The sequence below is a fragment of the Schistocerca cancellata genome, chromosome 2 (genome assembly GCF_023864275.1).
Source record: "Schistocerca cancellata isolate TAMUIC-IGC-003103 chromosome 2, iqSchCanc2.1, whole genome shotgun sequence".
NCBI classification, from domain to species: Eukaryota; Metazoa; Arthropoda; class Insecta; order Orthoptera; family Acrididae; genus Schistocerca; species Schistocerca cancellata.
In genome coordinates this window covers 242,526,537-242,794,774 of record NC_064627.1, presented here as the reverse complement: position 1 = coordinate 242,794,774, position 268,238 = coordinate 242,526,537, and the positions used below count along the sequence as shown (strand labels likewise).

The following is a 268,238-nucleotide window of genomic DNA, read 5'->3' as shown; positions in this document are numbered from 1 at the left end:
TTCCTCATTTGCATCCTTATAAGTGTCCTAATAAAAGCAAAGTTAAATACTTTCAAAGAAGAGCATTTAAATGGGAACTAACATAATGCACTCTATAATCTGCATCCGGGTTACCTAGGTAACCACGTATCTTCGTTGTAACAGGCGTGAAGTGCACAAATAAAAATATTTTATTTATTCAATTAATACTATTACTGTTAGTTAGACAACTGAGTAATAATACAACAGGGTAATCATAATATGTGCAAATTATATCAGTTTTTTGCTACAGATGACACACTAAATTACTTAATATTATGTAGCTACAAAATGTTGCTGCTCGTTACAATGGAAAAATAAACCTGAAATTTTATTTACTCACAAAGTCCAAACACAGTTGTAATGATATGCTCATCACTTATTGATTTCTTACATTCTTGCAACTTTATCTCGTTTTCCTCTTCTTTGTTTGGATTCAGATTTGCATACAAACCAGTCATCAACGACTTTCAGCAGTCCAGAAGTATCTCGTTTCGGCTGAGCCTATAATTCTTCAGAGACCAGAATTATAGATCCTCCTATCGTGTACTGAGTAACTCATTTCACGGAAAATTTTCTCAAGCAATTAGGATTTTATGATCTAGAGATGATGAAAGGCATTGCGAAGTGTTTTCCCAGATTTAGTAGAAGCATTCTGCCTCTACGAGTCACATTTTTTTGCTTGAGGACTGTTTTATGTGTAGATAAAGGATGCCCCTAAGCAAGCAATATCCAGAATGTCGTAAAAAACGCATGCGGCCATCTTTGTGTCCTCCTTTTTGCACTGTAATAAAAACACAGTTTGTCCACATTACCAATGCCTCCTTTTCTGCAACTGTAATAATGTATAATAACTGGCTTTGAAAGAGGCTCAGAAGTGGATGTATCATAAAGTATTGTGGGTAACATTAGAACTGCTTTCTTCTTCTGTGGAACATATGAACACAGAGAAATCTTATCTTCACTGAATGCAAATATAGATGACAGTTCATGGCGTAAAGAGGAAGGCTGCATTTCTGACGGTATATTGGGCTTGTTTCTTTTCACAGTACCATCTATGGAAAAACCCAAGTCATCAACACCCTTGGCTAAAGGTATCGTTTACTACCCCCTCCCTTTGATTAGTTTCTCTTTCGCAAGCAAATTTACCTGTATAAATTTTGCCAGTTATTAGATAAGAATTTCACGAGTCACAAGCCCCCCAAAATTGCAAACAATATTTGGCTGTCTTTGAGGTCACGTATTGAGCAAATCTTGTCTTTCCTTTATAGAGAAATAGCTGCTCGTCGACAGTGAGGTAATTAGAAAGCACACAGTTTTTAAGAAGATTTGAACTTAGCATTTCAAATATGTCAGACATTGCAGCAGCTTGATAGCTTTTCAATCGTTCAGCCGTAGTTTTCACATTCTCAGATCTTATAAATCTGCTTATCTGCGAAAACCTATTGAGGGATAAGCTTGCACGATACAGTTGGAATGCATTTGTCCTCCCCATTTCCTTTGTACGTTCTGTGTTACAGAATATTACTTCAGCTGTAACCAGCATACCAGGATACGCATCAAATTCTTCAGTTGTTAATGGCTTCAACACTTTCATTGCTCTTTCTCAATCGATGTTATAATTTGTGTATCACGTACTATATCATATCACACATTTCTTCTTTAAATACGCTCTTGAAGGTTTCTTTGATGGAAAAAAGTTTTGTTGTAATTGCTGGAAAAGCCGTTTCATGCAAAATATTATACTTCAGTAACTTTCTTGTCCCAAAAAGTTCCTTATGCCATTTAGTTCCACCTTTAGCATCTATAATGCCTCCGAAAGACACAATCGCTTCACCGTTTTCGTCAGCTCCGTCATTTTCATCGCTACTATTATCATTGTCTCTGTTTCAACTTCAATATCACTACAACCACCAATAGCATCTTCAGTATCTGTAACTGCAGCATATTCCTTACCCGGAATCCACTCGTCTGTAGAATCTTCGTCACTGAAATATACTGCACCATCCTCTTCTGTATCAACAGTAGACAATAACTTTATAATATATTCTTCTTTCGCTTTATAGCTTAATCTGCTGTACTCAGATTTAGAGAGTGCCGGTTTATCATCCATGTAAATGCAGAGTTGAGATTCACAGTTGCAAAGGATACACAACAATGAACATTTCATAATGATTTGCAACAGTAGCAATAGTAGCCAGCAAGAATTAAAATGCCTAGTTGCAGCGATGGTGTATATACCCAGAGAAAGAAATCCATTGGGTTATCCCAGCAACCCGGTTATAGAAAAAAGTATAACTTTCTGAGCGCGGACTCAGGCGTTAACTAACAGAAGTGGCCAGGAAGCAAACCAAGGTCATGTTATTAGGAGTTTTCGCTGGATGTATGACGTCTTGACTGGTTGTACCGCAAGATGCAGCTATCTTCCAAACTGTGTCAATTTAGTAATTATATTGTTCTAATTTTCAGCCTGTTTCAGCGATCTACACATTTGAGAACAGTCTTCAGGTAAATTCCAGCTTGTGGAACAAAGATTTTATGCATCGGACATAAGCCACTGTATGACTAAAGCATGTTGAAAGAAAATATATTCAACAGGAAAGTTTCTATGCAGAAGTTGTATTCATGTGATTGTAAAGATTTAATGATATCTGATTGTCATACTTAAGTAACCACTTCAACTTATTGCTGCTACCTGAAAAAACTTATTTTCTGAATGTGCCACTGTATTAATTTAAATCTAGTTTTATAGCTGAACTTCGAATTTTTCTAGTTCTAAACAACGTCTGTCAATTTATAACTAAGAACTAATAAAAAGAAATTAAGGCACTGTCCCCACTATGGCGCCACCTCTTGGTCGTCACTTGTATTTCTTAAGAAAAGTTAATAAAAAATAAATCATTGAGCCAAGTTGAGATATGACACCACACCTAGGCAAAACTTTTATTGACTGACACTGAACTTTGTTTTATAAATTCTATGTTTTGGTGAGTGAGCTATTTAAAATTTCTGAACCTATTAAGTCTCCGCCTTTGTAGTCTGATAATTTGTGACGAACACCTCTCATTCGTCCTTTAATGTTAATTACAAGTCAGCTGATGGCAGTAGCCGAAACGACAATATTAATGAAGTGAAGTCTTTAGCGATGCAGACGATTTTATTCACAATAATACCCACAATGATCGCAGATTCATTTAGGATTTTTTTTTTCTATTGAAGCAATGGCTGTGGATACGACGCAGGTTACAAGGTAATTTTTTCCATGGTCGTGTTGCTGGAATGGAGAAACAGATGGAAAAAAAATTGTGTTTCGCAAAGATACAGCCGAAGCGCTGGACGCAACCTGGCAGATATTGCAGTTAAGGAATGATCGTACGTATCTGAAAGGATAGGAGCTATACTGAGGACACCAAAGAGTAAAAAGCTGATGGAGTCAACAGAGTGTGTGGAAATGACACCACCTACCCTGCTGCGACCGATCTAAGTGAGCATAGGAAGGACTGTTATGGCCGAACAAACGAATGCCATACATGTGTCTTATTCAAGCGTTCACCATTTGTTCGATTCGGAATTTTTATCATTTGTTTCCTGCTGAACTTCACCACAGTTGCAAGTAGTTGACTGGTCTAAATTTCTTTAAATTTGAGATGTAAATCTCTTTCTCATTTTGTAAGTTTTTATCGGCAACAGAGAGATTTCCTACGTGCTGCAAAATTTGTTCTTCCCACATTAGAGGCTGATCCGAAATTATTATTTTTAGGGAAGGCAGTGTAATAGGCTTGAGAAGTATTGGAGGAATTCTTGCACAGAAATTTTCGTTAACAACTTTTGTTTTGGTTTGAGGATGACCTGCAACTTTTTAGGGTTTCGTTTAAGACCCCGATTTTGTGGTTATCGTGATTTTGAACAAAGGCTGCAGCAATGTTCATAGGACAGGCACTTAGGTACAACTAGACGTCGCCTGCATACAAATGGTAGTTACCAGAGTGAAGCACAGATGAAATATCATTGATATACAAGGAGAAAATGAATGAACCATGTTAGAAATAATAAGGTATAATAACACAGGCAGTCATCAGACACATTTGAAGCCAGATAATGGTTTCAAAAGCTATAGTAATGCAAAGAGGCATCAAACGAGTTCAAAACCAGGTAGCAGTTTCAAGAGAGTTAATTACCCTTTAACATAACAATCATGAAGTATTTAACATGGACTAGGCTTTCATGCAGTGCGAAATTCACCTATAAGAATTAAAATTTTCTTCCCAAGTGTACTAATGTCAACCACCCTTCTCCTATTGCGATACTCATGGCTTCAGTAATTATTTTCTAATCCTTGAAAGAACATCTGTGGTTCACCTAACATCCGTCCACTTGGTTACGTGTCTCGCTCATCTCCATTTCGTTATAGGAGTAAATTTGTCATCCCCACAGTCTGGGTCCTGATCCATTTGTTCGTTTGCTAGTTTCTTCTAGCAAGTCCCAGCATGCACCACTCCATTTTCTCCCTGAACAGCCTTCGACTATTCAACAAAACTGTCATAACAGTGCTATTTGTCACTGTCATAATTCAAAACTAGTTATACAAACTAGTTTTAAATATTGTAGCTTAGCACGGCAGAATATTCATACCCCAGAACTTGTTCAGTTTTCAGAAAAAATTTCTCCGTGCAATTTTTATTCATCTCAAACTTGTTTTCGTATTGATTTGGTCTTTTTCTTCTGGCTTAAATACAAAAACTCACCACCTTGTTAAATGATTTAATCATTAACTTGAACTATCTTCCTTCAATAAGGGGTTTACTCATTAACTTATTCATAGTTTGATTAAGATTTTCCGTTGCTTCTTGAAATTTATCTTTGTTCTAGGGGAACAAATTCAGCGTTTAAGGGGTCGTTACGAACACAGAAACATATACTACAGAGCACACGATGGAGGGAAGGAAGGAGGGAATCCTGATCAGCGGCGTTGCCTTCCTTTTTCCGACGTCTGCAAGATTTGTCTGCGGATGATCCCAGATACCAATGCTTCTTTCACACAAGTTGTCCTCAAGGATTAACCAGAAGGTGCGTCGATCATATTTAGGGTTGGTACGATGTATGGATGTAGAGTACACTTCAGTCAAAGCTGCGGTGAAGCGCTGGTCTCCCCAGACGATAATGTATGAGAAATCCTCGTCCACCTATCAAACACATGCCTCTCAGGTGAAACTTGCAGAATGCTACTATCCTTCCTAACGTAATAGGTGGCCTCAGCACGGCGCCGTGGAAGTTTGGGACGGGTGTGTGCAATAACTTACTTACCACACAGTGGACATCATGGTAAGCAGGACCCAGGCGTGTCCATTGAACGGGGACTAGCATCACGGTACTGAACTCCACTTAGCAGCCAATTATAATTTCAAATGTATACAAGTATCTGTAGTTTCGAACACACTGTCTTCATTTTGATTAGTATTTTAGTTTCATTTTACAGAACATTTAGTACCTTAGTTTCAAAACGTTTCTTCTTTCATTTCATGTTGTTGTTGTTGTTATGGTCTTCAGTCCTGAGACTGGTTTGATGCAGCTTTCCATGCTACTCTATCCTGTGAAAGCGTCTTAATCTCCCAGAATCTACTGCAGCCTACATCCTTCTGAATCTGCTTAGTGTCTTCATCTCTTGGTCTCCCTCTTCGATTTTTACCCTCCACGCTGCCCTCCAATACTAAACTGGTGATCCCTTGATGCCTCAGAACATGTCCTACCAACCGATCCCTTCTTCTGGTCAAGTTGTGCCACAAACTTCTCTTCTCCCCAATCCTATTCAATACTTCCTTATTAGTTATGTGATCTATCCATCTAATCTACAGCATTCTTCTGTAGCACCACATTTCGAAAGCTTCTGTTCTCTTCTTGTCTAAACTACACTCCTGGAAATGGAAAAAAGAACACATTGACACCGATGTGTCAGACCCACCATACTTGCTCCGGACACTGCGAGAGGGCTGTACAAGCAATGATCACACGCACGGCACAGCGGACACACCAGGAACCGCGGTGTTTGCCGTCGAATGGCGCTGGCTGCGCAGCATTTGTGCACCGCCGCCGTCAGTGTCAGCCAGTTTGCCGTGGCATACGGAGCTCCATCGCAACACTGGTAGCATGCCGCGACAGCGTGGACGTGAACCGTATGTGCAGTTGACAGACTTTGAGGGAGGGCGTATAGTGGGCATGCGGGAGGCCGGGTGGACGTACCGCCGAATTGCTCAACACGTGGGGCGTGAGGTCTCCACAGTACATCGATGTTGTCGCCAGTGGTCGCCGGAAAGTGCACGTGCCCGTCGACCTGGGACCGGACCGCAGCGACGCACGGATGCACGCCAAGACCGTAGGATCCTACGCAGTGCCGTAGGGGACCGCACCGTCACTTCCCAGCAAATTAGGGACACTGTTGCTCCTGGGGTATCGGCGAGGACCATTCGCAACCGTCTCCATGAAGCTGGGCTACGGTCCCGCACACCGTTAGGCCGTCTTACGCTCACGCCCCAACATCGTGCAGCCCGCCTCCAGTGGTGTCGCGACAGGCGTGAATGGAGGGACGAATGGAGACGTGTCGTCTTCAGCGATGAGAGTCGCTTCTGCCTTGGTGCCAATGATGGTCGTATGCGTGTTTGGCGCCGTGCAGATGAGCGCCACAATCAGGACTGCATACGACCGAGGCACACAGGGCCAACACCCGGCATCATGGTGTGGGGAGCGATCTCCTACACTGGCCATACACCACTGGTGATCGTCGAGGGGACACTGAATAGTGCACGTTACATCCAAACCGTCATCGAACCCATCGTTCTACCATTCCTAGACTGGCAAGGGAACTTGCTGTTCCAACAGGACAATGCACATCCGCATGTATCCCGTGCCACCCAACGTGCTCTAGAAGGTGTAAGTCAACTACCCTGGCCAGCAAGATCTCCGGATCTGTCCCCCATTGAGCATGTTTGGGACTGGATGAAGCGTCGTCTCACGCGGTCTGCACGTCCAGCACGAACGCTGGTCCAACTGAGGCGCCAGGTGGAAATGGCATGGCAAGCCGTTCCACAGGACTACATCCAGCATCTCTACGATCGTCTCCATGGGAGAATAGCAGCCTGCATTGCTGCGAAAGGTGGATATACACTGTACTAGTGCCGACATTGTGCATGCTCTGTTGCCTGTGTCTATGTGCCTGTGGTTCTGTCAGTGTGATCATGTGATGTATCTGACCCCAGGAATGTGTCAATAAAGTTTCTCCTTCCTGGGACAATGAATTCACGGTGTTCTTATTTCAATTTCCAGGAGTGTAGTTATTGTCCATGTTTCACTTTCATACATGGCTACACTCCATACAAATAGTTTCAGAAACGACTTCCTGAAACTGAAATCTATACTCGAAGTTAACGCTTTCCTTGCCATTGCCAGTCTACATTTTATATCCTCTCTACTTCGACCATCATCAGTTATTTTGCTCCCCAAATAGCAAAACTCCTTTACTACTTTAAGTGTCTCATTTCCTAATCTTATTCCCTCAGCATCTCCTGACTTAATTCGACTACATTCCATTATCCTCGTTTTGCTTTTGTTGATGTTCATCTCATATCCTTCTTTCAAGACACCATCCATTCCGTTCAACTTCTCTTCCAAGTCCTTCGCTGTCTCTGACAGAATTACAATGTCATCGGCGAACCTCAAAGTTTTTATTTCTTGTCCATGGAATTTTATACCTACACCCAATTTTTCTTTTGTTTCCTTCACTGCTTGCTCAATATAGAGATTGAATAACATCGGGAAGAGGCTACAACCCTGTCTCACTCCCTTCCCAACCACTGCTTCCCTTTCATGTCCCTCGACTGCCATCTGGTTTCTGTACAAATTGTAAATAGCTTTTCGCTCACTGTATTTTAGCCCTGCCACCTTCAGAATTTGAAAGAGAGTATTCCAGTCAACATTGTCAAAAGCTTTCTCTAAGTCAACATAGGGTTAGTATTGCCTCACGTGTTCTGATATTTCTACGGAATCCGAACTGATCTTCCCCGAGGTCGGCTTCTACTAGTTTTTCCATTCGTCTGTAAAGAATTCGCGTTAGTATTTTGCAGCCGTGACTTATTAAACTGATAGTTCGGTAATTTTCACATCTGTCAACACCAGCTTTCTTTGGGATTGAAATTATTATATTCTTCTTGCTCACCAGATGGTGAGTTTTGTCAGGACTGGGTCTCCCAAGGCTGTCAGAAGTTCTAATGGTATGTTATCTACTCCCGGAGCTTCGTTTGGACTCATTTCATTTCATTTCATAATCTTCTTTAATCCAGGCCCGGACACGTTTGCAGACATGCAGGTGGTGTATAAATTCGTTCTGGCATTTTGGGTTCAAAAATAAGAACGTTTCCGTAAGCTGAGGTAGTTTACAAAATAGTTCACTCCCAACAGAAAACAATCACCTTTTGGTTCGTGAGCGAAAGATATTAATGACGTCTAATGGCGTTGCCTGCTTTATGACTGTGATATAGAGGGTGATACGGCGTCCTAAGCGGTTGATATCGCTCTCGCTCAAACTGATTTCATACGGACTGGTCAGAGTTGCGCACAGACATAAGTAACTACGCTTACAGTAACTAACTTGATAAGTACAAGGATGAGGAGTTTCTCCGCAGAATCCCCGAAAAAAGGAACATACGGAAAACACAAAAAGAAGGGACAGAATGACAGTACACGTGTTAAGTTATCAGGTAATTACTACCATGGTACTACAGGGAGCTGTAGTGGAAGGCAGATACTGGAATACATCCAGCCAATATCTCAGGACATGGTTGCAAGTGCTACTCTGAGGTGAAGAGACAGGCATCAGAGAGTAATTAGTGGGGGTCGCTTCAAGCCAGTAATAAGACTTATAAGAAAGAGCCTACTTTTAATATTACTTATTCCGATTAAAGTCCAACAATTATTATTACAATTTTTATGACATTTTCTGAGCAGTTTAAATGAGTTATCAGCGGTTTAGTGAAGTACAATATTGTAGTTGCGCGTTTTAGTGCATAAAACAGAAACGTACAAAGTATTCCATAATGCAGTAGGGATAACTGCACATAACTGATCTTTTATCGCCGGCCGCGGTGGTCTAGCGGTTCTAGGCGCGCAGTCCGGAACCGCGCGGCTGCTACGGTCGCAGGTTCGAATCCTGCCTCGGGCATGGATGTGTGTGATGTCCTTAGGTTAGTTAGGTTTAAGTAGTTCTAAGTCTAGGGGACTGATGACCACAGATGTTAAGTCCCATAGTGCTCAGAGCCATTTGAACCATTTGGTCTTGTATCTCCCTATATCGCCTGTTCACAAACATGATTCTGCGACAGTGCGTTAATCTACAAACAAGTGGAAAACATTGTTTCTCTTCTTATAACAATGAGTTAAGATATTTTACATTAAATAAAGGTGATTTTCCTTTGAATATGACGTGTTGACAATACCAGAGAGTCAAAGGGCAAAACGACGAAGAAGAGAACAGTAATTCCATTCGCATATTCTTCTGATGCATCGTTACGCTTATCCTCTATCAGAATATTACAGTTTCATTTAGATGTATGGTTCTCTGGTTTCCAAATTCGGTAATATGCTTCACGTCAGTCACTGTTAAACGTTGCGCCGTCAGGTGCATTATTGCTTCGGAAGTGATTACATTACCACGTATACCTGAAGACTTATCGAAAATATATTGCATAAATTCTACATGCAACGCAATGTAGACACATGTATGTCCTTGACGTCGTTAATCCAGGGACAAGTAATCGAATAGCAACACATAACGACCTGAAGCTATTTCAGACAGACTACGGAATTCTTAAATGGCTCGTAATGTAATAATCAGATTAAGGTTCCCGCAGTTAAACCAAAATTAACTGTCGATATTCTGACATTAGTTTTATAGAATCGTAACAATTTCTGCTGCCAAGATCGCGTGTAGAGATCTTTTTGTTTTTCAGTGACCAGTTGTGACAAACTCTGACTGTCATCTTCAGGTCTACAGTAAACCAGGATAGAAAGTTACTACGACAAGCTGTGCATAACTTGACGACCAGTACATAGGTGAAAATACATGACAACCAGATAACAATATTATTTTACATACCTTTTGGAAATAATATTACTGTGTGTGAATTGCACAACAACTAACAAACACGTCAATTTTAAAACAAAAGCACCGCATTAGCTTACCAGATATATAAAAAGGTAAATAAATATTCCAAAGGACCATCAGTGAGCCCTGGAGTCGAGGCGTATTCGTCCGTGGAACCGTTATAGCAAGGGTCCCTCACGAAAGACTGAGCGGGAGTGCAGCGGGAGTGTCGATGGGCTGTTACGCGCCTGGTCAACAGGTGTCGGAAGTGAGCCATTACGTCGATTGTTAAACATTCATTGAAATTCAATATTGTACTCGCTATAAACATTGCCAGAGGAATGGTTATTATAAATGAAAAAATTTGCGTCTACATACAACCATAATCATTTACGTAATTTTGCAAAGCAGGGCAATGAATGTTGGTTCACCTGAATCGCCGATAGAGTTATGCCGTAAACTATGACATCCACAGCATATTTACACATGCAGATGAATTATCTTGTTGAAGGTAGCAATATATATGGATATGGTTCCTACACTTCAACGATAATCCATGAAACTAAATCGAAGACGTGTAATGCCAGAAACAGTTGGCCAAGGAGATACATGCAGACCAGACAACTTTAGGATTACAGCTCCAACCCTGAAATATTCTGAGAAAAATAAAATTGACAGTAAAAGTAAAAGACATGTAACATACTCCAAAACTATGAGCTGCCACTATGAAGCACTTATCAGTAGAATAATATAGATATCAGAGGGCTGTTATTGCGACATATGGCCTAATAAATGTAACAAAATTATACTGAAAAAGTAGCAGAAAAGGTAGGTGGACATTTTCATGTGTTAGTCTCATACGCATTGTAAAACCACAATCAGTTACGACTATTAGGTGTATGGAAGCTGCTTTGGATTATCAGAGCAGCCAACATACAGATGTACTTATTAAGAAAGTCAGGTATAGGGGTGTGCCCTCCTGGATTAATGCAGGAGGTAAGGAATGACAACCTTGTTACACTAGACTGGACAACAAGTTTGGTCCACTGCCTATTAATACACAACAATAAGCAGCAGTACTAAAAAGGAAAAGAAATTGCATCCTATATACTAACCTATTGGTGGAAAACATTAAGTACCCATCGGTAAACCTCTAAAAATCACCCACAACAGAGAAAAATAGATGTAATCATTTTTCGCCATTGGGCAGTATAGTACTAAAATACCTGAAAAAATTATTGTATTTTATCTCATAAGACACTTTGGCAGAGAATACAGAGACATTCAGGAACAATTATACTAACAGTGCACTAAAGAAAAATATCAGTAATTTATCTATGGAGAAATCCCTGTAATCATTGAGCCAACATTGGATAATGGTGCTAAAATAATTGAGAAGAGTATTATGTTGTACCTAATAAGACTTTTTGACGAAAAATACAAAGGCATTGAGTAAATGTTATACTAAAGAGCATTATAGAAAACTAACAGTATCTTTTTCCAATAATGTAAATAAAAGAGGGTAACAGCCATGACACAATGTTTGGATGACCTATCACATAGTATTACAGGTGATGGGACTAGAGCGCTGGTTGGGTAAGGTACTCTACAAGCATTGGTTTTTACCATCTCAGTACTACCAATGCTATAATGTGAGCATGGTTGGCTATACACTGTTTAAATTTTTTTATAAAAACTTTTTAATTTTTAAACACTGTTTTATTTTAAGTCAGAATCTACCATATATGAGTAGCATAGGTGGGTCAGCTATGTGGGGTTAGGTGACACCTAAAAGTTTTCTGTTTATAAAATACAGGATCACTATGCTCATAAAGCTACAATACAATATAGATTCTTAAGTTGGCCAACCTAAAATTTACTTAACTGTTTCCTAAGTGAATGTGTTGCTCATAGTTATGAAGAAGACCGTTATGCACATGAAGACATGAAGACTATTATTTTACAGGATGAAAACATAACATCAGAAATCTAGCATGAAAAACCTACCTTTAAAACTATTTGTTAAGTATGCGTTATTATATTTGGTACGTCATATGTCACAATAAGAGCCCTCTCCTATCTATAGTATCCTACTGATAGGTGCTTCATACTAGCCACTCACACATTTGGAGTACGCCAAATGATATTTTGTCTTTTATTTCTACTGCCAATCTTACTTTTCCATGATTGTTTCAGTGTTGAATCTGTCATTCGAAGGTTGTCTGCCCTGGTAGTACCTCTGTAGCCAACTGTTTCTAACAATATATTTAGTATGTTTGCATGACAGTGCCATCAGTTAAGTTTTGTGGATGATCCTCTAAGTGTAGGAACTATGTATCTATTGTTGCCTTGAACAAGATAATACATTTGCATGTGTAAGTCGGTATACATATAACTTACAGTGTAAATCGATATATATATATATATATATATATATATATATATATATATATATATATATATAACGAAAAGTGTCACTTCATTTGTAAGTAATTCATACAAAACTGTAGTTTTATTCCGATCTTGATGAAACTTTGCACACTTTTCCTTGAAGATAAGACTCCGCAATCTCACTTGAAACATATATGTACGAAACATATAAATTAGAAAGTCACCAAAAACCTCTAAAAATTCTTAGCCGATTTGCGTCTACTTTCCATACGACTCCCTAATTAATATTTTGGCAGCATATATTTTTAACATGCACGATATATAATTATATATATGAAATATATAAAAGGAGGAACACTGTTACCAGACATTTCGAAATGTATTTGACCAATTTAATTAAAAGTTCTTGGAAGATTTACTTCAAATTTGCGCATTCAGGTGAAGCAATGAAGAAAAGTATTGAAAAATTAAATGCCTAAGAAACGGAATATATCGTGGCAATGTGACTGTAATCGCCATGATGAGAATAAACTGCAGTTGCAATGCGCGTCATGAAACTTCACTATATAGCGGGACAAGCGAAAGCTGGAGAATTTGACAGAAACATAGTTGCAGACTCTTATTTGTTGATCAGTTGCCGTTGTTACATACAACATATACCCTAGAAGCAGGGCCATTTCTACCATTACGCAAAACTAGGCGGCCGTACAGGGCGACAAAATTTTACGAGTGGCAAAGGGCGGAAAAATTAATTTCAAATCAGACAGCAAAAAAATTGAGCAAATGGGGAAAACAACTGAAAAATGACTTAAAACGCCGAATTGTTTTGTAAAGAGTACGGAACAGTTACGTAATATGTAGTTACTTACTTCTAAGAAAGTAAACACATGGTCGCCACTACCTCAAAACTGAAGGAACCACTACTGAGCACGAAATGGAAACAAACATGACATCTGTTGAGCACTGTACCAAAGCACGTGCGCTGGGTTGCGATCATATTGCGATTTGATACCACACCTCCCTCAGTACATCTTTTTGTTTTTGTCTCTACTGATCATCTTTAGGCACACAAAACATCAATGCCTCACTAGGATTCGAACCCAGACTAATCTCGGACGAATGATTATAAGACAAACGCTTAGACCACTGCACCACTGTAGCGTCTAAGTTACAGAACTCTCAATAGAAAATGCAAATAATGCACTATTTACTTATTTAAACGCAAGAGAGTAGACGCTGAAATGGATGACATTTATTCGTCATTTAAATATTTCAGTTAAAAAAGAAATGAAACAACGCCAGGATTATCCACATGGCATAGTTTGATGCTTCGGCACGTCTCCCACGAGAATAGCAAAATTTCTGGATTCAAGGAAGAATTCTTCACACTAGAAAGTAGTTCCACACATTTATTTTCCTACGCTTAAAAAATTTAAATCATTTATGCCAAATTTGGTTGCACCGGTATATTCATTTGATATCTAGTTGAAAATGTTCAATTATTTTGGGAAATTCCAAAAATCGGGGACAAGAAACAAGAAATTGAGAACATTTTTCGTCCTTAATGAGTCTTAAAGGAACTGAGGACAGAGCATGAAAACTTCATATCAAGAAAATGAGGACGTATGGTCACCTTAGTTTAATGACTAAAAATATAATAGTGGATTTGTATTGTTGTGCCGTCGGGTGGTGTTGGTGGTGGAGGGGAGGGGTGATATCGGAGAGAATGATGGTAATAAAACAGAGGAGGTGTCATTTTCCAATTCTCGTGGAACACATTGCAACAGCCCTACCTAGAAGTTAATTAGTCCATGTTCCACAGTTTTTTAATATTAAAATACGTAGTCAGGTCGTAGATATAGTACCAACAAAAGTTACTACATCGCTGGAAAGTCAAAACATCGAACAGAGTTTGAGATTTCTCGAACTGCGACGTAAACTATACGAATAGTTTTCGGTTTGCTCAGACACAGCCCTATTTTTAACAGTGAAAACGGAGTAGAAACAATGAGATACTTATCGCAAAATATAACAACAGGTGGCGCAACTAATCATTTTTTCAGATGGCTTATTTTTAGAGTGAAAGTATTTCTAGTAGAGAATCAAGTGTATTGAAATGATAAAAGTATATATTTTACTGTTACACGTTACGTACATTATGCATTAGAGATATATTATTTTATTTTTAATTTAAAAAAGGCATCAAAGAGTAATCAGTGATGTAGTTGTTATTACTAAACTTTTGGATTGAAGTTGGTGTGTATTTACGAAAGTCAAAACCGGAAGCCTAGAGCCTGATTTTTTCTGATGCGGTAGGTGAAGACGTATTCCCTTCTCGAATTCCATTGATGCCCAGTGATTCTAATAATCCCTTCCAGGTTTTCCATGTAACTTGCATTCACTGTGTCAGCGAGGCCCTATGTTGAGAAATAATGTAAAGGCTAATGGTTGCATACGCTGAGACCTATAGATAATTTTTCCACTATTTTTATAGCGAGTATAATGTTGTATTTCAATGAATATTTAATAATCGACGTAATGGCTCACTTACGCTACCTATTGACTAGGCGCGTAACAGCCCATCGACACTTCCGCTGCATGCCTGCTCGGGCATCCTGATGAATCGTAGCTATCACGTCTTCACCGACGAATCCGGGGCACATTGTTAGTGCTATGGATTTCTTGTTTACTATGTTATATGTATCGTGGCACTATTGTTTCATAAATGGCGCGTGCTCTCGTTATGATTGTGCAATTCACGGACAGTAATATCATTTACAGAAGGTATGTAAAATAACGTTGTACTCTGGTCATTATGTGTTTCCTCTTGTTTAGTGGTTGTCAAGTTACGCAGATTATCATAGAACTGTTTTTTATCCTGGTGTATCGCAGATTCGTGTATAACAGCTATACTTTTTCGCAACTGGCCATAGATAAAATGAAAAGACCTTCGTTGCAAAAATTCTTGTATGTTTAATAGAAATGATTATATCCTACAAGAGGATAATATAGCGCCAGGGCCGCTTTATTTCTGACGAAAAAGTTATTGGGCTGTATGTGGAATTTGAAGAATAGCAATTTTATACCCATCAGCTGTACACATTTACACAGACGTTTGCTGTAAAAATGAATTTTTTCACGTATTTAACAGCTGGTGCAAGTTACCAATGTAAAACAATAATATGTGAGAGATGTTAACGTGAAATGGCGTCATGGGAAGACATTGCATAAATACGCACATACACAAATTATCACACTAAATACGAAGAAAGAGCGTAATGAGAGACTGCACAAATAAACTTCCTAAAAGATAGTTCACAGAGCAACAGCAATGATGTGTTGAAATATAAAACGTTTGACAAACATGTGTAGTACGACTTTTCTAACTTGTGGTTAAAATAGGAACACAGTATAAATTTTATACTGGAATAAAATTTCTGAGTATAAAAAGTGGGTCCTGGTGCCCCTATGTGGGAACAAACTACTCACCAAAGCGGCTCCATCGAGTGACCGAATGTATATCTTGTACTTTCTAATAACCCCATTCGGAAATGCCGGCGGTTTCCATGAAAGAAGGATTGTCCTTGTGTCCATTACAACCGCTTTAATGTCGTCTGGTGGACTAGGAACTGCAGGAAAAGAAAGGATTTATTACATTATATAGTTAATTATACGAAAATTAATGCATATCTTTTTTCCCCACAGTAAAACAATATCAATGGACAGGACTGCTATAATCAAAAGTCACCTTCTGAATAAGTACACTATCTGGTCAGTAGTATCCAGACATATAATGTATTAGCAGACATTAGTATGGTGTGTGCCCACCTTTCGACCTTATAGTGGCTTGAACTCTGATGACACAATATCGGTGAGTTGTCTGAATGTCTGCAGAGGAATAGCAGCCCATGCTACCTCAGAAGCCGAAACCAGGGAAGGTATTGATTTTATTTTTATGTTGGCTGTTAAAGCCTATTACCAGAAAACTTCAAATAGGTCACATAAATCCCAATTTCCTGGATCTAATAAACTTATACATTGACTATTTATATCTGGTGCTTAACATTTTAATGCAATAATAATCTCTATTACTACGGAACTACAATAAAACCTTTAAAAAGTTACCCAACTACCAATACTACTATCAGCACTACAGAATATGTTCTGTTTTTTACATTTATTTTGTTTCATTTAACCCTTAGATGGTTATTTCCACTACTGGACCCGATCTCATAGTACTTTGGCCAACAACCATTGACTGCTCGATTCCTTGGGCATCGGGCAGCACGTCAGCAATCGTTTCCGCTATAACAAGCAATTTAAATAGTGATGTTGGACGCTGGTACCTAGAGCGGAATTGACATTCTAACTTATCCCAGTGGTGTTCAGCTGGGTTCACGGTGGGAGTCTGTGGAGGCAAGTCCGTTTCATGAATGTTGTTGTCCACAAAACGTGGCCTCACAGATGCTACTTTGTGACAGGGTGCATCATACTGATACACACAATCATCGTCACCGAACTACTCTTCAATTGTAAGTTGTAAACATTGCTGTAACACGCATTCGTATACTTTGACATTTACACTACTGGCCATTAAAATTGCTATACCACAAAGATGGCGTGCTACAGACCTGAAATTTAACAGACAGGAAGTAGATGCTGTGATACAAAGATGATTAGCTTTTCAGAGCAATCATACAAGGTTGGTACTGGTGGCGACACCTACAACGTGCTGACATGAGGAAAGTTTCCAGCCGAAGTCTCATACACAAACAGCAGTTAACCGCCGTTGCCTGGTGAAACGTTGTTTTGATACCTCGTGTAAGGCGGAAAAACGCGTACCATCACGTTTCCGACTTTAATAAAGGTCGGATTGCAGCCTATCGCGATTACGGTTTATTATAACGGGACATTCCTGCTCACGTTGGTCGAGATCCCATGACTGTTAGCAGAATATGGAATCGATGGTTTCAGGAGGGTTGTGTGGAACGCCGTGCTGGATCCCAACGGCCTCGTATCACTAGCAGTCGAAATGACAGGCATCTTATCCACATGGCTGTAACGGATCGTGCAGCCACGTCTCGATCCATGAGGCAACAGATGGGGATGTTTGCAAGGCAACAACCATCTGCACGAACAGTTCGACGACGTTTGCAGCAGCATGGACTATCAGCACGGAGACCATGTCTGCGGTTACCCTTGACGCTGCATCACAGACAGGAGCGCCTGCGATGGTGTACTCAACGATGAACATGGGTGCACGAATGGCAAAACGCCATTTTTTCGGATGAATCCAGGATCTGTTCACAGCATGATGATGGTCGCATACGTGTTTGGCGACATCGCGGTGAACGCACATTGGAAGCGTGTATTCGTCATCGCCATACTGGCGAATCACCCGGCGTGATGGTATGGGGTGCCACTGGTTACACGCCTCGGTCACCTTTTGTTCGCATTGACGGCACTTTGAACAGTGGACGCTACATTTCAGATGTGTTACGACCCGTGGCTCTACCCATCATTCGATCCCTGCGAAACCCAACATTTCAGCAGGATAATGAACGACAGGATGTTGCATGTCCTGTACGGGTCTTTCTGGACACAGAAAATGTTCGAATGCTGCCCTGGCCAGCACGTTCTCCATATTTCTCACCAACTGAAAACGTCTGGTTAATGGTGGCCGAGCAACTGGCTCGTTACAATACGCCAGTCACTACTCTTGATGAACTGTGGTATCGTATTGAAGCTGCATGAGCAGCTGTACCTGTACACGCTAACCAAGCTCTGTTTGACTCAATTTCCAGGCGTATCAAGGCCGTTATTACGGCCGGAGGTGATGTTATGGGTACTGATTTCTCAGGATCGATGCACCCAAATTGCGTCAGAATGTAATCACATGTCAATTCTAATATAATATATGTGTCCAATGAATACCCGTTTATCATCGGCATTTCTTCTTGGTGTAGCAATTTTAACGGCCAGTAGTGTATTTTAGCCTTTTCTTACGCACAGTAACGGGGCTACGCCCTAATAGCGACAAGCACCGGCGCATAGTAAAACCACTCCATCTATGAATCACTGTTTGCATTAAAGATGAATGCACGTAACGTTCACCAGGCATTCAGTAAACCCGAACCCTTTCATAGGATTGCCACAGTGTATAGCGTGACTGATAACTGGAAATCACTCATTTACAGCAGTCCATTGCCCATTGGCGTCGCTGTTTGATCCACCTCAAGATTCGCTTCACATTAATTACTGAAATGTGTAGCTTATGATGAGCCGCTTGTTTCGACGTAACGTCAAGCAGCATTAGGTCGGTTAAGAACGTTACAGCAGAGAGGGCTGTGAGACGACGTCAGCCAACAGTACGCTCACCGAACCCTCTGCAAGAGGAGACCGAGAGACGAGCGGGATCTAGGCGAAGAGAATATAAGCGCCGCGCCACCTGGCTACGGCCCAGATGAAGACGAGCCGTTCTAGGAACGCCACCGCAGTGACCTAGGAACTACATTGTTTCGCTTGTATTACGAACTGAAGAGACTTGTCCATCTGCTTAGCTGGGTGGTGACGTGCCCCATGCAGCGGCCCCGGTGGACAAGGTACTGTGTTGTCCTCATCATCATTTCATGCTCATCACCGGCACGCAAGACGCCCAATGTGGCGTCGACTCAAATAAGACTTGCATTCCGCGGCCGAATTTCCCCGAATAGGGCCTCCCGGCCGACGGTGCCATACGCTCATTTAATTTCAAGAGACTTCTTATATTTCTGTCGCCATTTGCTTGTGACACAACTGTAAACTGTCAGTATTAGGTACTGTCATTTATCTTACTGCAATAAAAATCCATTATTACGATCGGTTTGTGCTGTTGTTTAGCGATCCGAGAAAGCAGGTTTCCCAGGCACCCTATATTAGACGGGCAACGGCCTTGCCGCAGTGGATACACCGGTTCCCGTGAGATCACCGGAGTTAAGCGCTGTCGGGCGAGCCGGCACTTGGATGGGTGACCATCCAGGCCGCCATGCGCTGTTGCCATTTTACAGGTCGCACTCAGCCTCGTGATGCCGACTGAGAACTCCTCGGCCGAATAGTAGCGGCTCCGGTCAAAGAAAACCATCAAAACGACCGGGACAGAGGTGTGCTGACCACTCGCCCCTCTTATCCGCATCCTCCACCGAGGACGACACGGCGGTCGGATCGTTCCGATGCGTACTTTTGGCCTGAAGACGGATTGCTATATTAGCCGAGTAGGCAGGACACAACACTGCTCAGTTATTTTACCCTATTGTTTTCCACGCCTTTCACAAAGTCATTGTGCTAGCGGATATCCTAGTATCACTTTAGAACTCGCAAGTGGTGAAGTTTTACAAACACAGAGACCATTGCTCGACGGTCCCTGCCGCTCAGTGCAAATAGTATACCTGGACATAGGTTAGTTTTGTTTATTGCTTCGCTGTTCCACTTCGGTCACCTCATCAACACTTCAACTTGTCAGATTTAGCAGGGTTGAATTGTCCCTGAGACCAGGTTACTCAGGTGACTTTCAGTAACTAGTCCACAGTCTCTTACCGCTTCTCTACTGACAACTCAATTCTCAGCGTCCTCTTTTATGACGGCGCGTCCACATCTCGTCAGATCCAGTGGTCAATTGCGCGCTATGAAGGGCTGTCCGAATGCTTTTGCTCAGATAGCGTAGGTAAAATACAGGAAGGTCACAGTTTCTCAGTCGCACGCTTTTTGTTCCGACCTAAGCGTTATTAGCTCTAGGTAGCGAGTGTTAGGGTAGTGTCAAAGGATGCACTAACATGGAGCGTACCGTCCTCCCAGGTCCTGCAGAAGACGGGCTCGCTGGGCACGCCGTCGCCGGCGGCGGTGTAGGCGCGCACCTCCAGGCTGTAGTTGCAGTAGCGCAGCAGGCCCGTCACCTCCAGCTTCGTGTCCTGCGTCGAGATCTCGGAGGGAGCCGACACGTCTGTGGGGAATGCCGGGAGCGTCATTAATGCGACGCCAGTGATCTCGTAGCATATGTGGGAGCAGTGTTCCACGCTTGTCCCTTCAAATATACTCTTACACAAAAAAAGAGAAAAGAAAAGAAAGCACCACGAAGCAATTATCTCAATGGGACGGGAATCCTGAGAGTTATCGTGCCAAATTCTGGCTAACTAGCGCGTAAGATTATCATTCGTTATCCCAATTACCCATAAAATAATTATCTCTGCATTATTACAGGGTGGTCCATTGATCGTGACCGGGTCAAATATCTCACGAAATAAGCGTCAGACGAAAAAACTACAAAGAACGAAACTTGTCTAGCTTGAAGGGGAACACCAAATGGCGCTTTGGTTCGCCCCCTAGATGACGCTGCCATAGGTCAAACGGTTATCAACTACGGTCAAACGGTTATCAACTACGTTTCTTTAAATAGGAACCCTCATTTTTCGTGCATATTCGTGTAGCACGTAAAGAAATATGAATGTTTTAGTTGGACCAATTTTTCCGTTGTGTGATAGATGGCGCTGTAATAGTCACAAACATATGGCTCACAATTTTAGACGAACAGTTGGTAACAGGTTGTTGTTGTTGTAGTCTTCAGTCCTGAGACTGGTTTGATGCAGCTCTCCATGCTACTCTATCATGTGCAAGCTTCTCCATCATGGCCCGCATCTCGTGGTCGTGCGGTAGCGTTCTCGCTTCCCACGCCCGTGTTCCCGGGTTCGATTCCCGGCGGGGTCAGGGATTTTCTCTGCCTCGTGATGGCTGCGTGTTATGTGCTGTCCTTAGGTTAGTTAGGTTTAAGTAGTTCTACGTTCTAGGGGACTGATGACCATAGAGTTTAAGTCCCATAGTGCTCAGAGCCATTTAAACCATATTCTTCATCTTCCAGTACTTACTGCAACCTACATCCTTCTGAACCTGCTTAGTGTATTCTTCTAATGGTCTCCCTCTACGATTTTTACCCTCCACACTGCCCTCCAATGCTAAATTTGTGATCCCCTGATGCCTCAGAACATGTCCTACGAACCGGTCCCTTCTTCTTGTCAAGTTGTGCCACAAACTTCTCTTCTCCCCAATTCCATTCAATAACTCCTCATTAGTTATGTGATCAACCCATCTAATCTTCAGCATTCTTCTGTAGCACCTCATTTCGAAAGCTTCTATTATCTTCTTGTCCAAACTACTTATCGTCCATGTTTCACTTCCATACGTGGCTACACTCCATACAAATACCTTCAGAAACGACTTCCTGACACTTAAATCTATACTCGATGTTAACAAATTTCTCTTCTTCAGAAACGCTTTCCTTGCCATTGCCAGTCTACATTTTATATCCTCTCTACTTCGACCATCAACAGCTATTTTGCTCCCCAAATAGCAAAACTCCTTCACTAATTTAAGTGTCTCGTTTCCTAATCTAATTCCCTCAGCATCACCAGACTTAATGTGACTACATTCCATTATCCTCGTTTTGCTTTTGTTCATGTTCATCTTATATCCTCCTTTCCGTTCAACTGCTCTTCCAAGTACTTTGCTGTCTCTGACAGAATTACAATGTCATCGGCGAACCTCAAAGTTTTTATTTCTTCTCCATGGATTTTAATACCTACACCAAATTTTTCTTTTGCTTCCTTTACTACTTGCTCAATATACAGATTGAGTAACATCGGGGAGAGGCTAAAACCCTGTCTCCCTCCCTTCCCAGCCACTGCTCCCCTTTCATGCCCCTCGACTCTTATAGATGCCATCTGGTTTCTGTACAAATTGTAAATATTTTACCCCTGCCACCTTTAGATTTTGAAAGAGAGTATTGCAGGCAACATTGTCAAAACCTTTCTCTAAGTCTACAAATGCTAGAAAAGTAGGTTTGCCTTTCCTGAATCATTCTTCTAAGATAAGTCGTAAGGTCAGTATTGCCTCACGTGTCTCAACATTTCTACAGAATCTTCCCCGAGGTCGGCTTCTACCAGTTTTTCCATTCGTCTGTAAAGAATTCGTGTTAGTATTTTGCACCTGTGACTTATTAGACTGATAATTCGGTAATTTTCACATCTGTCAATACCTGCTTTCTTTGGGATTGGAATTATTATATTCTTCTTCAAGTCTGAGGGTATTTCGCCTGTAACATACATCTCGCTCACCAGATGGTGAGTTTTGTCAGGACTGGCTCTCCCAAGGCCGTCAGTAGTTCTAATGGAATGTTGTCTACTCCCGGGGCCTTGTTTCGACTCAGGTCTTTCAGTGCTCTGTCAAACTCTTCACGCAGTATCGTATCTTCCATTTCATCTTCATCTACAAAAATGGATCAAATGGTTCTGAGCACTATGGGACTTACCATCTGAGGTCGTCAGTCCCCTTTTTTTCAGCTACTTAAACCTAACTAACCTAAGAACATCACACACATCCATGCCAGAGGCAGGATTCGAACCTGCGACCGTAGCGATCGCGCGGTTGCAGACTGTACCGCCTAGAACTGCTCGGCCACCAGCGGCCGGCTTCATCGACATCCTCTTCCATTTCTATAATATTGTCCCTAAGTACATCGCCCTTGTATAGACCCTCTATATACTCTTTCCACCTTTCTGCTTCCCCTTCTTTGCTTAAAACTGGGTTTCCATCAGAGCTCGTGATATTCATACAGGTGGCTCTCTTTCCTCCAAAGGTCTCTTTAATTTTCCTGTAGGCAGTATCTATCTTGCCCCTAGTGAGATAAGCCTCTACATCCTTAAATTTGTCCTCAAGCCATCCCTGCTTAGCCATTTTGCACTTCCTGTCGATCTCATTTTTGTAACGTTTGTATTCCTTTTTGCCTGTTTCGTTTACTGCTTTTTTATATTTTCTTCTTTCATCAATTAAATTCAATATTTCTTGTGTTAGCCAAGGATTTCTACCAGCCCTCGTCTTTTTACCTACTTGATCCTCTGCTGCCTTCATTATTTCATCCCTCAGAGCTACCCATTCTTCTTCTACTGTATTTCTTTCCCCCATTCCTGACAATTGTTCCCTTATGATCTCCCTAAAACTCTGTACGACCTCTGGTTTAGCCAGTTTATCCAGGTCCCATCTCCTTAAATTCCCACCTTTTTGCAGTTTCTTCAGTTTTAATGTACAGTTCATAGCCAATAGATTGTGGTCAGAGTCTACATCTGCCCCTGGAAATGTCTTACAATTTAATACCTGGTTCCTAAATCTCTCTGTCTTACCATTATATAATATATCTGATACCTATTAGTATCTCCAGGATTCTTCCATGTATACAACCTACTTTTATGATTCTTGAACCAAGTGTTAGCTATGATTAAGTTATGCTCTGCGCAAAATTCTACCAGACGGCTTCCTGTTTCATTTCTTAACCCCAATCCTTATTTACCTACTATGTTTCCATCTCTCCCTTTTCCTACTCTCGAATTCCAGTCACCCATGACTATTAAATTTTCGTCTCCCTTCACTACCTGAATTATTTCTTTTATCTCGTCATACATTTCATCAATTTCTTCATCCTCTGCAGAGCTAGTAGGCATATAAACTTGTACTACTGTAGTAGGCATGGAATTCGAGTGTATCTTAGCCACAATAACGTGTTCACTATGCTGTTTGTAGTAGCTTACCCACACTCCTATTTTTTTATTCACTGTTAAACCTACTCCAGCATTACCTCTATTTTATTTTGTATTTACAACTCTGTATTCACCTGACCAAAAGTCTTGTTCCTCCTGCCACCGAACTTCACTAATTCCCACTATATCTAACTTTATCCATTTCCCTTTTTAAATTTGCTAACCTAGCTGCCCGATTAAGAGATCTGACATTCCACGCTCCGATCCGTAGAATCCCAGTTTTCTTTCTCTTGATAACGACGTCCTCTTGCCTCTTGAGTAGTCCCCGCCCGGAGATCCGAATGGGGTAATATTTTACCTCCGGAAAATTTTACCCAAGAGGACACCATCATCATCTAACCATACAGTAAAGCTGTATGCCCTCGGGAAAAATTACGGCTGTAGTTTCTCCTTGCTTTCAGCCGTTCGCAGTACCAGCACAGCAAGGCCGTTTTGGTTAGTGTTACAAGGCCACATCAGTCAATCATCCAGATTGTTGCCCCTGCAACTACTGAAAAGGCTGCTGCCCCTCTTCAGGAACCACACGTTTGTCTGGCCTCTCACAGATACCCCTACGTTGTTAAAATACAGAACATAAGTACGTTTGAACATTTTATTTCGGTTGTTCTAATGTGATACCTGTACCTTCGTGAACTTATCATTTCTGAGAACGCATGCTGTTACAGCGTGATTGTCTGTAAATACCACATTGATGCAATAAATGCTCAAAATGATGTCTGTCAACCTCAATGCATTTGGCAATTACGTGTAACGACATTCCTCTCAATAGCGACTAGTTCACCTTCCGTAATGTTCGCACATGCATTGACAATGCGCTGACGCTTGTTGTCAGGCGTTGTCAGTGGATCACGATTGCAAATATCCTTCAACTTTCCCCACAGAAAGACATCCGGGGATGTCAGATCCGGTGAACGTGCGGGCCATGGTATGGTGCTTCGACGACCTATCCATCTGTCATGAAATATGCTATTCAATAAGGCTTCAACCGCACGCGAGCTATATGACGGACATCCATCATGTTAGAAGTACAGCGCCATTCTGTCATGCAGTGAAACATCTTGTAGTAACATCAGTAGAACATTACGTAGAAAATCAGCATACATTGCACCATTTAGATTGTCGTCGATAAAATGGGGGCCACTATACATTAACCCGCCAAGGTCGCTGATGTTCCACTTGTTGCAGCCATCGTGGATTTTCCATTGCCCAATAGTGCATATTATGCCGGTTTACGTTACCGCTGTTGATGAATGACGCTCTGTCGCTAAATAGAACGCGTGCAAAAAATCTGTCATCGCCTCGTAATTTGTCTTGTGCCCGATTGCAGAACTGTACACGACGTTCAAAGTCGTCGCTATGCAATCCTGGTGCATAGGAGTATGGTACGGGTGCAATTGTTGTTAATGCAGCATTCTCAACACTGACGTTTTTGAGATTCTCGATTCTTGCGCAATTTGTCTGCTACTGATGTGTGGATTAGCCGCGACCGCAGCTAAAACACCTACTTAGGCATCATCATTTATTACAGATCGTGGTTGACGTTTCACATGTGGCTGAACACTTCCTGTTTCCTTAAATAACGTAACAATCCGGCGAACGGTCCGGACACTTGGATGATGTCGTCCAGGATACCGAGCAGCACACATAGCACACGCCCGTTGGGCATTTTGATCACAATAGCCATACATCAACACGATATCGTCCTTTTCCGCAATTGCTAAACGGTCCATTTTAACACGGGTAATGTATCACGAAGCAAATACCGTCCGCACTGGCGGAATGTTACGTGATACCACGTACTTACACGTTTGTAACTATTACAGCGCCATCTATCACAAAGCGAAAAAAGTGGCCCTATTAAAGTATTCATATTTCTTTACGTACTACACGAATATGTAATAAAAATGGGGCTTTATGTTTCAAAGAACGCAGTTGATATCTGTTTGACCTATGGCAGCGCCATCTAGTGGGCCAACCATAGCGCCATCTGGTTTCCCCATTCAAGCTAGGTGAGTTTCGTTCTGTGTAGTTTTTTAGTTTGACGCTTATTTCGTGAGATATTTGGCCCCGTCACTATCAATGTACCATCTTGTATACTATTTCATATCTTCTCTTGAAATGACGTTGCAGTGGACATTGTGGCGCTGCGCATGAAAGGTCGGAACGCTTATGACTCAGAAGAAGAAGATGTGAGGCTCACCGTCCCACTCGGCGAGCGGCCTGTAGAAGAGGCGGTAGCCCAGGAGGCGGCCGTTCAGCTTGTTCTCGGGCGGCGGCTCCCACTCCACCAGCACGCTCTGCGGGGACGTCGCCACGCACTGCACACCCAGCGGCGCCGCCTCAGGCACTGCAACAGGTGGCCGCCAGTTTCAGTCACCTGCTTTGCTGCCCCCACGCCAACACTGCGAGCCCGCGAAACAAACTCTGCGTCTACATCTCCAAACGCACTCCGGGAGCAGGACCGTTGCTAGGTGTCTTGCCGTCCTAGGCGAAAGTTGCCCCTCTTTCTTTGCGACCATCTGGCTTCCAGATATGTCCCCCCCCCCCTTCCTTTCACCACCAATAATATCCATCGGCACAAAAATGCAAAACTCCTATCACACCTTCAGTGATTAAACTAAGGTGACCAGACGTCCTCACTTTCCGGGGAGTGTTATCAGTTTTCATGTATTGTCCTCAATTCCCTTAAAACAGACTAAGGTCAACAATTCCTCAATTTCTTATTTTTTGTCCTCAGTTTCGGAAATTCACCAAAATGACTGAAATAGAAAGAATGTGTTTAACATTTTAAACTAAGACTCAACTGAAAATACAATTGCTCAAAATTTGGTATCAATTATTTATTTAGTTTAATTGCGGGAAAATGAACTTAATCAAGGAGTGGAAGAATTTCGTGGTGCGAATGAATTTTTCATTGAACCTAGAAATGGCGCTATACTAATGGAAGACATGCCGAAGCGTCAGATTAGATGATCTGGACAATCATGGTGTTTTTTTATTTCTATTTTAATTGAAATATTTGTAGAATGAGAAATAAATCTAATCATTTTCAGCATCCACTTGCTTTAAAGTAAGTAAAAGTTGGCTAAAAGAGCAACAGAAAATTTAAAATCTTTCGCGAGGCGCATACGCACTAGTTAGGTAGTTTTCGTAGGCCGATTTGAGATACTAAAATGTAGACTTTCACGGCCGGAAATGTCGTGTCCATTATAATTATCCGGGCTGTTACACCGTGGTCGGTTGATGAATTCTGTGTCGATTCCCAGCGTTTCGTCCCCGTCTGTGGAGAGCATCTTCAAGGGGGTCCGTAGCTCGATGGAAGGTCCAACACACCCACTGACTCGCTACTGACTGCCGCTAAATTCCGTGACCGCGCGCTCCTGCGCCGAGGCGTGTTTTGAAAACATCAGTGCAATTGGCCGCTGTCCGCTGCCGTCGATCGCCGTTGCCATCACCCAGTGGTGGATGGGTGGTACACATCTTCATCAATACAGGCGTCCATATACTGTTTAATTTCACGCCCTCCTCCTTTCGACTGAAATTATTAGGGTGTTTGGCGATTTCGATTGCCTCCCTGTAGAGCCTTTCGTAATATACACTTCTGGCCGCTAGTACTTGCGTCTCCTCAAAACGATTATGGTGGTTACCTGGCTGGAAAACACGCTCCGCAACAGCTGATCTTTCCGTTTCTCCTCTTCTACAATTGCCCTTGTGCTCTTCCAAACGTTTTGAAACAGTTATTTCAGTGGTACCACATTGGTAATTAACACAGAATTCATCAACAGACCACGGCATAACAGCCCGGATAATTATAATGTACACGATTTGAGATAGTTTCCTGGCACGATAGAGCACAAGTGTCCAGTATCGAATTGCTCGTATCGAATTCCTCTACACTGCTGTGGTAGATAGTAAGCAACGACGATGTATTGAATAATACACAAAATAATTACAATGTACGTTAAATATGTTGTGTCATGGAAACCATTCGGAAAAGGACATATGTCCACAGGATTTTCTTTGTTCAGAATCACCATTTCTGTCCCCTTCAACATACGCACCTTTCCTCCTGAGCCACGCTGCATATTCGGCACTCTTGATCAGGAAACCGCTCCACATTGCTGTGTGTCAGTGCTAATGTTCAACTAACACTGGCGAAAAAAATTTCCAGGATGGACCAAGCAGTAATTGAGCCGGTACGGCTCCCTATGTAATTGTTTAGTTTATGTTTTTGAAACCACCCGCCTTTTCAGTACTCGCCGAGATGTCAATATCGAGATCGGATTGGTGTCTCTGGTCGCCGCATGTCTTTGGCGAGTTGACTACCCATGCGCCGCGAAGCCGACAGAACGAGGAAGAAGGGACTTGCCATGAGTTAGCTGTGGGATGTGCGTGAGTAGCGACGTCGATGTCGGAGGGTAAGGAAGCTTTGTCCGTGGGCATGGAGACATCGGTGTTGTCCCGATAGCGATCGTCGTGTGGTCATTCAGGGGCTGAGAAGTGATTTCTTCATTCTGCCCCTGGATTCCGACGAAGAATTAGGCCAAGTTTGGTGTTCGAGGTGCGCATAAGAATTCTAAAGAGGTCCACGTTGCTGGCGGGTATGTTAGACTTGTGAGTGGTGTAAGCTTTGCTTCGGTACTGCAGTCTCCTGCTGGAGAGGTGCTTGGCAGGAGAGAGCTGATATCGGCATTGTCATCTGCTTAGCTGCTTTAAGGCAAATCACTGTTTCTGATAGAAGGTGGATCCATGTGAAGGACCGAATCACTGCTTGTCTCATTAAGGTACCAAAGTCGGCCCCCAGTGTATTAAACTCTGTTATTTACAGTTATAACGAGTAATTTGATATTCTGGTGGTGTCCACGAGTGAACTTTGGAGGTAGTGTTAAGTTTTGTAGTAAGGGAAAGGTTGACTGTGGAGCTTTTCTGTCGGACGCTTATGAATCGTAATAATTGCAGTTCACTTCTTATGGTATTTTACGGTTCTACTTGTCGTGGTGAAATCGCCCATAGTATTTTCATAAATTATCTTGGGACGTCATTTGGTGGTTTGGTGTGGCCCTTCCAAGAGTTTAAAATCCCCAAATATTTTTTTATTGCTTTGCTGAGGTTGCCTTGCTACAGTTGTTGATTTGTCCCTTGTCTAACCCACCCTACTGCTGTTTGGTACGGTGCGGTGTAGTCGAAGTGTTGAGTAGTATCGCACGTACTCCCTCGCCCGTTTTAAGATTTGCGAGCCGCATCCACATCGACGTATAATCCTAGTATGCAAGTTGTGTAAGTTGGTTGCGCCTTGTTAACGTTTTGTACATTGCAGAACAGCTTTCCCGTGCCGCATGTGATACTGAAGGAGAGCACGGTACACAACAGCGCGTGACCACGACAAATCCTAAAGATATGTATCGTATATTTTTTAACGGATGCAATCACTGAGATTAAGAGTTGATTTGTGGGTTTTTTAATTTATTTTGAAAGAAAATGTATACATACATGGTTAATTATAACATGTATGCTTAACTGTCATAATTCGTTGAGATTAGTATCCATCTCATGTAGGGAGGTTCATGGTGTAATGTTTTTAAAAGGAAGGAAAATATTTTGTGATACGCTGCGCATCGTAGAGGCTACGGGGTTTGTGTGCACGTTGATAGTAATCAGATTTTATGGAATTTAAATTGTTTTAATGAAAAATTTTGTGATGAATATTTTATTGTCTTTAGAGATGACAGGTCGTACCTACGAAAATTTTGGTGTTGCCATGGGCATTAGAATCATTTACTTTACCTAGCAAGATCCGATTTGTATTCTTTTCCTTTGCTTAATAAGGGATTTTGAGTTTTACGCGTTGTAAATTGATTCTGAGATCTGTTCTTTGATCTGTTAAAATAATACTTCAGGGACTTTCATTAGCAAACTATATTGGGGGTCTTGTTGTTTACGATAGCAAATGTACACTTACTATTTTAAAATCAACTTAATAAAGTTGTAAAATTTTAAACGTAAAAAAAAAGCTTTTATTAGAGAAAAGGTGCCTGCCCGTACCCCCACAACTTTCACGTATTCAAAACATTGGCCGTCCGGCGTTGTCTGATGTTTTCCCTGGTATCTGTCTCAGCCAACGCCCGTGGAGCCATGTCGTAATGAAATATTGACGATAAAAAGAGAAGAGCTCATTAGTGTAAGCAACAGCAAATGCAATGAGCGGACAGAACAGTTTTGTTCCCAAACGTAAGTCAACACCTGCAACGGTATGCAGATATTTTCAGTTCAAAATAGGCACAAAGGAACCAAAGTGAGAAGCTAAACGAAATAAAACGGTATTATATGTATGAGGGTACTGCTGCATAGTTCAAGTTTCTACCGTTTGTTGGCGCTGCAGTCGCACGGTAAATTAAAACTGGTGAACGGCGTGAAATAAAAAATTAACCGTAATTTTAGTACACACACACAGTCTCAGACACACACAGACACACACACATATATACACATATACACACATACACACACACACGCACACACACACACACACACACACACACACACACACACACACACGGGCGCGCGCTCTTAGAGAACATATTATACCACCCCACTTTCCTCTGCACAAAATAGAGACTAGAGTTTTAAAAACTATTACCGTGTAGCCCGACCTGGGCTGTGCTCAAACATATCCGAACGACCTGAGTTATTTATAAAAAAAAACTTACTTAAAAAAGCAAGTGAACTGTGTGAAATCATGAACGTTTTTCCGGCTGTTTTTTCGTCGCTCACTTAAAAAGTCGTTTGTGGGTTGCTTTACCAGTCACATCAGAAAATTTCGTTCAAAGCTACAAATAATACGATCTCCATACCTAGTTAAAAACCAACATTTGGTTTCTCAGAGTAATTAATGAAATAGTTATAGTTACATCTACATCTACGTGATTATTCTGCTATTCACAATAAAGTACCTGGCAGAGGGATCAGTGAACCACCTTCAGGTTGTTTCTCTATCGTTCCACTCGGAAAGCTTCCGGGAAAAGCGAGCAATTAAATTTTCCTGTGAGAGCCCTGATTTTTCTTATTTTATGGTAATGATCCTTTCTTCCTATGTAGGTGGCTGCCAACAGAATATTTTTGCAATCGGAGGAGAAAATTGGTGATTGAAATTTCATGAGAAGTTCCCGTCGCAACGAAAACCGCCTTTCTTTTAATGATTGCCACTCCAATTCACGTATCATGTCTGTCGACCTATCTCTCCTATTTCGCGATAACACAAAACGAGCTGCCCTTCTTTGTACTTTCTCGATGTCATCCGCCAGGCCCTTCTGATGCTCATCCTACAGAGAACAGCAGTACTCCAGAATAGGGCGGACAAGCATGGTGTAAGCAGTCTTTTTAGTAGACCTGTTGCACCTGTTAAGTGTTCTGACAATGAATCGCAGTCTTTGGTTTATGCTACTAGCAACATTATCTATGTGATCGTTCCAATTTAGGTAATTTGTAATTGTAATCCCTAAGTATAAGTATTTATTTGAATTTACAGCCTTCAGGTTTGTGTGACTTATCGCGTAATCGAAATTTACCGGATTTCTTTTAGTACTCAGATGAATAACTACACACTTTTCTTTATTCAGGGCCAATTGCCACTTTTCGCACCATACAGGTATCGTACCTAAATCATGTTGCAATTCGTTTGGTCATCTGATGACTTTACAAGACGTTAAAACAAAGCATCATCTGCAAACCATCTAAGAGGGCTACTGAGATTGTCTTCTATTTCGTCAATATATATCAGGAACAACAGAGGCCCTATAACACTTCCTTGGGGAAAGCCGGATATTGCGTCTGTTTTACTGGGTGACTTTCCGTCTATTACTACGAACTGTGACATTTCTGAAAGAAATTCACGAATCCAGTCCCGCAACTGAGGCGATATTCCATATGCAAGCAGTTTGGTTAGAAGACGCTTGTGAGGAACGGTGTCTAAAGCCTTCTGGAAATCTGAAAATATGGAATCAATTTGACATCCCCCGACGATAACTTCATGAGTATAAAGAGCTAGTTATGTTTCACAAGAATGATATTTTCTGAATCCGTTCTGACTACGTGTTAACAAATCGTTTTCTTCGAGGTAATTCATAACGTTCGAACGCAGAATATGTTCCAAAACCCTGTTGCAAATCGACGTTAGTGATATGGGCTTGTAATTCAGCGGATTACTCCTATTTCCCTGTTTGGGTATTGGTGTGACTTGAGCAATTTTCCAGTCTTTAGATGCGTATCTTTCTGTGAGAGAGTGGTTGTATATAATTGCTGAATCTGGACCTATTGCATCAGCATACTCTGAAAGGAACCTGACTGGTATACAATCTGGACTGGAGGCCTCACCTTTATTGAGTGACTTAATTAGCTTTGCTACACCGAGGATATCTACTTCTATGTTTCTCATCTTGGCAGTTGTTCTTGACTGGCATTCAGGAACATTTACTTCGTCTTCTTTGGTGGACGAGTTTCGGAAAACCTTGTTTAGTAACTCAGTTCTTGTGGCACTGTCACCAGTGACTTCACCGTTGTTATCGCGCACTGAAGGTATTGATTGCACTTTGCCACTGGTGTGCTTTATGAATGACCAGGATCTCTTTGGGTTTTCTGCCAGATTTCGAAATAGAGTTTCGTTGTGGAAATTATTAAAAACATCTCGCATTGAAATACGCGCTCTCTTTCGAACTTCTGCAAAACTTGGCCAATCTAGGGGATTTTGGGTTCTTTTAAATTTGGTATGCTTTTTCCGTTGCTTCTGCAACAGCGATCTGACCCGTTTTGTGTTAGTTGCCAGACAGGAGTTTTGCGGAATAGTGTGCTTCTGTGTGTTCCGTTGAGTTGTTCACATTTTACACACTATATGTGAATGACTGATCCAGCAGTCTTTTTCAGGTGCTGCGAGTTTTGCTGTTATGTGTACTGGCTGCCTGGACAACAACCGCACTGCGAGCTATTGTTGGTCGCAAGCCGCTATTTACAGTGGAATTCGATTTCCAGTATCCACTATGCCGTTCGCTACTCTTCTTTGTCAGTATTCGTGCTCGTATACCATGAAACACTAGTTCTCTCAGCGCTTTCCATTTCGGGTGGATATGATGGTCTACGATAGTTTCTGTCATCACAATTAGGAGACGATTGTCATAACTCGATCTGAGTATCACGCTTAGTTTAGGACATAACAGAACCATTACTCTGAAATTACCACATCCAGTCTTATTTTTAAATATATGTGTTTCAGCAAACCATGAGTGGTTTCCAGCTGCCTAGCAGCTCATCGTCAGATGGTACATATACACATTCAGTGCTTTTTTGTTGTAGCTTTGTGAGGCTTGTTGTATATCTGTGGCAAGATCGAAAACAACAGCAAAGAAGCGCTACATGTGGTAGAGCTTCACGAAATATTTACAATGTAAGTTCTACTTAAAGGTGTTACTTACGGTTAATAGATTTTGCAGACATATATTTTTTATGTGTAGCCCTTTGGAAAACATTATTCAGTTTTTCGATTTGCTTTCACACAATTCAATTAACAAACTTTGCCACAGACACCAACTTCCATGTTTTATAAACTTTATAAATCAGATTACATTAATAAAAGTTCTGAATTTTTTTTAAAACAACAACATAACTTATTGAACTCTTCTTCCACTCACAAATACCAAGCTAAATAAAAAAACATGTTAAAGAATTGCAACTTTCAGCTAACATCCACTGCAGCCAAACAATGTGTAATAACGAACCCTACAGCCTGAAAAATCAGATCACCAAGCAAAACTCATAAAACTGACACCTGACATGCCCGATTGTGAATTTAACAAATAGTTCTAGCTGCAAAGTCACCAAAAAACTGAATGAAATACTCAACATGTTACTCTATAAAGAACACTTACGAGTAGATTGACAGCATCAGAGACATCACCATACGCAGTTGAGCACACTTTGCATCCCTTGACACACTCAAATTATACACCAACATACCTATAATAGACACACTCCTAATAATAAAAAATGACCGTAACAAATCATGGAAAGCTAACTAACGTAGAACTCTATGAGCTGATGGAGTCCTTTGAGTTAGTTATTTCTCACAATTGCCTTACCTTTAACAACAAAATATATATATTCAAAATTTGTCAATGAGCAGTAGCCTTCTTGCTGACATGTACATCAGTGCTCCAGAAAACAAATTAGTTAGAGCAATCCAAATAGAAAAAGACAAAATCATTTGTTACAAACGATGTATTGATGACACCTTGTTGCTATAAGATGGGACGACCACTGATAGTGACACCATAGCTGATAAACGTAATAATTTTCATGCCAAAATACAGTTTACTGTAGAACATCAGATTCACTCTGGAATCAACTTTCTTGACCTGAAAACCACAGCAACAAACATAAGGTCCAAATATATAGGAAAGCTGCATCAGAGGCCATAATTAACAATGCATCATGTCACTCAAATAAGCATAAACTAGCTTTCTTTAAATCAGCACCCAACCAAATAAACAAATTCAAGCTGAACACACTATAAAAATTAAGAAATTAATATTTTAAAAACAACAGAACCAAACAATGCTTATGATCCAACCACAGATGATAAATAAGATGATAAAATTAAATCCAACGAAACAACAGCAACAAGCCAGCCCTCATCAGCAGAAGAAACCAAATATATCTGTTTGCCTTTTTGCGGTGACATCTCAAACAAACTCGCTAAGCTGTTCAAACCACACAATGTTAAAATAAGTTTTCACATAAACAACAAAATATAAAACAAAATAATCGGTAATATTAAAAGACACATCACATCCTTTCACACATCTGGCATATATAAACTAACATGCGATGGTTGCTCCTGCTGCTACATAGGACAAACAGCAAGAAGGTTTGAAACACGATACAAGGACCACTCTGATGTACTCCGTCTAAACAACTGAAATAGATCCACGTTCGCCAACCATCTAACAGAAAAGCAACCACCATATCCTACACGATGTATACAAGGGAATAAAGACGGACCTCATTGAATAATTAGAGATTTTCACTCACAAACTTAAAACAGTCCACACCACTTAAATGCACGAACAGAATTAGCTAAAAAAGAAAACACCCGCAACAAACACACACACACACACACACACACACACACACACACACAATCCCACATCTACCCTTTTCTCTCTCTCTCTCTCTCTCTCTCTCCCTCCCTCCCTGCCTCCATACCCATCTCTTTCTCTAACTACAAAGTTTCTCTCCCTCTTCTTTCTCATTCCGCAGCCCACTCCTCCTACCACACCCTACCAAATGCCCACATTACTTATTAACTTTAAATTAACCACTAACATGCTAACCTCAAATGTCGTACGCCTAGTTCAGTTAATATATCACGCAAGAACATAGCTGTTTAAAATAATCCCAGCACCCATACTCTTAATTGTAATATAAATATCATCTAAAAGTCTAGTTTCATACACATTGTAAATTGCACATATTAATTTGCAGCTCAGTTTCTACTAATATAAGTTAATTTGGCTTTTACATTTCCTGGATGAAAGACACAATTTTCATAAATGCGAAAAAATAGTAATTTAAGTTACTTTGGAATATATATTCCCTGCAAGTAAAATATAACCTTCAACAGTGTGAGAGTTGACGAAGAACATCTTTGGTTCAGATGAGATCTTTGAGCCTGTAGTTTAATCACACTCTTTGGTTTGCGTAAAATTTATAAGACGTGGAATTTGGTGCCTATGGCAAAGTCTCTGAATTCTATTGTGTGATAGCAACTCGAAAGCATGAATAATGTTTTCCGAAGTGCTACACGTAACAAATATATACCTGCAGAATCTATTAACCGTAAGTAACACCTTTAAATAGAACTTACGTTTTAAATATTTCATGATAGTGTACCATCTGTTCTACATTATTTGCTGTCGTTTTCTACCTTGCCACACATACACAACAAGCCACGCACAGCTACAGCAACAAACTCTAGGCAGCTCTCAACCGGTCATGGTTTACTGAAATACATCTATATAAAAAGGAAACTGGTTGTGGTAAGTTCAGAAAAACTTTTCATATTACAGGTGCAGTGTTCCAAATTCACAATGGATAAAGGTTCCACAATTAATTGTTCACTGCCTCTATGATGCTCCTCAAATGTCACAGTATTCCTTCCAAACCTGCAAAAATACGTCAGAAATGCAAAAAAACTCCAATGTTCACTTCAAATTGGTGTTGAAAACATTTTGGACTCCAGAACAAGTACTCTAAGCTATTTTGATAACTAAAGCCTAAAGGTATGGGGCCTATTAAATACGCAGGTAAACTTATTACTAAATACAGGAATGAGTATAGCGAAAATATACTCACCATAAATAGTCAAAAACAAAAATTTGATTATGAAATATGATTAAAAAACCAGCTGTGGAATTTGAGGTTTATCTTAAATACTGTTATGCAAAACTTAAAACTAGCGGAGTGACAATAACTACTTGTTTATGCTCCTGTTGTTTCTCATTAACGTTTATAGTTCGTGCTGAGCATCACTTTGGTTTAAGACACAAAAGTGCCTCAGATTGAATATTTTTCACATCAATGATGCTTTTCAAGTTGCACAATGTTACTTGTAAATCTAAAACGTCTGCAAAAACATGTTATCAATGCAAATTTCAAGTATCTGCAATGCTATCTAAATGCATACAGACCGTATTTCGCTAAACAGCTACTAAATAACACCAGTATCATATAAAAATATGTTATGTGAAAACACACACACGCAAATAACTTATCCAAAAAAAAAAACTGAGCGAAACCATATAAGGAAGGCAGGAAGGAAGAAGGTGTTTCGATGTTTTTATTGCGGTGTAGCACATGAACTGCTTTTCTTTTTACGATATATACAACGAGAAGTCCTTTTATGTTTAGATACTTATCACAACCAAAGATGATGACAGAGCTGAAACATCTCCAAAAGGAGGTGGTGGAGAAGACAAAGTCGATATCTCAAAAGTAGACCCATTGACTTGGCGGACCTTGCGAGATCCATGGACCCTCCAATTAAATATTTCCACAGCTAACGTCTGTATTACTTATTAAAATACACGCTACATCCACGTTTATCGTAATGCATACTACTACAGAAAGACAAGTCGTTGTTTAATGTGGTAACCAAAAATCTGGAAAAGTTCTTGACCGAACCGTTTCTTGACCAATCCGTTTCAAGCTTACAATGCCGATGACCCGAGCTGTGTTCAGCAGCAGACTGCCTTCTTTATTGGGCCCGGCCGGCGGATGGTTGGTTGAAGCAGGAACGAGAGAATATTTTAAGGATAGAAACGGCAACCACATGACAATACGGTCGAGTAGCGCTCGACAGAAAGATCGTGCGTGTTTAATTACTTGCGTGGATGCAAGATCATGAAAACTGTATTCGAACTGCGTGGTTCAGAGGCCCATTGCCATCTTACGACAGCGAAACATGGTATATATTCTAACGTATTAATGTGGAATCAATTTACGCTGGAAAAAGTAGTTCCAAATTTTTCCAGCAGGTCTGGAGTTCTGAATACAAGAAAGACGCACGAAATGTTTCGATATGTAATGGATTTGGAAGGGGTCGTGGATAGAAAACGTCAAACAAGTGAGACAAGCAAAATGATGACTTTATTATCAACCGCCTCTTACAGAATTTGCATCACCGGAGATATGGAAGAGATGCTGCATCGGTAAAACGCCACGATCAGCTATTGCTTGCAACAGTTCCGGTGGAGTCTGAATAAAGTGTTCCTATGTACTGGCCTTCAGATTAAGTAGAGACTAACGTGTTTTTCGTAAACGTGTCTTTTTAGATGTATCCAGAGTCAAACGTCACACGGATTCAGATGAGGTGATCCCTGGATATAACATGTTCGTGGATGGTTGCATTAAGCAGAAGCTTGGTCGAGCGACATCTTGCATAAAAACAATTTTTCGGCACAGTTGCGCTCTTCCAATGTAGGAATTATACGCTGTGCAAGGAGGTCTTTATACGTCACGGTACACATGGAGTCTCTTCAAGGAAGGACGGACAGCGGATGCAGGTGTTTATGAATCCGTACCACGCGGTTTTATACGGCGAGTGCTTAACACGCGGTTTAACAGTACCCGAAATTCGGCAGTAGTTTGTATTCACTGTATTCGGTAGTGCAAAATGGGCCTCGTCACTGCACAGAATATTGCCCGGCCACATGTCATCGATTTAGATCCGTGCCAGAAATCGAAGAGCAGATTCATACCATTGCTACCAACGATCAGATTTCAATTGCTGGACTGTCTAGATCTTATACGGGGACCAGTGTAAAACAGACAGCAAAACTTCTCGTACTGTTGACTACGGGGTGGAAAATTCTCGTGACACTGCGTGATAACCAACACTACTCTGGACACGTGCTGCATAATCAGTTACAGCAACAGCAACCCTCTCAATAGCTTCTGTCAGGATAGGAAGCCGTCCTCGTCCATTTGCCACACAAGCTCACTTGTGTTTTCGAATTTCATTATCGCTTAATTTGAACCAGTTAATGACATCGGACCTCTCCTCATATAATTCAGTCGGCGATACTCTCTCAATGCGGCACCGTAGCTGCGACCGTTCGTATGAAACAGCCCATCTTTCCTCAATAGGTGCGCTGTTCACCCACATTCTGCTTGTCAAATGACAGCGTGGATGTCATACCGTCATACAAACAATGTACAGTGCCAGATTTCCAACTAGTGGTCAAAACTGGAACTTATTTTTTCAAGGCGTAAATCGGGTACCTATTAAGGGGTGTAGTACGTCTAAAACTTAAAAAGAATTGGATTTTTCAAAAATATGCCTATTTTGTAGCGGACATCTACCTGAACAGCCTGATGTATAAAATATAGGCACGTTATTTGGTCTTAAATGTACCAAGATGCAGCGCCACACCCCTTTGCATAGCATTCTTCTGTCATACGTGAGGGTATTTCACTCTCTAGAATTCATATGGTTGTATTTGCGCCAGAGATTGTGATACATAAAACAAAGGACTACTGATATCGATACCTTCTCTGCTGCTATCTGCATGCATTGTTTTTATAGCTGTTTTTGTTTGTTCTCTGTTTCTAAAGGCTTGCAGTGTGAATAAAAGGGAGAGGGCGACTGACGCTTGCAGAAATTGACACGCTTGAGACATATTATGGCTTGGCAGTAAAAACGAGCGCAGGGGACTCGAAAAATACGAAGCAAGCAGTTTGGGCCTTACACTTCCACAAAATGTCAACAGGCAATAACGCTATCGGCAACTTGTGCCCATAAGGAAGTGAAGCTTGGTGTGGCTAGCAAAGGTCAATTGCTGGTGGTGAATAATATCATCACAGGAATCCTCTACCAATTGCTATAATGGAAGCCCTCGTACTTATATTCAGGGACCTTGCAAATGAAAACTTATTGAAGAAATGTCTTCATGGCGGTAACCAAAACTCAAATGAAAGTTTTAACCAACGTGCATGTGGAAGACTGCTAAAAACCGTATTTGTGGGAAGAAATGCACTAACTATTGGTGTTTACAATGCAGTTTCATGTTTTAATGATGGTGTGCAAAGCAGAAAATATCTTTTATAAAAGATGGGAATCAAGCCCGTGGTGAACTGCATCAAAGCTTTGTATGCGATAGACAGCGAGCGTGTAGTGAAAGCAGACACAACATTTTTGGAGATGATACAATCAAAATAAGTGCATCATAGGAATCTGAAAAGTAAGAAAATTGATTTAGAAAATGAAAAAGACCCTGCCTATGGTGGTGGACAGTTCTGAAAGAATGCCAAATACTAGCAAAAACTTTAACGGCGGTTTCCCGCAAAACACAAATTTCTGTACTTAGGTACACGACTTGTAACATCGAAAATAAATATCCCATTACTTTCAAACTTGGTATGCTTATTGAACACAAACTCCTCAATGCAAAACTCTAGAATTTTTGAGATCTGTGGTAACAATTGAGATAATAAACTATAAAATTTGAGTGTTTTTCTAAACATGGAGTTTAAAGGGGGTAGGATGTCAAACGGGCCGACTTGGAGCAGGAGAGGCAGCACATGACATTTTAATTTCCAGTGTCTATAGTTTTACAAATAAATTCATAAAACTTTGTCATCATCACCAGGAAGGATCCAGGATTCACACTCATTGCAGTGGAAGTTCGACAACATAACCCAATAATTTTTTTTACGTGTGAAATTTCATCATGTTTTCACTTACTAATGGCTGCATTTGTTGCTGTTGGTATACTTTTCTTCATAAGTTACAGAGATTCTTCGATGAATTTTGCACAGCATACATACCATGCTTACAGGTGTATGAAACTCTAGAATTTATTTAATTTATGAAAAAACGAATGATCTGTTGTATTTTTAACTTCATGTTTAGAAAAAACACAACTTTTTAGTTAATTACCTCAATTTTACCACAGCTTTTAATAGATTTGGAAAATCCTAGAGTTTCATTCACCTTTAAGTATGGTTTGTATGCTGTGCAAAATTCATCGAACCATCTGTCTTACTTATGAAGAAAAATCTATCTATAGCAACAAATGCTGCCATCAGTAAGTGAAAAAAATTATGGAACTTTACATGTAAAAAAAATTACTTCGTTATGTTTTCGAACTTCCACTGCTATGAGTGTGAATTCTGAATCATTCCTGGTCATGCTGACAAAGTTTTATGAATTTATTTGTAAAAGTATAGACAGTGGAAATTAAAATGTCCTGTGGTGCCTCTCCTGTTCCAAGCAGGCTCGTTTGATGTCTTACCCCCTTAAAATGTAACAGCTCATTCACTTTTCCATAAATTAAAAAAATTCTAGAGTTTGATACACCTGTGCAAAATTCATCGAAGAATCTCTCTTACTTATGAAGAAAAGTGTACCTATAGAAACAAATGAAGCCAACACGAAGTGAAAAAATGATGGAATTTCAGATGTAAAAAAAATTATTTTTTTATGTGTTTGAACTTCCACTGCTGTGACTGTTAATCCTGCATCCTTTCTGATCCTATTTACGAGGTTTTTTGATTTATTTGTAAAAGTATAGACAGTGGAAAATAAAATGTCCTGTCGTGCATCTCCTGCTCTAAGACGACCTTTTGACGGTCTACCCTCCTTAACGCATAAGCATAGCTATCAACTGTCGGTTCCATACGGTAATTAGAGCCCAAACTGAATACAGGGTGTAACAAAAAGGTACGGCCAAACTTTCAGGAAACATTCCTCACACACAAAGAAAGAAAATATGTTATGTGGACATGTGTCCGGAAACGCTTACTTTTCATGTTAGAGCTCATTTTATTACTTCTCTTGAAATCACATTAATCATGGAATGGAAACACACAGCAACAGAACGTACCAGCGTGACTTCAAACACATTGCTACAGGAAATGTTCAAAATGTCCTCCGTTACCGAGGATACATGCATCCACCCTCCGTCGCATGGAATCCCTGATGCACTGATGCAGCCCTAGAGAATGGCGTATTGTATCACAGCCGTCCACAATACGAGCACGAAGAGTTTCTACATTTGGTACCGGGGTAGCGTAGACAAGAGCTTTCAAATGCCCCCACAAATGAAAGTCAAGAGGGTTGAGGTCAGGAGAGCGTGGAGACCATGCAATTGGTCCGTCTCTACCAATCCATCGGTCACCGAATCTGTTGTTGAGAAGCGTACGAACATTTGGACTGAAATGTGCAGGAGCTCCATCGTGCATAAACAACATGTTGTGTCGTACTTGTAAAGGTACATGTTCTAGCAGCACAGGTAGAGTATCCCGTATGAAATCATGATAACGTGCTCCATTGAGCGTAGGTGGAAGAACATGGGGCCCAATCAAGACAGCACCAACAATGCCTGCACAAACGTTCACAGGAAATCTGTGTTGATGACGTAATTGCACAATTGCGTGCGGATTCTCGTCAGCCCACACATGTTGAGTGTGAAAATGTATAATTTGATGACGTTGGAATGAAGCCTCATCCGTAAAGAGAACATTTGCACTGAAATGAGGATTGACACATTGTTGGATGAACCATTCGCAGAAGTGTACCCGTGGAGGCCAATCAGCTGCTGTTAGTGCGTGCACACGCTGTACATGGTACGGAAACAACTGGTTCTCCCGTAGCACTCTCCATACAGTGACGTGGTCAGCGTTACCTTGTACAGCAGCAACTTCTCTGACGCTGACATTAGGGTTATCGTCAACTGCACGAAGAATTGCCTTGTCCATTGTAGGTGTCCTCGTCGTTCTAGGTCTTCCCCAGTCGCGAGTCATAGGCTGGAATGTTCCGTGCTCCCTAAGACGCCGATCAATTGCTTCGAACGTCTTCCTGTCGGGACACCTTCGTTCTGGAAATCTGTCTCGATACAAACGTACCGCGCCACGGCTATTGCCCCGTGCTAATCCATACATCAAATGGGCGTCTGCCAACTCTGCATTTGTAAACATTGCACTGACTGCAAAATCACGTTCGTGATGAACACTAACCTGTTGATGCTACGTACTGATGTGCTTGATGCTAGTACTGTAGAGCAATGAGTCGCATGTCAACACAAACACCGAAGTCAACATTAGCTTCCTTCAACGCAGTACAGTACATACTGACGAAAATGAAATGAGCTCTAACACGGAAATTAAGCGTTTCCGGACACATGTCCACATAACATCTTTTCTTTATTTGTGTGTGAGGAGAGTTTCCTGAAAGTTTGGCCGTACCTTTTTGTAACGCCCTGTATAAGAGAGTAGCTGCATGCGGCATGTACTTCCCTCAGGCCTCATCTTTGTTCATTACTTGAAGGGTGCCTCCAGTGGTACAATGCAGGCCGCGCACTACGCCACGTACCGTCCTCGGCAGTGGCGGCGAGCACCTCCGTGCCCGGCGGCCCGTCCCCCGCGGCGTTGTAGGCTCGCACGCGCACCGCGTACTGCGTGGCCTTGCGCAGCGCCTCCAGGCGCAGCCTCAGCGGCGACGGCGCGCCCTCCGCCGCCTCCAGCGTCCGCCGCTGTCGCTGCTGCGGTGCCTCCACCTGCCAGAACTCGACGCGGTAGCCCAGCACGTCGCCGTGCCGGTCGCCGTCTGGCGGCTGCAACTCACGCGTCAACGAGTTACGTCATACGGGGTCACCTTTACATCAGCACGCAGGAAAACTCAATTAGTATTCATGAAAATCTGAAAGCTTATGTGCAGTAGTTAGTCCACGATCGGAAAATGCTGTTTCGCTGAATAGGCTCCCTGGGTTTCTTAATGTGATACTCAACGTACTTTTAGTTATCGTCACTTAAAAGCGAAAGATCTGATACCGTAACATTTGAGTTTATCTTCAGAATGAGATTTTCACTCTGCAGCGGAGTGTGCGCTGATATGAAACTTCCGGCAGGTTAAAACTGAGACTCGAACTCGGGACCTTTGCCTTTCATGGGCATGTGCTTTACCAACTGAGCTACCCAAGAACGACTCGTGCCCCGTCCTCGCAGCTTTACTTCTGCCAATAATTCGTCTCCTACCTTCCAAACTTAACAGAAGCTCTACTGCGAACCTTGCAGAGCTAGCACTCCTGAAAGAAAGTGAGAAGAGGTACTGGCAGAAGTAAAGCAGTGAGGACGGGGCGTAGCTCAGTTCGTGCCGGCACGGTAGCTCAGCGTGTTCGGTCAGAGGGTTATCTCCCCTCTGAAATAAAAAAAAAATGACTTAATCGATCAACAACAAACTTAAACTGGTGTCTTACGACGTCCGCTCCGAGCAGATGCAACGAATGAAAGTGAACAAAAATGAGATTAAACAAAAAAAAAAAAAAATTAGGTAGAGCCCTTCTCCGCGAAAGGCAAAGGTCCCGAGTTCGAGTCTTGGTCCGGCACACAGATTTAATCTGCCAGCAAGTTTCATATGAGTTTATCTTGTTTGCCAAATTTCGTCATTTAACTTTTTTAAAGTGTGAAACGCGATTTCAGTGAATAGCATGCATTGTGGAGAGCCCTTTTTGCAATCTGATTTGCTGGTGATTGAGTATCATATTTTGTGAGAGTAGTGTTAAGTGTCCTGAGTGCATAATCTTACTCACTATCTTCAAGAAGGGACAAAGCCTGAAGATGGCAGCAATGTGCAAAATCCAGAGAATAACATTTAAAGCAACTATCATCGCCACTGAATGTAGCTAGACGGTCCCGTCGTGCATACGGTTTGTTGGGATGGAGAATCAATGGAGATCCTAGTCCAAGGGACCTATCAATAGCAGATGTAGTTTTCAGCTAATGGAGAAACTAAGTAGCCTACTACTCGAGGTTGAAATACTTTTAGAAGGACACATTTACGGTAACTGAGATTTTTTAGCCTGAGAGAGGACAGTATTACACATCATCAACCGAAGTGCCTAATAAAAAATTTGCCTGGCGAAACGAAGAATGCGTGTGGCCCACTGAAAAGTAACGACAGGCGCAAACAAAATGTTACAGAATATTGGGACAGCTCTTACTTGAGTGGGACGGTTTGTCGATGAAAAAGATGTAAGGCGTTTTGTCATCAGTTGAGGTATCAATCACGATTTTGGTCATGGAAGTAACAGGTGTTTATCAGTCAAAATTAGCGCTAGCAGAAGCCTTCGCTAGTTCAACCCGGTCGCCACATGAACGCTCAATCACCAAAATCATTCTCGCTAGTGAGATGCTTTCTCATGAGTCACTTAAAGCTACATACTGCCAATGGAACCAGATAATGTACAACTGGCCTCTGCTAAATTTGTCTGAAAGAATTAACTTTTAGCCGCGCGGAATTAGCCGGGCGGTCTACGGCGCTGCAGTCATGGGCTGTGCGGCTGGTCCTGGCGGAGGTTCGAGTCCTCCCTCGGGCATGGATGTGTGTGTTTGTCCTTAGGAAAATTTAGGTTAAGTAGTGTGTAAACTTAGGGACTGATGACCTTAGCAGTTAAGTCCCATAAGATTTTACACACTTTAAAAATCAACTTTTACCCAGGAAAGCGATCGTGAGATAATCACTCACACGCTGGGTACACTATTATTTTATAATTTCGATAAATGATAGGAATACATTGCACTAGGATAAATTTATTAAAAGGTAACTGCAATGAATCTACCTCTTTTCTAGAAAGACGTTTTTGTCCAAATAAAGATACTGCAATGAACTTGAATTGCATTATTGCAGCTAGCACACTTAATCCTGTTGTTTAATATTAATTGCCGATACTGCACTGATGCGAAGTTAATAAATACAACTGAAATCAGATGTCACACCCCTCCAAAGTGATAATGTTTTGAGAGGAAAGTGTAGAGTCAAGTCAGGTTGGTGGGGTAGAGGAAACTATACAGTACTTTTTTTGAATGGGTGTCGTAGTTAACACGGAAGCAATGAACCGTACTAAGAGCACATCCCACTGTATCGTCACTCACCTTCCATTCTACAAGCAGCGTCTGGGAGTCTTGTGGAAGAACGGAGAGGTGCGTGGGCGGCGCTCCTGGAGGTTCCTGCGCCGTGTCCAGCGCCACTCCTGGCGTGGGCGGTGCCTTGGACAGCCCTAGAATGTTGCGCGCCAGCACGCGCACCTCATAGCGCCGTCCAGGCAACAGGCCAGTCACCGAGGCCCACGTGCGCCCGCCAGGGGTGGACACCTGTGACACTCCCTGCTGCCACGACCCTGCGCACAAAGACGACACCAACGCCTAACACCAGTAGTTCATTTCACGAATGATCTTACATAAGGCAATAAGGCAAGTCGCCTCCTGCCCCTCCCCCCTCCTCCCTCCCCCCCCCCTCCACCCACGGACTATGCCTATGGCTTGACGTGACGGGGCGCCCAGTAGTCAATGATCCACACGACCAATGCGGGACAGTCTAAAGGCTGGCCGCTTTGTAAGAGGAGAGATGAAGCCAGTTAGTCTGGAACGTGGGAGATGAAGTGAAGAAGACCAACCGCTTCTGAGGCGGATGGAAGACATTAATCTCAACTACAAAGTAGGTAGATGAGTTATTTTCTCCTGACAGTGATACCTCAGTATAGTAAAGGTGGAGAGGACGGAAATCAGTACGACTGATCTATGGGAAGAGGCAACCCACCAAACAGAACAAAAATTCACGTCGCGTCTGACTTGCAATAAGCGGGACGCGGTCAGAATCTGCCTGCATGCTGATGGCGGCTGCAAAAAATCGGTAGCGTCTGTTACCAAAGAGGTCAGCTACGGAAGGCGTCTTTTTCCACAATGGGCCACCAGTTGAGACCCACCTAGCGTTTCGATCACAGGTTCAACGGATTAACACCCCTTCCTAATTTACTTACAATCAAGACATAATGACAAACACTGAATGGAAAAGTATTGCAGGAGGTAAACAGTCCTTTATCACTGGAAGTAGTGATGTAACTAGCCCATCAGATCCTGAAGAGCCTAAAACTTTATGTAAGAAAGAGTCGGAGCTTCCCAGAACATCTCGCATACAGCCTAAGAGAAAACGTCTGCTAGGAACGTAAAACATGAACACTTTCCTAAGGACTGGAAAACTTAAACATCTGGAAGAAGTATTAAACAGACGCAACCACCAATTCAGGAAACCAGGTACAGAGATGAGAACGCATTTGAATCAGAGGGCATCAGAATTTATAAAGGGAAACCAGCCATACAGAACAAACAGAAAGACATTACGTCTGGAACAGCTCTCATTGTCAAACGGAATCTAAGAGAATCCGTATCAAAATTTGCGGCCTTTTCCCTGGGCGTATATCACTTTTCTTGTTTATATCAGTACTACCTGATGTGGCCAAGCGGTTCTAGGCGCTTCAGTGCGGAGCCGCACGACAGCTACGGTCGCCGGTACCAATCCTGTCTCGGGCATGGATGTGTGTGAGGTCCTTAGGTTAGTTAGGTTAAAGTAGTTCTAAGTTCTAGGGGACTGATGACCACAGCAGTTAAGTCCCATAGTGCTCAGAGCCACTACCTGATGTTTTCTGCACAGTCGTAACTGCACCAATAATGTCAGTATAGACTACCATTTTGCTTACACACATCCACATTTCGACACTTTATCTGTTGCCCACGGGAATGCAAGTATTTATGACTTGCTCTTGCCACGTGTACTTGGAGGTATCAACCAACCTAAAAACATACTAATCATAATGGCTACAGTTGTTAGTCTCAGAACAACGTAAATATTGACGTAGGGTTGTTCAGTACATCGCCCTCTTTCACCAATTGAAATATGTGCTCCTGTGCCCATTACATCCGGTATTTTTCTGGTTTTCTGTGTTTTTGCAATGCATTGCTTTTAATGCCACAGGTCACAGATCTAGTGATGCGGTTCTCACAAAATGCTTTCTGAGAAAATACTTTACTCGAAATTAAATTGCTAAACAAAGAAGAAATGTAGATGTTAAACGGGTACTCAATGGACAAATATATTGTACTAGAACTGACATGTGATTACATTTTCACGCAATTTGGGTGCATAGATCCTGAGAAATCAGTACCCAGAACAACCACCACTGGCCGTAAAAACGGCCTTGATACGCCTGGGCATTGAGTCAAACAGAGCTTGGGTGGGATGTACAGGTACAGCTGCCTATGCAGCTTCAACACGATACCACAGTTCATGAAGAGTAGTGACTGGCGTATTGTGACGTGCCAGTTGCTCGGCCACCATAGACCAGACGTTTTCAATCGGTGAGAGATCTGGAGAACGTGCTGGCCAGGACAGCAGTCTAACATTTTCTGTATCCTGAAAGGCCCGTACAGGACCTGCAACATGCAGTCGTGCATTATCCTCCTGAAATGTAGGTTTTCGCAGGGATCGAATGAAGGGTAGAGCCACGGGTCGTAACACACCTGAAATGTAACGTCCACTGTTCAAAGTGCCGTCAATGCAACCAAGAGGTGACCGAGACGTGTAACCAATGGCACCCCATTACATCACGTCGGATGATACGCCAGTATGGCAATGACGAATACACGCTTCCAATGTGCGTTCACCGCGATGTCACCAAACACGAATGTGACCATCATGATGCTGTAAACAGAACCTGGATTAATCCGAAAAAATGACGTTTTGCATCCAGGTTGGTCGTTGAGTATAGCATCGCAGGTGCTCCTGTCCGTGACGCAGCGTCAAGGGTAACCGCAGCCATGGTCTCCGAGCTGATAGTCCATGGTGCTGCAAACGTCGTCGAACTGTTCGTGCAGATGGTTGTTGTCTTGGAAACGTCCCCATCTGTTGACTAAGGGATCGAGACGTGGCTGCACGATCAGTTACAGCCATGCGGATAAGACGGCTGTCAACTCAACTGTTAGTGATACGAGGCCGTTGAGATCCAGCACGGCGTTCCGTATTACCCTCCTGAGTCGACCGATTCGATATTCTGTTAACAGTCATTGAGTCTCGACCAACGCGAGTAGCAACGTCGCGATACGATAAACCGCAATTGAGATAGGCTACAACCCGACCTTTATCAAAGTTGGAAACGTGATGCTATGCATTTCTCCTCCTTACGCGAGGCATCACACCAACGTTTCACCAGACAAAGCCGGTCAACTGCTGTTTCTGCATGAGAAATCGGTTGGAAACGTTCCTCATGTCAGCGCGTTGTAGGTGTCGCCACCGGCGCCAACCTTGTGTGAATGCTCTGAACAGCTAATCATTTCCATATCACAGCATCTTCTTCCTGTTGATTAAATGTCGCGTCTGTAGAAATTCATCTTCGTGGTGTAGCAATCTTATGGGCGAGTAGTGTATATGTGTTTCCGTAATATGTACATACATTAGTCTGTTGGTTGTTTTTTTCTCTGCGCCTAACAGTCTTCTCGCAAACACTTCACGTAATTGACTACTTGATGTTTTCTGCACAGTCGTAACTGCACCAATAATGTGAGTATAGACTACCATTTTGCTTACACACATCCACATTTCCTGGGCGCTAATGACCATAGAAGTTTTGCGCCCTAAAACCACAAACCAAAAAAACATCCACATTTCAACACTTGATCTGCTGCCCAGAGGAATGTAAGTATTTATGGCTTGCTCTTGCCATATGTACTTGGAGGTATCAACCAACCTAAAAACATACTACTCGTAATAGCTACAGTTGTCAGTCTGAGAACAACGTAAATATTGACGTAAGGTTGTTCCGTACACCGTCCTCAGTCACCAATAGAAATATCTGCACCTGTATTTATCTGCTTTTCGGTGTTGTTGCAATGTATTCCTTTTAATGCCTTAGGTCACAGATCTAGGGATGTGGTTCTCACAAAACGCTTTCTGAGGTAATACACTACTGGCCATTAAAAATGTTACACCAAGAAGAAATGCAGATGATAAACGGGTACTCATTGGAAAAATATATTATACTAGAACTGACATGTGATTACATTTTCACGCAATTTGGGTGCATAGATCCTGAGATATCAGTACCGAGAACAACCACCTCTGGCCGTAATAATGGCCTTGATACGCCTGGAAATTGAGTCAGTGCTTCCTTGGATGGCGTGTACTGGTACAGCTGCCTATGCAGCTGCAACACGATACCACAGATCATCAAGAGTAGTGACTGGCGTATTGTGACGAGCCAGTTGCTCGGCCACCATTGACCAGTCGCCTTCAGTTGGTGAGAGATCTGGAGAATGTGCTGGCCAGGTAGCATTCGAACATTTCCTGTATCCAGAAAGGCCCGTACAGGACCTGCAACATGTGCTCGTGCATTATCCTGCTGAAATGCAGGGTTTCGCAGGGATCGAATAAAAGGTAGAGCCACGGGTCGTAACACATCTGAAATGTGACGTCCACTGTTCAAAGGGTCGTCAATGCGAAGAAAAGGTGACCGAGACGTTTGGCACCCCATACCATCACGCCGGGTGATACGCCAGTATGGCGACGACAAATACACGCTTCCAATGTGCGATCACCGTGATATCGCCAAACACGGATGCGACCATCATGATGCTGTAAACAGAACCTGGATTATTCCAAAAGAATAACGTTTTGCCATTCGTGTACCCATGTTCGTCGTTGAGTACACCATCGCAGGCGGTCCTGTCAGTGATGCAGCGTGAAGTGTAGCCGCAGTCATGGTCTCCGAGCTGAAAGACCATGCTGCTGCAAACGTCGTCGAACTGTTCGTGCAGATGGTTGTTGTCTTGCAAACGTCCCCATCTGTTGACTCAGGGATCGAGACGTGGCTGCACTATCCGTTACAAAAATGCGGATAAGATGCCTGTCATGTCGACTGCTAGTGATACGAGGCCGTTGGGATCCAGCACGGCGTTCTGTATTACCCTCCTGAAGCCACCGATTCCATATTCTGCAAACAGTCATTGGGTCTCGACCAACGCGAGCAGCAATGTCGCGATACGATAAACCGCAATCGCGATAGGCTACAATCCGATCTTTGTCAAAGTCGGAAACGTGATGGTACACATTTTTCCTTCTTAGACGAGGCACCACAACAACGTTTCACCAGGCAACGCTGGTCAACTACTGTTTGTGTATGAGAAATGGTTTGGAAACTTTCCTCATGTCAAGACGTTGAAGATGTCGCCACCGGCGCCAACCTTGTGTGAATGTTTGAAAAGCTAAGCATTTGCATATCACAGCATCTTCTTCCTGTCGGTTAAATTTCGCGTCTGTATCACGTCATCTACGTTGTGTAGCAATTTTACTGGCCAGTGGTGCATGGAAATCGTTTAACCATATAGGACCACTATGGTCGCAGATGACCTTCGACGCTTACCATTGCCGGTCTTGTACTGGACGATGTACTCCAGTATGGGGCTGTTGCCGTCGTAGGGCTGCTGCCAGGTGAGGTTGGCCGCCCTGCTGGAGACGGCGAGCACGGTGAGCCCCGCTGGAACTTCCGGCGTTTCCTGGACAACGAGGCGCATCCGTCGCAGGTCGCTGCCGTAGCGGTTGGAGGCGCGGCACTCGAAGCCGGCCGAGTCGTGTCGGCGCGCGCCGGTGAGCGTGAGCGCGGAGCGCAGGCCCGCCTGCAACGGCTGCTCGGACAGCGCCCAGCGCGGCTGCCGCCGGGCGTCGAACGGCGACCCGTCGCGCCGCCACTGCACCGACACGGGCGCGTCGCCGCTCGCCGCGCACAGCAGCGTCGCCTCGCCGCCCGCCGCCACCGTCACGTTGTCCGCCGTCGCCGACAGCCGGGCAGGCACTGCACACACACACGCACACACCCGTCCATCGTCACACACACACCTGCTGTCACCATTCACGCCCTGGCAGCCGTCTTTCGCAGAATTCCCCTGTGGGTATGTTAACCGACATCTGCTAACATCACCTGCTTGAAACTTCCTGGCAGATTAAAACTGTGTGTCCCACCGAGACTCGAACACGGGACCTTTGCCTTTGGCGGGCAAGTGCTCTACCATGTGAGCTACCGAAGCACGACTCACGCCCGGTCCTCACAGCTTTACTTCTGCTAGTATCTCGTCTCCTAGCTTCCAAACTTTACAAAAGCTCTCCTGCTCGCATGACATGGCTTTGCCACAGACTGGGGGATGTTTCCAGATTGAGAGTTTCACTCTGAATCGGAGTGTGCGCTGATATGAAACTTCCTGGCAGATTAAAACTGTGTGCCGGACAGAGTTTGGAAGGTAGGAGACGAGATACTAGTAAATCTGTGAGGACCGGGCGTGAGTCGTGCTTCGGTAGCTCAGATGGAAAGACTTACACGGCACAGTGCCTGAATAAAACCTCGCTATGTCTACCAGCCCCACATGGATCCAATCCTGTATCACCCCTCCTCACAAATATTGAAAATCTCCCTATGTCTTACACTATCCCCCCAAAACAGCCTCCAACAGTCATTATTGTTTACCCACTAATATCAAATCCTGGTACGCTGTCGCATCTAAACCGACACCTCCCTTGAACCCCTCCCCCCTCCCTCCCACGCACACACACACATTCCAAATCCTGTCCGACTGATCAGTCGACGACTTTCCCAATGAAAACCGCCACCATTTTTACACATCTTATGAATTCTCTTCCCTCCCTGTCTCACGCCACATCAGCGTTCCTCCTTTCACCCTTCTCTCCCCACTATTCTCTATCCTCTTGCTCTTCATTTTGTGGCCTTACAGACCCCATTTGCCCACCCCTTTTAAGTACCCCACTATCTATGACAACACCAATCCTCCTCTCCACTGTCACAACTCTGCTTAATCCGCTGGATTATATAGCTGGTTCACAGCCGGCCGCAGGTACAGGTCCGTTATCACATTGGCGGCCGTAAGACGGGCGCGACAGCTATAGCTTCTTCTTACTATCTCTTTTTCTCAGACAGTAGATGGTATGATGTGTCGCATCTCGTAGGAAAGCTGAGAAACGGATCTGTTTAGTGGTGTAACAGACTAGTTATGTCGCGTTATTTTAGGAGAATGCCGCACATAGTACACTAACATACCGAAGATATATATCGTAGCAACTGCTTGTAAATAAAAAACAAAAAATAAAAATAAAAAGATGGTAGAGCACTTGCCCGCGAAAGGCAAAGGTCCCGAGTTCGAGTCTCGGTCGGACACACAGTTTTAATCTGCCAGGAAGTTTCATATCAGCGCACACTCCACTGCAGAGTGAAAATCTCATTGTGGAAGCACCTGCTTGTTACCGGCTCATTCAAGCACAAAGGACACATTTAATTCGTTTATTTGGCAGAGCTTCTGCCTTCAATATTAAGCTGCGTAATACGAACTAGGTGTTTCTCGTCTCTAGTTGGATGATCCTGAAAAGGACGGTTATTAGTTATGTTTCCGGGCATATTGTGTTTCACCTATGACACTGTTGCTCGTTTAACACCACCATTTCGAAGATGGTGAACGAATTTCTTACGGAGGATCTGGAGAAGACGGCAAATTTTTCTAAGACCTGGAGAGTGATCCCAAGCACATCAAAAACTGAAGTCTCTTATTTCCTTTTAGCGAATCGTGCTGCGAACTACAAACCAAGAGTTCTGCTCAATGGCCGGCTGAAGTGGCCGAGCGGTTCTAGGCGCTACAGTCTGGAACCGCGCGACCGCTTCGGTCGAATTGTCGAATCCTGCCTCGGGCATGTATGTGTGTGATGTCCCTAGGTTAGTTAGGTTTAAGTAGTTCTAAGTTCTAGGGGACTGATGACCTCAGATGTTAAGTCCCATAGTGCTCAAAGCCGTTTTTGAACTTTTGAAACAAGCTCTACTGAGGGAGGCCAAGAAAATCTCCGCATAACCTTCTCTACCACTGCACCAGCAATTCTGTCATCCGCCACAGCAACATTTGCGATCAAGAAGACCAGCATGTGTTACTGCAGGACAAGTCATCACCTATGGTTTTGATCTAAATGAAAGCTGGAAGCATGAAAGGTCAACAAAAACGTTGGGAACAAGAGCCCATCACATTGAGCCCACAAAGAAGCCAAAAGGTTTTGACCTACCGGGGAAACTTTGGTGCCGCCTCAACAGGTTAACGACTGGACATGGTTTTTGTAGCTACTTCAGGTACAAATGGGGCTGGATCAGTTCACCAATGTATGAATGTAATCAAGAATAGCAGACAATTGAACATTTAGTCCAACGCTGTCCACTTCATTCATACCCTGAAATTACCGATGACTCGTTCACTCCCACAGCCAGCTTAATTAATTGGTTGAAAAACACGGACTTTATGGTTTTATCTTGTGTTATATCATATGTATATTGTATAAAATCATTTGCCTTATATCAACTGTATATTGTATAAAATCACCATACGATTAAATAAATAAATTTGTTTATTAAAGACTTTTGGCGAATCTCTTTTTTGTCTTGGCGACTACACTACAACGGAAATTATTTTGTCTGTTGGAATCTGTGTTTATTGTTCAAGAGCAACATGCATTTCGACGCCGATTTACAAGAAGCCGCCTCTATACAAGAAGACTTGTGACTGGCATACAAAATTCTTTGAAGTTGGTTGCATGTCCAAAGGGAAGAGCACTGGTCGGTCTTGCACGTCTGACGAAAATGTGTAGCACATTCGAGGTGAGTTCACTGGGAGCTCTCGGAATTCCACAAGACGGTGAGGCCTGGAACTTCAATTCTCTCAAATAGCGGAGAGGCGTGTTTTGAAACGGCGACTGCATATGAAACCTTAAAAGTTACGCAACAACTGCGTCCCGGCGACCCCGACAGAACCTACGGATTTTGCATTTCAGTACTTCAGTTCTCCAGCATATGGCAGAGGACACTTTTTCCGAACGACTCACCTTGTCGGACGAATAGACGTTTCATATATCGGGTAAAGTAAACCGCTATAAAGTAAGGATTTGAGGGTAACAAAATCCTGACGTCTATTTCGAATATGAGAGAGACTGGTTTCCTGTTGTTTGTTTTTACAAACTATACGGACCTTTTTTTTTTCTGGAGGAAACTGTGACAGGTCTGCCGTACCTGGACGTGATGCAAAACTGATTGCTTCCTCAGTTTCACGAAGATTCTAGTGAATTCATTTTTATGTATGTCTACTTTCACACTTAGGTGCGATGTTATGTTAACAATACAATTACACAAGGTTTGATTGGAACAGGTGGACAAAAAGATTTTATATTTATTCGGACATGTCCGAAAGAACAGATACCATCTTAGTAAATATATAGTTAAGGCTCACCGGCCACTTGACCATCTCCTTCTTCTGTGCCAATGCACAAACAGTGCCCGAACTCTTACGGGAATCGGCAACGCGCCTCGAGTAATGTGTATAATGGGCGGGGGCACTACGAATGTAGTGCGGGACAATACGTTGAGAATGTGGGTTTCGCGGGAGGCGTGCCAGAGATAAATCCCTGGAGTCGCGGTGTTCTCTGCGTCCTAGGTGGCTTAGATGGATAGAGCGTTTGCCATGTAAGCAGGAGATTCCGGGTTCGAATCCCGGTCGGGGCACACATTTTCATCTGTCCCCGTTGACCTATGTCAACGCCTGTAAGCAGCTAATTGTAATTTCAAAAACATTTTTTTTAATTGCCTTCGGCCTCCCAGGTCATCAGGCCTCATAACCTAAGATTTTGGACCCGCATTCGGGAGGACGTCGGTTCAATCCTGTGTCTGGCCATCCTGATTTAGGTTTTCCATGATGTCCCTAAATCGCTCCAGGCAAATGCCGGGATGGTTCCTTATAAAGGACACGCCCGACTTCCTTCCCCGTCCTTCCCTAATCCGATGAGACCGTTGACCTCGCTCTCTGGTCTCCTCCCCCAAACAACTCACCCCAGCCCAACCTTGCGATTTTTTTTCTGTGGGGGCAAATAAAAGAGAGTCTTTATCCCACATACGGCAGCTGCTCTTACAGAGCTGAAAAATAGACTTGATAAAGTTGTCAATTCGATAAAAAGAGACCTGTTGATTCTCGTGAGAATGAATGGACTACCGTTTCGATGTTTCTCGGCCGCCGCATGGTGTTTATGTTGGGTGTATGGTATACTGTCTGTGAGAACATAAAACTTCCAACCATCCTCTGTTCAGTGACATATGCAATATGTTTCTATCTTTCACAGTTTGTCTGTAATAGACAACGGAAATCTGTTCTTCCTCTTTGAATCATCCCGCATTTTATCCATTGTTGTTCAGTCATGAACTTGTAATGGCTCCTCAGCGCTTTTCCGTTCACTCACACTAAAACCATTACATCGCTAGTATGCTTATCAGACCCATCCCATAAATCTTAACTGAAACTGTGTCGTAAGAACCATGATCACTCTCGTTATAATAAATAAAAAAACACTGTCTGGAACACAACATTTTACTACTGTTTACAGGTTTCAGTCTGCACTGCAGATCATCTTCAAATCTGATGCTAAATGTGCAGTTTTTTTGAACAACTGTAAAATAAATCAGGTTAGGATTGTTCAGTTTTCTGTTAACTTGGGAACAAGCCTTTGGTTCTGTGGGATGCACTACACTTTTAGATATTCTGAAGCAGATTGACTGAAAAGAAAGGAGATTAGTAAGCAATCTATAAAGGGTATTAAAAATCTTACGCATATTTTAAGAGTTGGTAGTATGGATCAAAACAAGAAAAAATGTCCAGTAAAAATGAGTTGTGAAATGCATACCTTAAGATTTATGAGTACTTGTTGATCTTCGCTACTGTGAAAGACAACACCTCTGCTGCAAGCTCTTTGCTATTATAAACGGCATACAGGATGCAGTAAACAAACGAGTAAACAAATGAGCGCACAATGTTCACTTATTGTCTAAGAGCAGACCTAACTTAATCTGCTTGCTATTACATGCGACCTACATTTGTGGGATGAAGAAGCTTGCACAGGATAGAGTGGCATGGAGAGCTGCATCAAACCAGTCTCAGGACTGAAGACCACAACAGCAACAACAACAGTTGTGTGCCATCGCCCAAGGAGGTGCTCAGTACGGCGTCCATCCATTACGTTGGTAAGTGGAAAGATAAAACTACAGTGTAAAAACATTTCACAGAATTATTGTCTAATGTAGAACGAACGTATGCGCTGCACGTACCCAGACCTGCGAATACGCTTTACAGTAACAACACCAACAGATGTATAGTGCATGCTGTGTCAATGGACAATAAGAAAAAAATGTGTCCTCATAGCTTTATTGTGTTTTCTATACCTCTTGTAATAGCAAAGAGCTTGAAGTAGAAGAGATCTGCTTCACTGCAGTGAAGATGAATGAGTGTTCAAAGCTGCATATGACACAAAATCAGTTATGAAGAGCTAAAAAATTTGGCTAGTACTCTGGATGAGAAGAGACTCCATCTTGAAGAAACACTAGAAAGAATTGAAGAATTGTGACTCGGAAGCGGGCCAGCTGCTTGACGAAAAGATAAATGCAACATCCACATTTAATAAAAGTGATGGCGGAAGAGCGGGTGCACTAGGGAATATTGAACTTTTGGTGATGGATGTGCCTCATGAACGGAACGCATCGTCATCGTCGCCATTATGTTTACGTATCTCTATGGCTGCAGAGTTTGAGATATATAACGTCATTTTGTGTTGACTTTGACGTGAGTGTCTTTGAAATTCACTGTGTTCTCGTATTACTGTAATATATTTGCCAGAACAGATTTTCTTTTTCATTTCGTTCTAAGTGAAACTGAAAACTGCTCATGTGTTCCTCACTTGTTGCGTTTATCAATCTTTTAGTCATAGTTAAGGTTTTTTCTCCACAAGAACGTGAAGTATGTTAAATGCATGGTGCTGCATGTAAATAACGCTGATCGGCTGGTGGAGTGAAGAGCAGGCTGACTTCTATAAGATGTTTGAAGTTGGTCCCAACTTTAAGTATGTTACCGAGGCCAACGGTGGATAGCGGAACAAAGGGCGGGTAATCAAAAAAGAGATGAAAAAATACTTCAGCATATAACTGGATGGGAAAGAGATAATAGAAGAAGATCAGGAAATAACGAATTTACCATAACTCGAAGTGGAATAATCTTTTGTTACCTTGGCAGAGGCTGACACTGCCTTCAAGCATATGAAAGGAGCAAAGTCAGAAGGTCGATATTAATTAACAGGAGACTTGAAAAGACAGCAGGATTACAAGGAATGCATTGGTTACATCGAACCCTAGGAGTCATTTGGGACGCAAATAAAGTACGAGATGACTGGAAGAATAGTATTATAAGATCACTGTTCAAGAAAGGAAGTACGAGAAAGTGTTTTAACAATAAAGGACTCACCCTGTTATCATACTGTCTTAAGATACTGGAAAAAAAATTATTAAGATAAGATTACGATCGTTGTTAGAAACTCATTTGAAGAGGGGGAACATGGAATCTAAAGCATCAGAGGAACAACAGTCCTCATACCTCATATCTGCACCAACAAGGAACCCCTTGTGATATAACAAGTTCACTCTACAGTGAGGCTCATTTGAAAATGTTGTGTTACCAGTTACGACTACAATAATATTAGCTGTTAATGGTTGACCAACTGCACCAAGAGGGTGACAGAAAATGAGTGTCCATAATGTGCAGAGATCAACCTTCTATGGGATATATGCGTTACTCTTCACAAAATGAAAATCGTCGACGTTCAAGAAATGTTCAAAATAAACCAATAGCTTGCACCACGAACACCGGTTGAAAAATGGCGCTCCACGGTAATAACGAAGTTTCGCACTTTCAAGACGAAGGCGAGCCCTTGGGGGCAAGAAACCGTGAAGGACGTTCAGCTACGTATCCACTGTTAAGGAAAGCATATAGAATCATATTGGTGAAACTAGGTGAAGTGAAATAATGCAGTGTGATGGAATGCAGCCGAATACGAAGCAGTCTGTCGCGGAACTTATTGTGAAACTGGATGTCGTTCAAGGCGTAGCTACACATAGTGCGATATATGCCTTATAGGCACGGAAAAATCAAACATCCACAGGCTGAATTTATCCAGTGGTTCTAGATGTCACATACTTTTTAGGAGGTATAGTTTGCTCTCAAGGAGTGTGATAGGAGTTTGAATTTCATACGCAGATCGAGAATCAAGCCAATGCAAGTTATTTCGCCCGGCTATGGGCCCAAATCAGAGCTCATACCATTGGTGTCGTTCTTTTACGCCCATTTTCAAACTGTTCCTTCAGTGACATAGACTGAACATTATGAACACCCACATAACGGCCAGTACGTCCACCTTTAGCACAGAAAACAGCGGCACGGAAGCAATGAGTCCTTGGTACGTTGCTAGAGGGAACTGACACCATCACATAGATCACATAATTCCAGAAAATTCCGAAAAAGGTGGCGATGAGCTCTGACGTCACGTTCAACCACATCCCAGATGTGTTCGATCGGTTCAGATATGTATAGTTGGGGGACCAGCACATCAACTGGAACTAGCTACTTTGTTCCTGGAACCACTCCATCAGACCCCTGGCTTTGTGACAACGCGCTTTATGTGGTCGGATAATGTCACAGCCTGGAAAATGATCATCGTGAAGGGATTTATGTGGTGTGCAGCCGGTGTACAACTTTCCTTGGCAGTCAAATTGCCTTGCATGACCTCCACTGGATCCATGGATGCACACATGAATGTTATTAAGAGCATAACCCAACCGCCGCTAGCATGTCTCCGTGCCGCAGTAGAGATGTCAAGGAACTGTTGCCCTGGGAGATGACCGATTCGCGCCATGCCGCCAGCATGATGAAGAAGGTATTGGGATTAATCAGACTATATGTAAGTTGGCTGTTTAGGTTTTCTTATTGGTAACGCCACGTAGCGCTCTGTATGAAAATCACTGGCTGTGCTGTGTGCAGTCTGTGGCTAGTTTGCATTGTTGTCTGCCATTGTAGTGTTGGGCAGCTGGATGTGAATAGCGCGTAGCATTGCGCAGTTGGAGGTGAGCCGCCAGCAGTGGTGGATGTGAGGAGAGAGATGGCGGAGTTTTGAAATTTGCAATACTGGATATCATGAACTGCTATATACATTATGACTTTTGAACACTATTGAGGTAAATACATTGTTTGTTCTCTATTAAAATCTTTCATTTGCTAACTATGCCTATCAGTAGTTAGTGCCTTCCGTAGTTTGAATCTTTTATTTAGGTGGCAGTAGTGGCGCTCGCTGTATTGCAGTAGTTCGAGTAACGAAGATTTTTGGTGAGGTAAGTGATTTGTGAAACGTATAGGTTAATGTTAGTCAGGGCCATTGTTTTGTAGGGATTATTGAAAGTCAGATTGCGTTGCGCTAAAAATATTGTGTGTCAGTTTAAGCACAGTCTTGTATAATTGTTCTAAGGGGACGTTTCACATACAGTGCTCTTACACTGTACCATGTCCAGTGCCATCGGTCACGTGCCCTTTTCAGTCGTAGCTGCCGATGTCCTGGTGTTAACATTCGCACCTGCATGGGTCGTCGGCTGTGGAGGCCCGTCGTTAGGAGTGTTCAATGCATTGTGTGTTCAGAGTCACTTTTACTCTGCCCAGCACTTAAGTCCGCTGTTAGTTCCTCCACAGTTCGCCGCCTGTCCTGCTTTACCAGTCTGCCGAGCATACGGCGTCCGACATCCGTAATGAAGTGCGTTCGCCCGACCCCACGACGTCTGGTCGTGGTTTCACCTTTGTTTCTTCACGCTTTGAAGGCACGCGCCACAGTACTCCTCGAACACCCGACAAGTTGCACAGTCTCCGAAATGCTCGTGTCGAGCCTCCGGGAAATCACAATCTGCCCTCGGTCCATCTCAGGTAGATCGTGCGCCTTTACCATTATACACGCGGACAACACGGTCACTGGTAGTACATCCACACTGCGTATGTATGGCAAGCAGTGCTTTCCTCGCAGGTGACGCTGCTATCACCTGGGCTGGTTTATACCGATAGTAGGTCGTTGATCATAACTTTCTGGCTGATCAGTGTAAATATTCCCTAGTGCCCTTGACAGATCATATCCACGAGATAGAATCGTAGGGGGAGAGTTCCTTCAACTTCTCGTAACACAATAAACAACTTTTCAACCAATTTTCCAGCCAGAATAACAATCGGCATGATTGTATATGAACATCGATGCGTTAAGGCATTGATGTAATCCGATCTTGATATAAGTGTCGTGATACCTCTAATTTACAGGGTTCTTTTCATATATATTTTCTCTTCAAATCCCGATTGGTTGGAGTTGAAACACAATTCTTTACTGAAAGATAATATAAGTCGTTATTTCATTTACAAATTAATTCGAATTTTCGAAAGGGGACTTACAAGGGGGTAGGTGACCATCAGAAAGAATTGAATAACGAACAAAAGGGAGAGTGTGGTGCTGTGAACAGTTCAGTGACTGGGTTCTTATCAGAATCGACAGCAAAACCAACGCCGACAACGGTAGTTCATGTACACAAGTCGATGTCGCAAGCAGAAGATCAAGAGGTAGCGAAAGTATATGAGGAAATGAACAGGTATGCTTGAAACTCTGAGGTTATATATACTGCGATAAAACACAGCTCAGCACACAATTCAGTTGAGGACAAGTGGAAGTCTCTGAAAAGGGCAATCATAGGAATTAGAAAGAGAAACAGAGGTACAGGGAAGGTACATGCGAAGAAACATAGGTAACGGAAGAAATATTCAAACCAGACGTCAAAGGAAGTACAAAAATGCTCATGGAAATTCGGAAATACAGAACTACGGATCATACAGTAATGAAATAAACAGGAAGAGCAGGAAACCTAAGGCTAAATGGCTACAAGAAAAATACCAAGAAATCGAAAAAGGAAATTAGTGATGGAAGGACAGACTCAGCGTATATAAAATCAAACCAGCCTTCGGTAAAATTAAAAGCAAGGGCGGTAACATTAAGAGTGCAATGTATATGCAGATAAAAGCAGAGGAGTGAGCGGATAGGTCGACAGAGTACACTGAAGACCTCTTAGATGGGGAACACTTGCCTGATGAAAAAGAACCAGTAGTCGACAGGAAAGAGAGAGGGCATCCAGTATTAGCGTCTGAATTTAAACGACTTTGGACGAATTAAGATTAAATCATGCGGGAGGAAAGATAAAATTAAATCATAATTTCTAAAATCGATTGGGAAAGTTGCAACAAAACGAATATTCACGTTGTGGTGAATGTATCAGCCTGGTGATATACCACCTGTCTTTCGGAGAAACATCGTCCATACATTTCCCAAGACTGCAAGATCCTGCAAGTGCGAGAATTACCGGACAGTCAGGTTAACAATTCATGCATCCAATTTGCTCACAAGAATAATGTATAACATAACGGTAAAAACACTGTGGATGTGTTAGATGACGATCTGTCTGGCTTTGGGAAAGGTAAAGGCACCAGAGAGGCAGTTCTGACGTTATGGTTCATATTGGAAGCAATACTGAAGAAAAAACAAGACACTTTCACAGATTTTTCGAAACTGGAAAAAGCATTCTACCATGTAAAATCGAGCAAGATGTTTGAAATTTTGAGGAAACAGGGGTAAGCTGTAGGGAAGTAAGACCAATATACAATACCTACAACAAACAAGAGGGGACAATAAGACCAGAAGCCCATAATCGGATCTCTCGGATTGGAAAGGATGAAAGAGAGGAATGTGCTCCTTATCCCCTACTGTTACACGTCGAAGAAGCAAAGATAGAAATAAAACAACTGATGGTGAAAGGATATCGATGATAAGATTCGCTGATGACGTTACTCAGTTTAAGTCAAGGAGAATTAAAGGATCTGTTGAATGGAATGAACAGTTAAATGATTGCAGAATACTGACTGAGAGCAAAGCGAAGAAAGACGAAAGTCATGAGAAGTATCAGAAGTGAGAAAAGAGAGAAACCTAACACCAGAATCGGGGTCACAAAGTAGATAAAGTAAGGGAATTCTGTTATCTGGGCAGCAAAGTAAACCATGATCATTGGAGGAAGGACGACACCAAAAGATGACTAATACTGCCAAGAAAGGCATTCGTGGCTAAAAGGAGTCTAGCATCAAACATAGGCCTTAATTGACGTAGAAATTTCTGAGGATGGAGCATATGATTCAGTATTGCAGTCAAAATTCTACCAAATTCTTTTGGAACTTGGAATACCAAAGAAGTATGTTAGGCTTATAGAAGCGAGCTTGAAAAACACAAAAGGAAGATTACGCGTGGGGAATTTGGAGTCAGAATAATTTGTAATAAAGAACGGACTTAAGCAGGGAGATGCCCTGTCTCCGCTGCTTTTTAATTTAGTCCTAGAATATATTGTACGAATGGCAGCAGATAATTCAGAGGATGTGGTGTTAAATGGAAATATTAAGATATTAGGGTATGCAGATGATCTAAACATCATTAGCGATAGGAAAGAATCTGTAACAGCGAATGCGAATGTGTTAATCAAGGCTAGCGAAGATGTAGGTCTAAGGATAAGTGAAGACAAAACTAAATACCTGGTTACTACTAGAATGCCAACAGCTGTAGATCAGGAAATGTTAAGAGTCGGAGACATGCAGTTTGAAAAAGAGAACACATTTAAGTATCTAGGCGTGGACATCACTTCGAGAAATGAGATTGAATCCGAACTGAAGAAGAGATTACGGGCGGGAAATGCGTGCAACTTCTCACTGAATAGATTACTTTCATCACGGATATTGTCTAGGAATTTAAAGATTAGAATATACAAAACTATTATTCTACCAGTTATGCTGTATGGGTGTGAGACTTGGTCTCTCACTGTGTAAAATGAAAAGCCGTTTCGAGTATTTGAAAACAAAATTTTGAGGAAAATTTTTGGAGCAAAAAGGGATGACATTAGCGGAGAGCGGCGAAAACTGCGTAACGAAGAGGTTCACGAACTCTATTCAAGCTCTGACATAATCAGTATTATTAAATCACGTAGGCTGCGATGGGCGGGTCACGTAGCTCGAATGGATGAGGGCAGGGCAGCGTGGGGAGACCGAGGCGTAGATGGAAGGACAGTGTGAAGGCTGATTTGAGGAGCCTAGGTATTGAAGGTGAATGGAAGGAAATAGCCCAAGACAGGGACAGATGGCGAAAATACGTTGCTGCGGTAATGGACTCCCGAGTCCGGTATCACCAGTGAGTAAGTAAGTAAGTAAGTAAGTACGTTTGGAGCACCACATTCTTTGATAATGAAACATGGATTGTAGTAAAATCGGAACAGAAGAGAATCGCAGCATCTGGAATGTGGAGTTACAGAAGAGTGCTGAAAATTAGGTGGGCTGGTAAGGTGGTAATTGAGGAGATTCACCACAGAATCGGAAATGAAAGTAATATACGGAAAACGCTAACAAGAAGAAAGGACAGGATAAATGGACATCTGTTAAGACACCCGGGAATAACCTCCATGATAGTTGTTGAGGATAAAAACTGTAGAGGAAAACAAAGAGTGAATACAAATAGCAGAGAACTGTGGACGGTAGCAGGCCGCATTAAACCAGACAGAAGAATGATGACTAAAAAAAAAAATCTTGCTTACAAAATGCGTCACTGTGTCCTACATGTGATTGTAAGAAAGAAGTTATACGTTGGTGACTGCGGCGCGCACACGATTGGCGTAACAGGTTGATCGGCATATTGGATATTAAGCTGCCCATATAATCGAGGTGGAAACGATACCATCATTTCTAATCCCTCCGAAATATCTTTTAAAAGCCGCGAAGTGTTGACATAACAGTCGGTTATCGACAGAAAAAACCACACAATTAATAGTGTAGCTTCCCTTCGTGCGGCAGTAGAGAGAGGCTCACCGGTCACGTGAGAAGCGCGGGAACTTTTTTTCCAGACATTCGTCAATGTCATAGGGACCCAGTACCTGGCTTGGTCGTATCAGCTGCTATTGGCTACACAACTGACAAAACCTGGTTCTCATAGCCAATATCATAAACATTTGGGGGCACATTACGGCCGATGGCTGGGTCCTTTCTTAGCAGTTTCCGTTAGGTTATCTTTGAACAACATAACACAAGATGCCATGCTTTTCGTTTTATGTTGCTGTGCCTGTGTTGGTTCGAGGAACCCTGCAATGTCTTTCAGTCACTCCTGCGATTGTCAGCCGATCTGAAATGTAAGATTTATTTTAGCATTTGTGAATATGATGAAATTCCACCTGCATATATTATTGGTGACAGTGAAAGTTTGTGCCGGACCGGAACTTGAACCGCTTCGGCTATACCAGCACGCTCCCCGTGGTAGGCAACCCTCCATATGTCACCATTCTGTCTACATCTTATTTTCATACAGATAGCGTAAAACCCGTACAGGGAGAGACGTATGATTAAAGTCGAGGCCTTGAATTTTTGTCACGAAGTAGTATACTGTAGAGTGCACTGTACAAACACAGGTACTTGAGTATTGTATTTCATGCCTATAACAAGGCTGCGACTTTAATCGAACGTCACTCCCTGTACGGGATTCACAGTATTTGCAATACTATAGGATGAAGATAATACGGTGACTTACGTAAGGTTGAGTCAGTTCAGAGATCGAGCTCGGATAGCCAAAGCCGGTAAAAATGGTTCAAATGGCTCTAAGCACTATGGGACTTAACATCTCAAGCCATCAGTCCCCTAGACTTAGAACTACTTAAACCTGACTAACCTAAGGACATCGCACACATCCATGCCGGAGGCAGGATTCTAACTTGCGACCGTAGCCGAAAGCCGTTAAGTGATCGGTCATGTAAACTGGGAAATCCGGGGTCGAGTCCCCAGTCAGGCACAAATTTCAATTGTCATCAACAAATTGTGTAGCTGGAGTTTCACAATATTTGTAAACGCGAACGTAGTTCTTGCTTCCGTTCTGTTCTCAAATGCCGTAACAGGGACGGTATCCGACTGTCGCCATGACCACCACGTGCTCCAGATCCGTCACCAATAAAAAACAATTGTTTATGTGTTGCAGGGTGACTGGCCCGCCACTACTCGTCAGCCGTCGGGACTGAGCTACGCCGTAGAGTTGAAGCAGACTAGAAACACATCCCAGTATTTTCCATCCAAGCAGATCTCGACTTGAGATCCCACCACTTCAATAACTTTGTTGATGCCATAGTTAGCACATCTGTGTATTACATTCTGCACACTGCATCCCTGAAAACACTTACAAATTTAATCATTTATTCCTCCTACTATGCTGCATACATACAACAGATAAATCTTCGTTATTTGCTAGCTGTTCTAGCCTTGCAATTTTAATGGCTAGCTGTGCATGTACTTTTTATGACACATAGCACACACTGCCGGTTTCGCCTTCGGAGCACATTCGCTCGTAATCAAACACATGCTACGTCCCAGCACATTGTTATAAAATTACTTAACATGCGAACAATTCGCAAATGAAAGCAGTCACAAATCTGCTTATACACTGTTCAGTCACATTGATGTGACCACCTATCGAAAGTCTGAATAACCACATTTCGCAACGCAGGCTGTTGCGAGACGTGCAGGAAGAAGGTCAGTGAGGTTCTGGAAGGTAGCGACAGAGTTATGGAACCATGCCGACTCCAGTGCTGTGTCCAGCAGCGATAGCTTTCGAGGATCCATGGCGCAAACAATCCGATCGAGGTTGCCTCACAGATATTCGATTGGATGTACTCTGTAAAACCGGGTCGTTTGATGGTCAGGGGAGGACGGTAAAATCCTGGTGTTTCTCGATCCACGGACGTACACTGCAAACTGTGTGAGGCGTTGCATTGTCCTGCTGGTACATGGCAGCGTGCGGAGCAAAAACGAATTGCACGAAGGGGTGACGTGGCCTCCAAGGATAGATGCATCCATTGTGACTTCCAGAATGACGAGGCCCCTCCCCAGGCAATTCGACAAAAACGGTCCCCAGATCATAGCACTCCTTCCTCCGAACTTTCCGACTATTCAAGCAGTATACGCCAACGGCCATCTGTTCAGCGGAGCATAAAACGTGGCGCATCTGAAATGGCCACCTCTTGCCCCTCAGTGGACGTCGAATTGTGTAACTGACGTCCAAATTCCACCGTTCGTCGCCGATGAACGGCAATGAGCAAGATTGCTTGAAACAGGCTCCTGCTGCAGAGTCCCACTTACAGCATCGTTCACTGTAATTGAGGAGACACTCTCGGTAGCTCCTTGGTTCATCTGCGCGGCCAGCTGCTCAACAGTGGGACGTACACATATCCAGAGTTGTTGTTCATCTCAGTCGTCTACGGCCGGTGGTGCCCCCCAGTTGCATCGGTTCTGGTCTTGGATTGCGTAATTTTGCTTTACACTGTACACTTTAACCACGAAGCGACAGGAGAAGTTTACAAGCTTAGCCGTTTCAAAAAATCTTCCACCCCTGGACCGAAAGTCAGTGATCATGTGGTCCTTTTGGACGTCGGGTAAATGTCTCAATTTCCGCATTACGACAAAGACTGCACTTTTGTCCGCATTCGCTGACTCTTTTTATGTACCTTTCAATACTAGTGCTGTGACCTGCCTTCTGTGAGCGGATACAGCACATTGAATTCGAATATAGGTGGTGGACACATTAATATGACTGGACAATGTGTGTTACATAGCATCAACCAACCCTCACACGTGATGTCAGGAAAGCTGGCGCGAGCTTTACCTTTTTGTCACTAATGTGTGCTACTTCCAAGGATCAGCCACCAGAAACAAGGCATACCATATATGACTGAGAGCATTGTTCAATATCACGATAAGCATAAAGCCTCGTATCACAACGAAAGGTCATTAACGGGCACTTTTGCGAAACAGTCCCTCCATTACTTATCGATGATACACGCTTACAGTAATGAACTTGGCAGAGCATCTAAACTTGGACAAACAAACTGTTGCAGTATGTAGGAAATTTTTCGCTCTTGCCTAGGTGCATTCCGGAACTATTGGAAAATACTTGTTCCTCAAATTAAACAAAAATTGGCTCAGTCTTTTGTCCCGTTTGGTCCTGATTACAATGAGCAAAAACAGTGAAAACCTCCAGACGACTCGAGATAGCTATGAATGCTTGCGCAAATATGTTCGTAACATTGATCACATAGGTCCATTTTGTGCTAAGTCAGAGTGCATGTGAAAGGGTAGGAGATGATGATCTCACACGGTGGTCACTGGTACCTTCAATAACTATTTTCACAAAGCAAAACGTACCCCCATCCCATAACTGCAATACCATATCCCATTCTTCCAGCATCTAGATCGTACTTATATATTACACTAAATATTTCTCCAGCTCCTTCTCCTTTTCAGCCATATGACTCTGGAATAATCGGCCCTATAACATATATTTTATCGGAAGCCTATGTGCACTGAAGACAAGCTTAAATTATTATTACTTGTATTATTACTAGCATCTTACTAGCATAGTTGCTGTCTCAGCATATTCCAACTGTTTTCCTTTTGTCGAATTAGATCCAGTATCTCGGTCACAATTGAAACTATTCACGCTTTTTTGACACCTTTCCATTCATAATTTCTACCTACGATGACATTTGGTAATTTTATCCTCTTATTTGTCATTCTTATCCTGATCAGTTAGTTTATTGTCCATATTGATTTCTTTCGTATCACTGCCTTTAATTTCTGTTAAATCTTATTACTGACATAAGACATGAAACCAATGAGAAAGTTGCTTAACACAACAGTGCTAAGGATGATTGGTCTCAATTTCTGTGCAGTCATTACTATGTACAATAATAATAATAACAATATCAATAATAATAATAATAATTATTATTATTATTGTTAGTGTTGGTATTATTATTACAAATATTATCAACATTGCTCAAGCAGTTATTGTATTGTCAGCTCACTAACGATATTTGGTTAGGTTATAAGAGAAGACTGGACTGTGAAATAAATGCATAATTAATACGTAACAAGGTAACGCATTTTATCAAACCCCATACTTAAAATTTTTGTTAGTTCTGTTGTGGTGTTTCCCTTTCACAGCGAAAACTGAACACTGTATGAAAACATAGTTTCCAGAAACGTGCAGACTTTTGGAAGTTGTTTGATTACCGCTGAGTCTGGGATGTGGTTCTCAAATCAGGGAGAGTTAAGACTTTTTAAGAGGCACATTGACAGAGATTAAACCGAGTGCATTTACAGTACTATCCATGGAAATGCATACTTAATTTCAGTCAAAGGTTATTTCTTTATTTCCATCAAACCACAGAAACGCATAAATGATTTCTGTGCAAAAGTTCTTTTAGTCTTTGTTTCAGAGAAACACAGAGGAATAGACTTGGTGCAAAATAATTGCAAGTAGGTATAATTCTCTGTCATGTACGATAAACAATATTGTTTTTTTTTTCAGGGTAATTTATTGTATCTGGAGTTATATTTTGTAGCCAATATTATGAGTATTTCATGCGAACTTTGCAATGATTGTCATGTACTTGGCTGACTGTGAACACCCACGTCAACTCCCAGTTATTCGAGTTAGTCACGATCGCTATTGGTGGCAGGATCCAGCAAATGGCAGATTTTTCGCTTTTAGTATGTTGTGGACGATGGTCAATATGGCCGCCAACCGGCCACCAGGGGAATTCTGCAGGCACACTGCTAAACAACATTAGGTCTGGGAATACGTACGGTGCACTGTGAGGCGGACGGTCTTGCTGAGAGATGAGCTGGCGTCGGTAGAGGCCTCACAGGCGTAGCTGCCCGCGTGCTCTGCCGTCACGTTCGCGATCCACAGGCTGCCGTTTTCTAGAACCCTAGAAACACAAATGCTACGTAACATTCCCAGACATCGGTGGACACATGAAATGAATTGAAAAGAAAAAAAGTCTTACACAATCTTGAAAGGGAAGTAAAACTAAACAAAATTTAGCTTTGCTATTGTCTAGCAAAGCTTTGCTATTGTGCAGCATCAGACTTCAAGAAGAATATAATAATTCCAATCCCACAGAAATCGGGTGTTGATAGATGTGAAAATTACTGAACTATCAGTTTAATAAATCACAGCTGCAAAATACTAACGCGAATTCTTTACAGACGAATGGAAAAAGTGGTAGAAGCCGACCTCAGGGAAGATCAGTTTGGATTCCGTAGAAATGCTGGAACACGTGAGGCAATACTGACCCTACAACTTATCTTAGAAGAAACATTAAGGAAAGGCAAACCTACGTTTCTAGCATTTGTAGACTTAGAGAGAGCTTTTGACAATGTTGACTGGAATACTCTCTTACAAATTCTGAACGTGGCAGGAGTAAAATACAGGGAGCGAAAGGCTATTTACAATTTGTACAGAAACCAGAAGGGGACATGAAAGGGAATCAGAAGAGAGTGAGACAGGGTTGTAGCCTCTCCCCGATGTTATTCAATCTGTATATTGAGCAAGCAGTAAAGGAAACAAAAGAAAAGTTCTTAGTAGGTAGTAAAAACCATGGAGAAGAAATAAAAACTTTGAGGTTCGCCGGTGACATTGTAATTCTGTCAGAGACAGCAAAGGACTTGGAAGAGCAGTTGAACCGAATGGACAGTGTCTTGAAAGGAGGGTATAAGCAAAACGCGGATAACGGAATGGAGTCGAATTAAGGCGGGTGATACTGAGGGAATTAGATTAGAAAATGAGACACTTTGGGTAGTATAGGAGTTTTGCTATCTGGGGAGCAAAATAACTAGTGATGGTTGAAGTAGAGAGAATATAAAATGTAGATTGCCAATGGCAAGGAATGCGTTTCTGAAGAAGAGAAATTTGTTAACATCGAGTATTGATTTAAGTGTTAGGAAGTCGTTTCTGAAAGTACTTGTATGGAGTGTAGCCATGTATGGAAGTGAAACATGGACGATAAATAGTTTAGACAAGAAGAGAATAGAAGCTTTCGAAATGTGGTGCTACAGAAGACTGCTGAAGATTAGATGGGTTGATCACATAACTAATGAGGAGGTATTGAATATAATTGGGGAGAAGAGGAGTTTGTGGCGCAACTTGACTAGAAGAAGTGATCGGTTGGTAGAACATGTTCTGAGGCATCAAGGGATCACCAATTTAGTATTGGAGGGCAGCGTGGAGGGTAAAAATCGTAGAGGGAGACCAAGAGAGGAATACACTAAGCAGATTCAGAAGGATGTAGGTTGCAGTAAATACTGGGAGATGAAGAAGCTTGCACAGGATAAGGCAGCATGGAGAGCTGCCTCAAACCAGTCTCAGGACTGAAGACCACAACAACAACAACATTGTGACGCTGACACCTGTCTTAATCGGACAAGGCCCTTTCTATTGAGCTGCCTGCCCAAATCATCACGAAATGACTATAAATTCACTATAATTATTAACTTTCTATTTTTTTCTAAATTGCACTCTGCCCATTACGCTGTAGAGTAAATTTTAATTTTAAGTTCGCAAATCACTTATATACAGGATCTCTTTATTTATTTAGAGATAATATTACGAAAAACACCCGTTAAAAGAAATACTTAGCTCCAGTGTGCTGTTTAATACCACCAGTATACATATTGTTTAACGTAGCAAGATACTCTGGAAATGTTTCCCGCCCAGATGCCCGTAAGTGTTACAGCGCGGCTTGCGTGACCGAATCTGTTTGGCGGATTAACAACGATGGATGGTGGGCTGACCAGCATGGATGTAGTTTTTAGGTGGATTTCCACTTCCTAATAAGTGAATAGCGGCCTGATACCCAAGTCCTTCATCAGTTACAACATTCACAGCGGAAACTTTCGCTCGCTTTCAGATGAATAATACTACATGCAGACAAGTATTGCTACACATATTCCAACCCAGGGGTAAAATGGTGGTGACACTTATTAAATTAACCATGGCAGAACCGTTCATTACCATGCTGATCCTACACCGATTTGGGAGAATGGCACATAAATGGCGATACTTTCGTCATTTTTAGTATAGCGAATCTGTCGATAGTTGTTATTGCCTGAGATGAAGGCTCCATAGATTATTATGAAACCATTGCAGCAATAAAATTGAATGAACATGTTCTCACAAATGACTAAATTAAACCGAAAGAAAATGAAGAATTTCCCTCGTTTTTTACTGCTTCTTCCAGAAATTATCCAACATACACGAATATTCAGTTAACACATTATGATAGAGTATCTACCATCCAGTAACACATTTTACCGTAATTATTATTATGACCGGATAGTTTGAAGAAATTTTGATAAAACTATAAATTGGCTGCACGTTTCCGCTTTACTTGCATCTTATAAGTTAAATCTGGAGCATATTTAGCAGTAGAGCGGCGGCAGCCCACTGCATTTTCCCTCGCATGCCTAATTTCCGTGAGTGCAATATCCTGCTTAAATCATTCTCTGTGTTAGCCTGAACCTGCTTTACAATTTTCTTAGAGGACATAGAAGTGGGCGTGAAGGAGCTATATTCTAGAGACACGTTACAACCAAGCTTTATGTAACGTGATAATAGTTCTCCCACAAAAACTTTATAATTTTATGCTGTGTCACTTTTAAGAAACTAAAGCTAATATTTTAGAATTTTTTTCTTACACAGCTAAGTAATATTTCATCATATGTATCCGAAAACTCTTGAATTCCTGGAACAACAATGATACCCTCTTTGACTTGTGACTGACGTAGCCGTGGTAACTTTTCCCTCAAGTGCTTAAATGCCCTACCTACGTGATTAATTTTATTAGCACAATTTTTTTTTGAGTTGTACAAACATAGCTTCAGAAAAAAAACCGAAGGATAGAATACAGTCACAGTCATCTACAATACTAACTGATTTTTCAAAAAAGAAATAAAGGAATCTCTGTTGCAAAAAGCTTTAGTGCTAATGATGCGTTTCGTATGGTTGGCGCATCTTCAGATTAAGTGGAAGTAATAACAAAAAAGGTTTTTGTACATGAAAGTATGTGAACCTGTCAGACACCGACAATCATCGGCATAGAGCTAATATTGAGGTACATGCCTAAAGCCAGCGAAAGCCGCTTAACTTATATAACAAGAAGGTTGAATAACAAACAATTAAAACGAAACAGACAGACATGAGGTTTGGTCCTGGACGGCCTAGAATGGCAAGATGTGTAATGTTATGCAGACACGTAAAAAATTTTGTTGAGCTCAGAATAAATATAAAATTAACACGAGCTAACGAATAGTCACATTACAAAGTAAACACTCGCCAAGCTGAAGCGGAAAGCAGTGCAAATATAGGAAGGCGATCACAGTACGTATTATGTCAATCAAACACACAATGCAGCGAACCCACGTAAACACCTAAGTGAGTTGATCCCTAGGTGAGGTAAGAAGAACTATCAAGGCCTAATAAGGCGGTGAGTGGCTGCGCTGGTAGCATAGCAGAAGTGCATAGACATACGAATAAATAAAATAGAATGGGAAACTGTTAAAATATATACAAGCAAAATCACAGGTTAAATTTTACATAGCCAATGATAATGACATAGGGAAAAACAAAATTATGTATGTTACTTAAGAAGAAGGGGCTGTTTAGAAATTTAGGATGTATGACTGCATAAACAGAATATTACAAAGTAAACCATACTAATGCTCGGAGATTGGAACTAAGGGCAGCATAAGGAAACTGTAGAACAAGAAAGTAAAAAGTTTAGAGCTGAGGGTAAAGACTCGTAGGAAAAAAAGAGGAGTGGGTGGAAGAGCGAGGAGGAGGAAAATAAGGAATGGAACGGAATGAACTGGAAACAAGAAATAGTGGGAGGAGTCTGACGGAGCGATTGAGGGGGGCGGGGAAATAACTGATCTGTAGAGAAAGGTAAATAAGGCAAAAATAAGAATATACGCAAAGCCAGAGTGATTGGACGAAAAAGTATATCCAACAAATGGACAGTTATTCAAATGTGGGTAAATCAGGCATCATCGCTTTACACAAAAATTGTGTACTCATAACCAATAGGTCATTGAGACTTAGAGTTTTAGAACAGTTAAGGAATTTCCTTATCTTAAACTCTTCCAGAAGACACCACAACAAAATTTCACAGTTACATAACACTTATAGACAGATCATTAACAATCCCAACACAGTCAAGAATGATGTTTCCCGTTTCCAAAAGTGAGCAGTCAATCTTACTGACATAAAATTTAGTCACCAACAGAATGTCCTTTAAATAAAGGTCTTAAACACACCGTTCAACCTGCAGTGAAGGATAAGTGGGCAACTGATCTCTTTATAGACTTGAAGTTAGCAGCAGATCGCGTTGTTGATGACAGTACGTATTCGTTAAATTTTTTTGTTTCATCGAGAGAATTTTTAAACTGAGTAACGTTAACAAGGAATAGGAAGACTTTAAATCAGTTAACCGGAAAGTCAAGGAACACAAAGCTATAGTGGTAGGAAAAGATAATCATAATACAGCAGCTGTTGTATGAATTACATATCCAGAACTGAGCAACTTTCAGTGAAAACGGTATTGAACCCATTGACTTTGATCGAATGCAAACCTTTGCTAGAGGTTCATGTGATTGCGTAACGCCCCACCCCATCACTTATCTGGTTTTGGTGTGTGTTCACCCCAGGGAATTGACTAACAGATCAATAGAGAGTGCAAAACTGCCGCAATGTCGGATAACGCAAAGAAAGTAATAAGGCCCTGTGACTCCTGATTGAACTGCAGTGGCAGTGTTGACATTAATTGGTTCAGAATTGATCCCTTTTAATAAAAAAGGGGTTCACATTGATGTTATATTCAGCTATTGAACACAGATTCAAATGTTGAACATAAAATTAATTAAGAAAATGACTTGGGATTTCTACTACTTGATTGAAAACAGATGCAGACGATTACACGACCTTCAATCATCACATTACAGGACTCTCCTAACAGGCAATGGTAATAAATTGCGATTGCGTGGAGTAAAGCGCGATAAATCAAAAGTAATTCCTATTGACTGACCTAGGCGTAATGCGAAGTGCGAGAAGAATTCTACAATACACGGCCCATGAAACCCTCATGGAAACTTTGCCGACGTGATCCAGCAAATTAATCAATGGCTGGAGCGGGCGCAATGTCACCGAATACAGCGTGGCGGAGCGGTGTCGTTGTGCGGACGTTGGCCGACTTCGTGCTGCTGCAAGGCTGCGCTCGTCTTCTCACTCCTAGCTATCTTGCTCAGTACATAGCTGAACCAAAACTTCCTATCACCAAGCTCAATCGTTCCGTTTGCTATGTCCTCACTCCTTCTCAGCCAAGCTGAGTAAAGAACGCCACGTCCACCCTCTAGGCAAGCTGGGAACGGAAGACCTCTATGTGGACTTCTCCCAGTCCGCTCTTCACCTCGGTTTCCCCTCCACCAAAATCACTTACGCCAATTGCAGCGCAAGTCGCGTTAATTACACGTCGCTTCCCAGTGCCGACCAATGCCTGCTCTGGGAAGTGAACAAATTCCCACAAAATTTCCCTTCCTCTCAGCTTCTGCTATTTAGCTCCTGCCAGGCCACCCATCAAGGTTAGCATCTGCACAAACACCAATTTTTCCGGAATTCTGACTCCCAGGAGAGTACTTCAAATTCCTTGGTCCTACATTCCCATCGGAGGCCAGTGTATTTCATTCTGTCACTCTTCACCTGATTTACTTCAGACTCTGTGGACTGTGAATTCAGCGTGAAGTTGCTGTAGTCACGAACACACATATTTTGACCTCTGTTGACTGCTCCACCATAGCTTTGTGCGGCTTTCTCGCATGTTTCCCTGAAAATGGGATGACAGGCATTTATCAACAGGCGTACAAGTTCTCCGTCTGCTTCCCGGTACAACAGCATGGGGTTGTGGTCAACCACCCATGCTGTCACTCATCTTAAGGTGGCTGGAGGCCACGCCGCATTACTGCTTTCTCAGAGCTTGAGCCACCCTAAGCTGCCTATTGTCGCTTCCCTTCGCCTTTCCCCAGCCGGCCATGGTCAACTCTAAATACTTCCTTGGGGTAAACTAGCGTCCAGTAAATCGACTCGTTTCCACAAAGTTTTCATGTTGTGTGGATTACTTTAAAACCATCAGCCAACATTAATTATTCGAATACGTCCATACTATACTCTCTACAAGATGCATTGTGCCCTGTCAGTCATTTTGTTCAGCCATATGTTCGCTCAACGTGAGTTAGGTGATCTTTAATGACTTCATGTAAGGGGCATAGTTCTTGCCATCTTACAATTGTGTTCTTGCTTGCAATAATATCATTGTCCTTGAAAACCAAACTAAGGAAAAGAAATGAATCCCAAGGTTCTAATCCTCGGCACCCATATTTAAACTCCTAAATCAGAATTACTGTACCACTGCTCCTCACTGTTAAATGTGTTGGTAACCCAGCAGAACCTGGTGCCACATTTGTTCTAAAAATGTTATGTCAATTCTATGTTTATGTTTATGGCGTTTTAAGTAGGAAATTATTTCAGCCATTCTGCTCCATAGCCTCTCGTGACGTGGAAAACTTGTGTACAAATATAACCATCGATGAGTTTATCAACATTATTGTTGATAATCTAACAAATAACAGTGCACTCACTCACGACAAATTCGATCAGCTTGTATCACACCTTAACATCATTATGCCATACAACTACCTTCCATTTAAAAACCACATGCATAAACAAAAAGACAGAATAACAATTGGCCTTCCTAGCCAGTTATTCAGTAGACATTTTCATCAACACATTAGAGAACTAATACTTGAGACAGAAGTCACTCCTTATCAGAAAGTGCTCTTTTACTGTTGAAGTGTAAACAACATCTTCGTCTTAGTTGACGAACAGTTTAACTACATAACGTTAATTGAAATTTCCTTCGCTGCTTGGCAGAAGACGATAATAATATTATAAAGGAATTCACTTCCTAATGTTCTTCAAAACTGAAGATGACCTTATAAGCCAAAAACCGGTTCGTGACCAAAAAAATATAATTTTGCAGAACATTAGGAAGTGTTTTTCCCTTATAATATTATCAACGTAAGTTTGCTTGTGGAAGAGTTCTCCAGTCTCCATCCTAAACAGGTTTCTATAAATGAGCTCATATCATCACTCAATCTCTTAATTACCTTGACTTAATTCTTCATTTGATTGAGGGACCAATTCCGTTTGACAAAATGTATGCTTTGCTATTGTACATGTCTCATCATGTCACCCCATCAAACACAACAATAGCCATTTCCCCCCAAGGATTGATGGAATGCGTAGCATCCCTTTATTTAATAATTCAGAAAAACATTAATTAAATAATATGAAGCCTATCGCTGAAGCTAATGTCTATAATTGCAACCAAACAGACAAAGCTATACGGTCAAAAATCTACGAATTTGACTAACATGCTGATTCTTCATACTACTCCTTCCAACCTCAGTTATATCCCTCCACCCATTCTGGGTAATATATCCTATAGACTAGCCAACCTCTTTAAATGGCATCAACTTTCTTTCTCCACCCATGATAGGATTCAGTATCTGTTCGTCTATAATGAACAACCAACTAAAGGTATCTTCTCTAACTCAGGCAGGTATAAGCTCAATTGCGTCCGACGTCCCATACATGCTTAAGACAAACTGGCCATGCTGTAGAAATCACATATCAAAAGCACCTCTTTACGGAAAAGGGTGCGATAAAAAATAAATCCTCCAATGCTGAACACTGTAGTATTAGCAGCCACTGAGAACCCACACTTGGTTCCCTCCATATTCTACTTTGCGTCCCTACAGGTAAAAAACTAACCATTCTAGAAGGGTTTGAAACAACTAAATTCCTTAAGGACTCTAAAAATTTTAATGTCGGCGACCAACTGGTTACGAGAAATCAAATTTTGTATGACAGTATGACGTCTGCATTAACTACATTCGAAAAACTTCCCATACCTTGGGTACACTTATTCCCCCAATCACAGTGGCTTCATGAACTTTCTTATTTTTATTTTATTTACATTTATCTACAGTTTTCCCTCCCCTCCCCATTCTATTTTCCAATTCCACATCTCCCTCAATTCTTTATATTATTCTCCTCCCTACTTCACCGCTCTCTCCCCCCCTCCCTCACTGATATCGTAAAAATTTTAATTTCTTATTCAACAGTTATTTATGCTCCCGTTAGCTCTTATCTCAGAGCATTTAATTTCTCTTACTGTACGATTTTCTTATTACAAATTCGCATGCCTCACTTTTGTGTATTCATCTTTCTTATAGTTTTAGGTTCACCCTTATTATTACCGCTTTCAATTTAAAATTCAGCCTATATGTTCTTCATGAATTTATTTGTAATTACATTTTACCGTTTACCCTTTTGTTTTATTTATTCATATGTTTATGTACTTCTGCTCTTCTGCCAGTGCCATCACTCGGTGCTTTCGTAGACCTTCATACTTTCCACTCCAGCATCATGAGTACTTTTTTCTACCATCATTTCTTAGCTCGCACGTATTTCATATTTTTGCTGTACTCAATAACGTTTTTAACATTTTAATATGGCTCTACTCATCTTCTCATTCTAAGTCGTCTTCCCTTTCCACACTTGACAACTGCCTATTTCGTTTTGACCTTACGTTATTAAGGCTTCCCATTATCTGACTAATGGAACGTTCGCTGTTATAAGCCAAGTACGATAATATTCATGCTTCAACTTTAGCTCAGTCTTGATGTTTGTCTGTTCCAGACAGGTTCACATACTTTAATGTACGAAAAGGTGAGCAGTGATTAATACTTTTATTACATTCCCATTATCCGACTAACGGAACGTTCGCCGTTATAAACCAAGTACGATAATTTTCATGCTTCAACTCTAGCTCAGTCTTTATGTTTGTCTGTTCCAGACAGGTTCACATACTTTAATGTAAGAAAAGGTGAGCAGTGATTAATACTTTTTATGTGTAACAACTGTATATGCCTGGCAATAAATCTCATCTGTGGGCGAAAAACATTTGTGAAACAAAACTAATAGCTCGGTTTCACTTTTATTTGTGATATTCATCACCATTGTGAATCTCACAATAATTCGCTAGTTTCATGCAAATTACGGTTTCTCTGAGCACGGTGTTGAAAGCAAAGTACGATCGTTGGTATTCCACGGTCGTTTACTTTATTTTTGTGGAACGAATTTGTAGATGTGGCTCCTTAGTTTCTCCAAGTGTAGATAATGACAAAATAACTACATAGTGTACTGAAGTATCTCAGAGGCCAGCAGGTGCAATATTTTGGCAACCATCCACGTTTTCGTCTTCAGGTGCACTGAGTATGGCAATGCAGTCGGTTGCCGAAGTATTGCATCCGTTGGACACTGAGCGTGTACCTGCTGGACGCTGAGATCCGAATACACGCTTGAACTACATTAAGAAAACCTGTAGGTTTTTATTTTATCTGTAAATTACATCTTTATGTCTGTAAGTATCATAATAGTTGAAAATATGCACCATCCAGCAAACAACACATGTCTAAGACTTTATTCATGGTGAGGGATAGAAGCAAACCTATATTTATAGCAGTAATACTTTTTCTAGCTGAGTCTTATTGCACTAAGCCGTTTATATTCAGTTAAGACACAATTGATTAGCGCAGTTCTGTGGAGAATCAAGATGTTAATATTGTTTCTTCTACACTGACAAGAAGGCTAGCCTGTCGAAATTTGCTTGTAAAGATATAGCTTCTCTCATGCATGTCTACACTTTAGGTTTAGGAATGTGGTCGGATACTTTGAAATTATGAATAGTATTTATTAGTAAAAGTGCCAGTAGATGTAAGTTTCGCCTATTTTTCTCATCATTAGGGTGGAGAATTTTTATTAATACTACTTAGACGAGTGCAGCATGGAACGGTACTATTCTGTTATGTCGCTGCAATTACTCCAGCAACTTTAGTTCAGTCCTCCCAAATGGTGAAATTATTTCGTGTATGTGATTCTTTATTTCTATTGGTGGATTAAGAAACAGTTTGTCATCGGCCTAACTTTCCTAACAAGGATTTTTTTCGTATTATATCGATTTTGGGTTTTGATATACGTCCCTGTTCACAATTATATTCATAGTATGTATTTATTCAGTGTAACAGTGACATGTTTCCACTGGGTGGAAGAGATACATCACCTAGAAGCAAGCAGGAAACAGAAATTTGTTGCGCAACCAGCAACATTTATGACTATATGGAATATGTATGGCAAGTTAAACAATAGGAATGTATTAGACATGAGCCCCACCCAGTATCTAGGCTAGAAGTGGCTGATGATGGCGGATGGGGGAGGATATTTCAGATTAATTAATTTTCTCGAATGGGAGCATTAACCTTGCTGGTGACACATTTTCCTTTAGCCCAACTTAATTGTGACATGGGGATGTAATTCAAAATGGTTCAAATGGCTATAAGCACTATGAGACTTAACATCTGAGGTCATCAGTGCCGTAGACTTAGAACTACTTAAACCTAACTAACCTAAGCACATCACACACATCCATGCCCGAAGCAGGATTCGAACCTGCGACCGTAGCAGCAGCGCGGTTCCGGATAGAAGCGCCTAGAACCTCTCGGCCACAGCGGCCAGCTGGGGATGTAATTAACTCAGCCGAATAGCGTGACAGCCATTACTGATTATATATGAATTCTTGTACATTACTTGATTATATTGTTGTAATTATAAGTCGCTAAAATGCATCAAGAGTTACGAAAGCTATTCACATACAGAAGGAAGCGGCTTTCCTACATGATCCATCAATCCTGATTTTAGTTTTCATGATTTTCTCGCATCATTTTAGGTAACTATTTCTATTACTAGTCTGTGGCTGACACCGTCATCTTTAGCTACTATTATTCTTGTTGTTGCTTCGAATTATGTTTTCACAAAGGAATTTCATAATTGCTGATACCAATTATATTTTCACATTAGAGTTTCGTAGTTCTGCATTCGATTAACGTGTTCTGTCATATTTGAATAAGCTGACACATAAGGTCATATCATCGAAAAGAATGTTTTAGCAACAACTCTATTAAGTTCGTTCACAAACTGACGAAAATGGAAAGTGTTCCACCATGAACACCTTAACCCAACGCTACTAAACTGACACCCCAGTATTGTTAAACATGCAGAATATATCGATAAAAGTTTCATACTTATACAACCTGATTTTCTGTATTTTTGGCACAAAAAATAAATGAAGAATGTGGTGAGTACCTGATGGCTATTTGGTGGCTAAGGTTACTCAAAATGTTAAGGAGGAGATCGCAGCGCTACATACAAGAGGACGAGCACATGCTGCTTGTCTCGGTCTTGCAGACTTTGCGAAAAAGTGGAATCATTGGCTTGGGGGCCATGGACGCGTCGTACAGACAAGATGCACAGACTCCAGAACGACTGACGACAGGATGAGTTCAAAGTAACTGTAAGGGTGCAAGAGTAGGCACGGGTCCTCCCTCCCAGAAGGACTACATAGTCATAGTGATAGGATTGTTCAACTTGCGCTAGCAGATATATAGATGACAACAGATGACGTCCAGGCACGACAAAATGTCGGGAACAGACTGTGGCATCTGAGGTGATATCTCGAGTTTCCATGCATCGTTTACTGCTGACACCACAGCGCAGACTACATGGCCTACAGCTACAGTCAACCATGTCTTGTGGTGTTCAGCAATCAGTAAGCCAATGTTCTTGGCGGTCAGATAGACGGCAAAGGTCCACAGACGAACTGGTGACAAGCCACGGTAAGCAGACTCAGGCAGCCCGTTGTGGCCGAGCGGTTCTAGGTGCCTCAGTCTATAACCGCACTATCGCTACGGTCGCAGGTTCGAATCCTGCCTCGGGCATGGATGTGTGTATTGTCCTTAGGTTAGTTAGGTTTAAGTAGTTCTAAGTTCCATGCGACTGATGACCTCAGATGTTAAGTCCCATAGTGCTCAGAACCATTTGAACCAGAGACTCAAAGGTCTGCAGTCCTGCGATCAAGGAGTGGGGAGCCACTGGATGTGATAATAGGACTGATTTGATAATAATGTTGAAAGGGGGCTCATGCTCACCTGTAAGCGACAAGAATGGTAAAGTCAGTTATCACACACTTCTTGATCAAAAGTCACAATGCAACAGGATAATGCAAGACCCAACATCGTAGTTCACACCACATACACATAGAGGAATGTACGAATCATTGACTGCATGTCTCCGATTTGTTACACTTATGGATGACGTTCGGAGGCTGTTTGCATCCAAGCCACAAGGAATACGAGGGTGGATTCTCGAGCGAAGATGTCATACATCATACTGATGTTGATGATAGACATCAGTTCAGAATGGAAAAACGTTTAATCATTTAATACAGGTCATACGAAAAACACTTCCACAAAATTTGTTACACAATGCAACTAAAGTCCGATATTGATCACTATTGTACAGCTTGACCCAAAAGTCCGTTAGCGTAATAATGGAATAATGTAGGTAGAGAGGTTAAAATTGACACATATGTTTAGAATGACATGGAGTATTAGCGAAACCCAAAAGTGCCAAAAATGACTAAGAGATGGCGCTTCATGTGACACGAAAGTAATAGTTAAAATTAGCTATTGATTATTAACAAAGACCATGATCTTCATAACAAATGCTCAACAAGTCCGCCGACATTCATCAACAGTACCTGGAATCGTTGGAGAATGTTGTGAACAGCACTGTACGCCAAATCAGTAGATGTGTTCCGAAATTTCCTTTGGATTTTGTCCTTTAGCACCCCTAATGAGGCCGGATGATAGCTGTATGCTAGCGGCTTCAGGTAACCTCACAACCAATAATCACTACGGTTTTAGGTCTGTGGGCCTGGGAGACAAAGAAAGACGGGAGACAAAGAAAGACGAGAGACGCGATCCTCACTGAACGATGCGCGCAAGAGAGTTTTCACATGCGTAGTAATATGGGATGGAGCGCCATACTGCATAAAAGTCGTGCCTTCCAACAGGTGATTATCAGCCAGGCCACGGGTGAATCGATTCTCTCAACATATCAAGAGCAGCTCCCCACATATCTTCGAAGAAAAATGGTCCGAGCACGACTGATGTAAATCCACAACACACTGTAACTTTCTCATCATGCAATGGCGGTTCCATGACATTTCTAGTATTTACGGTAGTCCAAATTCTGCATTCGTAGGTTTCACAGACCCCTAGAGAAAGAAACGGGCTTCGTTGGTCCACTACACGCTAGAAAACCAATCGGCATTTTCCCGCATTTTCTGAAGTGCACGTACCACAAATGCTCTCCGTGTCATGAAATCCGTGGTTAAAATTCATGGCGACGCTGGGATTCGTAAGAATAGCATTGGTGCTCTCCAACCAGTAGTGGAATGACAGTGCGACATGCGACATCACGAGCGCTACTTTTCCATGTGGAGATGAGCCTGCTCAGGTCGCCATTTCTGCCTGAACGGTACCAGCAGCCGTAGCACTTCTGTTTGGTCCACCCATACGGGGCCGTTTGTGTAGACAACCCACGGCCTCGAACTTGGTGATCATTTTGACCGACACTTGCCACATGACCACTAACCTTGGAATACCCACCTTATGGCATAGGGTCGTAAAGCTGCAGTAGCCTATTCTACATTCTTATACTAAAGCATCGCTAACAGTGCCATTTCTGATAAAGGCAACATGCCGCTATCACCGGCGCATCCGGCACCCTCTCTCACTACAGCTTATTTTATACACTATTCTCAAGAGGCGTCACTAACGTGTTACTGTCCAGCGCTATATGTTTGTCGATTTATGCACTCATATTTGATTTCGATGAAACCCCATGTCGTTGCAGGCATGTGTGTCTCTGACGAAATAAATCTCGGATGAACAGCCTGGTATGAGTGTGCATAGGACACTATATTTCGGCAATTGACCATGTTGCCATCATCAGGTGAATCACATCACATACCTCTATGGGGAAGAGATGTATCGCAGCACCTGATGATGGCAACGTGGTCGATTGCCGAAATATTGTGTCCTATGCACACTCATACCAGGCTGTTCACCCGAGATTTATTTAGTCATAAAATACGCCTTGAGAAATTGAAGAATCACATTTGTGTCTCTACCTACATTCTTCCGTGAGTTAGTACATTTTAAAATGTTAATTGACTTCTGCGTTAGACTGTATACTGATTACAGCCTTATTTCTCATTGGAAGTTATATGGTCAATTCTGGTGCAATACCTGAAAAGGCGACCAATCAGCGTGTAGCTTCTCCGCACGTAGTATCTTTGTTTTTTCGTACCATAACGGATCTGAAATGATTCGCTCCACCGAAGAGATGTGTCGTACGTCTTTCTTTTCAATAAAGCACCTGGCAGATAACAGTATAAGGAAACTACTTCACATTCACGTGACGACAGCAAGCAGCGCAACCCCGTCGTCGTTAGACGAAGCGAACGCGAGCCCCAATTTTCGGTAACGGCGACTCAGGGTACCAATCAGCTGCAGTTCCGGCGCGATGCCCCAGCCAAACGGCGCCGCTACGTGCTTCAACCCGTGTCAGGGGCGGCCGTAGCTGCTCTGGATTCTCTTCCCTGTCTCCAGCTCTTACAGATGGTCTCCCTCTTCCGCTACTGAGTTCTTCGAAAATTAAGACATGAGCGAACTGCAAATACAAATCTGGCGCATCCTATGAGCTGTGGGTAATGTTGTTCTATATTTACGTGCTTGTAGTCCGACTAATAGTGCTTGTTAATGTAATTATTTTCATTCCATTGTGGTACAGGAGATCCCACGAGGAAACAAGGGAAATACCTACCTGCCAGTTTCCATTACACTGACATGATGTGCTAAGGGCATATTCAGCTTGCAACATATAGCTAACTGTATTTAAAGTGCGGATGTCTACAAAATGTGCAGCCCACGAAATAAGATCTTGTGCTTATGGGAAGGAATAGGTTAATAAAAGACACTGGAAATGTGTGGAATGTTACTCGAGAAAAAGGACATTTCTTAACTGGGTAAATTGACATAAGGGAAACTATTTACACGCTCTAAGCATCCATGGAGCAGCATCATCACATAATCTAATTTTAGTTAGCATAAATTTTCTAAGAGATTTTCATTGCAACTTTCTTGGCCACTGTCGAATGTAATCATTTGACACACAATAGATCCTGAATGTTACTCGATACTTTTGTAAAATACTGCAAGGAAATAAATTGTTAAATTCCAAAGTAAGAATAACACACAAATTATTAAGCAGTAACGAGGTTCTACTTCCGATTTATCTTTACACGTAATCACTTAAGCTCAGCTACCGGCCGCTGTGACCGAGCGGTTCTAGGCGCTTTAGTCTGGAACCGCCCCACCGCTACAGTCGCAGGTTCGAATCTTGCCTCCGGCATGGATGTGTGTGTGATGTCCTTAGGTTAGTTAAGTTTAAGTAGTTTTAAGTTCTAGGGGACCCATGACCTCAGATGGTAAGTGTCATAGTGCTCAGAGCCATTTCAACCACTTAAGCTCAGCTGACAAGTAGTCACAAAAAGCATAGTAGAAGTCCTAAAGGATTTCAGTTTATCTATAAAAGCAAACTGACGGGTGAATGCCGATGTCTATTGCAAACGAGAATATACAGTTGACGGAGAGTCCTCCAGGGTAAGTTTCTTACTTTCTTGTATTGTAAGGTAATACATAGATAATTAACTAGGTTTTACCTTGGGGACGCTTGTCACCATTGTGAGTGAGGACAATCTCCAAGAGGTGCTCGTTACTAGCACTCATCATAACAGCAGGATAACTGAAATTTTAAATAGAGTTTTTAGTTCATTTCTTTTCAATTTTATCGCTGAGTTTTTGCTGTACAGAATCTGAATTAGATCTAAGCAACTAGTAATAACACGTAAAAAAAAGGTCAGTTTCGATGTTTTATCAGTTACAGAGACTATGAAAACGTCAATGGTCTTTACTTTGTCAGTTCTTTTCGACTGTTAGTTTCGTTAAAATGTAAATATTTACGGACTTTAGGGATAATAAGTTACCGGATACATTTAAAATCGTACTGTAGTTGGCGTGGTCGAGCGGTTCCAGGCGCTAAAGTCTGGAACCGCGCGATCACTACGGTAGCAGGTTCGAATCCTGCCTGGGGCATGGATGTGTGTGATGTCGTTAGGTTAGTTAGGTTTAAGTAGTTCTAAGTCCTAGGGAGCTGATGACCTCAGAAGTTAAGTCCCATAGTGCTCAGAGCCATTTTTTTCGTACTATACCTAAGTAAACATTCGTGAAAATTCGTTTCAGATATTAACAGACATGAGGAACGAAAGTACATGTCACTTGTTTCGATTCTTACTATTCCAAAATAAATATTTAATTCCTCCGAATTATTTTAAAGTCAAGATAGGCACATAACACCTCTGGACCAAATGACTAGAAACAGAACTAAAAATAATGCGTGAGGGTGGAATGGGAAAGGAGGACAAAACTGCAAAATTAAAACAAAAGTTCATCGTTCGTTAGAAAGTTGCGACAGATCACAAAATTGCTTGGAGACGTGGAAACGGAGGAAACTGAAGTACGAAAAGTTGAAGCATGTACCGTCTTCATCTGATACAGTAACCTCCGACTCCCACTTGTTCACAGACATGAGGCAATTTGTAGTCGGATAACGCTGTGGGCCCAAGTGATACGTTATGACAGCCGCACATATCAGAACCATATTTCGTCGGTGAAAGCTAGCGATTAATAAACTATTGGAAAAAGCACATTGATCTAAGTCAGCAAAGAAATGAATTTTTGACCCAAAATACACATTTTGATTTTGCCCAGACGACAAGAATTGTTCTAATTGTCGTGTAAGCGAACATTCAGATTCTGTGTACCCCAAAGACTTCGACCTAACGGCATGACGATAAATGTCACAGTCACATGTATGAATAAAATCAGAGAGTTAGGAGTCGGCAAACATGGTGATACTGTAAGACAGTATGATGGTTTTATGGCACACGATATGCAGTCAAAACCAGACGAAACATAAGTTAACTTGGAAGAGATCTTTTCTTTTTATGTTTATGATTCTTATATGAAGCAAGATCTTGAAAGGTCACTTGACTTTTCCTTTGTGATTAGCCTACTTGGCATCCCACGGATGTTCCCGTATGTGTTCTGCCACAATTGATCCTTTCTTAGCGGTGTGCTGTGCACGAGAATACCTGTTGCAACCAGTCATTAGGAAGGAAATTTCTATCGGCGTAATCTGGTTAATCCTCTACTTTTATACATCTGTAAAAGTTTTAAGAAGGTTTGCTAGCTTCGCTTTTAATACATGGGACAGAGTTAAAGTAGTTAATACTCCAGTGTCAACAATGAGTGCTCTGTAACAAACTAATCGCATCTGAAATGATTCCTAGATCCGTCCAATGTATTGGGAAACGTATCTACGCCGTTGTCCGTCAATAATGGACTCGATCTGATTTTCCTTCAAACTATCTTAGAAATTTTCACAAAGAATAAGCCCTCTGCCTCCGAGGATTCACGACACTCTTCTTATATCCTGCAGGAAAACTGAAATACTATTCAGTCTTGAGCGCTGTAAGCAACTCCCAAAATATGCCTTTTAGCCAGATGACCAGACAGGTAGACTATTCTGTTTTTACTTTTTTGTTTTCTTTCTTTCTTTTTTTTACGCAAATGGGGCCACAGTATTGTCCCGCTCGTAATACTGTTCTGCATAATGTTGCATCCCATGTGCGTCCGGAGAAATTTATCGAAGAGGGTGTAAAGTTTTAAGACGCACCGTGTTTGAAAATGTGTTGTGTTCTTACAACTAAATTTTACGGGAAATACAAGAAACTCATCACATTTCAAACTTTTAATAATTATTCGAAGAAATTTTGACGGTAGATTTTTACGGTATAGGTAAGGAAAGTCCACAAGTAAGTGCCAAGTACGTGATATTACTGATGTGGACCCGGATCTCACCTTTTTGAATGAACGACGTGATTATACATCCTTCATTAAATAGAAAATATTCACAAAACTTCTTCTTATTGATAGACCAATAATGTGGGGTTGATACTGAAAATAAAAAAATATTAAATGAAAGAGAGTTTTTATCAGTTGAGTAGACAACTTTAGAGATATCAAAATAAATTAAAAGAAAGGTCAGCGTTGGCCGTAATATTGATGTTTTAGTGATTGCAGAATCGATTTTGGATCACATAGTGCTCATCTTTAGTGCTGGAATCTGTGGTGTACAAATTAAACTCAGACACTAGTATCACGTTATCAATAACCAAAACTGAGTTTTGGTTATTGATAACTTGATACCAGTGTTTTGGTTGTTGATAACTTGATACCAGTGTCCGAGTTTAATTTGTGCACCACAGCTTCCAGCACTGAAGGTGATCACTATGTGAGCGAAAATCGATTCTGCTATCAATAAAACATCAATATTACGGCCAACGCTGACCTTCCTTTTAATTTAACATATATGGTCATTGTGCACACAGCACTTCATGGAGACGCCAATCAATATAAATATAACCTTTAAAAATACCACTTATTAATTCTCCTAAGAGTGTAGACGGAGGAAAGCTTACCGTCTTCAGATTTTTTTCTTCTTTCAAAACTTAACATTTAATTATATTAATGGACCAATGCTTGTTTTCATCTCTTTTATTTCTTAATTCTGACAGACAAAGAAAAAACAAAAAATTAATAATGTTTAAACAAAGTTAATGTTCCAAAATCCTACTGCAAACCGACGTCAGTGACATATAATTCAGCAGATTTCTCCTGTCTCCTTACTTAAGCATTGGCAGCTTGTGCAACTTTCCATTCTTTAAGTGCGAATCTTACGCCGAGCAAGCTGTTGTATTTGACTGCTAGGTATGGAGCTATTACATCACTATGCTCTGAAGGAACGTAACTGGCATACCATCTGGGCCAGAAAACTTGCCTTTATTAAGTTATTTAAATCGAGAATGTCTGCTTCTAAGTTACTCATGTTGGTAGCTGTTCTTGATTCTAACTCTGAAATATTTACTTCATCATCTTTGGAGAAGAAAATGAATTTCGGAAAACTGTATTTAGTAACTCCGCTTTAGCGGCGCTTTCATCTGTAACACGACTATTGTTCGCAGTGAAGGTATTGGTTGTGTCTTGCGGCTGGCGTACGAACGGAATCTCTTTAGAATTTCTGCCAGATTTCGTGGCGGAGTTTACTTGTGGAAACTATTAAAAGTGTCTTGCATACAAGTCTGCACTAAAAGTCCGAGCTACAGTAGAACATCGCCCATCTTTGAGATTTTCTGTACTTTTAAATTTGGCATGATTATTTGGTTGCTGTTGCGGCAGTGTTTTGACTTGTTCTGTGTAATCAGTTCCATCACTTATTAATTTATTCGGTATAAATCTCTCAAGTGCCGTCAATACTATTCTGAAGCGCCAAAAAACTAGGTACGCGTATTGAAATACAGAGATAAGTTAACGGGCAGAATACGGCACTGCGAACGCCAACGCCTACATAAGACAAATAGTGTCTGGCGCAGTTGTTAAATCAATTACTGCTGCTACAATGGCAGGTTATCAAGATTTAAGTGAGTTTCAACTTAGCGTTAGAGTCGGCACACGAGCGATGGGTCACTGCATCTCCGAGGTAGCAAAGAAGTGGGGATTTTCCCGTACGACCATTACACGAGTGTACCGTGAATCATCCAACAAAACGTCATTGGTATGGGCTTTTGGAGCCGAAGGTCCACTCTTGTACCCTTGATGACTGCACGACAGAGAGCTTTACGCCTCGCCTGCGTCCGTCAACACCGACATTGGACTGTTGATCATTGGAAACATGTTGCTTTGTCGGACGAGTCTCGTTTCAAATTGTATCGAGCGGATGGACGTGTATGGGTATGGAGACAACCGCAAGAATCCATGGAACCTGCATGTCAGTAATGGACTATTCAGGTTGGTGGACGCTATGTAATGGTGTGGGGCGCGCGCAATTGGAGTGATATTTGATACATGATACGTCTAGATACGACTCTGACAGGTAAATGGAAATGCCGTGTTGCTAGGACCTCCCATCGGGCAGACCGTTCGCCTGGTGCAAGTCTTTCGAGTTGACGCCACTTCGGCGACTTGCGTGTCGATGGGGATGAAATGATGATAATAAGGACAATACAACACCCAGTCCCTGAGCGGAGAAAATCTCCGACCCAGCCGGGAAGCGAACCCGGTCCGTTATGTATGACATTCCCTCGCGCTGACCACTCAGCTAGGACGCTTTGACAGGTGATAAGTATGTAAGCATCCTGTCTGATCACCTGCATCCATTCATGCCCATTGTGCATTCCTACGAACCTGGGCAATTCCAGCAGCACAATGCGACATCCTACACGTCCAGAATTGTTACAGAGTGGCTCCGGGAACTCTCTTTTGAGTTTAAACACCAAACACCCCAGACATGATTGGGTCCAGCATGCTGTTCAGAAGAGGTCCCCACCCCCACGTACTCTTACGGATTTATGGACAGCCCTGCAGGATTCATGGTGTCAGTTCCCTCCAGCACCACTTCAGACGTTAGTCGTGACCATGTCACGTCGTATTGCGGCACTCCTGCGTGCTCGCGGGGGCCCTACACGATATTAGGCAGGTGTACATTCAGTGTATATTTTTAAATTTAATCCACATCTGATATGTGCTTACATGGTTTAGTAGTACTGGTGGCTGTCTGTTAGGAACGTGTCAAGCGAATTTTTATCTCTTTCTTGAACATATATATTTTCTACCAATAAAATCTTTTTGGTACACAAGCCACGTCACTTGGAATAAGGCACTCGAACTTTCGATAGTTGTCTCTGCCATTCGTAACAGGAATTAAAATCGCTGACTACCGGAGCTAGCAAGGCGTGTTGCTTATATAGATGCAAAGGGAACGTCTGGAACCTTTGAGAAAGATCACCGAACTGACACTTGTGCGGAAGGCAAATTTGGCAGCTCATAACAGGTCCGTCCCGCCTCGGTACCGGGGCCCACGAGAAATTCAGGCCCCGTTACTAACTTGTGATGTCACACTAGTCAGCTTGGAGCCCACGAGAAATGTGCACCGTGCAACAAAAATGTGACATCACAGTAATCGGATTGTCTGCCACACATCGCGAATACTCGATTCCCTGCATAGCCCACGGGAAATCGATATGTTATTCGAAAGGAACCCACTGAAGGTTTTAACTTTTTAGTGTGATATGGAGAGCTTGCATGCATTTAAATGCGCCGTCCAGAATTATTAAACTGGTGTGAAATGGTATTTGCTCCTTACCGGAGACGGCTGCTGTTACTCGCAAGAAATGCAGTGACAAGTAGTGTGACATAGGTACCACGGCCTGTCTTTCTCGTGGGCTTCGCACGTGACAGAATGACTTCAGTTGGTGCTAGAAGGCTGGCGCCACATTTGAAACTGCCACTCCCTCCTCCCTAGAAACGTCAAACCTCCGTCTCTGCTTGCGCCCGATGTCTAAAACCCGTCCCCAAGCCCTAATAAAGATGTGTCAGCTCCTGAGCACCGTGCATCTAGTTGCCGTGCGGTTGTGCTTGCCGACACGCAACTCGAGGAACATGTGTCCGCGTCTGGTACGGGGAGGCGCCTTCGCACGGTGGCCAATGCCCACAATTAATAGGCGTGCGTGACTTTGCACTGCTGCATGCGCCTCCTTGCCTCTTCTTGCAATGGCTGCACGCGCCTGGTGCCCACGGGAAGTCGCTTAGGTGTTAATGCACCTTTAGTGTGTACTTCTAGTTTGTGTTAAAATTGTTGCTGTTCATTCTAATTTCGACCACATCGTTTATAACAGAAAATCAAGACACTGATGTTCAAGCCGAAATTCTAGCCATTTCCAATAGTATTTTATCTCGCTTTTTCAGACATGATAAGTTGGTCAAGTTCCCTTTCTTATGTTGACCTATGTCGACTTTAATGGCGCTTAATAGAGGGTGGTCAGAAAATGTCTCAAACGCTTATAATGATGTTGCTTGGCAAGCTGTACTGAGACACAAATTTCGAGACCAAAAATTCGATACTTTGCCCCGTTTACGAGTTATTATCGTTGAAGTTAGCCAATCGGGGCGTAGCGTGCTCACATTGAAGTGGACTACCAGGGGCGATGTTTCCAAACGAGAGCTTTATTGGTTAGCTGAAACTCGAATTTGCGCTCGAAATGACCTGAAGGCCCAACTTCATAGCTAAATAACTCGGAAACGGCGCAACGTATCGTGATTTTTTCTTAACATTTATGTCTCAGTACAGCGTGTCCTGAAACATCTTTACAAGCCCTTCATCATTTCAGACGTTTTCTGACCTCTCGTTGTACCTCTTATCTTGCTGAATTTACTATCAATGCAGCTGAGACGGACTAAATAAAAAAAATACAATTTCTTCAGTAATGTGCAGTTGTGAACCAAATATCCCATGGCAGTGCCTCGAATGAACATATGTTTTTATATTATTAGGGCGCTTAGGGTGCGCGCAAACGTAACAGTTTGATACCCTTGTCCAAATGTGTACGATCAAAATCCGCATGCCTCTTGACGATGTATATTATTTGTAACATGCTCTTTTTTTAATGTGCCTCTATGCGATCATACATAACGGACATTTTGTATAAAACCTTTACCAACGATTATTATGTATATATGATCAATGTACATATGTTTGCCCTTCAATGCAGCCTCCGCACCATGAATGACAGCCTCGTCGGATGATGCTCTGTATCGTGCAGTGTAATGTTTACTTAATGCTTTACTGTTGGTTTGGTACCAAATGTTAGAATAACAAAGTGATTCGTAAAGCTGTAAATCTTCTATGTTTATGGCCTTATTTTATTTTTATACAGTGTATGGCTAACTTACAATAATGAACATCACATTTTAGATTTTTAGCTGTGACTCGCTGTAAGCAAGGTAGCAATGCTTGGTACAATACCCTTCTACTAAAATACAGGGTTATATACAGGAGGGCGCGCTATGTCGTCAACTCCTGTTGTTGTATGTTGCTACAGAACAAAAAAAAAAAAAAGGGGGGGGGGGCCTAACATTTCCTGCAATGTAAAACTTATATGTTCATTTGGATGCTACATAACTTTGTAAAACAAAATTGTCAACATTTTCTATATTGTAAAATTGGTATTAATTCATTTTTTAAAAATCAATAAATGACAATGGTCGCGTCAGCACCATAGGAAACTAGTAGTTAGCGGTATGTGCACGCGCTTATGTGTGAGGACAACATCAATACTAGTGTCCTGTTGAGTAATGTAGGCAATATTTGTTACTTTGGTTCTGTCAGTCAGCCGCAGCTGACACGTATGCTAAGATCTATGAGGGTACTTGTTACCCATTGTATACTTTGCTGTACAGTAGCTGCTCGTGCCTTTTGGCATCATATTTCATGAATAATTGCGGTTAATAGCAAAATGGTTCAAAAGGTTCTAAGCACTATGGGACTTAACATCTGATGCCATGAGTCCCATGGACTTAGAACTACTTAACCCTAACTAACATAAGGACATCACACACGTCCATGCCCGAGGCAGGATTCGAACCTGCGACCGTAGCAGACGCATGGTTCGCGACTGAAGCGCCTAGAACCACTCGTTCACAGCGGCCGGTGGTTAATAACAAGGCATGTCAATAAGCATATGAGAACCTGTGGTATGGACACACATTCTGTATGTACACATTATTGTAAATCATGTACTCTGTAATTTTGGATGTGTGGTTTGAGAATGGGCGTGTCAGCCCGAAACCGTAACCACTACAGCTGAATTTTAAATCAATGCAAATAAGACAGACGAAAAAAAAACTATCCAGGATCTTTTTATCTTGGAGGCGGTCCGAAAAACTAATGTCAGTCGAAGTCTCTTCATCATGTATCCTACATGCTAGTCGTTGCTCCACAGTATGGAAGGAATGCAACGGACGTGGCCTCTTTCGCGTCTTACGTCAGTGGCACCTGAAAGCTTTTGAAGTTTCTCCCTTGCTCCAAACATTTTCCCTGAAAAAGCGTTTCAAATGCTGAAATTTAGATTCTGTATGGTCTTCGTCAGAAATAACCTTTGCTGTCCGTACTAATGAGTTCAGAACCGCTTCATTGTGTATAGAGTGGTGAAACGATTGGTATTTAAGTACGGACTAGTGTGATTAGATTCCCTGTACGCTGAATGGGTTCCTGCCTTCCGCTCAACTAAAACACACAAAAACGGAAGCTGTCCATCCTTCTCAATCTTGACAGCTGGCCGACGAATTGTAGCAGTGCATTTTCACTATGAGGCCATATGAGGGAGGTGTCGTCAACGTACTGTAGGAAGCAAGATGGACGTAAGGTCGCAGATTTCATAGCTTGCTCCTAAAACTGCTCCATGAATAGGGTCGCGATGCCTGGAGACAGTGGGCATCTGATAGCTACGCTATTGTGAAAATATTTGTTGCGCTACAGGAAGCGCTTTGTCGTCATGTCATAATGGGACAGCGTGACTACCCAAGTAGAAATTGTTGTGCCAAAATCCTGGGTGTCTCGTACTGACACCCTTGTGAAAAGTGACACAACGTCTAGACTGGCCGTTATGTAACTTTTGCCTATTTTTATTTTCCTTAGTGTTTCAACTAATAATTGCGAGTAAACAACAACATGTTCGCATTGTACCAGTTTGGGTGCTAATAACCATGGCAGATGTTTTGCCAGTCTGTAGGTGAAAAAACTGATTGCGCTAACCGTACAACTCAGGGGAACATCTTCCGTGTGTTTCTCCGGCAGTCCACGAAGTCTGGGAGGTCTGGCGGCACGTGGCGTTAACTTCTTCACCACTTCTTCTAGCATATCAGAGAAGGCTTTGTTAATCTGCTTGTCTTTCTGACGATGGTTTGTGTCGGATCGCGACTAACCTTCCGATATGTGTCATCTTCTAATAAATGCAGCACCTTCAGGTGGTAGTCTTCAGTATTCACGACAACCGTGGTTCTAAGCACTATGGGACTTAACATCTGAGGCCATAAGTCCCCTGGACTTAGAACTACTTAAGCCTAACTAACATAAGGACATCACACACGTCCATGCCCAAGGCAGGATTCGAACCTGCGACCGTAGCAGCCGCATGGTTCGCGACTGAAGCGCCTAGAACCACTCGTACTGACACCCTTGTGAAAAGTGACACAACGTCTAGACTGGCCGTTATGTAACTTTTGCCTATTTTTATTTTCCTTAGTGTTTCAACTAATAATTGCGAGTAAACAACATCATGTTCACATTGTACCAGTTTGGGTGCTTTATCGGTTTTCAAAACAAATGCAGAAGTGTCGATATTAAATAAACTCTTACACAGCAGCAATGAACCTTCTTTAAAATATTAACAGAAAGTGTTTGAGCCTAGGTGTTTACATTGTATCTTCTTTGGCGGTTTATCTAAATCTCCCTCTAAGCCGTTCTCTCTGCTGATATTACAAATTAGCATTACAATACAGCTTTCTCATCGTTAAAAGACAATTAAAATTCTTTAGTAACATTATTTTCATCATTTTCAGACTTTGAAAAGTATGACTGGTTGCTTCTTCATCTGCTTCTGACGCTCTGGTCGTCTGTGGAATGTTAAGCCCTAACCTCTTGACTTCCTATTCATTTCACTCGTTAATGATTTGTAGCTTGTGCTGTTATAGCCAAATAAATAACTACAAGTTTACAATTACTCTAAGGTGTATGTTGCCGTGATGACACTTTTCAACTGCGAATACACTTGCTGCAGAAAAAAGCGATGCGCTCAGAAGAAACTATCGGATATCAATGTAACTTTGTACGCGTACACACCATTGATCGATACGGAAATGATTGGAACTGCGGTTCTCTGTGACAGAGCAGTCATCAGAATGCATTAGTTTTGTTCATGTTGTTACCAGCTTTTGTGGGACATTCAAGGTGTGTGAATTGCGTCGGGTGTTGAGTGACCACTGTCAACGACACGGAGGTACCCCGTATTCCTCGTGTGAGACAGTGTTATCAGTAGCTGACAGAGCCTGAAAGGGGCTTCATTGTGACTCTCCATTTGGCCGGCTGTCGAATCGTGCAGTGTTCTGTTCTGTCGGGCGTCAGGACGTGAAAGGGGCAGCGCTGGACTGTGAGGCAACCTCAGGGTAGATATAATAGTCGCCAAGGTTTCAGTGGGCAACTTCTGAACACCGCAAACGAGGATCGCTATAACGTGCAACATAGACATTGTAAGCACATTTGTCTCTGCCATCCGAAAATAGGTAGTGGACTCCCTGAAATATTCTGTATAATCACACACCAGTGATCAGAGACTAGCAGCAATCACACAACGCTAATACCGCCCGATGAGTAGGTTGCCAGTAAGACTACACCACAAATGGGACCGTCCGTAGTGGCCGAGCGGCTCTAGGCGCTTCAGTCTGGAACCGCGCGACCGCTACGGTCGCAGGTTCGAATCCTGCCTCGGGCATGGATGTGTGTGATGCCCTTAGGTTAGTTAGGTTTAATTAGTTCTAAGTTCTAGGGGACTAATGACCTCAGAAGTTAAGTCCCATAGTGCTCAGAGCCATTTTTGAACCACAAATGGGTTGTGCAGGGAGTGGTGGCGTGACGGGGAAACATGGGCAGCTGACGAATGACGTCGCATGATATTCAGCGATGAATTGTGGTAGTCCACTACATCCTAAATTCAAATGGCTCTAAGCACTTTGGGACTTAACATCTGAGGTCATCAGTCCCATAGACTTAGAACTACTCAAACCTAACTAACCTAAGGACATCACACACATCCATGCCCGAGGCCGGATTCGATCTTGCGTCCGTAGCAGCAGAGTGATCTCGGACTGAAGCGCCTAGAACCGCTCGGCCACAGCGGCCGGCTCCCACTACATCCCATAATTCGAAGGTTTTGGAGAGGCACAGCGGAGTTACTCATCATGCCACTGTGAGCGGACTCATCGGCTGTGACTTCATGTCACGGCTGGTAGTGACTGAGGTACGTTTGATGAAACATCAGTACGTCTCGGACATCAAACGTCCTCATGTCCTACCATTCATACGACAGTACCTTGGTGACATTTTTCAACACGGCGGTTCTCGTCCACACAATGCACACGTTTGTACGAAATGTCTGCGAGTTGTTGATATACTTCCGTGGCTACCAAGGTCCACATATCTGTCTCAGATAGAAAATGTGCGAGACCAGCCCCGTCGCAGGATATCAAGGACAAGTCAAGCAGATGTGTGCGAGAGGTCGCATCAGGATAGGACACAGTGGGTCTATGAGATCCTCCTGAGCGATGCAGTTTATACATCGATACATCAACGCCAAAGTGTGTGCAACTCATGCTGCCGAGTTTTTAATATGTTTGAAATTACATCACACATTTACTCAACTCGTTGAGTTTCAATTCGTTTCTCTTTCACTTTTGGTTGCTTTCAGAACGTAATGTGTGTATTGGTGGCTGTAAAGCACACACACGCACACACAGACACACACACACAAACACACACACGTACATACACACACACACACACCTTGCGAAGGAGAGGGAAGGTAGCACTCGACGTATCTCAGAGACTTACCGTGTGAACCAAACACATAAATTATAAGAGAGAACAATTCATAAAATGAATATTTTATTAGATAGTAGTTAATTTTTAATGCAGTTCCATCTGTTATTAATATTGCACATTGCGGTATCCCAGTGAGTAATATTTGCCTCAAACCTGGTAACAGTAATTAAAATGTAGCATTTACATAACTGTCGCCCCCAATCAACGTAATTACTGTACGCATAAAATTATTCTAATGAATTTGCAGCTCATTCCTCACAGCTGGCGCACTTAATCCCCGTTTCTATTTAACTGCTTTCACTGAAATCATCCATATATTTTATTCCAGTTAATACATCAATATTAAATCGTGGCTACCGAACTCAAATAAACCATTCATAATTATCTTCGTATTAATTTCTCAAAAGCAGCTGTAGTAGCTACAGGCTTTTCTCACGTGAAGCCCATTGAATAGACGGTCAGTGATAATAATTACAAATCTCCGCCCGAACCTCCCGTTCCACATTGCTCGTGCCTTCCCAAACAAATTTATCCGAAGCTAGCAATGTCTCCGTCTATAATGATCTATATGCCTACCAAACGCTAACCATAAGCATCCTTTCAAGTGAATAATTTTATGAAAACAGGGTTAAGTGTGATAAATGTAAGATCATACGTTTTGTGAAACGCTTCCGAAATTAAATTTCTTGAACGCAAAGCAAGCAGTTTTGATGACACTAATAGCTACGCTAGAGTCTGGCGTGCTGTGTTGCTGAAACGACACAGAAAAAGACTAGACAGGTGGTGCGTAGTTCATGAAGCCAATTCTGTTTTATATTCCGATTTTGTTTTGAAATACTTGTTGCTCACCCATAGTTGACGGACGTATGCATTTCCTCGGTTCCTGCAGCTGAACTCTCTGCGTCCTGTCTCTTCCACGATATCTTCGGTGTTGGAATACCGGAAGCGGAGCACGGAATGGTCAGGTTCTCGCCTTCTACTGCCTCTGCATCCTGGGGTTCAGTTTTCCACGAAGGTGGCACTACAAAACATACACACATCTGGGTTTTCAACGACTGAACATCTCGAAGAACTTAACACCCTGATTAAATTTTCCTCCATGCAAACTAAAACTATCTGTATACAAATAACTATAGGGAATTCACAATGAAGTGCCACTGAGTAGGGTATAAACACATTAATCTCATTATAGAAAATTCTTAAACATTAGCTGAAGATGCATAAATTGCAGTTTTGACGGCAGTATGCGAAAATAAAGAGGTAGGTATATATCTCTCTGAACCATAAAACAGTTTCGCAGATGTTTATGTTTAACTAAAGCTAACTGAAAGAACAAAACTTGTTACTAAATGACGATGATTTGATGAAGTATCGTAATGTTGTATAACGAAGTTTTCTGTATTTTGTCGAGTGCAGTAAATGCCAAAGGGTGTCAACCTAAATTTATCGAAGATGAGGCAAGATTGTAAAACTTCCACTTTCATTATCGGTGAATTAGAAGTCGTTTCAAGCCCTAATATCTAAATCTGACAATAGTTACACAAAACTTATTGTAGTAAAAAACATAGTAGCCCAAGTTACTACATATTACTATATATTTCACAATGTATACGAAGTACAGCATTGCATTTTATGAATGTGGCTAAATATATTACCATTTGTAAACGACTAAGCCGAGATAATACCTACATCGAATCGATCAAGCGTATCCAACGAGTTAGAGAGTAAACTTAAAATATATACTGACATGACACATCTGTTCACACAGGGTGTTATTACATTCCTTTTACACACTTGGAGGACAGACTTCTTACACTAAAAGAGAAAAAAAAGACATTCAAGTAAATATGAGCTCTAAAACGTACACCTTAAGAACTATGAGCACTTGTTAATTTTCAGTACTATGAAAAACAAATCTTCTACGGAAAGCTCTTTGCTTTCCATATTTTGGGAGGAGGTAGTATGGAGTGAAATAAGAAAAATATCTCCAGTAACCGTTGGCTCTAAAATGCATACTTCAAGAGCTATGAGCAATTGCTCATCTTTGCTACTATGAAGAAAATCTCTTCTATTGAACAAGTGCTCATAGGTCTTAAGGGGAGCATATTAGAGCACATCTTTAAATGTACTTTTTTTCATGTTTTGGTGTAAGCAATCTGTTCTAGAAGTCTGTAAATGGAATTTAGTTGCACCCTGTATGTCAATAACGTTACGCAGACACATATATTGACAAAAGAAGGCAGTCCTGCAAGATACAGATAAAAATAACCAGTGAAAACATCTTCGATTAATACTTTTCTGTGTGGAGAAAATGGATATGAACCAGAAAATTGCTTTTATAATTCTGATGACATCTCCAACTCTCCTGTTACAAAATGTAGCATTTATCAGGTTAATGGGTATTTTATCTTAGTTACACAAATTCTGTTTTTAGTATTGACTGATATAAAGTTCGGCAAATTTTGTTTTGTAGGCTAAACATTTTGGTTATTTGGGGAAAGAGCAGCCCAAGGCTAAATGAGTTCGGGATACCTCCCAAACCCACCTTAGAAACTGCCAATACAGATGGCTTAGAGCTCTGTGACTGCATGTTGCAATGTGTTACATCGCATACAATTAGAGAAAGTGTCTACTACTGGAATTCACATAGTTTTTCCGCCGAAGTTAATGGAATTTTGTATTTCTGACTGTAGTATTCTGATTTACACAATGAGGCATAGATGAGTAAAGCAACAGAATATAATGACGGAGTCCTTCAAGGTCTACTGAAACCGTTGGCCCGTTTGAAATTTTTCATTGTCTTTGCAGCAAGCTGTCACACATCTTGTTTGCATGTGGAGCATACTAAACTGCGTCGCTCAGATATGATGGTCTAGAGGCAAGTTCATGTTGTGCTGGAGATGGAGGAGAGAAGTGACGTGTGAACCTGGGATCTGGCTGGCTTGATTGGTGCTGTACGAGGAAGTAACAGAGAAAAGATGGTCATCTCTGTTTCGGCACGGTTCTGTAAAGGATTCGCATCACCCCTGACTGCCGAATAGCGACAAACCTTTTGCCAGACGAGGGAAACGACATAGTTTCCCTTGAATATCGTGAAAACCAACGAATGACGATATAGTTATTGACGATATAGTTATATTATTATATCCACAGTATTTCCAGTTGTCATCGGTAACGCGCTATGAACAGTTTTTTAGGATCAAAGACAGTGATTCAGCCTCATTTTGAATCATCAGTTTTCTATCTTCATGCAGCCCGCCACGAATTCCTCTCTTGTACCGATATCTTCATTTCTGACTAGCTCCATACCACCTACATCTTCAGTTATATGGAGGATATATTCCAACCTCCGTCTTCCCCTCCCTTCTACAGCTCTCTCTAGGATCACGGAAGTTATTCTCTGATGTCTTAACACATATTCTCTGACTCTATCCCTTCTTCTTGTCAATGCCTTTCAGAGATTTTGCAGATTCTGCAGAGAATCTTCTCGTTCCTTTTTCTTATCAGATCACTTAATTTGCAACATGTTTTCATAGCGCAAAAAAACATGCCAAATGATTTAGTTCTTTTCGTTTTTTGTATTGAATTAATAATTCTACCCTCAAATTCTAAAAGGGGGCAAGTGTCCCACTTAAACTGACCCCTGTCCTCCGCCCTCTCGTGGGCACTTCCCAGTAATGAACAGTTTCAGAGACGTAACTAACATATCATTTACATTTCTAGACAGGAAAGTAATACAGAAATGCACAAAGAATGCGTGAAACCATGTATACATTCATAGCTTCAAATGTTTATATCACAAAAGTATAGTGAAATAGAGTTCTCACGAATATACAAAACATTACAAAGAAACATTACATACTGCAGACGGATTACCTTCCAGATTATTCCATTGGTTGTACTATATTTCGATACTACCACATATTAAGTACCATTACAGTGAGATATATCCATTTTTATACATCTTACGTACATAGCTTAACTTCCAATTTTCTGCATTAAGGCCAAACGTGCTTCATCAAGTCAAGAAAGGGGAACTTGGCATTTCGAAAATATACTCACGTTAAAATATTGAGCGCTGTAGTTGCACACTAAACGGGATTTATTTTTATATTCAAGAACAAAGAGGTAGAAAAGGTCGATATTTTAGTTGTATCAGTACTGTATTAAACCCAAATGAGTCATGGAGTTCCTACAATCGATTCTCAAGAGCAAACGTGACTGCTATCACAGTTGTGTATGCTTCCTTGAGTAAACACTGCAGCATTTGTCAGTTAATGAAAACTATCTTAAACTTTCCTCTAGGTAGCAATGTCTTTATTGAGGTATGAATTTGATAAAGAGGGTGCAAGTAGTTCGCGGTAAGTTGACATTTAAGCTGTCCACTTAAGTGGATAGATAATTCTGGTTGCAGAGCTACATTGTCCTCTAGTAACATGTCAGTTACGGACAGATTTCATAGTGTCTCACGAACAGAACCGACTGTCTCACAGTCTGACGCGAGCTGTGTGATTTCAACACAACGGCAACTTTCGTACTTAGTAAATTCTCAACCTGTTTGACAACACATGTGTGACGCTGCACCAGACTTGGTGTAAAATTATCCATCAGAGATAAATATTGTTGGTCTATACTATTTCTTTGCCTCTTTCCGTGAAATGAGACACTGTAGAAACAGCAACTACGAGATTATGCAGAAGTGGTTCTTCTTCTGTTCTTTCTTGTGTGGTTCCCGTGACTCTGCAGGGCCCGCATTGTTGTATGGGTTGTTGCAATGAGAGTGACAGAACGGTGGGTGGATGCTCTTTCTGTCGCCAACACTCCCCTCAGGATGGATTTTGTGTTACCAATCTGTCTGGCAATAGAGTAAATCTCATGTTCATGTGTGTTAACGTGTTCTCCATAATTGCATAGCGTGAATATATATATATATAGAATGCCTGGGATTTCTCAACCAACACCCCCTCCGCGAACGGTGCAAGAACTGGAAACAGCCTTGAGGGAGGAGTCGGACAGCATCCCCCCCCCCACCCCCTACATACACAAGGACACATCAAGAGTTGGTAGCTAGAATCAATGTTATTATTATCGTTGTTGTTGTTGTTGTCTTTGTTTAGATCTTCAGTCCAGAGACGGGTTTGATGCAGCTCTCGATTCTACTCTATCCTGTGCAAGCCTCTTCATCTCCGAATAAATACTGCAACCTACATTCTTCTGAATCTGCTTAGCGTATTCATCCCTTGGGCTCCCTCTCCAATTTTTACCCTCCACGCTTCCCTCCAGCACTAAATTGATGCGCCGCGCGGTCTCGGGCGCCTTGTCATAGTCCACGAGGTTGCCTTCGTCGGAGGTTCGTGTCCTCCCTCGGGCATGGGTGTGTCTGTGTTTTCCTTCAAGTAAGTTAGTTCAAATTAGAGTAAATAGTGTCTAAGTTTAGGGACCGATGACCTCAGCAGTTTGTTCCCTAAGATCGTACCACAAATTTCCAAAATTTAGTAAGTTGGTGATCCCTTGATGCCTCAGTACGTGACCTACCAACCGATCTGTGGATACAGTAGTACCACTTTGACGAGCACCGAGCCGTCATACTGCTAGTTCTCCATCGTAAACACTCAAATGATGTCTTGCAGAAATGTCGCCGTACCATACGGGATGTCGCACTAATGGGTTTTACAAGTACATGCACCAAACGTCGTGTCCGCCCCATTCGCTGAAGGGTCAGCGCGTTGGAATGCACGTACGGGGGCCCGGGTTCGATTTCTGGCTGGGGTGGGAGATCTTCGCACCTCAGGGAATGGGTGTTGTGCTCTCCTCATCGTTATTTCATCCACATTGTCGACGCATTTCGCCCAATGTGGCGTCGCACTCAATAAGTCTTGTACTTCGCGGCCGAACTTCCCGCCTGGGAACTCCGGGCCACTGAAGCCATACGATCTTTTCCATTTTTACCAATCATCGTACTTCATGAACTGTCAAATGCATACAGAGCGTTCGCGCACAAGGTTCACTGCAGTTACTGTAGGAATTGTATGTTGTTCTGTAGCAGTTTTGAGATATTCTTTAGTGTCACCTGATCCTTAACAATTGTCAAGCTACGTATTTTTTTCTTGCAAACCTCCTTTGTGCGCAACGTTTGAAGTAGTGTGACAAGGGACATTAAAGAAGGTCTTGTTTCTTTCACTAACGCGGGCGGGACCCACCTAGAGCTGGCCGTGCGAAAATCGACTGACACTAAGGTCCACGCCTGCGACGAGCAGTGTCTGGCTTTGTGATTTGCTTATGGTCATGGCATAACATAAGATCAACGGGAATTGTACACGTTTAAAGTGAAATGGAAAACCGTTACGCATAAGCGGGATTAGGGCTATAAAAACTCGCACGGCTCTCAAAATGTCCGATTCTATGATATTACACTGGAGAGAGGTAACCTTAATCCTCTGTGAGTGAAAACATCTGAAGAGCGAGACAGTGCATCGTGCTCGCTATCCGAGATTGGTCGCACCTCGCTTGCGGATGGAATTTCGAAAGAGCGAATTAAGGCCAGATATTCTCGATCCACAGCAAGTCTTGCCCCACGATCTCAAATAAATAAATAAACAAATAAAGGTAATTAGTAGATTCTTACTTTATCCAGATATACAGTGTGAGGCAGATAAAAATGGCCTGGTGAACAGAATTCCTGTGTACACAGGAACACAGCAGACTAAAGGAAATGCAGTACTAACAAGGGAAGTGTAGTGAAATGTGGGAAAAAGAAGTAAAATAGAAACAAAGAACTGTCCAGGATGAATATCTGCAACATTGAGCGAGGTTGAATGATCGTGGCATCGTAGTCATGTGGTCACGGTGTTGGACTCCGAAGGGGCAGCTCCGGATTCAGATTACCCTCACATCTCACTTTTCCTTTATTTCACAAATTGGGAACTATCCGTCCAGTCATTGACGGCTCTGTTCGCTAGGTTCAAATTTGTGTCTGTTTTGCGGTGTAACGTCCGTTTGCAACGGCGACGTGTAACGACGGGACCTCCAGACATACGTACCTCTTACTGGTTCTACACAAGAATCGCATGTTATGTCTCTTCTGCTTCGTTTTGGAAGTTTTGGCTCTTGTAATCCTCCGTTGAGACATAGTTTACTCCCCTTTATTTGTTGTTTTTAATTCTGTGGGAGATCTGTATAGCCTCTTGCCTGCTCTCGCTATTCATCACATTTACTTGGGGCCGTAATACCGGGTGATCATAAAGTCAGTATAAATTTCAAAACTTAATAAACCACGGAATAATGTAGATAGAGAAGTAAAAATTGACACACATGCTTGGAATGACATGGAGTTTTATTACAACAACAACAAAAAAAAAAGAACTAAGTATTGCTAGACGCGTGAAAGACCTCTTGCGCGCTTCTTTCGGTGATGATCATGTGCTCAGCCGCCACTTTCGTCATGCTTGACCTCCCAGATCCCCAGACCTCAGTCCGTGCGATTATTGGCTTTGGGGTTACCTGAAGACGCAAGTGTATCGTGATCGACCGACATCTCTAGGGATGCTGAAAGACAACATCCGACGCCAATGCCTCACCATAACTCCGGACATGCTTTACAGTGCTGTTCACAACATTATTCCTCGAGTTCAGCTATTGTTGAGGAATGATGGTGGACATATTGTAAAGAACATCATCTTTGGTTTGTCTTACTTTTTTATGCTAATTATTGCTATTATGATCAGATGAAGCGCCATATGTCGGACAATTTTTGAACGTTTGTATTTTTTTGGTTCTAATAACACCCCATGTCATTCGAAGCATGTGTGTCAATTTGTACCTCTCTATCTACATAATTCCTTGATTTATTCAGTTTTCAAATTTATACTGACTTTTTGATCACCTGGTATATTCTTTACGCATGACTTACATGCGAAACCAGCTTATAGTATGTCAAGAAGAAGGAGTACAGACATCAATGACCGGACGGATAGTTCATAAATTTGTGAGAAAAAGAAAAGGATGCACGAGATAGGCTTGAACATGAATTCTCCCCCCCCCCCCCCGCCCCCCCCCCCCCCCCGCCACCCACCACACCTCCAACCTCCTTTGTACTCCAAGATCGTGACCACACAACCACAACACCACTCGACAGTCCACGTCTTGGACTTGGACGTGCCAGGTTTCTACTTTTATGCTTTTTTCACAGTTCAGTACAACTTCTTGCTTTCATGCTTGGTCTATGCTCAGTTTTTGACGGGCTATCCATTGGGCCACTTACCACTAAATCTGAGGAGGTTGCGACGGGGATTCTCCCTTCTAAACTCACTACAGCAAATTTTGAAAGTGACCACCATTGACCTCTTGGCACTTTTGGGCACTGGTCAACAAGTTATTGAAGCCGGATCGAAGGTCACTGGAATAGCGTTGTTGCAGTTTTTGAGGACTATGAGGTTTTTGCGATACACCTTCGACTCGAGGGCTTCCCATACAAAGTAATCGTATACTGACAGATCTGGTGGCCTGTGCGGCCAGCTAGAGCCGCATTCGGACTGTCCTCTGCTAACAACTCTGTCAGGGGTGAAGATTGTGTAAATGTGCTCCAATGGGCGTACACGAGGTGTGCGTCACGGAGTGTTGTGATCAAGTCCAAACGTATCCACTCGTCCGGGCCACTTGCATCTAAGGCAACCCGTAGGATACCTAAATTTGTGGACTCTTTTCCTCGCCGTGTCCAGATCATTATCACGTCTAGAGGTGGCGTTGAACGGCATTAGCGGACGTCTCCTGGCGCGACAACTTTGTTTATCGTGGTGCTCTAGTGTACGTACCGCTGACGACGACCTCTGCTGTGTGCCTGGCGGTGGCGACGGCGTTGGCCGCGGTGCACGTGTAGTTACCGGAGTGGTGGGCCGCCAGCCGGCTGATGGCCAGAGTGCTCGAGTACTCGTCCAGCGTCTTCTCCGTGATGCCGCTGTCTTGCGGCAGGTCCGCCCCGTCCTTCAGCCAGTGGAACGTGATGGGGAAGTCCCCTCTGATAACCACACAGGTGAGGTGGATCCTCATGCCACGCTGCAAGTTTGGCTTCACCGTAAACGGATGTATCTCAGGTGGTTCTGAAACAGGTGCACACATAGTCTAAAATCCCAGACTTGCAATATCTCTTAGCTTACAATGAAACAACAAGCATTCATTGTAATCGCTGTGCCGACCGGAGTGGCCGTGCGGTTCTAGGCGCTACAGTCTGGAACCGCGGGACCGCTACGGACGCAGGTTCGAATCCTGCCTCGGGCACGGATGTGTGTGATGTACTTAGGTTAGTTAGGTTAAAGTAGTTCTAGGGGACTGATGACCTCAGAAATTGAGTCCCATAGTGCTCAGAGCCATTTCAACCAGTTTTGTTATCGCTGTTCTCTCAGTCAGGATACAGTCCAAAATTTTGCACATCTGTTTACACAGCTCCATACACTGAGGTGACAAAAGTCTTGGGATAGGCGCATGTACACATACTCTTGTTGGAATACTGCGTACACAAAGTATAAAAGGACAGTGCATTGGCTGAGCTGCCATTTGAACTCAGGTAATTCATGTGAAAAGGTTTTCGACGGGATTATGGCCGCGCGACGGGAATTAACAGACTTCCAACGCCTAGTGGTTGTTGGAGCTAAACGGATGGCCCATTCCATATCGGAAAGCGTTAGGGAATTAAATATTCCGAGATCCACAGTATAAAGGGCATGCCGAGAATACCACATTTCAGGCATTACCTCTGATCACGGACAACGCAATGGCCGACGGCCTTCACTTAACGACCGAGAGCAGTGATAAGAGACAAGCAACACTGCATGAAATAATGGCAGAAATAACGGTGGAACGTACGACGAACGTATCCGTCAAGACAGTGCCGAGAAATTTGGCGTTAAATGGCCATGGTGGCAGACGACCGACGTGAATGCCTTTGCTAACAGCATGATGTCGCCTGCAGCGCGCCCTCTGGGTATTTATGCAGAGGGGTCCAAAACACTGTATCCACTGTTTAAAAATCCTTAACTTGCATACTAATTGACGGAGTTGTCTCATTTTTGGTAAAAGTGTAGCTTAAAGACCAACTAAAAGATATCACTGTAGGTGTTCGAAACGGTCACCATTAACGTCCACACACAAACGATGCCGTCGAACTGCAGCACGAACTACTGACTGTAACGTGTTCAGTTGGATATTTGCACATGAATGTACGATGGATTCTGGAAGTTCATCCAATGAGCGTGGCTTTTGTCGATAAACGACGCTTTTAGTGTTCCCACAGGGAAAAGTCCAGAGGAGTTAGGTCTGGGGAACGTGGTGGATACTCCACTACGGCCTATCCATCTTGCTGGTAGATTTTCGTCGAGATACGCCCTAACACGATTTTGGTAGTGGGCTGGGGCACCATCTTGTTGAAAGTAAACACTTCCGTCTCCATACAAGTCTCGCATGGCAGGTAAAATAGATGTCTGAAGCTTCTGAAGGTACACCTCACCGGTAACTTTTCCGTCAAAGAAGATTGGCCCAATCAAGCCCCAGTAAGACAACCCACACCACATATTTATTCCTGGCAAATTGACGGCTTTGTCTACGTGGACGTTCGGATTTTCGGCGGCCCAGTAGATGCAATTGTGGCGATTTACTGTACCATTGAGTTTGAACTGTGCCTCATCAGACCACACAATCATCTCTGAAAACTCTTCATCGTTGCGCACCTTGTTAGTAAACCACTCGCAGTACTACATTCTACGATCTGGGTCGTCCTCGTTCATTGCGTGTAGCAATCGTGGGATGTAGCACTTTCAATTTGCTGTCTTCAAAATTCGCCGAACACTTGAGCGACTCACTCCAGTTTCACGGGCACACTGTCTCACAGACTTCTGTGGTGAGCGTGTGAATTGTTGTAACACACGACGGGAGTTAGCTGGACTTGTTACTGTTACAGGTCGTCCATATCGTTGTTTGTGTACATTTTTAACACAGCCTTCGGCTTCAATTTTGTCTCGAATGCGACGAATCGTGGCTCTGTTTGATACTCATTTCGCCATTGCCGTTGAACCTCATTAATGTTTTCGTCCTTAAAATACCGCTTCAAAACTGACTTCCTTTCATCGAATGTAAGCCTGGCTCCAGCCATGTTTACTCGAGTAACTAGGTGCTACTGAGAACAGAACACTGACTATCTGGCGACTGTCATCTGACAAAACAAAACAACGCAATACAACGCTTGTGTGGCGATTTTCGGAACTACAAACTATTACACTACCAAAGATGAGACAACTCCGTCAATTATTTTGCCAGTTATGGACTTTTAAACAGTGGATACATTTTTTTGGACCCCTCTGTAGTTTGTGCCCTACACGTCTGAAAACCCTGGCCTGGTCAGATGAGACGCCATTTCTGTTGGTAAGAGTTGATAACAGGATTCGATTACGTGGCAGCTGTCACGAAACCATGGACCCCCAGGTTGTTAACAAGGCACTGTGCTCATTGGCTGGAAACGGTTATGGTCGTCTACCTGGAGACAGTTTGCAGCCTTTCGTAGACTTCATGTTCCCAAACAACGATTGAATTTTTGTAGTTGACAATGCGCTTTGTCACGAATATACAGGCAGCATGATACAATATTTCTGCAAGGAACTACTAACGACTTGTTGAGTCTATGTCACGTCGAGATGCGGCAATAAGTCAGGCAAATGGTGATCCGATACAATATTAAGAGGCATCCCATGACATTTGTCACCTTAGTTATTTTAGAGTCGGACACGAAAATAACAGGCGTAGGTCGATGGCACTGTTCAAACTAGCAGCCACGCTTCCATATTCAGCTCTCACCAAAAGTGCTGGACAGGCACTTGGACGACACTTTCGTCGTGTGGATCCGTAGAGACGAACAGTGCGGTGACTTCCTAAGAAATCTGAACATTCTCGAGCCAGTATTTACCATGGAGGTTGGAAAGGTTGAGCAGCTACCCTTTCTAGGCATTCTGGTACCGAAGAAATGTGAGAACCTGGCCATCAGTGCGTATCGGAAACCGATATACACTAGCCGGTAAGTGCACCCGAGCCGGAAATGAACTGTTACGCTCGTAGCACGCACGACGAACATTTGAGCCGCAGCACTTCGGACGCGAAATACACTTGGCCCGTTTCTAAGGAGCAATGGGTATTCTCGTGCATGACAAGTGACAAGAAACCTGACACTGTGCGAAGTGACACATCGCTAGAAGTGTCGAATACTGCCTTTCCACCTTACGCTCCCAGGGTGACGGACAGTGTCGGCACTATAATACGAGAACACGGCGTAAACGCTATTTACAAATCAACCAAGACGATCGGAGAGCGTCTCAAATCGGCAAAAAGACTATATGAACCCACTCACAATGTCGTTACATGGAGTGTACATGTGGAAAAGTCTATGTTCGGCATGACTGGATGTCCCATGTGTACCAGAATAATAATAATGAAAAAAGAAGAGTGTAAGTTCGCAGATGGGGGGAAGCGGCAGTGGGCGAGCATGCGCTGTGAGAGACCGTCTACATAATAAAACAATCCGACAAGCTCGCTGTCGCTGTATAGAAAAGCTGTTTGTTCCGTGAAGCTCTATAAACTTGCACACTTGATATTAGTTTTAACAAGAAAGAAAGAAGTCTTACGGTAAACCGATCCTGGATTCCAGTGGTGCAGCGAACGACCGTTGCAGGTAGCAAGACGAGAGCCGCAGGGATAATGACCAGCCCTCGGTTGTCGTCGCGGCAGTTAAATCCAAGGAGACCGTAAAAAAGTAATTTGCACATTTTTAAGGTAGGCCAAGTATGATTTATTCGCTGCTGCATTACACTCAGAGAGACAGACATAGGAACCTATTTTTCAAATCAAATTGCCAACTACCGGAACGTTCTACCAATTTCTTAATAGCTTGACGATAAAAGTCTGCAGCTTGGTCAAGAAGCCACTCGAAACCCGCTGTGCGAACGTCCTCGTTGTTGCAAAATATCTTAGCCCTTCTCCTGCTAGAGAAGTTCTTTCCATTTGCCGGAACGATGGAAATTGCATTTGTAGGATCTCGACCGAGTGGCTGATCAGCATCATCCACTTCTGTGCGGCCTTGGTCAAATTTCACTACGACTGGACGCGCCATTGCATCCGGTCCTTGTACCACGATAATTTTACGGTGAACCTGTGGGTAGTTCAGACGTTTTATCCACAAGAAGCATGCTTCCCCGCGTTCTTCAATTTCGAAATTCGTTTCCAATCTCCGCTTCATTCCAATCGCACATGGTGATGTATCTGTTGTCTTTATTGCAGCAGAATTTTGTCTGCAGGAGTCCTGAAATATGTACCCCTTCTTCAAATGCGCCACTCTTGTTTCTTAATGCCTTTAGCGTAGGATGACATTTGTAACTTACTTCGTGAAGTCTATTCGTATAACCTCCAACTGCAGGCTCTAATCGATTCCACCACCAGCAGTGAAGCTATGAGAATGCCAACCACTCGTGCTGGCGAAGTGTCAAACAGATCATTAAACGTCGGTCGAGGATCACGAGAGAAATAGCCAACAGGCAGCATGATAACGCGCAAACTGACAGAAACGGCAGACTCTCTGACGGTAAGCATTCATGTCGCGAATTGAGAACGAAATTAGATGCCGTGGATGAAAACAAATCAGAACAAACTTGACTAGCTCGTTGGTACCAGTTTGCAGTCCCAACGAAATATTTGCAGACATCATAAATATAATTGAGTAGTGAGAGGCAACGCAAAATCTCACCGACTGACGGACGGTGTTAGACGTCCGACTATTAGCGTAGCTACGAGCACCATATGTATCTTATCGACTTCACACGTTCACAAGCAGCAACTGTTCCCAACGCATTTTCGGCCTACTATATGCCACACGTTTTGGGTGAAAATGGAAGAAAACTCCAAGGTCAATGACAAAAGTGATGAGAAGTTATCAATATAAGCAGAGACTTGCTGAGAGACTAAAGCCTAGGAGCAACATACAAAGATATTTCCTCATCATCACACTAAGAGAAGACGTTTGCTCTTTCTTTTTCGTTTTGTTCTATAGCCCTGAAGGTAATCCGAACTCGATCGGCCTCCTCTCTATGTAAAGTCAGGTACTTTCGTTTCAACCTAGGCAGTCTTACCGAATAAGACTTGGTTAGAAGCGGCGAAATGGAAATGTTTTTAAAATGTGTCAGTAGAAACCACACAGAGACAGCAAATGACTTCGAAGAGCAGTTGAATGTAATGGATAGTGTTTTGCGAAGACGGTACAATATGAACATCAACATAAATAAAACAACGGTTATAGAATGTAGTCGCATTAAATCAGGAGGTATTGCAACCAAATGGGTAAAATGAGGTTTATGGTACAACTTGAGCAAACAAGGGGTAAGTTGAGAGGCGCTAGGAAATCGTCAATTTGGTAAACAAGGGATGGGCTGTGCCTAAAAATGGTAGATAGAGACCAAGGGATGAATATAGTAAGCAGACAAGTAGATGTCGGTTTTAGCAATTATTCAGAGATGAAGAGTCTTACACAGGAAAAACTAGAGTGCTGAACCGCATTAAACCAGTCTTAGGACAAGGCCATATCAACATCAACAACAGCAACAACAATAATAACGACGTACGTTACCGCCCATTACGGACGGTTTGAACGACAACGAAACGCAGACGTCCTTAGATATAGTATACGCTCTCTGGACAAAGATGAGGCGCTGGTTCGCTGGACAGACCGATGTGCTGCAGCTGTTAAGATACTCGATTTACATTCAGTATAAATCCCTATTGAGCTATCTAGATCTCTATCTGTGGTTTCTGTAGACTGGTTAATTATTATGTTGGGAAGATTCCTTTCAAAATGGCGCAGTCAGTTTCCTTACCGAACCCAAACATGTGCCCTGGTACTCATGACATCGTCGTCGGCGCCATCGTTCTCTGTCAACGTGAGGAAAGTACATAAACTACCTACATTTTAAGAACTTCGTTTGTACCAATTTGATTCAATATCTGGATGTCACAACGTTTTTGCTTAAGTATTTAAGAACTTTGTTTATTAAGCCTATTTTGAACGATCAAGAATTCAAATGAGCCATTATTGTGAACGTTGTGGCTAAGAAGCAATGTTTGGACCGATGAGCAGAACAATGTTCAGAAATGTGTCCAAATGTACGTAATTACCAAACTTCTACTAATGTCACTGCATACATTAGCGGTGAGACAAGTTCCTCTCATTGGTTCTACATTAATTACGATTGTCTAAAATATACCACTCGCATCGAAGCAATTATGTACCAGTTTCAATGAGAACCGTCACAAGTTCATCAATATTCTTGAATAAAGGAAGTGTTTACGCAAAGACAAATTTGATATTTCCAGAGTTTCAACGCTAGTAATTATCTTTCGTACAGAGGTGTATATTAATTGACAACTTACCCATAACCTGGACGTTGAGTTTGCTCCTGGAGGTGAGACCATCAGGGTTCGAGGCGACACAGACGTAGCCCCCGGAGTCCTGCTCGTCCGCCTCTTTGATTACCAGAGTACCGTTTGGGAACACCTGTTGTCTCTCATTCTGCGGCAGGGACTTACCTGAAATGAAAAAATAATGTTCCTTAATTAATACCACATGTGTCTTCTGATTCACCAAAGAGGTGACGTTCAGCACCCACAAATCGGGGGAATAATTAAGCTTAATGTGGCTCAGAGCACTACGGGACTTAACTTAGAGGTCATCAGTCACCTAGAACTTAGAATTGCTTAAACCTAACTAACCTAAGGACATCACACACACCCATGCCGGAGGCAGGATTCGAACCTGCGACTGTAGCGGTCGCGCGCTTCCAGGCTGTAGCGCCTAGAACCGCTCGGCCACCCCGGCCGGCGGGGAATAATTATCAAACATAACTCATAAGCAACCAAGGAAATAGGGCTTCCTTTCAAATTTAGTAAATCTGGCTGACTCATCTGAACACTTAACAACTGAAATTTAAAAGCGAATTTTACTCCTTAGACTTTCTGAAACTTGTGCTTCCAAAAAGTAAAGAAAAAATGGAGGAAACGCGATATGATACGAAGACCCTTAAACGTAAAATTTTTAAGACTTAGCCGCGCGGGATTAGCCGAGCGGTCTGAGGCGCTGCAGTCATCGTCTGTGCGGCTGATCCCGGTGGAGGTTAGAGTCCTCCATCGGGCATGTGTGTGTGTGTGTGTGTTGGTCCTTAGGATAGTTTAGGTTAAGTAGTGTGTACGCTTAGGGACTGATGACCTTAGAAGTTAAGTCCCATAAGACTTCACACACATTTTACGACTGATTCGTTGGACGCAGTTAATGCTTGTCTGAAGGCACTTTTTTTATGCACCAAACCGATAATCGGCAAACTTTTCACAAATGGGCCACATTCAGCCACCAGACTGCAGCAGCACTACGTTGAAGGAGATATGCTGCTCAGCAAAAAATGAAAAAAATTGGTAACGAATCTGTTTATATAAACTCTCACTGGTGACTGCATTAGCTGCCCATTTTCACTGTATTCAGAACGATATCATAGGCATCAGTTTATTCGTGGGAAAAAAATAAACTAGAACAAATAAAAAAGGACAAGCGTCAGAAAGAGTCGCCCTCCGAATGTTCCGTACATAGTTAACGGTATATATAAATAGTTCATCCATCCGAGAAAACGACAACTTCGACGGTTTTTGCCTGTTACCGATAATCATACTGGCAAGACACTGGTCCGAGGAATTTCAAGACTTTCAAGAGCGTTATAATTTTAAGTTTAAATTTTATGTGCTACTTGCCATTTGTTATTGTAATTTTTCATTATTTTATTAATTTTGAAGTTATATTAACATGCTATGCTAACTGGCAATTGCAGATGTGATGGCTTCGTTTGTTGTCATCACTGTATGCGGCCATAGGGCTGTTGTTGTTATGTAGATGTCGAATTGTTCTATAAAACACTTCAACGGATACCTTACGTGATAATGGTTTCTCACCTCAAACAATGGTAGAACAATCCTGCATGAGTTACTAGTATTTCTTTGATCTGAGACGTTACGCATGGTAAGCGTGACTGGATAGTGAGGCGACCTCACACGTATCACCGCTAGATGGCAAAGGCATCGTTTACACAGAGGCCAGGGAATACACTTCACTGTATCTAGGCCAATTAATATAAAATATTTGTAAATTATGCAAACAGACGTTCCTCGTAAATCACTCTACCTATTACTGAAAACCAGAGCAAAGTTCCTACTCTAGTTCCTGAGATTTTTCGCAGATTGGGAATGAAAAGTTACTTTATTACAGCAAAATAACATGTGTAATGCTGTATAATTAAAAATTAACAATTTTCGGATTTTTCCTTCATTTTTTTCTGTGAAATATTGCTAACAGATGAAGAAGGACAACGACGTGATCCTTTAAGGATTCTATTTTTATTGATTGAGGCACCGAACTCTGAATCGAGAGGATATGTGTCTTATTTGTACACATCAATATACTCTTCTTACTTAAGGAAAATAACTCTTTCACATAGGCTACGATTTTGGATGAAACAATGTTGATACTGGAGATTACGTATGCCGTGATACAGTAATTACTGAGATTACAGAACAGCAAATTCTCGGTGACGTTTGAGAATTCAGTAAAGAGAGAAGTTTCCATTTGCTGTAGTAATCAGACCCAAAAAACATCATACTATTCAAAGGCGATCAGATGGTTTTGATGTTTATCAAAACCGGTAAAAAATCATTTTTTGCAACCGTATTTTGATACCGAATAATGTTTCGGAAGTAGTCTTATAACAGCCACTGTTTCTGGCGGAAGATTTAGTAAGTGTACTGAACAACATTATATCAGTATTTCTACCATTTGGAGACTAATTATTACAGATATTAGAAGTCACACATATTTAGGTTAGTTTCTACGCAGAAGAGCCAAAGAAACTAATATCGTGTAGGGCCCCGCGAGCACGCGGAAGTGCCGCAATACGACGTGGCATGCACTCGACTAACGTCTGAAGTAGCGCTGGAGCGAATTGACAACATGAATCCTGCAGGGCTGTCTGTAAATCTGTAAAAGTACGTGGGGATGGAGACCTCTTCTGAACAGCATGTTGCAAGGCATCCCAGATATGCTCAATAAAGTTAATTTCTGCGGAGTTTGGTGGCCAGTGGAAGAGTTGAAACTCAGAAGAGATTTCCTGGAGTCACTCTGTAGCAACCTTGGTCGAGTGAGGTGTCGAACTGGTCTGCTGTAACTGCCCTAGTCCGTCGGAATGCACAGTGGACATGGCAGGATGCTTATGTACGTGTCACTTGTCAGACTCGTACCTAGACGTATCAGGGGTCCCGTATAACTCGAACTGCACGAGCCCCACGCCATTACACAACGTCCACCAGCATGAACAGTCCCCAGCTGACATGCAGAATCCATGGATTCATGAGGTTGTCTCCATACCCGTACATATCCATCTGCTCGATACATATTGTAACGAGACTCATCCGACCAGGCAACGTGTTTCCAGTCATCAACAGTCCCATGTCGGTGTTGACGGACCAGGCGAGGCGTAAAGCTTTGTGTCGTGCAGTCATAAAGGGTAGACGAGTGGGTCTTCGGCTCCGAAAGCAAATATCGATGATGTTTCGTTGAATTATTCGCACGCTGTCGCTTGTTGATGGCCCAATATTGAAATCTGCAGCAATCTGCTGAAGGGTTGCACACTTCTGCCTCTTTGAACGATTCTCTTCAGTCATCGTTTGTCTCGTTCTTGCAGGATCTTATTCCTGCCGCAGCGACGTCGGAGATCTGATGTTTCACCGGATTCCTAATATTCACGGTACACTATTGGAATGGTCATTCGTGGAAATCCCCACTCCATCGGTACCTCGGAGATGCAGTGTCCCATCGCTCGTGCGCCGACTATAACACCATGTTCAATCTCACTTAAATCTTGAAAACCTGCCATTGTAGCAGCAGTAACCGATGTAACAACTGGGCCAGACACTTCTCGTCTTATAGAGGCGTTGCCTTACGCAGCGCCGTATTCTGCCTGTTGGCGTATCTCTCTATTACAGCACGCATGCGTATACCAGTTTCTCCGTTTCTTCAGAGTGCCTCCAAGTATATAAGCAAGAGCTAGCCAGTAATGCTTATTTTCCCCCAGGCAGCACGTCAGCTGTTGCAGTGTGGATGCGTGGACACAATTCTGTAACGACAGATGGATCAACTTAGTTCTGCAGACACGACTGCACAGGATACATCACGTTGTAAAGTTCGCGACGTGTTTGTGGGAAGACTGTTCGACGCAGAGAAAAAACAACCAGCACACTTCTGTGTGTTCATTTTAAGGTATCACACAAAGAACCCTCTGCACTTATATCCTTTACACGCTCTATGTTTTCAAGTCGACGTATCATTTGAGTAGTTTGTCTTGATTCTTCTCAGCACAACGAAAATGTTCAAATGTGTGTGAAATCTTATGGGACTTAACTGCTAAGGTCATCAGTCCCTAAGCTTACACACTACTTAACCTAAATTATCCTAAGGACAAACACACACACCCATGCCCGAGGGAGGACTCGAACCTCCGCCGGGACCAGCCGCACAGTCCATGACTGCAGCGCCTTAGACTGTCAGCATAACAATAATAATTGACAACTGTAATATACACTCCTGGAAATGAAAAAAAAAAACACATTGACACCATACTTGCTCCAGACACTGCGAGAGGGCTGTACAAGCAATGATCACACGCACGGCACAGCGGACACACCAGGAACCGCGGTGTTGGCCGTCGAATGGCGCTAGCTGCGCAGCATTTGTGCACCGCCGCCGTCAGTGTCAGCCAGTTTGCCGTGGCATACGGAGCTCCATCGCAGTCTTTAACACTGGTAGCATCCCGCGACAGCGTGGACGTGAACCGTATGTGCAGTTGACGGACTTTGAGCGAGGACGTATAGTGGGCATGCGGGAGGCCGGGTGGACGTACCGCCGAATTGCTCAACACGTGGGGCGTGAGGTCTCCACAGTACATCGATGTTGTCGCCAGTGGTCGGCGGAAGGTGCACGTGCCCGTCGACCTGGGACCGGACCGCAGCGACGCACGGATGCACGCCAAGACCGTAGGATCCTACGCAGTGCCGTAGGGGACCGCACCGCCACTTCCCAGCAAATTAGGGACACTGTTGCTCCTGGGGTATCGGCGAGGACCATTCGCAACCGTCTCCATGAAGCTGGGCTACGGTCCCGCACACCGTTAGGCCGTCTTCCGCTCACGCCCCAACATCGTGCAGCCCGCCTCCAGTGGTGTCGCGACAGGCGTGAATGGAGGGACGAATGGAGACGTGTCGTCTTCAGCGATGAGAGTCGCTTCTGCCTTGGTGCCAATGATGGTCGTATGCGTGTTTGGCGCCGTGCAGGTGAGCGCCACAATCAGGACTGCATACGACCGAGGCACACAGGGCCAACACCCGGCATCATGGTGTGGGGAGCGATCTCCTACACTGGCCGTACACCACTGGTGATCGTCGAGGGGACACTGAATATTGCACGGTACATCCAAACCGTCATCGAACCCATCGTTCTACCATTCCTAGACCGGCAAGGGAACTTGCTGTTCCAACAGGACAATGCACGTCCGCATGTATCCCGTGCCACCCAACGTGCTCTAGAAGGTGTAAGTCAACTACCCTGGCCAGCAAGATCTCCGGATCTGTCCCCCATTGAGCATGTTTGGGACTGGATGAAGCGTCGTCTCACGCGGTCTGCACGTCCAGCACGAACGCTGGTCCAACTGAGGCGCCAGGTGGAAATGGCATGGCAAGCCGTTCCACAGGACTACATCCAGCATCTCTACGATCGTCTCCATGGGAGAATAGCAGCCTGCATTGCTGCGAAAGGTGGATATACACTGTACTAGTGCCGACATTGTGCATGCTCTGTTGCCTGTGTCTATGTGCCTGTGGTTCTGTCAGTGTGATCATGTGATGTATCTGACCCCAGGAATGTGTCAATAAAGTTTCCCCTTCCTGGGACAATGAATTCACGGTGTCCTTATTTCAATTTCCAGGAGTGTATGTCAACGCAAATAGGTGACGTTAGTATAAATATGTATATACTCCTAGGATTTGTCGACGTAGGCAGAGCATTCGACAATGTAGAATGGTGTAAGGAGTTCGAAATTCTGAGAAAAGCAGGAGTCAGCTATAGGAGGAAGACAGGTAATATACAATATGTACAAGGTTCAAGAGGGAGATTAGTACTGGAAGCGGAAGAACGTAGTTCTCGGATTAATAAGGATGTAAGACATAGATAAAGTCTTTCACATGTACTGTTCAATCTGTACATCGAATACCAATGACAAAAATGAAACAAAGGTTCAATTATAAAATTAAAATTCAGGATGGAAAGTTATCAATGACATTGCTATCCTCAGCGAAATTGAAGAAGAATTACAGTATCTATTGAATGATATGAATAGTCTAATGAGTACAGGATATGGACTGAGAGAAAACCGGGAAAAGACAACACTACTGAAAGTAGCGGAAATGAAAATAGTAAGAAACTTAACAACAAAACTGTGATCGCAATGTAGGTGAAGATATGAAATTCTTTCCCTTGGCAGTAAAATAATAATAATGGACGAAGCAAGGAGGACATATAAAGCACACTAACACAGGCAAAAAGGACTTTCCTCGATAAGAGAGGTCTACTGAAACAAAAAATACGCCTTTATCTGAGGAATACATTTCTGAGAATGTGCTTCCGGAGCACAGCATTGTACAGTAGTGAATTATGGACTATGGAAAAACCGGAACAGAAGAAAGGTGGTGCTACAGAAGAACGTTGAAAATTAGGTGCACTGGTAAGGTAAGGAATAAGGCGTTTCTCCGCCAAGAAAATAGAAACACGTGGAAAACACTGACAACAAGAAGGGAAAATGATGGTAGGACACGTGTTGAGACATCAGGGAATAACCTCCGTGGCCCTAGAGGGAGCTGTAAACGTAAAAAATTGTTGGAAAAGACAAACATTGGAATACATCCAACTGATAATTGAGGACGTAGTATAAAAGTGCTGCTCTGAGAAGAAGATGTTATGTAGAGGATTTATAGTGGGCTGCACAAACTATTCATAAGACTTCTTTTTTTTTTTTTAAAAAAAAAAAAAAGGAAAAAGCTTTCGATGCCACTCTCTTTCTTGCATGCTAAATTTCCTTAATATATCACAGAAAATGTACAGAGCTTAAATGTCGTTGCTGTACGCTCCCAGCTTAACGCTGATAGCGGGCCTACTTGTCACACAAGATTAGCAGCTGAGCTTCGTGGCGGCCTGAGCAAACAACAATGCTTCAGCTGCCGGTTGCGCTAACAGCCCCTAGGCTCAACACTTGCTACGAAGGGCCTCCTCTCGTCCAGCAATTATTATACTTTATGGTTTAGGTGGTGTAGAAAACAGTAGGCATAAAGACTTAACCAGATAACAATGGTGTCACAGCTATACCACGCCATTGGCGTAGCGCTTTTGTAACAGGAAACTCCCGTGACACAGAATTTTCTACTTTGACGGTAGTCGCACAGACCGTATAGAACTTTTTAACTAATTTAATGTAACTCGTTGACAAACCACTCTTGTTCGTACTTGTCCACAGATTGTTTTGTGGTCCGGTATCACAGCCCTCTGCAAATCCATGAAAACTGAACGGGTTTCGATTCCTCTCGCAAATCGCTTCCCATCGATACGTGAGCGTCCTGGTCTAAACCCATTCTTCAGATATGACAGCCACCATCCATATTCTTTCTTTTAAGACTATCCTATATATTCGTTCTACTGATGGCATTACACTTCTGCCCCGGTAATTTTCACAGTCCTATCTACTCCCCTTCTTATAGGTTGAAGTCAAAATTTTTCCCTTACTTCCAATTGGGCCACGATATCACACACATCTATGGGAGCTGCCTTTATGAATTCTATGTTTATTCCACCCGGATTGGTTATTTCCCATTTGTCATAAGCTTCAGAGCTTTCAAACGTTTTGTGAGGTTATCTGTCGTGTACATGGCTGTTTTCTTTTTCCGTCAAATTTAACATTCCTTATACAAATTCCTTTCTCTTCTCCTCGAGCAGGGCTTGCTAGTACTTCACCAACACCTCCAATATCACTAGAGTAATCCCAATCTATCATTGTTTTGAACTCTCATCGCCTTCAGTATCTTCCACGTTCTGCTTGCTCTATTACCACCTAACGTTTCTTCTATACTTTCTCCGACTTCCTGCCTCGCCTAATGTTTAGCTTTAGTAATGGCACTTACTGCTTCTTTCTGTTTAGCTCCTTACGTTTTACGGTATTCATCAAGCAGAATGCTCAGCCATAGGCCTCCGTTTATATCAACACCAATTTCTCTACTTCCTCATTCCTCCATGGATTCTTACATTTTTCCTCAATTTTGTTTTTTCCCGCAGACCTTCAGAGGCCGCCACGTGTATCATTGCTTCAACAGACTGATATATATTCTCTGCAGTATCATCCTTGACATGCGTTGCCTTCTCTGCCAGTATAAATTCATAAAGGAACCGTGCTGCTGTAAACTTAGCTGATTATACCGGACCTTCGACGACTTCAAATTTGCCAATTCTTCACCTACAACTTTTTTTCTATTTTAAGGGAAAGTAGATTCTTGAAATCTGTAAGTAATGGTATGATGCACATTCGGCGCCCTGTCCTTAACAGAGTTGTTTTTTGCCCTGCTATCACATAGTAAATTATTGATCTTAACTTACGATTTGGTTGTTCCCTCTTATAGTCCTACTGACTTAATGACTTGTGCCTAAACCATCCATTCATTATTTTCAATTGATGAAATGAGTCTATCAGTCTATCACCATAGTAATTTAACACATTTTTCCCATACTGACCAACAGTGGGGTCCACCACTACGTGCATTCAGTCCCCAACAACTCAAATTTCTTTTCGATCACCTATCTGCTTCTGTGATATCGTCAGTTTCTCAGAAATTTTTTCTGTTTCATCCTTCTTGGTGTCGTTATTTGATGCACACACTGCCATGATCACTACTGAATGGATAAAAATTCCATTTGGAACTACAGGATCCTTTAGCTAATCTAATTCCAGGATTTTATACCTTTCTTGTATTTTTTCGTAATATCTACGGAGACCCCACTTCTGGCTCTCTCCGCTTTAGGCTCACCGCTGTGTGATGTAACTATTCTGTTCTTCCGTATCTTCGCCTTTTATCTTTGTTTCAGTTACGGCTACTATGTCCGTATTATATTTAGATATTTCATGAAATAAATTCAGTTTTAGTGGGAGTCCCCTGGACATTCCGTGCACTGATATGCATTGTCCATGTCAGTGCCGAATTTCGTTTTCCAAAAGTGAAACCCGTTCATCTGAGGCTATTTTAACGGGAAATTTTGCCCTGGAACATTTTTTACAGGTGACGGGGTGGAGGTCTGACGTCCCAACCCCTAGCCTAGAGAACATAAAAAAGCCTGCAGAATCAGTCTTCATAAGTGATTGCACCTCGAATATATCACACCTTTCCTAACTGCAACGTATCTCTTTCTGTTTAAGTTCATGGTTTAATGTACCGTTTTTTATCCTTTTTTCTCCTGAAATATCCCTTACCATCGACTAGCGAACCCAGCTAAGTTTCACAAATGATAAATATGTATGGGAATTGTATGTGCGTCTTAACCTGGGGTATCCCTAGGAATAGTATTAGAATGCAACTCGAAATGACAATAAATCGTTTAGAATGTGAGTGAAAAGTAATTCTCTGTTTTCATTTTCAGTGTTTCTATCTTTTAGTTTTTTGTACACAACATAATTACAAAACTTCACAATTTAGAACTGTTTTCTTTACTCTGTGATACAGTGCTGTCAACTCTTGCGAAATTCCACTACGCGTAGCGGAGCTCTTTGACCTCTGCTGCGTACTTCATAATTGTTAAACATGTGGCGTAGTTTAACTTCCTGCATATACAACCTTACAAAATTTCCGATCTGAAGTGTAAAAAATATTCAATTCAGTATTAAGTTGATTTTGAAATACGGATTTCATATGTAGTGTGTATGTTACATACAATTTAATCTGCACACTTTCATATTCATTTGCATATGAATGTTGTGATGACATCTGAGACAATACCATTTAAGATACCACGCACATTGAAGGACTCCACCGATAGCTGTCAATGAACAATCATAAAGCTATAAATTCAAGCGCCAACTGAAATACGAGACGATAACAAAATATTGTTAAATCAATTCGGTACAGCAAGTGGTGTGAATCGAACATGTGTGGCTGGTTATTGTAACGTTGAAGGAACAAGGCTATTAAATAATGAGCGCCAAAGCTGGCTGTTCTACACCAAAGAAGAACAGGGAACTTGCGCAAGATGAGGAAAAATCTACAAAACAATTATCCTCTGTGTGTTGGTTAAATGAAGAATTTTTAAAAAGTAGTTAGGACAAGTTAGCGATGTCAACACGGAAGTCAAACCCAAAGCATGGAAAGTAATGCTTGGAGCCAAACGAAGTGGCTTGGTGTACCACATTGAAAGCTAGAGCCAAAGAATGGCAACGCATATTATTACTGTTATACTACTATTACTATAACTACATTTAACTTTAGAGGTAGAGCAACAAATTATAATACAAGAATTTCCATAGAAATACAGAGCACAGTAATATTATTTACGTCAATATACTAGGACACCACTGTTGCTATATATGAGTACTTTAGTTTTCGGACATTTAAACCAGAGAAAGAGCAAAACGATGCTACAGTGGCTGATATACGATTCAGTTTTTTAGATGTGGCTCACGATTTCACTTTCAATTCAGTGCGACACGTTGCAGAGACAGCCAAACAGTACGTCAGGGTCGCACAAAATGCACAAGCATTGTAAACACTGTTCTCTTCGCTAGTACTTAGGACGAGTTTATCATCCTTACAGGTGAGAGTTCAGATATCAACAATGTCAGTTTAATGTGTAAGTTAGTGGGATATGTAGAAAATTCTGAAGTCAAAACACATCATCTTTATCTAATTCCCTTATGTGGAGACGAAGCTAAAGCTAGGAGTCTGTACAACATGTTAACCAAACGTTTAGAGACGTTTGAGATATCTGAAGTTAACGTTGTTGGGTGTTACGCTGATAATGTCCATGTTATGTTAGGTGAGAATGAATCATTCAAGAGCTGCCTCTTAAGCGAAAACTCCAAAATTATTGGGAACGGATGTTTTTGTCATTCAGCATAAAAATGGCTCTCAGAACTATGGGACTTAACATCCATGGTCATCAGTCCCCTTGAACTTAGAACTACTTAAACCTAACTAACGTAAGGACAGCACACAACACCCAGTCATCACGAGGCAGAGAAAATCCCTGACCCCGCCGGGAATCGAACCCGGGAACCCGGGCGTGGGAAGCGAGAACGCTACCGCACGACCACGAGCTGCGGACATTTCAGCATATTTAGTTGCTGTATCTGGCGTACAAGTAATTCCTAGCCATGCGGAACCTCTGACATAAAATGTTTGCAGCTATTTTTAGTGCTCTTCAAAACTCCAGCGTATGTCACACGAATTCCTGAAATATTCTTAGTTTTGGTACCGGTATGGACTGGTTTACTAATATAGCAATTTGTGACAGAACGGACAGCATGCGATCAACTGAACAGGTAATTCGTTTGGTACGATCAGTCACAGCAGTAAATCTAATAAAACTTCCTAAATGTATACGTTTCCTACTGAAACAGAGTGCTAGAATGAAAAAAAAAAATATGACGTAGCTGTATACACAAGTTTTAGAAAAGTATTTAAGATATGTGGAGAAACGATATATAGGCGAGGATTAATTTGTTAACGGTTTAAACGGTTTAAACAGTTGAGACCTGTTGCGAGAAAGAACAAGAAACGGCACATTTTCACAGCGCAGCGCAAAACATTTTCTTCCTAGTGGCAGATTTTAACTGAAAATACTATATGGTCTCTCCGTCCGAACGTTAGTAATTAAATCGCAAACGTTTTTTCACAGTTCGGTCACGAACTGTCTGAAATTTTTGCTAACCACTTTTCCGCTCTCTATACGAGGCCAGAAATTTTCTTAGGGAAACTTTATCTCTGCCACTATCTCATTTTTAGTTGTTTTGGAAGAAATGAAAAGAGGGAGGGACAGACACTTTTGATAATAATAGTGTCTTGTGACGAGGACCTCGCGTCGGGTAGACCGCTCGCCTGGTGCAAGTCTTTCGAATTGACGCCACTTTTTTTTTTAGATCTAATTTTGTTCTGAATTGTTCGTTGTATTTGTTCGGGGCGGACGTCTGATGACGCCCGTTCAGGTTCTTTGTTGATCCGTTCACTCACGTTTTTTATAACAGAGGGCAGCTAACCCTCTGACCGAGCAAGCTGAGCTACCGTGCCGGCATCACTTCGGCGACTTGCGCGTCGATGGGGATGAAATGATGATTACGACAACACAGTCCCTGAGCGGAGAAAATCTCCGACCCAGCCGGGAATCGAACCCGGGCCCTCAGGATTGACAGTCTGTCGCGCTGACCACTCAGCTACCAGTGGCGGACATCTTTCTGATGTTCTCCTACGAGGTACAGTCTATTAAGGAATAGCATGGTCGGCATTACTCACAGAGGGTAAAAGATATCGATTTAGTTCAACAACCCAACAGAGAGAAACTTTGTTCTACATGCAGTGTCCATAAGGCATTAGTTTACGTTGAATTCTTGACTGAGATACACAAGAAGAGACACGAGTGCAGTTAACGCGTCGCCATCTAACAAACGTTGCTTCTTCGACAGAAATGAAGACTAAACACTGGAGAAGGACAATGATTCAGCTTGGAGGAAAAAAAGGAAAAGATGTGCAGGTACTGGATTTTCCGTCACAGTCCGCGGACGCCGATCCTGTCGAAAATGTATAGTCTTCAATGTAAGCGAAGTTACAAGGAACAAAGATCTTAATTTTGGAAACAGCTGTCAACGGAAAATTCGACGGTTCTTGAGGTCTCCTCCACGTGAATAAGTGGAAAACTCTGTTTCGAACGTGCCTCAGAGATGCCAAGCAATTACAGACACGGCGCGGCGGGTGATTGGACGTATTATTAGTTGTAACTGCATTTGTCTGTTTTTCATGTATGACGTATTTATACGTTTTAGTTTGTTGTCAAGTACAATTTTCTACTGATTAACCTGATAATAATCTTGCTGAGCGAAAGCAAAGAGGGTTGTACTCACATTTTATAACAGATTTGCTGTAACTAGGCCTCAAAATAAGTTTTCGCGTGGACAAAATTATTCTTTAAGCTATTTAATAGTTTCATATTTATGTCCAAGGACCTCGGAGAGGCAGAGACATTAGACGCAGAGTAATAGAAAGACTTATTCCCCCAGTTCCAGTCACAGAAGGTGGCCGGCTCCGCATGCACGGATATATCAGCCATACGCTTTAGTTACCAAAACCTGTTGGAGAGGAAAATTTGGAGACAATATAGAACGCTATTCTTTTGACTGTATAAGGAAGTCTGCTTTAACTGCATTGGAAAAACCATATATTCTTAAATCTGATTTCTTATCTCTCGTACGGTGTTAGGTGAGTTATGTTAGTGATTTGAAACTTTGACTCATGTTTTTTCAAGATACGCTTATTGGTTTGCACAGTTTTGCGTTGCGTTTCTTCAAATAGGCTAACTGGTAAACAATATTTTAGGTTTCTCGAGATTACAAGCGCTACTAATTATGTAACAGTAGAATTTATAAAACCCAACGGCATTCTCAATAGCCACTACTCACGTTGTGTAGGCCTTGTCGTTTACATGTCAATAAGGAAAAAATTAATTTAGATAAGTATTTTTCTCAAGAGTTCTCAAATTCGTCTGAAAAAGGTGCTCCGGTAAATGAACTACTAGGAACTTAAGCATGAAATGTAATAGTTAAGAAGATATAGTAAACTGCCAGTAACTTCCTTAAATTTGAAAATACTACGTTGTATTACCACAGTTATCATCTCAGTTAAGCAGTTACCGATACAGTGTGTGCTGTAGGACGGAAAGATGGTTCAAATGCTCTGAGCACTATAGGACTTAACATCTCAGGTCATCAGTCCCCTAGAACGTAGAACCACTTAAACCTAACTAACCTAAGGACATCACAAACATCCATGCCCGAGGCAGGATTCGAACCTGCGACCGTAGCGGTCTTGCGGTTCCAGACTGCAGCGCCTTTAACCGCACGGCCACTTCGGCCGGCTAGGACGGAAAGATACATCATTGTCTAGCACTTCAATAGAAACATAAAGGTAGGTAGATCAAAAATAAAGGCATGGTCGATGTTGAGTACACTAAAATCAGAAGGAAAATTTAGCAAGACAAAGATGGTGGAAGGAAAATTGTTAGATCTCTCGAAAGTACTGGCCTGAATTTTATTTTGATGAATTTGACCACGCGTGACGTGATGTGTTACCAAACGAGATCTGACGATCGGAAGAGATCGTGATTATCTGCATCAATTTTTCTTATCTGTGAATGAAGTACACTATGTGAACCAAAGTATCCGGACACATCCAAACACATTCGTTTTTCAGATTAGGCGCATTATGCTGTCACCTACTACCAGGTACTCCATATCAGCGACGACAGTAGTCATTAGACATCGTGAGAGAGCAGAATGGGGCGCTCCGCAGAACTCACGAAGTTCGAAAGTGGTCAGGTGAATGGGTGTCACCTGTGTCATACATCTGTACGCGAGATTTCCACACTCCTAAACATCCCTAGGCCCACTGATACCGATGTGATAGTGAAGTGGAAAGGTGAAGGGACACGTACAGCACAAAAGCGTAAAGGCCGATAGCGTCTGCTGGCTGACAGAGACCGCCGCCAGTTGAAATGCGCCGTAATGTGTAATACACATCTATCCAGACCATCACACTGGAATTCCAAACTGCACCAGGATCCACTGCAAGTACTATGACAGTTAGGAGGGAGGTGATAAAACTTGGATTTCATGGTAGAGTGGCTGCTCTTAGGCCACACATTAAACCGGTAAATTCCAAACGACGCCTCGCTTGGTGTAAGGAGCGAAAACATTGGATGATTGAATAGTGGAACAGCGTTGTGTGGAGTGACGAATCACGGTATGCAATGTGAAAATCAGATGGCAGGGTGTGGGTATGGCGAATGCCCGGTGAACGTCCTCTGCCAGCGTGTGTAGTGACATCAGTAAAATTCGGACCCGGTGGTTTTACGGTGTGGTCGTGCTTTTCATGGTGGGGCTGGCACCCCATGTTGTTTTGCGTGACTCTATCACAGCACAGGCCTACACTGAAATTTTAAGCACCTTCTTGCTGTTACGGTGTGGTCGCGCTTATCATGGTGGGGCTTGCACCCCCTTGTTGTTTTGTGTGACACTATCACAGCACAGGCCTGCACTGCTATTTTAAGCACCTTCTTGCTTCCCACTGGTGAAGAGCAATTCGGGGATGGCGATTGCATCTTTCAACACGATCGAGCACCTGTTCGTAACACATGGCCTGTGGCGGAGTTGTTGCACGCCGACTTCTTACCAGGCCTCGCCGATCGACATCGGCACCTCTCCTCAGTACAGCACTCCGTGGAGAATGGGCTTCCATTCCCCAAGAAACTTTCTAGCACCTGATTTAGCGTATGCATACGAGAGTGGAAGCTGTCATCAAGGCTAAGGGTGGGAAAACACCATATTGAATTCCAGCAGTACCGAGGGAGGGCGCCATTTTCAGCCAGGTGTCCGGCTACTTTTGATCACATAGTGTAAGTCAGCGGGAACAAGATTTTTTTTTCCTTTTTTTCCCCAATTGATCAGGAGAACCCCAAGGAACTGTGATAGGACCGCTGTGTTTCTCTATATACATAAATGATTTGTCAGACGGGATGGGCAGAAGTCTGCGATAGTTTGCTGATGATACCGTGGTGTACGGTAAGGTGTCGAAGTTGAGTAACCGTAGGAAGATACAAGACGACTTAGAGAAAATACCCAGTTCGTGTTATGAATGACAGTTATCCATAAAAGTGAAAATGTGAAAACTGTGTTAGGGAAGACAAAGGGTCGACTTCGCTCTATTGGGAGAGAGTGGGTCGCATGCAAAAGAGACCGCATGTAGGACACTGGTGCGACCTATTCTCGAGTACTGCTCGAGAGTTTGGGATCCGTACCAGGTCGAATTGAAGGAATACATCGGAAGAAATTCAGAGGAGGGATGCTGGATTTTTTACCGGTAGGTTCCAACAAAACAAAAGTGTTATGGAGATGCTTTGGCAGCTGAAACGGGAATCCCTGAAGGGATGGCAGGGTTCTTTTTGGGAAACACTATTAAGAAAGTTTAGAAAACCGGAATTTGAATATGACTGCCTAACGATTCTGCTCCCTCCAACAGACATCACGCGTATGGAGCACGAAGATAAGATACGAGAAATCAGGCTCGTACCAAGGGGTACAGAGAGTAGTTATTCTATCGTTCTCTTTGTGAGTGGAACAGGAGGGGAAACGACAAGTAGTGGTACAGCGTACCCCCCGCCATGCACCTTACAGTGGCTTGCGGAGTAACTATGTAGACGTAGGTGCAGAAGTCGATGCAGGTATTGAAAATACCCAAAGCTGTATTTGTTCATGTTTGGACAAATATCGAAGAGTCCTCTCCAACTTTTTTCGGTATTCCTCTTTGTTTTTTCAGTCGATCGTACACGTGAGAAAGGGGAAGCGCGCTGATAAAACGCGCAGTTGAGCACCCCCTCACCCCCCCCCCCCCCCCCCCGAAAAAAGAAAGGGGAACTGACAACGAAAGATCCGTTACGGATAACAATGCGGAACAGCAGAGGTGTTAAAGCACTTTGCTAACAACGATGTTGAACACCTACGCGGCGTAACTCTCTCCCTTTTCGCCAAGTACGTGGGCTGCAGGTAATTGTACGTCTCGCTGCTCCAACTTTTCGCAGCGTCTGGGCAGTTCTCGTTATTCATGTACGCCTCTCTCTGAGAGCCACAACAGTGGGCGTTAGATTCTCTGCCGAGCCTGCATTCCGCCCGTTCACTGTTGTGTGAATATTCCGCGAGAATGGCCTGCGAAACTCCTGCCGCATTTGCCTTTTACCCGATCCGAAAGCCCGTCTTTTTGAAACCAACAGGATGCTATTCAGCCCCACATAGTGATATAAAGGAAATGAGCTTACGTGGAGAACATCACGAACGCATTGTCACACCACAGCCGTTACCCGCGAAATACTTTAAAGCATACAAGTTATCCACGCAGGACTGGTAAAACTTTGTCCAATAACTTTTTAGGGCGAAACTAAAATGCTGTTATGGTCGATTTCAATGCAAATGGTTTCACAGACCAACCAGTCTGATAAAATTGCTTGGCGGTCAGCAATGAACGACGTGTATAGTAGAAAGTAGAGTTTATCAAATCAGGTCCACCGAGACTGTGCAAGTCAAGACCGTAAAATTCATGCATGTTGTGACAAACTGCAAATAATTTTATTAAACTTACAAGACACGTTTTTCGTGATATTTTGTTGGGCTCATGGTGATATGCTAAATTACATGTGGTGAATTTATTACAGTACCCATGTTTGGGAACCGTTTTATGTTGGTGATTACCTTTAGTAACTGTGAGAAGTAAACTAAATACTATGTTAGAAATAAATAAAATAAATGGATTATGTGTGCTACTGTGTAATAATATAATTAATAGGAATCATAAATCTTTTTTTATTTCTACCGAATACATCTATTTCGGAATTGTGCTCGTAGTTACCTTACAAAGCCATTAAATAAATCATACTGAAACTGTGGTGTCACCGCCAGACACCACACTTGCTAGGCAGTAGCCTTTAAATCGGCCGCGGTCCGCTAGTATACGTCGGACACGCGTGTCGCCACTGTCAGTGATTGCAGACCGAGCGCCGCCACACGGCAGGTCTAGATAGACTTCCTAGCACTCGCCCCGAGTTGTACAGCCGACTTTGCCAGCAATGGTTCACTGACAAATTACGCTCTCATTTGCCGAGAGGATAGTTAGCATAGCCTTCAGCTACGTCATTTGCTACGACCTAGCAAGGCGCCATTATCATTTGCTATTTATCTTGTGACGCATGTACCGTCAGACCGATGTTCACCAATTATGGATTAAAGTTAAGTATTCCAAAATCTACGCACCTTTTTTACTAGACTCAACTCCTATTACTGTTCCAGACCTCACGCCAGGCTGCGTGAGCTTAACGCGTGCCTTTCGGCTACCAGTCATAGTGGCTTGGCTGTCTTGCCAAGTCACAACAGAAACAATTAACATGTTTCTGTAACACACTAATGTTGTTGTTGTTGTTGTTGTTGTGGTCTTCAGTCCTGAGACTGGTTTGATGCAGCTCTCCATGCTAATCTACCCTGAGCAAGCTTCTTCATCTCCCAGTACCTACTGCAAAATACATCCTTCTGTATCTGCTTGGTGTATTCATCTCTTTGTCTCCCTCTACGATTTTTACCCTCCACGCTGCACTCCAATACTAAATTGGTAATCCCTTGATACCTCAGAACATGTCCTACCAACCGATCCCCTCTTCTAGTCAAGTTGTGCCACAAACGTCTCTTCTCCCCAATCCTATTCAATACCTCCTGATAAGTTATGTGATCTACCCAACTAATCTTCTGCATTCTTCTGTAGCACCACATTTCGAAAGCTTCTATTCTCGTCATGTCTGAACTATTTATCGTCCATGTTTCGCTTCCATACATGGGTACACTCCATACAAATACTATCAGAAACGACTTCATGACACTTAAATCTATACTCGATGTTAACAAATTTCTCTTCTTCAAACGCTTTCCTTGCCATTGCCAGTCTACATTTTATATCCTCTCTGCTTCGACCATCATCAGTTGTTTTGTTCCCTAAATAGCAAAACTCCTTTACTACTTTAAGTGTCTCATTTCCTAATCTAATTCCCTCAGCATCACCCGACTTAATTCGTCTAGATTCCATTATCCTCGTTTTGCTTTTGTTGATGTTCATCTTATATCCTCCCTTCAAGACACTATCCGTTCCGTTCAACTGCTCTTCCAGGTCCTTTGCTGTCTCTGACAGAATTACTATGTCATCGACGAATTTCAAAGTTTTTATTTCTTCTCCATATATTTTAATACCTACTCCGAATTTTTATTTTGTTTCCTTCACTTCAATATATGAATAACATCGGGGAGAGGCTACAACCCTGTCTCACTCCCTTCCCAACCACTGCTTCCCTTTCATGCCCCTCGACTCTTACAACTGCCATCTGGTTTCTGTACAAATTGTAAATAGCCTTTCGCTCCCTGTAGTTTACCCCTGCCACCTTCAGAATTTGAAAGAGAGTATTCCAGTCAACATTGACAAAAGCTTTCTCTAAGTCTACAAATGCTAGAAACATAGGTTTGCTTTCCTTAATCTAGCTTCTAAGATAAGTCGTAGGGTCAGTAGTGCCTCACGTGTTCCAATATTTCTACGGAATCCAAACTGATCTTTCCCGACGTCGGCCTCTACTAGATTTTCCTTTCGTCTGTAAAGAATTGGTGTTAGTATTTTGTAGGCGTGGCTTATTAAACTGATAGTTCGATGATTTTCACAGCTGTCAATACCTGCTTTCTTTGGGAATGGAATTACTACATTCTTCTTGAAGTCTGAGGGTATTCCGCCTTTCACATACATGTTGCTCACCGGATGATAGAGTTTTGTCAGGACTGGCTCTCCCAAGGCTGTCAGTAGTTCGAATGGAATGTTGTCTACTCCCGGAGCCTTGTTTCGACTTAGGACTTTCAGTGATCTGTCAAACTCTTCACGCAGTATCATATCTCCCATTTCATCTTCACCTACATCCTCTTCATTTCTATAATATTGTCCTCAAGTACATCGCCCTTGTATAGACCCTCTATATATTCCTTCCACCTTTCTGCTTTCCCTTCTTTGCTTAGAACTGGGTTTCCATCTGAGCTCTTGATATTCATATAAGTGGTTCTCTTTTCTCCAAAGGTCTCTTAAGTTTTCCTGTAGGCAGAATCGTTCCTACCCCTACATCCTTACATTAGCCCTCTAGCCATCCCTCCTTAGTCATTTTGGACTTCCTGTCGATCTCATATTTGAGACGTTTGTATTCATTTTTGCCTGCAACATTTACTGCATTTCTATGTTTTCTCCTTTCATGAATTAAATTCAACATTTCTTCTGTTACCCAAGGATTTCTAGTAGCCCTCGTCCTTTTACCTGCTTGATCCTCTTCTGCCTTCACTACTTCATCCCTCAAAGTTACCCATTCTTCTTCTACTGTATTTCTTAACCCAATTCCTGTCGATTTTTCTCTTATTCTCTTCCTGAAACTCTGTACAACCTCTGGTTTAGTCACGTTATCCAGGTCTCATCTCCTTAAATTCTCACCTTTTTGCAGTTTCTTCAGTTTTAATCTACAGCTCATAACCAATAGATTATGGTCAGAGTCTACATCTGCCCCTGGAAATATCTTACAATTTAAAACCTGGTTCCTAAATCTCTGTCTTACCAATATATAATCTATGTGAAACCTGTCAGTATCTCCAGGCTTCTTCCATGCATAAAACCTTCTTTTATAATTCTTGAACCAAGTGTTAGCTATGATTAAGTTACGCTCTGTGCAAAATTCTACCAGGCGGCTTCCTTTTTCATTTCTAACCCCCAATCCATATTCACCTACTACGTTTCCTTCTCTCCTTTTTCCTACTATCGAATTCCAGTTACCCATGACTATTAAATTTTCGTCTCCGTTAACTATCTGAATAATTTCTTTTCTTTCATCATACATTTATTCAATTTCTTCATCATTTGCAGAGCTAGTTGGCATATAAACATATACTACTGTAGTAGGCGTGGGTTTCGTGTCTATCTTGGCCACAATAATGCGTTCACTATGTTGTTTGTAGTAGCTTACCCACACTCCTTTTATTCGTTATTAAACCTACTCCTGCATTACGCCTATTTGATTTTGTATTTATAATCCTGTATTCATCTGACCAATGGTCTTGTTCCTCCTGCCACCGAACTTCACTAATTCCTACTATATCTAACTTTAACCTATACATTTCCCTTTTTAAATTCTCTAATCTACCTGCCCGATTAAGGGACCTGACTTTCCACGCTCCGATCCGTAGAACGTCAGTTTTCTTTCTCCTAATAACGACGTCCTCTTGAGTAGCCCCGCCCGGAGATCCGAATGGGGGACTATTTTACCTCCGGAATATTTTACCCGAGAAGACGCCATCATCATATAATCATACAGTAAAGCTGCATGCCCTCAGGGAAAATTACGGCTGTAGTTTCCCCTTGCTTTCAGCCGTCCGCAGTACCAGCACAGCAAGACCGTTTTGGTTAGTGTAACAAGGCCAGATCAGTCAATCATCCAAACTGTTGCCCCTGAAACTACTGAAAAGACTGCTGCCCTCTTCGGGCACTACACGATTGTCTGGCCTTTCAACAGATACCCCTTCGTTGTGGTTGATCCCATGGTACTGCTATCTTTATCGCTGAGGCACGCAAGCCTCCCCACCAACGGCAAGGTCCATGGTTCATGGGAGACGAGATGGGGGGGGGGGCGATCACACTAATATAAAATTAAATTCTCAGGGTCACTTTCTTGGGTATTATTTATTGTTGAGAGGCAAGTGGATTGATGTTATTCGGAATTTCCATGGAGTACTTTAGTATGTGTCAGTGTCAGGTATTACTCAGTCTGTGGCGGGCGGCGTCTCGGGTAAAAGCAGGCTTCAGAAATGGGATGTTGTTTGCTTCCAGCGCCGGCCGGCGCAATGAGCGGAAGTGTGCATGCGCTTCACTTTTGCCAGGTAATATAAAATTGTACTGTCGTAACATTTTGGTTTGCGTTATTATTATCGACTAATTGCAAACTTTCTATATCTTATTTACATTAAAATTTATCTATCTCTGATAATATGTAACAGTTTTTCAGATTGCAAAATTGTTTAAATAATTATCTTGATAAATTTTAAAAATCATACCATGGGGTTAGTTGTAACAAAATCCCGGGGCTTGTTGTAACGTGTTACAACATGCCCCACGTTATGATGAAGATACCTACTTTTTTTTCCTTTCTTCTAAAATGAGGGTGTATAAAAGAAAGTCAGAGCGAGCAACACAAAGCCAAGAAGTCTACTAGTTATCGGTAGCTCAAGTTGTAGAAAAAAATGCAGTATTCGGAAAGCTAGTCAGACTTTCCGATTATGTCACGTCTCTCTTTATAGATACGTAAAGGAAAAGAAGAATATTGAATGTTTAAGAGTTGGTTATGTTAAGCCTAGACAAGTATTTACTGCAGAAAAATAGGGTAAGATGGCTTCCTACCTACTCAAGTGCGCCGAAATATATTATGGACTACTTCCTATGGAAGTAAGGAAATTAGCTTACCAATGCGGTTTGCAGCTTAATGCTAAAAACATTCCTCCTTCTGGGCATCAAAATAACATGGCTGGTACTGACTGGTTCCAGAATTTTATGCTCAGAAATCCACAGTTATCATTAAGAACAGTTTAATGTTTCTCGAATATGGAACATTGATGAAACAGGGGTCACAAAGGTTCAAAAATCTAAGAAAATAGTAGCTGCTCGTGGTCAAAAGAAAACTGGAGCTATCACATCGGCTGAGAGGGGAACTCTTGTAACAATTGCTCGTGCCTCTGACGCTGCGGGTAAATTTATCCCACCGATGTTCGTTTTCCCAGGCTCAAATATTCTGAAATGTTTATTCGTGGTGGACCTCCAGATAGCATTAGAGCTGGTACTTCCTCTGGATGTATGACCGAAAAAGAATTTATAGCGTTTATGGATCATTTTATCAAACACGCCAAACCCACCAAGGAAGAGCCAGTTCTGTTGCTACTTGATAACCATAGCTCACATGTGAATATTGGAGTTGTTGAAAAAGCCAAACAAAATAATGTCATCATGTTATCGTTTCCCCCATACTGCTCCCATAATTTGCAACCTTTAGACGTAGGAGTGTACGGCCCTTTTAAAAATTACATAAATAGGGCAGAGACAGCATGGTTACACAACAATCCGGGGAAAACGATGACAATATATGACATCCCAGGTATTGTGAAAGAGTCGTTACCGATTGCCTTAAACCCAGCTAATATTATGAGTGGATTTAAAGCTTCTGGTTTGTGGCCTTTGAATGCTGACATTTTTGAAGACTCCGACTTTGCGCCCTCTTATGTTACTGATCGTCCAGATCCTACACAAGAGCCAGATGTCGTAAATGTCACAGAACATTTATCATGGAATCTTGAAAATCCAGAACTATTAGATTCTGTCCCTGAATTAGATATCAGCACCACGGAAATTATAAGCCAAATCGAAACTGCGAACGAACCAACTCCGAGTTGCACCAGTCTACAAAAACCTTTTTCGCCATCGAAGATTAGACTTCTACCAAAGGCGCCACCAAGAAAAACTAATACAAATAGCAGACGCAAAAGAAAATCTACAGTACTGACGGACACTCTTGAAATAGAAGCTTTACAATAGGAATATGAGGAAAAGATTAAGAAAAAAATAGGAAAAAGATGAAAAAGTTAAAGGAAAAGGGAACGGAAAAGCAACGGTAAATCAACACAACAAAACATAAAACCGGAGTGGACAGAGCCAAAAACAAAGATTTTATGTTCAGATTCAGAATCTGAATCAGGAGAGTGGTATTGTCTGGTATGTGGTGACGCTTACACATATTCAAATAAAGAAGATTTGGTCGAGTGTTGCATTTTTAAGATGTGGGCACATGTAGGATGTGTTACAGGAGACATTATATCTTTTATTTGTATTCATTGTAGCTCAGATCAAGGCTGAATTTAATTATAATGAAACCCACGAATTGTTGATTCGTATAAAGTGCAAAACGTTGTTAGGTAGATGTTAAAAAGAGATAATTACGAAGCATACCTTAGATATAAATAATTTAATTACTTACGGCGATTGAAAAGTGCCATGATGATTATAAGTAGTGTTTAACTAAATAAAACTGTTAATTACTTAATTTTTAGGTGTTGATTACTCAAGTGTATTTAAGTTGATTTTTGATAAGAATTACATAAAACCTAGATGTCAATTTTGTTAACAATAAACAAAGAATAAATGATTAGAGGTATTATTGTTGTTTTTTTTTTTTGTCGTTACTACTTGCCGCGGTAGACGTTACAACTTGCCCCAAGCACGAGGTAAGTTGTAACACCGCACTTCTTCTAGCAAATAATTGATTGTAAAATTGATTTGGTAGAGGAAGAGTTATAGCATCCATCCATCTTTATTTAGTAGCAATTTCATCAATGGATCTTTAGATATATTAGTTTTTATGAAAACTGTTACAACAAGCCTCTCGCTCTCCTACTCGAAGTACTTAGGCTTGCTGAAGAGCAAAGCCTCAAAACTTTTATGTGAAAACTCTTAAAGCCTCTTCAAAAAAGAAAACTTTTAACACTCTAAATCGTTATTCTTTATGGTTACATATATATTTCTCAACAAAGTCACCATAGCGACGGACATATTTCCCCCGGCGAGAGACCACTTTGTTGATACCATCACTGTAGAACTTTTGACTTTGGTTATCGAGCACTTCAGCGCTTTCAAAGTGAAGTCCTCTAATGTGGCCTTTAAGTTCTGGAAAAAAGATGAAACTCGGATAGGGCTAAGTCGATACTGTATGGAGGATGATCGACGACAGTGAACCCAGGACTTGGGGTGGTTGCAGATGTTGAAGCGCTCGCACGTGTTCTGGTACTGTAATACTGAAGGAGACCTCTTGTGAGGTCTCTCATTGTCATGCAGAAGGGGTGGGTGCTCCATGCGAGGATGAACCCTTAGAATTCGTACATTCACTTATCTCAGTGTCTCTCACGCTATGTTACACACAGACACCTTACTCTTCTCTCGGAGCCGTCTAAGGGCAGAGGCTTGTAACTCGTCAGACAAGGGGGAAAGTCTACCGAGTGATATGCTTGAGATGCAATACTTGAACCGATATTAAGTACAGAGGAATAAGTTCGTAGGCGTTACATGTCGTATTACTCATAAGAAAAAAGAGATTGCTTAGAAATGCTGTCCGCAGCTTAGCAGTTTCAAGAATTAATCGATCATTCTCCAGCTGAGTGTCCGAAGTTTTGAAATATACTGTCGGATTAAAACGTAAGGCAACGTTCCGGATTTGAGTCCTGGACCGGCAAAAGTTTCAGTGTCATCGATTTTCTAAACAGCATACACTCGAAATGTGTAAACCGGCTAGTTTCCATAACTCTCCTGCAGATTGTCTAGGTAACACGTAAGTAGCTCTTTAACTGACGAGAACACGTTATTTCGTGTTTTGTACTCGTTTACCTATCAGGTTCAGTAGGGCCATAGAACAAAAGCTACCTGGTCATGGAACTAGCCCGTATATAACTTACAGAATATTACTTAGAAAAATTACAGTGAAATTAATTAAAGAAGTAATAAAAAACGAAAAAACTACGAGAGACTATACAAATAGTTAAGACATGACGAGACTGCGTTGACCCGGTTCCAGTCCTCCCACCGAGGAAAAATTCGTTGGTTGCAACGGGAACAGGATATCGGTCTTCCAAAGGGTAGTCAGAAGCACTGACCATTCAGTCACTGAGGCAGACTTTAATGTATTACTGCATGCTCTAGCGTTTAATACTTTTAAATACGCCGTATGGTGACATTTTACCTAGCCGAATGTTGCAGCGTGAGGTTTCCAGCTTCCGAAACTTCCACACGGGTTATATTAGGTGTTTACAGCCTTTGTGGTCGCTGTCTGGCTGTGTGGCACACAAGTAGAGAGTTTGTCGCGAAATTTTGTTTTGTTAAGAAGGTTTTTGTTGGGGTCATCAGTCCTGTAACTGGCTCCAAGATGCCCGCGATGAGTTCCACTTCACTGTCAGCCTCTTCATATCAGAGTAGTAGTATCAAAAAATGTCCTTACTTACTTGTTGGATCTATTCCAGAATCAATCTGACACTACAGATATTATCGTTTACAGTTTCTTCAAGTAGCATGAAGTTATTCCATGATGTCGTAACACCTCATATCCCCTTCTTCTCATCTCATCTCCTTGTCAGCGTTCTTTACATATTCCCGTCCTCTCCGATTCTGTAGAGAACATTTCTTATCACCCAACTCAGTTTCCTCCATTCCTATACCTCACCACACCTCAAACGCTTCAATTCTCCTTCTTTCCCTTTTACCCAAGGTCCATACAATGCCGTGCTTCAGTCGAATATTCTCAGACATTTCTCCCTCAAATACACTATAATATATATTTTAGCTAGCAATGTCCACTTTGCCTGTGCTACTCTGCTTTATATGTCTTCTTTGCTTCGTACGCCAGGTGTTCTTTTGCTTCAGAGGTAGCAGAATTCCATCACTTCATCTAAATAGTTGTCTCTAATTTTGCTGTAAAGATATTCGCTTACCTCATTTCTGCTACGCATCATTACATTTCCCTTTCTTTGGTTTAGCTTCAATCGATATTCCGCACTCATTAGATTGTTCAGTCCCTGGAACAGGTTCTGTAATTATTCACCTTTCAGAATTTGATACCAATGAATTTTACATTTTGACATGGGTTGTAATAACTTCGGGCTAGTTTGCACAAGTCAGTGTCTGTGATGACGGGCTACTGTCAGTATTCCGAGCGATGGTGAATATTTTGAGCACTGGTTGGTTTACTCTTCCACTCTGTTAAAATAAGAGTAAGACCATCCTGGATACTTGTCAGTTTCGGGGTAGTCTCTGACTAGTTTGATTGCCTAATTCAGTTTTGTGATGGAGAGACAGGTTATTCTTAATACGAGTAAACTGTGACGATTACGTTTAGTAGAAAATACGCTTACACTTCGGTAGTTACTTATGTGAACACACACTGACTTGTCTCAGACAGTGATGTCCGCATTGAGATAATTTCTCGTAGTTACAGAGTAACTACTCTTAATGGAACACTATGAGTTTCGCTGTCACTGTCATTGTTACTGGGCCCGAACGAAAGTAAAACTGATGGTGTTCTGTTAAGAGTTATTTCTTTATAACGATGACAACTGATCTGAACACGGGGAGTCACTGCCCGAAACCAATCAACCAGAAATGATAAAAATAGCGACTGACAAACAGGAAACAGCTGTATTTTCTACAAATAACGGTTGTAGGTAACTACCTACCGATAAGTGCGTCCAGTTCCCTCGCGGCCTTGAAACTGCCCCTGCAACCGTTAATCTTTCCTCTGGAAGCCACGTGTAGATGTTGCCGACTACCCTATTAGCTAAACTATTTGTATTACGTTCCATGTTTTCCGCAGTAACACTTATATCTTGATTGATGCACAGGATGTTTTAAGAGGAATAGTAAATATTTTATGAAACAGAGGTATAGACTAATTCAAATAAAACATTCTACATTACATGTGTCCAGTTTTTGTTGATTACACAGACACAGGTGGCTACACAGGTAAGTTTGCACTTCATGTGTTGGTACTCCAGTTTCTATGAGTTTACTTATAGATTGTCATTTTTATTTCGAAGTATGAAGTTGATATTGAGGAAATCTAATCAAAATTAAAAAAATAAATTAGATCGTTAAAAATGGTCATATTATGTACCTCTTCTAGCCTCTGACTGGTTAGTTTTTGAGAACAGAGACTGCGTAACGGCCTGACATAAACATATAGCCTTAGTCTGAAGTAAACTAGCACTGAGAAAGAGTGCATGGCGCGAGAATGTTTTTATTCAATTCCAGTCATGTGCGATTATTCTCAAAGTGCTTGTAATTACGAATAATATGCAGGCTAGCAAGACTGTTATTGTGGTCAATAAAGTATTATGGCATCCAAAAAAACTGTTTAAACACACAATCCCAATAGCCGAGCAGCCCATGAAACTTCTTTAGATCCTTTTTATAGTCAAATGCTATCGACGAACCAAAGGCCGTATGAGATATATTCTTTGTAAGAGGCTCAACTAAAGAAGAACAAGGTGAGTAGCTATAACACTGACAACGTGTGCTTGTGGGATACATGTCCGTATGTAATGCCCACGTGAAATGTTTGGCTGTTAGAACCATTGCACATCATCACGGTTTCGGTAGTAATAATGAGTTATTATAAATTTGTGAGAATCATCTTTTAATTTAATCATTTGGCTTTGTTCAACATGTTCTGCGAACAGTAAGCAAAATCCTACTTCTGCGAAAGTGAAATTTAACTAAACTTGAATTAATCGTGATTCATGCACCCATCAGAGATTCAATGCCTAGTTTAACATACACAGCAGATTTACTAACGCTATCATTTCTTTAGCTTCTAGCAGTGAATCTGAAGGTAGGAGAATTGACATAATATTTATTGTTGTCAGGGGACGAATGTGATATTAAACTCTGCATTTAAATATACTCTACAAATTACTGCAAAAGAAAATTGGAGTTTTAACGCACTGAAAATAGTTATTAGAATCTGATCTTTACAATGATATACTCTACGATGAGCATTGAGAATTACATCTCTATGCTGACAAAGTTGCTAAATGAGGTAGAGTTCCTTAATAAACCTACATTTGACTTCGTGAACTAATTTGCCATCTGACTATGATGATCACAGTGACTGCCTGCAACAAGAACCTACGAATCTGAGGAGGCGACTGACGAGGGTGAAAAGCTGAAACCTATCTCGAATGTGAGCTACAATAGTATTGATTGTCATAATACGCTCGAGCTGCAAGTGATGCTTTGAATAATTGTCAATGTAACTTGAGCAAGGTGGAGACAGTGCAGCTCCCGGTCTGAAATTTGCTACGATCGCGCAGTACAGGACTCGGTCAATCGACATCGGACGCCTCTGTTACTTGAGAGTAGATCTGCAAGGCTCCCAGCGTCTCCTGTAAGTGACGCGTCCGCACCTCCTATTTCCTAAGTCTTCAAAAAGCAGCTAGCTCCTTCTTCCTGCCAACCAAACGCATCCACCAATTTTACCGAGCGAGGTGGCACAGTGGTTAGCACACTGGACTCGCATTCGGGAGGACGACGGTTCAATCCCGCGTCCGGCCATCTTGATTTAGGTTTTCCGTGATTTTCCTAAATCGCTCCAGGCAAATGCCGGGATGGTTCCTTTGAAAGGGCACGGCCGATTTCCTTCCCCATCCTTCCCTAATCCGATGAGACCGATGACCTTGCTGTTTGGCCTCTTCGCCCAAACAACCATATCCACCAATACTGTCAAGCACCAATGCTCTTTGACAAAATAACGCACAAAAAATGGCAAAACGTCAACAGGTCGATTAGTTTCATATCTCACCTTCTTTTCTAAAAAAAAAACTTTTCAGTAAGTGCTACATCCTCCTGAAGTCTCTTCCAACTCATCAGTTGGTGCCCACTCAGATATCAGCTGTCCTTGCGTTACCGGTCTTGTGATAATGTAAAAAACTGTCCATGAGACTAGTCGCCATCTTTGCTGCAGCTACTGAACGTTAAGTAGGTCAGAGTTTTATTGTCATGTTTTTAGGAAAGTCAGGAGTTGCTTATCTGGTCAAGTATCTCTTTCAGCAATCTCCTGGCACCTACCACTCACTGACCATGTTCTTCCTTCTGAAACAGGGGCTTTTTTTTATCTCAGTTTTTCCTCAGACCATGCTACAAAGTAGACAATGGACATTCACCTGCTCACCGTTCTGCAAAACGACTTTCACCGCCCAACATGTCGAGAATGCTAATCCTGCACTTTTTTGCCCTATGTTTTCATGCCCACAGATTCCATGGATCGTTACACTGGATCCTGCTACATGTCGCCTGTCCAATATTCGCTGCAGTCTACACTTCCAAAGGTCGCCCATAAAGCAAACTGATATATCCAGTACTGTGTTAGAATTTTTGTTGTTTTTGAGTCAAACCTCTTCTGACTGGTTTGATGAGGACCACCACGAATTGCTCTCCTGTGCCGACCTCTTCATTTCAGAGTAGCAGTTGTAACCTGCGTCCTCAATTATTTGCTGGATGTATTCCACCTTCTGTCTTCCTTTACACTTTTTGCGCTTTACACCTCCCTCTAGTACTATGGAAGTCATTACCTTACATCTTTACAGATGTCACCAAATTCTGTCCCTTTTCCTTGTCAGTTTTTTTCCACATATTCCTTTTCTCTCTGATTTTTCGCAGAACCTCCTCATTCCTTACCTTAGCAGTCCGCCTACTTTTCAACTTTTGTCTGTAACACCACATCTCAAATGCTTCGATTCTCTTATGATCCGGTTTAGCCACAGTCCATGTCTCACTACCACACAATGCCGTGCTGCAAACGTACATTGTTCGAAACTTCTTCCTTAAATAGAGGCATATGTTCCATTCTATCAGACTTCTCTTGGCCAGGAACGCTCTTTTAGGCAGAGTTAGTTTGCTTTTAATGTCCTCCTTGCCCTGTCTATCATTGGTTATTTTGCTGCCTAGGTAGCGGAGTTCCTTCATCTACTTCCTGACCATCAATCCTAATGTTAGGTTTCTAACTGTCCTCATTTCTGATACTTCTCATTACTTTCATCTTTCATCGATTTACTCTCAACCCATATTATTAGACAGGTCATTCCATTCAGCAGATCCTGTAATTCATCTTCACTTTCACTGAGGATAGCAATGTGATCAGCCAATCATATCATTGATATCCATTCACTTTGAATTTTAATTCCACTGTTGAACTTGTCTTCCCTGTAGTTTACCTTTATTTTTGTCAACATTCGAACATCTTGCATCATTTGACACCGTGGAACGATTTTTTCAGGTCGACAAACCCTATGAACGTGTCTTGATTTTTCTTTGATCTTGCTTCCATTATCAACCGCAACTTTAGAATTGTCTCTCTGATGCATTTACCTCTCCGAAAACTAAAGTGATCGTCATGTAACACATCATCAGATTTCTTCTCCATTCTTCTGTGTATTATTCTTGTCAGCAGCTTTGATGCACGGGCTGGTTAGCTGATTGTGCGATAATTCTCGCATTTGTCAGCTATTTCAGTGTTTGGAATTGTGTGGATGATGTTTTTCCGAAAGTGAGACGGTATGGTGCCAGACTCATACATTTTACACATCAACGTGATTAGGCGTTTTGTTGCCACTTCACCCAATGATTTTAGAAATTCTGATGGAATGTTATCTATCCCTAGAGATCTCTTTAATTGTGATTATAATACTGGATCTCCTATCTCTTCTAAAGTGACTCCCGTTTCTTCTTCTATCCGCTCTCTCCTCTGCATTTAACAGTGGGATTCCCGTTGCTTTCTTAATGCTAATACCTTTGCGTTTAATTCTTCTGAAGGTTGTTTCCACTTTCCTGTCCTTCCGACAGCCATTTCTTTTTCGGTTTCATCACATTTTGCAGGCAGCCGTTTTGTCTTAGCTTCCCTGCACTTCCTATTTACTTCATTCCTCAGCAACTTGTTTTTCTGTATTCGTGAATATCCCTGAACAATTTTTACTTCCTTCTTTCATCGATCAGCTGAAGTATTTCTTCTGAATACAGAGCGTTATGAAGAGGCAGTGAAATAACATTACTCCTGTTAAGCTCCCCTCCAGGTGCGTAAAGGTGAACAACTAAAAAGAGGCGAGTTGAAGGGCTTGCCAAATTACAAATATTAACGACCATTGAGAACCAACACAGCTGTGTTGATACATATTATTGTTTCATGGCTGACTTATTTTATTAGAACACTACTAGCCTGCTAAAGCAAGCCTGTATTGTGACAAAAGACGTCTCAAACAATACAGACTTGTTAGTTCATAATATTGGCACATAGTGAAACTGGTCATGACTTTGTAAGTATGTATTAATACGACCGTGATACTTCTCATCATTCACTAATATTGAGATCAACGAGCTGTGGAGCTCAAGATGATAAAGATTATTTCCTCATGTGGGTATTTGTTTGGATCAAATTACAGAAGCTGCATCGCTGTAACCAATAGCATAATTGGACACGTAAAATGAAATGTTTTATTGAATTAGTTCACGCTACTTTTCCTGAAATATTGGTTCTTTGCCTGAAACGCCTTGTACGAGGCGTATTCCGAAACTAAGGTCCAATCGGTCGCGAAATGGAAACCACTGTGAAAATCCGATAAAGCGTTACATAGATGTGTCGGACAGTGTCTCTAGTATACCCGACGATCGCGGCATGTCTGTCTTTTCGGTTCTGAGCGCACAGTGAGCACGTAAAGATGCCTAGAAAACAGTGTTTCCCGCCAAGTATGCGTGCCCGTGAGAGGTTTCGCCTTATTTGATGCAGCCCACACGCCATAACTGTCATGCATTTCCTACTTCATGACAGTTCTCGGCCGCACTCTGCAGGGGCAATGAGGTCGTCAATGCCTCAATTTCATTGGAAAGTGTTTGATCGTCCTCCATGCAGCCTGGAAATTACTCCCTCTAATTTTGATCTCTGCTGACATGAACCGCTATGAAGTCAGGGTTTTATCACAGACAACTAACTACAAATCTCCGTAGAGAATCGGTGAAAAGTGAAGGTGGCCGTGTTCTATGATGAGGATGTTGGAATGTTGGTACAAAGCTACGAGAAATGACTCAGACGGAGCGGCGACTGTGTAGAGACGATGCTGGAAGGTGTGGCTAACTATTACACGTAAACTACTTTTGACTGCGACCGATCGGACGTTAATTCCGGAATACGCCTCGTATATAAGGAGAAGCAACTGACTAAAAACAGGTAACCTGGTGAGTACAATGTACACTACTGGATATTAAAACTGCTACACCACTTAGGTGAAGTCCTACAGACGCGAACTTTAACCGACGGGAAGAAGATGCTATGATATGCAAATGATTAGCTTTTCAGAGCATGCACACAAGGTTGGCGCCGGTGACGACACCTACAACGTGCTGACATGAGGAAAGTTTTCAACCGATTTCTCATACACAAACAGCAGTAGACCGGCGTTGCCTGGTGAAACGTTGTGGTGATGCCTCTTGTAAGGACGAGAAATACGTACCATCACGTTTCCGACTTTGATAAATGTCCAATTGTAGCCTATCGCGATTTCGGTTTACCTTATGGCGACATTGCTACTCGCGTTGGTCGAGATCCAATGACTGTTAGCAGAATATGGAATCGGTGGGTTCAGGAGGGCAATACGGAACGCCATGCTGGATCCCAAGGGCCTCGTATCACTAGCAGTCGAGATGACAGGCATCTTATCCGCATAGATGTAACGGATAGCCACGTCTCGATCCCTGAGTCAACAGTTGGGGACGTTTGCAAGACAACAACCATCTGCACGAACAGTCCGACGACGTTTGCAGCAGCATGGATTATCAGCTCGTAGACCATGGCTGCGGTTACCCCTGACGCTGCATCACAGACAGGAGCGCCTGCGATTTTGTACTCAACGACGAACCTGGGTGCACGAATGGCAAAACGTCATTTTTTCGGGTGAATCCAGGTTCTGTTTACAGCATCATAATGGTCGCATCCGTGTCTGGCGACATTGCGGTGAACGCACATTGGAAGCGTGTATTCGTCATCGGCTTACTGGCGTATGATCTGGCGTGATTGTATGGGGTGCCATTGGTTACACGTCTCGGTCACCTCTTGTTCGCATTGACGGCACTTTGAACAGTTGACGTTACATTTCACATGTGTTACGACCCGTGGCTCTACCCTTCAGTCGATCGCTGCGAAACCTTACATTTCAGCACGATAATGCACGACCGCATGTTGCAGGTCCTGTAGGGGCCTTTCTGGATACAGAAAATGTTCGACTGCTGCCCTGACCAGCACATTCTCCGGATCTCTCACCAACTGAATACGTCTGGTGTAATATTTCTGGCTTATTCTACCATCATATTAGGCTCCAGGAAGCTATTCCCAGGGCTGTGGAGATGCAAGAAGCATAGTGATGACGCAATGTGGGATGAGGTACCGGTGACAGATGTTAGATTCGGTACCATTCCCGTGAGAAAGACCGCGTGCATGATGCTGCTGCTCTGTGATTGGCTGCTGTGTTCGGCGGTAGGGCGCCAACACGTTAAAATTTATTTGCTATTATTAATTAAACCTGTCATCCAAATTACTTTATTCTTTTAAATAAACATCTCTCACCAGCCAGCTATCAATCAATCATTTCAAACTTATTAAAATCAAAATATTACTAAAACAAAAGACTGACGATTTTACTGCCGATGCACTTTGGTGGCGCTCGGGTCACGCCTTGCTGGCTTGGCACGCGAAGTGTCTCCGGCAGTCCGGCTCTCCAGTTCTGACCGTTCCAGTAGACAGACATGTCGTCTGTTATAGCAGTATTTGGTTCATGCAATTTTATTTACTACAGTTCCGACCGTCGCTAGGTAGAGACATATTGTCTGTAATAGTAGTATTTGATTCATGCAATTTTATTCTCCAGTTCTGATGGTTCCAGTAGACAGACATGTTGTCTGTTATAGCAGGATGTATTTCATGTTATTTTAGCTAGATATAATGACTGTGGAAATATATGTTCAATACGTCGTGATGAAGAATAGTTTCTCGTGTCTATATCAATAAAAACGCGAGTGGCATCCCAAATGAGTTATAGTTTATTCGCAGCAGCAGTTCCTTGCGAAGTTAATTTCATCCTCAACAAAAAGAATCCACGACCTGTGTGCTGTTTACTGCGCTAGGGACATCATCATCATGAAGACAGCAGTTTAGAGAAGTGTATTCCACACAGGGCAGTGGCAACAACTAGGCACCTCACGTGTGCTGCACGCACAGTACAAATGTGCTCAGTGACACGTCATCTGCAGTAATGCAGAGGAGGTAAAGAAGGATGAAAGTATTAACACTGCCTCACTTTTATTACTTTTTCCTTGCCGTACTGGTCAATGGTGGCCGAGCAACTGGCTCGTCACAATACGCCAGTCACTACTCTTGATGAACTGTGGTATCGTTACACGCCATCCAAGCTCTGTTTGACTCAATGCCCACGCGTATCAAGGCCGTTATTACGGCCAGAGGCGGTTGTTCTGGGTACTGATTTCACAGGGTCTATGCACCCGAATTGCGTGGAAATATAATCACATGTCAGTTCTAGTATAATACAGCGCTATTACAAATGATTGAAGCAATTTCATAAATTCACTGTAGCTCCATTCATTGACATATGGTCACGACACATTACAGATACGTAGAAAAACTCATAAAGTTTTGTTCGGCTGAAGGCGCACTTCCGGTTTCTGCCGCCAGAGCACTCGAGAGCGCAGTGAGACAAAATGGCGACAGGAGCCGAGAAAGCGTATGTCGTGCTTGAAATGCACTCACATCAGTCAGTCATAACAGTGCAACAACACTTCAGGACGAAGTTCAACAAAGAACCACCAACTGCTAACTCCATTCGGCGATAGTATGCGCAGTTTAAAGCTTCTGGATGCCTCTGTAAGGGGAAATCAACGGGTCGGCCTGCAGTGAGCGAAGAAACGGTTGAACGCGTGCGGCCAAGTTTCACTCGTAGCCCGCGGAAGTCGACGAATAAAGCAAGCAGGGATCTAAACGTACCACAGGATGGTGCTCCACCGCACTTCCATCATGATGTTCGGCATTTCTTAAACAGGAGATTGGAAAACCGATGGATCGGTCGTGGTGGAGATCATGATCAGCAATTCATGTCATGGCCTCCACGCTCTCCCGACTTAACCCCATGCCATTTCTTTCTGTGGGGTTATGTGAAAGAGGCAGTGTTTAAACCTCCTCTACCAAGAAACGTGCCAGAACTGCGAGCTCGCATCAACGTTGCTTTCGAACTCATTGATGGGGACATGCTGCGCCGAGTGTAGGAGGAACTTGATTATCGGCTTGATGTCTGCAGAATCACTAAAGGGGCACATATCGAACATTTTTGAATGCCTAAAAAAACATTTTGAGTTTTTGTATGTGTGTGCAAAGCATTGTGAAAATATCTCAGATAATAAAGTTATTGTAGAGCTGTGAAATCGCTTCAATCATTTGTAATGACCCTGTATATTTGTCCAATGAATACCCGTTTTCATCTGCATTTCTGCTTGGTGTAGCAATTTTAATGGCCAGTGGTGTACGAATAGTGTGATGGAAACGTGGCACCGTCGGGAGACTGACCGTCGCGCTCCCAGCGGATCTGCGTGACGGGGAAGCCGGCAACGCGGCAGGTGAAGTGCGCCGTGGCGCCGGCGGCGACGCGCCGGTCGGCCATGGGCCGCACGTGCGGCGGCCCGGCGACGTGCAGGCGGGCGCGGTGCGACGCGCTGCCCGCGGCGCTGGCCGCCACGCACTCGTACAGGCCGGCGTCGCGCGGCCGCGCCCGCTCCACGCGCACAGTGGACGCCGCCACGGCGCTGCTGCTCGCCTCCTCGCCTGCGTCCGGCGGCTGCGCCGGCAGCGGCTCCCCGTCCAGCAGCCACGACACGTGGGGCCGCGGCCAGCCCGCCGCCTCGCACGTGGCCCGCCACGACGCGCCCGGCCGCACGGTCGCCCCGGAGAAGGTGCGCACCAGCACCGGCGGCCACTCTGGAACACCCCGCCACTCGCTAGCGTCCACGCTAGAAACTCCAGTCTCTTAGATCAGGGGCGGGCGAACGTTGCACGCGGCTCATGAGCGCATAGCGCTGCACGTGTGCTGCTCGCGTGCAATCGTCGAATGGGGCAGTGGCGACAGCCGGCAGGTTGCGTCAGTGTAGTACAAGGCTAAGCTGCGGACGTCGATACGTAGCGACCTCCACGTAGTGAACGTTGTATTTCAAGAACCGGAAAATGCAGAGTGAAACAAGGAAACGGAGAAGCGGAGATTTGCTACCTTTTAAAAAAGTAATGGGAGAATGATTTTTTCTTTGTGCTAAAACGTGAAAATTCTACATGTTTAATATGTGGCAGTATTCTCGCTGGTCAGCGGAAGTTTAGTATTGAAGGCCATTATAATAAATTTCACAAGGACGAGTACAATTTATTGTCGGATTCTGAGCGGATGGGGAAATTGACTGAGCTTAAGAAGAGCGATCTGACGATACTAGATGAATCTGTCGTAGTTGCTGTGGTCACGAGAGATCTGCGACTTCCTTTCGTCATGTCTCTCATGTAACTGATTTAACATTTTATGGAGCACCGTTTCCAATTTTCCAGGACGACAACAATAATAGCCCAGCGGTAGGTGCAAGTTATAAGATTACACTTAATATAGCGAGAGCCGGAAAACCATTTGCTGAATTAGTAAATGTCGGTTAAGAGGAAACATCAGTGATGAAAATTTAAGTAACTGTTTGCGTTTGTCTGTATGTAGAAATTTTGTTCCACTTTACCTGTGATAATTAAATAAAACGTATCGTAGGTAATAGGTACTCTTTCAAAACACATCTTTCAAGCACTCCTACTAACCTTATTTTGTTCCACTCCAACCGTGATAATTAAATAAAACGTATCGTAGGTAATACGTACTCTTTCAAACCACGGTATCTTTCAAGCACTCCTACTAATCTTATTCATTCATTCAGTAAAGCAAGCTAGGAAACAAAACGCATTGCAGGGGAAGGAGCGGACAGAAGGTATGGTGGGGAGGGGAGATAAGCGGGTGGCCAGCTCTCCCCTGTGTGCACGCAGAACGACTGTTAACTGCACGCGTGCAAGTGCACCGCACACGTGCAGGATTCCTGCCCGCTCCTGTCTTAGATCAACTTCGCTGTCACCGAGAATTTGCAGGTCCGTAGCTAATAGGATCAACGCACACGAACGATTTTTTATCATTAGCTCGTAACGTATTTTCCACAAGTGTCTTAGTAGCACGGCTGTAACCACCCCAGCTCCCCCAACCCTCGATTCCTTAGCCAATCGTACTTGCATGTACAACGCGGCTCCAAACGTATGATTACTTTGCAAAGGAGTTGTGTTGTGTACATAGTTCCACGTAGTCAGCGCGTACACAACTTTCCCACTAGAGCGCGCGCCGCTAAGCACAACAGCGCAGGCGCAGCGCTCGTCCGTCTCCGCACTACGAGATGGCGCAGCCATAGAGACGGACAAAATTCTGCTTCCGCCGATCCGCGTATTAATATGTAACGCAGCCAATGAGATTGCTGCTAATGTAGAACCTATTCTCGTCGCGGATCTCACTGGCGCAGTGATACGTGAACGCGCGAGGTATTATAACGAGTGTACAGACCTCCGATTAGTCAGTCTGTACCAGTCTACATTTATCAGCAGCAACCTATCCCAGTCGGTACGAGTTCTACATTTGTCTGTACCAGTTTACAGTCAAGTTTCAGTCTGCGCCTAATAAGATTACCATATTCCTGTACATAGCCATGAAGATAAATGTATAGACACTTTTGTCAAGTATCAGAGATATACGTGAGAATAAGATTAACGTACCAGTACCAAAGGAACTTCATATTGTCAATTGTAAATAGCATCCAGAACCAAGTTAAGTAATTTTTATCCTTGTTATTATTTTAATAATGTGTGTGACAATTAATCAAGCTCTGTTTAAAGTTGGTCACTATCAATCTGCTACTCTAAGCGTACAAGTGGCATTTCTATCGTCTGACCTAACGGCAGAGGATAAAAACGCCACGATAAGACCACCAGACATATTGCTCACTCGCCTACTTCGTTAGAGCGACAAGTCAAATAATCCGATGGTGTGTGTACTGAAGGTCTTACAGTACGCACACCTCAAGTTGATGTGTTACGTATTTGCACTTCAAACCTTTATCGATGAAGACACAAGACCCTAATAACACATTAACACAAAAATACGACGCACTACGAAGGAACTATGCTAATGGGATGCAAATCACTATATGTGATATACATGTACGCAGGAACAAATGTTTACAATTTCGGAAATATTGGATCATTTATTCGAGAAAAAGAGCTTCACAATTACAGTAAATCAATAACGCGTTGGTCCACCTACGGCTCTTATGGAAGCAGTTATTGGGCTTTCCGTTGATTGACAGCGTTGCTGTCATCCTGAGAGATATCGTGCCAAATCCTGTCGAACTGTCGCGTTAGTTCGTCAAAGTCCCGAGGTTGTTGGAGGGTCCTGCCCATAATATTCCAAAAGATCTCGGTTGGGTATAGATCTGGCAACCTTGCTGGCCTATGTAGGGTTGGCAATCACGAAGAACGTAGAGTGGGTAAGAATTATCTTGCTGAGATGTAACCCTATTACGACTTGCCATGAAGGGCAACAAAACGGAGGGTAGAATATCGTCGAATTATCTTGCTGAGATGTAACCCTATTACGACTTGCCATGAAGGGCAACAAAACGGAGGGTAGAATATCGTCGACGTACCAGCTGTGCTGTAAGGCTGCAGCGGACGAGACCACCAAATGGGTCTCGCTAGGAAATGAAAGGGCACATTCTCTCGCCTCTCTAGACCGACCACGTCCTTCTTGATGCTGCGTTCGGTCATAGTTCACCCATTCCTGCGAACACCGCGGCATCGCTCCCATTCAAATGTCGACCGATTCACCGATTTCTCGAACCGGCTTCTTTCGGCCCAAACATACGGCGTCTCCCAAATGCCATCTGTGTATAGGACGTTCACGCGCCTGTCTATCCAGCTGACTATACGGAATGAAATTCACAACCATTTTATGTCCTGATACCCAGCTGAGCAGTGGAACTGCGTACCAATGTCACATATACATCCACCAAAGTTTACCGTTTTGCATTTCCCGTTGATACCTGTATGATTATCGATTTGTGACCAGTTTGCCTAACTCCTTCGTGATGCGTCGCTTTTTTTTTCTTCTTTGAGCGTATATTGGTTTTATTAGTTTTGGTTATTTACCCACAGACTACTGAAAAATTCAAAACCAAAATATTTATACAACAGATGGTGAGAAATACTTACATTTTTTCTGAAAAGCTGGATTTCCTCATAAACTATGTGTCGCACTATGAAATAATTTTCTGGTATCTTCTCTGGTGCAACTGTTACTGCACGCAAAGTGCTGGTTAATAATTAGGAAATAATAAATTAAAACATCGTGTTGTGAAGTTTCACTGCATGAATAACGAGGATGTATCAAGCGAAAACTTACTTTCTTTCTTTCATTAGTTTTTGAGGGTTCTCAGCGTCAATAACTTTCGAAAAGGTTTGTAATTAAGTACTAAGTTCGTTGGAAGTCGTTAACTGGTTTCATTGTCAATTACTGCGTGGTCTGGGTAACATGTGAGCTATTAGTTACTCTGCCTCGAGACGTACACACAGTTTCTGACGTTAATACTTGTCTTATTGTGTCAAATCCTTACAGTAAGGTAATATCTCCTAATGACTCGATCATCACAGCATTTTAAATTTTTAAAGTAACGCAACAATTATGTGAAATATTGAGAGCAAAATTTTTGTATGCCCAGCAAGCCGTTAGATAGGTTACCTGGAACTGCTTCCAGGCGACCTTTCTAGCCGTTTAGTGGTACACGCGTGAACGACAGTCACATGGACTGCCGCACTAACGCTGTATACTCGCTTCGAGGACGCCACGAGAGCACTGTGCGCGCCGACTGTTAGGAACCAGCAGTCGTTATGGGAGAATTAGGCAGAGCACTCTCTTTCACAGTCCTACCAACGGCTGCCGAGAGCCTGCCACGAATGCATCCCATAGTGCTCGATGGGATTTAAGTCGGAGGTTCGGGCAGGTCAGTCCATTCTCCGAATACACTTTCGTGCCAAGAGCTCCAGGTATGCTCTTCGATACGGTCGCGCACTATTATCCATAAAAATTAAGTCAGTAAAAGACATACCTGAAGAAGGAGAATAGTGTCATAATAACCTGTATCGTGTTCAGTGATTTGCACTTCAGTACATCCCTGCAACATTATGCCTCTCAATACCAAAACACCTGGAACTCCAAAACAATTTTCGACTATATTCTTGGGTTCATTATGCGTTTCCGCGCCTCGCCATGTTCAGCAATGCACCATAATGCCTCACCATACTAGAACACCTATAACACCAAAACAGTGATCTTCGACAATGTTTACAGGTTCATTACGTGTTCCCATGTCTCGCTGAACGAAGGTACATACAGCGCTGCTTGACGTTATCTTCTTGATGGTCCATGTACTAAGGTGTAGGGAGGCTGACGTTGGATGGGTGTACTGATTCCTACATCTTCGAACACAGGATGCCCACTAGTCAACGTTCTTGTGACACGCTACCTCTTCACCACGTGCGTCTTTTCAGGGTTGGGTTCGGCCGTGATTTAATTTTTCTAGATGACAGTGCGCAACCATATGGAACAATGCAGGTTGTGGAGATTACAGCTGTAGTGCCTTCTTTTTTATCACCCCAGTACTCGAATCGTATTAATTTAGCTAACTGTCTCACTCTACAATCTAAGACTGAGCATTGTAGCTGTAGCCAGAAATACTTATTTTCCCGATCCAGCGAATTCTCGTAATCCAAACTGCTTCACTTGTGTTTCAAAATCTGGACATGTCACCATGTTGTTTATGTCGTCTGACGCAAGTTCACCATGCCAATGTATGATGCCGACGGCTAATATTTCAGTTTTCACGTTGTACCAATAGGTAACTAAAATTTTCAGTTTATCCATTGTGGATAAACTAAAAATTATGACTATTTATTATTTGAATGTAAAGTCATAAAAATACGACATGTAGGTTTTTGAATTATTTGTTTATTTCCAAAAATTACTTTGGGAGACTTTTAATCCTCACTTTTATCTGGAGCATAGAGACATTACGCCTTTATTCTCGTAGTGTTATGCTGGATACTGGCTTGCGTCAGTATTGTAATATCCACCTGAGGTCTTTTTAATTTCCTATTCCTCCCATATTGTACTTTTTTCACCATAAATATTGATTGGCGCCACAAATCCATCAACATGTAGTATGCACTGTACTACTGATATATCGAGTGTTAATTACTAAACAGCTTGTAGACTTAAGACTGAAGGAAAAGGGAAACTTCAGAGGTACCTCTGAGGCTGATTTCAGCAGTTCCTTGAGCGTTGTCATCATTGTTGGAGACTATGCACTGGTACATGCCACGATCTTCCAGCTCAACATACGAGATTTTAAGGATCTGCAAATAAATTATCTAGTTAATTCACTAACAAACATAACGACCTTAGTCCACAGAAGCAACAAAGTTTATAAAATGAATTAACATGAAGAACCTGAAATAATCATTAAGATGTAACACATAAAATAAATGTACACAATGATAAAACAGAGTCTTAAACACGGTCTTTTCCAAAACGCTATTGTCAATGACAGTTACAAAGTAATTACAAAAGCCATAGTATACACACACACACACACACACACACACACAAACACACACACACACGTTCTGTCAAGTAGCTATCTTATGATCCCCTGCTACTGTGCATAGCGGGTGCTATAGCATAGCATACTCTGCCGCTAGGACAGATGTGAATACTCAGTCAAGACCTGACAACTCTCCACTGCTTCCAATAAGTACAGAAGACTGCATGTAGCTGAATTTGCACTACACTTGCATATATATATATATATATATATATATATATATATATATATATATATATATATATATATATATATATCCCGGATGCCTGCGTACGTTGGATGGCAGAGAATACCGTGTAACACTACCAGGCGTTTTTTTTCCTGTTCCACTCACAAACAGATCGAGGAAAAAACGATTGTCTATGTGCATCCGTATGGGACCTTGTGGACCTTCCGCTAAATGTATGCTAGTGGCAGTAGAATAGTTCTGCAGTCAGCTTAAGACGCCGATTCTCTAAATTTTCTCAATAGTGGCCGGACTTTGTGGCCGAGCGTTCTAGGCGCGTCAGTCCGGAACCGCTCTGCTGCTACGGTCGCAGGTTCGAATCTTGCCTCGGGCATGGAAGTGTGTGCTGTCCTTTGGTTAATTAGGTTTAAGTAGTTATAGGTCTAGGGGACTGATGACCTCATATGTTAAGTTCCATAGTGCTCAGAGCCATTTGAACCATTTTTTCTCAATAGTGTTCCTCGAAAATAGCACGACGGTTGAGACGGTACCACAACCATCTAATTGACGGTCCACGGAGAGGAGACGTACGTTGTTGTATTTACAGTGCTTCTCCAGCCACTTGCAGACAGTTTTAGACAGTCTTGACGAACGATCGTATCCCAACCATGGAAGACAATCATCATGCGAGATTTTTACTCACACCAAAACTTCGTCCTCTCAGATATATATTTTCCTAGCATCTATTGCGAAATGATCGTTCTGGCTTTTTCGGCCGCAGACTCGGACCTCGGTTCTGTGACTCATACAGGTAATTTACGTTCCCAGTCATCTGCAGTTCAGTTTACCGTCGACCAAATCCGTTACTGTTGAAGACTTTGCAGCCTCGCGAGAACCGACAGCTCGCACGACGCTCTTTGTCTCCAAAGATGTAACGTCGGCGAACTTTCGCCGCCAACAGGTGTGCCAACAGGTACGTTAGCATACGGCCAGGCTGCAGTGCAGAAGTGCATTTGCTGATAGCACTGAGTGAGGAAAGTGACTGGGGGACTGGGGGCGAGTGCCCTCGTTGTCCTGCTCCTGTGAGGTCCTTGGTTCGTAGTCGACAGTGGGCGAGCAGGCTGGTCAGATACGACGAGATGACGTGACTGAGCCGGGCAAAAATGCGGCCGACCGGATGCGTTCCAAAGGCTTCCCGAGCAGCCGACGCGCCAAGTGTGTCAAAAGTAATCGTTATAATATATGAACAGCCATCAGCTGTAGAATCGATTGACAGCAATGAAAACTTATACCGGACCGGGCCTCGAACCCAGATATCCCGCTTATCGCGAGCGGTTGCCTTTCCATTTGGCTATCCGTGCACGACTAACGGGCAGTCTCAAACTTCTGTATGTAAGACATTGAAACGCCAACAGCCGTTGTTATGGTCTTATTTGTTTTATTTTGTAGCTACCAGTTTCGATTTAGGCCGTAGGCCGTAGTTGATGCTGAAGGGGCTGACGCGGTACCTGTATAATACGGCATGAGTGGCGAACATAACTGGTTACACACTTCATCTGTAAACTTTGGTGTCAGCAGCCAATTGTTTGCAGTTCATGGTTGGGGTGCTGACACCAAAGTTTCAGTGACGAAGCTGACTCGACGAAGCCACATACGGTGCTGGGTTACTTTTACTTGTTTTGTACACGAATATTGTTGCCTCTTGATTATTTGAACAGTGCGTTGTCCCACTGTACCTTGCTAATTAGTGCTGACGCTTAACCATTCACAGTAAACATTCGCCTTAAATATCAGTGGCACCTCCACATGAATTATTGACCTTTCAGGTGGGATGGCCGCTGTGCCTCAACGACACAGGTAGACGTACCATAAGCACAACCGCAATAGAGGAGAATCTGTGGAGAGGCCTACAAACATGTAGCTCCTGAAAGGCGGTAAAAGACTTTTGAGTAGTAGGAGTGGCAACAGTCTGAATAACTGACTGATTTATTCTTGTAATATTAGCCAATAAGCTATTAGTACGTTCGTACTGCGAACGGCGGAAGCAAGGGAAAACTACAACTGTTACTTTTCAGGGACTACGCAGCTTTTTGGAAATTTGGTAATTCGTGGCAAGGTCTTACGGGACCAAACTGCTAACGTCATCGGCCCCTAATCTTACACACTACTTAATCTAACTTAAACTAACTTGCGCTAAGGACGACACATACCACCCATGCTCGACGGAGGACTCGAACTTCCGACGGGGGGAGCCGCGCAGACCGTGACAAGACGCCCTAGACCGCACGGCTACCTCGCACGGCTATGCAGCTTTACTGTGTGCCTTAATAACGACAACTTCTTAACTAAAATAGAATAGTCCGTTTTCGAATCTCCTGCCGAAGCCTACTCAGGAGGATACGTGAGGGAAACAAAAACTGGCGTTCTAAGTGTCGAAGTGTGAAACAGTTGATCATTTAATCAGGGAGGAAATTTCGAGAATTTAAAAGTCGAAATGGATAGGCTGAAGTTAGCCATTGTGGGCATAAGTAAGGCGCAGTATTAGGAAGAACAGGACTCGTGGGCGGGAATGAATAGAATTTTAAATCCAAAATCTAATAGAGGTAAGTAATAGCTGCAAAACTAGAATTGTGAGTAAGCTACTATGAACACTGCGGCTCAGTCTGATGAACTTAGAGTTTTCGATAAAACGACGAGAACTTTTAATGTAAGTCAGTTTTTCCTGTAATCAGGTGTAGGAGACTGGCCAAGCGTTCGGCAATTCCATAGGTCGAAATGCCCCGTTTGTGAATTTTTTGTAAACCATACAGTCTTGATGGCAATACTTCTAATATAATGAGAACCTTCTTGTCTAGAGGAAAAATTGAAGAAGCTTTCATTAGTTTATTAGTTAACAGAAGTTAATAGTTCTTCCTTAGTTCTCTGTATGTTATTGGTTCTAATAAGCCCTTAATTTTACTGTAATATTCTTCTTTCTTCATTACCACTGCAGTATTCGCTTAATGAGGTGGAATAAGAAGAGTGTTTGTAGCAGGACTCAAATCTCGGAGAGCCTTCAACTCACCATTCGTTACGTTACTGTTAGATGGTTTGTTCCTAAGCAGTAACATGTCTCATTCTATGCGTATTTCTTCTACACCTTGTTTAGGTAAAAAACGAATTTCAGCTTATACATTAGCAATAATGTCTTCCGTTGGTATTTTTGAAGGTGCAACCTCGTAGTTCCCAATTATTGCAGTTGGGATTATTTCATTCTTGTACAGAAACCTATTAATAATACGCACATCGAAAAAGTTTTGCATCACCTCGGTTGAGAGGATAAACATCATTTCCGCCCTTTTATAGACAACATCTCCTGGAAATCTCACAAAAAACTAACCTTTCGTTTTCTCTACAACCGACCTTACATGGTTGTTCCATTTCTGTCACTCCGTGAGATGGTGCCTAGATGTTCAATCGACCTGACTGCGCAAGCAGCACTACACTGTACTAAAAATGGTAGGATTGGTTTTTCGTACTCATCTGTGTTAATTTATACTTTTTTAACAATGAGAGACATTCATAAAACCATATAAATACATCAAAAAAGTTTTGCATCACCTCGGTCCCGAGAGGTCCGGAACCTGTAAAGAAAATTGGAATAGAAATCATAAACATCATTTCCGCCCTTTCCATTGTTCATGAAAACCACACATTGCATGTTGTGCCACCATGCAGCGAGACCATCAGAGGTGGTGGTCCAGACAGCTGTACAAACCGGTACCTCTAATACCCAGTAACACGTCCTCTTGCATTGATGTATGCCTGTATTCGTCGTGGCGTACTATCTACAAGTTCATCAAGGCGCTGTTGGTCCCGATTGTCCCAATCCTCAATGGCGATTCGGCTTGGATCCCTCAGAGTGGATGATGGGCCACGTCGTCCGTAAACAGCCCTTTTCAATCTCTCCTAGGCATGTTCCATAGGGTTCACGTCTGGAGAACATGCTGGCCATGATGGGGGCGCGAATTGTCGCCCATGAAGACGAATGCCTCGCCAATGTGCTGCCGATATTGTTGCGCTATCGGTCGGAGGATAACATTCACGTATCGTACAGCCGTTACGGCGCCTTCCATTACCACCAGCGCCGTACGTCGGCCCCACATAATGCCCCCCCCCCCCCAAAAAAACAGCAGGGCACATCCAACTTGTCGCGCTCGCTGACAAGTGTGTCTAAGGCGTTCAACCTGACCGGGCTGCCTCCAAACACGTCTCCAACGATTGCCTGGTTGGAGGCATATGCGACACTCATCGGTGAAGAGAACGTGATGCCAATACTGAGCGGTCCATTCGGCATGTTTTTGGGCCCATCTCTACCACGCTGTATGGTGTCGTGGTTGCAAAGGTGGACCTCGCCATGGACGTCGGGAGTGAAGTAGCGCATCATGCAGCCTATTGCGCACTGTTTGAATCGTAAGACGAGGTCCTGTGGCTGCACGCAAAGCACTATTGAACAGGGTGGCGTTGTTGTCAGGGTTCCTTCGAGCCATAATACGTAGGTAGCGGTCATCCGCTGCAATAGTAGCCCTTGGGCGGCCTGAGCGAGGCATGTCATCGACAGTTCATGTCTCTCTGTATCTCTTCCATGTCCGAACAACATCGCTTTGGTTCACTCCGAGACGCCTGGACACTTCCTCTGTTGAGAGCCCTTCCTGGCACAAAGTATCAATGCGGACGCGATCGAACCGCGGTATTGATCTTCTAGGCATGGTTGAACTACAGACAACACGAGCCGTGTACCTCCTTCCTGGCATAATGACTGGAACTGTACGACTGTTGCACCCCCTCCGTCTAATAGCGGCTGACCATGCATGGTTGTTTACATCTTTGGGCGCGTTTAGTGACATCGCTAAAATGTCCACAGTCAACCTCTATCTTCAGGAGTTCTAGGAACTGTGGTAATGAAACACTTTTTTGATGTGTGTTGGTTGGTTGATTTGGAGGAAGAGACCAAACAGCGAGGTCATCAGCCCCATCTGATTAGGGAAGGATGGGGAAGGAAGTCGGCCGTGCCCTTTCAAAGGAACCATCCCGATATTTACCTGAAGCGATTTAGGGAAATCCCGGAAAACCCAAATCAGGATGGCCGGACGCGGAATTGTACCGTGCTCCTCCCGAATGCGAGTCCAGTGTGCTAAAGACTGCGCCACCTCGCTCGATTTGATGTGTTTAATATGACTCATATTGAAGGTAGAAATGGTACTATCTTCTTTTGCCATCTATCGAATTTCTCCTTGTGTTTATTTACTGATATTGAAGAATCCACTTCTTTGGTACACTACGTTATACTATGGACCGTGTTCTAAATAACGCGACCGAACTTATTACTGAGGAAACTCTGTAGCTCCATTAACTTTCATTTCACAGTTGTCAGGTTGCACACCGTGTGATGGATGCGCTCTCGGAGCAGTGCTGACTGTGTGAGTCCGTAGGTCCAATGCACATTCACCTATGTGAGGTACTCCTTCACCCGCAGAAAGATCGGTGTTGTCGAGGTGTCTCTGCATGGAAGTAAAAAGGTGAGAGAACTCTATAAACGAGATTTCTTCTTTCATGCGCTTTCTATAAGTTTAACTTTTCTTGACCCATCCTGACCATAAAGGCGTTTAATCACACAATGATGACGTCTCTAACTGCTTTCTGAGTCGTTAAAATCTCTGAAGATGACGAAACGTTTAGCAGAGAACTATGACTAGGACCGCGGCCTAATGCTCGTAGAACAAATATCAGCGATATGAACTATAGATTAAAACTGAGGAATACTCCGGAAGGTAAAAAAAATTAAAGAGTTAGAACCTGTATAAATTCAAGAATGAAAGAACTGGAAATTGTTCATAGTTTCATAGGGAACATCAGGCAGCGAATGACGGAAACTGAGGAAAGGAATACTATTCCAGATGATTGGGTGGCCTTGATAGTTGAAACAGTGAAGGTAGCAGAGGATCAAAGACGACGAAAGACCAAGCTCACATGAAGCCTTTGTATAAAATGCGAAACACTGAATGTAACTAAAGGTAGCGGAAAATATAAAACGGAGCAATGTAGCAGGTAAATGGCAACCATATATCTAGAAAATGAGGTTGAAAGAAAGAAAAAAGTAGCTAAGCAAGTAGGGATGGAATACAAATGCGATGCTGTAAAAGGATGCATGAATACGAGAAAGGTAGATGCTGCCTATAGTAAAATGACAATATCAGGAGCTTAGGGGGGAAGTTAATATTAAGCAGAGCATGCTTGGCTGTAAGAGGGATGGAATACAAGGAAAGATTACACAAATGAAATGAACTTGAAGACAGAATTACAGAAAGGGATGTAAATAAATACGAGATGGGAGATATGATATTGCGAGAAGAATTTCACAGAGTTCTGAAAGACCGTAGTCGGATCTAGGTCCCTGGAGTACACGACATTCGCTCAGAATTACCGAGATCCATACTTCTCAACCTTTTACACAAGGAATATGAGACAGGCGAAATATCAACAGACTTTTAGAATGATCTATCAATCCAAAAATGTGAGGTGCTGACACGAGTTTAACGAGTCACGGTTGCAAAATATTGCAAACAATTATTTACAGAAGACTGGAAAATCTCATAGGGGCTGACTTTGGGGAAGACCAGCTTGGGTTCTCAAATGTGAAGGAACACGGGACACAGCACTGAACCGACGACTTAACTAGGAAGATGTGTTTGAGAAAGGCAAACCAATATTTATAAAGTTCGTGAATTTGGAGAACGCTCTTGACAATGTTTACTGGAGTCAATCATGGAAATTAAGATTGTAGTAGAGATTAAAAGTGGGGAGTGAAAGGTTATCCACAACTTTTACAGAATCCAGATTACTGCTACAAGAGTCGAAAGGAGTGTATTAGGTTTCTAGCCTACCCTCAATGTTACTTAATCTGTACATTGGGTAAGCTGTGAAACAAATGTAGAAGATATTTGAAGAAGGAGTTAAGTTTCAGGGAGAGGAGACAAACCATTTGATGTCTGCCTATAACATTGTAGTAGTCTCAGAGACGGGGAAGCACTTGGAAGATCGTCTAAATAGTATGAGTAGTGTTAAAAAGATATAAAATGAACTATAACAAAAGTGAAACAAAAATGATCGAATGCTCATAGAATTAGATTAGGAAACGGGACATGAAAAGTAGTAGTTATATTTAAATATATGGGCAGCAAAATAACTGATGAAAGCCAGAGTAGAGAGGACATAAAGTGCTAACTAACAGTAACGAGAAAAGCATTTGTCAGAAAAAGAAAATGTTAGGAATCTTTTCGGGAGGCGTTTGTCTGGAGACTAGCCTTGTACAGAAGTAAAATGTGGACGAAAGCAGTTCAGATTACAGTGAATATGGTGCTACGGAAGATGGCGAAGCTTAGATATGAGGATCGAATGACTGATCCGGAGGTACTGAATCACATTCGGGAAATAGGAATTTAATGGATAAACTTGATAATAGAAGGATTTGTTTGTTATGACACACCAGAAGCCGTAAAAGACAAGTCAATTTTTGTAATGGAGTTTAGCGTTTGGGGTAAAGATTTGCCACGGAGCTTCAGTGTCTCACATTAGTAACCATATATCAGACTTGTATAGGGTATGCTATGGTGGAGAGCTGCATCAGACCAGTCTTTGGACTGAATCACAAAGACTATGTGAATGATACCGAGAATCATTACGTGTAAGATTAAAAAATCAGTTGCAAAAAAAAGTTTCTGAATAGGTTCTTTACTATGACGACACTGATAGAATGGTTGCCAATTGCCACACATATGTTCAGAGGAAATCACGTGACTTGTTATACTAACTTCGAGTCGTAGTATATAGTCTTCACTCTATGTACATGTACCAAGTTAATGTAACTTCTTCGTAACTACAGCTCTAAATATGTGCCCTCCATATATCTCTATTCTCTACAATCCCTCCATTTCCTCGGAACTCAATATTTCTGACGTCACCCAACATTTTACCTACCCATCTTGCTCTTGGGCTGTCTTTGATGCCAATAGGATAAAAATAATCCTTTCGTCATGTTCATTGGCATCGTGGCATCAGCCATCGCCACTACATGTCATAACCGGTGTAATCTCTGTGGTTTTATAAATCTTATTTCATATCTACTTTGCCTAAATTGCTTGCAGGCCTAGGTCGTGTTTTATCTTATTCACCAGCCTTCTTCATTCAGCATCACCGTAAATATCTTGTAGGCTGCAGTCGACACCGTAATGCCTCTCAAAAAATAAATGATACATTTTATCGTTCCCTACACATGGTCATGTTTTTCCAGTTTTTCAGTCCTCTCGCATACTTCCATTTTCCCAAATGTCATTTATTAGAGCATGCGTTTAATTTGTTAACGACTGACCTCTTGGATTGTTTGTACATTAACGTAAGTTAGCTTCTTAATATCTGTCCATGTTCTCTGACTACAGTCTAATCTTTATTTTTTTCTTAGTTTCTGCAAATGGTTGTTTATTCTGTGTCCGGCTAACAGACTGTGCACTAATTTAGAGCAACTTTTTGTTGTTGTACAGATCTTCAAACGAGCATTGGTTCAACTGACTACCTTGTTACTGTACTCTGAGTCATAAATTACAGGGTATCTCACCGTAAACTAAATGGAGGAAGCGTCAGCCACATCGCATTTAATAAATTACGTTTTAGTTAAAAAAAATGGCTCTGCGCATTATGGGACTTAACTTCTGAAGTCATCAGTCCCCTAGGACTTAGAACTACTTAAACATAACTAACCGAAGGACAACACACACATCCATGCCCGAGGCAGGATTCGAACCTGCGACCGTAGCGGTCGCGCGGTTCCAGACTGTAGCGCCTAGAACCTCTCGGCCACTTCTGCCGGCCAACGTTTTAGTGATCTGTGACAACAGTGTTAACGCAGTGGAAACCGAGACGCGAAACCAGAAGCGCAAACTGACGCAGTGGACACACAGTCAAAACGTAAATGCTACTCTTCTGAGTCCCTTAGGGTACCATTACCTCCCTACAAATGACATGTCGTTCGCCCTGCCGCGCCGAGGGAGGTGCAATTGCTTTAACTGACGGACCTCTCACGGTCACGTTGAGGTTTCCAGTCACACATTTGTAAAAGGCCTGCTGCAAGCACGTGGTTGCTAGCTCGCTCTCGTGCGAATTCATAGCTCAACAGTCTACTACGCTTGGGAACGCTCAGAGAGGGACCCGAGCAGGGGACCACCACTCCGTCTAGGGAGAATTAGCAACATTCAGGCACGTCCCCAACAAAAGCCATACAAGTGACAATTGTTATTGTTATTATTCACGAATATATAAAAAGGCATAGTACACTCCCTCACGCGCAGACACGAAAGGAGACACACATACTTCTGATGATTGATACACGCTCACGAAAATCTGTTGCGCGGCGTTGCCGACTGTCCACATGACACGGCAAGGTGGAGAACAGAGATCCGAGCCTATAAAACCATAATGTTTCTTTGACACAGGGCATTTTCCGTCGTCAGTTATTTGGATGTCGAAAGTGCGACGATCGATCTCAGATGAGAGATGTAGAACTTTACATTTGCGTATCTCGCCTCTCCGCAATTAGCACTTGCAGCACTGTACCTTACGTAGGAAATGAACTTTTGTTCCGGTCCCTCTTCACCGTCAACGTGCTTTCATTCCCTGGGACTGCCTCTCTCCAAAACTTCTCTTAACAGCAGAGTCCAACACAGGTGTCCCTACCTACCGTACGGCACTTAGATGCCTCAATTTTCAGCTTTAGCCTTACAGTATATACACTCCTGGAAATGGAAAAAAGAACACATTGACACCGGTGTGTCAGACCCACCATACTTGCTCCGGACACTGCGAGAGAGCTGTACAAGCAATGATCACACGCACGGCACAGCGGACACACCAGGAACCGCGGTGTTGGCCGTCGAATGGCGCTAGCTGCGCAGCATTTGTGCACCGCCGCCGTCAGTGTCAGCCAGTTTGCCGTGGCATACGGAGCTCCATCGCAGTCTTTAACACTGGTAGCATGCCGCGACAGCGTGGACGTGAACCGTATGTGCAGTTGACGGACTTTGAGCGAGGGCGTATAGTGGGCATGCGGGAGGCCGGGTGGACGTACCGCCGAATTGCTCAACACGTGGGGCGTGAGGTCTCCACAGTACATCGATGTTGTCGCCAGTGGTCGGCGGAAGGTGCACGTGCCCGTCGACCTGGGACCGGACCGCAGCGACGCACGGATGCACGCCAAGACCGTAGGATCCTACGCAGTGCCGTAGGGGACCGCACCGCCACTTCCCAGCAAATTAGGGACACTGTTGCTCCTGGGGTATCGGCGAGGACCATTCGCAACCGTCTCCATGAAGCTGGGCTACGGTCCCGCACACCGTTAGGCCGTCTTCCGCTCACGCCCCAACATCGTGCAGCCCGCCTCCAGTGGTGTCGCGACAGGCGTGAATGGAGGGACGAATGGAGACGTGTCGTCTTCAGCGATGAGAGTCGCTTCTGCCTTGGTGCCAATGATGGTCGTATGCGTGTTTGGCGCCGTGCAGGTGAGCGCCACAATCAGGACTGCATACGACCGAGGCACACAGGGCCAACACCCGGCATCATGGTGTGGGGAGCGATCTCCTACACTGGCCGTACACCACTGGTGATCGTCGAGGGGACACTTAATAGTGCACGGTACATCCAAACCGTCATCGAACCCATCGTTCTACCATTCCTAGACCGGCAAGGGAACTTGCTGTTCCAACAGGACTATGCACGTCCGCATGTATCCCGTGCCACCCAACGTGCTCTAGAAGGTGTAAGTCAACTACCCTGGCCAGTAAGATCTCCGGATCTGTCCCCCATTGAGCATGTTTGGGACTGGATGAAGCGTCGTCTCACGCGGTCTGCACGTCCAGCACGAACGCTGGTCCAACGGAGGCGCCAGGTGGAAATGGCATGGCAAGCCGTTCCACAGGACTACATACAGCATCTCTACGATCGTCTCCATGGGAGAATAGCAGCCTGCATTGCTGCGAAAGGTGGATATACACTGTACTAGTGCCGACATTGTGCATGCTCTGTTGCCTGTGTCTATGTGCCTGTGGTTCTGTCCGTGTGATCATGTGATGTATCTGATCCGAGGAATGTGTCAATAAAGTTTCCCCTTCCTGGGACAATGAATTCACGGTGTTCTTATTTTAATTTCCAGGAGTGTAGTTGCTAACAGGTTGCAATGCGTTAAGGTGACGCTCAGACCACCCGATCACAACAGTGTATGACCTTGAATTAGATCACACAACAACATACGTTCAAGAACCTGAGGATATCAGCGCCCTTCCAAAAGGTGAACTGTTACATGAATAAGAAAGTGCAGATGCTGAAGACCTGTACTGTTGTACTCAATCCTTTGTAAAGTTATGTGTCACTGCTTCCTGAGACTGCCGCTGTGTTTACATATGCGCTTAAGAGTTTTCCAAATTTTCCTTAATAAATCAAATATTGTTTGAATACCAAACAAGAAAAATGGACAAACTTATATTTCATTATTTTGTTGATTCTTCGTTTCTTCAGGGCAAGTGTTGAACCCGAAGGATTGTGTACCTGGGATCACATGATGCTTCATGGTCGAGGCTTGATTCTAGTGAGTGAGTTTAAAATCACATGAAGAATGTGTCCTAGAAACAGGCAGATAAAACTTCTTGAATTTTCTACTGTTTTTGTAGTTTGAAACGTGAGGTTGTCTTGTGTGCAGCGTTTGTAAATACTTCGGGTTCAATATGTTTAAGTTTTGTGTGACGTATTAAATCCATCTGAAGGTTATCGATAATTCCACGCTTAGAGAATTTTATGGTGAATGAAGTTCTGTACATTTTTAAAACGATTTACATGATTTGTGGTCCGATGAGCTAGACAAGTTTTCGGTCTTGTACGAACTCGTACCTCGAAACAACGGAAGAAATTCTTCTACCACAGAAAACTTGACATTACCAAATAAACTGAATTTCATAAACGCCTTCATAATTTTCCCAGTCTTAAAATGGAAATTTGTGTTAGCTGAAAATAGCTTCATTTTCAAAGTCTTTTAACTTCTGACTGTCTTTCATATTACTTCCTCTTAATCGGTTTTCACTTTCTGATTATTAGTGTGCAGCACAGTAGCAATGTGACACATAGGATATTCAACATAGGATTTACAAGACTTTCTCGATTGCAACGCTTTTAAATTTGTATGGAATATTTATTACACATAGATGACCATCTGGGACCTTAGAACAGTTCACAATTGGAAGAACCTAACTTTTTCGTAGCAATTTTTTTTAATTTCTGGAAAAAACCGTGAGACATATAAAGTGAGTGCCAACATTTCAAAATGCATAAGAGAATATATAAACTTCAGTTAAATGGCTGGCTGGAGGTGAAAGTCTGAAAAGTGTTCCAATTTACAATACTCTCGTCTGCTACTGAAATATCCAAGTTGATAAAATGACAACAGGAGTGTACAGCTAACATAAACAATAGAAATCCAGCAAAATATGGACTTAATAGATAAATTTACGTCTCCTTCCATGCTTAATTTTTCCACGTTGACCTCCACTATCTCGACTCCATCGGTGCTTCTTGGGGTGAGGAGAGCTGTAATTTGATTTACCATTCATCACAGCAGAAGCAGTATCAAAATATAATGCAAAAATTGAATCTGCCAGACCACAGACCAGAGAGTAAGTTTGCTTTCATATGTCTAAGTCAGTTCCCATAAAATTCCTCCTTGATTTAGACGTGGTCATTTTATAAACTGCGCCACGGTTCCAGCCATTATGGCATGTGGCGCTTCTCAGGGTGTGTGGCACTACTGAGTGTGTAATTACATAAATGAATGGGGTCTGTTTTTTTCGGACATGTACAATACAATTGATTATTGTAGATGGTCAATGAATCCACAACCTGCAGTGCAGACGCACATTATTGTTGCCCTCCAGCGGAAATCTGAAATTAGCGAACGTGGAGGACATGGACAGGGACTACAGATAGATGCCGTTAGGTGGAGATGTGAGTCCCTCTGGAGGCATGCTGAGATAGCCTGCAAAATTCGATACACACTGAGTGCTGGTTGCGCAGTGGCTAACACAACTGCCCAGTAAGCAGAAGATCACGGGATCGATTCCTGGTCTGGCAGACATTTTCATTCGTCGTCGCTGATTCTGCACGAAGTCCCGATGCAGCTGATGTCATTAGTTCGTTCTATTTCCTTTTCTTTTTCGCCCCTTCCCCCTTCGATAGTACAATGTCTTCGCGGAAGCTACACAACATGCTAGCTCGTCATAACGACCACCAGAGACCGTGGAAGCGTTATCCCACAAAAAACGCAGCTCCATCGTGACTCATTAAAAATTCTGCCTCAGACGACAGCCAATAAAGAATTTTCACTGTCTTCTTCTCTTTGTCAGACATTTAAACATATGACTATTTTTATTTGCATTTCTTTTAATGCTTTACGTCTCAAAATGTTTTATCCAGCATAACAATGACATTCACGTCTGTACGTGCTCTTTACCAAAAGAAATCAATAAAATTGCTGAGTTTCTGATATATTCTAAGCACACTATGAATTGTGGGTTGGCAAATTCTTATACCAATGAATCAGGTGCAACGAGCTGAAAAAGACTGAAAATAATTGCCAGGAAATAAGCAGCCTCAACTTCCGTTGGTAAACATGTGCACCCAGGAGGAGACACTTCCCAAAGCACTGAGGCTCACATCCAGCTTTCGACAATGGATATAAATGTATCAGAGATATTTTCACGACCTCTCTGAATCCCTTCTTCAAGCATAGGCTTAACAGTCTGCCCCATCTGCTGCACATGTACAAGACGTTTCATCCACTAGTCCGCTTGAGATTGTGTTAGCCAGACTACAACTCATTATCGTAGTAGTGTTAGAAACTGTACAAAAAGGGGCTACATTATCTGTATGGGGTCTCCTCCAGATTCAGAATCTTTCACGGGCGCTTCTGCAACTTCTTTCCTGCGGTCCACTACACCATCAGCAAGAACTTTACCTGCCGGGGAACTACGCCATCGCCTTGAAGTCATTCTTACAGATATAAAACAAATATTCAAGAATGTCAGTAAGACGTACCGGGAAGATCGATAACTCGTGTCTCGCTCCTAGATTCCACAGATTATACTCTCGAGGGTGTCTTAGCGTGACCGTTGACAGCGAAGTTGGGCAGTCTGGACTAGGGCATGTTGACTTAAAGAGCGCAGTACGCCCTTTAACAGCCGAGGTAGCAAGTCGTCCGGCTAGGACAACGGACACACAGCCTGGGTCGGTGTTGGAGCACGCTTTGGAGTACATTGCATAGACTGCTCCCGTCAGCCGAAGAGTGTATAGGAGGCCTTGTGGTGCGGAGCCTACAAAGCAGGGAACCACTGGCCGAGACAGGACGGTCACACCACCTACAAGAGTCTTCTACCACGGGATAGGCCCATGCCAAAAAGCTACAAGAGTGAGAAAGATTTCGAACAGATACAAAATTACGGTTGCTCGGCTGCGTTGTACAAATTGAAATGGAATGAGCCCGTTCAGGCATCTAGTTTGGCTGGCACATTGTGCTGTGTGTAGCTTCGGCTTGTGTGCTGTGAGATTTTCACTCTGCAACGGAGTGTGCGCCAATGTGAAACTTCCTGGCAGATTAAATCTGTGTGCCGGACCGAGACTTGAACTCAGGACCTTTGCCTTTCGCGGGCAAGTGCTCTACCATCTGAGTTAACCCAAGCATTACTCACGTCCCCTCCTCACAGCTTTACTTCCGCCAGTACCTCGTCTCCTACCCTCCAAACTTTACAGAAGCTCTCCTGCGAACCTTGCAGATTTAGCACTCCTGAAAGAAAGGATGTTGTGGAGACATGGCTTAGCCACAGCCTGGGTGATGTTTGCAGAATGAGATTTTCACTCTGCAGCGGAGTGTGCGCTGATATGAAACTTCCTGCAAAGTTTGGAAGGTTGGAGACGCGGTACTGGCGGCAGTAAAGCTGTGAGGACCAGGCATGAGTCGTGCTTGGGTAACTCAGATGGCAGAGCACTTGCCTGCGAAAGGCTAAGGTCCCGAGTTCGAGTCTCGGTCAGGCATACAGTTTTAATCCGCCAGGAAGTTTCGGTACCGTGAAAATTTGAAGTGTTTCGGTATTGAATGCCTTCGTCAGCAGTATCGCTCAATCTCTCATGGCGTACGTTCACTAAAGAGCTTCATTCTTGTTGTCTGTATTGAATGAGTTCTTTTTAATATTCAGAAATCCCGTGTCTTGATCAGCAGTACATCCTAGCCTTTGTGGTGTACATTCTTCTTCTCTGTAATTAATAAGTTTTTAAAGGGGTTATTTAAATCATAGTTGTATGTCAAATGTTAACTTTCTGATGTAATTCATTCACTGCTAAGTACGCTTTGCTTATCGCTGAGTAAATTTTTCACATTAAGAAACTGCTGTATATTTGGCTCTATTTCGCAATTTACTAAACATTGTGCATTCACTGAACTTTAACGGCGAGGGGTGCTACCTCGCCAAATAGGTGCCAGACTAAGTTTTGAATACCATTATATTAACATGTTTCGGAAGAGGTTCATATCTTATTCTATGATGTTAGTTTAAATTTTGAGATACCTTTTGATTCGTCGGCAGCTCACGTACTTTTCTAAATTATTTTCAGCCAGTGGGAAATGTTTGCTGTATTTGTATTTGTTATATTGCATTTGTCTTCAGATGTTTTGTGTATATGTTTTAGAAGGGCTCGGTGTTTGCGTTTCATCAACTGACAAACTCGGCCTACCGTAATCGTGGAACTCGGCCTTCATAGCAGGAGCGACGAGACCTTTACAAAACTGGCGACGAGAGTTCACAAAAATTATTGTATTATTTAGTAATGTTTCTCAGCGCGTTTGAGATTAACAAATTGTGTTTTCTTACGAATGATGGTCACTTTGCCATTGCACGGTCTTTTCACTCCCCAAGCAACCACTATATATATATATATATATATATATTAGGACTTTTGAACACTATTAAGGTAAATACTAGTTAGTGCCTTCAGTAGTTAGAATCTTTTATTTAGCTGGCAGTACTGGCGCTCGCTGTATTGCAGTAGTTCGAGTAACGAAGATTTTTGTGAGGTAAGTGATTCATGAAAGGTATAGGTTATTGTTAGTCAGTGCTATTACATTGTAAGGATTATTGAAAGTCAGAATGCGTTGCCCTAAAAATATTGTGTGTCAGTTTAGTGATAATCAGAATAAGTAAAGAGAGAAATGTCTGAGTACGTTCAGTTTTGCTCAGCTGTTTGAAAATCAAATAACGTAAGGGGTTTACCAGCACAGTAATTCATTAATTTTTCAAAGGGGATATTAAGGTTTAGGAGACGACGCAAGTGATTAAGGTGTTGGTAACCTTGTCAGTAAGCAGCTGCACCCTCTGCGAGACCTTGAGGGGTCGTCCGTCCTTGAGCCAGGAGACGGCCAGCTGGGGATGGCCCTCCGTGGTGCAGCTGAGGTTGGCAGGCTGTCCCAGGGACACTGTCTGCTGCTGCGGGCTCACGTGGACCGAAAGCGGGGCTGCAACAGTGGCAAAAAAAAAGAACAGCTCAGAAGCATATTAGTAACTTCTGGGGGACGACAGCTTAATTCACATCTTTATTTTTCATGGTGTTGTAGCTCACAGAGACACTGTCGGATGCTCTCTGTGTGAGGCACCAAGGACTCATATATATTTGAGAGGTTCCATGCCCTCTTTTGCATGTCTCCTCTCATTTTTTTCGATTTTATTAATGTTCTACGAGGTGCATTCAAGTTCTAAGGCCTCCGATTTTTTTTTCTAATTAACTACTCACCTGAAATCGATGATACTGGCGTTACCTCTCGACGTAATCGCCCTGCAGGTGTACACATTTTTCACAACGCTGACGCCATGATTCGATGGCAGCGGCGAAGGCTTCTTTAGGAGTCTGTTTTGACCACTGGAAAATCGCTGAGGCAATAGCAGCACGGCTGGTGAATGTGCGGCCACGGAGAGTGCCTTTCATTGTTGGAAAAAGCCAAAAGTCACTAGGAGCCAGGTCAGGTGAGTAGGGTGCATGAGGAATCACTTCAGAGCTGTTATCACGAAGAAACTGTTGCGTAACGTTAGCTCGATGATGTGCGGGTGCGTTGTCTTGGTGAAACAGTACACGCGCAGTCCTTCCCGGACGTTTTTGTTGCAGTGCAGGAGGGAATTTGTTCTTCATAACATTTTTGTAGGATGCACCTGTTAGGTACGCAGCTCGTGGTCGTGCGGTAGCGTTCTCACTTCCCACGCCCAGGTTCCCGGGTTCGATTCCCGGCGGGGTCAGGGATTTTCTCTGCCTCGTGATGACTGGGTGTTGTGTGCTGTCCTTAGGTTAGTTAGGTTTAAGTAGTTCTAAGTTCTAGGGGACTGATGACCATAGATGTTGGGTCCCATAGTGCTCAGAGCCATTTGATGCACCTGTTACCGTAATGCCCTTTGGAACGCAATGGGTAAGGATTACGCCCTCGCTGTCCCAGAACATGGACACCATCATTTTTTCAGCACTGGCGGTTACCCGAAATTTTTTTGGTGGCGGTGAATCTGTGTGCTTCCATTGAGCTGACTGGCGCTTTGTTCCTGGATTGAAAAATGGCATCCACGTCTCATCCATTGTCACAACCGACGAAAAGAAAGTCCCATTCATGATGTCGTTGGGCGTCAACATTGCTTGGCAACATGCCACACGGGCAGCCATGTGGTCGTCCGCCAGCATTCGTGGCACCCACCTGGATGACACTTTCCGCATTTTCAGGTCGTCATGCAGGATTGTGTGCACAGAACCCACAGAAATGCCAACTCTGGAGGCGATCTGTTCAACAGTCATTCGGCGATCCCCCAAAACAATTCTCTCCACTTTCTCGATCATGTCGTCAGACCGGCTTCTGCGTGCCTGAGGTTGTTTCGGTTTGTTGTCACACGATGTTCTGCCTTCATTAAACGGTCGCACCCACGAACGCGTTTTCGTCACATCCATAACTCCATCACCACCTGTCTCCTTCAACTGTCGATGAATTTCAATTGGTTTCACACCACGCAAATTCAGAAAACGAATGATTGCACGCTGTTCAAGTAAGGAAAACGTCACCATTTTCAGTATTTAAACAGTTCTCATTCTCGCCGCTGGCGGTAAAATTCCATCTGCCGTACGGTGCTGCCATGTCTGGGACGTATTGACAATGAACCCGGCCTCATTTTAAAACAATGCGCATGTTTCTATCTCTTTCCAGTCCGGAGAAAAGAAATCGGAGGCCTTAGAACTTGAATGCACCTCGTATGTCGTTGCACTGTAGTAACAGACCGAATCACGTTATTGTAATGAGACTATTTGTACTGAGAGCTCACAAAATACTTTTCACTTGATTCCTAAACATGTTGTTTTCCTTCCGTGGGTGGCCTGAGCGAGGCGAGCATAGGAGGACGCGGCACACTGCATTTCCGGTTGGGTGCTGCACTTCCCTGAATTCTGAGGGATTCGTACAGTAGGCTTAAGCGCCTGGCGGAACGACTGACGTCGGTCGAGTTTCGCCTGTTGTATGCAGGGCGGAACGACGTACGAGACGTGATTCTTCAGTTTCTCCCGGCGTATTTGCCGCCCGCCCCCAGGAGCTCAGTTCGTCAGCGCACCTGATGATGGCGACATGTCTGATGGCCGAAATGTTGTGCTCGTTGGACACTATGAACCGGCAGTATACCCGTGGACTGTTCGAGCGACCAGCGAGTCGTCTGAGTGTCGCTGCAATTTATGTGTTTACCGTTCCGGCGCGTCCGGAACGAAGATTCCTGGCACCGACTGACTGCATTTTCCTCATGATTTTGAGAATACTTGTGGACTGTGCCCTGCTGGGTGCGACCGTCTGGCACCAGATGGCCGCCGGCCGAGGTGGCTGAGCGGTTCTAGACGCTTCAGTCTGGAATCCCGCAGCTGCTACGGTCGCAGGTTCGAATCCTACCTCAGGCATGGATGTGTGTGATGTCGTTAGGTTAGTTAGGTTTAAGTAGTTCTAAGTTCTAGGAGACTGATGACCTCAGATGTTAAGTCCCATTGTGCTCAGAGCCATTTGAACCGTTTAAACCAGATGGCCAGTGGTCTAGGCAGGTTGTTTTCGTAGCCAGTCAAACGGCAAGTTCAGTGTCCTCAGCTGAATAGCAGAGGCATGATTGGTCAACTTAAACTGAGGCTAGTTGACGTCATAAAGCCGTGCTCTAAATTGGAGGGAACGGTCGCTATTGGCGCGAATGATGTTCTGAGACACTGTGCGGGAATTGTGGAATCAGAACTGAATGCTGATTCACGGTTTTCGAGGAGAGTGGGGGGTTGAGCAATGCTGGCTTCGTTCTTGCATCGCCTCACAGATGAGATTCGGGATCTGATCTCCCTTGGAGTAGGACGGTCTTGCGACTTGGTCGTTAGTTTTCGGAATAACTTAGAATTCTCGGACAGCCTTTGCAGCCAGGGGTTGACACAGAGTTGCTGCACGGCAGAAGTCGGCGCCTACATCATCAGGACGCTGCCTACCGACGACGTGCTGCAGATTTCAGTACTGGTACAGTATTTTGCGGCTCCGGAATTGTAGGACCGTATCAATTTTATACTGAAACCCTCAGCGGCGCGATCGCTTTGCTACAAGTCCACCTTGCCTTTTTCTCCATGTGATCCCGTTTGAGCTCGCTCTACTAATTGCAATACTGCTATATAGTCGGAAGATTAATATTAGATTCATTAGGACCTCCATTCATTATCGTCAATCTGTTGCCTCACAGAGAGTAGGAGCCCCTTGTTCTCGAGCCAACTCTTATTCTCATAATATTTCAGTATACCCTATCCTTTAACCAACTGTGTGTGTCGACAATAATGCGCATTTATGCTCTGATGTGTAATAAATCTCATTGTAATATTTATTCTGCCTATCATTTTGTAGATATGTGCAGAATCCCATTTCCTGTTGTTTATTATGATAAAGTTGTCTTTTTTCTGAGTAGATTACGTTTTTCAATTAAATTATTGTAAGTGTGCACTCCTTATTTCACCAACTAGAGGGTCCACCATCATTTTCTTCCGTTACCATTGCGCGCATAAACAATTAGGTGGTATGTATGGAGGGGTCGAGTGCCTGTCCAGTTCTCATGCAAAATTCGTCTGAATTAAAGAGGTACAAACTCTTCTCCACCCCGGCACCTCGCATACTTAATTCAAGCCTCACGAAATAGTGATCAGCTATTTCGATTCATGGGACAGATTTGTATAAGGGCACCGGGCAAAAAATTAATCACCATTAGAGAAATCTTTACAAGCATTATTTAATACCGAATACTGCCGCCCGTGCACTTGATAGTCGTCCGGATTCGGTTTGAAAGCGAGTCCACAAGCCTGTGCAGGTACGTTGCTTAAGCCACTTGGTGACGATCTGATCGGGCACTTCCACGAAACTGCGGCTATGCCGATGTCAGCGTTTTACCCGCTCTTCTAACAGGACCATAGATTTTTTGTAGTGTAAAAGTCGGGTGATTTGGGAAGCCAGTTGAGATGGAATAGGTGGGGTACTGGTCATAAAATCAGATACATTTTCTTCCAGCCCCATGGCCTTTGTTGTTGTTGTTTTTTTGTGCCTGCGTAATCAGTGGTCTCTTGCAAGGTGACTGATTCAAATGTTCATTACATGCAGTTTCCGTGGAATTGTTTTTTCACCAACAGTTTGGGATGGATCTTCATTCATTGCCTGCAGCAAGTCCCGTCAGGTTCGGAAGCAATTTTAATTCACAAGCCGTGAAAGCCGTCCCCCGTCCGCTCAGGCATGATCTCTGTCCAATCACAATTTTGACTTTGTGGCCATGTGTGTAAAACCACTGCTTGTACAACGCTGAGGAGCCATCCGTGAAATATCAACTGATCCAGCCCCTTGCCACACTGTATGGCAAGGGCACTGTCAAACACGATTGCCCCTTTTACCTAGTCTTTCACGTTCTTACACGCACCCATGTCCACTTAAAACATACATGTCTCACTGATTGCTACTGCCTTACGCTCACTCAGAGACAATTCTCACGCGGCTGAGCACGTGACTCGATCGCCGCGCCTTCTATAAAGGTTTAATTAGTCATTCGTGTATGAGCACTGGGGAAACTAATTTTTGGTCTGGTGAGCTTATGTGCATAAAGGGTACATACAGCCTCAGTCATATGGAGACAGTGTTAAGTATTTCGTAACTCTGGACACCATTCCCTTTATTGCAAAAGTGTAATTCGAAAAACAAGAATCTGAGAATTATGAGTCCGCCTTGATACAAAACACTTTTTGTTATTTGTTTACTTATTTATTCTTCAAACTAGCTTCAGCGAAAAATATCGCAATCATCAGTGGATTCGCTAAATCTTATTTATTTTGTTAAAGCATGTTCTTATGAAATGTCGCTGTTTGGGGCGTATTTTATGTGCTTCTTCTGTTGCTGCTTTACTCAGCATAGATCATGCCATCTGCATGCAACTAATTTTATACACAGAAAAGCAAAACTTTCGCATTTTATGCTCCAAAACATTTCGATCATAATGAATGTGCGAAAGTTTTGCTTTTCTGTGTATAAAATTAGCTGCATGCCGTCCAACGAACTTGTAGATGACACGATGTATGCCGAGGGAAACGGCAACAGAAAAAATTGCAGAAAATATGCCGCAAACAGTGACAATAATTCTTAAAAACATGCTATAACGTACAATAAATAAGATTTAAAGAACAATCTAAACAAGAACCCTAAAAAGTTTTGGTCGTATGTAAAATCGGTAAGCGGATCTAAATCCCCTATTCAGTCACTCGTTGACCACGATGGCACCGAAACAGAGGACGACCGAAGAAAGGCAGAAATACTGAATTCAGTGTTCCGAAACTGTTTCACTGCGGAAAATCGTAACACGGTCCCTGACTTCAGCCGTCGCACGGACGCCAAAATGGAAAATATTGAAATAAACGATATCGGAATTGAAAAACGACTGCTATCACTTAGTAGCGGAAAAGCATCCGGACCAGACGAGATACCCTTAAGATTCTACAGTGATTATGCTAAAGAACTTGCCCCCCTTTCTATCAGCAATTTATCGTAGATCGCTGGAAGAACGTAAAGTACCTAGCGACTGGAAGAAAGCGCAGGTCGTTCCCATTTTCAAGAAGGGTCATAAATCAGATGCGAATAATTATAGGCCTATTTCGCTTACGTCAATCTGTTGTAGAATAATGGAACATGTTTTGTGTTCTCGTATTATGACGTTCTTAGATAATACAAATCTCCTTCATCATAACCAACATGGATTCCGCAAACAGAGATCATGTGAAACTCAGCTCGCCCTATTTGCCCAAGAAATTCACAGTGCCGTAGACACTGGCGAGCAGATTGATGCCGTATTCCTGGACTTCAGGAAGGCATTTGATACGGTTCCGCACTTACGTTTAGTGAAAAAAATACGAGCTTACGGAATATCGGACCAGGTTTGTGATTGGATTCAGGATTTCCTAGAAGAAAGAACACAACATGTCATTCTTAACGGTTCAAAATCTGCAGATGTAGAGGTAATTTCGGGAGTACCGCAAGGAAGCGTGATAGGACCTTTATTGTTTACAATATACATAAATGACTTAGTTGACAACATCGGTAGCTCCGTGAGGCTATCTGCAGATGACACGGTTGTCTACAAGAAAGTAGCAACATCAGAAGACTCGTACGTACTCCAGGAAGACCTGCAGAGGATTAATGCATGGTGCGACAGCTGGCAGCTTTCCCTAAACGTAGATAAATGTAATATAATGCGCATACATAGGGGCAGAAATCCATTCCAGTACGATTATGCCATAGGTGGTAAATCATTGGAAGCGGTAACGACCGTAAAATACTTAGGAGTTACTATCCGGAGCGATCTGAAGTGGAATGATCACATAAAACAAATAGTGAGAAAAGCAGGCGCCAGGTTGAGATTCATAGGAAGAATTCTAAGAAAATGTGACTCATCGACGAAAGAAGTAGCTTACAAAACGCTTGTTCGTCCGATTCTTGAGTATTGCTCATCAGTATGGGACCCTTACCAGGTTGGATTAATAGAAGAGATAGACATGATCCAGCGAAAAGCAGCGCGATTCGTCATGGGGACATTTAGTCAGCGCGAGAGCGTTACGGAGATGCTGAACAAGCTCCAGTGGCGGACACTTCAAGAAAGGCGTTACGCAATACGGAGAGGTTTACTATCGAAATTACGAGAGAGCACATTCCGGGAAGAGATGGGCAACATATTACTACCGCCCACATATATCTCGCGTAATGATCACAACGAAAAGATCCGAGAAATTAGAGAAAATACGGAGACTTACAAGCAGTCGTTCTTCCCACGCACAATTCGTGAATGGAACAGGGAAGGGGGGATCAGATAGTGGTACAATAAGTACCCTCCGCCACACACCGTAAGGTGGCTCGCGGAGTATAGATGTAGATGTAGATGTAGATGATGATGATATCTGTCGCAGAAACTATTTTGGAGAATAAATAAGTAAACAAAGAACAAAAAGTGTTTTGCATCAAGGTGGACTCACAATTCCCCACATTGTTGTTTTTTCTATTCAAACACAGGTCAAATGCAAAAGTTCTAAGATGAAGTTACTGTGTAATTCGAAGTCGCAGTGGTATACGTCTGATATTTTGTCACAGTTTTATCCAGTTCACGAAAGTACTACACTTGACACAAATATCGTTAAGAAATACACATTTTCACTAAAAGACTAGTTTGATTCAAACAATCACACTTCACCCTGTGATACAGCGTGCACTCTCCACGAGAGGGTGAGACCTGATTTTGTGTACGATGACTGATGAATTTTGTCAGTGCTTCTGACATTATATTACTGTCAGCAGTGACGCAGAATGGCTTTAATTTTATTTGATGCCACAATAACAACGATGTGATTTGAAGATTTTCGTGAGTAAATTTGTGATACCTGAAGATGATCAGGTAGTACTAACAGGTACTTAACAAAGGATCATTTCATCAGGAGCTCTTTGTGTTTATGATATCTGACTTCCACTGTAGATAAAAGTCAACGGAGCTTGGAGAAGAGCATATCATGAGGATAGAACATCAATAAACCAAGCCCTGTTAACAAAACTGAGACTAGAGCTGTGTTAAAGATGAATTCCAACGAGATGGCGTATTGAATGCCCTACAGAATTGTGGCCAACAAAATTAAATCATCAACTGCGTTTTCAGAATTGAAAATGAAGATGGCACAATACCTACTGACTGGAAATCTTCAGACTAATTACTTATTAAGGCATTCCTCCGGGACGACAACGATGTTGAAGATACAATACAGCATCGCCAGGTACAGACAGAGGAGGAAGCTCCCTACAGAAGCGACATAGTAGAAATCCCGTAAACCGCAGGCGTGATTGACGCATTTAAAGAAATAAATAAAAATAAACGGAAAGCTTCAGGTCCGGATGCAATAAACGCCGAGGTATTACAAGCGACGAGCAACAGCATTATTTCCGTACCTTACAGCATTGCTAAATGAATGCTTGTTGCAATGAAGTACACATAGTTTATGGATTACAGTAGAAGTGCTTGGAAAAAGAGCAGGCTGTGAGCCCAAGGAAACAAACTCTTACAGCCCGATATATGTATTACATAGATTAGGGGAAAGAGATGAGAAGTTGCTATGCTGTAGGCTTAAAAATTACACAAACTTAGCTGACGTGAAGCGTCACACAGTCAGTTCCGATATAGAAAAGGCAAGTCCACTAGAGATGCCATGAGGCAGCCACTAAGGCTAATCAACACAGCAGAGGGAGTGGACGTATCTGGTGTGGTGAAAGACATGAATCTACATATCTACTCTGCAATTCACAAATAAGAGCCTGGCAAAGAGTTCACTGAACAACATTCCCTCTATGTCTCTACCGTTTCTGTTTCTAGAAGAGCACGTGGGAAAAATAAACACTGAAATCTCTCCATGGGAACTCTAGTTTTTCTTATTTTATGCGAATGGTCATTTCTCTCTGTGTAAGTGCATGTCGACATAATTTTTTTACATTTGGAGTAGAACGTTGGAGATTGAAGTTTATTTATAGTGACATCGAGAAACGCCTTTGTTTTTATGACTGCCTCCCGAACTCACATACAACATTCGCTACATTCTCTACACTGTTTCGCGATAATGCAAAATTATTCCAACTTTTTCGATGCTCCCGTCAATCCTATCTGGTAAACATCCCATACTGCACAGCAATAATCTAGCAGAGGACGGACAAGCGTAGTGTACGGAGTCTCTTTAGTAGACGTGCTACATCTCTTAAAGCCTCAGCTTTTGACATTGTATGGCGGTCTTCTTTGTTCTATTACTGAAGATAATAGGATTTCAAACAAAGTTCTACCTGAGTCTCCGAGACTGTTACAGAGGCAGGAAAGCCAACCTCATCTGACCGAGCAACGGAGAAATGTGCCACCAAAAATTGTCCACAAGGCTCTGTATTTGGATCAAAGTTCTAAGATATTGGCTCTCTCTTACTGAACATAAGTGAATAGTTCCAAACAGAAGGCTGCATTATATACGGCAAGATCTGATGATAGTAGTGAGAAGGGAGCACTGGGGCAAAACTAAAAGAAAACTGTCGACGTTTTAAGGCATTGTTTCACTCATGGTGTTTGGAAAATAACTTTCAAACAGGTGCCAATAAAACAATATATATTTTGTCCAAAGAAATATTATCACAGACTAAAAGGCCAACTGTAAGAATAAACAATATTTCGATCAAGAAATGTGCCGTAGAAAGATATTTGGGGTTGAATGTCGATGAGTAGCCAATGTTTCACAAAAATTTGTCTTCTAAAGAGCTCTACATCGGACGAACTAAATTGCAGCGACTGGCCAATATAGTTTCCATCCGACTCTGACCATCATTAGAGTGTATCGCAAAGGTAACTTCTGCTATAGTAGGTTACGCTGCGAGTGTGTGGGCGCAAAAAGCAAGATTAATTAAATTTAAATTAGCTCTACTCAGAGTCTACAGGAACAGATTACTGAAGCTTAGCGGTGCATACACGACCATTTCTACGGAATCCCTTCTCTCAGTACTCGGAATATACAGAGTGATTCATGAGGAAAGGTACATGCCTTAAGATGCGATAGTATTAGTGATTCTGAACAAAACACTTCATGTGGACGTATGCCCTATGGCGAATGGTTTCCGAGATGGAACACGTTTAATATCACTTTTGTACGTTTTTCTTTAATAACTCGAAAACCGCGCACTCCAACGTAAACATGTCTCATTACACAATTAAGCTAAATTAAATTTGCTACAAAATAGGTCGTATTTATTTTTTGTCTAGGACTAACAGTTTGTGCGCAGAGATCGCGAGAAAATTGAAAATCTCGCGCGACGCACGTGCGCTACAGCTTAGGTGCTTTTTGTAGGCTAGTTTGAGGTAGTTTCCCGACTTGATAGACCACAAGCGTCCTGTATCAAAATGTTCGTCTCATCTTCCTCTATATTACTGTGGTAAGTTGTAAACAACGACAATGAATAATACAGAAAATAAATAGAAATGTACATTAAAAGCGTTCTATCTTGGAAACCATTCGGAATAGGGCATATTAACACACTAACTTTTCTCTTCAGAATCACTAACAATATCACCCATCAAAACACTTACCTCTCCTCCTGATTCACCCTTTATTCTAGATATTGTTAACAGAAAGTAGGGACTGCAATATAGGTTAATAATAGGTAACGCAGGTAAAGTAATAGAAATACTGGAGTAACGAGGAAACGCCTGCAGAAAATCCATTCATGTACAAATCGAGATTAGCAGGAGGTATAGGACGCAGGAACTACAGGAGTTCTTTCCCAGTCCATGGTAAACACTTCAAATGAAGTGCATTTTGCCATCGAAGGATACGATCCATTTCGTTACATTACATAGACATTATCTGGCGTACTGCGTATCTGAACAGAATGGGCGCGTCCAATTAACGGTGACTGTGACTACGAGAAAACTGGAACGGCGGACTATATTGATCAGTACTGATTTTATTTTAAATAGCTGAAACGGGGGAGGTAACAGTACAAAGCACAGTACGGCTCGAAGCAAAGTGACACAAGATAAATCAAAGAGCCGCGAAGGTACCCGAGAGAGAGCTGGAGATTTATCATCCAGGACAGGAGAGGAATAGCAGCGATTACCCAGAAAAAGGAAACATGTGTAAGTGAAGATCTCAATACAGACACGTCTTGTTGGAAAGTTCCAGGAGTTACTGCTGAGGACCCCGAGACAGTCGTCCGAAGCATGTTATTGTACAGCTTGCAAAGGTAGCCAAAAGCCCGGCCAATTGCTGTTGTTGCAGCGTGTGTCCTTAATGCAGACCGAGCAAGGTGGCGCAGTGGTTAGCACACGGACTCGCATTCGGGAGGACGACGGTTCAATCCCGCGTCCGGCCATCCCGATTTAGGTTTTCCGTGATTTCCCTAAATCGCTCCAGGCAAATGCCGGGATGGTTCCTTTGAAAGGGCACGGCCGACTTCCTACCCCGCCCTTCCCTAATCCGATGAGACCGATGACCTCGCAGTTTGGTCTCTTCCCCCAAACAACCCAACCCCAACCCTTAATGCACTCATGGAGGCATCTTCAGAGCGTTAGGACCGAGCGCCTCAAAGGGGCACATGGGTCGATGGAGTCTCTTAAAGAACTGCAGAAGTTATCGGATTCGAACGACTCAGCCTGGTCATAATCTTGCGAACTCCAGAAACACTATGCAAGTACCGAAGGTCGCAAACCTGGCGGTGTCTTTTTGCGAAACAAGTGCGGTTAAAGAAGGATCGACATCTTAACTAGTAATCAGTGAGTAGTTAGTGTGGTGTCACCGCCAGACACCACACTTGCTAGGTGGTAGCTTTTAAATCGGCCGCGGTCCGCTAGTATACGACGGACCCGCGTGTCGCCACTGTCAGTGATGGCAGACCGAGCGCCGCCATACGGCAGGTCTAGAGACACTGACCAGCACTCGCCCCAGTTGTACAGCCGACGTTGCTAGCCATGGTTCACTGAGAATTACGCTCTCATTTGCCGAGACGATAGTTAGCATAGCCTTCAGCTACATTTGCTACGACCTAGCAAGGCGCCATTACCAGTATAGATTTTGAGATTCTATTAATGTATCATCAAGACCGATGTTCTACAAATGTGGATTAAAGTTAAGTATTCCAGAAGCTACGTACTTTTCTTTATAGCATTCATTACGTATCCTGTTTCAGACCTCACGCCAGCCTGCGTGAGTTTAAGCGCGTGCCTTTCGGCTTCCTCTCAGTGTGTCTAGGCTGTCTTGTCTAGACACAACAGTTAGTATGTTAATAAGTCTCGTTAAAAAGTAGTGTCATCCTAGTTGTTAATAAATTAGTAGGGTCGGTATCGCTTTTAAATAATTTTGAAACGAAATTACAGAGTAGTACTAAGTATTCACAACAAAAAATTACTATCAGCTTTCAGTTCTACGTAGCAGACCTACACATAAACCAGCTGTAAACAAATAAATAAATAAAAAATTAGATAAAATGTGTATTAAACTTACAGAAAAGTGCTCACTTCTCTGCACAACCACTTTGTTTCGATATCTCAGTGTGTGGTGCGAATTAACTGCGGTGCTGGACTCATGTGAAGTAACCTCTATAGAAGAGTAATTCTCCCACAACCGAAACACAAAGACGTATGTATCAAGAGGTCTCCTTCGAAAGAACACTCGTTATGCACAAGGAAGAAAAGGATAAACGCTTGTAAAACCTAATAAAAACATATTTATAAAATGTAATTTGTCTTCCCTACCTAATCATTAAAAGAGCTCTAACTCTTTCCTCTTCGTTATTTTAAGCAGCACTTTTTGGCACCCCAGTGGAACTTAGATCAGTATTTCAAATTCTGTTTTCCTTTTTCTTTAGGACATACAGGCTTCTCAACAGATCAAATACAAAGTTGGACCAATACTCAGAATATGAGATTTTGGTGTACACATGGTGATACTGCTTTGCCTTACTGGGAAATATCTTATCGGTGGTGCTCTGCTGCTATCTTCTTCCAACCTGTTATGAAGAGGGCGTATTTATCTTACATAGAACCCTGCCCGTATTCAGTTTCATCAGGAAAGACCTCTGCCAGTGTAATCGCATGGGAACAACGGACCACATCGTCTGTAACTTCGACGTCTATGTTTGGATCAGCGAACCAATAGAGACTAACCAAGCACTATACGATATTCTAAGCACTCCGTCCCAGTGCCATTATCCAAGTTATCAAAGACAGTTACAACACTTCTGGACTGGTTTGCCTCGGGGGAGAATATGAAGTCCTTATAACACCTTTCCCAGCAGGATGGGTGCATGCATTCATGCCAGTGGGGATACAACGTCATACTGTGAAGTTGGCTTACATTGCCAGTTTCTTTCTAAATTTCAGTCCGTTTTGTAATCAATGAAGTAACACCACGTAGCCTCTCAACCCGTAAAGTTTCATTTAAGTTTGTCTTCACCTACTAGGTGCTTTACGTTTTTTGCAGGCCGTGTATGATGTGCTAAACTGAAACAGGTTTTTAACAATTAGTGCAGATAAAACTTTCAGAATGGGACTGACACGTCGACAGAGACTTCATGCTGATGACATCTGTGGTTTCCACGTAGTATCGCTTCATCGTTAAGCTCCACCTCGATCATGGATGTCAAAAGTGCTGTTACAAGATATGCCCTCTGTTCGTTTAAGGATCATATCTACGTACGTTTGTTCCAAGTTTAGTGCACTACACATGTTCTGTAAACGGATCGAAAGATAATTTGTCGACGTATAGACAGATTGACCAAATTCAAAAATGAAAATAAATTTTTGTGAAACTGAAAAGTAGGGTGTCAACAATAGAACTCAGAGGAATTCTACTATCAATCGCAGAAAAGAGAGTGGATGAGTGAATAGACAACTGAGGGTCCCTATAAAGGAAAGAGACACAAGAAGAAAAGGATATCGATTTTGATGGGACAGGGGATTTAATATTAGAATTCGACAAAACTTTTGAAGTATAGCAAAAAACAAAGGCAGACGGGATAAATAATGTCCGTTCTGAATTAGAAATGATTATTCAGGTTAATGTGTAAGGTCTATGAGACTGAAGTAGTACTACTGAACTTTCTGAAAATCCTCATACTCACAGTTTCGACGACATCAAAGGCAGATAAATACGAGAACTACTGGACAGTTCGCTGTTCATGCAGCCAAGTTGCTGATAACAGTAAGGTACGGAAGAATGAAAAATGAAATTGAGAATTATTTAGATTATCATACACCCTAGGAAATTTAACACAATGTAGAAGCAGTTCAAACGTTGTGCTCGGTAATGAAGGCATCATAAACACGTTTCACAAGATTTGACGACCTACTAATAGCGTTCAACAACGTCAAATGGTGCAAGATATTCCTCGGAAGAATAGATATAAGTATTGAGAACGACAGGTAATGTATAGTTTATACAAGAACGATGAAGGAATAATAAGAATGGAAGACCAAAAGACAGGTTGTCGAACAAAACATGGTGTAAGGAAGGAAGTTAATTGATGAAAGGAGAAAATATAAAAATGCAGTAAATGAAGCAGGCAAAAAGGAATACAAACGTCTCAAAAATGAGATCGACAGGAAGCGCAAAATGGCTAAGCAGGGATGGCTAGAGGACAAATGTAAGGATGTAGAGGCTTATCTCACAAGAAGTAAGATAGATACTGCCTACAGGAAAATTAAAGAGACCTTTGCAGAAAAGAGAACCACTTGTATGAATATCAAGAGCTCAGAAGGAAACCCAGTTTTAAGCAAAGAAGGGAAAGCAGAAAGGTGGAAGAAGCATATAGAGGGTCTATACAAGGGCGATGTACTTGAGGACAATATTATGGAAATGGAAGAGGATGTAGATGAAGATGAAATGGGAGATACAATACTGCGTGAGGAGTTTGACTAGAGCACTGGAAGACCTGAGTCGAAACAAGGCCCCGGGAGTAGACAACATTCCATTAGAACTACTGACGGCCTTGGGAGAACCAGTCCCGACAAAACTCTACCATCTGGTGAGCAAGATGTATGAGACAGGCGAAATACCCTCAGACTTCAAGAAGAATATAATAATTCCAATCCCAAAGAAAGCAGGTGTTGACAGATGTGAAAAGTACCGAACTATTAGTTTAATAAGTCACAGCTGCATAATACTAACACGAATACCTTACAGACGAATGGAAAAACTGGTAGAAGCCGATCTTGGGGAAGATCAGTTTGGATTCCGTAGAAATGTTGGAACATGTGAGGCAATACTGACCTTACGACTTATCTTAGAAGAAAGATTAAGGAAAGGCAAACCTACATTTCTAGCATTTGTAGACTTAGAGAAAGATTTTGACAATGTTGAGTGGAATAGTCTCTTTCAAATTCTAAAGGCGGCAGGGATAAAATACAGGGAGCGAAAGGATATTTACAATTTGTACAGAAATCAGATGGCAGTTATAAGAGTCGAGGAGCATGAAAGGGAAGCAGTGGTTGGGAAGGGAGTGAGACAGGGTTGTAGCCTCTCCCCGATGTTATTCAATCTGTATGTTGAGCAAGCAGTGAAGGAAACAAAAGAAAAATTCGGAGTAGATATTAAAATCCATGGAGAAGAAATAAAAACTTTGAGGTTCGCCGATGACATTGTAATTCTATCAGAGACAGCAAAGGACCTGGAAGAGCAGTTGAACGGAATGGACAGTGTCTTGAAAGGAGGATATAAGATGAACATCAACAAAAGCAAAACGAGGATAATGATATGTGGTCGAATTAAGTCGGGTGATGCTGAGGGAATTAGATTAGCAAATGAGACACTTAAAGTAGTAAAGGAGTTTTGCTATTTGGGTAGCAAAATAGCTGATGATGGTCGAAGTAGAGAAGATATAAAATGTAGACTGGCAATGGCAAGTAAAGCGTTTCTGAAGAAGAGAAATTTGTTAACATCGGGTATAGATTTAAGTGTCAGGAAGTCGTTTCTGAAAGTATTTGTGTGGAGTGTAACCATGTATGGAAGTGGAACATGGACGATAAATAGTTTGGACAAGAAGAGAATAGAAGCTTTCGAAATGTGGTGCTACAGAAGAATGCTGAAGATTAGATGGGTAGATCACATAACTAATGATGAAGTATTGAATAGAATTGGGGAGAAGAAGAGTATCATGACTGACTTACAGACTTGTAATGTGCACAGAGTAAGGACTCAGAATAAAGAGATAGAAGACGAAAATATTGAGAAATAGCAAAAATGTCCTTAGCGAAAAAATTATAAAAATTAGAGGCAAGTCAGTAGTGGAAGAAATTCAATGAAATTAAAAATACGCAAGAGGAACGAAGACGCAGCTAAGCACACTCCAAGGACTATTTCTTCCTAAAAGATATGTGCTAGTATGAACCGCAGGTTGTAAGTAGGCTGTTTAGGTTTTCATGTTGGAAACGCCATGTAGCGCTCCGTATGAAAATCACTGACTGGTCTGTGGCTAGTTTGCATTGTGGGAATATTTGTTATTGTAGTGTTGGGCAGTTGGATGTGAATAGCCCGTAGCGTTGCGCAGTTGGAGGTGAGCCGCCAGCGGTGGTGGATGTGGGGAGAGAAATGGCAGAGTTTTGAGAGCGGAAGATCTGGACTTGTGTCCATCAGAAAGAGTAAGTTTGTAATATTGGATATAATGAAATGATATATATATGATGACTTTTGAACATTATTAAGGTAAATACATTGTTTGTTCTGTATCAAAATCTTTCATTTGCTAACTATGTCTATCGGTAGTTAGTGCCTTCAGTAGTTAGTATCTTTTATTCATCTGGCTGTATTGGCGCACGCTTTACTGCAGTAGTTTGAGTAACGAAGATTTTTGTGAGGTAAGTGAATCATTAAAGGTATAGGTTATTGTTAGTCAGGGTCATTCTTTTGCAGGGATTATTGAAAGTCAGATTGCGTTATACTACAAAATATTGTGTGTCGGTTTAGTGATGATCAGAATAAGTAAAGAGAGAAATGTCTGAGTACGTTCAGTTTTGCTCAGCTGTTTGAAAATCAAATAACGTAGAGGTTTTCCTGCTCTGTGATTTATAAAATTTTTCTAAGGGGATGTTTGAAGGCTATAATTGAAATGAAATGAAGTCCCATCCTTGGTGATGAGAGACACACGCACCGCAATACTAGGCAAGGTCGTAATGCCTTCCTCCGACCGTAATGGGGATGAAAGATGATGATGAAGATGACACAACAGCACCCAGGCATCTCGGGGCAGGTAAAAATCTCTGACCCCGTCGGGAATCGATCCATCGATCCCAGAACCCCGTGTGAGAACACTACCGCGAGACCACGAGTTGCAGACAGGCCGTAATTAGAGGGATAAATTTCGAAGAGTTTTCATTTTTCAGAGGTTTGCTGAATATTAAGTGGGTTTATAAGAAATGAAGCACTGTGCTGAATCAGTGAGGAAAAGAATATGAGGAAAGAGTAACTAGAAAATGGCTCTGAACACTATGGGACTTAACTTCTAAGGTCATCAGTCCCCTAGAACTTAGAACTACTTAAACCTAACTAACCTAAGGACATCACACACATCCATGCCCGAGGCAGGATTCGAACCTGCGACCGTAGCGGCCGCGCGGTTCCAGACTGTAGCGCCTTTAACCGCTTTTTTTTTAAGAACAAAAAAAAATCATTGTAAAACAAATCACAATTGTTAAGGACACAGGGATGTTTTTATTTATTTATTTATTTATTTATTTTCCATAAGATCACTCTGTTAAAAGGAACATGTAGATCATTTCATGGTATAGTATGTGCATTACATATGGAGCGGTGAGAGAAGCGTCAAATGTGCACACCGACTGCACCCGGCACATCCCAACTGCGTGGGGGGTCGAGGAAGACTGCGTGAAGATAGCTGGCAAAGGTTTTCCCATAGTGTGACCATCTATGAACCTCATTGTGGGCTTGCTGCAAGAAATACCAAAAGTCGAGTCGCGACTTGGCAGCATCCCCATAGAGGTACGCGATCGTCCAACCTTTGACCCAGACGATCGAGTGTGATTTAGTCGCCGGAAAGTAGTCACTCTCCGGATATAAGAAGGAAGCAGGTGTAATATGTTGCGGGGTCACACGGAGGTAGCAAGCCACCATCTGTCTTCCTAGGAGCCATACGTCCTCCACCGCGATACAAGTTAAGCGGTGATGGTCGTCATCCACTTGGCGACATTTCGGGCATAGTGGAGTGTCCACTAGTCCAATTGCATAGAGTCGTTCGTTGGTGTTGAACTTGCCACAGGTGACAGAGAACCACAGTGCCCGAACGAAGGTAGGAAGGAATTTTTGGTGCACATGTCTCCAAATCTTCGGCCAATGCAACTTGGGGTGTTTGAGTTCAATGACATTACGACTTATCCGTCGTTGCAGCCAAACATAAAAATCCTTCGCGCATGATGGTCTCGTGCGCGGAAGCTCGTCTCTGACATAACTAAGTTCCACGATAAATGTTGATACATGCGCAAAATGTGGCGTAATGTTGCCCACCGCTACCGGAGGTGTGAGGGACGCTGGAACTAGGAGATCCAGTAGGCGGGATGTAAGGGAATCACGCCCGCTACGCCATTGCTTGTACATCGTGGCTAGAAGGAGCGCCGTCGCTCGGCAGTGAACATTCGTAAGTCCGAGTCCCCCCTTGTCCGTAGGGAGCGTGAGCGTTGTGTATCGCACTTTGAGGGACGGTCCAATCATCACAAAATAGCCTAGTGCTGATTGAAGTAGACGTCCGAGCGTGAGTGGTAGGGTCAGGATCTGCGAAATATGCACCATTCGAGAAACCACATAAGTGTTCAGATATTCGACTCGCTGCAAAGAATCGAGGCGCCGTAGGAGATGTTGTCGGACCATGGTACGTGTTGCCTGTAAAATACGTCGGTAGTTAACTGCCGCAGTATGTTTTACAGATGAGGTAAAGTCTATGCCGAGATAGCGGAATCGTTGCACACAAGGAAACGGACTGATTTCTTCTGGCGTAAGGCCCCTTCCAACCGGCATTGCTGCCGATTTGTTCATGTTCACTGCACTACCCGCCGTCACACTGTGGTCCAACAACAGTTCAAGGACTGTCTTCACCTCTTCTTCAGAACGAACGAGCAGCAGGAGGTCGTCCGCATAGGCACGACATTTGAAGGTGTAGCCCCGCAGTTCCATCCCAGAAAGAGAATTTGTTAGCCTCCCAATTAATGGTTCCAACGCTATCGCGAACAGCAGCATCGAAAGAGGGCAGCCCTGGCGAATGGATCGTCGAATTTGAATGGGCCCTGCTATACGCCCATTAACCTGTACCAAGGATTGTGCGCCCCCATAAATCCTTCTAATGAGACCAGTAAAACGGTCTGGAAATCCCATTTGTTCCAGTACAGCGTACAGATAGTCGTGGCGCACCTTATCAAAAGCACTGTCGAAAAAAACCGACACCATCGCCGCTTTAAGCCGGCACTCCTCCGCCAGCGCTATCACATCACGGCATTCGCCAGTAGCTGTTTGCACATTCACCGATCCACCCGGTGTCGTCTGTTCTGGAGAGAGAACGCTACGAATTAACATACGACATCGGGACGCTAGCAACCGTGCAAAGATCTTATAGTCGGCATTAAGCAGGGTGATGGGGCGATAATGTGTGACCGTAATTCCTGGCTTCGATTTATGTACTGGCACCAAGAGGCCTTCCATGAAAGCGGGTGGAATAGGCGCATCGGAATTTAACATCTCGTTGTACATTTCCGTCCATCGCGGTGCCATTTTGTTGCGAAATTCTCGATAAAATTCAGCAGGAAGTCGATCAATGCCTGGGGACCGGTTCAACGCACCCTTTGCGATCGCATCACGTACTTCCTCACAGCTAATGGCTTCCAGGAAGGTTCCCGCGGCTTCCACCGTCAGTGTACGGGAGACGTACGTGGCTATACGTTCGAGGTCATCGACAGGGGCTGCTTCTTCCCGATAGATGTGTTGGTAATGGGCGACGAATGCAGAGACAATTTCCGCTTGACGCGTCACTCTCCGGTCTTCGCGGGTAATTAATTCCCGTACCAAAACGCGTCGTCGGTGCTTTCGTTCATTCACAACGTGGTGCATGGAAGGAATCTCGTGCATTATCGTATCGTGACATCTGGCGCGCACCATGGTTCCCTGAAGATGTTTCCGAGCTAAAGGCACTAGTTTAGCTTTTATCCTTTTGCGTTCGATCCAGACGTCCTGTCCCGGCGGACCATCGTCCAGGTCGCGCAGCGCTGCAAAATAAAAGTCGGTCGCACGGCGGCGCCATTCTGCCATCTCCCTGCTATATGAGATGAACGTACGGTGAAGCGCCGGTTTAGCACAAGTCAGCCACCAATCAAGCTTCGTCGCATACCTTCCAACCCTTCGCTCGCACATCGTCCATGTCTCAAGGATCCGGTGACGGCATTCAGGATCATGTAGATGTTGAATGTTTAATTTCCACGGGGCCTTACTGTTCCACACCTCTCTACGGGATCTCCATGTCGTAATTCCCACGTGTCACTAAGTACAAGGTCGTTGACAACGATTCGCAACTCTTGGCTGATGTTTGCTTGCGGCCATTGGTCTTTCGGGCTGAGAACACAGTTGAAATCTCCACCAATTATTACACATTCATAACGTCCATGGAAAAGTGGGGCAATGTCTTCTGCATAAAATCGCGCCCTTTCCCGCCGCCGATTGTTTCCCGACGGTGCATAAAGATTGATGATGCGTGTCCCAAACGTCGTGAAAGCCATTCCCCTAGCCGAGGGAAGGTAACACACGTTTTCCACTGGGAAGCCATCTCGCACGTAAACTGCCACCCCACTCCCATTGTGATCTCCATGTGACGAATAGGATTGGTAGCCTGCGATGTATGGGAGTGCAGCTATGTGGACTTCCTGCAGCAAAGCAATATCCACATCAGATGCCCAAATCTTTTCCTTCAGTAGGTGTATTTTGGCCGGTGAACGCACGTCATTGATATTTAATGTCGCAATACGGTTCGCATGGCGTTGAATCCCACTCTGTCGATGCGCAACACCATCTCCCTGCATCGGCGCTGGGGACTGAGGTATAAGACGTTCTCTCGCCCCTCTCCCTTCACCTTCAGCAATTATTAGGCCGTCTTCGTGAGTGCCGGCTGCCTCTGTATGACGTCCGGCGCCTCCTCAATATCGTCATACCACATCTTTGCAGGCGGTAATATATTCGTGTCCATTGCCACAGCATCTGCGTCTGGAGAGCCAATTGGTTGTGATTCCTCTTCAGCATCACCACGTCCCTGTACCGTCAATGTGACAGACCGCTGCGGGTCTGATCGAACAGTTTCCGTTGCCTCATCCTGTGTCGTAGAGGCTGTTGTGTCGTCTTGGTCCACAGGCACATCGTCGTCGGGGCAAGGGGAGTCATCCCTAGGAGATGTCGTGCGACGACGCCGTTTCCTCCTTTTCGGGGAACGTTGTTTGCGTGATCTTCCTTCCGTGTCCTCAGATTGTAGGGAATCACGGCTGCCCGACAGAAAAGCATCCGTAGGAACAGGAAGTGTTTCGAGTCCCATCGTTGTACTTGGCGGGAGTTCGGTCGAAACTGATGTTGTCGTCACAGAGTGCGTTCCAGACGGTACAGCATCCGTAGTGGCTGGAACGGCTTCATGTACTATCGGTGTGCTTGGTGGGAGTTCGGTCTCATCGGATGTTGTCGCCGCAGATTGTATGCTCGATGGAGCAGCAACCTCTGTCATCCCGACGTCTGCTACAAGGTTTCGGAGAGTGCCATCTTCCACCAGGGCTGTGTCTTTTCGGTCATCAGCGGACGCAGTGAGGGCTTTGGAATAGGTGATCGGAAGTACTGTCATCGCCGGCGACGGCTCCCGCACGTCTGAAGGCAGTTGCGTAATCCGCCGTTGCATACAGTTCGACCTGAGGTGTCCCTCCTGGCCACAGCCAGAACATGCACGCGGTTGACCATCGTAAATAACCACCGCCCGACAACCACCAGTTGTCAGATAGGACGGTACATGCTTCTGAAGATCAATAGTGATCTGTCGCACTCCGTTAAGAACTGGGTACGTGGCGAATTGTGTCCAGCGTTCTGCTGTGTGACCATGTACCGTGCCGTATGGCTTAAAAGCCTCGATAACTTCGTCAGCCGGGAGCTCAAAAGGCAGCTCAAAAACACGTATTGTCCGTACACCCAGACCAGCATGTTCTACAGTTACCGTGCCGACATTTCCGTCACTATGGCAAAATCGGAGACCTGCTTTTGTCGCCTGTAGAATTCTCTCACAAGCCGCGTCATTTACCATCTTAACATACACCGTGGTACTAACGATGGACAGATGAATTCCGACAATATCGTTTGGCGGTATCTTGACGTCCTCTCGAATGAATCGTTCCACTGCTAAAGCCTTTGGTCGTTCGTAGTCTTTGCAGAAAGTGAATCGTAATGTAGTTTTCCTGTACTTGTTCGCCATGAGCGTTGTTACTAGCCCTCGCGCAGACTAAGTCCACAAGTAAACAAACACTCGCACACGCCGCACAGGCGGAAGTAGCGGACCTCCGCTTCGCACGGCCGCTAGCGCCGAACTGACCGCTTGGCCACCACGGCCGGCGAGTAACTAGAAGCTGGGGTAGAATGACAGCGCATCTACTGAGACATTAAGGAATAACATTCATTGTACTGTAGGTAGTTGTGGAGGGCAAACACTGCAGGGGTAGTCAGAGTTTAGAATATACCCAACAAATAATAGAGGACCTTGCGAGTACGTGCTACTCTAGAAGAAGAGTTTAGGGAATGGTCGTTTCCAACCAGCCCGAAGAGTAATGACAAGAAATGGTAAGTACATCGTGAGTTTAGAAAAAATGACTGAGGCTTGTAATGGTACTTGAATTACGTAACCATTACGGCACCTCAACTTAACCTCACGACGCCAGCAATATTCTACTGTGTTTCTGTAAAGTAGTTAACATGTTTCTGAGACAACATTCAGATTTGATTACATTAATGTAGAGGTACTTTGATACATCGATATGTTTATGTTGCAATGATATTATTCTTATGTGTATTCTTTCTTTTGTCACTATGATCTTTGGCGTACTTGTAACTCTGATTTTTCGGCGTGTAAGCGATTATTAGTTGTTGTTAGAGAGTCGGACCTTGAGAAAGTCAAGTTTTGGACGTTATGTTGGAAAGACGCATATTGTAGTCAGCTTATAAAATGTGAACTTTAACAGTGAGGAAGATGTTTTATGTATGTTTTGTATTGTGAAGTGATGTTTTGCGTGTTACGTGATATTGCAGAAAAAGTAATAAAAAAGAAGTGTAACTTAAATTCGGAGTGCTGATTACTTTTTTACATCACCATTGTCCTGCAAAAGCGTAATCTTCAAGAATGGTTTGTGAAGCGCATGTACAAAACTTTTGAATATCGCAGAATAATACCTACGCTTCTTTGCATCCGAGCTTGGAATCATCACCACCTAGATTTTCGACGATTGAGCCATGATTTTACAACGAGACCAGCGTGGGAAACACGAAAAGATGAGTGCCTAATTTATTCATTATTACATGAAATGACTTTATTAAGTGTGCTCTGACACCTGCCACATAATAATTTTGTTGTTGCCCACAAATGCAGTATTTAGCAGCGTGAGCAACACCACAATCATTATTAAATTTTGACCATTGTTGTGGTAGGGTTGTTAGAGGCTTCAAGAAAGAAGTCATGAGCTGTCAGCTGTGGTGGTTAGAGATGGGGGATCCGCTCTTGAACTAATTCATAGAGTTGAATCTTTCAAAGGAGTGAACAATCAGTTATTCAGAAAAAAAGAACGGTAGCTCCAAACGTTTCCCATGGCAGAGAGAGAGAGAGAGAGAGAGAGAGAGAGAGAGAGAGAGAGCGAGAGAGAGAGAGACGGAGCATATCAGCAGCACCTCTGCTGGTCAGAGCACAGTGCACGCCACACAACACAACACAGCCAGCGCCGGCCTCTGCCCTGCTTCTACCTTGGCTGCCTGCATTGTGCAGTGCCCCATTGGATTTTGTATTTCACATATGCCGTGCCGTTTCTGTGCGTCGTCTGCCGCTTGCAGTGTCTGGCGCAGCTTAACTTCGCATCGCACTCTGTCGGCGATCGTTTCAGTCGCACGTCCTGCCCTCTGGGCAGTTGATGCGAGCGACAGGACAGAGAGCCACCTAGCGGATAACATAGGAACTACTTGCAACAACCTGCTCGCATGGGAACAGACGATTTGTCTTGGAGCGGGTGAGTTCACCGCTCCCCCCACCCTCGGAACTCGCCCGCTCAACGCTCACCCCACCGTCTCGACTCTAGCCAGAGCGTTGAGCAAAGCGACTCAGGTGTCACTCTGGTCTCTGCGGTCTCAGCTCATGCAGTAATACAGCTCGCGGCTCGACATGCTCGACTCAGCGCCTCTGCATCGGAGTTCGTCCGTACTGGATATTGTTCTTCGTAGTAATACCGCTATGTATATTACATTATTATATTATGTATACATCAATTGTTTTTATTTTATTTTTATTTGTTTAAACTGATTAGATTAGGTTCCTGATGACTCCTCTTACTATAGGATTTTTATTATGGACACTCGAATTTACGCTTTAATTACGAGCGAACCGATAAACGTATCGCAAAATGTGATACACCAATATTTTCCTTGTTTTATTCTGCGTAAGGCTATATGCAGCACTTTCGTTTTACAGTCAAATTTATATTTTTTTTTCTTATTCTGGTACGGATTTTGCGATTTTAGGCGTCTTCAGAAGGAAACGTTCACTTTAAAAATATATGGCTTGCGATGTATTTGTATGAGGTTAATGAAATTTTAATACATTATAGCCAAATATACTGTTAATGTAAATCTCAAGTTACAACATTTTCCGATCACCCAGAAAACCACGATAGTGCAAAATAAATCAATAATCAAAAATTTGTCATATCGTGGAAATTTCAATAAACAATACAAAATTCTTACTCATTATCTGTGTTACTTCAAAATAGGATCAAATAAGATCAAAATACAGGTGTAGTACTGGAATAAACGAAGTTTAAAGGGCAATGTGCCTTCCATTTATTTTCTATTGTAAATGAGTGGTGAGTCATGAAAAAGAGCTAATTCATTTCAGGGAGTGAACAGTTCTGATCCAATCTCTGAAAAGAACAGTTTTGCCCATCTCTAGTGGTGGTACGTCGTGTAGAGAGCAGCTGCGCCTGACCTGTGACGACCAGAGTGGTGAGCGCGCGCTGCATGCCCACGGAGTTGTTGACGAGGCAGGTGTAGCGGCCGGCGTCGGCCAGCGCCACCTGCCGGAAGTAGAGGCTGCCGCCCGCCTGGCGCACGCGGTCCCCCAGCAGCACCGCCGTCACAGAGTCGCCGCCGCCCCGGTACCACCTGCCGACACACGGCGCCACCTACACTTCACGCTCCAACTAACTAGCCGTATCAGGCGAATGTGTCATTTAGCTTGTAATGTTATGGTGCCTCACTGCTTCTTTTAAACTAGTTTGTGCCTTATTTTATTCTGAGAAGCTCAGTAATGTATGTAAATAGCGTAAATGTTAATGTGATTCAAAAAGTACTTGAAGTTAACAGGCAATCATCGTAGGTCGTACCACTCGCTCCTTCTGGCTCCTGGATTTCTCCCTTACTGTCTGCGCCCGTCCTGTCCGCCTCACCCCCACCCTCACCTACTTCGGCCTCACCATTGACCGTCACCTCACCTGGATCCCTCATATCCGCTCCATCCAATCCAAAGCCCATGTTGTGTCCCCCCTGCCCTCCATCTCTACACCATTCATCTCCTTTCCCAAGGTGGGTTACATCTACTCTCTCTCCCGGATGATGCCCTCTCTCCCTCCATTTATCCCTCCTATCAACTCTGATCCTCACTCCTTTCCTCCTTTCCTCTGCCCTTTTCCTGGGATCCCCCCCCTTCCATTCTCTTTCTTCCCCACCTACCCTCTCTCTGCCCCCCTTCTCTCCCTCAAGTCCTTTTGCATTTCCTTCCTCGGCCTTTTCCCATTCCCTCTCGCGTCTGCCCTGCCCCTCCCCCCCTTATAAGTCCTCTCCTTCCTTTGGTTCCCCCCCCTTTCGTTTTTCTTCTCCTCCCTCCTTGTTTTCCGCCTCATCTGTCCAGTTCCCCCACCCCATCTGCCCTTGGCTAGGGTGTGTCATCTTTGTGCCGACATTTTCGTGCAGTGTTTACAGTGAGTGTTCAGTGTTGTGTGTCTTTTCGGAAGTGTTGCGGACGGACATCATACCGTCGCTGGGTGTGATTTTCATATCTCTTGCGAACAAAAACCAGACCGTCGCCATGTTTTTTTTTTTTAAATGTCTGTCTACTATGTTACTTGTCTGCTTCTTGTGTATTTTATTAGCATTGCCAACCCTTTGCTTTATGTTTTTACTTTCCACAATTTTCCACTGTTTTACAATTTAAGTCACCGTTTTATCGCCTGCTTTTATTGTTTCTTATCTTCTTCTTACGTTTTAAAAAGTCTGTAGGCTGCAGAGCAGCGCACTAAGCTGCTGCCAGCCCACCCCCTTCGGGGGGGAATCGAAAGTCAATAAAGGAAAAAAAATACTTGAAGTGAAGTGAAGTGAAGCGCCGCTGGACAGCAAGAAACTCTTTAGCGCGCAATTCCCGCAACGATAGTGGTTATGAATCTTTGAGTATGGACTCTAAAAAATAGACAACTGATTTATCAAAAAAAGAGGATTGTTAATCTGTATCTTGTGGAAGGAGGACGTGTTGCTAGGCCGTCGCTCAGAACGTATTGTTACATGTAATGAAAATTGCTATTGTAGTGATAAAACTGAGTAAAGTATTTGCAAGAGTTGCCAAACATTTATGTATACAAATTTTCTGGAAGTGAAGAATAGAAATATCTCGTTTTTGAAAAAGGAGGTGAACTTCATTGTCGTCGCCGGCTAACAATCGATAGAACTGTAAGTGGACAAAGTTCACTAAAATACAAGAAAAGAAAGGCATTCTCTATAGTTTTCATCCAACACGTAACAGTCTCTCATAATTTCTTAATTACAGTAATTGGATTATGTTCTTGTACAATAGTTTGGTGCTGAACTCCACTGACCAATTTTTATGTAGCAGGACGTGTAGTTTGAAGGAAGTTTGTGTGCCAAGCAATCTCCTTTTCTCACGAAAAGCAGATTGCAGTTTGATCTTATTTACTTACAACAGTGGTCCCTTAGGTATATAAAGCTACGAAAACTTGGGCACAAAGCTATCCGCAATCCGGTCAAGTAACTAAAACAGTCGTATTTTGAACTTTAAAGCACAATAACTTCCTACAAATTATAATACATCACCAAATGGTGCAGAAGCTGATCGTTCAAGCAGGCAACAACCAAAATTCAGGTACCAGTTACGACTTAAAGTAAAAATCTCAATCAAAAAAATTAATCTCTCTCTCTCGCCAAACACATATATAGATACTCATATTATTAAGATAAAAGTCATTTTGTAAGTTGACATCTACATATGAAGGTCGAACATGACACACAAAACGAGCATTTTCATCACACCGACAGCTAGTATTGCCAGATCCAGCATGCAGAAATCGATCCTGGTTCAAAAATCAGCGTGGCAAGGACTTAAAAGCCACGATTTAAAAATATTAAACAAGAAGGACACAAATTTTCCGTCATTAGGTAAATATTTCTTAAGAATATGTTACGAATAGTGTTGGCACTCTGGTACAAATGTACTTAGAGAACGATCTGATTATGAAAAATACTAACTTTAGGCTGATAAAAGCACATATATATAGCGCAAAAAATAAATTTTTATTACTTCTCCTGACGACTATTACTCATAACATAAAGGATTTACAGACACTGGCTACGAGTAACCATTGATGAAAATGAATGGGGAAAGTTGAAAATTTGTGCCGGACCGGAATCTGAACGTGGGTCTACGGCCTAGTAGGCAGATGCTCTGACTAACCCAACCGGACATAGTGGTTGTCTTAACTGCACGGACTACTGTTGCACGTCTCCCATCACACCTAAATTGTCAACTTATTAGCACATTAACAAAGCAGTGCCCCTGCCCATTATTCTCATTACTCGCGGTGTTACGCTGATTCCCATAAGCTTTTCCTGCCGATTCCCATAGGCTTTCTTGCCTAATGTGCGTCTCCAGCGAAGAGACCATTGGTCGTCTTAGCCTTAGTTGTATATGTATGTAGCGTGTGTCCGAAAGAACAGATGCCACATTAATGTGACTCAGAAGTCTCAGAAGTTCGTGCACAAAAAAAAAAAAAAATCTTAAGACAGAATAGCCGTGCATTAAACTGCTAAATATGAAGATACACACACACACACACACACACACACACACACACACACACACACATAATTGCGCTACTTAAGGATGAATAAAACATGATATGGGTCGAGGTTGAGGCTTGTTAGTATTGTTACTTAAGGGGAGGTTTACTACTTTTGGTTAAAAAAAATAGATTTTTTAAAATTGAGTTCTTGGTTCCATAAAAGTCTTTAGAATCCACCCCTGAAACGGTTATTTCGAATACGGAACGGAAATGTTTGTTATTCGCGGTCGAACAAAAAAGATGCACCTGCCTGAAATCGGCCTTTTTCTCGCACCAGTTTTTTTCTGTCGGAGGACGAGTTATTGTATCGGTGCTTGGGAGGAAACACACAAAATTCAAATGAAAGTATGAACGCATGTATTTGGAAGATAGCCCCCAAGCATTTGCATTCTGGTGCAAAGATTGTGGAGATTGTGACTTTCCTGGCAGTGAGCAGCTTCAACGGAGGGTATTCAGCAATTCTGAAGACCATGAGAACGATGGACGTCACCCTGGGACTCAATTCGACGCAGTTCGCCAAGCATTCGGACGACCACTGGAATCAGTCGGTCGAAAACCGCTTGTCACCGGCCGTACGAGCGGCTCTGGAGCAGCGCAGGGCGGCCCAGATCGGGCAGAGTGCCCTCTTTGTGGGAGAGGAAGGACTAGTTTATGGACCCGGAATAGCAGATTGAAAGTACGTTGCATAATATTGCATTTATATGTAGTCAAGACTTCAAACGCGTTTTTATCGAAATGACTTTTTTTATCGTGCGGTATGGTAACTTCAAATCTACTGAACCGATTGGCATGATCCTTTGTTTCCGACGAAGCCAGCTAAATTGTCTAGGAGTTGTACCACTTTTATTCCGATCCATCAACTATAAATATTTTTACATGGCCGACGAATTCGCAAAATCGATGAAAAAAAACCCTATTTTTTTTAAATGGCCGCTATTTTGCTTCCCATGGTCCAAACAACTTAAGCGAGGTACAACTCCTAAAGAATCTTATATACTTCGCTAACGGCAACTGAGTTTTGATTTGAGACGAGCCGGCTGACCTGTGACGTAACGCGCGTTGAGGTGTACCTCGAAATTTTGTTTCGTTCCGACGGCACTTCTGCCTTTGCTCTTCAACATTTCCGGTCGAAAAAAATCCAATGTTTAGAGAAAATGTCAAATTTTGACCAAATTTGACATTGATAGCTATAACATATCCCGAGAAAAAAATTCTCAAATATCATGTTTTTTTTCGGGCTAAAGATAGTAAACCTTCCCTTAATGTACGAGGATGTATGTTGGTAATACAACATATTTATATTCTAGAATGAAATTTTCACTCTACAGCGGAGTGTGCGCTGATATGAAGCTTCTTGCCAGATTAAAACTGTGTGCCGGACCGAAACTCGAACTCGTGACCTTTGCCTTTCGCGGGCAAATGCTCTACGAAGGAGGTCGGAGACGAGGTGCTGGCGAAATTAAATCTGTGAGGATGGGGCGTGAGTCGTGCTTGGGTAACTCAGTTGGTAGAGCACTTGCTCACGAAGTCTCGGTCCGGCACACAGTTTCAATCTACCAGGAAGTTTCATATTTATTTTCTGTGAACACGTTAGTATTATTCAGGATTCCTGTAAACCACACTACCCTCACTCTTTTTCGTACAACACACTATTTTTGATGATAATATCCGGTCAATGTAGCGGCCTTACGTGCTACTACTATCATGGCCCGTACGCCCGAATGGCGCTACTCTACACGACGTCTGAGCCAGCATCTTCCTGCATTAGTAACCTATCCATAATCCACGTACTGCTTCCCATGGGGTGCATCCTTCGTTGGGCCAAACTCTTTGCTCTTTGTGCTCTTCTTTTAGGTGCAAGGAACCCGGCCAGCACACACGTTCGAGAACTCCAACTGGAGGACGAGACTGTCAGCACCACCAACAGAGACGTCCAGTTGCGCAGCGAGGTGTTTGACTATAGTCCGTCAGTTATCACGAATGAGATTTTCAGCACGTTACAGCACTGCAGGAGTCGCAGCTGTGTGCAACCAGATGTCAGGGGAGAGATCGGCTTGCGCGATCTTGTTGCAGTGGTGACAGACACCTCACCAACGACCCACCTTGCTTTTGTTCAGTGACAGGTCTCCGTAGACACTCTACAAGCGCCTGTGCATTTCCGCAGTGCTCTGGTTTTCTTCCAAAAGAAATTCAATGACAACTCTCTGCTTGGAGTTTATCTCATTTTAAAGGCTACGTATAGCACCGCCACCTATCCAAAGTTCATGAAACCACAAGGGCTACAGAAAGAATATTCCACGAGGTTTCGCAGCAAATTCTGCATTTTCTCAGCCGAAACTGAAGAGAAAAAATGCTGAATTACCAGGCGGCTTCCTCTTTCATTTCTTACCCCAATCCATATTCACCTACTACGTTTCCTTCTCTTCCTTTTCCTACTGTCGAGTTCCAGTCACCCATGACTATTACATTTTCGTCTCCCTTCACTATCTGAATAATTTCTTTTGTCTCATCATACATTTCATGAATCTCTTCGTCAACTGTGGCGCTAGTTGGCAAATAAACTTGTACTATTGTCGTAGGTGTGGGCTTCGTATCTATGTTGGCCAGAATAATGCTTTCACTGTACTGTTTGTAGTAGCTTACCCGCATTCCTATTTTCCTATTCATTACTAAACCTACTCCTGCATTACCCCTATTCACCTGACCAGAAGTCTTGTTCAAATGGTTCAAATGGCTCTGAGCACTATGGGACTTAACAGCTATGATCATCAGTCCCCTAGAACTTAGAACTACTTAAACCTAACTAACCTAAGGACATCACACAACACCCAGTCATCACGAGGCAGAGAAAATCCGTGACCCCGCCCGGAATCGAACCCAGGAACCTGGGCGCGGGAAGCGAGAACGCTACCGCACGACCACGAGCTGCGGACAAGTCTTGTTCCTCCTGCCACCGAGCGTCACTAATTCCCACTTTATCTAACTTTAACCTATTCACTTCCCTTTTTAAATTTTCTAACCTAACTCCCGGTTAAGAGATCTAGTCAATGATCATTTAAAGACTTTTTGTGTGAACAGCAAACCAACATACGAAGTGAATATTCCCTCTTAGCAATTTATCCTTCTCTATTTCCACAAGATGATCACAGCACAAGCCAAGACCTTACAAAACAATTTCAATAAGTATGTGCACTATTGTAAAATTTTGTTGTGATTACTACTGTAAGCTGAAGATGAAGTTTCTTTATTAAATAACCTGAATGTCGACAAATTTTGGGACAGGTAGAGGTCTCTAAAAAAACCTCTACAAATGAGGCACATTTCAATCCCGCATACAGCAAGATACTAAAACAATGTGAGAGGGGGCGTCTGTATTAAATAATGGAAGATGGCATAAGTCAGCACACGACCTATAATGGAAGAGTAGCTACCGTGGTGCTACCAACATGAATTCAATTTCGAAGAGTGCCACTACCACCATTAATTGTCGATGTACACCTAAGAATTCAATAATGAGGTAAAACGGCGCTGAAATCCAGAGACGTGTATGATAAACTGACTAAGAAAAGTAAACTGTAGCAGGCAAAGAATATGCGGTAATTACCATTTAAAACTGAAGTTTAATCTACATTGTCTTAAATCTACAATTATTTCTATACCTGTAGTTATTTCCTTCCCTAACAAAACCCGATACCTCGTTAACATTCCTTCTCTATTAGTCAAATCATTCTTTTCCGTAGGTTTTGTAATAAAAGCGCACAACAGTTCTAAATTGTTTACAACCATTTAGAAAATTACCAGATTATAAGTTTCAGCGTAGTTATTATTCCGACATTTTATGTGATTACTCGACCCATGCGTGAACCTAACACAATCTCTGCCTCATTTCTGATTGCCAAAGTACTGCTGCTAGCGTATTAATCATATCTGAGAGCTGGTGAACACATATACAAGCTTTTGTGCATTATAAATCATTTTATCTCTCACTAATTTACACCAGTAGTTGGAACGATAATTACGTAAATACAGTGCAGAAAAATGAATTGACATTTATTAACTAAGTATTACAAGTACTGTGAATCAAAACTGAATGTCTACAAAGCTGCAACAAACATTCGTACACCAAATGCACAAGATGACTGTACAGATTACGCTAAACTCCGTGAGCAGTTGCCTTCACTCCTTGGAAATGAACATTGGTCTGTAGCCTGCAGATAGCCTGTTACAGATGGTCCTTTCTGATCATCCAACTACATACTACACACAGTGGAGATTCTGCGCATCTGGAAGATAGGTCACATTAGAATTTGGCCTAGGTACAAGCTTAAACTCAACATTCCTACCTTGCTCTCAGGCATGGGGCTATTGAAATCCTTCTTCCCTCGCATTTAAGGTACACAGTATTTAAAAAACACTCTCGCAGATCGAAGGCAAAACTTAAACGGCAATGCTAGTGAAGAAGCTTAAAAAAGTCTTACAGTTTGTTTTAGTTTCTAAGTAGCATATTTTGTGTAAACCAGCCATTAATAAAAAATACTAAATGAACGTCTGATGAAAGTGGTGATACTAATGCAACAAAAGGCATTTTGTGTTTTCCGTTTGAACATGTGAAATTCGCTTACAAGTGTGTACTGTGATTTTCGTCGATAGTGTAGGGCTTCACCTCCCACAGCTGAAAGCATTCGGTAGTGTCTGTAGAATTATATCTCTGGTTGCATATTTCTGCGGAGATCCCAGTTTCGCTTCGATGTAGTAATTCTGAATGTAGAGAGAATTTTCGTACCCAGTGCACAGAGGTCAGGTCCTCGAGCTAATGGACTGGATTACACAGAGCCCTTCAACACGATTATAAGCAACAATATGCAGAGCTTCATAGAATAATTCTACTCGTGAACATGGAAGTTAAGATTTTCTTTTCCGTCTAGTGCTGGGTAACGAAGCTAAGTTCCATTTAAGTGCAAAAGTGAATCTCGTAGCCGTTACGAAGAAAGACTCCTCAAAGAATCAAGTGTTTTGCCCCGTTTCCCGTGAAGAGAGTTATGAGTCGTTCTTTTCTGAAAAGGCGGTTGAACGAATCAAGACCCTCAATTTTCTGGAGAGCTAGCTTTTCTCACGATTGCCAAGCATGTCGATAACTCTATTTTTTCCAAGTGGACGGAACACTGCCACACTGGCACCTCCGTGTGAAGAGCATTTCGTACTACCATCTCATTCTTCACCTCCAACAAGGTTATGAAACAAGTCATTAATTTTTAAAGAAATTAAGGTATTAGCAATGAGGAAATACACCCCAAGAGTACGTAGGCAACAGACGTGAATGAATATATTAGTGATTATTCATTTGTGGATTCTTTTTCTTCTCAGTTTCCTAAGACGGATACAATTAACAGAGATAATTAGTTATGGTATTCCATTCACACGGATAAGACTCATTCGCCTACTCGTCGCCGTTAGCAGTTATCTCAAGAATGGAAGCTATAATCCGCCAATATGTAGAAGATTTTGCATACCGCGCCGTTTTTAGTATTAATAATTACTCGAAATTATTAATATTCAGTCGCATACCTGCAAAGAAACATATGCAGGTTGTTAAACAAAAACTACTCCATATTTCGAGAGCGGTGTCAGCATAACGAAGATGAACAGCTGTTCATTGCTCTTGAGCTACACATTCTACAGACCACGTTTACTGCAGATTCATGTCTTTTTTGTCCATATTACTAGCTCTCAGAATATATAATACTATTTATGACACCCAATGTTCCTCGTCCTGTGTAACAGAATGAAAGCTTATATGGCCGTGAAGAATAAAAACTTTTAAGGTAAAGAAATTAAACGTAGAAAGAAGGAAAATTTCTTATAGTACGAATTGCGTCAACAAAGATCTAACGTATCGGACGTTGCATCATTGGCCTCCAGTAACACATTATCTGTAGCTATAGTTTAATGTCTTTTGTGGAGGGTTGTGAAAGAATCCATTTGCGTGCCAACCCTTCTACTGACAACGCGTACACCAACTATAATTGCACTTCTTCAGAGACGCTCGCTACAGTATGGCACGAAGCTAACTATCGTCTTGATGTCACTCGTGTCCGCAGAAGCATGCATTTGTGAAAGCAAAATGATAACTTTCTTTATAAAAGTCACTGTAATAGTAGTCAATTGAACATGCATGTGAGGAAAAGAATTACCGAAATTATTTTTATATCTGCCACTATCATTATTGTAATTATTGCCATTATTATTATTATTATTATTATTATTATTATTATTATTGCCATTATCATTCTCAGTTGCAGCAACTGCAGTGGTAGAAGTACTGCCAGAGTTATCTTTATTAGTTCATAGTCAGTATTATTTTCTCACTTTTTCTCTAAAGACACTCAGTACTAGTTGTCATATTGAAATTCTAATATCGTAGGTAAATATGATGTAAAGAAAGGTACATGTACATGTGAAACCCTGATCCGATGTAACACAGGGCCTGATGGCCCTAAGAAGATCAGGCTAAACAAATAAAACTGTAAAACTGGATCGTCCTTTTAAAAAAATTGGGTTGTAATCCTAAATGTAAGATTCAATCCGTGTCACTTATCTGTCCTCATTCATGCAAACGATATAGTCGGCTGAAATCACATGAATCTTTTTGAAATACCTTGCACATGCAAACCAGAACAACCATTTTCAACATCATTCTAAACAACACAACGCGCTGAACAATTTAATACCATATTTTTGCCTGTACTGAGTAAATTTAGCGTATAATTGGGCGGAGGAGAACAATGCGTAAAAAAACAAATCTGACAAAATTACTAACTATGCAACCAAATAGAATAAAAGCTGATGTAAGGTTAAGGAGTTCAACAACTAAAAGCAAAGTGAAACGGTGACTGATGCTGAAGATCAGATGAGTAAATCGGATAACTGATAGAGATGTAGTAAAACGAAATGTGGACGAAGGGAATTTATGACACAACATTAAAGGAAAGGATCGGCGCACAGGACACAACCTCAGGCATGGAAGCACTCTAAAAATACAGTGATCGTTTTTTAAAACATTTTATTATATTTCAGTCTCGCACGAGTTCTGTCATAAATGGTTCCATCTAATTAATATGACAACCAGGTGGTCGCAAATCTGCTTAAGAATAAATCTTCAAACGGTAAAACTAAATCGGGGTAAAATAAACTGTGATCACCGTTTGGTGAACTGTGTGTGGGGTCAATGAAAAGCTCCTCCCGGCTGCTAAAGAAGAATTGTCCTTCAGATTGGTCCTGTGTTGTTTCCCCGCGGCTGAGACGATTTTGTCCGTATTCTATTATGAAACAAAAATACTTTATGGATTGAATTTTCTCAGTTTGAGGGTACCGAGGGAGCGAACTGTGTTTAAATGCTAAAGAACATTGAGTGGCATAGATCGCATAAAATTCTTGTTTATTTAAGACAACCGGTGTTGACGGACTTTGCTGTCATCATCAGGTCTTAAAATCTTTTCGTTGTGAACGTGTTCATTTTAAACTTGACCTCACGTCAGGTTGTCAAGTGGATAAAAATCGGCACATTATAAAAAGTTTCTCACAACCAAAAGATCTGAAAACAAAATACCTTGAGCAAAACTCCACGGCAAACGTTTTATATTGTGCTGATTTTCATTCACTTGACAACTTGACGCGTGGTTCAACGTATGAATACGTTTCACAAAAAAAGATTTTCAATACATGAAAATGACAGCAAAGTCTGTCGAAACCGCTTGTCTTAAATACTGCTGTATGGAATGCGATCTAGGGTGCTGAACGTTTTCTACACTTTGGGGAGATGAGAACCAACCAAAAAGCTTCTTATTCCAGCCAGACACAGCGGGCACGTAATTGAAAAGACACACACTAAAGAAAATGAAGAGCAATAATCCGAACCGGAGTAAAATAAAAAGCATTTCTGTTTGTGACATGCAGTGCACTTACACTAATGTCTTGTAAGAGGTCCGAGCAGATGTAATTTCGATGTATTGTTCATGCGCTGCCTGCGATATGCAAGGTATAAGAGAATCTCTGACCAGAGAGCAGTGCTGACTGCAGTACGAACTGTGTAGCTGTAGCAGTAAGTTGTTGCTAGTCTGCAGTCTGCTCTGGTCTGGTCTGGTGTATCGTGTTGGCTGGGCCGGTCGCTGTGCAGCGATGCCGGAGACTGAGTATTATTGTACAAGGTAAAAAGCAGCCTCGCGCATATGTAGTAATGTCATCTCAAGTCGCATGTAAATGTTTTAAAAATCTCGTAATAATGATCTTTCTCATAAAAAGTAACTTTTAACAACCATTCATTTCAGTTTAAAGCCAAACATTATCCCATTCCGTATATTTACAGAGAACAAGTGAAGAAAGAATTGCAAGCTATGCTTCACCAAGGAATTAATGAACCGGCAGTTAGGCCGTACATAAACCCGCTCCATATTGTTAAGAAAAAGGATGGTTCACTTCGCCTCGTACTTGATTCGCGTCACATCAATGACATTATTATTAATGAAACAGATCGCCCTCAAACACTAGAAGAATTTCTACAGAAATATCATGGTACTGCTATTTATTCCACGTTAGATTTGAAATCGGGATTTTGGCAAATTCAGCTCCATCCGAACTGCAGAAAGTACACAGCTTTTCTCTGTTTCGGTGACTATTATCAATTTTGCAAATTACCGTTCGGTTTAACTATTTCTTCAGCAGCATTTATTCGCGGTTTGAATAGTATACTTCCGACAGAATTTAAAGACAGAATCACAACGTATGTAGACGACATTCTTATTGCAGAAGCTAACTGGTCTCAACACAACCTGATTCTTGAACAACTGTTACAAACTTTTCGTGCACAAGGACTCACAGTTAATCTTAGCAAATCGCACTTTGGCAAAACTTCTATAAAATTTCTTGGACATGTAATTTCAGCAGAAGGCATTGCGCCTGACCCGGAAAAACTTCAAGCTTTACGCGTCATTACTGTTCCTACGACGAAGAAATAATTACGCAGCTTTCTGGGATTAATTAACTTTTTTCGTAAATTTATTCATTACTCTGCTTTAGACACCCGTAGATTATGTCAATTGACAGGTAAAAACACTATTTGGTCGTGGGATAGCCAAACACAGTCTGAATTTGTCAATCTGAAACAAGCTTTGTTGAATGCACCACTTTTATCACATCCAGATCTTACTAGAAATTTTTCCATTGCCACCGACAGTTCTTACACAGCTTTAGGCGTACACACTTTTCAGAAAATTGAAGAAGACGGTAATACAGACGAGTTTTAGCGTCATGTAAAATCTGCCAGAAAACTAAGTCAGACACGACTTCACATATTCCTCCGCTACATGCCATTGTAGCTGGTAAATTGAGACACATGGCCTCTGTAGACATTTTTGGTCCGATTCCCAGAACTAATAGACGTTTTTGCTACATCTTTGTCGCTGTTGAACTCACTTCAAAATTTGTAACCTTCACTCCGTTACGCAAAGCTACTGCTAAATCGATTTCGAATGCATTTGTAAAACATTTTTTATTTCATGACATTGAAAGTAATTTCCGACAATGGACCAAGTTTCGATCTGCTATATGGACACGTATGTTACGAGCAAGAAACATTTCTCCGATCTATATATCCAGGTATCACGCTTCTTCGAACCCTTGTGAACGTCTAATGAAAGAAATTGGTAAACTATGTAGAATATACTGCCATAAAAAACATATTAATTGGGATACACACATACTGTCGTTCCAGGATGTAATTAACTCCATACCAAATGAATCTACTATGCTATCTCCGACTGTTACACTGAAAAATGTTGAACCACGTAACAAAATTAAAGAATTAGTATCCTTTCCTACCTCTCGTCGACTACGACACCATGAAATAATTGACATTGCACTCAACAACATCAAACGTGCCGCAGAGCGCCGAAGAAGACAGCAAAAACATGTTTTTACACGCCGTGTCTTTCACATTGGACAAAAGATATTAGCACGCACACATTTTGTATCCAACAGAGGAAAGAGTAGATGCAGTAAATTTGAGCTTCTATACGCAGGTCCATATCGAATTCGCAGCATTCCTCACCCCAATGTAGAACACGTCGAAACTTTGAGAACCAGAAAAAGCAAGGGCAATCACCATGTCTCCAATATTAAACCCTTTATTGAATGAACATACTTTATGATTTATCACACTGTAATGCCATTTCCTGATTTTTATATGACCACTTATGCAATTCTATCTATGTGATAACTTACTGATGATTGTCATATTTTTTCTTGGCAAGTGCCCGGCAAGGTAAGGTTAGTAGGTCGCTTTTCTTGTCGTTACACATCAGACCGTGCACATTTTTCATTTTTCGTGTATGTATGATTGTTTTCCTGTTTTGTCTGTATGCACTATGAAATGTTTAAGATGTAACAAACACCAGTTGACTTTGACATTTTTCCTTATGACATCTCAATATCTTGACTATTTTACATTTTTATTTTGCTACTACATTATGATACTCTGTGTACATTTTTTTTTTTTTTTTGCACTTGAAAACTGTCTATGTTTTTGACAATACGTTTTGTGTCATGCTATGCTGTATGCTTAATTATATCACTAGAAACAAGTTTTATTTAATGAGTATATGATTTAAATGCAAGATATTAATCCTTATTCATCATTTTCAGAAAGCAATAACGGTTAAAAGAAATAAATTAAACAAACCACAGTGGATTACTATGAAATGGGAATTTCACCTTCGGAATGAACCAAAGAAAATGCAATACCATGTCATGAAGAGTAAATGGATCAGAATTAACAAGCATTAACAATAATATACTATACACATTGTATGACAGCAGTCTTAACTAATTATTTTTCTTTCAGAATACGAGGCGATTGATGCAGGCTGTCAGACAGAACTACACATCTTTGTTTTAGTGATGAAATATGTTAGAAATAAGAAACTCTATACTATGAATAGTTGTATGAAGTAAATGGTAATATGAATAATGAATAATGGTCTTTTTTGCAGATGGTAATAAATGATGATGAATAATTATATGAAGAATATGCTAATATGAATAATGAGGTTTTTCTTTGCAAGTGATGATAGTAATGAAGTTATGGTAATATGAATAATGAAATTTTTCTTTGCAGATGAGGATAATGATGAAGTTTATATATTTACTGTTAGTTAAGAAATGCTATGTAGTTATTTAAGTATTTGCTGCAGTTCGTTTTGACAGTATGTCTTGTGTCGCATGGTATAATGACTGAATGTTTTCGAAAGAACAGCTAGAGTACATACATATTGAGTACAAGTTTCATTACCTGTTAATTCGAAGTTCACTAATTTTCAGCATAATATGCATTTCTTCTTTCAGCTCAATAATCCATTTCGTATTTTTTCTAGGAGAAGCTATTCATGAAATTAATGTGCTATAAGCAGTTAGTCATTAAACCTGATCTAGTACTTGCATTTTTTTAAACATTTGTGTGTGTCATTCATGAATGTTATCACATATACTCTACTTGTTTCATAACCTTGCTACAGCTGACTCATGACGAATGAAGTTACTAATACTTATATCCAGCAATAAGTCAAAAGCAAATATTTTGAAGCCCCAGCAATTAATTATCGATCCCAACGCAATGCATTGCTACCAACAATAAAAATTACCAGTCCCAGCTATTACCAGTATACAACCAAATAATGCTACTATTTTAAGACATATTTCTAGTTCTAAATATAATGCAAATTTCTCAGATGTATTGAATCCGTTATATCTATGTACTATTGGACCACAGACCTTGAGTAATAGTTACAGTATGTTACATTTCAAATATTTCCTATGTCATTTGAATGATGAGTTCTGAGTAATACTGAAGTATGGTTTGTAATAATACATAAATGCAATGCCAATAATTTCTGTAAATAATATTTTTGTTATGTCACTTGAATGATGATTTCTGAATAATGCTGAATAATGTTTTATAAAACGATATGAATACTTTGTAACTGGCCAATGAGTGCCAATAATTATTTTAAATATGTAGTATGTCACTTGAATGATGAAAAATGTTTTGTAAAATTCAATACTTGCTATATGTTTAGTAACTGGCCAATAAATGCCACTGTTTCTTATATTTTAAATTTGTCTTATGTCACTCACGTGATATCATATATGAATACCAGTAGCTTGATGCTACACTCATTAGCTCCTGTTTTGAATGATGACTTCTGAATTATGCATAAAAATGGTTTGTAACTGGCCAATGAATGCCAATGATTACTATAATTAGATGAATTATGTAAATGCTATGCCGTTAATTAACTCTTGTTATGAATGATCACTTCTGAATAAATCATAAAAAGGGTTTGTAACTGGCCAATGAGTGCCAATATTTACTATCATCAGATGACTTATGAATAATGTTCTGTAATACTCCATACATAGTACAGAAATATTTAGTAACTAGGCAATGAGTGCCAACAATTACTCAAATCGGTTGATAGACTAGTGTAATTCTCAATGATGACTAGCATAAGACTTAATGTCCTTCACATTCTGACCTAATTACCAGATATTACTGCAATATCCGTTTGTCCTGTCCGTCCTCATGATCATGGAGCACTATATTTGGTTTTTGCACTAATTCTACGTTGGTGAAAGAGTATGGATTCTACAAGAATGTGGTGTTGACACATCATGCTGTCCACCACCTTGAACGATGGAGATGTTATTATGGTCCCACTGTTTGGTGTATCTAATGTACTAAGAAAATGATAACATTGAATATTAATACGACATTTCAGTGTCTTGGCTACACTGATTAATACTTCAGGGAAGAGAACTTCAGGTTGTCTCATTTGGTGTTGTGCTTCTGTACAAAGATATGGACTTTCAGTGCAGCTACGTGCTACCCACTGTGCTACAACCATGATGCAAGCCTTCCCTTTCCTATCCTAGTTCTTGTAAGATGGTAAAAAATATATACAGTCCATGTGCACTTTATGTCATTTGTTAATATGTGTTGTGCTCATTGCGTATACATTTTGTCATTTCTTGATATGTTCTGTACTCAGTGCATGTGCACTCTATATCATTTCATGTTTTGCACTTTATATATATATATATATATATATATATATATATATATATATATATGTGTGTGTGTGTGTGTGTGTGTGTGTGTGTGAGTGTGTGTGTGTGTGTGTGTGTGTGTGTATATACTCTATGATTGTAGACTTAGTTAATTAAGTAGATTATAGAAAATTTGTTGCTCATGGCAAGTCCAATTGACTCACCATCGCTGCCAAATTTTTGCCCCCCCCCCCAGTGGAGGGTTATGTAAGAGGTCCAAGCAGATGTAATTTCGATGTATTGCTCATGCGCTGCCTGCGATATGCAAGGTATAACAGAATCTCTGACCAGAGAGCAGTGTTGACTGCAGTACAAACTGTGTAGCTGTAGCAGTAAGTTGTTGCTAGTCTGCAGTCTGCTCTGGTCTGGTCTGGTGTATTGTGTTGGCTGGGCCGGTCGCTGTGCAGCGATGCCGGAGCCTGAGAATTATTGTACAAGGTAAAAAGCAGCCTCGCGCATATGTAGTAGTGTCATCACAAGTCCCATGTAAATGTTTTAAAAATCTCGTAATAATGATCTTTCTCATAAAAAGTAACTTTTAACAACCATTCATTTCAGTTTAAAGAATTTACTAATTTCTCCCATCCATGATCATCCCGACTGTTGCAAAAGAAAAATCAGTTGCTTCCTTTCATAAATGACAAATCTATCGGCCAGCATTGCACAGGGCTGGGCCAGAAAACATTATTTTGAGAGCAGATATATATTCGTTATCCGGCGACTTCATTGAGGTAACAATTTTTCTCTTTTTTATTCAGAATGATCTTTCAGGGCCATGACGCAGCACTGCTGACGTCCAAAATTTACCAGATTAAATTCACAGTCAATTATTGAAAAGTTATAAGTAAGTGACAATTTAATTGAGAGGTTAGTTACATTGTATTATCACCACGTTACTGAATTTATTTTTTTGTTGGGACGTTACACTGAATGTGAACGACATAACTGTAATTTCTTACCGTTGAGAAGTTTAGGAATTTTTCTGTTTTGTGGGTAGATTAAATGTGAAAGAATTTTGTGGTGAAGTTACACTACTGAAATTTTCACTTAAGTTCAAGGATCAGTAAACATCCACAGTGAAAATGAGAGACCTAAATCCGTAGATAAATCTAAATATGTTTGTCGCATCGAAATGTCATAAACCTAATTTACGCCAAATGAATAAGCACATAGGATCTTCACCTGGAGTCTTTTGTAAATAGAATCGATGAACTTTTCTCTTTCATAATTCACATAGGAAGGTATTATATTCCCTAGACTTCAGCATGTCTCGGAAATCTTATGTCTTCTTTGTTGACGACAGGCTTTTGACTGGTTTAATTCTATTTTCCATCTATTTGTACCTTTAACCAATGGTTTCATCTTTACGTCACTATTTCCCCCAACATCCTATACCATTTGCTTCCCATGTTCTAAATTAGCCCTGTGTTCATTATTACAATCAGCACCTTCTACTGTCTGTTTTCCATATTGTAATCTTTTCCTGTATTCGTTATTTTTCTCCATCTAATCGCGCTTTCAGCCCCAGGGTAGTTCATCCTTGGTGCTATTGTAATTGTTCCATGACCTGTCCCTCCTGGTAAATATTTTTATTAGCCTTCCGTATCATCCATTTCTGTAGCCCTTCTTCATTTCATACTTTATCTGTCACCTGAAGTTTTAACATCCTTTGATAGTACCACAGTTTCTTCTTGTCCTGATATTCCATAGTCTAGTTTCACTTCATACAATGCTATGATGCAAGCATACACTTCCAGGAACTTCTTTCTAGCTTCCACATTAACATCTACATATCACTAGAGCTAGAAGTTCCTGGAAGATCAAAATTGTGTGCCGGAGTAAGACTCGATACTGAGACTTCTGATTTTCGCAGGCACAGCCTCTACAGACTCAGATGTCTACTTACGGCGGACAGCCCGCCACAAAGTTTGACATCCTCTAGTACGTCTTCTCTTACACCACGAACTCCACAACAGTTCGGCATACCTCACGTGACCAGCGCACCTGGAGAAACGAGAAATGATATTGCGGAAAAATGTCTGAATCACAGTCTGAGAGACATTTTCCACAGTGCATCTTAATCATTAAGCGGTGTGAGCACTGAATTTATACTTCCGGAGAGATAGGAATTGTTTGCCATACTGGAACTTGTGTCATATCCGGACTTGAACCTGGGACCTTCACCTCAAATTCATTCTGGAAACAACTATTGAGGCTGTGGCTAAGTCATTTATTAGGCGCAATATTGTAGGGATTCTGAACATCTTATTCCTCCTACCTTTGTTGAAAGTTTTCCCTATATCTACAAATGCTCCAATCTGTCTTCCAGGAGGTAGCGTAATATTATAACTGATATTTGTTCCTTTTACCTTCCTCATATCTAAATAATATTCTTACCGCATAACTTCAGGCAACGGCCTTACCGTAGTGAATACACCGGTTCCCGTGAGATCACCGAAGTTAAGCGCTGTCGGGCGTAGTCGGCACTTGGATGGGTGACCATCCAGGCCGCCATGCGCTGTTGCCATTTTTCGGGGCGCACTCAGCCTCGTGATGCCAATTGAGGAGCTACTCGACCGAATAGTAGCGGCTTCAGTCAAGAATACCATCTTACGACCGGGAGATCGGTGTGCTGACCTCACGCCCATCCTATCCGCATCGTCCACCGCGGATGACACGGCGTTCGGATGGTCCCGGTCGGCCACTCGTGGCCTGAAGAGGGAGTGGAGTGCATAACTTCAACGTTTAGTTCTAATCTTCTACATATTATTCTGGTCAACAATTTACAAGAATGACCTGTCAGACTAATCATCGGATACCCATGTAGAATTCGGACTAAGGTTACTTCCGTTAGAAAAGTCTTAGGTCGAATGTAACCGTGCAAAAGCATTTTAAGTCGACTCATAGCATTCCAAATTATCACCTTTGATAGAAAACTGATTTTATTGAGCTGCAGTATGGGAAGCGAAAGCCGAACTTTCTTTTGGGATGAGCAATTACCACTGCAAGCAGGACGCAGCAGTGTTTAAACAGGTCACAGTCATCCACTGTCGTATGCTACACAAGCAAACGGAAGATTGAAGTTGGAACAGGCAATTACTGTAACTACTAGCAAGCTATATAAAAATTTACGTCCAGGGGACAGTAGATCTACATATACAGCTTCAACATTATCGTTATGTATACTATCTGTTTGCACCAGCCAGATAAGAAACCACTGTAGGATTGCGTTAATTATCCTGCAGTTGTCGCTGAGATATCAGACTGACATGTATTACAATATTATTACGCAAATTCATGAATATCGACGCCGTCTGAAAGTTCAAATATGAGAATCGGATCCAATCAGAAAATATTCAGTGTCGCGCAAAAAATGTCACATGAGCGAAGAAATTTTTTTTCTTAAAACGACTTTCGAGTCGCGATGCGTTACCAGCGCTGCGGAACCCCGATATTAGATTACCGAGTATCGAGCAGCCCCATCAAATATTCCTGCCTCCGGACTCTTTCTCCCGCCCATCAACAGCGCCCTCCACTCCGTGCGATTGAGATTTATTTGGATTCATACCAGAGATGACGAAAAGCTGGCCTTCCACTTCCAGCCACTACATCAGCACGTAGTCCAATTTTTTGGAGGGAAGTATACGTTCCATTATTTGAATGTTTATTATTCGCGGAAGTATTTACCTTTGCTAATTGTGCAAAAAAGAATTTCTAGCCATTTAATATTTCATTTACGATAGTGTGGCAATACAATCAACACGTCGTAATCAGTTTCTATGGAAAGTCCGTCTTCATTTGTTGCCTAACAAATGTGCAAACATGAATTACATGTGCAAGAATGCTTGTGTCTTCAATAATTACATTCTGCTTACATGTTGCATTGTTTCAATCGGAAGATAGCACAAAGAGGAAAAAATGTTCGTTGTTCTCCAAGAGTGCACCTGCGGTTATCCATAAAAACTGAAATTGTTTGTACTAAACTGCTGACGGACACATGCACACTTGCTCAATGACAACCACTTTACACAGAAGCGGCAAAGAAACTGGTATAGGCATGCGTATTCGAATGCAGAGATATGTAAACAGGCAGAATACGGTGCTGCCGTCGGCCACGGTTCGGTTGTTAGACCGGTTACTGCAGCTACAATGGCAGGTTATCAAGATGAGAGTGAGTTTGAGCGTGGTGTTATAGTCGGCGGACGAGTGATGGGACATAACAGCCGGCCGATATGGCCGTGCGGTTCTCGGCGCTTCAGTCTGGAACCGCGTGACCGCTACGGTCGCAGGTTCGAATCCTGCCTCGGGCCTGGATGTGTGTGATGTCCTTAGGTTAGTTAGGTTTAAGTAGTTCTAAGTTCTAGGGGACTGATGACCACAGATGTGAAGTCCCATAGTGCTCAGAGCCATTTGAACCATTTTTGGACATAACATTTCCGATGTTAGCGATGAATTGGGGATTGCCCCGTACGACTATATCACGAGTGTACTGTGAATATCAGGATTCCGGTAAAACATCAAATTCTACATCGCTGCGGCCGGTAAAAGATCCTGCAGGAACAGGACCAACGACGAGTGATGAGATTCCTTCAACGTGAGGTAAGTACAGTCCTTCCGTAAATTGCTGCAGATTTCAATGCTGTGCCATCAACCAGTGTCAGCACGCGAATCATTCATCGAAACATCATCGATATGAACTTTCGAAGCGGAAGGCCAACTCCGGTACGCTTGATGCCTGCACGACACAAAGCTTTACGCCTCGCCTGGGCCCGTCAACACCGACATTGGACTGTTGATGACTGGTGGGACGCCTCTCGTTTCAAATAGTGTCGAGCGGATGGACGTGTAAGGGTATGGAGACAACCTTATGAACTCATGGACCCTGCATGTCAGCAGGGGACTGTTCAAGCTGATGGAGGCTGTGTAACGGTGTCGGCCGTGTGGTGCTGCGTTGCTATGGGACACCTGATGCACCTAGACACGACTTTGACAAGTGACACATACTTAAGCATCCTTTCTGATCGCCAGCATCCATTCATGTCCATTGCGCATTCCAACGGACTAGGGCAATTGCAGCAGGAAAATGCGCCACCCCACACGTCTAGAGTAGTTACACAGTGGTTCCAGGAACACTCTTCTGAGTTTACACACTTCCACTGGCCACCAAACTCCAAGAAATGAACATTATTCAGCATATCTGGGACGCTCTGCAAGGTACTGTTCAGAAGAAATCTGCACCCCTCCGTCCCCCCTCGTACGGTACTCTTACGGATTTATGCACTGCCCTGCAGAGTTCATGGTGTCAGTTACTTGCAGCGCTAATTCAGACTGTAATCGAGTCCGTGTCACGTCATGTTGTGGGACTTCTGCATGCTCGCGGGGGCCCTACACGGTATTAGGCAGGTGTACCAGTTTCTTTGGCTCTTTAGTGTATGTATACTGGATAATTATACTTCGTAATTCAGGTGATGTAACATTCAGATACGGTAACATTAATGAAACTGCAGGCTCTGAAACAGGAATATTCCATGATATCCCACAACAATGTCTGCATTATTTCAACCGAAAGTGATCGAGAAAAATGTGTTGCAATACTTGTTTAATGTTTCTTGTATTTAGAGGTGGGTCGTTCGATAGGGAATAACATTTCACGATGTCCCACAGCAAAAGCTGTGTCATTTAGTTGGATACGTGAGGAATGCTAACAATAATCGTCCCGTCGTTCAGTTCGCATTGTTCTGTGGACGTTAAGTAAGAAAATGCGACACTTTCTTTCTGAAATTAGGTTGGTTTTATTCAGGTTTCTAGTACATCTTATTATTCGGTTCTGTTCTGGCTAAAAAAACTTATTTTTAACAGAACTTGTGTTCAATGCGACGGCCATACGCCACCTTACTGGTAGGGCCTGCAAGCCCGCATAGTACCACTCTACTGGTCGACGTCGTAGCCAACGTCTTGCTGCATCAGTAACCTCATCATCATCCATTTACTGCTTCTCGTGGAGTGCACAGTTTATTGGAGCAAAGAGGCGGAAGTCGGAAGGTGCGAGATCCGGACTGTAGGGTGGGTGAGTATAAACAGCAAACGGAGTTTCGTGAGATCGTCTCGGATGCACACATTTGTATGAAGCCGTGCATTATCATGGAGAAGGAGAAGTTTGTTTTCATTTTCGTGGCGACGAACAAGTTTCCTGAGGGTAGCACAGCTGTGTGCGGCTGTGCAGCACCAGGACGACAGAGCAGGTTTGCGGGATCGTGTTGTTATGATGAGAGACGCTTCCCGCACCCACTCACCGTGCTTTTGATCACTGTCAGGTCTCCGTATACATCCTGTAAGCGCCTGTGAATGTCTGCAGTGCTCTGGTTTTCTGCCAAAAGGTGTGTGTGTTTGTATAGTGTTTTGAACCGGGAACCTAGAAACGACGGAGAGGCTTCGCCCTGCATTAGCCCTCAGTGGTTCACAACCCCACAACAGGCCACAGCAGTCTCGTTTCCCAAAAAACTTCCTAAAATTATTTTCTACGTTTAGAAACTGGGAAGGGTTGCACTAGGTAGTGGTTTCAACGTCCCAGAGGATGAAAAACCTACCGAAGAACGGTTTGCTAATGTGGGTGTTACTATTGCAAGAGTAACCTTACTTGAATCAAGGGAAAAAGAAAAATGTTCAAAGCAGGCAGCACGCAATATATGCAGGCATATGATGGAATCACCACACAGACACATGCATTAATTCAGTATCTGATGTAAGGCATAAGAAGTAACAGGTACTGACTAGCACCAATTTTATCCTGAATCATTTATCAAAAAAATGTTGTGGCATTCGCTGCGATACTAAAATGAACTGCCCCTGTTCAATTACCCAGTATAACTTTTTTTTAAATCCATACAGTGTTACATAATTAGATAAAAACTGCCCGTGTTCGATTACCCAGTATGAATCTTTTTAAAATCCATACAGCGTTATATAATTAGGTAAAAGAACGAATGGTGAATGGGTAAAAATGAACAGTTCCCAGGAAGGACCTGTCACCATTGAACTAGTTTCCAAAGACAAATGTCCATATCTAGCAAATAGCTTTTATATGCATCCTTCGGTCCTCAGGACTCTCTGTGGTCAATATTGATATCACCAGCTTCATATATCAATGTAAGTCCATCTGTGAGGCAGTCTCAGGAACAAATATGGCCGGCTGCGGTGGTCGAGCGGTTCTAGGCACTTCAGTCCGGAACCGCGCAACGGCTACGGTCGCTGGTTCTAATCCTGCCTCGGGTATGGATGTGTGTTGTGTCTTAGGTTAGTTAGGTTTAAGTAGTTCTAAGTTTTGGAGGACTGATGACCATAGTGCTCAGAGCCATTTGAACAAATATGGTACCCAGTGTATCTTCATAAAATGTGATGAGACTGATATTGTTACCATCACAAATAAGATAAAAACAAGTCGATACTCACATACACTTATCTCTTCCAGCGAGCGTCCTAGACACTAAATTATATACACACATAAAAAAAGTTGGGCATCACCCCGGTTCCCAGAACTCTTGAAGATAGACGTTGACTGTGGATATGGTATCACAAACACAGCCTCTTTCCCTGTTCAGAGATGTCACTAAACCTGCCCAAAGATGTAAATAACCATGCAGGAGCACTGCCTATTAGACGGAGGGGCTCTAACAAGCGATCATTTCCAGTCATTCCACCAGGAAGGAGGTACACGGCTCGTGTTGTATGTAGTTCAACCATGCATAGACAGTCAATACCACGGTTCTAGATCGTCCGCATTGTGACTTTGTATCAGGAAGGGCTCTCAACAAGGGAAGTGTCCAGGCGTCTCGGAGTGAACCAAAGCAATGTTGTTCGGGTCAAAAATGGCTCTGAGCACAATGGGACTTAACATCTATGGACATCAGTCCCCTAGAACTTAGAACTACTTAAACCTAACTAACCTAAGGACAGCACACAACACCCAGCCATCACGAGGCAGAGAAAATCCCTGAGCCCGCCGGGAATCGAACCCGGGAACCCGGGCGTGGGAAGCGAGAACGCTACCGCACGACCACGAGATGCGGGCTATGTTGTTCGGACATGGAGGAGATACAGAGATACAGGAACAGTCGATGAAATGCCTCGCTCAGGCCGCCCAAGAGCTACTATTGCAGAGGATGACCGCTACCTACGGATTATGGCTCCGAAGAAATCTGACAGCAACGCCACCATGTTGAATAATGCTTTCCGTGCAGCCACAGGACGTCGTGTTACGACTCGAACTATGCGGAATAGGCTGCATGACGCGCAACTTCACTCTCGACTTCCATGGCGAGGTCCATCTTTGCAAACACGACAACATGCAGCGTGGTACAGATGGGCCCAACAACATGCCGAATGGACCACTCAGCACTGGCATCATGTTTTCTTCATCGATGAGTGTCGCATATGCCTTCAACCAGACAATCGTCGGAGACGTGTTTAGACTCAACACGGTGAGGCTGAACGCTTTATACACACTGTCCAGCGAGTGCAGCAAGGTGGAGGTTCCTACTGTTTTGCGGTGGCGTTATATGGGGCCGACGTACGCCGCTGGTGGTCATGGAAGGAGCCGTAATGGCTACACGATACGTGAATGCCATCCTCCGACCGATGCTGCAAATCGCGCCCCCATCCTGCACATCTTGTGAATGATTCCTTCAGGATAACGACATCGCTCTACTAGAGTGGCTAGCATGTTATCCAGACATGAGCCCTATCAAACGTGCCTATGATAGATTGAAAAGAGCGGTTTATGGACGAAGTGACCCTCCAACCACTCAGAAGGATCTACGCCGAATCGCCGTTGAGGAAAGGTTTCCTTCTCGGAGTAGAGATATCTCTGGAATGAGCATTCAGATGCGCAGAGCAGATTCTTTGGAGTTGTCGACGAACATTGGAGCATTGGTGACGTGATTTTACGACGACGCACGTTTGTCTATAATGCGTCCTATAAATTTTGAATGTCATTATATCGTCAATACAGACAGATTCCCTTCATAGGCGTTTTGGATCTAGTATAAAAATTTTGTAGAGATCATACCAATTTGAGTTTGATACCTGGAATAAACGAGGCTGTTAGCTTTGAAGAGCAAAATGAACGGGCGTCACGTCACGGCACCTTCACGTCAGCGTGTGTTTACACCCTCCGTCATGTCACGTCACGTAGCTTCGCTTAGCGCAGTACCGAACGTCGAAAGTGACATTATAAGTCACCTTCCGTATTACAAAATATCAAAGTATAGTATGGAATTGAGGAACTAACAACGACGAAGTTTATTAATGGCCAATGCAAATTTCATAATGTATGCTATTGATGATTTTTGGTTGGTAGAGTGCTGAGAAGTGAAACAACATTTCAAAATATCGACATTTATTTGCTAAGGAATATATGTAATTACAAACACATCAAACAATAGCTGTAAAGGAATAAATGGAAGCTGTTTACCTTGTAGATTACGTTTTTTCTTGCATAAGTAATAACACCATAAATAACAACATGTTTCTCCTACATTAAAGTTAACCTTTTCATATAAAATATTATGTAAAGGAAATTGCTTCCGCAGATTAGGTTCTTATTTAAATACACTTTGGACATCACATCTCTTATTAATACACATAGGATCATTCAGAGCAAAGCAAAGAGTTCTAGTTAACCTTGTACCTGATACTCATTGATTTTGAAAGGGCCTTCGATTCTGTGTAACATCAAGTGCTATGACAGTTGCTACGGGAGTATGGTATACCGCAAAAGATTCTGAACTTCTTCAGAAATCTGTCTGATGACTACAAATGTTGTGTGCTCCACAAAGGAAATCTCACAGATCTAATAGAGGTAACAACCGGAACTCGGGCAGGGCTGTATTTTGTCTCCAACGCTCTTCCTGCTCGTCCTTGGCTCAGTTATGAAAAGATTCACAGCGGACAGGAGACGAGGAATTCAGTGGGGGATCCTTGAGCATCTGGAGGATTTGGATTTTGCAGACGGTAAGGTTTCATTAGCTCAAACCTGACAGATATGAAAGCTAAATTAAACTCACTGAAATAAAAGAAGCAGAGATTGCGGGGCTCACGATAAACATTGGTAAAACAAAGGAAATGAGAATAAACTCTGGGAACGTAGAAGTTCCGCTGCTTGCAGTGGAGCTGCAAGTGGAGAGTGCCAATTCATTCCTGTACCTGGGTAATGTGGTGACTGGAGGTGGAGCAGATGCGAAGAACCCATTTAAAGAAGTTTGCCTTCATACAACTGTATCCAACGTGGAGAAACAGAAACATCACATGCAAAACTAAAATACGTACTTTTAACACACGCTAGTGAAAGTTAGAAAGTATGAAACAGGATAACATCACAGTTACAGGGCTCCATAAACAGGTGTCTCCAGCGCATAATCTGTATCTGGTGGCCAGGAAAAATAAGTAATGAGGATCGCTGAAGAAAAAGAAAGAGACACCTATAGAACAGGTATGTGAAAAGTGGAGATTGGAGTACACATTGAGAAAGCCAGATGGAGCAATCGAAAACAAGTCACTGGAATGGAATCCCCAAGGAACAAGAAGAGATGCAGGGCTCCAGGTACATGGAAGAGGACGGTGGAGGGGAAACGAGTGGAGTTGGCAAGTTCAGGGCGGGATTGAGGTAACTGGCCAAAGACAGAGATGGGTGACGAGCTCTCCTGGATACCATGTACCCCCATAGGGGCCAGAGTTGTTAAGTCAAGCGAATCATTAAAGTTAACCTTTACACTAAAAATGTTATGTAATGGAAACTACTACGTCAGGTTATGTTCCTATTTACATACATTTTGGGCATCAGTTCTATTCTGTTATTGTAAAAGCTGCGTAATATTTCGCATTCAGATATCTGACCTCGCCTGTATAGGAACACTGAACAGAAAAAGGTACCCAAGTCATCATGGGACGTTTGCAATTTGTAAAGTAAAGATTACGAAGAAGCAAAAGACAAAATTCGCTATTATAGCACGAATGAACGCGGCGCAAACAGGTTAACTTATGATGTTAGTAGACGACGATATTAACAAAGTATTCTTCTCTAGAAACCTAGGCGTGCCGTGCCGTAACCTGACGTGGCGGTCCTCCGACGACGTGTGTGAATGCCGCCATTTAAAATACACTGTGGAATGTTTTGACTTGACGTTGACGCGAGTGGCGGCTTACGTAACTTGTCCTTAAACAAACGGCGTCGTCCCGAGATCATGTGACAATTCCACAATGCGCAGAACGCAATTCTCACTCCAGAGATATTTCTGCTGAATGCTTGTTGTCCAAGATTGCAACTATGATTTTCCTGAGAAATTAAAGTAGTTTGTGCTATACCGTTGACAGATACATATGCACTCCCATCACAAAAGTTCGGAGACTTATTCTGTTCCTAGCGTTTAAGCGACATCAGCACAGCAACTGCGGTGTCAGCTTGAACTATCAGTTGTAAACAATTGACGTGCGTTCAGCCAGTCAGTTGTAATCAGGCAGCGTTAAGCAGAGGACGTGTGGCTGCAGTGAGCCAACATTGTTGTGTCATAAATCACGATGGAGCAACGAACTGAACGTCTCTAAATCACGTGTTCAAGGCGTTTTCCAGAAAGTTTTGAAGAAAAGAAAACTGTGCGCGAAGTTAGCATCTCACACCTTGCCTCCCCGACAGAAAGAAGCAGCGTGTGGGCGCCTACCGCGACTTGTTAGAAATTAAAAATGAGGATTCTTTTTTTTCTGGAAAACAATTGTACGTCTGACAAGACATGGTATCATGCATGTGAAGCTACCACAAAAAACTAAGTGCACAGTAGTGACGAGATAACCGACATTCAAATGAATGAGACGCGTGAGCTGACCCGCTTACGAAATATCGGTTTTTCTGACAGATTCACGTGGTTGTATAATCGCTCTGTGCGTTGTACTCGAGTGGGGGTGGGGTGGGGGGTGAAGTGGGCGGGGACACTATGTGGAACAGCTGTTACGTTGAAACCACGGTCTTAAAGCTTGATTATCCCTCGAAATAACAAGGGGGATACTTTGTACCCAACTTTTGGAAGTACTGTAATCCAGCGAGTTATTCTATATTTTAAAATTTCGAAATTTGCCATAAATTTGTTTTATTTGTTATCTCTTTAAAAAGTATCTTGTGAGTAAAATTCAACAACCATTTTTTTAGGTTGCCCATAAAGCACAACCCCTTCCTCTTGGCAGTACACGTTATCTATAAGCACATACATATGTTCTGGACCCTACTAACACATCAGCACATCTTTAGAAAATTTGTTCTTAATATGCACCAACAACCATTAACGAGTTCGGTTTTTTTTTGTGTTGGGGTGCATATAAACTACCTCCACATCATGGTAGTGCTCGATATGAAAAATGCTGGGCGCTGATGACCACGCTGTTTAGCGCCCAAAAACCTCAAGCCACACACACACACGCCGATATGAAAAATGCGTTATTATTGCTAGAGTTAGCCAAAAATGTGGCATTTCATACAAATATCCGGGAAGGGATTCTGCGGTGTTCACGATAACTTTGTACATAAAATTACTTTTATGATTTTACAGTTGATTGTTTACATGGCCTCGTTATCTTGCACGCCTCATAAACGGAGAACTTTTACAGTTATCTTGTTATTTTAAAGTTTCTATAGAGAAACAGACTGATTCACATTCATAAAATGTTCTCCGGCTTTGCACATTTTGGCTACAAACCACTCCAAATATTGGCTATTTTTTTATAGCTGGTGATGAACAATATACTGTACCGGGTGATTCAAAAAGAAAGCAAACATTTCAATGTTTTAGTACAGAAAATCTATGGCAGATAGAAACACACTGAACATGTTCAAAATTCTGAGACAGCCGCGCTGTTGCTTGTTTGTAGCAATATGGTGACTACTCCAAAAGGGAAATCGTTTTATGTGCTGGAATTTGCGTGAAGTCAATGCACTGTTTAAGTGCTACGTGCATACCGCCGTCTGTACAGTAAGAAGCCGCCTCTGCACAATCAGAGCATACAAAGTTCTTGGAATTGAGTTGCATATTCTAAGGGAAGAACGTTGATCGGCCACGCACAGCTAATGAAAATGTGGAGTGCGTCCGAGATGCGTTCACGAGGAGCCCTCGAAAGTCTTCAAATAATAGTTAGATGTGTTCTCAAACGACGCCTGGGTGTGAAGCCTTACAAGACTCCGTTTTTGCAGTAGTATCGGCCCGGTAACCGTAACAGGATGTATGAATTTACCATTTCAATTACACAGGATATGGCAAGGACACTTTTTTCGAACGACTCATCTTTTCCGACGAATCGACGTTTCAACTATTGGGTAAATTAAACCGCCATAATGTATGAATCTGTGGGGTCTCAAAATTGTGGCGCCGTCGTCGAACATGAAAGAGATTCACCGAAACTGAATGTCGCACCCTTGTAAGAAAAGTGACACAAGTCGAACAACAGCAACTTTAATCACTGATAAATACATGTGAAGTGCTTCAACGAGCACGAACAATATAATGAAATTTCCTGCCAACTATGCTTACTTGAAATTGAAAGGAAACTTATGCTACTTCAATGTAGGTCTCATAAAATCAAGCTCGTAAATCGAGTCTTCTCAAGAATTGCATTTCTGAATTGTGACATTGTTCTTGTCGGTGTGACATGTGTTCTGTGCCGTTTCCGTTCACAAAGTTTATGGACCATCCTTTTTTGCGGAAGATACTTTGGCAAGAATGTCATATCTGGACGTGCTGAAGAACTTCACGAAGATTCCATTCTTATGCGTAACTGCGCCCCGCCTTACTTTCATCTTGCGATAAAGTGGAAATTTCGTGTGACTAGGCCCTCCAGGCGTGTAGACCGTTCGCCGGGTGCAAGTCTTTCGATTGGAAGTCCCTTCGGCGCCTTGCGTATCGATGGGGATGAAATGATGATTATTAGAACAACAGAACACCTAGTCCCTGAGCGAAGAAAACATCCGACCCAGATGGGAATGGAACCCGTGCACTTAGGATTGACATTCTGCCACGCTGACCACTCAGCTACCGGGGGTGGGGGCACCATCTTGGGGTGAGGCGTTATCTTAATAACAGCATCCCAAAGAGTTGGATTGGAAGAGGTGGGCCATTAGATCTTGTACACTGCTTCTGGCCTCCCAGCTTGTGATTATTTTTTTCTGTGGAGGTACATAAATGACATAGTTTTTGTTCCATCGACGACAGCGACTTTTCGAGAACTGAGAAACTGAACTGTTAAAGCTTTCAATTCAATAAACACGGGCCTGTTGAGTTGTCTCTGGAACGAAATGGACTACTGTTTCGATGTTTCTCGAGCAACACATAGTACTCACGGTGAGTGTGTGGTACAGTATCTCTGGAAACATAAAACTTCGAAACGTCCTCTGTCCAGTGACAGCCGCAACGCGTTTCTTTATTCCATACTTTGTAATAAACAACTGAATTCTGTTATTTCTCCCTGAATCAATCTGATTCCGATACACATCTAGGGATGTCATTTCCTTTTCTCTCTCTATGAAATAATAGCAGTTTTGAAACATTTTGATCAAATGCCAATAAAAATAGACATCGACGGGCTCCATTAGCAGCCGGCCGAGGTGGCCGAGCGGTTCTAGGCGCTTCAGTCTGGAACCGCCGACAGCTACGGTCGCAGGTTCGAATCCTGCCTTGCGCATGGATATTTGTGATGTCCTTAGGTTACTTAGGTTTAAGTAGTCCTAAGTTCTAGGGGACTGATGACCTCAGAAATTAAGTCCCATAGTGGTCAGTGCCAGCCATTTCAGAGGCTCCATTAGCGGACTACTTGACCTGCACATTGGCAGTCCTGCTACATTTCCTCATATAATTATACCTTTGTTTCTCCTCCACGGAAGTCACTTAACTAGAGAAATTTGTTCTCCCGAGAAACCAATGGGTTACTGTGTTCATATTTCGTTCATTTGCAGCGTAAAAAATCAAAATAAAAAAGAAAATTTAGTTTCTCTAGATAGACTCAAAACAACGAAATACAGTTCTCTATGCTTTCCGCTGCGCCAACCTCTGCCTGGGCAGCAGGCTATCACAAATGGCTAATGTCTCTCCGGCGCTCACCAAAAATGCTATTTCCTTTAAACGCACCGCCATCTGGAACTCCTACTTCTATCCCTTTCAGTTTTGACCAAGCGCTGCATATGCCATGCGTTTGGGAGAAATCGGTGGTCATGACCAAGCGCGGCCGCATTGTGAGTCTTTGTTGATGAAACTCGTGTCCCAATAAGGGTAGTCTGAGGTCAGTTTTCTGTTCCTTTATCTCTGATGCTACTTTCCTGCGAATACGTGGGTAGTCTGTATCCATAATTTGGTAGAATTTACAGACAGGAGTTGGTCAAAGACAGCTTGTCACAGTCCGTCCAGTCAACCGATTTTGTACGTACAGAAGTTTGTTAGTCTGATGCAGAACCCTCTGTTGTGGAGAACCGGGGCAAATGTTGGAATCACGATTGACTGAACGCCTCATGTGGATCCTGTAAGTTTGCAGATGACTATGTTCTGTACACACACTTTGAGCTTTGTTTCTTCGCAGGAGGCTATGAAAGTCCATCTTTCCCCCATGGCATTTGGGAGTATAATAGTGAAACTGTTGTCTTCTTCTCCAAGTGATGTTGGTAATTCTGCACAGGATGGCAAAATTCCTGGAGCCAGTCCTGTTCATTGAATTAATTTATTGGTCTTCGATTGTTTGGTTCTCTATAGACCTCTTAACATAAAATCACGAGCCCTTTGTTCGCAGATGTTACACAATAAATGATCTTTATAATATGAAACGCCGGCCGCGGTGGTCTCGCGGTTCTAGGCGCTCAGTCTGGAACCGCGTGACTGCTACGGTCGCAGGTTCGAATCCTGCCTCGGGCATGGATGTGTGTGATGTCCTTAGGTTAGTTAGATTTAAGTAGTTCTACGTTCTATGGGACTGATGACCACAGATGTTAAGTCCCATAGTGCTCAGAGCCATTTGAACCATTTAATATGAAATACTGTAAATATTCGCTGCTGCTAGAGACTTGGCTTTCAGAGTAGCCTTCTTGGTTCTGGCGGTGGACGGATCTGCCAAATCTTGTGCACAGACAATTATTCTGTATGAACGAAATCCGAACTGTCTTGTTCTGTCAATACATGAACATTATTTTGATATGTGTTTTGTCTTTACATTTGACAAACTATATACTTAAGTTTCAAGTAGTTTGGAAGATGCTATGTATGTGAGTGTGTGTGTGTGTTTAAGGGTACGTATTTCAAAATGTGTCATAATGTAGCATTCGTATGAAACAATCGCGCACTTCGGCGTTCATCAATAGCTCGGGCGCTTCGACCAGTCAGAGCGCGTAGTGTTTCTGTAAGATTTTTATTTAGGTATTTATCACTGAAGACAAAAGTATTCTTCGCTGTTAAAGACAAGAACACACACATGTTACTTAATTTCAATTAAACATCACACGTACAGCAACTTATGTACTCGTAGCAAACTTTGTAAACGTGTCATATCAATAATTAATTGTTTTGAGTAAATTGCTAGTTGTTAGCAGCTGTTTATTTTATCGGACTAGTTACTTGGGCGTTGCCCATCACCAGCGGTATCTGCATTACAAAAGACACGTTTCCCTTATTACACGTTATTTGCAGCAACACGCTGTGGGTGTGGGTGTGATATTTCATGTCATTATCATGCTACTTGCCTTATACGTCATTCTTCTAACGTATACCAGTACAGTTTTTCGTAATAATGTTGTAGAACACAATTATTACGAAATATTGTCATTCGCATTCGTTCGCAATAGTTACGTTATAGTAATATAAGGAAAAAGCGTCTTTTGTAATGCAGATACCACCGACGATGGGCAACACCCAAAATTATTCCGGTAAGGTAAAATATTACAAACAAGCAGTTTGTGCCAATCAATCAACTAATGAGACCACATAATATTCGATATTTCCAAATTCTGCAAACTACTGGGTACTCCATGAATTCTTCAGGCTGTATGGCAACGCATATTACTGCGTCTGTCATGACCCAGCTATACGCTTATAACACCATCAATAAATTCCCATAGCCAGCAAACGTTATTGTAACACAGTCTCATAAACGACTTGTTATTCTTATCAGAATTCAGATCTATTTTTTCGCCAATACAAATGTATGTCATGTATCGTTCCTTTGATCAAACTACCAGTTTTAACCCTTAGTGGACACGAATTTTATTCTTGACCTCGTAACGTCTAATCTGACTGACGTCTATATGATTTACACTCGGTTCTTAGCTGGTTGTAGAAATCGAAATGCGCTTTGATCGTCGCAATGTACATCTTGTTAAAACCGATGTATCACCTGTCACACAGTAAGGAATAATCTTATTAATTTGTCAACGCAATAATATCTATGAAGACCAGTTCTTGACTTTTCAATTATAATTTACGCAGACGCTACTGAGCTTCCTTTTTCACTATCGGATAACCTACATGTTCGTAATAAAATAAAAAAAAATTGGTTCAGTGTCCGGCTGCAGGAACGCACTTTCTACAATCGTCTGATTTCTAGACTGTATTTAGTAAGCAAAGAAAACAGATAACAAACCGAAGGGTACCTTAAAACTGGTGAGGAGACATCATCATAAACAGCACCTTTTCCTTGAACACATCTTTTAACCTTGCTTTATGTCGAATTGTTTCTCCTTTTTCATTGCTCTTGGTTTTAAATATACACTTATAAGTTAAAACTCTTTTGTCTTGTGACAGATATACCAACGCAAATTGTTTATTTTTCATAAGGTGCCAATTTCCACTGATCTGATGAGCAGATGATAGATCTTCAATAATCTGACTCGTAAGGAACATCCTCTTTTCGCGGACGTAAGCCGTAATCTCCTGTAGCAATATCTCTCGAAATTCTTCCTTCGGGTATGTAGGACGACTGATGCCCAACATCGTCTCCTATGTTCCTCGAAAGTATAGCTATCAGTTACAGGATGTTCGTATTTCTTCTATATTTCATTCTGATTTCCTCTCGTTTAACAACTCAAGATGGTACACTGTGTCTCTTGGATGTACAACGCAGGTATATGTTATCGCAGTTTTGCGCATATTCCTAAAATAACATGTTTCTGCTCTTGCTGATTGTGTAGGTGTCCACATGCCGGAAGATACAATCTGGTATGCTCACAATTACTCACAGATTCTAGCTTCTTTGACTTGGGACCCAATTTTTGGCGTTTTTCCTTTGTAATTGAACAAAAACATTTTCAGCCGAAAATTCGTGTACGTGATAAATCATGTTTCGTACAAGACTATAACTCCAGAAAAGCCTTCCTATCGTAACAGAATAACCACCGTCTGATCACAAATTTTTATTGCCGACTGCCGGTTTCTATCCGTGCTGAAGATCATCATCCAGTCTGGCGCCACGAAGAGCAGATTGTTTACAGTGTTGTAAGACTAGCGTAAGGCACGGGGATATATTTTACGGTCGTCTTGCACCACTGTTAACAAAGTGCCATTCGCGGGACCAGACCTGAAGATGATCTGCAGTGCACATTGAAACCGGTAGTCAGTAATAAGAAGTTATGATCCAGACTATATTTGTTCATTTGTTATAACAAAAGATATCACAGTACCTTGGAAATGGGTCTTTCTGTCAGTACTTTTGCAGGTGACCTACTTGTAGTATAGGCAGCTGTCCATGTTTCCTTACTGTTTATGCAAACCAGCATCAAATGACACACATTATCTTCTCCTGACGCTGTTTCCTTCGTGCTCCCTTCAAGGCTGTTCTGCTGAGGAGACGGAGGAATAATCATTTGTTCTTTAAGACATTTTTTGAATCTTTGTTACCTTATCCCGTACCATTGTCAGAGCCAACGATTTTTATTTCGTTCTCAAGTCCATTTTCCACTAGCTTTTTGTAAACCTAGAAACCTCGCAACGCATTTGCGTTAATTTATTTTTAAAACTACGAACGCACATTTCCAGACTAATCAAGTACGAAAGAAATGAAGTATGTGTTTCACGCAGCCGAATGATGCAGTTTCAGTGAGACCACATGTGTCCGTCTGAATGAGTTGTAATGGATATGAAGGTCTTGAACTAACGTTATTGCGTGATAGTTTCGTTTGCTTCGCTTCGAGACGTACCGGGGATATGATAGGAGCTTTTTAACTTAACATACGAATGTCATATGGGTCGTTATTGGATAAACATATTTTAATTTTGAGCCAACGTGTGAGTGTTTAGTTATTATTTAGTAAGTATTGGTGTATTGCATACATGCAATCACATCGGTTGATTTTGTGCATCATGCATCCAGTAATACTGATTTGTTAAGTGCATTCACTGGAATCCACATACCATTCGTACGATTCCGTCGAATGTAACAAATCTGTAAAATCTGCAATCAACATTATATTTTATTTAGATTTACTTGTGTTTTCCTTCGCTACGTGGCAGTGTTTGGCCATGTGGCCGTATCTGTTGCAACTGAAATTTTGCAATAAGTGTGTTTCGATTTTGCAGTTTTCATAGAAGAGAAATTTATTCTGTGGAGAAAGCTGAACCCTCTGGACCTTCTACGTCTCATAAAAGCGTTATGTTCATAAGGTGTGCACTGAATATTTTTCCGAACCTCACTTTCCATTATGATTGGCTTTTACATTTGAGACTAACTAGTCACCATAAATGTTGCAAAGTTTTACCATTGAACAGACTCCAGTATGGACGACATAGCCCCACTAGAGCAGAGAAACCACAGAAGGAGCTGAAAAGAAAAAGGTCAGCACGTCCGGAAAGAATCTCAGTTCAATTTTTCAAAGTGCACCCTACGGCATTAGCCCGTTACTTAGTCTGCATTTCTCGCGAATCTCTCGCCCAGTGCAAAGCCCCAAGCAACTGGATACAAACACAGGAGACTCCTGTATGTATAAAGGTCAAAACAACGGACCTGCAGAATTGCAGACCAATCTCCTGACATCGGTTTGCTGCAGAATCCTTGAACATGTTGTCAGTTCAAATATAAATTATCTTGAGACTATGAAGCTTATATTCACGAAGCGGCATGGTTTCAGAAATTGTCAATGGTGCGAAACTCAGCTTGCCATTTTCTCACATGGTATACTGCGAACTATGGATGAAGGGCAAGAAGCGGATTCCATATTTCTAGATTTCCGAAAAGCGTTTCTCATGGTGCCCCACTGCAGGCTGTTAAAGAAGGTATGAGCATATGGAATTGATTTATAGATATGCGAGAGGCTAGTTCTTAAGTAATAGAATCCAGCATGTTATCTTCGACGGTGAGGGTTACTTACAAGGGAACCTCCCCATCACACCCCCCTCAGATTTAGTTATAAGTTGGCACAGTGGATAGGCCTTGAGAAACTGAACGGAGATCAATCGAGAAAACAGGAAGAAGTTGTGTGGAACTATGAAAAAAATAGCAAAATATACAAACTGAGTAGTCCATGTGCAAGATAGGCAACATCAAGGATGAAGTGAGATAAGGAGCGTCGTGGTCCCGTGGTTAGCGTAAGCAGCTGCGGTTCAAGAGGTCCTCCGTTCAAGTCTACCCTCGAGTGAAGAGTTTATTTTTTTTTTACTTTCAGACAATTATTATCTGTCCGTCCGTCCGTCCGATGCGAGGTAACTGCGCCGTAGCATGAGGATGCTACACCTAAACAAACATCGAAACACATGACAACAGCGCACGGAAGAGGAGTATTCCTGCTAACGAGGCTCCCTGGCTGGCAGTTGACTGTTCGCTACTTTGGATGGGAGTGCATTAAATACGTGAGATGTATTCCGTGGGCAATATGAATCCAGCAAATATAGCTCGCGACTTCAATAACAAGTTCAATGAATATTTTCCGAACTGGAAGTTTGCGGTGCGGTCGCAAAACATAGACACTAAACTTATTACAGTGAACAGAGACGTCAATGAACGAACGGACAGATAATAACTTTGCGAAAATAAAGGAAGAAAAATTTTCAAACGAGAGAAGATATGAACCAAGGAACTCTCGCTCCGCAGTTGCTCACGCTAACCACGGGACCACGGCGCTCCGAAGCTCATGTCATCCTTGATGTTGCCTATGCTGCACATGGACTACTCAGTTTGTATATTTTGCTTATTTTTTTCATAGTTCCACACAACTTCTTCCTGTTTTCTCGAATGGTCTGTGTTCAGTTTTTCAAGGGCTATCCACTGTGCCAACATATAACTAAATCTGAGGGGGGTGCGATGGGGAGGTTCCCTGTTAGCATCGAAGTTATCGTCAGGAGAGCACCAGGGAAGTGTGATAGGACCACTATTATTCTCCATATACAAAAACGATTTAGCGGACAGGGTGGCCAGCAATCTGCGGTTGTTTGCTGATGACGCTGTGGTTTACGGTTAGGTTCCGAAGCTGAGTGACTGTAGGAGGATACAAGATGGCATTACCAAAACTTCTATTTGGTGCGATGAATGGCAGCTAGCTCTCAATATAGAATAATATGCGCATGAGTAGGAAACCATCCCCGTGATGTTCGGATGCAGCATTAGTAGTGTTCTACTTGACACAGTCACGTCGTTTAAATATCTGGGCTTAACGTTGAAAAACGATATGAAACGTAAGGAGCATGTGAGGACTGTTGTAGTAAAGACGAATGCTAGACTTCGGTTCATTGGGAGAATTATAGGCTTGTGTAAAGGAGACCGCATGTAGCGACCTATTCTTGAGTACTGCTCGAGTGTTTGGGATCCGTACCAGGTTGGATTAAACGAAGACATAGAAGCAATCCAAAGGCAGGTCGCTACACTTGTTACCGGTAGGTTAAAACAATACGTTAGTACTACGGAGATGCTTCGGACACTCAAATGGGAATCACTGGAGGAAGGGGCCTTCTTTTCGAGGAACGTTATTGAGAAAATTTAGAGAACCGGCATTTGCGGCTGACTGCATAACGATTCTGTTGTCTTCAACATACATTACGATAATGACCATGGAAACATGATATGAGAAGTTAGGGCTCATACGGAGGCATATAAACAGTCGAACAGGGAAGGAAATGACCAATAGTGGTACCGGGTACACTCCGTCACTCACCAGCAGGTGGACTGTGGAGTATCAAGGTAGATGAAGATGTACTCATCATTAAAAACTTTTTTTTAAATTTTTGAGTGGTTAACACGATTTTGTTGACTTTTCTTCAACCCTTTTGGCTGATTTTGAAGAAGCAGTAGTAAGGTCCGACTCTAACACACCTCTGTCAAACCACCGCCATCGAAAGCTTGCTCCAGTTTCTCTCCGCCCTCATTCGCTGCAGATGCATCTCGTATAACCGCGTTGTTTTTGGTACATCATTAAAATGTAACGGTAAATGTATATAAGGGGAGATTGAGTTCCTCAAAATCACGACGAATTTTTTTACCAGTCTCACTGCTAGCTTCCAATTGCCTTTGTGTGTGCTGTTCTTGGTTCTGAGAGAGGTACATGTATGCGTTCATATAGATACTGTAATCCTTACAGTAACTCCAGAACTTATATATCAGTTAGAGGTGCAAATTCTGGAAATCAATTTAATTATGGATTATGAGAATTAATGTCCGCCTATTAAGAAAACTATCGTTCTTTCAATGCCCAAATGTATTTCAGCACTTTTATGCAACATTCATTCTGTAAAATACAAACAAGTTTTAATTGATAATAAAGGTAGCAAAATTAGAACCTAAATTCTTTCCTTTTCTTTCGGGTTATTAATTTTTTTCTAGAACGTTAGCTTCTGTAGGATCTTTACTTCCTAACTGCTAGTAAGTGATATTATTGTTTGTTGAAGTAACAAATCACTTTAACATATGAAAGTAATTTGTTGCATACGCTCATCTACTGGAGAAACGTGCGCAGTAACACGGTACATGCTTCTGAAGAACTACGAAAACAAGTTCGTGTTTTGAACTTCACATAACACAATGTTTATGTTGCTGCTATCGGTTTGGCCGCTGTTGATGTTCACTTGTTTTGATGCTCGGTGTTAGGCCTATTTCTCTCCCCCCCCCCCCCCTCTCTCTCTCTGTGAGTATTGTGTGTGTGTGTGTGTGAGAGAGAGAGAGAGAGAGAGAGAGAGAGAGAGAGTACATTCTTTTCACGTTGTATGTTTTATAAAGTTTCTTGGAAATGTAAGTAACTTGCCGTTGCATAGGTGCCAGACGGAACGTGAAGGCAAATGATTGTCACCAAGGAGAAATCACACAGCAGCGACGTAGACAAAGGTTTTATGAAGCTCAGTAGCAACTTCTTCAAAAGTATGTAACGTGTTTATGCATCTATATCCACAGCAGAGGAGTATGCACGTGGGGACGGATACTGCGAAAATAATTGTAAGTAACTGCAAACTTTAGTCGCGAAATATGTTTTTGCAACAAAACTGCGTAATAAGTAATCAGGTTTGTTAACTCCTCAACTCTTCTCACAATATCATCATTTCCTTGCAGATGGCAAGCTACACAATAAAGTAAATTAGACCGTACAGAACATAACATTCTAGGATACGAGGTAATACTCTAAAAAAAGGTTTTAGTCCGAATGTCGTCACCACAGTTAGTACTTAAAACAAATATTTATTTTACAGAACTGAATAAAACTAGGCCTGTCCTCTAATGAGATCATAAAGATGTCTCAACATGCTTGGCATTAAAAAGATCAGTAGTTTCCGTTATGGGCGTACCTGAATATCCGTAATATGGCCTGTGTACGAGGCTATTAGAGATGCTTCTCCATCTCTTTCTTTTTCATGATATTTATTTATCATTTAACATTTGCACAAAATGACATCACGTAACATTACATGACACACGACGCACATTTTACAAATAATAATATTCTCTACAACACATTCACATTTCAGTCGTTAGTATGGAAATCGATAAGGAAAGTCCACTGAGTTACTTCTTAGAAGTTTCTTTTGCAGAATTCACATTACTTTTTCTTTGCGTAAGGTTTTACATCAAAATATTATCATACGTTTTACATATTGGAATCTTGAGAAAGTTCACTTAGGTTATTCTGTATTTGGGATGACAAGCCACTTTCTCGTGTTCATCAAATGAGTATGACAGATACTGTAAGTTCTCCTCTAATTTAAGTTCAAAGCCTTTTTTGAATGGTGTGCACCATGATCCACGATGTTGGGTGTCTCTGTGGTGGAACGATTTACATTCGGATATCTTGGTGTTAGGAACCTATATATTGCGAATGTCCGTTACAATAATTAGTCGAATCATGTACCTTACTGTGTCCCATATCGAGACAAACTCTGCGTGCTCAAAAAGATGTTCGATTGACTGTAAATATACAAAACTGCAACCAGTCACTTTCTTGAATAGTTACACTCCTGGAAATGGAAAAAAGAACACATTGACACCGGTGTGTCAGACCCACCATACTTGCTCCGGACACTGCGAGAGGGTTGTACAAGCAATGATCACACGCACGGCACAGCGGACACACCAGGAACCGCGGTGTTGGCCGTCGAATGGCGCTAGCTGCGCAGCATTTGTGCACCGCCGCCGTCAGTGTCAGCCAGTTTGCCATGGCATACGGAGCTCCATCGCAGTCTTTAACACTGGTAGCATGCCGCGACAGCGTGGACGTGAACCGTATGTGCAGTTGACGGACTTTGAGCGAGGGCGTATAGTGGGCATGCGGGAGGCCGGGTGGACGTACCGCCGAATTGCTCAACACGTGGGGCGTGAGGTCTCCACAGTACATCGATGTTGTCGCCAGTGGTCGGCGGAAGGTGCACGTGCCCGTCGACCTGGGACCGGACCGCAGCGTCGCACGGATGCACGCCAAGACCGTAGGATCCTACGCAGTGCCGTAGGGGACCTCACCGCCACTTCCCAGCTAATTAGGGACACTGTTGCTGCTGGGGTATCGGCGAGGACCATTCGCAACCGTCTCCATGAAGCTGGGCTACGGTCCCGCACACCGTTAGGCCGTCTTCCGCTCACGCCCCAACATCGTGCAGCCCGCCTCCAGTGGTGTCGCGACAGGCGTGAATGGAGGGACGAATGGAGACGTGTCGTCTTCAGCGATGAGAGTCGCTTCTGCCTTGGTGCCAATGATGGTCGTATGCGTGTTTGGCGCCGTGCAGGTGAGCACCACAATCAGGACTGCATACGACCAAGGCACACAGGGCCAACACCCGGCATCATGGTGTGGGGAGCGATCTCCTACACTGGCCGTACACCACTGGTGATCGTCGAGGGGACACTGAATAGTGCACGGTACATCCAAACCGTCATCGAACCCATCGTTCTACCATTCCTAGACCGGCAAGGGAACTTGCTGTTCCAACAGGACAATGCACGTCCGCATGTATCCCGTGCCACCCAACGTGCTCTAGAAGGTGTAAGTCAACTACCCTGGCCAGCAAGATCTCCGGATCTGTCCCCCATTGAGCATGTTTGGGACTGGATGAAGCGTCGTCTCACGCGGTCTGCACGTCCAGCACGAACGCTGGTCCAACTGAGGCGCCAGGTGGAAATGGCATGGCAAGCCGTTCCACAGGACTACATCCAGCATCTCTACGATCGTCTCCATGGGAGAATAGCAGCCTGCATTGCTGCGAAAGGTGGATATACACTGTACTAGTGCCGACATTGTGCATGCTCTGTTGCCTGTGTCTATGTGCCTGTGGTTCTGTCAGTGTGATCATGTGATGTATCTGACCCCAGGAATGTGTCAATAAAGTTTCCCCTTCCTGGGACAATGAATTCACGGTGTTCTTATTTCAATTTCCAGGAGTGTATTTATTATTCCACGAACCGGTTTTATAACCTTTTAAAGTTCATCATCAGGTGGTTTTCTCGATATCACATCACTATTTCTAGCTTAATGCTTGGTGGTGGTTCTATGAAAAGACGATAGCACACGCTTTTATTTATAGCCATGATAATCGTTTATCTGTCAATATGGATGGAAAATATAGTTTTATACTTACTGCGACAGTATGGGCGGCTGTTTTCCGCTAGTGTCCATCTGTCTGCTTCCATTTTGATGGCCAGTTGGCACATCACTTCACACACTGTTACACAATCTGTATTCTTTTAGACTGTGACAGCGAACTTTGCCAGCATCCAGAATGTGCTACACAACTGTTGCTTGTAACGAAGATCTTGAAAAAAAGATATGGCATACGCCTACTTTGCTCAGATATGTAATTTGTTCTCGTTTACATGTCCTTAAGTCGATACAAGGGGTAAATATTTTAATAAAACTTGGCGATAACATAAGACCACAAAACAAAATAAATAGATAAATGAAAGAACTACTGAAAGAACAAACTTCGATTGATCTGATGTCTTATTTGTATTCCTATAACGAGGTGTAATACAGTAAATTTATGAGCAAATATTTTAATCAAGATTGGCATTAACATGAATGCCCAGGAATAAAACAGTGCAGAGTTATAGAGCTTGCAATGAGATACAGCTGATTGTATGACCATGACCTTTGTGTTTAGATTTGAAACAGTAACAAACCTTCAAACGAACTGCTGAATTATTTCCGATCATACATTAACATGATCTGAAATATTACTGAGAGTAGATTCTGTTTACTTTAGCTAAAGATAATATGTGTAAACGCTATAGTGTTTGAAATGAATTAAATCTGTCTGTTCGCTTTATATTTAAAACTAAGATGTTAGATTGTGTCCGAATTACGATTTCCACGCACATGGAGTTCGTCCCTACCGTCCAGTTTATCACTTTTCACCGAGGCTCACTGGTGCCTTGTGGTATTCTTTTTATCATTAAATTTTCCCACACGATATTTCGAGCGGGCTCCATTTCTTACTTATTAGGAACTGGTTTTACTTTGAGAGCTACGGCCATTTTACGAACTTTTCCTTCTTTTACGACGTCTGTTGTTATGTAACTTTTATTGAGAAAATAATTTCGGACGAATTTTAATGGGTATGGGCTATTGGCAATATTAACCAGCGCTAGCTCTGATGTCGCGAGATATTTGAGTAACAGTACAGCAGTTGGCGAATGTGGTCTCTTCTCTGTTACACGCTTATTTCTGTTGACGAGTAGTATCGCCCATTTTCCGTGCAAGTCCGTTAGCCCCAGTCCACCATCATCTGAGCTGACGATGCAGGTCTGCAGAGACACCTTAAAAACTTCACCCCTCCATATATACCAATATAACCTTCCTGTACAGCCCTCTCTACTTTATGGACACAAAGTGAACGTGAGTTAAGTATCACGCTTTTGCAAACACTTGTGTGTTGCTTAGCTTGACTTTTTCTATCGTAGCTAAATTTGTACCTGCGTGCATTTTTACTGCCGCTCGTGTGTTACTTAGTGCCGTGCATCAGTTCAGAACCTCCATTCTTTGTGTGTTGCTTGTCATTATGAAACTTAACGCTTGGTGTTGATCTTTGGCTGTAAATCAGTTCCGCTGTGTATTCCGCTTATTACTTGCAATTGGCAACCCAATCTTTTTGTGGTTAACAAGTGCACCTTCAGCATTAAATGACGATTATGTAACGTGAAATGTGGTGTAATTATCAACAAGTATGAAATATGAACTGAAATTAATTATTTATTCCAATAGCCCTTTTACAGAGCACGATAAATCAATGTATCCACTCTCGCTGCATGCATTATTCCTCTTCTTCATCCACATTCGTTTCGTATCTTCTGATCTCTGCTTTCGGAGCTGTTCTATGTATTTCGGCTGTTTTCAATTTCTTTCTTATTCGACCGTGAAGACCACTTTCTGAATCATATTTCTAAGGAAACTCCTGTGATGTGTGTCCATTACATTTACGTTTGCTTCGTTGAGGTCATTAGTGTGTACGTAAAGCATGCCGGTTTCCTTTTTGCTTCATAATTATACTAAAGATTTACTTCGTCAGTTATCGTCCATTACATTCAAATGTCCAAAGAACGACATTCGTCTTTTGCTGATTGTGTGTCTTATGTTCTCTATGTATTTATGGATTTCTTTGTTAAGTCGTGGCCTGTTACGTTATGGTTCTGTTGCAATTGGGCCAAGTATACCTCCGATCAGCCTGCTATCCTTTCCCATAATTTTTCGTTTACGCCACGCATCCCCACTAGTATTAGTGTTTTCGGCGCATTACCGTGCCTTAGGTCTCCCTAAAGTATTACCGTGTTTAATTTTGGTGTCCCACGATAGCCTCTTCTTCTTGTGTATGTTTCTGGTGTTCTGGAATGCAATGTTCGTAATATTTGTTCTTATCTCTAGGCTGTCCTTATCATTGGGTTACATGTTTGGCCCCTCAGCTACATTTTTCAGTGAGTCGACGTTCTTGACTTTGTTTTGATTTATGAGTAATTTCTGTAGACACAAATTTTCTTTCAGAAAGAAATTCGATAACCGATTTTTTCTGTCGCACAGTTACGTTTTCTGTCTGGGTTCTGACGTTTTCTACTGCGTCTGTTTTCAATGGAGTGTCATCTGCGAAGGCAGTGCCATCTGCGGTTACCAGTCCACTTAGATCTTTTTGATGTTCTAATTTAATACCTTCAGCGTCGGATTTTCTCCACTCTGTAATCACCTTATCCAGCGTGCAGTTGAAAGGTGAATATAATAGGCCATCCCCTTCCTGATTTCGTCTTTGTCACGAAGTTTTCGGAGAATTATTCAGAAACCTTGATCTTGATGGAGTATTTTTTAATGTGTCTTGGATAATGTTTATAGTTTTTGGTTCTAAACCGAATTCATTCATAATACTGACGAAGGATGTTCTGCCAATGGAATAAGTAGCTTTCTTGAAAGCTATAAATGTTACCTTGTCTCATTTGTAAAGTAATTTTTAGATTCCAGATCTTGACATTTTCTGAACACTGCTTTAATTCCGTCCTCACCGGCTGCCTTATTGTTTTACAGTGAGCACATAGTCCCTCTAACTCCTTTTAACTGTGGGGCTGTCGAGTCGTCTTTTTGATTACTATTTCCTCTAAGGAAATCTTTTGATTTAGTTCATGACTGTTGTGTAAATTATCAAAAATCTGTGTCACTATGTCAACGTTTTCCAGTTTAGGGTGAGCTGTCTGGTTTGTTAAAGGGTTTACGAGTCATAAAGTTCGTAATAGTTCTCATATTATGGTATTCAGAATATTCATTGAGAGCATGTTGCTCATTATTAATATATGGCATTCTGTCTCTTTTCACACAATGGAAAGTCAAGGATGAAACAACAACAGTATAATGGAAGGAATAGATTACTACTCTCCATAAAGAGTAGACGCTGAATCGCAGACAGGCTCAACGAAAAGACTGCTATATATTGAAGCTTCTAGCCGAAAGGCCTTCTTCCTAAGTAGAAAACACCCACACATTCCCACATACATAACTCGCATACACATGACCACTGTCTCTGGCCGCTGTAGTTGGATTGCGGACTGCAGTCAAAAGATTCTATATATATTAGCGTTTTCGTTGTGCGTGTTTGCGATTCAGTGTCTCCTCGCTCTTTGTACAGGAGATTGTATCTGTTTTCCTGATTTTTATTTGCATTCTACTTTTCTCATGCCTCCTGTCTTTCTTGTGGAGCTTATCACATTAATTATTTCACCATATCTGTCCTTTCTTTTCTTATTTTTAGCGGGTGCTGCCGCAGTGATTGCTGCTTAGATGATGCCAGTTTTAAGATCGTTCCACGTCTTAAAGTTCTTCTTTTAATTCTCCCTACGTCATTTTGCCAGTGTCTTATTTCAGTATTGTAGATTGTTTCTTAAGTCTTCTATAAACTTCAGTCTTAATCTTAAATCCAGCTGCAGAGATGTAGTGGTCTGATTCCATATTTGTGGATTTTATGATCTAACATTTTGTTTTGATGACTTTCTATTTGTTGCCATGTGGTCTCGCTGCTTTTGCCCGCATGTTGGGGTCGATGACACCTATGTCGTCAGCTTCTTCAGTTTTCTATCAAAGGATATCGGTTTAAGAACCATGCTGTAATTAGTGTGGTATCATGTATCGATACAATCCCATCGGCTTCGAAGGTGACAACACAATTCAAGTTTCCGTGAAACACCGATAGCAGCCGCGTGGGGTCCGGTGGACTCCATGATGCGCGCCCACTGAGTCATGCCTAAAGCAGTTCTGGACTACGAACGCCCTCCGCCGCCACGTTTAGAGGATGGCCTGTGGCAGCTACACGGTCCACTCACTCGGAGCCACATCGCTACTTGACGCTACGCAGGCGCGGCCTAGTCGCGGCTCCAGAAACGTAGGCTTTCATCCTTGTTGCTGTTGCCTGAGCTGGATTCTGTCTCTTGCTACAGTATTTGTAATGAGTCTTGGTATGCTTGGAAAAGTACAAATTAAGTAAATTTTCTGTTTTTTTGTGTTAACTTATTCACTAATCATTTCTGCTCCTGTCCAGCATTCCTACGACGACAGTTTCTGCACCACTCTTAATCACACCTCTCCATACCATTGTGTAAGCAGTTGTATACAACAATTACCAATAATTCTATCACTTTCCCCTTTGTATTGATACCTCGTGTGTGCACAATGTGGAACATCTTCCTCTATTTTTCGTTTTTACTCCCAATATGTGCGTTGAAAACGCCTAATGAAATAATAATATACTTCGATGGAATTTTGTTCATATGGTTATCTACAGGGCGAATAAAAATTGGCGCACTGGGAATTCGCAGCGCGATTCCTCACGTACTGCCAATACAAAACGGTGTGTCACAAAGTTTCCTTTGCGCATCTTTCGTGCAGTAAATCGACGTAAAACAGTGGCAATCTGGCCACACTGTAAAAACACGTACGGTAACTACCTCTGTCAGCAACTAGGTCAGCGCTGTGCAGTTCGTGCAGTGGATAGCGTTTTGGGATAGCTTGCAGCTGATCGAGGGTCTGATTGTGGGTCAAGGCTTACTTGTTTTTATTTGTCAAAAGTAATCTGCGTGGTACGGTATATCCCGTCTTAATCGTCATACATCGATTCTGAGTCGAGGCTTATTTGTTTTTATTTGCTAAGACTAGTCTGCGTGGTGCGGTATCTGTCGTTTTAATTGTCTTACAGTGAGTACAGTGGGTTTTCTACAAAACATTGGCAGTTACGCAACTCGAACACAGAAATAGCAGTATAATCGCTTTCATTGGTCAACCTTTAAAGAAGCCTTTTGTACGTCGTGGACGCGAATTATTCCGCACCACTGCATGTACTAGATTCCATATATGTTTTCTGTGTACACCTCTCCAATGGTACCATAGAAATTATTTACAAAGCACGTTGCTGGTCCTACTGTTGACGTAAGGCCATAACGAAATATAAAGGACCTGAACGTGGCAAGAATAATGGTTGGCAATAAACGATGAGACCATTGGAGAGGGGCACGCACGAAACAATTTTGGAATCTAGTACATGCAGTGGTGCGAAACCGTTCGCGTCCACGATATGCAAAAGGTTTCTTTAAAAGGTAACCAATGAAAACGGTTGTATTTCTATTTCTGTGTTCGTAGTACGTAACTGCAATTTTTTTGTAAATGAACCACTGCACTCACTGTATGACGATTAAAACAACGCATACCACACCACTCAGACTAGTCTTAGCAAATAAAAACAAATAAGCCTACACTCAGAATCGAACCCTCGACCTCCTACACGGTAACCCAAAACTCTATACACTGCACCTCCTGCACAGGACTGGCGAGAGGTACTAAAGCATTAGTTCCCTTACATGTGTTTACAGTGTTGCCAGACTGCTAATATTTAACACCCATTTACTGCCTGAATATGACAATTCTGTGAGAGACATTTTTGCATTGCCGGTATGTGAGGAATCGCGCTGAGAAGTCGAAGTGCGCGAATTTTTCTTCACCCTGTATGTTTCCCAGGATTCGTCTGTATTTACTCAAATATTAAGCCGAGGGGCTACTTCCAAATAAGTGAAGAATATTTCGATGTTTCTTCTTCAGAGCATTACATCTTCGTTCCTCAGTTTTTACTATTCCACAGAAGTAGGAACCCTTAAGTAACCAGGTATTAGCAAATGTTCGTTGCATTTTGTTGTTCCCTGTGTGGTGCTTATGATGTTGACGACTAATATCGGAGGTGGAGAGCGGGAAAAAGTGGTTAGTTACTTGTCGTAGAATCAGTGGGAGTGCTACTACGGCACATTTCTGAAGTAAATATGTAGCTTTGAATGCTATTTCATGTTTGGATTTACTCTCAACGTTTTGGAAGTCCAAGTCCCCATACTATCTAAGATGCAAATTACTTCGTCCACCATACATCAGTTTTAATGATCATCGCAGCCAATTTGGAGGAAACTGGACCTATAGAAAGACCGCATACCAGTTGTTAGCTGGCACGGCAAGGGAAATTACCACGTATAAAGTCCACGAAATGAAAATGTTGACCACTTGTGGAACACAGACATTCAGAATGTCTACAGTATATTTCTTGAAATGAAGAACGGCTATTATCACTGGATACCTCTTCAATTTTGGTTCAAAACGGTTCAAATGGCTCTGAGCACTATGGGACTTAACATCTGAGGTCATCAGTCCCCTAGACTTAGAACTACTTAAACCTGACTAACCTAAGGACATCACACACATCCATGGCTGCGGCAGAATTTGAACCTGCGACCGTGGCGGCAGCGCGGCTCCGGACTAAAGCGCCTAGAACCGCTCGGCCACACCGGCCGGCGTTCAATTTTTGTCAAGTAAATAAGGGTTCTCATTGCAATCTTAGGTAGCGTAAGCTTCTGTGTTACTTTATCACTCTAGCAGTTCCTACCTCTGGTATCCATCGAGAGTGCACTGCTGTTTCGCAGGGTTTTCGGCTCTTATGCACATCTACTAGTTTTCTGTGCATACCTGTGTGCAAGTAGCAGTAGTTAGACCTCGTTCGTGCAAGTCATTTGTAACTTTTTTAATCCATATAGTAGTGGTCTTGTTTTTAGTCTACACCCAGAATCTCTTGCTCGATCTGTTGCTGCCCGTTCAATAGATATGTCTTACATTCTCCAATGACCGTTTCCTCATGTCGTCTAATGCCTCACATATTTGTGTGTACAGCTCCTTTCCATCAGAATGTCACCTTCACTTTTAAGACTTAATATGTTTATTGGTATTTACGTCTACGTCTTTCTCATACCCTGTGTTCCTGTTTTTTCCTTGTGTAATGTACACAGCCTGATAAAGTGCAGTCGCTCAACGAGAAGGTCATTTTATTGACAAGCGCTGTAACAGGTAGCTCATATTTGTAGGAGCATGCCACACTTTTGTGACTGCAAAAGGTGTCCAAAAATTCACATCAGTGTTCTGGTGGCGTGTATTCCAGCATGAAAACGATCACAACACTGCTGAATTCTGAGACAGATCGTTATAAGCGTCCAGTACCTTTTGTTGCACTTCGGTAATGGTTCTTGTAGGCACTGGTGAACGAGTATGTTCCCGCTTCACCATGTCTCATACATTTTCAATTGGCGAGAGATCTGGTGATATTGTTGACCAGCAAAGTTATTTTAACTCAAAAAGAGAACGTGGCGTTGCAGCAGTCATATGTACACATAAATCGTCGTGCTGGAAAAGGGCATCACCTTTCTTTCGAAGAAATTGCAGTAGCGTTGAGATAAAAACTTGTGAACTGTAGCGGCCATTGGTTACTATACCCTGCAGAAACACAAATGCGACCGCGAGTTATAACTAATGGCCCTCCAAACCATGAACTCTGGGCGGAAACTTAGTGTCGCGGACCAATGCATTCCAGAACAGGCCGCTTTCCAGGTCTACGTCGTACATGATGCCTACGTCCATCATGCGCTTACAGGCATAAGCTATTGTCATATCTGTACACAACACAGGCCACGCCTACAAACATAACTTTTCCTCATATCTGTACATAACAGAACACCTCACGTACGGACATAACCTTTTCCATATCTGTACACACGAGAGCGCCACGCATACAGACGTAATCCTTTCTCATATCTGCACACAACAGAACGCCATTACGCCATTCTAAGCTCCAGTAGGCTCACACCAGAGTAGCAGTGCTTGGCAGAACCTTGGTTTCAGTGGCAGCATCGCCAGTGACACAAGTAATTGTAGTCCTCCTACGAAGAGACGGTTCTCAAGTGCACATTCGAAGGTATTTCTCTCGCTGCTCGCACAATGTGTCGATTCTGATGTGTGCATGTACTACGCGGATGTGTAGAACCTGTTCTACGGATGTGAGACTGTTCTACAGAGTACTATTAAAAGCAGTGACACACCACCGTTACATTGTGCTCAACATGTGCACAGTTATTCAATTCGTCCGTCCAGCAATCCGCTGGTACACGAAGCGACCCAGTTCATATGGTTGAAATTATTCAACAGAAGTACATACTGGCAGGAGGCATAGTTTTACCCTAGAATGAACGCTGCACACATTACTTAAAACTTCCAGCCTAATATGCCGTAGTCGGTGTATAAATCTTTCTCCAAACATTTACTCTCCGACTGCAGGAGACATCTTCAGAGGTAAAGTGTCGAACTGCAACCAGAACTCGAAGGACCACCGATTACATGGGCAGTGTAGTAGGCACCACAGTCCATCACGTGACATCAGTTACGATGTTATCTCTGGCAGTGCCAACATTCTCGACTGAAAACAATCGATCGTCACACTTACGTTGCAATGTCGACATTCAAATTTTATCTAATTTAACACTTTCTTCTTTTCTGTTAAACTTATTACAGTGTTTATACATTGAAGCGCAAAATAAACTCGTACAGGAATGCCTAGTCAAATTCAGACATTTGTAAACATTCAGAATACAGCGCTGCGGTTGCCAACGTCTATGTAAGACAACAAGTGTCTGGCGCAGTTATTAGCACGGTTACTGCTGCTACAGTGGCAGGTTCTCAAGCTTTAAGTGAGTTTAAACGTGGTGTTATAGTCGGCGCACGAGCGATGGGACACAGCATCTCCGAGGTAGCAATGAGGTGGTGATTTTCCCGCAACACTATTTCACGAGTGTACCGTGAATATCAGAAATCCGGTAAACCACCAAATCTCCGACATCGATGCAACCGGAAAACGATGCTGCAAGAACGGAACCAACGACGACTGACGTGAATCGTTCAGCGTGACAGAAGTGCAACCCCTCCAAAAATCGCTGCAGACTTCAATGCTGGGCCATCAACAAGTGTCAGCGTGTGAACCATCCAACGAAACATCATCGATATGAGCTTTCGGAGCCGAAGGCCCACTCGTGTACCCTTGAGACTGAGGGACACAAAGCTTTATGCCTCACCTGGGTTCGTCAACAAAGGTATTTGACTGTTCATGACTGTAAACATGTTGCCTGGTTAGACGAGTCTCGATTCAAATTTTATTGAGCGGGTGGACGTGTACGAGTATGGAGACACTCTCATGATTCCATAGACCATGCATGTCAGCAGGGGATTGTTCAAGCTAGTGGAGGCTCTGTAATAGTGTAAGGCGTATGCAGTTGGAGCGATATGGGACCCCTGTTACGTCTAGATACGACTCTGATGTGTGACACGTACGTAAGCATCCTGTTTGATCACCTCCATCCATTCATGTCCGTTGTGCCTTCCGACGAACATGGGCAATTCCATCCGGACAATGTGACCCATCACACGTCCAGAATTGCTAATGAGTGGCTGCAGGAACACTCTTATGAGTTTAAACACCTCGGCTGGCCACCAAATTCCCCCGTCATGAACATTTTTGTATGAGGTTCCTTCCAACGTGCTGTTCAGAAGGTGTCTCAACCCTTCGTCCTCTTGTGGATTTATGGAGAGCCGTGCGGGATTCATGATGTCAATTCCCTCCAGCATTACTTCAGACATTAGTTGAGTCCATGCACTTCTGCGTGCTGTCGGGGGCCCTAGACGATATTATGCAGGTGTATCAGTTTCTTTGGGTCTTCAGTGTAAATCTGAATAGCCTCTTTATACATACGGCCATAGTAATGCGATATTTTCTATATAAGACTGGTCTCGGTGAATTTTATTACCAATAGGGTGATCATGAAATAAAATTCACAGAACATTTCGAAAACATCTAATTGTCATACCGCTATTGAGATTTATAAACAACTTAATAATTTTAACACGAAAGAGGAGGCTATTAAAGTAGGTAAAAGAAGGTTTTCAGCATTTCAACGTAACAATGACGATCGATTACTTTCAGTCGAGAGTGTTAGCACTAAAAGAAATAATTTCGTAGTCGACGTCAGTGCTCAACTGTGGTGCCCTCTATACTGACCATATATTCAGCGCTCTCTCGAGTTCTGATTGCAGTTCGATAGTTTACCTCTGAATATGTCTCCTGCATTCGGAGAGGAAACACCGGGAGAAAGTCTTAAACATCGAACACGTCCTACTTTCCCGGGAGTCGTAAATGATGTCAATACCAGCCGCGAAACGTTACACTGTATTTTGCAGATACTGTTCACCTCTAAACTCATCAGAATTCCTGCCTGAAAAGTCTATATAGAGAGAGCACAGACAGACATCCTAACTGCCATATGATCGCTAATGATCGTAAGAGATGAATCACTAACACTGTAGCCGCACAGTATGCACATAGCTATCACACTCTGGTGCCACTAACCACGGTCCTTGAGGGTGTTTCGTTTTCCCTCCTGCAGTGTACTTACATTTCATGTAATTTCTCTAAACCATTCCATTATTTTGGACACATTATTCTGGATACATACAGCTGTAATCAGCTTCTAGTTTGATGGTCATTACTTTGATCTTGAACAACATTAACATATAATTATCGAACTCGAACTGATTTCAGCAGCATCTGAATTGAAAAATGAAGCTACATTACCGTCCACCGATCGTATCTCAACAGGGTGCGTGCGAAGAGAGGTTCCATGGGTTGATTGAACGATTAAGTGCAATAGGAACAGAAATTTGTCTTATCAAGAAAACGAATATAAAAAACTGTACAAGGACAGCGATTACCGTAAATTACCACAAAGAAATTGTGTTTATGAAATAACGTAGAAATTTTTGTTGGTCTGTGAGCCGTGCACAGCTCGCGTTTATCCCATTTGTTGTTTGTCATCTTCTATTACGGTACTGCCGCCTCGTTTTCCTTTTCCATTTACTGGCGTCACTAACTTCCTGCCTTACTTGCCCGTGAGCGGCAGCAGCAGTGCGTATGGATAAGCGCACTGTCGTACCATCTCTGGAGCGACCGATAGTAATTCCGGGTCGTCGTGTGTCTGGCAGTCAGTTGGAGACGGACCAGCAGTGCAGTCGGGACGCAGCAGCAGTGAAGTCAGGGACGGAGCGCCGGTGAGGCGCGGACAGCCAATGCTCGCCGACCGCTGGCGACGCACGTGAACTCTCCATTGGAGGGAGATTGGAGAGGGACGACCGTTTATGGTCGTTCAGTTGGTCGTCTCATCGGCCGACGTTTGTTTAGTCTTTTCACCGTTTCCAGGCGTGCAGTTAGTCGGTTGGCGTGGAGCAGCTACGAAATCTCCGCGGTGCGTAGTTTTAGACGGGCCCGCTGGCGGCCTCTATGTGATGTCAGAGTGTGTGGTGCTGTTCCCATTGCTACGAGGTCCGTGGCTCACCGATCCCGGACACGAAAGTTAAGTTATCCTGTCGCATGATCCGTTGACTGCCTGTCGACTGGGTTGCCGGTGGATTGAGAATTGTTGGGCCGAGTGCCTGTCTCACCTAAGCGAGCGTTAGTGTTCGAATTTCAGGCCGACTCTCGGAACTTCGCCCTTGGTTGTACAGTCCTTTCTTGTTTGTTGTTGTTGTTTGTACTCGTATGGCTTCTAACCGATTTTTAGATTAAGGTTTTTTGACCTTAAGGTGTCAGAGGGTTTGGGCCTTCAGCCCAATTCAAGAATTGTATTACTTAAAACCTGTGGCATTTTTAAAATTAATTGTTTGACCTTCAGCCGATTTTCAATTTAAGTGGTTTTGCTCTTAAAGTGTCAGATTCTTTGCGCCTTCAGCCGATTTTGAATTAAAGTTGTTCTGCTCTTAAGGTGTTTTCGGCCTTCAGCCTAATTTAAGAACTGTTTTACGTAAAGCCTTTGGCATTTTTTAAATTAATGTTATTGGTTCTTAAGTGTTGAGCCTTCAGCAAATTTTGAATTTAAGTTGTTTGCTCTTAAAATGTCAGATTCTTTGGGCATTCAGTCTAATAAAGGAACTGTTTTAGCATAAGGCCTTGCCTTTTAAATTTCTAATTTTGGTTGAGCTTTAAGTTAATGGCTTTCAGCCGTTTTTAAATTAAAGTGGTCTTGCCCTTAAGGCATGAGACTGTACGGCGTATTCGGCCGCTAATTAAGTTAAAAAACTAAAACTGTTTTTATTTTTCTTTAACTCTTGACTCTTGTAATGTTTGATCAAATAAAACGTTGTGTGTTCGAGTGTAACTGACAGATGCTTATTTTGGCCCCTTTCCTAAACTTAAACAACCTGTCTTGTCCTGCAGGTTTGGCAGGGCGTCTCTATATGAGTCATGATATAGTGAAACAATTAAGAAAACGTCAACAATTGTATTTACTGCTAATTCTGAAAAGACAGGAATGAGTTAGGCATAAGAAGAACAATCTACAGAATCCCTAGATTGATCCAGAATTTGGTCCTGGAATCGTGGAAGGAGGCTGCGGGGTGGGGGGGGGGGGGGGCGGGGGCGGGGGGGAGGTGTAGGGAGTCACCAGCATTTTTTCTTTTCCTCCTCCCTTTCTTTCTCTTCCCTCCCCTCAGATCTCTGTCCTCCTTCCCCCCCCCCCCTTTTCAGACATAACGTACAGTTGCACCCAGATGTAACGTGACACAGATGTCTCAGAATTTTAATAATAACAGAAACACGCAATAATTTGTTTACGTGACTTGTAACTACAGTGCGTATGCTTTTGGCTGTGGGGTGGGCGAAGACGAACGTGGCTGTTTGACTTGCGCACAATGTGATATTCACTTCTCCTTTAGACTGCGTATCTCGTCCTAATGACGGGAGCGCAGACATAGTGTTGCTATTGTACAGGGTTCTGAATTGGAAATAATTGTTGTCCTTTCACTTTTTACCTAGATTTGGAATGGGAAGAGTAATTGCAACCTTCAGTTCACTTAAGCCGTAACCACGATGTCCCTGATGTTAACTGTTTAAAAATCTGTTGGTCACGACTTCACACCTTGAACGATTGATGAATAGAATGACCAAGCAGTATAATCACTATGGGCTACTATGAGGGTTTCAAGCCGTGTTCTCAAAAGAAATTGGTGGACCCGTAGCATTTATTTGTTTCAATTCCGGCAGTTGAATAAATTTCCATTTTCGTGTATCAGCTAGAGCAAGTTATGTATAAGCTTCTGTTTAGGTTTGCATGCAGAAGCACGTTTACTTTAAAACGGATGTGACTTCCGGCGGGTTTTCGTATAAGATGCCTCATACACTTTCATTGATTCGTGACGGCTTGCGTTAGAGGCTGTGGCAGATGCCGCCTCTTCGGTATGCATAGGTCGCAAAGCCCTCCATAATTTTCTGGGTTAGCTGGAAACCGTATCTTATCCCTTGTAACTTTTGAGAGCACTGATATTTCCGGCGGCTCATGTTGTTGCTGCGCTCTTAGAGTACATGTTATCAAGAAATGAGAACGGCACGTTTCACGCCAATCTCGCGATAACTATCACTTATACTGTTCAAGTTGCGTCTCTCGATGACAGGTACGGTCTTTAAACTGCAACTAAAATACTTAAGTTTACTTCAGTTCCTAATAACGTAAGCGTTCTTCCCCTTCTTGACTGACAATTCTATTTTACTAGCAGCAGCGAAATTATGGACAAAATTTCCTTCCTTCACTCCATGCACACCTCTCCGATAGCTCTGGAGAAAGGGTAACAAAATCTTTGCCCATTGCTGAATGTTTATATGCCAAGGCTCGATAAACTATTAGGACCCCGTCGTCGCCTTAATCTGGGGTGTAGAAATGGAGGAAATGAGTCAAAGACCTTCGTGAAGAACACCGTATTTAGAACGAACCAGGAACGTCACGGAATCTATTAAAACGGTCTTGATTATGAGATTAGTGACCTTTTTGTCCGCTTCGGTACCTGCAGGATCAGCGTGGCTGAAAAAGGACTCGTGTTCGATTCCGGACTTGTCGGGGTTTTTTCTCCTTTCAGGGACTATGTGTTGAGATGTCCTCATCATCATTTCATCACCGACACGTAAATTGCCTAAATTGTTTAACCTCATAAGTTTTACATACACACACACACACACACACACACACACACAGAGAGAGAGAGAGAGAGAGAGAGAGAGAGAGAGAGAGAGAGGGAGAGAGAGTGGCTGTATGACGCGTAGCAGCGTATTTCGGTGTTGTTTAAGCTAATGGTTCAAATGGCTCTGAGCACTAGCGGACTTACCATGCCCGAGTCAGGATTCGAACCTGCGACCGTAGTGGTCGCGCGGTTCCATCTGAAGCGCCTAGAACCGTCGGTCACATTGGCCGGCCCTAAGCTAATGTACATTGGAACTAGAAACGAGTGGAACTAGTGGTTAGCAGTAAATCGTTTGACACAGAGTGAGCATTTAAATATGTCTTGTGTCTGTGGGAACAATCCTGGAACACTGCAACCCTGTCTCCATTACCAGTATATATATATATATATATATATATATATATATATATATATATGGCCAGAACTGACACGACATATATTGCTAGTTAAACCTCTTACACATGACAGTTAGGTGGTTATAGGTGAAATGACAACATGAACAGCATGACGATGGAATGCTCGTTGATAAAAGGCTCGGAATAACAACTAAGGTATTTTCATAAACGTTGAAAACATGCTGAGGGTGATGTGGTGTCACCGTCTTCACGAGAATGTGTGCCTCCCGATCTTTACCGTTTGGCTGTAGTTACTATAGTCATTTGCACTGATAACACTTTGTATTGTAATACCGAGGTTGTGGATGCCTCTTGTTTCTCAGGATTTTTCCTTCCAACGGAATTTTATGATGCTGCTACGTCGAATTATTGACTTTTTCTTCTGTGTATCATGTTAATCAACGTCCTTATTTCTTTAATCTATGTTAGTATTTATTGATTATATTTCCTTTCACTCCCGACTACTTTCGTGGCTCTTCTCCAGATCCACATTTCTGTGGCTTCTAAGTGTTCCTTGTATCGCGAGAGTTCACTCTTCGCAACCATAGTTTGAAGCGCCCAAAATAAATGTCTTGATGAATTTATTTCTCCTTTCCACATTACGGTGGCTGTGAATAAATTACTCTTACTTCTGAAGTTTATTACTCATAGTAATTATTCTTTTATTATCCAATAGACTTCTATTGTCAACTGCTATTGTACCTCCCAAGTAGCAAATTTCATTTATTATCGACAGTGTTTTATCTTCTATCCTAATTTTTGTCATTATTTGTATGTTCGATGTACCTGTCCCGATTATCTGGCCTTGCTGGTCTTTATTTTCAGTTGGTGGTTTTCCAATCAATCAGACCAAATTTGTAGGTTACACCTCCTGTTTTTCTTCAGAATCCGTTAAACCTCTATTCTGACATTGACCTCTCAATATACGTATATTCTTTATTGTAGTTTCTTGTTAACAATATCAGCTTATTCCCAAGATTCAGCACCTTTCACTCAGTTAATACTAGGCAGATATCCAATCGGCACTTTTATCGCATTTCCTTGACTCTTGTTCAGAAAGGTATGCTGTATACTGCTGCATCCATTTTCAAAAAGCTGCCACAAGAATTCAAAAATCTTTGCAGTAATCCATGTGCTTTCAAATTGAAACTGAACAGGTTCCACATGCGTCATTCCTTCTATTCTTTCGAGGAGTTCCTTGAGAAATTAAGCAGTTTCCTATGTTATATTGTCGATTGCATTATGACTTGTCTCTTTATGGTTTCATATACATTTTATTTTAGCTGTTATTACTTTCATGTTGTAATTTTATGTGCTGAAACTTTCCATGACCTTGGAGATTTGCTCCTCAATTTGGTCCTACGGAACGAGACGTGTAAACTAAAATAACAAAAATTAAACTCACAGACAGTGCCTTTGATCCTTTATCTGCCATTTTTCATTGTTTGCATTTCACTTTCTATAAATAAATGTGGAAAGAGAGGATAATCTCGTGGGACACATTTTCGTATCCGAGAATTTTTCTTAACGCTATTGATTTTTATTTCGGTAGTCTGGTTTTTATATAGACTAGAAATCACTTTTCTATCTCTTCAGTATAGCCCAGTATTATTCAGTTATCCAAACAGTATCGACCAGTCCACTCTAGATCAAAGAATGCTGTATACGTTTTCCTTTTCACTTCTTTCTAAGATTAGTCGCATGGTCTTTCCTTATCAATGTTGAGAAGAATTTTTGAAGTATGACTTTGTAAGTCCAAGGTATTATAACTTGAGCAACCCAATGGGATTTCCTTTCTTAGGCAGTAACTGTATTGATTTTTATTGATTCCGTTGATGCTGTTCCATATTTATAGCAGACAAAATGTGACACAATAATTTAAATTGTTAAGATACTGCAATGATCAAAGTTTCAATCATGTATTCATCCACATAGTGTAGACGTAATGTTACCCTGCAGTGCATGTAGAAATATTTCTATAAAATTAAATTCTGCTTGGCTGTAAAGGCTATTCCAGTCCTTTGGAATTAAAATTGTACTGACGGTTTAGAATTCTCTAATGTGTATTTTGACTTCAGGACCAATATTCGGAAATGAGTTGTTCGGCCGATATAAGGTCTTCAAGAAGCAATTTACAGGGTGAACATTATCTAGTTACATAGAGAAACTTAAAATAGTTACAAACTACGGCCTACACACACTTTAGTCAACATGTAAACGTCACTACAGATATTCAGATTTACGTTATAACATGTTCAATATGCTTGCCATCATTGGTGATGATATGGCGCAGACGTATAGCGAAATTCTGTATGACCCGCTGAAGTGTCGGAACGTCGATGCCGTCGATGACCTCTTCAGTGGCTGTTTTCAGCTTAGCAATGGTCTTTGGGTTATTGCTGTACACCTTGTCTTTAATATGCCCCACAAAAAGGAGTCGCATGCGTTCAGATCTGGAGAATATGACGGCGAATAGAGATCGAAGCCCATCCTAGTGGCCTCTGAATACCCCAGAGCCAGAATGCGGTCCCCAAAGCGCTTTTCCAGGACATCAGACACTCTCCTGCCTCGATGGGGTCGAGCTCCGTCTTGCACGAACTACATCTTGTCGAAATCAGGGCCACTTTGGATAATGGGGTGGAATCATGTTCCAAAACCTTCAGGAGCTGTTCGGTAGCCAACGTGCCATGAACGAATATCGCATCGATTATTCCATGACTGGACATTGCACCTCTCGATCGCGAATTGTGGATTCTCAGTCCCCCAGATGCACTGATTTCGCTTGTTGACGAACCCATTCAAATGAAAGTGTGCTTCGTCGCTAGACCAAACCATACTGCTCATACTAATTCCCATCACGCCCTTCCGCCAACCGGACAGTTTGAGCGTCCTAACGCACACCGTTCAGACGTTATGACGATTTTATTTCGTCTATTTCATTAATTGTCGCCCTAGGAGCATGGTTCTTGACCGTATGTGCAGTACATACAGTTGCCTTCCTAATCGAATTAGATAGTGCCGCTTTCCAAAACCATACAAAGTCATCTGTTGCGCTTCCCACTTGCAGTTTTATCACTGTTTAGAGTTCATGACTTGTTGTCAAAGATTGAGTATTACTCGTTACGTTTCTGGTACACTGTTTTGAATAAGTCTTGAGGAGAGAAATAGATTAACCATTAAAAAATGTAGGTTGCTGTTTAAAACAGATGTAGGGGCATGTTATATGCTGTTTCGTATGCCGATCCTAAGTGGAACATAATAAAGGAAGCTTAACTACAAGCTCTCTTCAATTTGGATGACAATGGGAGTTCAAAATTAATTACGGAAGAGAAATGTTCCTAGTCTGGGCATCCAGGCAACAACAAGAGTTCCTGTGGCTGTAGATGAGGAAATAAGCATCACGAAATAACAATGGATAACGTGGATTAGTTATTTTGTAAATGGCTATACTATTTTCTAATAGGTACCTTGTCTCCCTTGTATCTAATTACATGATGCTAAAAATAGAAATCAGATATTCTCACGTTTACGTATATTAAAGTGAACTGCTCCAGAAAATTGTATATTGGGAGTGCGATTCGTTAAGAATAGCAAACATTTCAGCTTTAGGAACCAAACCAGCGTCAACTACAACAACTTATGTATCCTACCGACGTCAAAAACAGAACACGTAGACAGAAAACATTAGGGAACTAAATGGGCAATGCAGCTTGTAAAGGAAGAGGGAAATTCATGATTGTGAGCGATTAAGACGCTAATTAAGAGAGAGCGGGAGAGGAAAAAAAATGGCTCTGAGAACTATGGGACTCAACATCTTAGGTCATTAGTCCCCTAGAACTTAGAACTACTTAAACCTAACTAACCTAAGGACATCACACACACCCATGCCCGAGGCAGGATTCGAACCTGCGACCGTAGCAGCCTCGCGGTTCCGGACTGCAGCGCCAGAACCGCACGGCCACCGCGGCCGGCAGCGGGAGAGGAAGCAGACTTGCAGGAACATTTTGGCATGTGAACAGGCTCTCTGGCTCTGAGTATTATGGGACTTAACATCTGTGGTCATCAGTCCCCTAGAACGTAGAACTACTTAAACCTAACTAACCTAAGGACATCACACACATACATGCCCGAGGCAGGATTCGAACCTGCGACCGTAGCGGTCACGCGGTTCCAGACTGAAGTGCCTAGACCAGCAAGGCCACACCAGCCGGTTCATGTGAACAGGAATGAGATACGTAGTAGAAACACTGCTTGAGGTTTGGAACACATTTCAGTTACCAATAATAAATGTACTGTTCATAATTAACAAGAGAAGTAGATCTACTTGGAGAAGACCAGGAGGTAATGGAACATGCTATGTTGTTGACGCATGGTGAGACTGTGACTCCAAAATCGAATACATGATTGAATTGCGTACTCAAGAGCACCTATAGACTCACATCACAGTTTAGTGCAGATGAAGACTATGCTAGAAGGGAGGATGAATTAATATGGCTAAAATACAACGAGGTGACGTAAGTCATGGCGTACCTCCCAGTATCATGTCGGATCTGCTTTCGCCCAGCGTAGTGCAGCGACTCGACTTGTTATGGACTAAAAAAATCGTTGGAAGTCCCCTGCAGAAATAATGATCCAAGCTGCCTACACAGCCGATCGCAATTCCGAATATGCTGCCGATGCAGGATTTGTGCACGAACTGACCTCTCGATTATGACCCATAAGTATTCGATAGGACACGTGTCGGGCGATCTTGGTGGCCCAATCATTCGCTCGACTTTCCCAGAATCTTCTTCAAGCCAATGACGAACAAATGTGGTTCGGTGACATATCGCACTGTTATCCACTACATAAAGTCCATGAGGGGCTGCAAATGGTCTCCAAATAGCCGAACATAACCATTTATCGTTGATGATCGCTTCAGATGAAGCAGGGGACACAATACGTTCCATGTAAACACATCCTGAATCATTTGGAGCCACCGCTATCTTGCACAGTCCCTTGATGACAACTCGGGTCCATGACTTCGTGTGGTCTGTGCTCAACTCGTATCCAAACATCAGCTCTTATCAACAGAAATCGGGACTCATGTGACCAGTTCACGGTTTTCCAGTCGTCAAGGGTCCAAACGATATGGTCACGAGTCCATGATAAGCACTGTAGGCACCTAAACGTTGAATATAAGGATGTAAACGTGCGTGCATTGTGTTGTACAGATGCCGGATGTCAGTTTGCTGGACGCAGTTCCATGTCTGTTGCAATTGGTCTCTCAATAAAGGGTCGATTAATGCTGGTTGTGGATGACGCTGGAGTTGTCGCCCGATGATGTCCCATACGTGCTCGGTTGGAGAGAGTTCTATAGATCTAGCAGGCCAATGCAACATGTCGACACTCTGTAGAGCATGTTAGGTTACAAGAGCGCCAAGTGGGAGAGCGTTGTCCTATTGGAAAAGAGCTCCTGGAATGCTGATCATTAAAAGAATCGAATCAACAGACTGACGTACAGATTTGCAGTTAGGCTATGTGGTATAACCACGGGAATGCCCCTGCTCTCATTCGGAGTAGCACTCAAGATCATAACTCCAGTGTAGGTCCGGTGTGTGTAGGACGCAAACAGGTTGATTGCAGGTCCTTAAACGGCCTCCTTCTAACCAAGACACAGTCATCAGTGGCATCGAGGCAGAACAAGGTTTCATCAAAATATACAACAGACCTCCACCCTGCCCTTCATTGAGCTCTCGCTTGATACAAATAGTTTCGAGAAAGCGGATTGCTCGCAACACGGTATATGGCTCGGTGCTCTTCTCGACGTAATCAATTTGTAACAGTTCGTGGTGCCACTGTGATGTCACCTGCTGCTCATACTGCTTATCAAATCCAGTACGATGCACCAGAGCTATATGCCGAACGCGGTCGTCTTCCATCACGGTAGCGCCACGTGGCCATCCGGAGCCTGGTCTTCTTCCGACCGTACATATTCGCGACCACCGCTACCAGTAAACTGTGGATACATTCCTGTAATGTGTTCCCTTAATATGTAGAAGGATCGTTCAACTTCTCCTAGCCCTATTACACGACATCTTTCAAACTCACTGAAGTGCTGATAATGACCTCTTTGTCACCTTACAGGCATTCTTGACTGATATCAACTCATAACGTCAAATCTCAAAGGTAACTAACGATCACGAATGTCAAAGCATGCAATTGAAGCAAACCTGATTTGCATTCTCATACTGGACCTACTAGCACCACTCTTACCCGACTGCCTTGAAATTTGAATGGATAACATGAGATGTCACCTACCAACTTTCGGTTAATTAGCACAACTCCTCGTCGGTGCCATTTTTTCCTGTAATATGTAGAAGGAACGTCCAGCTTCTCCTAGCCCTATTACACGACATCGTTCAAATCTAGTGGCTTGTTTTCCTCATCCCACTAGGTAAATACCGGGCTGGTCCCCACGTCCCGACTCAGTTACCCGGCTCGTAGACGTCTGACCACATTCGCACTATTCCATGGATTACACTGGACGCAGAAAGTTGGGGTACGCTAATTCCGCCCGGGGGTGGGGTTACGGGGTGGCGGCAGGAAGGGCATCCGGCCACCCCTTAAATTAACCTTTCCAAATCCGATTAACAATGCCGACCCAGCGTCATTGCGGGAAAAAGGCACAAGCAAAAGAAGGAAAGAAAGAAAGTTCAAACCCAGTGGCTTGACATTTATACACATACTCAGGAACATCCCTTCTAACAGACCAGCAGTAATCTCCTAAAATACACTCCTGGAAATGGAAAAAAGAACACATTGACACCGGTGTGTCAGACCCACCATACTTGCTCCGGACACTGCGAGAGGGCTGTACAAGCAATGATCACACGCACGGCACAGCGGACACACCAGGAACCGCGGTGTTGGCCGTCGAATGGCGCTAGCTGCGCAGCATTTGTGCACCGCCGCCGTCAGTGTCAGCCAGTTTGCCGTGGCATACGGAGCTCCATCGCAGTCTTTAACACTGGTAGCATGCCGCGACAGCGTGGACGTGAACCGTATGTGCAGTTGACGGACTTTGAGCGAGGGCGTATAGTGGGGATGCGGGAGGCCGGGTGGACGTACCGCCGAATTGCTCAACACGTGGGGCGTGAGGTCTCCACAGTACATCGATGTTGTCGCCAGTGGTCGGCGGAAGGTGCACGTGCCCGTCGACCTGGGACCGGACCGCAGCGACGCACGGATGCACGCCAAGACCGCAGGATCCTACGCAGTGCCGTAGGGGACCGCACCGCCACTTCCCAGCAAATTAGGGACACAGTTGCTCCTGGGGTATCGGCGAGGACCATTCGCAACCGTCTCCATGAAGCTGGGCTACGGTCCCGCACACCGTTAGGCCGTCTTCCGCTCACGCCCCAACATCGTGCAGCCCGCCTCCAGTGGTGTCGCGACAGGCGTGAATGGAGGGACGAATGGAGACGTGTCGTCTTCAGCGATGAGAGTCGCTTCTGCCTTGGTGCCAATGATGGTCGTATGCGTGTTTGGCGCCGTGCAGGTGAGCGCCACAATCAGGACTGCATACGACCGAGGCACACAGGGCCAACACCCGGCATCATGGTGTGGGGAGCGATCTCCTACACTGGCCGTACACCACTGGTGATCGTCGAGGGGACACTGAATAGTGCACGGTACATCCAAACCGTCATCGAACTCATCGTTCTACCATTCCTAGACCAGCAAGGGAACTTGCTGTTCCAACAGGACAATGCACGTCCGCATGTATCCCGCGCCACCCAACGTGCTCTAGAAGGTGTAAGTCAACTACCCTGGCCAGCAAGATCTCCGGATCTGTCCCCCATTGAGCATGTTTGGGACTGGATGAAGCGTCGTCTCACGCGGTCTGCACGTCCAGCACGAACGCTGGTCCAACTGAGGCGCCAGGTGGAAGTGGCATGGCAAGCCGTTCCACAGGACTACATCCAGCATCTCTACGATCGTCTCCATGGGAGAATAGCAGCCTGCATTGCTGCGAAAGGTGGATATACACTGTACTAGTGCCGACATTGTGCATGCTCTGTTGCCTGTGTCTATGTGCCTGTGGTTCTGTCAGTGTGATCATGTGATGTATCTGACCCCAGGAATGTGTCAATAAAGTTTCCCCTTCCTGGGACAATGAATTCACGGTGTTCTTATTTCTATTTCCAGGAGTGTAGTAGTGCTCCCCTTTCTGGCATGCCTCTTCGGAAATGTGGCCATTTGGAGACTACAGACGATCCATTGTCAGAGCAACAATCTGAGTGAACTATGGAACCCTTGTGATCAATCAAAGCAGAAAGGGTACAAAACAGTCTGTGAAATTTATGAAATAATTGATAGACATTGCAACCATACGATTAATCAAGTTACTGTGAAGAATTTGTGAATGTGTTGAAAATCCATCGAACTTTCTGAAGAAAAACATTTACTCAATCCAGAATATATGAAGGATATAAAGGCGGGAACTATTGCATTCTTACCTTGAATCTTATGAATTCTAGTTGTTGACCGAGTAACATATAGAAAATGGAAACCATAACTGACGACATTTGGATAAAGATGCGTGTGGCCTTCGGGAAGTTACCAGAGGCAGAAGATTGCTTTTCTAACTTTCTGCTGACTGGAAGCTAGTAATAGCACAAGTGGAAATATTTTCATAGTTGTGGAACTACAAAAAGCTTTCGAACCACGTTAAGTAATGAAAGCTGTTTGAGATTTTCATAATAACTGTTGTAATGTAGAATAACATCTAATAGGAAGAAGAACGAAGAGGAAGTAATAAAAATGGAATACAAAAAGAAAGTAACTTTGGCTCAGGACGGTGTAAGGCAGGGATGCAGTCCTTCTTCCCTACTTTTTAAGAGCTGGTAGTAAATGGGGTGCTTCAGTGGTTTTAGCTGGTCAAAAAATATAAAATAAGTTAATGTGTCAGTGAATTAATGCTGACAAGAAAACCGTACTGTGCACTTTCTTTATTAATTGAAATATTGATAAATGGAAGTGTGCCGATGTTACATGTCTGTATATTATGTCATAATCGCTTAATAACACTGAACAAAAAAGTTGAAGAGAATGGGTGTCAGCTGCATGATTTTGAGTTGGTTATGTTTATTCCAGTATAAAATTATACAAAATAGTAATCGTCATAAATATTTAGCTCTAGTTTTTTAAGAAAAGTAATCTACATTTTTGGGTAAATAACTCACTAACTAGATATGCATTCATGTTCCAAGATTCAGCAGAACAAATTTTAAGTGAATAATTACTTGAATTATGTTATATGTTATGCACTGATAAATTTCAGTGCCATTCTGGAAGTACAACAGTAAAATATTAAGAAAAAATGAATAGATAATATTACTTGAATGAAAATACTTTGTAAGCCTACTTTGTACCAGAACTACGCTAAGCGGAAAAGGAAATGTATAACTTAACTGGTCACAAATCTATATAAAGAATTAGAAACGTTAAATGTCGATATGTACAGTATGCAGAATTACATATTTTGTTCAGAGTTAAATTCAGAAGATTACCGTTTTCGCTTGGCTTGACATTTATAAACATACTGAGAAACATCCCTTATAACAGTCCAGCAGTAATCAGCTAAAATAGTAGGGCTCCAATTTCCGGCATACCTCTTCGCAAATATGGCCATATCTTGATGAAATCGCTCCCCATGTTCATCAGTTACTACAACACAATCTCATAGTAAAGAGGACTATGCAAGGAATGCATTTTCAATGACATGTTGCAACAAAGTCTTTCGTAAGATAACAACGTGCTATATACAATCTCCTTGTAATTTATTGCTCGTTTGATCCCTAAGAACTTTAAACAGACTGTCTTATCACATTCCCATCCATGCTTCTCATCATCTTGTATGATTTCATAAAAAGTATGGTCTTCAAAATGCTCTCGAATCTGTGGGCCTACAAAGATGCCCTCCTTTACTTCGACATCACTTGAGTAAGGGAATTTTCGCCTTAAGTACTCGTACTTAACCACGTCACAATCTTTGTTCATACCCTTAACAAAGGTTTTCATGAGACCCAATTCGTTGTGCAAGGGCTGGAACAGAATATTTTTAGGGTCTACTAGAGCTTCACTGATAATTTACTTTATACCTGGTGGGCCATTCATATTCACTGTAATGAGACGCACGAGCTCGACTACACCATTCACAGAGAAAGCAGCAATATTTGGCGTATCCTAACTGTATACCTAATAGCAGGGCAACCCTTTTCAAGTCACCACAAATCTGCCACTGAGATTCATTACAGTTGATGGCTTCTAGTAAAATTTTCATGTTTCGTTAGGACTCTTTCATATGCACACTATGCCCAACTGGAATAGAAGAAAGCTCATTACCAAAACGTAAAAGCACTGCTTTTACGCTCAACTTTGACGGATCAATAAAGAATCTCCATTCACCAGGGTTGTAATTAATTCTGAGAGCCTTCATTAGCCCATTTATGTCTACACATATCACAAGACTATATTGCATGTTAAAAAAGGAGTGGATTGTTGCTCTCTTCTGCGGCAGAATGAAACATTTACATAAATTTCCAGAAGATTGAGCTGCTGCAAACTTGATGCTAAGGTCTCAGCCTTAGCTTTAGAGAGCTCCAAATCTATAATGAGATCACTTAACTCATTTTGAGACAATTTTTGTGGATCAGCAGTTAATGATATATTTGGAAGAAACTCTGTATCTTGTGATGTACATGGTTCAGGACATTCAGAATCCCCATCAGAAGTAATCTCGTACTCTGTCGGTGGTTCAGGTTTAGGCAGTCTTTCTCCATGTAGAGCTGGACGTATGGCAGATGGAATGTTAGGATGGATCACTGCCTGCTTCCTCTTCTTAGATATTCTCTTCTTGATAGGCGGAACTATGCAAAAGTTGCAGTCACTGACATGGTTATTTGGCTCACGCCAGATCATTGGCACTGCAAAGGACATTGAACGTCCTTTCCCACGCATCCAATTCCTGAGGTTGCTGGTACAAGTGTTGCAGATCCCATGTAGAGCCCAGGGTCTATCCTTATCACCTATTTTGCACCCAAAATAACAACTTTAAGCTTTTTTAATCAATGGAGTTATCTGCCGTTATTGTGAAGCAAATATCACTTCACCACACACACAGCAAAATGCGTCAGCACTGTTGGCACAAACTCGTGGTATTTTCATTCACTTCAATAGCAGCAATTAATCTGGAAACAAATGTGCAAAAATATTACATGTATTCATGAAGTCACTGAAGTTGAAGAGGAGGGAGACAATAAGATCACAAAAATTGGCATCAAAATGTTTATATCCAAAATACTGCACACAGGGACAATAATATAATCCATTGTTACTAGTTGTTATGACTTTGACAAAACATTATAACATTTGATTGTAAACTTAACATAAAAATCCGTATATAATTATCTCACCACAATAAAACAGTGTAAAATGAACACTAAAGCTAACTTTGAATTGTCTTTGTGATATTCGCGATCAGCACATTAGAATAGGTAGGAATTAACTATTTTCAGTAGATTTACATTTTCATTGTTGCACAGTGTAATTTGCTTGTTCACCTTACTGCTTTCGGCACTTATTGCCAGCTTCAGGCAAGCTTTTGACAAAAGCTTTGTCAAAGTAAATAATAATTCCGGTTATGAACTTTGAACATCATGTAGTCATTCAAAATTCAATGAATTCTACAACACATTGTCACACAGTAAAAGAGACTGAAATTAAAATGTTACCGCGTACTATCTACCAGGTGTCTCATAAATGTTGCGAAAAACTTCGAGGGTTTACGCAGGATGTCCGGAAACGTCATCTACCGACGGTACAGTGCATCGAAGTTACAGACTCTAGCGCCTGCCTTGAGGCTACCAATTCGGGAGCAAACGTGACTTCGAACGCAGGTAGAAAGTAGAGGGAACGTCCTGCAACGCTGTTTGTTGTTCAGTGATAGCAACTGATTCGCACGATCGCCAGTGAAGAAGATGGATCCAGCTACAGCGTAACGGGACTTGTCTCCTATGGATGCAATGCTCTGTTTCCATGGTGGATGAAGTTTTCGTACGCAGGTTCCCATCTGCAGTTTAATTTTCTCCTGTATTCCGAAAAACATTGGAAATTCTAGTGCAGTCCGCGAAAAAAACAAACTGTGGATAGACACCTGTGTCTGAAAGTACTATCCACCGAGGCTACTGAGCATAGAATTCATAGGAGACAAGGCCTGTCCAGACAGCAGCTAACGCCATCTTCAACATAGGTGATTGTGGCAATCAGTCGTGATCAATGAATAACATACAACACTGGGAGACGTTTCACCTGAGTCCGTCAGCTAACAAAGTCACGTTAGCTGCCGAAGGGGTGGCCCAATGGCAGGCGCTGGAGCTTGAAACTTCGACACTATGTAGTACTGTTGGATGCTGTTGCCAGAGATGGGTTGCCATCCTTGATTTGTTCCGCAAGACACACTCTGGAACCCCTTGAAGTTTGCTGCAACATTTCTGGGACATTCTGTACAAGTGATTATGGTGGACACTAGTACAGGAGCCGGCTGGGATGGACGAGCGGTTCTAGGGACTACAGTCTGGAGCCGCGCGACCGCTACGGTCGCAGGTTCGAATCCTGCCTCGGGCCATGTGTGTGATGTCCTTAGGTTAGTTAAGTTTAAGTAGTTCTAAGTTCTAGGGGACTCATGACCTCAGAAGTTAAGTCCCATAATGCTCAGAGCCATTTGAACTAGTACAGGAAATTCGTAGGAGGGTGGGGGGGGGGGGGGGAGGGGGATGGTGGAGACGGTCGAGGAGACGGAAAAAGGCCATAGGCGAAGCGTGGCGGATGACAGCTCTCTCTATGTCCACTTACGATTGATATGCTCATTTCTGAAACTAACAGCTTTCGTTATTTTTATTCTTGGTCCTGCTATTTAGGTGTCACTTTAAAAATAGTTTATAGCAACCATTAGTGGATACGGACTGTTATCTGTACCTCTTCGTCTATGGCCTATTTTTATCCCAACCATCATGCCCCGAACGCCTCTTTTTCAGAATGTCTAGATTATCCGCGCAAGGAAGTATTTTAACTTCGGTCTCTTTTGCTATGAGAAGATATGATGTGTATTTCGTAGCCATACTTTAGACGAGTTCACGTTGTTTAAAGTGCATAACTGGGAGTTTTATTTATCATGAAGAAGCTTTCAGCCAGAACCAGTAATGTGAAAACTGCAATTATTAAGCACTTCTGACGTACTACATTATCATATAAACTTCTCTGCCATTTGTGGCCGGCGCAGTGGCCGAGTGGTTCTAGGCGCTTCAGTCCGGAACCGCGAGACCGCTACGGTCGCAGGTTCGAATCCTGCCTGGGGAATGGGTGTGTGTGATGTCCTTAGGTTAGTTAGGTTTCAGTAGTTCTAAGTTCTAGGGGACTGATGACCTCAGATGTTAGGTCCCATAGTGCCCAGAGCCATTTGAACCATTTTTTGCTATTCGTGAAAAACACTGCGTCACGCACCATTACTACTGATAACAATTTTCTCATTTTTATGCTACTTTCTGTTAGCCTGGCCACATGGTGACGAAATATCTGTAGTTGGTTTTGGACCCAGCGGAGAGTATTTAGGTAACGAGCGATGCACAGACGCGTTATTCGTCAGTTGTCAGTTGTCAAGCATCCGATGTTGTGTCCCTTGAAGGAAACATTGCTAGCACAATACAAAAGACGTATTCAGCATGCATTACTAGTTGTCGTTGCAGCACTCAAATAGCACGCGCACACACACACACACACACACACACACACACACACACACACACAAAAGCGCTCACACGCACCCGCGCTTTGCACCCGCAGTGTGACAGTGAGAAACACTGCGGAAAGGAACACAGAGAGGAGACGTAGATGCCTCGTTAACAGGCAGTCGAGCGTCAAAGCTGAAAGCAATGCTTTGAAAGGAGAAACAACATGAAAGAGATGGGAAACGAGCTGCCAGGGGCGTCAGAATATTGTGTTTCCCTGCAGAATTTCCGTGCCAGTCGGGCGCGTGTAGACAAGTCCGCCACACCTCTTTGTGGACGGGCCCTGCAGGCTCAGCGCCCCGAATCAAATAAAGCGGCAAAGGGGCGGCCGGCGCGGCCCTGCCCCACCCTGTGCCTGCTGGCCAGCTCTGCCGGCACAGAGCGTCGGGACGCCCAGCTCAGGAGCGCAGAGGTGAGGCCGGGCAAACCCGCCGTTTGTGCGTCTGTGTTCTCCGCCCCCGCAGGGCCGAGCCCGGGGCGTGCCAAGGCTCCCACGGCCACTGTGTGGCCCCTCGCCGCCCACGCCCATTCTCTCGGAATCCGCCGCCTTCCAACCAACTCCCAGCGAGCAGAAACCCTCACGACGCCCAATCAACATCCTATGCGGTTTGCCGTAGCCCTCTACCGCATAACGCTGTATGGAACTTGCGAGTTCTACACTCTGCTGCCGGACCCCGTCAAATGAAGTCTGTGCGGCTCCAGTTTATCTGTAGCTCCTCCACTGGAAACGTATTCGCACAGCTAAAGCGTCGACTGAAAAACACTAATTACGACCCACGAATCAGTAAAAAGCTGTCACAAGCTTTCACGCCTCTACCGTAATTATTCAGACGTTATTCTTCAACTTCTCCCGACGTATTTCTTGCTCGAATAGTCCACGGGTGTACTGCCGGTAAATAGGTCCAACGGGCACAATACTTCGGTGATCAGACATGTCGCCATCGTCAGGTGCGCTGAGGACCTGAGCTCCTGAGAGCGGACGGCTGTCCTAAATCCCCCCTTCCCCCAAGAGGCGTTCTCTCCGCGTTCCGCGCCCGCGGCCGCGCGTCGGCGGTCGCAGAGAGGCTGGCGTCGGCGTCTGTGGTGGCGTAGGTGTAAACTGTCTCGTCCGCCCTGGTCGCTCGTTCGTTTTCTTTGCTGAGCCTCTTTTTAATTAGACTCGCTGCTGGTTCCCATGCCTTGCTGAGGTTATAGCCGCAATCTCTGTTGATGCGTCCGTCCCTGGTACGAATTTCGATGGCCTC

The 268,238-nt window shown here is 42.6% G+C and overlaps 1 protein-coding gene and 1 pseudogene across 1 annotated transcript; one reads left to right on the top strand and one right to left on the bottom strand.

Annotated features, from left to right (window-relative positions):
- Nucleotides 1–51,315: 51,315 nt before the first annotated feature.
- Nucleotides 51,316–226,531, bottom strand: LOC126152731 (Down syndrome cell adhesion molecule-like protein Dscam2; the record flags this gene model as incomplete). The annotated part of the gene is made up of 10 exons (XM_049916025.1): nucleotides 226,503–226,531; nucleotides 196,153–196,328; nucleotides 171,158–171,321; nucleotides 154,172–154,277; nucleotides 148,326–148,733; nucleotides 112,529–112,684; nucleotides 105,889–106,173; nucleotides 97,928–98,099; nucleotides 69,199–69,323; nucleotides 51,316–51,371 (listed from the first exon to the last, which is right to left on the bottom strand). Coding segments are annotated over exons 1-10 (1,677 nt in total), but the record flags the coding sequence as incomplete, so codon positions are not given.
- LOC126163442 (5S ribosomal RNA) lies at nucleotides 214,856–214,973 on the top strand (annotated as a pseudogene).
- Nucleotides 226,532–268,238: the final 41,707 nt, after the last annotated feature.